At 38.4% G+C, this 288,358-nt stretch overlaps 2 protein-coding genes and 1 long non-coding RNA gene across 8 annotated transcripts; all 3 read right to left on the bottom strand.

The window, feature by feature from the left end:
* Nucleotides 1-2,690: 2,690 nt before the first annotated feature.
* Nucleotides 2,691-7,929, bottom strand: TCF21 (transcription factor 21). The gene is made up of 3 exons (XM_048937051.1): nucleotides 7,782-7,929; nucleotides 6,975-7,427; nucleotides 2,691-5,937 (listed from the first exon to the last, which is right to left on the bottom strand). The coding sequence occupies exons 1-3, from the start codon at nucleotides 7,854-7,856 to the stop codon at nucleotides 5,848-5,850; spliced, it is 618 nt and encodes a 205-aa protein (XP_048793008.1). The 5' UTR covers nucleotides 7,857-7,929; the 3' UTR covers nucleotides 2,691-5,847.
* Nucleotides 7,930-55,045: 47,116 nt separating this feature from the next.
* LOC125689372 (uncharacterized) lies at nucleotides 55,046-58,221 on the bottom strand. Its single transcript, XR_007375227.1, has 3 exons — nucleotides 58,163-58,221; nucleotides 56,323-56,391; nucleotides 55,046-56,159 (listed from the first exon to the last, which is right to left on the bottom strand). It is a non-coding gene; the product is annotated as an uncharacterized LOC125689372 (long non-coding RNA).
* Nucleotides 58,222-122,079: 63,858 nt separating this feature from the next.
* Nucleotides 122,080-273,616, bottom strand: EYA4 (EYA transcriptional coactivator and phosphatase 4). 6 transcript variants are annotated; one of them, XM_048936092.1, is made up of 21 exons: nucleotides 273,153-273,616; nucleotides 253,116-253,217; nucleotides 211,828-211,878; nucleotides 195,705-195,754; nucleotides 175,882-176,006; nucleotides 174,709-174,777; nucleotides 168,146-168,238; nucleotides 161,622-161,688; nucleotides 159,568-159,710; nucleotides 159,282-159,425; nucleotides 158,242-158,321; nucleotides 157,717-157,900; nucleotides 149,553-149,689; nucleotides 148,411-148,494; nucleotides 139,822-139,911; nucleotides 133,129-133,187; nucleotides 132,863-133,023; nucleotides 130,825-130,939; nucleotides 128,924-129,045; nucleotides 126,197-126,297; nucleotides 122,080-124,545 (listed from the first exon to the last, which is right to left on the bottom strand). In XM_048936092.1, the coding sequence occupies exons 2-21, from the start codon at nucleotides 253,146-253,148 to the stop codon at nucleotides 124,465-124,467; spliced, it is 1,989 nt and encodes a 662-aa protein (XP_048792049.1). In that variant the 5' UTR covers nucleotides 253,149-253,217; nucleotides 273,153-273,616; the 3' UTR covers nucleotides 122,080-124,464. The 6 variants fall into 6 exon arrangements, with proteins under 6 accessions (XP_048792049.1, XP_048792051.1, XP_048792052.1 ...); XM_048936094.1 differs by having other exon boundaries at nucleotides 157,735-157,900; XM_048936095.1 differs by having other exon boundaries at nucleotides 159,282-159,404.
* Between the last annotated feature and the right edge of the window lie 14,742 nt (nucleotides 273,617-288,358).

Raw genomic sequence — 288,358 nt, 5'->3', positions numbered from 1 at the left:
GCTGATCCAGATACTGTCTATACATGATAATAAAACCTGACAGCTCTTCCAATTCCTATATTTATGTCGATTTCAAAGAGCAAAGATATCTGGTGATTTCAGAGTGTCTAAAACTGTTTGTAAGTTTGTGTGCCAAAAATGTTGCTTCTAAACCTATACCAAGCTTACATGCAACCTTCATCCAGCCTCTAATCTGCTTTCTTTTTTTCCCTCCCCCATCGTTAGAATGATAGTGACCTCCTACAGAAAACCTTGGAGCAAACACTCCAAGGTAACTGCTGTCTTCTGCTTAATTTCCACTCAGTTGTCTCGGAGGTGCCAGTGGCAAAAAGGCCTATGTAAGAAGAAAACAGCATGTTATCAGTGAGGAAAAGCTATTCCCTTTCTGGTTGCCGTCAAAAAGCATCACAAGAAACAGGATGCTGAAGCAAGAAGCCATGCTGTCACTTGGACTGCGTGAACACATGATGATCTTTGCTTCATCCCTGCTGGGGGAGAGATGTGCTGCCAGGAAGCCGCCCAGTGGGACAGCTTTCTGTGAGTGCAGCCCTGGGAACTCACTGCTGTGCCCGCTCCTCCTCCCGATGCAGGCTCTGCAGATGTTCCTTCCAGGGAAGGCAGCTGTGGTTCTCAGATTCTCTGCTTCCATCTTCCCGGTGGTCTGGCCCCACCTGGCTGTGGTGAAGCTGCTCATAGTTTCTGCCTTTCCCGTCCCTTCTAAGGACCAAGCGGCAGCAGCCAGAGGAAGAGGGGCTGTCTGTGCTTTTTTCTCCCCTTTCTCCTGTCTCTTGACTGTGCACAGAGGTTATTACTTCTGCAGCGAATCTGTGCTCTTCCCTTTTTCGCCCTCATGTTTCTTATCCTTTTTTCTGTTTTTTTTCAAGTATGCATGTAAACAACTGAGAGAAAACTTGAGTGTGTAGATAATCCATATTTACAGTTGGATATGGTCTTAGAGTTTACATAGCAGCTGAGGATGTAAATAAGTGTTGTTTTTTTTCTCTTTGCTTTAAGAAAACGGCCTCTTAGACTGTACAGAAAGGAAAGGTTTGCATTGTTTTTTTTATTCTCCTGCTTTTTTTTAATGATCTTTGTTTTCCTTGCGGGAAGGTTTGGATCTTTCCACTCCCCGCGTGAGGACTGTTCAGCTTGGTTCACACATGCGCATGGGCTTGGAAATCCATTTCGTCTGTTTACAAGTTTCAGTTTAAGGGCAAAACCCTGAGGCAAGAAAATGCGTCATTTCAGGACTGTCGTGACCCTAGGGTATGTCCACACCACAGTTGGAAAATGCGCTTACTGCATGCCTAGGCCTCAAAGTCATTTTTATACAGCTAGCTCAGACACACCAGTGTCCAAAGTGACCTGAAGAAAAATCAGGTCCTTGCAGAGCTTGGCTGGTTGTGGAGTCTGCCGACAGCAAACCTCGCCAGGGTAACAAATGGGTATTTCCCGTCCTTTCTGGAGCATACATTTTAGATTAGAACTGTGACATCTTCTCAGTGTTACAGGAAGTCACCAAGCCATAGCACAGCAGCTGTTTTGTAGCACAGGGAACAAAAAAAGTAGGTGTTGCTGGTTGTGCCACTTCCCATCCGACCATCCCACCCATAGTGCACCCTGAGCCTCAGAGCACAGAGCATCCCGTGGCCAAATCGTGAGTGCTCAGTTGCTCATACCCCGTGGGTTTGATCAGGTAGCACAGCCTTGACAGGGCTGCAGTGTTCACCTGCAGTGAACAGGGATGATTTGGATCACTGGTTGTCGGGAGAGATTCTGTATGTGGACTTTTCTGTGAGTGTATATACGTGGAAATTACAGAGTGCTCTGCTGTTTGCTGATTTCAATTTCTCTGAAATCTCTTCTGAAAATCTGCCCCTATTGGGAGGCTGTGAGTGATGAACTACACTCAGATCCCCAGACAGAAATCAGAAATACCCTGTGTTTTTATCAACTCGTACTCTCTTCTTACACACCAGATGCATTTGAGTTTAGATCCATTAGCCTGCTTATTACTCGCTATTAATTAATGTCTTCTGCCTGTGTTTTACTACAAATACCAATGAAAAACAATGACAATGGGGTTTCAGAAAAGGTTATCTTTTGAAAAAAGAAAAAAAAAAAAGTCATTTACAGGGAAGCATATATTTCCAGACAGATACAGACATAAAATTACCAATACAACATTACACCCAGGATTAAAACCAGCTTTCCTATGGAATAAACCACACTGATTTTCTGTATCTTTGATTTCCAAGGTGCACTGAGATTTTTGACCTGCTTTCTCAGCAACACTTAAAGGAATTAGCTCAATGGTGTATGCTCTTTGTGCACCTTGGGGCACAGCTTTAACCATGACCTGACAACTGTATCAGTGCCCAGGACAGCAAGGCATTGCGCTGGGGCTGCAGAGGGGTTTCCTGCCATGCTGGAGTCTCCTGCTGGCAGATTTCCATCACAAAGAGAATCAGATAAGCCTAACATTTATTTTCTGCAAGAGACAGAAAAATACTTGTTCTTAAAGACCTTGCGGAGTGTGAAAACTCATGCCAGGCAGTGCAGTATGAGCACCCAGCCCAGCAGCTCGAGCACTGCAGGCAGCTGTGCGAATAAAGGCTTTTTCTACTTCCTCGCTGAACTGAAAAATGGGTATGAAGAAGTTCCGTGGAACTGGTTTTCTTTCGGGGATTAAAAAAAAAAAAGGAAATAAATAAATAAAAGAATAATAATATTAAAAATTAAATGGGACTGAACTGTTTTTAGATGGCTCTTATCTTAAAAACATGGGTGCGCAAGGAGTGTTGTCCGATTGTCCGAAGACTTGCAGTGGGTGATGGCAGCGGCGCCTGGCTCTTCACCTACAGCTGCCGCTCTGCTGCGGATGCTCTGGTATCTGACAGGGGTTCATGTCAAAAGCTTTCTTTTACTTGCAGAATTTAAAGACTTTTTTTTCTCTTCTCTATTAGCTGACTGTTTTTACAAAAAATTATAGCAATTTGGTTATCTTCGAGACCTCTGTCAAATTCAGTTGAAATCAGGCAATGAGTTCAAACATTATTAGGAGGGAATGTATACAGACACTCTCGCAGCTGCGTGTACATCCATGTAGATAGAGAAAGATAAATCGAGTCGGCTTTGTTTCCACGTGGAAAAAGGGTATAAATAATTATATTTCAGTAAATATTAAAATACATCACTTTGTACAGAAAAGAAAGCAAACAAAATAATTTCTTTAAAGTCATTGACATTAATATTTATATCCATTCCTTCTCTTTCCTTAACACATTTGTGAGTTCCCTTCAAAACCATCAAGTGCTTCAATCAAACTAAATTTACTTTTTTTTTTTTTCATTTGCAAATAATTTTTCTGTAAAATTGCACTTAATGCAGGGAGGATGCTCAACTCACCTAATGACTGGGGGCTGTTAATGCCATGCACTGGGCTGTGCCCTCACTCACATTCTAAGGCAGGCAGTGATCAGGGGCTGCCATCCACATCCACATCTCTGAAAATCTTTTCTTTGTCTTCAAAGTGAACATAAAGCCATAAAAAGTTTTACTGTCTGAGTAAAGCCGCTATTTACCTTTCTGCATATTGCCGGTTGCATTTGTCTGTTGTTTGCTGCTTTTTCCCTTTTTCTTTGTTGCTGAACTGTTGTTCAGTGGCAAGGATTGAGGAAGACAGAGTGTACTTGAGGAATATTTTAGTCCCTAGAGTGCTACGTAAAGTGAGCAGTGACAAGAGAAATAACTGTGTCTACAGCTTCCTCTTTCCGCTCTACTTACATTGCAGCTTTTGGTACATGGTTACAGCTGTGTTCCTCACATTTCATGGAGCAATATTGCATGGAGCACTTCACTCTTTCTTCATGCTGCATTTTAGGTGGCCAATGAGCAGTGAGTGTGGCTAAGGGTGGCAAGGATGCTGCCTGTGATTAGTAAGCATTGCAGCATGGCAGAAAAGCGTGTATCAGAAAATTTAGAATGTAACTCTTAATGTTATGCATATCCCAGATCCCTCTCAGTTTCTGCTTTCTTGAATTTAAACAGCACCTTGCTATCAGCCAGAGCATGCATTAGTTAGTAGGAATTCAAGTCAAGATTTTGAGTGTTTTAATTCAATTATTAATTTTGATTCAGCGGTTAACTTTAGTGGTTCAAAGAGTGCTTGTGCGTTTGCTGCATTAGTCATTTGCTCTGCATTTAAGGTCAGAGGGCTCTGTTCTTTTTCCCGTTAAGAGAACAGAGGTTCCCTTGACTTTGCCAATGTCTGCGGCAGGGACCAACCTCTTCAGCTGTGCTTAGCAAAGCAGAGCTGATTTTCCCAGAAGCAGGAGCTGTGGCTGCTCAAGGTGATCCCTTTGCTTTAAAGTACATCAAATCTGTGCACGTCTGCCTGTAACTACGTATCTGCTGGCGCAGCCCTGCTCTTGATGGTGAAATTGTGCACTGCTAGTCTGGGCAACAAGGTCTGCTTTTAATTGTGCAGGCTGGAGATAAAGCTGTGAATAAGTGAAATTAAACAGCCCGCCCTTCAAAACCATTAGGACTATCCTGCAGTCCTCAGCCCTTTCTGTAACAAGGTCCGCAATGCATGCACAGTTCCCAGCTCCCAGCCCTAATTCAACATGGCCCACATGTGAACCCAGCCGATGGATGTGAATTGCCAGGAGGACTCTGCCTTGCTCAGTTGACCTAGGGGAGATGCAGGCCCTGTGGACAGGGAGCCCCAGATGTCCACTTGCCGCCCACCAGCACCCAGGTATCCAACAGAACCAGGGGACGATATCGAAAGAGCAAGTGAAGCGGAAATTTAAAGCCCCTCTGCTAATAATAACAGTATAAATAACTGAAGACATCTTGTAAACAGTGCGGTCATAACCCCGAAACATTAAACAGCTCGGTGGGATCTGGCGCATCAGCTGCCGACTGCCGTTGCCGGTGCAGGGAGAGCACCCTGCACTCCTGTTTATCTCAGCCCAATCTCCTGCAGGCGCCCTAAGCAACAGAAGGGAGATGTTTGCACTAAAATCCCTGGCACCCCAATCTGGACAAAAATCCTCAGCCCCACACTGATCTGTCAATAAGCCCGCTCGACACTCCCACGGCAGCCCCGCAGGAAGGCCCACGCCGGTTCCTCAGGAAGGTTAAAACCCGCGGCTTTGCGGTTATTCGACAAAAAAAGAGAGGCAAGGCAGCTTCTTTCTCTCGCTGCTCTCCTTCTCCCTGCCGAGCTCACAGCTGCCCCTCCTTGTGGGGTTCAGTGTGAAGATGCTTTACCAACTGTTCCCCCCACTCGTTCTCCCCGGCGTAGGGCTGGACCCCCCGCCCCACTGCAGGAAGCCAGGTGCGGTGCTCCCACTGCCTTGTGAGTTGGAAACGAAAAGTACACCGCTCCATGTTCAATGGAAAGGAAGATTTATTCACAGAAATAGAGCAAAAACCTGCTTGAAGAAAATATATCTATATATCTTTAGGGCAAATGAGTTCATAGAGATGACTGTCAAAGTCAGTCTTTTTTCTAGGCATCTACATATTCCACAGGTCTCAGACAAAAGATACACGTGTTGTAGGTTTTGTTTGATCTCTGCCTTTCCTCTAGTAGCTCTTGAACCAGCAAGGCTGTTGTTGCAGGACACTCGACTGCACACGCACTCAATAAAGTTAAATAGAGTCGGGCTCTCCCGGGGTGGAGTCTCTGCGTTCAGTCTCCGCGGTGCCGTGCCGACAGAGCGCTCTCCCGTCTCCCTGCCCGGGCCCGGGGCAGCAGCGGGGCAAAGCGGGGCCCTGCCCGCGCCCGTGCCCCCTCTCCGGCCGCACGGGGCCGGTGTTGGCGGGGCCGGGGGTTCAGGATGCCGTCGGGCCGCACAAGCGGTTTGTGTTCACCACTTCTTTCAGGTCACTCTCGGGTTTGCCGGCTACCATAAAAGGCCAGGTCTGTAGCCAGGAAAAGACACGGGTGGTAAGGGGGTTACATACATGAAAAGGCACATCGCGATGCTCATTGAGCCTCAGCGGCAACCCCGGCATCCGCCGCCTTGACCGGGGCACGGCTTCAGCTAGGATCCTGTTTTCTTTCCTCGCCTCCCAGCCGCAGCCGGCTCTCCCCGGGAATCGCACTCACCTTGGGAGCAAGGCACACTGCTTGATTCACTTTGAGCCGAGCTGCTCTGGGCACTCTATGTGCTGTTATCAGGTCGTGAGCAGCATGGGGGCTGCTCGGAGTGCTGGGGTTTCCTACGAGAGCCGGGTCCCATGAGAGAGTCCCATGGGGTGACCCCAGCAGCTGAAGACCACCCCTGGTTTGCATCCCTTGCATATATATACAGCTAGAAACTAGATGTTTCTGCTGGGGAGACCCGGGGGGCTACTGGGGAGTGCTTTCTGGGGCAGACACGCAGCCCTCTGAGGGGTCTGAACATTAATTTATTTCTTCTGTGTGAGTTCACATGGGGGGGTGAGACATGTCCTGGACCCAGCAACTCTGAGCGACTGGGCACAAAGCCTCCAAAGCTCTATCTTTAAAAGACTGCGGCTTGAGTTTTGTTATGGCAGGAAACTTTATGATAAAGCAGACAGACTGCGTAAATCCTGGGTCTTTTCTCTGCCTGAGCCCTTCCTAAAACATACCATTCTCTATCCAAATTCTTATACCTTCCCATCTGAAGGTAGAAAGCTTGTCTCTCTCAGGCATTTCAGGCACAATGCTCCTGCCTTTCTGCTGCCACTTCTGGATGGGACAGCAGGGACTAGTGGAGGGGACTGGGACATTCAGCTCCTGAGATACAGGAAAGGAAGGCAGCTGGGAGCCTGTCCCCGTGCTCCACTACTCCTCGTACCCTGTGGCTAGGCACCAGACCCTCTGTGAGAAGGATGTGAACGTTTCTCCATGGACATGCCCCGTCCCAACTCCTCACCCCCCTCTCCCCATCCACACACACAGGAGTGTCTGGCCCTGGCGGGCTGTGACTTACCAGGTTGACTGGGTGGATGTAGCCATTTTCATACTTGTCGTTGGCCAGGATTTGCCTCAGGTGTGCAATGTAGCTGGAGGCCAGCCTCAAGGTGTCCAGTTTGGAAAGCTTGGTGTCTGGGGGCACCCAGGGCAGGGTGGTCTTAAGCCTGGAGAAGGCTTTGCTAAGGACCCTCATCCTTGCCCTCTCCCTGGCGTTGGCAGCGTTTCTCTGGACCTGCTTTCCTTCCTGGCTCACACCATTTAAAGGGCTCTTCTTGGGGGGAGCCTTCTTCCTCTTTCCCGAGGCCCCTCTCCCTTTCTGAGGGGAGCCATTCTCGCCATTGGATCCCTCCTCGTTGCTCTCGTTGGACGCCCCGAACTCTTTGTTAGTATCCATTTTCAGGCCATCGCACTCCAGCATTTCCACCTCTTGCAGATCTTCCACATCACTGAGGGACCCAGTGGACATGGTCTGGAAGATGCCAAAGGGCTGGCGGGAAAGGGGGCGGAGGGGAGGAAGGGGAGCTCCCCAGACCTACGTGGTGGCAGTGGAGGAGAGAAGGGGCGCAGCACTTTCCTCCCCTTCTCTCCCCCCTCCAGCACTAAGATGTGATACAGGTCCAGAGAGGACCCCCACCCTCCCGCCCCCCAACCCTGCTCTGCCTGTGTTTGAGGGAAGGAGTGAGTGAGTGTGTGTGAGCGGGAGAGAGAGAAAGCTGTGGAATTTAGTGAGGACACTAGTAATTTATCTGGGGGATAGGAGAGGCGGATCCAGCCCAGGGGAGGGGCCCTGCCTGCTGAGCACACCACATCCCCAATCACAGACCTTTGCACAGGACAGGGAGTTAGGTATCCCAGCAAGCGCTTGCAGAGAGCTCAGGACTGGGATTGAAATCTTCATAACTGGAGCAAAGCAACTTTCTCTCTCCCTCTTTCTCTCCTCCCTGTCTTTCTATCCTCCCCCTTCCTCCTCCTCTTTTCCTTCCCCACTTCCCTTTCCAGCCAGGGCTGCTCTCCTCCTCCCTGCCTCCTCCATGACCCATGCGGCTGGTGTCACAATTCTTGACGAAAGCCAAAATGGGTCATGAGCAGAGATCCACCAGCAAAAGCCTTCCAGGGAGCTTTGTGATGCGTGCCGTCTAAATGCTGTCCTGTAACCTAATCTGAGGGAGATTTGTGGATGATTATACTGGAGAGTGCATCCTGTCCAGCTACTAGTGTGTTCCAGGAAAGGAGCACTTGGACCTCACTATTGCAGCCTGAGCTCTGGAAGCAGAAGGAGCTGATTTTTTCCAGGCTTCCCACTGGACCTCCAGGGTATCCCAGTCCTCTTGCTTCACCCAAACTCCCCCAGTGTGCTGGGTGCTGGGGACCCTGCATCCCACAGAAACAGGCCGGGCACCACGCCACTGCTGGGGCCAGTGGGGCTGTGGGTGCTGGAGGAGAGGAGGAGGGAGCTCCTGGAGGGTAGCGATCACATCAAGCACCCAAAGCTTTGTGGAAGAGCAGGAGCTGGAGTTACAGTCTGTGTCATGTCGGCAAAATTCTGCCTGTTGCTTGGTGCATACTCAAGCATCAGGAAGTTTTGTCTGAGTAAACAGGCAAGACAAGGCCCCTGGCTGTGGGGCTGCACAAGCAAGAACGTCAGGACTTGCTCTGCAGCTGCTGGAGTTGAAGAGGAGTTTTACCAAAAGTGTGAATGAGCATATTTCTGTGTAGCTTGAATGAAGAGCTGCTCAGTGCATTCGTGATCAGTACATACATAGTCTGAAGAAAACGCTTTCTAAAGCATTTAGGCAAGGACTAGCTCTTCTTTCTCACCATGATCAACTTGGTAAAATTTTCAGCTGGACTCATCTGTGGAGCCTGAAGAGCCATCCCCAGTAACACCTTCCTTCTTCACACACCTCACAGCCCCCTCAACCTTCTCAGCAGCCAGGATATTTAATGCAGGAGCTGTAGCACTGAGCTCCTGCACATGGCTTTCTCTGGACACACATCCATCATGACTGATCTCATGGCAGGGGAAAATCCAACTATTCAGCTGTCCGTCTGAGGATCGGCATAGCTCCAGGCAAAAATGCACAACCCAAGATGTTGCTGTGGCACACAGCAGCTCCAGAGTTAATCCATGGTAACCAAAGCTGGAGGAAGGTCTTGTACTCACCCATGGGAGCACCATATCAGGATTTCTGCATGCACTAAACAAAAAAATAACTAACCAAACAAAAATGGTGGAGGGCCAAATTAGCACCTGCTAAGTCCTATAAACTCTCATCAGATTAAAATTTCAGTAGGATGCGGGGTGCTCTTTTTGACAACTAGCAAGCAAGGCTTTCCTCTCCCTCTATCCATCTTGATTTGTTAGCTTGGTAATCTAGAAGGAAAAGAGCCAATCTAAACTTTAAACCATCTCTTCACCGTTTGGCTGGAAGATAGCACCTTCCCCCTCACAATGGGATAAGTACATTAAGATATCATATCTCCAACCCCCAGGCCCTTGGGAATTCACTAACCTCTAACGTCATGTTATGCTAACCGTGCCCTGTTTGTGTTTTCTCTGTGTATAAACCAAACAGATTGTCAGCATATCAGACCTGATTAATGAATTAGATTTTTTTTTTCTCCTTTCAGATACAAATTATTACTAATCACCAGTGTGGAGATTTATGAGCCTCCTTATTTTCTAGGCTTGATTGTTGTTTGTGCAGGTGGAGATTTAAATGGCTGCATCCACTGCAGAGATTTATAGTCCAAGTGACTGATGTAATAAATAAGCTAGAGGACTCCTATTGAAGCAAGGATGACAGAAAACCAAGTTGAAGTTTCTTGTGTCTCTAAGCATGAATGACCAGAACAGGAATGACTAGAGAGCACAAAACCTCATCCAAGTTTCAGCATCAGAAACTCCCAGAAGAACAAAAGAAAATAAAAAAGCATATATTCATGTAATACCTGTCACTTGTTCTTAACTTTATTTTAGTAATTTTTGATTTTGTTGTAAAAACCAGGAGGAATTGTGTCTTCTTAAAAGTGCCTTTAGTGTTCTGCTGCATGTGCATTCAGTGTACAACATATGCATACCTGTCTTTTACAGGCCTTCATAGGTGCTGCACATCTGTAGCTTTTACTGACTTAGGTACATTTTGAATCATTACAGCTGGTAAAATTGATCTGATACAGACAATCCATTGTTGCAAAGACAGAATGCTTTTTTTCATTTGTTTGGTGGAGATTGTAATCTGTGTGTGGTACACACTTAATGCTTGTTCATACAGTGTATTGTACTTGATTCCTTTCCATATGCAGGCTATTATAGTTTTTCAACAACGTGAACATTCTCCCTTTTTCTCCCTCAAAGCCAGCTATGTGCAGATCTCAAAAACAGAACAATATCCTCTCATCTCCTGTTAACTCTTCTTTCCTTACTTATCACATAAGCTGAACCTGTCCTTTTTCAACCTTCTCGTTCCTTGTTTCCCTCCTGGCCAAGCCAGGACTTGTAGCCCTAATCTGGCTCATGTTTCAATCCCTTTCCCCTCACTTTATGTTTTGTCCAGTCCTTTGAATTTTGGCCCCAGTTTGGGATAGTGACCAATTGAATCTTGAGCAAAGGATAAAGATGGAATATCTACTGCCACCCTAGGGATGGTGTGGACTCTTCTCTAGCTCTGTGACAGAGAACACTTACCTGCCACTGGGTTAAGAGCTGGCTGGGAAAGATTGGTGGAGTTCAGGTCTTTTTGGCCCTTTCAACTTCTTCAGTAATTTTTTTAAGAAAGAAGTTGAAATAGTGGGAAACATGAGTACAAATATGTGAATTTGCCTTTTAAATGTCTATCATCTCTGTGTTTCTCAGAAAAGCATGTATCTCTTACTTCTAATTAATATCCACAAAGCCATAAGGCCATTTAGGACTGGACTTGTTGAGAGCAGAGAAGTGGGATGCTTGGTCTGAGGAGTGTCATGTGGGGGACATATTACATGCAGGCTTTTGCTGGTTGGTTAGGGTACAGATTTCCCCTGGAAATAAAGCTCTACTTTTTATGCCTCTAACCTTCCCTCTCTTGAGCTGGAATAACACAGTAATTTGAGAACAGCTTTGGAACTTGAGGCCAAGATTTCTCGAAGTGTCTAGTGATTTTGCATGGCATTGCTTTTTTTTTTTTTTAATTATTCTTTTTTTCTAGTGTTCTCTGCCATTTGTCTAGGCACCATATCTTCATTACACAATGAACATTTGCTCAGGGAAAAGCTTAGATCATCCAAAGCTGAGGAAAACAGAATCAGTAGCTGGTGTTGGAGATCTTGACCCTGGCAAAATACAGGTATTTTCTTATATTTGGAGAACAACCAAGGAGGTCATTCAGAGGTAGCCAGCTGATCATGAATCATTAATTATGCTGGGTCAGGGTGACCCCAAGCACAAATACAGTCTGGACAAAGAATGGATTGAGAGCAGTCCTGAGGAGAAAGATTCAGGGGTGTTTGTTGATGAGAAACTCAAAATGACCTAGCAATATGTGCTTGCTGCCCAGAAAGCCAACGAAAATGCATCAAAAGAAGCATGACCATGGTCTGCTGGCTATGTATGCTTTTATGAGACACCAACCTGAAGTACTACATTTGGCTCTGCGGCCCCCAGTAGGAGACCTACAAGAAAGCTGGGGACGAATTCTTTTATCAGAGTGTAGAGACAAGACAAGGGATAATAGCTTTAAACTAAAAAAGAGCGTAAATTTAGATATTAGGAATAAATCCTTTATAATGAGAATGATGTGGCACTGGCACTGCTGCCCAGAGAAGCTGTGGGTGCCCCATCCTTGAAGGCATTCAATGCCAGATCAGATGGGGCCCTGGACAGCCTGATCTGGTGGGTGGCAGCCCTGCCCACAGTAAGGAGTTGGAAATGAATGGTGTTAAGGTCTGTTCCAACCCAAGCCACTGTAGGATTCTATGAATTACGTTCAGTGAGGTTTGAGAATAGTCAGGAAACAAGATGCAACTAGATTATTGTTTTCATGTTGCCATTTTTATAAAACTCTTGTTGGACTAAAGTTTCTCTGTTTCTCTCTTGCTCTCATTTGGAAACTAAATAAAGAGGCAGAGAGAATTCAAAAGGACATCTTTACATACCTTAAGTAAAACAATATTATTCATCATGATGTGAGTATATGAGATTAAAGAAAAAAGAATACTGAAGCTGCAACTGAAAGTCACAAATAATCAGATTTTAAACCACTTTAAGTATCTTAAAACACAAGCCTGTAATATTTTTTCTAAAGGATTCTGTCTTCCCCATTGTGGCAAATAGATGACACTCGGAAATGAATCAAAGTTGTTTGTGAAAATGGGTTGACTTCATCAACAGTGGCAGGGCAATTAAACCCTCCCACATCTCCTTCCTAGTGCTATGTATCTGTTTCTGGTCTCAGTTTTGGTTTGATAGGTAAAAGATCTCATGTTACATAACATAAAGTAATAAACCAAGGGAAGAAGTAATGTCACTATTAAGGCATCAAAAAGGCTATTCTTTGGGAGCACTGTCCCAAGAGGAATGTATTTGTATCTGATATCAGCATGACTGCCCCTTCCCTAAGAAGCCCCACTTTCTTGCTTCAAAGTTCAGGGAAGTCAGTGCTCTGCTATAAACAGTTTTCTAGAATAGTTTACTACAGGAGGATGGGAACAAACAATAGCAAAATCAAAACACCCAAACCAAATTATTTCTTATATTCTCATTTAGGAATGTCTAAAAATTTTAGTCATACCTACAGTGGGAAATCTGTCTGACTGATTACATATTAGAAGATTCAAAAAGAAGTAAACTTCAGCTTCAAGTTACATAGGAACTGTATTGCCATTTCACGTGATTTCTTAAATCTTGAAATGTCACAAAACCAAAAAGATCAAAGCTCTGGGAAGTGTTTTGTTTTGCTTTGTTTGTGGGCTTTTTTTTTTTTTTCCCATGAATATTGAAAAAAATATGCTATGAAACTCAAAGTACATAATCACAAGTTTTACATTATAATCCTTTTGGCACACTGATGACAAAAGGTCTGACACATTTTACAAGCACTCTTGCCTATAGCACCTGTACTTGTAACAATTGCATTGTTTCTACCACCCTGACTTATCCTTTGAATAACTCCATTAATATCAGCAGGGCCTCTCAGAGCAAAACAGCCTGTATGAATAAGAATGGCAACAGCAGCCTTCATAGAAAAGTGTCATAATTAAATATCCTACTGCATCAGAGAGATGCTGATAGCAAGGCCATTTTCCTAGCTGTGAAGGGTACATCAAAATCCCTATGGGACTTACCCGCCGTTTCTATGCCAGGTCTCTGGTGAGGGTTTTTAGTATTACAGATGTGTTAAGCAGTGTTCTGCCAAGTTTCTTTCAGCTCAAAGCTGAGTACTACAGAAATCAGAAGCATGTCAGATGTAGAAGTTATTGAAATAGAGAAAGAGAGCCAGTTCCCAACATGAGCACAGAGCCCAAACTTTTGATTACCTTTTCACAGACATGCAAGAGAATTTCCCTTTTTCTGCATACTTGTAGGAAGAAACTTAACCGGCTGAGTCATATTTGTTTTTTTAATACACATTTATTCATACACAAAAGGAAGCTCACGCTGAGAAAAGGTATCTTCTTTCATCCCTATCCTCTGCTTCCAGGATGCATCTCTGAAATATTGCTAGACAGTTGACACTGTAAACTGCAGCCTCTTTTATGAAGTGGTCAAAAGAGAAATATGCAAAAAAGCCAGTATATCTTATGTGAAATTATTGCTGTAGGATTAAAGTGCAGACATAACTGCTTTATTTTGAATATTTCTTTCCATGATGTTTCTTTATTGGCTAATCCTTTGCATTTTTGTGGTTTTAAAACATGATGAAATTTGTTGATAAGAAATGAGTTCCCTTTTGCCCTCCAATTATTAGCACATTGAAGAAAGTTTTGGAAAATAAGATTTTTCCTTCAGAGGAAAATTTGGAGAAGAGGAAAGCTTTGTAGGGGAGTGAGAGGAATGTCAACTATTCTGATGAACTTTTATTACTTATATGCTTTGTGGCACAATACACATGCATGTGGACAGAGATTTTCCAAAGTTCCTATTCACTTAAAGTGCTCACAGCTTCTGGAAGTCAGATCTTCACAGCATCCATTGCTAAACGCAGTAAATCAGCCTATGTCTTCCATTTCTATCCAAATTAAACATTGCATACTGGGACCATGACTCTTTGTGGGCTGCTTTATACTGTTGCAGATAGCCACAGTTTGTGCTGTTGGACTCCCTGCACTCAATCTGTCATGAGAGGTTTGTTTTTTTACCACCTCTGATAGGGGGCCACACTAATCTTTGAATATGCATGTCTGACTGCAGCAACATCAAAAGGAATGGCCGTAGATAGCTGGAAAAATATTTGGGCCAGAAATACTGAAATAACAGCAAACTGGTAACATTCAGTTGCCCGCATGTGTAAATACCCTTAGGGATTCACTCAACACAGTAGTTAGCTGAAGACAGCATGTGTTGTGGATGAGTCTTAAATGGGTACATTAGCTGGCGAGGCAAACAAGAAAGCAGATTATAAGTCTTAGTGAAGTGATATGTAAAGACCACAGTCAATGTGCATTTCTTTTGACTCTGACAGGCCTTACTCATGCCTCACACACTGTGATTCTCAAAGCTCCTGGAACATCCCCAAAGTGGGGTCATGGCATTTTGCCACAATGTGGTCCTTTGGTTTTATGGTGCATATCATAGACAAAGAGCTATAATACATATAGAAAATGGTGTTGTTTTAGAAAGTGACATTGCAAAAGCACATAATAAAAGTCTATTTAATTAATTTAGAGGAAATAAATAGCTTTAAAAATGAACCACAGGAAGAGCATAAAAAGAAGACCACGATCATGGTTTGTAGTGGAGTTTCATTGTAAAGGTCCAAAGAACAGAAATGACCTAAGTGAGGAGAGAAAAGGGGCTTAAACGGAGATGGAGAGTGCAGTCTGACTCTCTTGTTCCCTCCCTGCTCCCCTCTTTTTCCTTTATGTGCAGATCTGAGGTGATGATCAGACTACCTTGTGTTTGATTCCTAACTGGTGATTGTGTCTAACCTAGAGGAAAGCTGAATAGAGAGATGGACATCTAATCTGATCCCGGACCAGCAGGACTTGCTTTATGTGATTCAGTGGTGGGAAATATAAAATAACATGTAGTGGCTGTTCTGAGTCCATCCATGGATGATGGGTCACTAAGGTGATCCAAGTGGTGGAATACATTCCCTACAAGGCTGAGAGCTGAGGCTGTTCAGTCAGGTGAAGAGAAGGCTCTGGGGATGGATATAAAGAAGTTTTTTACGATAAGAGTGGTGAGATCCTGGAACAGGTTGCCCATAGAAGTGGTGGAAGCTGCATCCTTGGATACATCCAAGGTCAGGCTAGAGAGGGCTCTGAGCAACCTAATCTAGCTATAAGTGTCCTAGTTCATTGCAGGGGAGTTGGACTGGATGACTTTTAAGGGTCCCTTCCAGCTCAAATGATTCTATGATACAATAAGAAAGTCCAAGTTTTTCATAACTGCTTGCAAGATAAAGCCGCTTTTCCAAGGGATGAGTGATTAAAGCAGCCCTCTTTCAGAAAGCCTGGTAGGGAACCCACATACATATCTGCTTATGTTTTAAGATCAGATGAGATGATGGCTGAGGGTAGTGTGAGAAGAGAGATGCTATACAAAGCTCATGATTTAAAATAGTAATGAAGGATTCCATGACTAGTTGAAGGATATTTTATTTTAATATAATTTTGGTTTGCTCTGCTTTGTACAATATACATCAATTAGCCAAACTTTACATGCTGCACCATAATACAGAAGATATTTATTTATCATGCTGGCTATTTGTCTTGCATAGCAAGTATACTGAACACAATGTATCATTTAACATATACAAAAATTTAGTGGCAGAAATATCCCAACTTGTTCTCTGTAAGGACTGAACAAAGTTGTACCTGTGACATATTGACCAAAACTTCCACAAAGAGGAGAGGATGACATAAATACCTGACAGAACAGCCACAAGTTTTCTTTCTGTGCTCTGGATAAACTCCTCAGAAAGCTTTGCCCATCTGCAAAAATCTCCCTGGGGAGCTTCTCAGCTGATCTGTTCATGCTCAGGACATCAGAGGGGAGCTCAGTATGAACTATCATAGTTTGCCAAGGCACAGTGGGTATCTGGGGCCTGCTTGGGCTGTATGAGAGCTGCCCTTCCAGATGAAGCATCCATAAAGAGTCTGGTGCAGCATCTATAGCAAGACACCACGTCACATTTCTCTTCCTCCTCTCTGTGTGTCCTGGCTCACAGCATTTTTCCATCTCTTCTTGCCTGTCTGTAGCTAGAGCTCTTTTTGGGATGCAAGCCCTGGGGAATTCCTGTTTACAATTGTCAGTGGAATTAGTTATGTAACTAGGAGCTCAGCTATGGGCGTAACACAGATGTGCTGCTATAGTTTATGGTGCAGATTAAGGAAATGAAGTACAAACTGGGCTAATTTAAAATCTCTGCTTTGATTAATGTGCTATTCAGAGCCCTGGAGATTGTAGATTGAATACCCGCTATGTTACAGGCTTCCTTGTTGATGACAAAAGGGGGATCCTTTGTGCTCCAGTTTCTCAGTAGTAAAAAGGGATGAGAACATTTCCTTACCCTACGGAAACATTATGAGGGACTTGGACACTCTCGTAGTGCATACTGAGGGTAGCTAAGATAAATAACCTGATAGTTGCAAGAAAATGATTGATGTTAGAATGCTACAAATATGTTGAAAGCCTAAAATATCTTTGTGATGTCTCCCCATTTCTTGAAATGCCAATTAACATTTTTCACTCAGATACCTGATGTTTACATTGGCGCATTTTTATGCTCACGTGTCTTACAAAATGGATACTTGCCTGACTTTGATTTTAGATGAAAGCACTCATCCCTCAGCCTCGTAATAGTTCTGAAAGATAGAAAAGTTACTTTTGCAGGAACTAAACCAATGGATTTTGATTCTGTCAGTGATGAGTGAGAAGCTGAAAGTTTAATAAACAGTTCAAGAGTACCATCATTGGTGACACTATAGCACAAGTAGCAAATCACCACTGACTAAATTACTCCAAAGTCCCTGAGCTCTCTGTGAAGGCAAATAAAGAGTTATTTCAGTTTCCTGTAGTCCTTTCTCAATAAAAACACAGGATTCCCTTAGGAGTCAAAATCCATTACAAGGTTTCTTTATGCCTTTTTGTAACTCTGATTGTGTCTTCCATGACGGGTCTTTCTTCTTCAAATGAGCAGCTGACAGACTCTCAGAGTGAGAAAGGTCTCCAAAGAACTCAGTTTTTGGGCCCATTTTACTTCTGCATCCTCTCTTTGGGTTCTCCTGTCCTAGCTGTCAGATTTCTGAAGGCTCCCTCAGAGAGAAGCTCTTCACCAATGGCAGAGTATACATGGTTATCCTCAGCTGATCAGAGAAGCCTAGCTGTTTCTTTTACCCAAGGTGCTTCTTTTTACTACTGACATTAACGTCCCAACTGCATTTGTTTTCTGCCTTTGCATGCTACCCTTACCCCTTTCAGTCTGCTTGTCTCTCAGCAGATTTGTAATTTTTGCAGTTCATTCCATGTGAATGTGTTCTTCAGTGATTTAAATTGTGTATTTAACTTAGGTTGTCAAAGGAACTTCTCATTGATTTTCTCCTTTTTCCTCAAGCAAATGGTAAAATGGTAAAATGTTTGTATATCCACAAGTGGCATTTTGAGCTGAGCTTGAGTTCCTCAGTACAAAAATGGAATGCAAATTTTTATGAATAGGTAAATATACTTAAGATTACAATTGTAAAGACAGGGCTAAAATATGAGTTCTTTTGATATTAAACTTCAATGTAAATGGTATGTCATTATATTTGTATTGAGTATGACAATTGTAACAGCAATCAAGTGGTTTCTCTATTGATTTGTCTCTTCTGATTTTGATCTTTATAATAGAAAACTTGTAAAATACATATCTGTCCACTTGAAACTCTGTGCTTTCCTTTTAAGAAATGGGTGAGAAAAGCCAAGCCGTTCCAGGATATACAGCCCTATACAAGGTGTTAGAGGGGGAGGGTGTTTCAGTGATGAATGACCAGTCGTTCAATTGTTTTCTTTCTTGCAGAAATCAGAGACAGAGTACAGTTTATCTTACCCTGACTTTTAGCAAGACAGATTGCTGGGCAAAACCCCCAGGTTGAAGTCATCCAACCACCAAGTAGTGAAGAGAGACCATTGCTATTATTCTGCCAGGACTCATCCCCACCCCCAGCATCTTTCAGAAGTCTAAGGTGTTTCTTTCTGAGATTGCAACATGAACTTTAGCTCCTTTCACACCAATGTTATGCAGAGCAGAACCTGGAATGATTCATTCAGGGCCTGAATTTTCCACTGCTAGACAGGCTGAGAACAGCCCATCCCCATGGATCCTTTGCAAACAAAGAATCTGCTGTAGCAGTCCCCCCTGTGTTTTCTTCCCACTCATTCTTTCAGCTGCCACTGAACTTGATTTCCTCTAGTTTGAACATCTCATGCCCAAACAACTATACTGGCATGAGCCTAACCTCTCTTTTGCTGTATGGTTGTAAAGTGGGGGGAGAACTGTGTATGCCGAGAGGATAAAATCCCTAAGTAACAACAAGGTGGGCTGTCATTATTGCAGGTTTTTCCTTCTGTTGTTTTTTTCTCCTCATCTCCAGCTAGTCATTTGGGACTTCTGGATGTGTCTTCCTGAATTTATTCCAACGAAATCTGAGAAACAGCATGCTTCTAATTACATTGAAGGTGCATCTTTCTCTGTGATGACTATAAATGGATCAAAATCTGAAGTCAGCTTCAACAAAACTGTGCCAAAGTGTACATTATTGAAATGTTTGATAAAATTCAGGGGAGCATGAAAGGCAGGACAGATACAAAGAGTTAAAAGGGAAAGATAGATGCACTTGCAGTATCTATTACTTACAAGTGACCATAATGTGTTTATACAGCTCTCAGCCTGGCTAGCGGATAATTAGAGGGAAGAACTGACACTAGACACTACCACACCTTATACATTGCAAAGTAGGGAAAGTCACATGAGTGGTATAGTAAGAAAACAGCAGCAAATCTCTCCTACTCCTTTTGCCATACTCAATTTCTTCCCTTTTGTAGTTAGAGAGATGCTTGACTACTCTGCAGTGCTAGAAGGGAGTTAGTATATACTCATAATGTTAGCATCCAAATGATTCTACAACACTGCAGTCAAGTATTTTATGAATTCTAACAGCAGTGGGACAAAAACTTTTGCCAAACTCCAGTTCAAGAGGACGTACCCTCAGTTGCATAAATTCATCCTGTGTGTACTTCATTACCTCTCACTTTTACAGCTACTGGCTATGTTTTTCAGATCAAGCATAGATTTCAGTCCTTACTGAAACCATGGATGACCAGCTTCTGGGTGGTTAGAGAGCCTTGGCAACTACGCAATTTCTGTGCATGTTTTTGATCAGAGGGAGTGATTACCTGTTCTCTGGCCATGTGAAGGGTCAAAGAAGACCATCCTCCCTCTGGACTTCCCAGACCACTCGACCAATTTGTCAAGAATCCCATAGGATAAATAGCTGTCTCCAGAGACCTTTATAGTGACAAATCCAAATAAATCAGAGTCACTTTTACTGAGCACTTCAGCAGACAGCTCGGATTTAATGAATCAGCCTTCAGACCCCCAAGGAAGATTTTCTTTCCCAAGCCTGAGGGGAAGAAATATGTGTCAAAATTTTCTTTCCGGGTAAAACTCCAACCTGTGATGCTTTGTGAAGGCAGTTACCACTGACATTATTTTAAAGAGCACAGGGAATGCAGGAAAGAGCTCTGAGGATCAGCGGTATGATGTGAGCCCAGTGCAGATGAAAGGAAGCTGCTATGGATCAGATAGTTTTCCTCATATGTGAATGGGGATGCATTCCTTTATTAGTGCCCTGCACTTTTGACTGAAACTCTTTGCCAACACACACACTCTCAGAAGAGTGAGAGAGAAAACAACCCTAAAACCAACCACCACCAGGAGTCATCCCACAGATAAAACCTTTCAGGGCAGTCATTGTGGTCATTCAAACAGTTTTAAAGCTTAGCATCTTGATCCCCTCTAAAAACTTCCATCTCCATTTCCTTCCCCCCTTTGGGATCCATCCAGATGCCTACTCAAATACCTGCTGGCGCCAGAGGAAACTCTCCTGTAACAGATACCCTGCAATGTAAAACCAATATTTTGTTTCCAGGGTCATCTCTTTCACACCCCCACAGATCCTCTTGCTTCCTCAACCTGCCTCTTGGTCAAGCCGAAACACGAGAAATTGTGAATCTGAAGGGTGAGATTCTTGAGCAGTTTAATAGGCTTGGTGATTGCTAACCCACACATTTCCTCAGCTTCCTCCTCCCTTTGTGGTAGCCTCCAATAATTTATGTCAGGTTAACAGGCTTCTGGGCAGACACCTCTACTCATAGTTCGGCAGAGGGAAAGAGTGATGGTCATTTAACTAGATCCAGAGTGCTCATGGTGATCAGACTGGTGGTACCTCTCCAGATAGACTCATATATAATATAAAATTGTGAATTGCCCTTCAATAGTAAAATCAGTGGATCCGGATCCATCCTAGGTAAAACAATTATTTAAAAATCAGTGCTCAGTATCACTCACGTGCAAAGAAAAAAGCAGAAACATTTCATTTGCGATGGTTTATCATTGCTTATTTAGGGAGCCATTTTCATGATAAGAAGTGATTCGGTGCTTGAAATTTGGCCAGGAACTTCTTCATTTAATTCTTTACCCCATTCTACTATTGATTTTTATTTGGACTTTCTGGCTGTTCGTATGCTTGCCAGGAGAGTTCACAAATTGTCTTATATTACTGTATTGCAATGCAATTAACTTCACAAATGGTCATATCAGATACATGAAAACAAATTATTTAGAGAAGAGTGAAAATAATCACTTTTTGTAAGTGACATACTTAGGCGCTTAAATTCTCAAGTATACTTCAATGAATATTATGGGCAAAACATTCAGGCTGGTAATATAAAAGCTATGGTTATTTACCTGTGTAAAATAGATAATCCTGCCCTTTGTTTAAATTTAATGTAGCTAAATGCAAGAATAATATAACAAGGAGTAGGCCTATAACTAGATAGCAACTAAATTTTATTTAGGAAACCTTGTCTTTTAAAATTTTCCTCATGAAGGAAACAAAGGAAGTTATTGACATTTTTTTTCCTGTTAAGTTTCTAAATAAAAAACAATACGCTGAAGAAAAGAGGTAAAAGAAAAAAGGTATTCTTTTGTCAATGATTGAAAAAAAAACTATGAAAATTTTTTAATGAAATGGCTGCAAGTAAAACTTTGTTATGGAGCAGGCAATTTATTACACTAGAAATTTGTCAGCTAAAATCCTGCAGGTTTTGGCTGACAGAATATGCCAGAATATGTGTTTTCTTAGAAAGACTTTAAAAAGTCTCTTCCATGACAAAATATATTGCGTAAAGTGCAGGAGAACAAGAGTAAAAATGTGTTTTTTTAATGATTAGGGACTGATCTTGTTCCAATTGAGTCAATGGCAAAACTCCATGGAATTAAGTTGGATATATGGGTATAGATAAGCTGTTGTTTACTGTGCTCTTGTTTTTTTTTTTTTTTCTGAGAGGAAAATGTAAATGAAATATATTCTTTGCACAAATTAGATTATCCCAAGTCATGCACTGATTCCTACTTAAAACAGGCCACAGTGATCTCGCCACATTCTGCAGAAGTTGCAAGCCCTTCATAAACATCTAACCTTGAGGACATTTTTGCCACTGTGTTAATTGGCTGCTACACAAAAGAAGGAATTAACGCAGTCATAGATCAAGAGTTCATGAGATTTTGCTTGAATATATTTGAATATAGGAGTTAACATAATGTTTGTATGTTCCTCCAGCCTTCTTTCAGCTGCAGTTACTTGTTTTTTTTTTTTGTTTTTTTTTTTGTTTTTTTTTCTTTTAAAGCAGCAGCACATACCTTTGAGCAGAGTCTTGCCTGGTTTTACCACAGGGATGAATGGGGGCAAGGATAAGGCTTTCCTCCATGTGTTCTGGCTACATGTGAATTGGGAAATAAGCAGAGGGAACATGAGCTGCCTAGTATATATTGTTGCTCACCCCTCAACAGGTAGATGGGCACTAGGCAAAGAAGAAAACAAATAGTGCCTTAGGTTAGATTACACCAGAATCAGTCAAGTAACAAATGTGATAGAGATGGACAAAGATTATGCCAGTGGGGGAAATTATTCCTTCCAAGGAATTAAGCAGAAGAAGGGAAAACTTGTCACTGAAAGTCCTTGGTATTCCCAGCTCTCAACCATGGCCAATATCAGAGCTGAGACTCAGTCCCTTGTAAGATGAAAAGATGAAGAATTTGACAAAAGAGTTCTTGTTATATATATATATATATATATATATATATATATATATATATATATATTTTGAATGACAAACAAACAATGTGATAAACTCCAGACTGACAAAGTGTCCTTCAGTGGCACAAAACATTAGTCAGCTCAAATAATACCTTACCAGCAGCATGGAGTTGAATGAAAAAAATAATTACTTCTGAAACAGGAGGTAGGGAACAGTGCTGTAACTGCTTCACAGCAATGTTATTAGGAAGTGTGAAGGAGTAGAAGGGAGTTGTTTACGATAACATGACCAAATGATTCCTAAGATGTTGGCCATACAATTCATCAGCCCACCAGGTAAAATGTGCAAGGCTAAGGGAATCAAATATTATTATCTCCTTTCCTCTCTGGCCCATCCTGGTGGGTGATAGAGCATAGCAGTGTTGGTTTTGACATTATTAGGTTATTCTGAAAATAAATCACTTTTGAAAAGGTGAATAATTGGACAGAGCTTAGTGCTGACAAGCAAGAGATTGGAGGCAGGGGGAACAGCAATGAGGGGAAGAGGGAAGGGGGGTTGTAGTGCTGGAGATGCATATCCATTCCAGGAGGCAACCAGCATGTGAGGAGCTATGAATCTCATCCTGGTTTGCACTCTGGCAAATAAGTGCAGTTTTTTGATCTGATAAATATCAAAATGCATTTATGGTTTCTGAAAACGTTTTTGATCCAGCAAAGAAATTAGACATACCTTGTAATGTAATCTAAACCGTGGAAGGTATACCCCTGCCCAATAAAATTAAAAGGTAGTAAATTTTGTCCCTATAAAAGGAAATCCCCACTTTTCCCAGCATTTAGCCAATATGTGGAGTTCACTGCTGCAAATGGTCATCGAGATAATATATTGTGGCTGGACTCCTAAAAGAGCTAGATAATTTTATGACCATCAACATCTGTAACTATGCAAACAAAGAGCATGATACTGATTATCCAACCTCCCCTTTGGGACACAGGAAAGACTTTCTGCACTGGATAATTGACTAGTTATCTGATGGGTGTTTTTGATCCTTTTTCTGACACGTGAGAGACATGGAACCATTAGACCCAGAGTGCTGGACTATTTGCTTGCGTCTACTCCCACTGAAGATGGTGGCAATATTTTAAGCATTTGATGTGAGCTGGAACTTCATGAAGAGACGTCTGATGTTTTGATGCCAATACCATGTTGTAATTTGTCATGTTTGCGAAAAATATGAGGTCAATCTACCATTCCTAGAAAATTGTCTTAGTGTGAATGCTGTGGTGCTGTGGTTCTGGCGATGGATTGACAGGGAAGGGATACAGGTTAAAGACTGTGACATTTGCAGCGAGATCAGTTTTAAATTGTGCACAGCTACATTACACATAAGCTTCTCCACTAAAAATTAACGTAATTGTATAAAAATATGCTTTCTTTAATCCAGTGTCTTTCTGTCCTGTTTCATCTTAGTTTGTCTACATTATGACTGTAATTATTTTTATGCTTGCATTGTGAATTTCTCTGGGGCTTGCTCATGGCAAACTATTTCAATCAGTGAATTTATTTTTGATCTATATAAAACTTTGAAAGGTAGGTTCAGCCTGCTACAGTGTGGTATCATTCTACCAAATTTCTTCATTGCTCAAGTCGGACATAGTGTTTGGGGATCAAAAGACTGAAAATGATCCTGAAATGGTGGTTATGAGCAGTGTAAAATTCCTAATCTTTCTTCTTTTTCACTCTTGCTTTTTAACAGGCACTTAAAGAACATTCAGAAATATGTTCTCCCAAAGTTCCCCCTGAAACAACCCCATAAATTTCACACTAGGCCTTGCAAAAAGCTGCGTGGAGGTGCAAGGCGGAATTGCACATGCCATGGTGTGAGCATTTCTCATGCTAGCCCCTGGAGAAGTGCAGGGCATATCCCTGCTTTTGGAGAGACCAGGCTTGGGGGTTGAAAGGGTGGCCAAAATCTGCTTTCTACAAGTTCCCCACTGTGTGTGCTTATGATCTGGAGATGGAGACACGAGGGACAGAATAACAGAGGTTTTCAGGGAGCTGAATGAAACACTCACATTTTCTCCTAGCTTTTCTAAAATTTGTGAGCAAGCCTTTCTCATTTAAAAGATGAATAGTAGGGAATTTATGACAGGAAAACACCAACAAATTATACAGGTCATGAGTCATCAACTTTTAAAGATCTGCAGAAGTCCAAATTGATTCTTTTCTGAGGCAACACTTGTAAAGGAGTGCATTTTGCAACCCTGGATGTGGTTCCACATGACTAGTCTTGTGGTGGACCCATTTGAAGAGATTACCACTGCTCTCCTTGCTTTCCCAGCTCCTTCCCCCACTGCTCCCTGTGGTGCCAAAGTTCACTGTCCGCTTGATGATTCAACTGTTTGGGTGGCTTTGCTCTGAACCAGATTTGTCATAGTGACTGCTTTCAAAACAATGAAGAAAGATTTCTTATTTCATGTTATTTATTTATTTATTTTAAAATCAAATAATTCCCCAGATTTGGTTTTGAAGTTCAGCCATCCAAGCCATTGAATTGTCATGACTGAGGGGAGGTAACCCTTGTCAAACAAGAAAGGAATCCCTTAACACTTCTCTTCTTTAAAAGAACTCAGGCTCTGGAAAAAAACTCTCCTGCTAGATAAAGAGCAACACAGAAAAGCCACCATCCACGAAAAAAGGGAGGGATATTTCAGTCCACACTGCTATTCTAATAGACCTATTCAAATTCATTATCACTGCATGATACAATCAGCCATATATAGTTATCAGAATTTGGGGCTGTTTTCTTTTTCTGCCACTGACAAATAGGCCAAAGTAAACCAGATCACTGATAAGACAGACCCCTGGGAAGACTTTCTGCCACACTTGATGCATGGATGGGGCTTTCTGTTCATCACTCAGATGATTTTGTCTTGCAGCATCTGTTTATTTTCCTTCTTCTTTCATTGCCCACGTTTGAAAGCAGCCTGAAATAGAATAGAATTTATGTTACAATCTGCAAGCCTTGAACTTTTTATTTAGGAGACCCAAAGTCTACAAGGCTGCAAGGGGCCTTTTGTATCATTTTGTCTGACCTCTGCTACAATCCAGGCCATTAGCTTTCTCTGACTTAATTCTTGTTTGGTCTATCTACTGGAAAAACATCCAGTCTTGACTTTAAGAATTGTGAGTGGTGAAGAGAACTCATCACAACTCTCTATGAACTGTTCTTATGGTCAGTTACCCCAGCTGTTAGAAAATTTCCATCATACTTTAGTTCATATTTGTTCAGCTTCAATTCCCAGCCATTGGCTCTTGTCTTTGTTGTGGCTTTGTAACCTTAGATATCCATCAAGAGTCACATCAGAGAATGGGGCTGTAATTAGGCACACACATATCATTTAGAGATATTTTCAGTCAGGTTGCCTCCTGAGCAGAGATGGGTGGTTGTTTCTGTTTGTTTGTTTTGAGAAATCAATGATAATATGCTATCATTCCAAATAGAACTGTTTACATTTGCTTTTATTTGCATTGTAGGTGAATGATTTTCCAATACCTGTTGAAACATAATTTCCACTTTTAAGGATTACTTAATAAATTTTTCAAGAAGAAATGTTCTGTTTCTGAGAACAGCAGTCTGCTTGGTGTAAAGGTCTAAACATCATCCAAGTGAAGACAGAAGTGAAAAGTGTATTTTGAACCCTTTGGGGCTCAAAACATAATCCTATCACTCTAATCACTAGCACTATTTTCTTTTTTAGTGCTACCTGACAACTTAAATAACCCACAAATTTAAATGTAGCTGATTTGCAATTAAACTCTCTGTTCCAACTTATGATGCTAGATTACTCATTGATAAAGGCCATATTGCCATCCATGTGGCAGAAGTGAGAGGGTGGCACATTTTTAAAGTTACAATATGATGATTTACTTTTTATGTGTTTTTTTTTTCTTTCTCACATTGATGCAGTAGGAATTAATACTACATGTGAATGAACAATAATTATTATTATGCTCTGCAGTTAGAAGTTCCAGTGCTTTTTGTTTATTTAGTAATCTTCTGGAGTAGCTCACAGATGTTGGCTCCTGTTGTCCAAATATTTCATTTATATTCAACTTTGTAACTGTCCTGAAATGTAACTGGTCATCTGGCCGAAACTAGAAGGCAGCCAATTAAATTCACAGGAAAACATTAATCTGAGCTGAAGAATTCACAGCACATGTGTGCAATCATTTCTCCTTTGCATATCCTTTCTGTTCTGCCCCTGCTCCTGATCCTCCATCTCCCAGCCCCACCTCTTGTTTCACTGGTCAAAGGAGAAGGCGCCAACTCTAACAGCACTGTCCAAGGGAGAGGAAAATTAACACCAGCTCTGCTCTTCTGCATTCAGGACCTGATCCAAGAAGGCCACTAGAATGAATTTAGTTTTTCTCCTGCTTCTACCAGGCCTGGGATCTGGCCCAAGTGTTGTATTGCTAACACATATCTGCACAGTGTATGAGGATAGAGGAGACAGGAGACAGGGTATGGGTGGCAATAAATGAACGTGGAGATGTGGGCTGGGAAGGAGGAAGGAAATGGAAAGGGAGGTCTTTCAGGAACTGGGGAGGAGGAGCAGGGAAGGTAGGAAGCTGGCTGCAGGAGCAGATGTCTAGAGACTATGAGGGCATGCTTTCTTTTGGGCTGGAAGCTGAGGCTAGGTTTCTTATTCCTCTGTTGTCAGTAAACATCTGTGAAAACCCACAGGAAACGTGTGTTTCTTGTCTCCCTCTCTATGCTGGTTCATTCTACAAAAACTCTCTCAACTCTGCTGCAAACTTCAGCCAGGGAGAGATGTGCTGTGGCTGCAAGGGAGTCATGCTCTTCAGCGAGCCAAGTCGGTGTCACCCTGGCATTTCAGGAGTAAAAGGGAGGGGATGTTTTTCCATGGAAGGGATTGCATCAAAACCCAAACAAGCTTATGTTGAAAAGGGCATCCAGGTGACAAAGTTGGGCGTTTTCCAGCTGGGGTATACTGGAAAGGATGTTGCTTGCACTCTTATGTCAAAAGATAGTTGTATAGCAGAAGGTGGTAAATGAGTTGTAAATAAGGTGGAGGAATATTAGGTATAATTTCATGGCTGAAGTGCATATTTAACATACAGGATTCCACTCATTGCCTGTGCCACAATGCTCCAAAGTAATGCCGGGTCTTAGGTTTCCAAAATGAAGAATCCAGAAAGTAAATAGATATTAATATTAATGTATTCCCCATTTCCTGAGGTACCGCAAAGGCCAGATTTGTGCAAGTGCACAGTTCCTAGAAGGAGCCCTGTCCAGATTTGAGCTTAGGAGGTATTATAAAAATGCTCCACACATTGAATAATCAGATTCTGTGTGCTTCAAGGCCTGCAGCTTTCTAGGCATTCATTGTCGTATGAATGCTATATACTATCCTATCCATAAAAGTCTGTGGGAAAAAGAAAGGGATTCTGCCATAATGATACCATGATTACATTTGGCACATGTTAACACCCTTATTGATGGACAGAAGGAAATTAGACTGAATGCATTATCATCTCAACACCAGAGGGAGCCCATTTGGGTTGTCATCCATATAATGGCAAGGGCAGTGGACTTTATTCTGAATGTATCCTATTGATATTTCTCTTTTTCTCTCTGTCATGCATTTGTGTATGTGTCTGTGCACATTCACACCGAGCTTATTTATGTCACTCACCACAGACTGATACCATACCACACACATACATGTGTGTATGTGTGTATGTAACCAAAGTTGTGTGATGTAGTGTGCTTCATACTTTTTGTTTTGATTTTGTTATTTAATTCATAATTCCATTGAGATCCTAGATACAAATGCTAAGTAGTTTTTTGGCTTGATGTCATACAAAGTTTTAACACAATGCTTTTTCTTATGGCTTCCTGCCAATGTGTGTGCCTTGCACGTCATTTGTGGATGCTCTCAGGAAAGAATGTGCAGAATTGCATTTATTTTTTGGCATTACGGGTTGTATGAAAGCTGCTTTAATGCTTATTCTAGGCCAGCAATTCAAAAAAATGTAATACTACTTGAGTTTTATAAACAACAGTTTAAACAGGGCTGTTTTATGTTATTGTTACTTACATTTTATAATGAAGAGGCAACATATTGGCCATCAGAAGTCAAACTCCAATTTGCTTCCTCACTAATGTGTAAGTTACACATATGCTGAAAGCTTTTCCTGCTGTTGAGCCCAACTGTTTCTGACAGAAAGTGCACAACAAGGTAAAGTGCAGTAATGAACGGCATGCAACTCTCATTTGGATAGAAGTTTTGCTGTTGCTTTCAAAGAAAGCAGGATGAAATACAAATCTGAAGAGCTATCATAAGGCAAAGTCTACCTAGACCGTAAGTAAGTGTTTGGAAGCATGGATTTAGTTTTCACTCTGTAGATGTGAAATGCTTGTCAATAACAGCTTTCTGAGTGGTATTCTTTGCAGTATCTTGTGGAAAATATAGGTTTAGCAACCACTCTTTCTACTTGTAAAATCAAGTAGTTCAAAAGGAAGATGGCTGGAGGCATGTATGCCTTGGCTGCATGGATTATAAAACAAAGTTGATCAATATCCAAGACTTGACAACTAAAGTTTAGGAATTTAGATGTGGATCTTGGTCTGGATGTCCCTTTCCTCCTTGCAGAAACTTTTTTCAAATACCATGGTATTTCTTGTTCCTATCACAACTTGTGGCATCAGGAATATGATCATTGTTGAGAAACTTCACAGTAGAATTTTGGGATGAATTTGTTTACTGAAACATACAAAATTCAGCCTGTCAGAATGATGTCTGACATGGAAGTGCATATCAAGCAAAGGGGTAGAACTGAATTCCTCCATGAGGAAAATATGTCAACTCTTGACTGCTCCATCACTGACTAAGCTGAAAGCTTGAAATTTCCGAGTCAGGCCAGAGAAGAAAATCTTTCTTTTGCAACATGATAATGCCAGGCCCCATACCAGCTTGAAATGATAGAGACCTTTGCTAATCTTGGCTGAACACTCACCATATATGCCAGATTTGGCACATCTGACTTCCATGTGTTCATGCCAGTGTAGCAGATATGAAACAGTGGGTCACCTCTGCTGGGGCAGAAGTTTTGTAAGCATGCCATGCAGGCTCTTTTTCATTGCTGGTGAAAATGCATAGCTCGCAGCAGGATTATAGTGCAACAACACATCATCAGTAGGGTAAAAATAACCTGTCTCACCATGGACGGAGCGTGTTGAAAAGTAGTGTTTTGTACCTGAGAGTTTGCTCCATCAAACAGTATTATTGTGGTCTTTGTATCTGTTGTAGGAGGCATAACTTTCAGGGCGTATAATGATGGTGTTACCAATCTCCATTAACCTTTGTTAATCAAACACAAAGCAGCATCTCTCTTGTTCTAATTCAAGTTTTCCTGCTCCTTACCAGGTGCTCACAAGATGGACATTATAGAATGGCAGGCTAAGAAGGGCTGAAAGCCTCCTAATTCTGGATATGGAAGCAGGGATAAAATACAAATTGAGAGATTGTTATGTACTGTAACAGCAGTTGAACATATAAACACCTTTCCAGGCTTCTTGCATGATAGCTCAGTTCACAGCAAATCAGAGCAGGCCAGCAAGAGAGGATGCACCAGCCATTAACAAAAGGGAGTTAACGAGTGATGAAGTCAGGAATGTGCTGATGTCTCTAAGCAGAATGAGGGGGATAAAGTGTGGGAAGCCACAGCTTGGTAGAGATGAAGCCACTGTTGAGTTAATTAATTGGGGTGGGATGTCTGCACTCTAAGGGGAGGAAAAGAGCTTCATTTGGTGTGTGCCTGAGTTTCAGGCAGCAGTGACAAGGGATTGTGGAGCTTGGGGAAGGATGGAAGTGTTGGGCACAGCTCAAACTGGCAAAGAGTCAAAGAAACTTGTCAGATATTTGTGAGAATATGCTACAGCTGCTCGGGCTGGAAGTGCTTCACTGTGCAAGCAGCATGCTGGGGCTCAGCAAGACCCTGCTCTAGCTTCCCCATGTTTTCTGGCAAGGCTGTGGCTGCCAGGTCAATCTTTGCATGTGGGGCCTGGCTTTGATAATACAAGATGCTGTGAGCTTCCTGAGGTGTAGCATCCCCCCCAGACTGACATGTCAGATGTAGAGGCTTGGTGAAATTTCTTTAGAGGATGAGCTCCATGTGCCTGTTCAATGTGCCTGCAGAATTAAGGGATGCCTCTTGCCCTGACTGTTAGCTGTGCCCCAGCATCCAGATGAGCAGTTTTTATCTAAGGACAAAGCAATGCAGTTAATGTCGCCATAAGTGATAATCCCTGATATCAAGAACAAGTAGAGTTAACTGCTTTACTCAATCAAGAAGTTGTGACTGTTTGCAGAACAGTCTATTCAGAACTGTTGAAAGGCTTCTTTGAACATTCTTTCATTCTCATAGTCCTTCTTCCTTCTCCCTTTCCCTTATAAACCTTCAGATACTTTACACTGATATGCTATAAACTTTATCCCAGAGTTTAATTTTTCTAGCAACTTTGGAAGAAGAGAAAAGAATGATTTCAATACTGATTTCTCTGGAAATATGACTATCTATATGTATATTTCAAAATGAATCTGTCCACAGAACTTCTTGGATCAACAATCCTAATTGTATTTTGAATCATTCATCTCCGGAAAGTGTTTTTTAGTACTGGGAGGGAAAGGGTGATGTTGGGAGAAAAGACAAAAAGAGTCATCAAGATCTGTGGTTTTCTTTGTTTATTGGTTGCTGGTAAGCTTGAATAATACCTGAACAGCAAAGTCATTATTATTGACATAACTTTGACTTTTAACAATTCTATATTGCAAGATTTCCAGCTATTAATGTCTGATAATAAACATTTTTAGATGTTTTAAGATGGAAATATTATTCTGGAGTAGTTCTAATATGTTGTCCTGGCTTCAGGTAAGCTCCACTGAAGCACAAGTTTTATCTTATTTCTCTCAAAAATACCTGTTGTTTTTCAGAGGAAGAAGGAAGGAGAAGAAGAATGTTGGGCTGTTTTTGCTGTTTCACCCATTAATTTAGTTCAATATATTAAAGTATAGCAGCATCAAGGCTTTAGAAACTTAACTATCTGTCTGTGACATTAATTTTGTGCAAGGCTGGAGACAGCAAGTATTCAGCATGGATGGTTCTGCCCATCCTAAGGGTTCCCATCTCTCATTTGCTCCTGGGAAGAGTGTGATAGCTACTCATCCTGTGGAGAAAGAACAAAGTGAGATGAAGGCAAAGGAAAGGAACATTTTTCCTGTTTAAAAATACAAAGTAAGCATAAAATAAGTCAAAGGGAGGGCTAAATTCCATGCTATTCAGAGGTCAGACATTGTGGCTATTTATGAACATTTTACAAAATCCTAAATATATGTCAGGAACTTCACAGACTGTGGAGATGAACCCTGGCACAGGAGGCTCTGATGGGATGTATCAGGATATCTAATTTACACCTGCTTAGTTTTGGATGAGACTCAGATATTTCACTTCAAGCCTTTGTCTGGCCCTGAGAGCTACTTCATAGATTTTTAAACTTATCTAAATGAGACTAACGATACTTTCCCATTATTGAATGTACCTCTTCTCTTTCTAACTTGAACAAAGTGGAAGAGAGGAAAGCACAGAAGAGCAGCTGCCTGCCCTTTTTGTCCAGCCTGCGGAGGGTAACAGAATGTCTAGAGCTCCCCCATCCACCTTCAGAACAGAAAATAAAGGGGAATCTGGAGAAAAATATGCTATGGATAAGCTTCTTTTTTTGTTTATCTTTCACATCCAGTATCCTTGAACTGAGTGGTTGATGTTTTTATCTCCATTTTCCCCTCTGCTCCATCATGAAAAGAGTTATTCCAAAATCACTTGGCAACTGTGAGACAAGCTATTTCCTAACCCTCAAAATAACTCTTGTTTTGAATAGTTCCCGACTACTTAAATATGCATCCACATGTATGTGTGTGTATGTTTTGCATGGGAAAGAAAGCTTATAGTAGAAATAAATACTCATGAAATAAATACTCATGTTTAATAGCTACTAAAACTCTGCTACAATCATTATTATTATTTAATTTGGACCAGTTTTGTGTCTAGAGTCCTAGGAATTAATCAGCATGTATGTGTGATGTAAACTGTGTAAGCACTAAGGAAATGGGCAGTCGTAACCCCAAATTTCTTCCATCTAGGCAGAAAGAGTTAGTTTCTTAGACTCCAAGTTCAAACAGCGAAGGGAATATTTTTCCTTTCTTAATTCTGGAAAGGACTTTTAAACACTTTTGGTTGGCAGCCACATAAAAAGAAATACTAAAGCTGACCTATACAATAAAAAATAAAATTATGGGGATGCTGTTTGCCCAGTTTGGTTCGGCAACTTCTTTTTACATAGTAATGAAGGGGCAGTGTATATTTTTGTGCATTTCTGGAGATATTCACTGATAACCTTCATTTGATCTTGGATGATTTGAGCACGGTCTTGATGTGAGGTTTTCTCCTATCATTGGTCAATAGTGAGCTTGGTTATTTCACTTGCGCTATGGTTGTACTTTCTCCCTGCCACTAGGTATTCATCTCTGAAAAATCACCAGAGTCATTAAAGAAGAAACAATAGCAGTAAAGTAGGCCCTGGAAAGTAAAACATATCTGTACTTAGTGAGAATCAGGAATTACCAAAGGAGACTGGCTTTTTTCAGCCCATGTATATGGTTTCTTGTCTTTTCCAGTGAACAAGAATTATGAGTAATGCTACCTTGCTTCCATAAAGTCTCTCCTCTTCAGAGTAATAAGTGAAAGGAAGATAATCATTGCTAGGGAATAGTGACGTGATAAAAACATACTGAAATTTCACATTTCTAAGATAGTTAGCATCTACTTCTTAACCTACCTCTTCTTACTTGAACATTCTCTCTCTTTCTAAGTGGAGCTGTGTAAAGCTGTTGTTGCTCTTCTCCTTCACTGGGGCTTGTTAATTTTTGAGTCCTAACATCTTCTTCCCCTCTGTGAATCCTGGGGAATTTGAAGAACTCCATATTGCTCAAAGACAGAAAGACTTTGGTATGTGTCAAGGTCCTTTCAAAAGCACATTTGAAAATCATCTCTATTACTGATTTCAGCAGAGATCCAGCCTAGAGATTCTTGATCTGCTTCTATTCGACTGATAAATAAAAAGTACTTGTTTTATGCATATATTTTCTACTTATTTAGTAAGGCTGATTCAAATTAAAAAGCAATGTAAGGTAGAGTAACAAAATAAAATAAAAGGCCAGGAAAAGCAACAAGTTATAAGCAAGTATTTTACTCTGATGCATTACTGTAATGGAAAAGTTGAACCATTTGACCTCTGAAGGTCTGTTCCAACCTGAACTATCCCATGATTCTGAAACTATTTGTCTTTCTCATCCTGCCAAATTGTCTCCAAAATATAAGGCTGATTTAATGTCTTTTTTTTTTTTTTTTTTTTTGGACACTTCTCATGAGCCTGCACCTCTGCTTGCTCTTTTCTTTGCCATGCTTTCCTGCACTGCAAGTATGGCAGCAAACCCATTTCCCTCTCTGCGCATAGTTTTGGAAAGAGTTGGATACTTAAGGAAGATAATAGATTTGATGAAGAAATTCAGAAACAAAAAACTGACAAATGAAATAAACAAGTTTATCTTATTTCCTGCATAGGAGCGTAAAAATGAAAGTTTCAAAGGAAACAACTTTCAAGAAACAGAACATGTAATAACATGTGATTTAAATTAGTTTATGAAGTAAGATTTAAATATTGGCTTTTATGTTGTCTGGATGATATCTACACAGTTTTTTAAATGTTCTGGACTGTTTTGTTCAACAACAGAGATGATTTAACCTCATCAAAAACTTTATTATGTTAGTTAAACAAACGGAAATGTAACAAAATAGATGAAATGAATAAAAACAAACCTTGAAAAACTTAAGTCCACCAAGACCCAGCAAAGAAACCACAGTCAGCTTAGGTCTTTAAAACTAACATTAAAATAAGTTAGGAATTAAGCAAGGCAGCTATCAAATCAAGAACAAGCTCAATTATCAGTCTCCTTTACTTGAACTCAGTTCTGGATGTGATAACTTTGCCTTTTGGAACTGCATCAAGGAGTGGTATTACACAACAGACACCAAGAAATCATTCTTGATGAGCAGCATTTGGTAACTTTTCTTTCTAAGATGCAGTAATTTCAGAACCCCGTAGTCTGTAAACACAAATAATAAAACAGTCCTTAACTTGTCAAGTACATTTACAGAGAGAAGACGGAGGAACTCAAAAGCATCATTTTAAGGCAGAAGAAGGTTACAGCAAATTGTGAGTGAAAGGCAGGCTGTGCTGTCTCTAGTGGATGCTTTGGGTTTTTAGGAACAGAAGGATGGTTTGGCTATGGACATCAATCTGCTAGTTACAGTAATGGACCTGCCCTTATTGTCACCCAGCTGCTCATCACAATTCCTCTACTTGAAGGTATGCTTCTTTTTGAGTCTCTGGTGACCCATCTTATGTGAGCACTTCCCATGAAATGCGCCAAGTTAGCAGTGGTGCAGATTTGAAACTACTGATTGTATTTTGGCTGTTCTAACTAGCTCTGGGTTAGAAGAGTTCACTAGACAGCCTGCCAGCTCCTATGGCACTGAGCATTGTTAGCACTGAAATACCATCTCTGAAGGGAAAGGCTGAAGCTGTTCTGAAGCTGGAGGATAGGTGTCTGCAGTATTATCTCTTTTGATGAGGACTTTGACTGACCCACAGATCTGCAGCAATTCCACAACAAAAGTTTAATGGTTTAAAAAGACTGGGAGGTTTCCCAACTAGAGATAAATCAATAGCTAAAAAAATCCAGAAGACAAAACAGAAAGAAAGGAAAAATATTCAGTTCATGAACTCCATCTTTCACAGTAGTTGAGATTCTTTTAAAGTATACTTGGAGCTCTGTTCAAAAAGGAGACAGTGCTGTAAAGTGCCTTTTGCTAACTGGCATACTACTGTTGAAAACAGATTGGGCAGATATTTGCAGAGACCCTTTACCAATACCTTAAACTTCTTTTCCCAAGGAGGTTCATGGAATAATTGAATGACAGCAATGTTCCTTGGATAAGGGGCTTCTTGGCCTTGCCCTGGTGTCTTACCAATGGCTCTGTCTGTTTGGACAGATGTTCCTTCAGACCCGTGGAAAATCAGTTCCTATGGGACAGTGTGAGAGCTCTACAATTTTTCATTCAAATGAAGTTTCTTTGGTTATTGCCTATTTTGGGCAAATTCCTGCTGAATCAAAACTCTGGAAGATTTTCTCCCTTTATATCAGGGTTTATATATGTGTTCTTCCCCTCCAAATTACAAAAATGTAGACTCTGAACACCCCCATTCCTGGAGCAGCCAAGGTTTAATCTGAGTGACAAGGTCCAGGGATGATAGTACGTTGCCAGGTTACGTAAGGTCCAATTCACATATCCAATTAAAAAGAGGGCTTTTGTCAACAACTGACCACTTAAAGTTCATTTATCAGGAGAGATAAGAGTTAGTAAACCAGAGGGCTGACAATCATCTTTCCATTTGGAACACAGCAGTGCATCAGGCAGCTGATCTTCTGGATCCTCTCTCAGTACAGAAAGGCTACTTTAAAATTTCTAAGACAAAATGCAGTTGAGAAATAAATTTATCTCACCCTTGTGTATTATTGCTCTCGCTATTCGTAATGTTCATTTCCTCTCCTGGAATCCTGATGTGCAGCAGCAGGTTACACAGTCCTGGCTTCTGTGAACCCATTGGCTTCACTTAGGATACACATCTTCATTTTCAGCAGTGTTGTCATGTTCCTTCCTAATCCAGGCCACTGTGTCTGCTTATTAACTAATAGGAGGTATTTCCTCAGGACAGTTCTTGTCTTCATTAGTATGTTTGCTGGTTTATCTCAGACCTGCCAAAATAAAGAATGCATAATAAATTTCAAAATAAAAGCCCTGCACATTTTAAAACTTCCTCCTTATAATGAAGAAGTAATAGCTAGGTTTTTGACCTCTTGTATACTCTTTTGGAGGCACAGTTTGAACACGCCAAGAATGGGAATCAAAGCAGCCATTAATTAATTAAGATTTAGTAACTTCAGCCCTTAAATGGGCTCAAAATATAGCTTGCACTTTTGCCTCTCTTCTGCCTACCTTCACCTCCAGGTGCCATGCTTCTATTGTATGCCCAGCAAATGAATGTGTCTGGCCAAAATGCAGCCCTTCATAGCAGTAATATTAGTAAAGGTTGCAAAGATTCATCTGGATAACAATAGATAGTCTTTTATCTTTTGAATGCTAAAGCTGATACAGTCACACTGTGGAATAAAAAAGCACTGTTGAAATAAACTAAAAACATTCAATAGGAGAACTGTGATAGAAACTGGTATATAAGGAGTTGAAATGCAAAAAAAGAAAAAAAAAAGTTAAGAATTCAGTCCTATAGTCCTTTTCTTAAAGGCACTTATCTCATAGCCAACGGAAATGTTACCTGATTAAGAACTACATGCTCATGCATGACATCAGCGGAGCTCTTGATATTTATAGTCCTGTAAATTATGGATATGCAGCCATTTCTTTTTGCTGGAGCAAATTCAAACCTGGCGTAAGCTCTGCTAAACTTGCAGCTGGGTAGGCTTGGCCCTTTTCCTCTTGCGCAGATCCTACTCCAGAAAAGCACTTAACTCTTAAGAACAAGAATAATCTGATTAATTTTGCTGGAACCCTCACATTCGAATTTGGGCATGTATTAGACTTACAGGACCCCAGGCAGAGATGTGATCTCTCAGTTTACCTTCGGTGATAAATAAAATTCTTTCTAATTACATGTTTCTTTCTAATTACATGAAACATTCAGCTTTGGATGCAACCATTTTGTTTCTGTCTCACTCTGATACTAGCACACAAGAGCAGCTAGATGTCTCACTAGAACAAACTCTGAGAAACTTTTCCCTTCCCAACCAACATCAGTTAGAGGATCTTTGTTACCAGCTATATTTCTTTCCCAATTCACAGCTTCAAGCTTCAAAGCACTTCACGAATATGTCACAAAGAGCTCTTGTTGCATAGGGTCAAAAAAATAAGTGGTGCTGTCCCACTTCCATGTAGGTTGTTCTGAAAAAAACCCCACAACAAACACACAAGAACAACCCCATAGGGAAAAAAAAAAAAATACACACACCCTATTATCACTCACATTAGCCAGACTGAAATCATTTGGATTATTTGACTGCTTCAGTCCATTTATACAACATGTAACACAAGGAAGTGAAAATCCCTCTGAAAGGAGAACAGTTCCTGTTTTATGTGAGGTTCTATGCACTCACAATTGTTCTCAGAAATCTTCTTGGAAAGACAACTGGAGTTTTATATCTTTTTTATTGACTGTAATCAGTATTGTATCAGGCTTTAAACAATAGGTACAGTTACGTTACTTCTTTACAAGTTAGGCAGCTTGCTCTTATTGACTCTTAGGAAATAAATACATTGGCATTAAACAACCTAATGCTGAGAAATGGTTTCATCCCGGAGTGTTACGCTTTAGGAACAGCTTATCAGAGTCTTGTAACATATTGGAAACATTCTCCAGAATACCTATAAAATTCATTAGAGACTAATGACCTGCACTGAAGGCTGATAAGACAGAAGCTCAGGGAAGAGCTGAGAAAAACACGATCCATCAGAGTCATGGAATTCAGGGGTTTGGAGTAAAAAGCACTAAGCGTATAGATAGGGAGCATTTCTATTTGGAGAAAAAAATAGTGACATTCAAATATAAATTTTCTCACAGCGAACAGAAAAAGTCTTAGAATTTTTAATGCTGCATATATCCAAGGTGAGAGCTTCAGCATCAAATAATATAAACCATAGGTTTTATTTATATTGCTGAGTCAAAGAGTCTTAGGAATAAAAATTGTATTCACTGACTTACGTCTGATTTGCTTAGGACTTACTTGCTCTGGAATAGACTGACCACATCTACCTAGCATAGTGATGGCTGCCTGAATGACGCTTTAAACCATGAATATGGAGGCAAGTATAGTGTAATTTGAAGCCTTTGGAAGTGGACTCTGGTGTGAACAGTGAACAAGCTGTACAAGGGAATACAGCTCTTCAGAGAGCTTGATAAGACTAAATTAGGGATGAAGGAAGCAGTTAAGAAGTATACTTAGGGGCCAGTGCCTGAATCCCACTCCCAATGGTGGCTTAGTTCATAGCTTACTCGTTCTGTCTGAGCCCACAAATAGCTGTGTGCCTGCAATAAACTGCAAACATATGTAGATCTGTAACTGAGTAAGAGGGAAATTGGTTGCTTCTTTTATTATTATTATTATTATTATTATTGTTTCTAGTGTAATGATGCTAATGTAAAAAGGGAACAAGTGCATTCACTGGCTAATGTAGACATGAGCAGAATTGCACTTGCTGCTATGTTCACAGAATTTCTGTGCTGGATATGGACCTAAATATTAGGCAGAGGGTCAAAATGCATACTACTTAACCTATAAATCTTCCATAAAACAAGAGAACTGGGATAGTTCATAGGCCTCAGGCTGATTCTCTTAAAAAAATATATATATATATATTTATGATGTCAACAGAAGAAGAGAGATCTATTAGCATTGATAATAGACCTGTATGTCTGGAAGCAGAAAGAAATGCCAGGAACAAAAGCTTATACCTATTAAATATGTGAAAATATAGTAACAGTGAAGAGATCATTAAAAGGACAAAGTAGCAATGCTTACATGAAGTTGTATAATAGGTGTAAAAAGTAGCTTATGAATAGTATATAAAAGGATAAACTGTAAAATGAAGAGTAATTATTTTGCTCCACTTCTAAATTGGCAAGAAAATCCAGATAGGAATCACTAGCCATTTTTTTGAGCTGCTATGTTTTCTAGGGAAATCAGGAGTGATAATGGGATGGCATTGCCTTATATGATTTGTTTCTGTGGACTCTGAGCCTCAAAAATACATTTGGCTTACAAATTAGAATAGAATGCAAATAGAAAACAAACTTGCTGAGGGTGCGCTCCACTACTGCGTCCTGATCACTGGTGGAAATACTGAACAGGACTTGCCCAAGAACTGAGCCCCAGGGAACACCTCTGGTGACCATTCACCATCCAGGTGTAGTTCTATTAGTTACACTGCTGCCATTGAGCCAGCTCATCACCCAGCACAGTGTGAGCTTGTTTACGTCACAGTTGGACAATTTGTCTAGAAGAATACTATGAGAGACAATATCAAAGGCCTTCTAAAATCCAGAAAGATTATTTTCACCTCCTTCCCTTCTTCTAAGCAGACAACTTTATTATAGAAGGGGATCAAGAGGCAGAACTTTTCCTTGATGAACCCATAACCATTTTGCTAAATTACAATTGCCTTTGTAAGGATTTGTAAGAACTCTTTTTATGAATGCTCAGGAAAACTGTTCTTACTGCAAGAATCATAAAATTATAAAATAGAATCATAGAATCATAGAATCATATGTCCTATAACATTTTTATCAACTAATTTTATACATGCCTGAGTATAATGGAAGTTCAAAAGATTTACTTGTGCCACCTGTTTTTTTCCTTTTTTCTGTTCTCTGTCACAAATGCATTAAATACTGAAAGGGCATACTTATACTGCCAGTTTTCATGATTATTTAATTTTCATGCAACCTCCATTGGAAATTGAGAACCCATTTCCAAGGACACGAAACAGTGTTTGCTCCAATGTGCTGCAGAGGTAAGTAGTTTAAGCACAAAAGCATTGACTTTGGACTTTGAATTGATTTTGATCACAGATACCTACAGTACATAGTAAATACAGCCAGTAAAGGCAGAACTGTATTTAAGGATACTTGTGATGAAGGGAAAATTTAAGGGAAAAGTAAGATGAGGATGGGAATTCTTGACAGCTAACATTTGAAAAGGTGATCAGTTTTTATGCAGAAAGAAGTTCTCTACTGTGTCACATGCTATTTCATCTATTTCACCAGCTTGACAGAAGCTGTTTGGCTAAATTCATACCTAGAATATGCATTCCAGCTACCCTGTCAGGAAAGATATTGGCTCATTGATTTTATATTCTGTAGGCTGCTCAAAGGAGAAGGTTTAGGCTTGGAAGATACAAGTTCTATTGCCAAACTAAACAAAACATATAAGTTTCAATTTCTAACTGTCTGATTCTTATTTTGGCATATGCTACGCACTATACACTGGCCAAACAACATGATTAACTTTCTTAAACTGAAATAAGTTCCTTGTGTGAATTCCCATCTGCTAAAGCAAATGGTAAAAATCTTTTGATTAGAAGAGAGCCAAAATCCATTCTTGACCTTTCAAGATGACTATTGCTATAAATAGATTAAATGTGACCTTTTTCATGTTTTAATTGTCAGGATATTGAGTCTGTAGTTTTGGAATCTGCTTTGTGTCCGGATGCCTGCAAAACTCTGAATCCTGCTAGAACTTGACAGTCCCAAGCATGCAGATAGCAAAGGGCCAGGACTCAGGCCCATGGGTTCAATTTATGTAGCAGCTTCTCCCACACACAGCTGCACTAACATCAGCAATAAAGGTTGCAAATGAGGTTTCTAGATATTTTCAGTAAGTTAATTAATTCTATTCTTTTATTGTTTTCAATTTTCTGCAGTTGCTATTTTACGCATTTTTTTTCCCTGAAAATCAATGTTCTGTTAATTCTGTTTATATTTGAAATCATTCATAAAACTTCCAGAATCATAAACTTGTCCCATGCAACTGCTCTCCTTAAATGACTGCATAGCAATGCAGTCTGTGTCCAAGTTGATTGTGAAATGATGAAACACACTTTGCAAGAAGATACTTTTTCCCCAGTACCTCTGGTATTCATTCAGGCTGTCAGAGAGATGCTAACTTGTTTGAAAAGCCACTTCACTCTCACTTACTGGAGCAGGCTTCTCAGGACTAGTAAAGATAGTGTCTTGACATGGTTTTGTTTGGGATATTTGAGGTCCAAAACTTTGGTCATTGCTGAAGACTACGGAGTACTCTTCAAAGCATGCTGACACCAAGTGCTGTAGATCCTCCAGGTGGCTATAGAAGAGCCACTGCATTAGGAGCAGTAAAACTCCATGTAATCATGCAAGGTGAGGTCTTAGATTTACCCAGGATGCCATGATCTAATTAGGTTTAAATTATGGAGCTGTACAGCTTGCAATTCTGGAACTGGTACAGTGAGTTGTGGAACATCTCTCTATTCACTGCATAGAGACAAGAGCTTCTTAACGGTTTTTCTTTTACTAAATATAATTATAAACAGTAAACAGATACTGAAATACTTTCATAGGTGAGAAATTCAATAGCGTCAAGAATAGAGCCGGATGAGTCACTGAGTACTGATACTAATGTACATCACTCCCTGTATATCCCTGCAGCATGGCTGCTTGGGGCAACCTATCAGAAAAGTATGCTTAAGACTAAAAAATAGATAAATGTGAATTGCAGTTTTTGGTGTATATTGCAAGAGTTGCAAGGTAATAGTTTAATACAGTAAAGCTGCTACTCATTTGTGTTCTCTAAACAGGCATTTCCTAACCTCTGTCTTTTGAAGGGCAACACCTTACCTGAGCCTAACTTTGAGACCTTAGTGGTGAGCACAGCTAAATAGCTCACAAGTCAGAATAAAAATATCATCCTTCTTGAAAAATTGGCCACTATTTAAAGATTTTCCAGTAATCCATTCTTTGGGGGGCAATTGTAATCACGGGAGTACAAGCAGAGATTTGACTAAAATCCCAGCCACATGCAAAGGTTTCTGGCAGCTCTTCTCAATAGGTTGTGAACTATCTGTCAGAAATACTCACCTGCATTTGCATTTGGATACAGTACAGGCCAGTATACCAATACAAGTCATTTCAAATTAAGACTTACTCTTTTCTGTCTCTATAGCATAAGTTCCAGTGCAAAATGTACAGAACACCCACGTAACCATGGCTTTTAGATCTCAAAGTAAATGTTTTCACATAATCATGGATTGCATCCAAGCAAATGTCTGTAAGATGACATTTCTGGAAGCTTTTGCATCTTTACATTATATTTAGTTTACACAATATACTGTACAACTGGAAAAAATGGCCATATGAGCCAGACCAACATTTGACCTCTCGTAGAGTGCCTTTGAGAACAGGCTATTTCTCTACCCTCCTCTATGCTAACACCTTTTACATCAGACAATTTCCAAATCAGGAATTTCTTTGAAGTTTCTGGTCTTTCTTCCATAGTTTACTTTTCAAAACATCACAAGGCCAGTGGAATTTTTGTATTCATGTGCTGGGGGCCCCCATGCAACTGAGCCTGGATCAAAGTGTCTCTCTCTTCTTGACGTCCACCTTATTTTTTTTCCTCTCTTTCTGATGCAGTCCTGTTGCAGTCTCAGTCACTGGGAGTCCCCGGAGTTTCTGGATGGAGTTGAAGCCTGGACCTCCTGGCCCTAACATCATGCAGCCTCGGTCCACAAGGGCAGGTCATTGTGTTTCTCACCATGGTTCACCACAGCCAACGCAATGGAGCACCATCAGTGCAAACAGAGAGAGGCTACTCATCTCTGTAAAGACCCCCAGCTGTACATGAAATTGATCCAAAAATATTTAGGGGAAAGGAAACAACACTTTTCTACTGGAAATTTATCAAAGGGCAAAATCCAGCACCTTGTATCATCTGGCTTACTAATGCTACATGCTCTTTCCAGGTCTTCTGTCAAAATAGATGGTGAACCATTCTGTTTCTGGGAGCTGCTGTGAGAAGGGCATGACAAGAGAAAATAATTTCTTTTTGAGTGTTCCTGAGTATCCTGTGAAACTCGATCCAAAACCCACTTCAGCCATAGGCAGTAATGACAGAGGGCCTTTAATAGTCTTTGGGTCAGACTTGAGACAAATTTTTTTCTGTCACTAGTTGTTAAGAAATTGCTATGATGACACCTGGGAACAAGGAGAGCGAATATCTCATCTCCTGAAAAGTGGTTTTGTTTGCTTGTTTGTTTTTAGATACTGTGAGATTCAAAGATGTAAGAAGAGCCAGTTTTCTCTCTGCTCAGATATCTGGAAGTAGAACTTACCTTTGGTTTTTAACTTTCATATTTTGTTTTTCATTTTTTCCCTGCATTTCTCATATTATATTTTAGCCAGCACAGTCAGAGAGATGGAGCAGAGATCCTTGTCATTTTCAGCTTAGTTATAGTACTATCTAGCTTGCACAATACGTCTTTTTGAATGGGAACTGTGACTTGTTTTGCTCAAAGGAAGAAAAGCAAGAAGTAGAAAAAGATGGGACAGCAAGTGGCAAGTACGAGAATGTAAGTGAGCTAGGGTAAAAAAATACCTAACACAACAAGGAAAGAAATAAGTTTTCTAAGAAATTAATTTGGAATCAGATGTTGAATTCTGAATGTATAATATTCTCTTTTTTACTCAATTTCTCCCTCAGATCTTCACATAGGCAACATCTCTTTGTTGATGCCTGCAGACTGACGCTTTATGAAATGAACTCTACCTTCCAGTATTATGGTCCTTATTTTGTATCACACCTATTTGCTGCCAAACTCAATTTTTTTTTACAGGGTGGCTTGTGGGACAATGCCCCAGTGAAGCAAGGGATGTTGTCCAGATCCCTACCAAGAACATATCAACACATAGACCCTAAATCCAGCTGGTTTCCACTCACTGGTGGGATAAACAATACTAAAACACACCCTTCTTTCTCCAGCAGGACAAAAGAGATCACTTTTGATGCTCCTCTGAATGCTCTACCTGTGCATATAGAGAAGCTCCAGGAGTGGCCAAGGGAACAAAGCTTTGTATTGTGAATTGATTTCTTCGGTGTCTCATCACATATAAGGTCAAGTATCAACCTTGTCCTCAGGAATGGCATAAAGACAATTTATTTTCTCCATCTACACAACTGTTTTCCTGAAACATGATTATTTCTATTATTATTTTTAAGTCTGTGAGACTGCTCCTCCCTGGTTAATGTTGGTTAAAACTGAGCAAGAGGGCTGGGGGTGGTAGAGGCACCTGCACGTGCATATACAGAGAAAAGCAACATGTAGTGTGACACTGTGAGCCTCTTGCTCTCAAATGCTGACAAACAATGGACTTTGCTGCCCAAGACTAGAAGTCTAGCATCAGCCACAGCAAAAAAAAAAAATAAATAAAAAATTGCTCTAGTGAGGAGGCCTTAGTAAAACAGTAATTATGCTCTGTTTCTTCCCCAGTAAATAAATAAACTAAAAATCTGTTTGAAATTTTTAAAAAGCAAATTCAGCAAGTCTTTCAGAGAGAATATCACAAAGCTACAATGTTAGCAACACTGGTCTCAGTCAAGACGGAGCTTTTAAGAAGTTGGAGTATTTATAAACTGCCACATAAACTGATAAGTCTGTATGATTTTATGCACCATAATTGCTCTTTGCTACATCTCAGGGAACACAGAGGGGAACATGAAGCTTCCCATCAAGCTATTTGTCAGTATAAGAGAACATTTAACAGGAAAATAAAATAGTTAACAACCTTTAAAACAAGCTGAAAACTTTAAAGTAATGGATGTCTTTAAAAACTTCAGGAGTTAGTTCTTTATGGGAAACTCAGAATTGAAAAAAAAAATGTTTGGAGTAAAGTCAAAATGTTATGAGCAGTGCTCTGCAGTAATGACACATATCAGCAGTATTTGTAACCAGAAGAACAATGCGATAACTTTTAATCACAAGGGACCGGGTTTTGTGGGAAGTGCCTAATACACAGACATCCTTTATAGGTTTCCAGTTATGACCTATGTCTAAAAGACATTTTAATGATAACTAAAGAAAGTAGATAGATTGTCTTCCCAGAGTGTTGAAGGTCCTGCTTGTTGTCATCCGCAGCTTCTATAAAGACCAGAGATTTTCAAAGGTACTCTTCTGTCCTGCTATCAGCACGCAATACCACAAGGATGGGACTATCTAAGATAAAGCATGCCAGAGACATGTACTCCTCAGGATTTCCTGTGGGAGTCTGACCAAAAGAAGGCAATATTAATAAATATAAATTCTGGAACATTATTATCACCAGAACTGTGTCATGCAGTTTACCCTTGAATTCTTATAACCCCTCTAGTTTCTCAGGCAGTTCAAACATTTAACTGCGACTGGTAATAGTGTGAGACCTCCCCGCTGGGACAATTGTTTTCAATTACATTAAAGGCTCAAAGGCTGTGATAGACATGCCAAAGCAAGGAGTTTAGCTTGCGGAATGTTTTAACTCTTTGAACTGATGTGGGATCTGGGAGTCCCTGGCTCCTGAAAATCCTTAAAGAATAGATGCAATCTGAAAGCAGATTACTGCCAAAAAAAAATGTAACAGCCCTCCCTTTGAGGATGCTGTTGTCTTTTTTATTTTCACTTTCTTGGAAGTGGTAGTCAGAGAGAGCACAACAAATATGTTTTTTTCTGAAGAAGATGAACTAGGCCACAACTTCAATCAAATATTTAAAGAGAATTCACCTTTGTTTTGTTTTGTTTTGTTTTGAATCTTTGGAGCTATCTTTACTTTCTGTTCTTCTTATTAGGGACATCTCTTGGCAGAGCAATGGAAATACCAGTACTTGGTATTTGAAATATTGCTCTTAGAAGGAAAAAGAAATGAAGAGTAAAATAAAGCTCTTTTAAAAATGCTGATCTTGCAGGCTTTTTGTGTCAAAGGCTGGCACACTGTGCAATGTGGTGTTTATCGTTCTGATTACAGGAATCTACAGGACACCTTGTCTCTCCAAGGTTTGTTTTTCAAAAGTTGCTCTAAATCCTTCATATTGCACAACAATTGGACACACTCTGCTGCTGCATGCTGACAGGTTCATCCAATTGATTGTTGTTTTGGAAACTCAAGAACTCAAAAAAGCATTTGGTTCCATACCAGTCCGTTCTTATATAAGTTTTTATTAAGGTATGGGCAATGGAAGTACTGCAATCTTGCATGCTTTGGGATGGTTGCCACTGGTTACTGCTATGTCGTCTTCCTTTCTAATTCACAGCAAATAATAATAGCAAATAAAAAGTAGTTTGCATCAAGTCATGCTAGTTCAGTGGAGTGGTAGCTTCTTGACTGGAAATATAGCTTAAAAGACAGCTGTGAGTGGGTGGATCAGTCTAATATTGTATCTCAGCTCTGTTGAAAATAACTTTCTTCATCATTTCCTAGGAAAGGACTGATTAAATCTCGGCACAAGTACATTTGCAACATTCTTTGTCTTGCTCATCCCAAATGGAAAGCTAGAGCCTGCCTTTCAGGCAATACGATAGTTTTGTTGTTCAAATTGGACTGTGCTGTTCTTTTTGATGGAATGAGCAGTGGAAAGCAACTAAAAGCTTAGCTGTAAATAAGTATAATATACATAAATGCTTTCAGAAAGGAGCTTTCATGATTTTTGCTTTCACAAAGATCGTATGAACTTTATAAAACATAAACAATACCTCATAATGAAACACTGTTATTTCAAAGTTGACATCACATCTGACTCAAAGGATGACTTTTTGATTGGGATTAAATTCAGTTTATTGGAAGGTTTTAGTATAACTCCTTAGCTATCTAGGACACAAGATAAACATAACAAACATAACATTTATCTTACAACTAAAATGCTGATAAGTAAAACTTAAATAGTTGAGAAATATCTTTCTCTGTTTCTTTAATTCTTTATATTATATATTTGAGAGCATTCTGTGTATAGAAAAGTCACTGTTATACATGTTAAGATGATCGGATCGTCCTCTTATTGTTTACATGAGTTTTTATACAGTGGAAAAAGAAAAAAAAGAGACAAATGTAAAAAATACAGACCCACATGCTCCAGAACCAGCAACTCATGACCTATACCAGATAAACATATTTCTGCATTGACTAGATTTCAGAATAATTCTAGAACATTTCCACTTACTTTGTTTAGAACAGTGATGGAAATAATACCTGGTTTAAATTACTGCGATGGTTAAATATATGCCAGTTACCAAACAGCAACTGTTAATTACAGATCTGTCCAGCCAGTAGCTCTGGCTATCTTATTAATTTTCTGGTTTCCAATCAGGATTTACTTGGCAAGGAAGGGAAGTGTTGGGCAAAAATGACCTTTCATAACCCTGAAGTGTAGCAGATAAATGAATCTTTGCACAATGTGGAACTCAAATGAACACCCCCAGGACCAAGACTGTATTTCTGGATTTGTTCAGTGCTTGTTAATTTATGTTACAGGATTCTAACACTATCAAAATGCAAAAACAAAAGTAAACAAATAATAGTAAAACCCAAAACTACTTTCAAGTATGCAACGATGGTAGTAAAGATTTCCAAATTCTGTATCATCCTGCAGTTTCTGTTCATAGTCTAGGACTGGTTTTAATACTTGCATCCCAGGGAAATTCACATCTCACCTTATCTAATTAGTCAATTGTTATAAAATATAGGTATCAAATGTACTTGCTAAAGCATCTGCTCCTGAATTACTATTAAAATTCTTACACAGCAAGAATAGTATTAAAGAGGTCAATGCCTTAAACCAGTATGTGAAATAATTCCTTCCCTATCCTTTGGCTAAGACAGGCCAAAATGCAACTAAAACTTCTAAAATCTGGGGTTTCTTCAATCAATGGTTTACATGTCTCCTCCCAGGAAAGAGCCTGGTTGGACCTAGATTTCCTAGTGAACTCTTGGAAGAAAAGCTCTCAATTTCATTGTCCAATAGCTATTTATAATTAGTTTCTATGTGTTAAATCTGAAATACAGAATAGAAAGAAAGGCAGAAATTTGCAAGCAAATCAATAGCACATTGGGAATAACAAACTGAATTCATGATAACCTAAAGTAGATAAATCTGCAATTAAGTTCCTCTCTTTCATATGGAATCAACCTGTCTGCAAACAGTGGCTAGCTCAGCACCCAGCTCTCATCCCTGTGTTCAAACCTAATATGATTTACTCAATTTTTTCTTCCTATGCATGCTGAAGTACAAAGGAAAATATCCCATATCTACACAGCATTTAGAAAAGAAGAAAATGACAGCCTGTGACAATCATGGATTTCTGCCCTCTTTGCCATGTATGCTAAAGTGTGGAACCAGACAAAGATGGGTTAAACAGCAGTGGCAGAGATGCAGCTGGTCCATGTTATGCTAAAGGACCAGCTGATGGGCAAAAAGGAGGATTAGAAAATGGAAATAGATGAAACTGGATTGAGAGCTGCCAGAGCAAGTCTGGAGTTTTGTTTAGGGGTTCTTATTTAGGATTTTGTAGGGACTTCGACTGTTGAGGGAAGTTGTTTGTTGGTTCCTGTCAATGCTAGTTTGTTTTATGGTTTTAAATTCCAATAGTTATAAGGGTTAGTACTGCAAAGACAAATTGGCAAGTGTATATTTAGTTATATAACTATGAAGCTGAATCTAAGTAGGATTTCCTAGGTCACAGGAGTAATGATAACAGAGCGGTCTGATGTAGAAAGATTATAGATGTGTGGGACTGATATCCACCAGAACTATGGTGGAAAAATTAAAAATATAGCAAGGGAATCACAGAATTACAGAATCACAGGATGGCCCAGGTTGGAAGGGACCTCAAGGATCATGAATCTCCAACCCCCCTGCCACATGCAGGGCCACCAACCTCCCCATTTAATACTGGACCAGGCTGCCCAGGGCCCCATCCAACCTGGCCTTGAACACCTCTAGGGACGGGGCATCCACAACCTCTCTGGGCAGCCTGTTCCAGCACCTCACCACTCTCTCTGTAAAGAGCTTAAAAGAGAGTCTTAAGGTCTTAAAAGAACTTAAAGAAGGTCTTCAGAGCTGTGCTTAGAGAAGGTTCTAGCTCTCACTCTCTCTTCTGTGTCCTTTCTTATGTCGCTGAAAATTTGACAGGGTCTTAACATCATTCAAGTAACTATTTACCTCTTTAAGTGCCTAACTGTCTCTGAGCTTTTAGGTTGAAAACTTAGTGAGCAATTAAATTGAATAACTATTGGGTTAGTAGTTCTGTAGGTAGAAACCTGTTGGGAACAATTAGTTTTATATATTTTTTCGGGGGGGGTGGGGGGGTGGGGAGAGGGGTTAGGAGGAAATAGTTAAGGTAGAGACATGATGAGAAAGTTTACTTTGCATCACCCCTCGTGTTCTGGTTCATCTATGATCATTCTTCCAAGTATGAACTGTTTGGTTTGCTGAAACCCAGAGTTTTTGAGGAAGGTCTGTACTGTAATTTAATGGCGATACTCTTGACCTGGTTGTACACATGTGAGCCCAGGCCCTTCAAGCTGCTCTCAAAGGGACAAGTAGCAGCTTCTGTGCATGCGTTTCTTCTCGAGTGGGTTTGGAGTTCATGTCAAGCTCTGTGTTGTTACAACCAAAGTCTCTGTGCTGGACTGATGGTTACAGACACTGTACCACTTTGCATGAACAGCATGTTTCTTTTAACATAAATCTTGGTTTGTGGATCTGAATAGATTTGGTGTCCAGACTTGCTGTCCAGAGGTGGAACAGTGGTGGTGCCTGGTTATAGCATCCTTGTCCATCCTGCTGGCCCACTGTTTTATAATATTACTGTGTAGCTGTTGGCCCAGTTATGAGTTATTTCAAAGATGAGACCGGAGTTTCTAGTCCAAGACATGCATCTGTTTAGAATCCTTAAATAAAAAGCTTCAGACCAGATGGAGTTTTTCTCCATCCTGTCATACCACAAAGAGACAGAACGCTCTCTTCATTCTTGCCGAAATTAATCTTTGCTTCAGAGTAGGATTCATAATGCCTTATCTCCTAGAGTTTCTGACCATGCCTGTGCAGGTAGATAAACAGTGTGTGACCCCATTGTTTGGCTTTGTGGCCAACACCTCGCACTGAGTGCTGAACCCTCTTACCCTCCAAACAGGGTAGTTGGGAGTGCTCTCTGATGTGCTGAATTCCAAGTGACCTCCAAGAAGAGAGTGTAATTTAACTGTGCCAGGCCCCCCAGAATGGCCAGGAACGGTCCTAACAGCAGCCTAGGTGATTGGACTCAGATGCAGGAACAGCTGCTGGCACTAATTTGCTCATATAGATATGGCTACATAATTGAGAGCGCAGACTGTGGAGCTGGTACCAGCTTCTTAACCTGGCATAGATTGATTTATAACTCAAATGTGCAACTTCAGTGTAAATGAGGCTGACTGTTTTAGCCTTTTGCTTGCAGCAGAAGTGGCGTCTGCTGCTACACCAAGCTTTTTGGTTCTGGGTCTATGATTGCTAGCACTGGCAATGTCATTGGAATGGAGGGCACTGATACAGACCACACATCCATAGGCAGCTACCTGCTTGCGGCATGCTAATGTGGACAGTCACAGCTGACAAATGTCCTGGACTCACATGCCCTCTCCTAAACACAGTTTTGGAGAGGTGAAAGTAATGAGACTGTACTTTAAATCCATCTGGAGTTTATATCCAAATTCCCTCTTACTCTTGGTGTAATAACTTGGTATTTATTACAGTCCTAATAGACCTATTCTGTGTCTTCCTCATGAAAGAACATTACACTACATAACAGTGCTAGCAGGGGGATGTTGTCCTCCTCTACCTCTGTTACTCTTAGTCATTCTTCAGTTCACTCTTTGGGACTGCACTTACCATTTTCCCACAGGACAGCATTTAATTGCTCCTTGACTGACCTTCTGCCTTGTCCCAACAACTTTGCCCCTGAGGTCATTTCACCAATTCATTATTCTCAGAGAAGGAGGAAAAAAAGCCCCTCTTAATGTCTAAGCTTCTCTTCCTATTATTTCAGGGTTGATTAAAAGAGAATGATTTAGAGTTATTAACTGCCACCTTTTAAATATCAGGTAGCAAGGCACTCCCTAAAAATACAGGCTTGAGGACTCCCCTTTCCCCCATCTTTCTGTTCTGAGAAACTCTAGCTTTTACACCCAGGAATAGGAGAAACTCGATTTCTAACAGCAACTTACATATCATGCTGGGTCATTAAGCATTATTGTCTTCCACACTGCATCATTTGCTTTGTGAATGGTGGTACAGTCAACTCAGATCTGTGCTCTCTATAAGAAAATAGTAACATTTTGTGAGACATCACATTCCTGAATGTTCAGAACCATTAGTTTATCATGCAGATTATTGATGCTTAGAGCACTCTACTGTAAGGTGATTGTGGCCTGTGCTCTAAGAGCATTTATTAACCAGCCATGAGGGGAAAAAAGGATAGTCTTGGGTAAAGGAATCATTTAATCATTTGCACGAGTGCTCCTCCGCAAAGCCACAAGGTCACCTACTTTTCCTTCTCATGCACTCCTCTCCTGTCCCCTGGCTTTGTGCTTGGGAAGCAGCTACACTGTCATGGTGTTGCAGTAGCTCATTAATCCTTCATAAAACATTTGTAAAATAAGCATGTAATATCAAGCAGGACCAGAGCAAACCACCTAAAACATTAATATTTTATATGCAATCTCTTTTTTTGTGCAGCACTGCTGTTCACTTGTTTAGTGGTATGGTATCAGTTGTTTTTTGTTTGTTTGTTTGTTTTGTTTTAGTGAATTTTGTTTCCAACTTTAGTCATTTGTGCAGCTTTCCTTCTACAAATTCATCACTCATCAGAAGTTTCAAGGCAATATTTGTAAAAGGTCTTCAAAATAATGATGAATTGCTAAAACGAGCATTGAAAAATAAATAAATCTAGTAACTATTCATCAAAATTACAAATTACAAGTGTATTTCCTCCAGCTAATATGTAGAACACTTCACCCTGGCATAGATAAATCATGAATTAGCCAAAGAATTAGTTAAGGCTTCCAGTTTCTATTAGGTCAGCTTACTGAGGCTGGTTTTCTGAAGAAAGGATGTAGAGGTCATTTCTTTTTTAAATGATAACTGAAATTGAGGGTGAAAATACTAGTAAAAAAATGTATTTTTCATTGCCCTATGGTGAGAGAGGATCTGAAACTGTTCAGTAGTTTCTTTCTTCGGTGCAAACAGAAGATCCAGAAAAGGAAAAAGGAAAGATTTCTCTCAAGTGCAGGGCTACAATTCATAAGAAAAACAGCTTCCTGTGCACACGTGAGCAGGGTAGAGATTTACACTAAAACAAACAACAAAGTAAGGTCTCGCATGCAAAGTACTGACAAGGCTGCAGACACTGGTTTTAAAAATTTCATCCTGAGTATCCAGTGTCTCCCTAAAGGACGTGCAGTAGGAGGAAGTGTTGAGGTTAAGAACTCAGCAAGATTGGACAGATAGTCTAAAGGTTTGGGCAGAGAGTCTGAAATTAATTATCAGAGTGTATCCCACTGGGCACACCAAACATCCTACAAACACTGGTGCAGTTCGGAACTGCAGGAATGAGTGTGGTGAATCAAGAGACGTCTCCTCCTATGGGCGCATGCAGGATGAGGGATAAAAAAGGAAATAACTATAGCTATTCTGTAAATTGGTTAGAAACATACATTGCTTCTATTTTTAAGTATCTCCAAAGTAGTAAAAGTGATCAGACTCTCAAATATAATGCGTCTTCCTTGAGTAAGACCTATTTTCAGTCAACTCCAAGAATATCTCTTAAGCTGAATAACCAAAGCACCTCAAATTTCTATCCATTTCTTAATAATCAAACAGAAATGTGCACTTACACACATGTACACCAATACCCCTTAATGACTAACAGTGAGGAAAAACACAGTGAAATAGAGAACCCATAGTGAAAAAAAGCTTTAGGCCGATGAAGCAAAAATAAAAGTGAAACAATTTTGCATTTCAGAAAATGCTTTGATTAACATAAATGAACCTGTTCAAAAGGATTTGAGAAGTGACTCAGTGAAAAATGAATTAACTGCCATAAGATCTTACAGCGAGGTTACCCAGCACTGGAAGCAGATGTTGTCTTGAGCAACAGAGATTGGGTGCAAATCCAGCAATGAGCACATGCAATGTACTTGATTCTCAACACCTGACTCAGATCCTTTCAGTTTTGTGTGTTTCTGCCTTCCTCCTGCCATTGCTTGTGATGTTTTTAATTTACATTACCATTTTACAAGTTTAAAAAGGCAATTATACCTCAGTGCTGTGGTGGTATAGGAAATATCAATTAAAGAAAAATATTGCAAAAAAAATGAAATGACTCTCCTGTACTCTGTGTTGCACACAGGCTTCAGATCACCTGAGCTTTATTCCTGCAGATGCTTTTCACAAGAATCATAGAGTACAAGGGTACATATAAGTGTAGCCCTGCTGAATGCAGTGGAATAGCTGCTGAACAAAATGGAAGATGGTAAGTATATTAATTTGTAGGACTTAGGTCTAATGTCAGAGAGCCCTTCTGCAGTCACAAACCTGAAAAACTAATGGAAAATATCTTCATATCACATTTGTTCAGGTTTGTGAATTGCAAGCCACTTAGATTGTTTCTTTTGCAACAGCCTGCCAATTTGTTGTCATTCTTGTAAAGACTTTTCATCTGAAAGTTCAGTTTTGCAAGTACAAGATGTGGGAGCTAAGATGATATATTGAGGCATATAAGTAATCAGGAAAAAATGCAGTTCAGCCCATGTATTCTTGGGAAATATGTATAAATATTTACAAATTATAGAGTTAAATCCAACTCATTTTGTAAATGAAGGGATATTCTGCCTTTTTTTTTTTTTATGGGAAACATCAAAATCCAGGAAGCATGAGAGAAAAAGACATGAAATCTTTTCCAAGAGACATTCATAAACTCTCATAAAATCAAACATCATGCAGACTTCAACCTTTTTCCTATTTTCATTGTGTGCACGCCTACACATCTGTGCGATTGTGGAAGAACTTTCATACAAGGACTTTTTTTCTTTTCATTTACCAGTTACTTTTGTAAACAACTTAAAGAGATTGGTGAGGGACTGCTCTGTAGAAATGATAGCACATCTGCAGCACAGGCAGTAAAAGTCAACAATTAATTAATTGTTAAGGGCTCCGTTCATGCAAACGTTTGGCTCTGCAGTTCCTGCATGATTCATGGTTTGTGATCCCTGGTTCCCAGAGAATTCAGTCTGGTCCTTCATTTCAACCCTTCCCCTGTTCCCCACTTCACCCTTCCCTGCCCACATCCAGTTGCAGAAAGGCTGAGCCACATTCCTAATAGCATAACAGTGCTTTATGGCAAACAGCCCACCCGTGCATCATGTAGCCCCTCTGAGCACATAGAGGGAACATGGGCAATGCTTTGCAGAAGCCTATCAGATAGCCTTTCTTGGCTGGTGCCAGTAATTGACTGATAGGGGAACCCTTGAAAAACAAACAAGATACACACGGAAGCATACGCAATCATCTCACGTGTATCTGGATTTTCACAGATTAGATTTTAAGCCTGTGGTGTAAAACAGTGGCTGCTAGTTGTAGAAAGCAGATTTTATATCAACCTGTATGAAGTTTCTTCTGGCAGCCTGGAAGGCATGGCACATCCAGGTGGATTTGAGGCTCCACATAAGAAACAGCACAGTGCTTTGCTACAGTTGCCACTTAGAGCAAGATAGTCTTCCGTTCTACTGTCTTCCATTGCATATAGGATCAGTATATTTACACATTTACACTACTAAATTTGTAGTGCACATAGATGAAAATTTGTAACTCTTAGGTAACTTCTTGGGATGTTTCTTAAGATGCTTCTTAAGTAGAGGGTGCCAAGAAATTGCAGCAACACTCTGGAGTTAAAACACTTTTTACTCACTAATATTTTTATTCTTAATAACTCTCAAAGCTTCCTTTGAGTACAATTGCTAGACACTTATAATGTTCTGCTAAGTAACTAAGTACCTACCAGTGAATATATAAAGTAGTCACTGAAGAAACAAAATGTAAAACCATAAACAAGCCTTGAACAAACAAGAAATAATCAATGCATGATGATAAAGGGAACCAAAACATCTCTGGCATCTCAGCCAGAAAATTTCTACAGATGTGTTCTGATGTATGATAAGAAGAAATAACATTTTGTAATCACAGACCCTCAGTAAAGTCTCTGCCTTCCATTCTTGTTAAGTCACTTGGAGGGACAGATAGTTTTTCCTCCCCCTAGTGAATTGGTTTGGGTGCTTTGGTTTTTTTTTCTCTTCTCCCCATTCCCCTTTTTTCTTTCTTTCCCTCTTTTTTTTTTTTTTTCCTTTCATTTTTTCTTCCCCCAGTTTCTATTATTGTGGGTGGAATCATTATCTGATTCAGTTTTGAGAATGAAGTGATGGAGGAAAAACTGTGCTATTTCATGCTTCTTTCAGGTACTTAGATTTAGGCTTCTTCCAAAAGTAGCTGTATAATGTAATTGCAACCCAAGTTAGATACTGCTGATTGGGTAGACTTGTTGGTTTATCTATTTCTTCTTGAATTTCTGTCTGAAACAAAGAGTCCAGTGAAAATATTGATTAAAAATATTTCAGAGATGAAAAATTTCTTCTCACCGTTTCTTCAGATATTCTTTCAGGCTTAGTTTGCAATTTATATCTGGTTGGCAAATTTCTACATCTTTTACATCTATGGATGACAGCAAGCTGCCAATAAGTCAAGCAGTCTGCTGTAGGTTTCCAGGAGTAAATAGCTTCAGAAGGCATTATTTTAATTCAACTAGTCACTTCTCAACTAAGTGGAAGGTTGCTAGATGAAGATTCACTGCAGTGATCTTTTAAGGGAAAAAAAAAAAACATCAGAAAAAATGAAAGCTGTCTTGTTTCATTGGTGAGACATAAACAGAACTGGCTATGGGTGCTCTACCTCTTCCGCCATATCAACATTTTGCTTATGGCAAGACACACAGGAAGTCACTTTAAAATAAAAAAAAATACCTGTCTACTTGCTGCAAAGATCATTTGTCAAGAGAAGAATGCTGTGGAGGGAAACTCTGACCTCTAAACCTGCAACAACAACAAAAGCCAGTGTTTTAAAAAGTTATTTTGAAGCCTAAATAAACCTTGACAGACTCCCCTTAAGCTTCTTTTCCAGTGATTAATTTTCATCTAGGGAAATATTGACTCTGGGAGAAAATGAAAATATTTCCATCTTTCTCTCTAACACTGCATTATAAGATCATCTGACCTGCTAGATAGAGTGGAAAATCACTATCAGTCTTGATGTTATTAGATGGATCAGGTTTCACATCTCTTTCCCTCTGTTTTTCTTTGCTTCCCCTGTATCAGCACATGATCCTTCCCCACTCCCTTCCCTTCAGCCTGGCTGGAGGAGGCAGAGCCCTCCACGCTCACAGCGCTTCAGTGACTGCCCTTTATGTGGGATTATTGTGAGCATGCAATGGCATGGGAGCTCATGGAAGGCCATGAGGAAAAAAATCTGCAGCGCTCAAGACATTAAATGGACATGGTTATCATTACTTTTGTGCTGCCTTTATGTCCTCTCCCTGAGGTCCATTTCAAAATTGTGGCCATTTGTCTTGTCAACCACACACTCTTGACATTTCCTTACAGATCTTCTCTTGTGGGTTTTCTGAGAAGCTACAAACGCTGTAGGAATCTTTCAGTGGTTTTCTGATCACATAATACCTGCGAAAGATTTAATGGGAGGCTAAATAAATAGCCTAACATAACCATTTATTGTACTGCTCAGTCTTCTTCATGAGGGAACCCATCTGAATTTCCCAGAATGAGTACAGCCATCACTGAAAGCATGTGTACATGTGTATTTATTTGTGCGCATATCTTATTTCTTGTTTGGCCTCACAGACAGCAAGAAAAAAAATCCCATCTTCTCTAGTAAATGAATGTTCAATCCATGCAGTTTCCAAAAGAATTAGCCAACTGAAATAAGAAGAGGAATTAAAAAAAAAAAAAAATCTAGCTCAGCTCTGTGTCAAAAAAGATACAGAGATAACATCAATCAGCCCCACAGGATCCACTGCAAATTGTCCTTGGAAGGACACAGAACATAAGTTGCTCGTAGTTCATTGCTGTAGTAACACTGGCTGTAAACTACCGTACATCACTGCCCTGGGGTTTACCTCACTATGTTCCTTCCCATGGAAAGGGCAGAATTGTTTGGTTTTGCCTGAATTAGAAGAAAAGCTGAGAAAAGTTAAGGTTTCTTGTATAAGCAAAAGGTGCTAGTGGTCACTAGGTACGTCCCAAATGCATAATACAGTCATTCTTTCACAGCACATACAATTAACATCCAATTGAGTTCATATGAAGATACATACATAGGAAAATAAGTACTCTTAATACTCTTCTATTACAGAATCTTCTCACTGATTGAAGGGCTGACTTCCTTTCATGCCTGTAAGCTGAAACAAGACTTCCCAACGCTCACTTTCTTACCAGATTAAGTTCTTTAAGGTAGGACACCATTTACCAAATCTTTCCTTTGAGGAATTTTTTAATTGACTCCGCTGTAAAAATCTGTTCCTAAGCTTTCTCTTTTAACGTATACATGTTACAATTGAATGATTCTGGCTCTTTCAAAATATTTTACATAGTTTTCTATAGATTACTTTATAATGACATATTTATTGTATTTTTGTTTGTCACGGCATGTAATTTCTAGATAAAGTAATGTTATAATCACAATATAATTGTGTATAATCAATAGATATCAAGATGTTATAATCACAATATAATCAAGAGAATTAGGCAAAGTAGACAACGATCACAAAAGAGAATAAGTGGAAGAGCTTACCCTTCGGCTGAGCTCACCACAAAACACCAAAAGAGGTGATCTCCAGAAGAGATCCTTCCCCTCTGGTAGCCAGCTCTTAAATAGGTCTAGGAGGGGTGCAGCCAGGCTCCACCCCCTTCTAGCAGCACAGGTGAATTGCCTTCACCTGTGCTCCTCTGGCTGACTCATGGCTCGCCTCAGGTGATCAATCAGAGGTTCAGGCCGTGACTCAGCAGTTCCCATACATGTAACAATCTTGGCTCATTCAAGAATAAACGAAAAATGGATTGGATTTCCTGTGCTGTTCCTATAGTAGGTAAAAATGATAGCCACACACTGAGAGGTGAAAGTAAAAAATCTACTTTATTGAGAAGTCCTTGACTCAGATCTGTTAATCAAAATGCTGATGTGCCAATTTATAGACCCTGCCCTGAAGATGCCAAGTCTGTTAACTAGAAGAAAGATGAAATGAAAAGTTCACACTTTCTTGGTGTACAGAAATATATATTTTATCAATATTCTGCTGGCAGCTCCTGATGATTTAGCTTGTACAATGTGTGAGGATGCATTCATGAAGAGTTAATGAACTTGACAAGACTGAGGAAATATTTGTTTAGAATTGCAAACACACCATAACCCAAGGGGTTTTAGGCCTATTAGGCCAGTTCAGTCCTATTAGCAAGACTAAGTCAAGAGCATATATGTTGAATAGCCCCACGCCTTGTCATCCTTCTCAGAATCCCTGCTTCCACTATGCTCACTCCCCTCACTTCAGGGGTCCCCAAAGATTATTCCAGAAAGGCATTCCTTTGTCTTTGGACTTATTATTCACATGTGTCTAATTATGTTATTTCCCTTTGAAGGCAGGGGTAGTTCACCCTCTTCCTCACCGTGCCCCCTCCCCCGAGAAAACACTGACAGAACTGTCCTGACCTCTCCTATGAATAGCAAAAGGCACAATCCCTACAATCCCTTCTGCCTCCTGACATCACTCTACCAGTTTTCAGTGTTTTAAATTCTGAATGAATACGATCTAACAACTTTCAGAAACCAGATACTTTTAGAGCTTTTCAGCCATCATCTCAATTCACTTCAAAGCTTTATCACTTGCATTTACAACAACAGCTTCTTTTTCCCAGTGAGTTTTTCCCTTTTCTCTGGAAGAAAATGGAGACTCCTCAGAAGAATACTGCTCTCCAACTGATTCCCTCATCATACCTCATTTTTGCCCTTACATTGATTAGCTGAGGGAGAACTGTTTCATGTAAAACCAACTACCACAAAGTCAACTTTTTTTTTTGGCAAAGATTTCCACGTAACACATGACATGACTGACCATAGCTTGGGGGGTTTTCAAGATGAGATGAGAAAAAGAGAAAGGCAGTCTTGCCAAACTCTACCAGGAATCTGAAAGGAAAAGGAGTTTCCTTTGTAATAAGGGAATCATATCATGCCTTCTACAGATGATCACTCTGTTTAATTAATAGGGGATTGAGGTCTACTCAAACCAAAATGAACAGCACATATGAGGAAATACTCAGAGATGGGATGCTGAACAGGCAGAAATCAGCACACGTCCACTGGAGGTAATAAAATGATTTATGTCAGGCCTGGATGCAGAATTAGAACAGAGGATTCAGAACTGAGATTTACTACTGAAAATTGACACTTTTGTGGAGAATAGGGAGAAAGCCTGCCAAATAATTCATGGAAGAAGATTGGGATAGCTTAGTTCCTGGGCAGATCCAAACTACACACGTTGTGAAGTTTCAGTTGCACTAAATTCTGTAGCTTTACTTCTCCCATTCCCAAATATAAAAATGCAGCAATGATGCTTACTGTTAATAAAGAACTTACATGTTGATAGCATTTGACAACTGATTTATCCTCACATTATCTTGCCATCTCAAAATCTGGGGCTTTGTTAAGTGAATTGCCTTAGAGGACCACACAGCAATAAGATTGGTTAGCAATGAGATGTTTCTTCTTCTAGAACTAATGCCCCAAACCATTCCTTTTTCGAAGGTATCACATGCATAGGCAAGCCCAGCTTTGTTTGTTTGCACAGCTGTAGAAGATTCAGTAAGCACCTGGTATGGAAAAGTAAGAGTAACATAGTGTTTCTTGCATGCTTATTGCCATCTCATGTTTATTGAAATATTCTGTTTTTTGTGTAAAAATAAATAGGCACCTTTTGTTCGGAGAATTAAACAGCATTTTTTCATTGCACTGTTGGAAAAAGAGCACTTATAACTGGAGTAAACAGATAGGACCTAGAAAACAGAATCTCTTCTATATATCAGTGCTGATGACACATTTCTGAGAAACAGCGGTCTTCAAGCTAAGTACAGATGGGGAGCTATTGCTCTGTCTTCTGAAAGTTAAAACCTGCTGCTTGTGTTCCCTCTTCATTCCATATCTCCTTGTAATCTGTTCAGCTCCTGTCTTTATTTCTTTATGGCCAGCTGGCCTTCCTTCTCTGCCTCCGTTTCATGCATATAGAGCAGTCACACTGAAAAATGTGTTTTCCCTTAAGGAGTAAGTGAAGTACCTTAGAATTAAACTCCAATATTTACAGTCTACAGAGAAATTTCTGCTCAAGAGTAGAGCATAGTCTTTCCTCCTTTCTCCATAGGCATCTTGCTTTCAGAGAATTTTTTGCATCTTCAGATCTGCATCTGCAGAAGCTGCTGGAACTCAGATGATGTCATTTTGTTTTCCAGATAGTTTGCCACAAATTCTTCACATACAGTCTATGCACTGTGTTTTCTGAAAAACTGCTTTGGAATTTGTAGTGTTATTATATGGATACATGGACCGTGTTGTGCATTCAAGGGCTCCATACAGAAATAAGAGCTTTTTTGCTTTTTTTTTTTTTTTTTTTTGTGCAGTTAAACATAAAAAAGGCTTTTGTAGATGCAAAATACTACTTACTCCTTCACTTATTCAACAAGAGGAGCAGAATGAAACTGTGACAAAAAAAGTTAATTTTTCATTCCTGCTAAGGTGTGTAAGCATTATGGCATAAAAGGAAGTGAAGAAGAACTTAGAGAAGAAAAACTCAGGCTGTTAAAAAGACCCCTAGTGTCCGTGCTGCCGCTAAGTTGCCCAAAATGACTACTTAACAACAACAACAACAAAGGTCTATAAATATCTAAGGTGTGGGGGGCAGAATGGCGAGGCCAGACTGTTTTCAGTGGTGAGTGGAGACAGGACAAGGGGAAACGGCCGGAAACTGCAGCATAGGAAGTTCCGCACAAATGTGCGAAGGAACTTCTTTACAGTGAGGTGATGGAGCACTGGAACAGGCTGCCCAGGGAGGTGGTGGAGTCTCCTTCTCTGGAGATGTTCAAGACCTGCCTGGATGCCGACCTGTGCGACCTGCTGTAGGGAACCTGCTTTGGCAGGGGGGTTGGACTCGATGATCTCTGGAGGTCCCTTCCAACCCCTACAATTCTGTGATTCTGTGATTCTTTGAAAGAAGGAAAAGAAGAAAAGCAAGCCTCCCATTTCCTCATAATTTTAAATAAAACACAATAGTGGTGGGAAGCTTGGTGTTCAATGAAACAGTGACAGAATGACAGCACTGCTGACTTGTGCTATCAAGGACACAGCTGTAGAGGGGGCTGGGGATATTCCTTGGTGCTACAAGTCTGTGCAGGCAGGGCAACAGAAGGTCTGAACAAGAAAATGAGAGGACAAAGTACAGCATTGCAGTGTTTGCTGACCACCCTCTGTGCATGGAATGAAGGGTGAGCAATCTGTATACCAAAGGAACAGACAGAGGAAAGCTGAGCAGTCTTCTGAAGAGTAAGAGGATGGGATTCTTCTCCTTCTCTTAGTAGAAGAGGAAGTGCAGGGGAAAGCAGAGGGAGCATCCATGGAAGATGAACATTAAAAACCTAGGGGGTGTCACACAAGAGGCATAAAGTTAAGAATGGGTCAGAGCTTAAAAAAGGGAAATGGGGATTCTTGAAGCTGACAGGCTTTAAGGAGGAGACAATTATGCTGGCTGAGCCGCCTTGACCCTAGAGGTGAGCCCACAGTTGTCAGCATGTTCTCTCCCAATGCAGCTCCTTCAGCTAGGCCTCTGTTTACTACTTTCTAAAACCATAAGGAACCTGAACTATGCGATTTCTACTTGCTAATTTAACCACACTGGGTTCACAGAAAGCATTTTGTACGAGGGACGTGACCTGGCTTGTTAGCACCATATGTTGTAAGATACAGAAAAGGATCTTTCATACTTCAGAAGTCTTGTTTCTCAATTGCCGTCTCTTACTTTTTAACTTCTTTGCCGTTTTGAATGGATTTCAAAACAAATCAACAGACACATAGAGTCTTTGGTTATTTTTGGCCGGAGTTGGATAAATGAATAGTCCAGAAAGTTTCTGACATTGTGCCAAATGTCTATGTGCCTAAAGTTTAAGAGTCACGTTTTCCAGGAAACCTTGAAGTTTGCCGAGATTTATGCTTTTGATATTGTCATCCATTACTGTATTCAAAGGAGTTGTCTGCACAGGGGTTGATAGAGGGCAGTCAAACCTTTTGCACTGAACAAATTATATCATTAGGTGTCTGCCTGTGGGTCAACTTGTTCTCAAGCCCCAAAAACTAAACACAGCTGAGATCTAAATCCCCTGACAAATGAAGGCTGCGAGCAAGGATCATGAATAACATATGGCAAAAGGAATTTCCAAACACTGTGCTGCCATACAATATACACCTGATAAATGGTTGTCTACAATGATGCTGTTGAAAAAGGCACTTGATGCAAGCCTCATGCATGGCAGAGAGACATTAACAGAACTTAACAAGATGTTTGGAAGCTGACAAGGCATTTATCCAAATGTGTTGTCTGGTCCTCCCTTCCTTCATGTAAGGACAGCATCTTTATTTTCTTGTACATGGGAACAAAGAGCCATAAGAATTTGACTTACCATGTCAGAAGCTTGTGGGGCAAGCTTAATAATAAAAGACATAATAAAAGATAATAATAAATAAAATAAATAAAATAATAATTAATAATAAAAGATAATAAAAAGACATAGTAAAGGAAAAGATGAAGGAAAGAACAGCAAAATATTGTTTGGGATTAATTTTTAGGTGTATTTGTACGCACAAAAAAAAAGTCATAATTTCATTTTGTCCAGTAAAATAAAAAAATGAGCTCTTTCCCTGGATATATAAAACACAACTAATTCTGGGATGAACTCAAAATTAAGCAGCATGCAAAACAACTGGTTGTGGCAAAATGAAATTATAAAGTAGTTCATCCAGACCTGTCCAGGTAGCATCATAGCCCCAAAAATGAGAAGCGTTACGCAAAATTTGTCCAGGATTCTACAGCACATCTCAGAAAACAGAAGCCTGTTGACCAGAGATAGGTTTATATCCTAGTTGCAATGGATACATGGATATTATGTTATTTTTGTTTACTTATTTACTTATTTGCTTTGTTAAATATTTCAGGATTTATTAGTAACCCGAGGTCTTCCATGGAGTTCTCTCACTGAACAGTGAGAGCTCCTCTGCGGCATAATTTGCTGAGCTATCTCCAGCCTAAACATATATGCACGTGCACAAATATATGTAATGTATTTGTTACTGCTGGCTGGCCTACTGAGGTGCTACTTGCTTTAATGAGCTCCAGGCAAAATCAATCAATAAATAAAAATCATGGGAATGGGTTGTTTTCAGAAGACAAAACAAACAACTTATTTTTTAAACTAATTAAAGTAATTGTTTTTTGCTAGGAAAAGAAATTAGAGGATAGCTAGGTTGATATGTTTTCCAGATCCTTTGTTCTCAGCCCTTTCTTTGAAAGCAAACTTTGATTCCAAATGTGAACTAAATATAATAATTATAAAGTCATTAAATAGTGCTGGGGAGTTAAAATAGCCTGGCACTATTTAGTCATTAAAAAAATCGTTAAAAATGATTTTTTTCAGAATCAATTCCTCAGTTTTTTTTTAATAGTAATTAAAGTAGAAAACAGGAAAATTTATCAGACTGACTCCAACTTATCATTCTTTTTCAAATGTATCTACAGCTTCCAAGAATGGGCATTGATATATTTGGAAAAATAGTAGTTATTTTTAATAGAATGGGAAATGTTTTTAATGGAATAGAGAAACAGGTGGAGTTAGTTTTAATCCTCATCCACTTAACAACCCTGCAAACAGTTGCATAAGCACAAATGATGAAGTGGCACAACGCAGGACTTTTATTTTCCTTAAGGCAAAGGCACCAGCAAGAATGCAGGGAAAGGAAATACAAGTCCAAGTGTCTCCTGTGCCAATGAGAACTGGCCGCTTAAGTAAGGCTAATGGGTTAAAACTGTAGTCGTATAGCAGGAATCACCACCACTGTGAGACCAAAATTACAAGCGAGTCTGGCTGTTAGGTGTCAAGTTCAACTCTCACAGATTGCCCAGTGTGGTCTGAGCCAACTTTTCAGATGTTCGTCCATGCACAGAATGATGCACGTGTCACTCAGGGTCTGTGCTTGCTCAGACAACACTTCCATTAAGGCTTTAGAAGAGAGATTTTCCTGCCTAGAGGTCATGTGGAGTCTGCAGTGAGAGTGGTGTGTAGTGTGGGGCATGGCTAAGCACAGGACCATTCACAAAAGGCACTGTGTTAAGAAGGTAACTGCTTAAGATACAATAATTGCATGAACCTAAGTCTGATAATTATTCTTACTGTTGCTATTTACTTTTACAATAGGAATTACTTCCCCAGATGTTCCATAAAATGCGTGGATGTGTAAGTCAGATTTGCTTGGTGAAATTCTAGACTTAGCAATATGGGAAGTGAGATTAGATGACTGTAACACTTCCTTCATGATAGAAAAATTCACGACACTATTACATGTTTTGCTAAATTGGAGATTAAGTGATAAGCTAAATTAATAGATTTCTGTATTTCTCTGGGTGGTCCACTCATAACATGAGAATGCTGCTTCTGTGCTCTGATCTGTGTGTACATGCATTATATATGTGTTCACAACCCAAGTGCTGATAGATAAACGTAACTGTATTCTCATGCTGATTTCTTAAAAGCTCCACAGAACATTTTGGAGATCCACTTTGCATTCTCATTATGTGTGCAAAGTTAACTCTAAATCACAGTAGCCACTCTAGACAAAAAAGCCACTTGCCTTTGAGAGAGGCTGTTTGCATGAGCAGACCTTCGCAAAATTGGGCTCTAAATGTTGCTTGGAGTTGGAAAGAAGTTTAAGTGCTGAACACATCTTCTGTACATGTTTCTTTTTAGCCTGTTCCTGGCTCTATACCATCATGCTTTCTTCACAGGAAACATCTATGCTAAACATCACTGTCAATTCCAAGACAAGAGACACATTCAAAAGCACATGGAAGCTTTTTTTGTTACCATAAGTTGCCCGCAGAGGGTCCATTCATTCTGTTTGCTTGTTCCACTGTGTAATAGCTCAACTCAAGTATCAACAAGATAAGCTTTTAAAAGCAGAATATTCCCAGCTGTTGTGGTCAGGCAGCAGCAGCAGGTTCCTATCTGAGGACAGCAGAACAATCCAGTGCACCCGCAGCGATGGCAGTGTCGAGGGGAAGCATGTGTTCTCTGTACACAGTAGCAAAGGGTCCAATAGACAGCAATTAGCACCAGCAGAATGAAGATGAACGGTCATATACATAACCTTAATAAAAATGTCACAGAAGAGAAATCTCACACCATATGGATCCATGCTGAACTCTTTTTTTCTTTTTTTCTTTTTTTTTTTCTTTTTTTTAAGGAGCAAGACAGCTCCATTTCTTTATAGCCTTTTGCGTTAATTTCTCTCATGAGTTTTTTTGCAGCATTATCCCTCTCTAAGCAATATTCTACTCCTGTTTTGTTTGATAACTATAGAAAATTACATTTTCATTTCTGTATTTGTACACTCAGTCTCAGAATTCCATCAAAACTATCTCCTATCAGCCTTGGCAGTGTAAGTAGATTAACTGAAGAAAATTGCATCCTATTTCCATTAACATTAGGAAATAACTTCATCAGAATATGCAACATTTTATCCCTGTCAAGTTCATATAGTACGAAAGTGGGTACTGCTGTGTCTTAGGTCTGCTACTCAAATAGTGGAAATGGTGAAGAACAAATATTTCTTTATTTTATATGTCACTGTTACTAATGATGGTTTTAAAATTATTATGGCAGCAAGAGTTTAAAGTAAAAAGCTGCTTTAATTTAATCTTTGTCATACCATTTCCATTTTTTCATCTCTTGATAAAATTTAAAAAAAAAAAAAAAAAGAAAATTATATGGGGACACAAGGAACAGGGAGGAAATTCATCCACAAAAGCGTCGTAGTACAGTTTTGTACATATTCATTAAAAGTCGTTTCTTCATTTTTTACTAATCAAAAGAGAACATTATTGTCATTTTGTAAGCTCCATTTGAGGTCTAAGAAAAACCCAATTTTGTCCTTTCTGCCTTTTTTCTACCCACAGTAATAAGACTCCTGCCCTTAGAACACAGCTTTAAATTTTGTTGATTATTTTAACAGAAGATAGAGCTGGAGAAGACCTCATGAGGTATTCTACAATGGCCCCCTTGCCAGTACATAGGATTTACAGCTGCAAATGTCTATCTGAGGCCTTCAGAGAAAGGACATCCCTCCAGTTTCATCCCCCTTCCACAGGCAAATAAGCTGATTGCTCTCCTATTCCTAAAACTAGAAACTTTTTCAAATACTAAGGGATATCAATCTCTCATTTTGAAAGTAAAGCTCATTTCTTTTTGTCACATGCATATGGAGATTATTCCCTTCTTCTTTGTGATATCCCACTGCATACTTGCATCCTATTGTCAGTTCTCCCTCTATCTTCTCTAGATTAGACAAATAATTTATTCACATCTCTGCATCTTCTACATCCAAAGTGATATTTTTTAGACTTCTCATTATTCTACTTGCTCACCTTTGGACTCTTCACTGTACTGTAGCCAGCCTGAACTGTGACAATCAGAACTGGATATAGTACTGTGGCTGAGGTTGCATTAGTTCCAAGTAGAATGGAAGAATTATTTCACACGACACGCATATCACATTTTTGCAGATACATGACTTTTTTTTTTATTAATAGAAATGAACCAACTTGCTGTATCTTAGCTCCATTGGTACTCAAAGGCTTTATATGCCAATAAAATGGTGGAACATGATGTTAAAACACACAGAGGGGTGCAAAAAACTCAATCATTTTGCACAGAATTCAGCCCTTCCAATGTTTAAGATACTGGATCTACTTTTACCCTTGGAAGCCTTCGTAGTAAAGTCAGCAATCATGCTCACATGCACAAAATTTGGTCACAAATTTGTTGGCTATTTAGAGAAAACACAATGACAAAATTCAGGTTGGCTTTTGGAATGCTCCTGCCTCTTGTGCTGCCCCTTTCCTGTTGATATGGTCTAGTATTTCTGAAGGCAGGGACAGCAGCGAACACGGAGGCCTTCATTCAATCCTTGGACCATTTCTTCCAGAAAAGCAAACTTGACAAATCTTTATTTAGAGAATGAAAACAGTATTATCTCAAGGAGCAGAGCAATGCACAGAAATATCCACAGGAGCACAAGTGTGGACAAATTCTAGTATGACATCTCATTTTCCCCCTAGTCCCCCTCGTTTAGATTTAGTGATGACAGCAATCCACTTACAGTATGCACTAAAACGTGACTATCTTCTTTTAAGCATGCTCACTTGTAATCATACTGCCATATACCTCTCTAAACAGAAGGGAAATGGATGCATGCTTACAAAAATTGCCTTTGACAATTTTAAATGGAGTGAATAATGAATCAGTTCTGGCTCAAAAGCCATAGAAATCCCTCTCCCTTCCCCAGCCCCTTACTGCATACTCCCTCTGTGATCTGGACATTAACTCTTAGGGACTATTGACTCAACATGATTCAGGGATGGCTGGTTTGCATCAATATTTCTAAAATCCCTCTTATTATCTTGCATGCGTCAAAGTTTGATAAGAAGGAAGAAGGATGAAGCTATTTATAATTCAGAATGACTGTTACCAAAAGATATTTAAAACCAAATCACAGTAAGTCAGAGCTTACTTTTAAATCAGCTTAAACAAAAGACACCGTTTGAAAACAATTAGGAAATCTGACAAAATTAACTTTGACCTTACAATCTTATAAATGCCAACACAGCTTTTCTTCTGATGTCAATGTGCGTATGTGTCTGTGTGTGTATTTTTGGCACTGCAGTAACTTCACAGAGAAGAGGCATACTGTGATTTAACTCTCAGCCAAGAATTATGCTTTGCTGCTCAGGAGCTCCCCTCAGAGGGATGTGCTATTTCATTGCTCCATTATGTTGGATATCCATCTGTATGGACAAGTCAGATTAGTGTTTGATTATTCTCATTACTTCTGGTAAGCAGATATCCTCTCCCATCCCAGCTTTTTTGTTATTCTCACTCCTCAGCTCACAGAGGAGAGTCTTTTTAGTTTTCTTCTTAGTTACTGTTAGCCTTCCTCAAAAAAGAAAAAAAAAAAAAAACAACAAACCAAAGCAAACCAAAAAAAGCTACAATCCACACAGCAAAACCATCTAAACCATCAGCTAATCATCCACAGTCTTACCTGGTGAGAGAGATTTGCACTTCCTTTTTCTAGGAGATAGTATTTTTTGTGTCCTGAGCAGACCTGATCATTCCAGTTTGTGTCACAGCTGAGCCATCTCTGAGCATCAGGGTGGGACCAGAGACCTCCTGAGGTTCCTTCCTTCCAGAGTGATTCTATGATTTCCCCATATGACTGAGAAGTCTCTTTTGGGCATCATGATCTGTGGATCTTGAAGCCATCTTCCCCACCAGACTGATTGGCAATGCTCTGAGCAGACACCTCTCTGATGGGATGTTCCCCTTCTCAGTTTCAGTCATTTGACTCACATAGGATTCAGTACTCACCACTCATGTCTTAACTACTGATAGAGGCTTGAAACATACTGTTCTTGCAAGCTCCCAGCCAGACTCAATCAATCCTGTTTTTTCTTGTTGTTTGTTTGTTTTTTTCCATAGGATATTAGAAATATTTATATGCACAATGGAGCATCAGATACCCTCTGAGAATTAAACAACATTAATTTCTCTCAGTAACTTTTACTAAGGTAGCACATATTTAAACTCATTTTTTATTCTGATCTAGAGGAACATTCCACCCAAACTTCTTAGGTTCTTACATATACTGCTCTTGGGGCAGTAGGCATTTGCCAGCTGAGGTCTATCATCTTTCCCCAGCCATCTTTTATCAGATTACGGCAGTTTTCTGAACCTGGTTTGTCCATTGCTGGCCCATGAAAGTTAAATAGCCTACCTCCAGTATCCTGAGAATCTAACTTCTTAATACAGCATGCAATTCATGTAATCCATAGAACAAATGCCAGCTTTGATTTGTAATTGCTTTAAAACAGCATCATTTATAAATGTTAATTTAATCCTCCTGGCAATTGTTTTTCTGATTGCTTTAGATAAAAAATGGTCTTCCTTGCAGATTTTAGAAAAATCCAAGATGTAGGCTCTTCTGAAGTTTACTAATGTATTTAAAGATTCTGCCAATGTAAAATGAGTTATACCTCTGTCTCAAACTACATTTATTCATGTAGCAAGGATCACTTACAAATGTTTTTGTTGAAAAGCATTATCTTTGTTGGCTCTATTTATCTTCAAAAGGCAGCTCCAGGATAGGAGCTTTCATTTAAAAATAAATAAAAAATCATCATTTATGGCTCTTAGAAATATTTTGAGAACGTGAATCAAAGTATGATGGCTTGTCTTTCGTAGCCTTGAGACAGTGTAAAACTATAGCCATGCTTTGTGAAACACTTCATTCAGCTCAGCATTTGCTTTGATATGCTTTGCTTGTTATTTATTTACACGCTATTGGCCAGACTCTCTCCTGTGCCAGAGCTCCACTCTGTTTGGGGATGGATCATAAGGAAGTTATTATCGCTCTCTGTCCTCCACGTGATTTCTCCTGGTTGCCAGGCAGCTCTGTATTAGACCTCTTGTGCAAGGTTCTTAATAGTGCATTAAATTCAGTGTGACTTCAGGATATGCCTAGACTTTGGCACATGTTTCTCTTCCGGGCATTTGCAGTCCCTAAGGGCAGTCTGATTTTGGAAAGATACTGACAGTTAACTTTCTTGAGTCTGCATTAGTGCATGAAACAGTAGAACTTGAGACATTTATGATGAAGATACTTATCCAAATAGAGCTTCAGAACTATATGAATGTATCTGCGATGGAAAATAATTCACAACTCTGTTCAATTCCTGGTGCAACAGAACAGAGGCTTTCAGGAACTTCTGGAATATAAATGCCACATGTAAAGAAATGGAACTGGAAGATCCTTTCCAAGACAGACGGTTAAATGGCAGCACAGAGACCATGGCTGGAAAACCTTTTGTCCTCCCTTTATGCTCAGTAGCCTTGAGGGCAACATTGCCCAGGCTTTTCCCCCTAACACAGATGCACTGTGTTTGAAAATCCTGGAGATTGGCCCCTCCATCTGGACTCATCCCACCCACTTCAGAGAGGTGCTTGGTGAGGCTGGTCAGCATGGATCCCCTTCTGCAGCCAGGGGAGAAACATATCTCCTGAGAGTGATTCTGGCCATTTAAGTTTACCATTTACATTTAAAGAAGCTGTGAACATCTTGGATCCTAATACGTGGGCTGCTGTAAAGTGTTGTTAAGTGATTTTTAACAACTTATATCCAAATCTGAATAAACTGAAGACTGTTAAGGAAAGGTAAGGATGTATTTCCACTAATGATTCCTTCGCAAATTGGCTGAGATGTTTTTGTCTTGATTGTTTATTATTCCAAAAATACTGAGTTCTTTTTGCCACGTTCCTCTTTCATGATAGGACCTAATGGAGATTAAGGCCAGGAGTTGAAAACTGGGAGTTTCCCAGTCATTACTCATCTTCATAGCACAATGTGAAATGTTTGAGTCCTATTTTTTTCCATTCTGTTTTTCTTCTTGTCACACGACAGTTCCTTTAACTAGAATCGCTCAATCCAACTGTAAACTGTAGGTAAATCTGTGGGTATCTCCTCAAAGTCTCAGACATCAAAGTTAGGGTGGATGTCTACTAGAGCCTAGTTGTGAAGATGTTGAAAATACCTAGTGATAATAGGTTTCTTAGAAAAAATTTAGCTAAAAATTAAAGTTTAATTTTAAAATATGTAACTAAATTCAATGCCTTAGTTTATCACATAGTCTGATTTTTCAAAACAATACATTTGATTAGATTTGAATCAAAACAGAAAATAGTAGACACTTGATCAGCTGAAAAACATTAAAAAAAAAAACAAATTAGTGAAACAATATATTTCCCCCACAAAGCCTGGCTCAGAAATGGCTGAAGTATTTTCTTCTGTTAAACAAATAATAATTAGTTTGAAGCTTGGAAAATAACAGTACGCCCAGTTAAAGTCTGACAAAGCTATGAGGAGCCGGAGCCAGAGATCCCATGAATTTTTAGAAGAGGTTTCACCTCTAGTAACAGCAGTGCTGCCCTTAGGCCCAGCAAGCAGACAGGCTGTTCCTACAGGCATGGCAGCTTCTGGGAGTGTCTTGGTGTAGGTGCCTAACTGCTGACATGCAGGGATGAGCATCACAGCGTCAGTGTGTGCCAGCTCACAGTCCTGGGGAGTCCAGGCGCTCTGCAGAGTGGAGTGCTGTTTGCTTCTCCCCTTCCTCAGGCTTCTTCCTCTAGGCTTTAGGAGATGCTATTAATAGCATAAATTCAGAAAGGAACTGCAAGCTCCTGTTCTGACTGAGAAGGATACTGGGGTATGTGAGGATCTGAGCATCCTCACTGCTTTAGAAAAGAAGCCCAAAGGTTCCTGAACAACAGGTGTAGTAGGAAAAGTGTTTCTCAGCCTGGGATGTAACTGAGTGCCAAGTCAGAGGCAGTATCCCTGAACTGTCTTACATCTTTGCACTGCCTCAGTAATGCAGAACTTGCTTTCAGATGTTTCCACCTTATTGTCACCCCCTCATATGGATGCCTATTTCTACAGCCAATGGAGAGAAGTGGGCATCTCCAGCAGGTGATTCAGCCCAACTCAGACAAGGAAACAAGCCAATTCATAAGCCCAGCACAGGCAGACTTCCCACAGAGACCCGCAAGAACTACATTTCTTTTTGCAGTAACACTTGTCTTACAATCTTCAGTGAAGAAAACCAAATGCAAAAGTGATTCTCAGGTGTAATGTTCCTAAAGGAGGAAGGAGCTCTGCTATAAAAGTGTGCCAGTCCTCACCAGCACTACACCATTGATGGTACCAGTCCTGTCTGGCTGAGAAATGCTGCAGGAATCATTAATATTTCTGAAAAACTGTTCAGAAGGTGGGGGAGAAACACATTTGTTGCCTGGGGTGGCTCTTAGATTGTAAATCATATGGCAGTCCCACATAAATACCTTTGAGAGTTTTTAATGAACCGTGTCCCATAGGTGAAAGCCAACAGCAATATTAGAAATGGTGTTTGTTTTATGGCCTAGAAACTGCATTTTAAATGCTAGTGTAGGTTTATATGACAGTTGTATTAAATATAAAATAGGCCCATTACAAAGAAAGCCCTTTACATCTGCTTTTATCTGTGTCTAAATGGCATGCCCAGCTCTGCAATTTCTCAAATGAGACATTTTTAGAACTTTATTTATGTTACAGCCATAACAAACTAGCAACTAGAAAACTATAATGGGCACAAACGGCTAATAAAAATGAGATTGTTGAAAAATACTTCTTAATAGCGATTTACAAAGGATCCTGATAAAACAGAACTGAGGCTCTGTTTCCCTGGATGTTTGCCACCACTGTAATCACAGTCATTTGGCAGCAGGTACTCCCCCTCTTCCATCTTCTGTGACCATTTCCCTTTCAATATGCTGAAAGCCACGTACCCTGAGGTTACTCCCTGCTCTGCCATTAGTCATTTGGTGCCTACTGATGCATAGACACAGAGCAGCAATTCCTTTTTTCTCCCCTCTTACCATGCTTTGACCTGACAGGAAGCATCCCAAAGGGTTTGTCGCAAGCTCAGAGGAGAATAGGGCAGCAAGGCAGTATCTGTTCCACATGTGCAGAGGGTGCCCCTTTTGCTTCTGAAACCTGCATCACCTCTCTGATGAACTGATCTGTTTACTCAGACTAAGACGAGTAGGTCAAGCTCTCTGCTTGTAGACTGAAAAGTGTTTTGCCTTGAGCTCTCCAAGCAAAAGATTGGAGGCTGAACTGATTTCTTTCAGAGGACAACTTCTGTAAGTTTTGAGAATGTCCATGTGGCTGTTCACATGATGCCAGGGAAAAACTTTCTGCCACCCAAGGAAAAGATGCCTTCTTCCAGATGCGCACTCATCTTCCTACTGGCTAGCCAACAGAGAAAAGGGCAAAGCAACATGTTCAAGTCAATGTCAGAGAACTTGGTATGATCTAATTGCAGACAGTGATGAATATTATTGAGTATAAATGAATGCCTTAACCAGTACAGCATTATATCAATCTAAGAAGGAAAAGTTTCTGTTAGAGTTTTTAAATCCCATGGAAAACAACCAAGTGGTAGGAAAGAGAATGAAACAGTTTTTCTTGAAGAATCATCAAGGGCTGAAAACACTGGGGGAAAAAAAAATAAATAATGATATGTCTTAACATCACTTAAAATCTGCCCTGAAAGTTAGTGGTTCATGTCACTACTTAGAATCATATAGTGAGAGATAGTCCAAACTCCATGCAAAGTAAGATTTACATCAGTGTGGGAAGCCACTCAACCACCTCCCTGGGGAGGCTGCCAGAAGCAGTAGAAACAGCACCTACATGCCAGGAATCTCAGCCCAGATCCCTCCAGAACTCACAGCTCCCTGCAGACATCCACTGTAACTCATCCATCATGCTTACTGCTAGTTCAATTTGAGATGAAGGCTATGCATCATGTCCTTAGAAATTCTGTCTTTACCCAAAATAGATTCAACAGTATAGCCTGAAATATCTGAAACTAGCACTAAGTGCAAAATATCTCACACAGTGGTAGGAAAAGAGCTTTGACAGTACAGGTATACATACAGTTACATATACTGACTGGGGAACAAGCGCAGCATGATAACTCTTTTATAGGCCATGAGTCTGTAACATTACCTTAATTGATGGTAACCTTGCAGCTGTCACTGCAAAAATTTAGCCTTCAGATAGACCTCTGTTGGCTTTTTTTACTGAAAATTAAATATTTGGCCAAAGATTAAACAAAAGGAAAAGAAAGCATAAAAATATATTAAACTCCGAACAAAATCATGGTAACAACAGGAACTTCAGAAACAGCATCAGTTCATCTAATAGCCACCCCTGGCAACAAATGTGTTTCTCCCCCACCTTTCAAACTATTCTTCAGAAATACTAATGATTCCTGCAGCAATTCTCAACCAGACAGGACTGGTACCGTCAGTGTAGTGCTGGTAGGGACTGGCACACCTTTTATAGCTGAGCTAATCAAAGCGCATGGATTAGCCTGGCCTGTGAACAGATGAGCTTCCACTCTAGAGGCAGGTAAACATTTCTTCTTTTCTTTTTTTTTTCTTTTCATTCTGAGAGAACCAAGGAAAATAAAGCAAGTATTTTCCTTGAAAAAGTTTAGATAACATGAACATTAGTATGGCATCGCAGTTTGTTAACTGATACAGCAGCATAGGAGCCTAGTTTATTTAGAACTGGTCCTCAGGGAGTTAGTGAAACAGAAAGAGTAAGCAAAATTTGGTTTGCTTTATTCTCAGGAGTAGTCAGTAAGAATGCCTGTGTGGGCAAGACAAGTATGATCTGACCGAAAGAAAATACATTTGGCAAATTCATGTAAACCGGAAAGTCAGTAGCAGCTATTGAGAAATCATAGTCATATTTTAAAGTTGTCCTACTGGGGATTGCCTTTAAACCACATCTCCCCTCCCCTTTCTCTATTCCCCTTCTCCCAGAATTTTGTCCCAAGTACTTAATTGTGAGTGCAATATTTTTACTGGGAAGACATCAAAGGCACTGATTTAGAAATTCAATTTTATATAACACAAGACCCCTGAACTTTAACAAAAGTTCATTTCATCAACTATCACTAATCATCTGTGAGTCTGGTTCTTTACCAACTAAAACACAGTAATATGAATAATGGATTTTTCCTGCATTTGAAGTGTAAGAATAATTGCAAATATGAATGCAAGCAACATTAATGCTTTGCATGAGGCTGTTTTCTGATTTGGCAATGAAATGCAGAAGCAAACTAATACTTTCACTTTAAAAACTGCTTAACCTGTAAAGCCAAAAAAGTGTAAAACACTCAGTGAAGGGTCTTTTGCACATCTGTTCTAGCTATTATTTCTTTTAATTTTCTTCTTCTACTACTCTTCATCTCCAATGTCTCACTCAGATATTGGCATTAGAAGTTGCAGAGCTCCTGCTATCAAATGTGAAAGGCCCTCTACTCCTACCTCTGTGGGATCAAGGATGTTAACACTTAAGAGAATGAACCTTCGGTGTGATTGCATTTTGGCCTTTACCTGAAGCAGAGTGATGAGCAGATGAGAGGTTCTCCCTGTGTTGTGATCTGCTGTATTTCTACTGCCTCCATTGATGCAAAACAGCCACTTAGTGGCAGGGAAGGGAGATGCTGTTTCCTGGACATGGAAATATCCATCTCCAGGAGGGCTTTCTTTCTTCTTCCCAGAAGAGGCAATATAGAGTTATTATCATGGTTTGCAAATGCCACAAATACATACAAATCATGATCTTTCACTGACTGATGACTCAATTGCATTTTGGACACAAACAACCAGGGCCAATCTCTCAATGTAGATAGAACGAGGACCAGTAAAAGTAATTTAAACATAATGGGGCCATATTTATTTTAATGAAAAGAGAGTTACATAAGATTTCTCCTGTAAAAGTAATGTTGTAATGTAAAATACAACTTTGATCAGATGCTGGAGCTATGTTTTATACCTGTGTGACCTTTCTCTTACATGACAGAAATAAGGGAGATCAGTAGAGGAAGAAGGTAAATGAATCACTAGTGCAGAAAGAAGCACAATTGTCAGTTGCAGCAAACTGGTTTTGAGATGAAAACAAAGCAACAGCTACTCCCAGACATCTAAAGGTGTAAGCTACAGTAAAAACAAAGGTACATTCATATATATATCTTGGAAGTATCACCTGTGCAGTAGAAATTAATGGCAAAATGAGGTATTACTTGCTGTGTGTGTTGATGGAAACATTTATCTGCAAGAGCCAATGTCTTCCTGGTCTCTAATTGCATTGATTCTCTCACGTACATAAAGTTGCAGATGATCTCTCTAATTATATGAATTAATGATTCACCATTATTTCACAACTTCGGTGAGACTCAGTGAGAGTACAACTCCTGAGAATGAAAAAATGCAGGAAGAAAATTTCATGCTGCATACATCCCTCAAAAAGGAATTGTGTTGGTAGTTTTTCTTATCAGCTCTGAAGTGCACATTTGGTTATCTTGTACAATTTCGGAGACCTATGCTATAAAATCCCAGTTTAAAGACAGAGCCACAGCTGAAAGATTTTGAATTTACATTCCTAGGTTTTTTAGTAATGCTTTTCTGTGCTGAAGATATGCATGCAGCATGTATTTCAGTATTTTTAGTGTTTTACAGTTTGCAAACTCCTGTAAGTTTTTCCATGGAAACATGGATACCTGCAAAGACCTAAAACTTGCTATTTGGAATGGGTGTGTTTCTCTGAGCTACCTTTTGCAAATCCTGCAGTACTCTTCTTCCCTGATCTTCAAGGGTTTTCTGACCCTGTTGAAATTCAGACCTCACTCTTGTAATAAAGAAACTTCAAAAGATTTAGGTTGCATTTATTTAGGCAGAACAGCTTTGAATATATTCCAGACTTTTTTTTTGTGTGTATGAAGTATTTCTGCAGGAAGAATAAAGTCAACTCTTTTTTAATTAGTAAATGAACAGCAGAGAAAATGTTCTCTCTCTTTTCTTTATTACAAAGTGCCACAAAAATTAATTCTCTGTCATTTGCAGATCGTGTAAGGTTACAGCGCCTGAGTTACTCTATCTTGCACAGATGGCTTCCAGTCATTTTATTTTTAGAAACTAGAACTAAAAGAATACACCAATTTAGACAAAGTTTCCTCCCCTATTTAAACGTCATGAAAAGTTCTGGACGTGTAGATCTTAGGTTAAGCAGTGAAAGGATTAAGGATTAATCCAGGACATTCTCAGCTCACTTTTTAAAAATTAGAATGGGCAAGATATGACTCAATTTTATTCTAAACACTTAAAATGTTACCAGTTTTAACCAATGAGAGTGATATGAAATGTTGTGAGGAACTGGATCATTCTAAATTCTAAATTCTTCAGGAACAATGTTTATATTGAAAATGTATAGTTGTATATTGTGTTTATACAGTTTACTGACTTCTCTACTAGGAGATCATGGCTTATGTAAGGTCAGGAAGACGTTATTAGAGAAAGAAATAATGTGGCCTAGGAAGATCAAATCACTTGACCTGATAGAACATTTATGCAGCTGAGACTAGATTTCAGCTCTCCTAGGTGATACTGTATGCATGCATTAGTCATTCTGAGGCACCATAATGAGATGAAACTGCAAGTGCTGAGCTGTGGGGATGAGTGGTTAATTCCTAAAATCAACTTGGATGAAAGAGCTGACTTCTCACAGAAATATGAATACTTTTTTCTTGCAGGTGTATGGTACCAGTCTTCATTTTATAGTTACTCAGAGGAACAGATTTACTATATTTTGAATTCCATCTGTTTTCTGCTGGCTATAAAGCTGATGTCTGTCGTGCAGAATTGTTTGGCTCAGTGTAATCTGAGTACCAGAACTTCTTGGTTCATGGTTCCACATGCTTCTCATCTTTCAAACCTCTAACAAAGTGATCCAGCTGGATGTCCCACCACCATCCCTGCAGGACAACAACTATGTCACAGGATCACACACAGAGCCTGGATGACTGTGGAGGCATAGCTGGCATCTCCTTCTCACCACTTTCCCACTAACAATTTAGAAAAAACAAACAGACAAACAACAACAACAACAACAAAAAGAAAAAGAAAAAGAAAAAAAAGAAAACCATCTTGGTAACTAGCTGGGGAGGATAAGACAGATCCTAACTGTCACCCCTCCTCCCAAAACATGCAAACCAAAACACCCATTGATCTGGGAGGAACTCATAATTAAGTCAGAAGCAAGCACAACAAATCATGGAAAACATCTGCAAGTGACCTCAGCTAAAACACATGACTGGAAAGTGTTCTGTGTCCAAGACATCTCTGAGTTCAACTTTCACCAGAATCCAAGGACCACCACCTCTGCTTCAGTAACTTGAAGCATCAGGAGTTCATGGCTCATGCACATCTCAACATGTGCAGTAAAGTCCTGCTATCTTCTGGTTCCCTGAGGAATTTCCTCTCAGTAGTGAGCTGATGCTTTCCTTAAGAGTATTTTTAAGGATGCAAAAAGACATGTTGAAGGTAAGATGGCTGTGTACAGAGGAAGATTATATTCCAATCACTTCAAAGAGAATGTGGGAGAAGGCATGTTTCTAATTTCTATACAAAAACAAAGGAAGTAATTTCTTTCAAGGTTTTTTATTTGTTTTTCAAATTACACAGTCCTCAACTTTTAAAATAATAATCATTCTTGACAGCCATTTAATAATTGTTAGTGATCTATAGCTTTATTATAAAGTACTCATCTAATGATGTATTTCCTTTACCCTGAGGGCCAAGTACAAAGCAGGGAAATTATCTTGGTGATACTTTTAATAACTTCCTGTGGGATTGCAAACTCTGGCTGAAACTGTCTCTGCAAAAGAGTTAATCATGTAATTTCACAGATTAGACAACAGAGGGTTACTAATGAGAAACTTCAGTTCAGTGATAAACTCTTTTTTTTTTCCAAGAATATTTTGAGAGGCCTGTAACCTTTGGCTGACACCCAACGAGGCTATTAGTTTAACCATGGGATGCACTACCAAATGTACAAGAGTCAGCAGAACTTTTCCTTCTGAAAATTGCTCAAAACCCTCTGTGAAGAAGCCTTTGAAAACCCAGAAGGGATAGATGGAAGGGAAAAAATCAGGCAAAAAGGGGCTGACTTATCAGCTTCCGATAATTGGCATGGCTTCAGCTTCCCGTTTCTTTTCAACAACGTACGCTCACTATAGCAACCCCGGATCCCATTTAAATGTCATGCTGCCCTCTGTTCTATAAACATGTATCATCCATCACTAAATATTTAGATCTGAATTGTTGGAGCTGAGTTCTGTGCCAGGGGTAAGGGGATTAATTCCTTTCAAGGCCCTCACATGATGGATTTTTCACTGAAGTAAACATCCGAGAAGAGCTCACACTACAGCCATAAAATATATAAATAAAGTTTAAAGTTTAATTAAGTCAACATTATTTAAAGTGGTTGTCATATTTTATGGTGAACTCTTCATGTTTATTTTGTATGACTCCTCATAAATAGTCTCTCCCCTTCAGACAAAAGACACAACTGAGTTAAAGTGAAGGGTCCCATGCGTGCGTGGTAGGGGAAGTAGGATCTCGCAGGCTCAGGAGATCCACAGCAAGCCGTATCGGGCCTTCTGCTATCTCGTGTCTCCCTAATGAGCTGAGATTTTGTGCAGACACAGGAAAAGCATGGCGGAGTTTACAGCGGATGTGACACGGGGAAGCCCTCTGACTGGCTATTGGGGCTCAGGCAGGGGAGGGCCTCATCCTGCCTGGTTCGCAGTTCTTCCCTGGCACAGGGGATGTGATTGGTGTGGAGGGGTAGGCTGAGAGGGGCAGTTTGTCAGAGGAGATTACATCAAGCATCTGTGGAGAGCTGATCCTTCTTCTGTTCCTCTTTCATCCTTATTTTTATCCCCCACAAAAAATAGTCAACCCAACGTGCTTCCAAGAGGAAAATGATATGATGTCATTATGCTTCCTAATCATTTGAAACAGAAAGAATCATTTTAAGAGAAAAAGTAAGGGAAGAAATACGTTGAAGGATTGTTGATCAGTTCTCTACTGTAGGGAGGCCTCATCATGCTGTGACAAAGACTTATGGATGATTAGCTGAGCACACAGAGGAGAAATGGGGAAACAAACGTTACACTTGAATTCAACTTGGCCTTCAATTCAGCTCTTGGTCTTATACAGCACATGTCCCTTGAGGATATGAGCATCTCACAACAGTTCTGCATTTGCCTTAAAGACAAGTCATTTAATTGAGAGGCTGCAGTTCATTGCGGACGTGCACAGCATGGGCAGGAGCTGCCCACAGCAGCAGAGGGAGCACAGAAGTTGAATTCAAGTTTTCCAGAGGTTTGACTTGGAAGTGTAATGTTTTCACTCTTTCTCAGGATTTTCTGTCTGTGACAAAGGACTAGAAATGCTGTTGGGACTGTAGATTTCAGAAGACTGGATTGGTAGCAAAAGTGTTCACTGCAATTGGAGCGGTGATCTCTTAGAAAACTGAGAACAAGTCATTTGGTATTTTTGTTTCTTATCAATGAAACTGGATTAATGGCACTTTTCCTTGTTTATTCCACTCAAACTAAAAAATGTCAGTCTCAGAAACAGTTGTCTGTAGCTGTCATCATAGTGCAAGCACTGAAGCAGAAGAGTGTATTCTCCAATTTTATTTCACTTATTTCTTTCCAAAAAACATTTTTCTACAGATTTATGAGAAGTGCCAGAAAAATGTAGAGGAACTTTATTCCTGTGCTTATTCAAGATTATAAAATATGAAATTATGTATTTAAATGTGCATATATGTCTGTACATATATGCACAAATTTCATGGATTATCAGGAACCCATGTTTGATCTATGAGCATGGAGGTGTTCATTTAAATTCAGAAACAGACAGTTAGCTTTATCCAGACAGAGCACATGCAGCAATGCAGAGCAGACTGAACTGACAGGAATTTCTAGCAAATGAAGCCACAAGCAACCATATGATTCCTCTGCTTTCATTCTGTATCAGTGCTGATTATGTTGCTTCAAAATCTTTAACATTAAGTAATGTGATCATGCTGAACACAGTATGAAATGTAATGAGGTCTTAATCTACATGGCAGGTTAAAAGCTAAGAGAGTTTCTAAGGCTATATGTGGTATAAATGGAGTGTAAACTAATATAATTTGATAAGATAGGAAGAAGCCCAGCTGAACGGAAAGTATTTTCATACAGGCTCTAGTCTTTTGGTAGAAGTGAAACTGTTGAAACTGAAAAGAAATAATAAGGAAAGAAATACAGAGGGAGGGAAGGAGGGAGATAGGAAGGAAGGAGAGAAAGGAGGGAGGTAGGGAAGGAAGGAAGGAAGGAAGGAAGGAAGGAAGGAAGGAAGGAAGGAAGGAAGGAAGGAAGGAAGGAAGGAAGGAAGGAAGGAAGGAAGGAAGGAAGGAAGGAAGGAAGGAAGGAAGGAAGGAAGGAAGGAAGGAAGGAAGGAAGGAAGGAAGGAAGGAAGGAAGGAAGGAAGGAAGGAAGGAAGGAAGGAGAAAGGGAAGGAGGGAAGGAGGAAGGGAAGGAGGAAGGGAAGGAGGGAAAGGAAGGAAATTTCAAAGTATAGAAAAGCAGCTCTATCATTCCAGAGCAAGTAAGCTGTTCTGAAAGAAAAAGTAGAGGGGGAAAGATGTTTTATTTCAACTTCATTCATGAGCAGTAAGGATTTGTAAAAAAAAAATACCTAAGGAATGAGTCTTAAAGATGTTAATGTTGGGCAAAAGTCACTAGTGCTACACTTAATGCATGGAGTGAAATTCAGTCAGTGTTAATGACCTAATGGTAAGCTTGATCATCTAGTAAGCCCTGTCCTCTGTTTGCTGGTCAAGCTGCTCATGGGATCTGAGACTTCCTTTCTCAGCTGACAAAACCGGAAAGTGGATGACAGGTTTGATTGCCCCTCTATTTCTTATTCCAAAGAAGTATTGCAACAAATAATGATATTCATGCAGCGTCTGCTGCATTTCTCTTGAAGAAGCTTCCACTGTGGGGGGGCTGAGAGGTGAGGGGAGCAAGAAATCCCCACTATGGAGCTAGCACAACAGCAAAGTCTCACAGAAAGGGTGAAGTGGGACTGACATGTCAGCACTATGTTAGCTTTTCTCCATGAAATGGGGATGGACTTATATCTCAACCTCATGATCAAACTTCTGACAAGTTGTGCTTTACTCTATCATGCTATATTCCAGAAGCCAGACAGATAAGACATCCATAATATTTACTATTAATATTTAATTCCCCTCTTTCCTCCTCATCCCTCTGCTTGTTATCAACTGCTTTGGCAAACACTGCATCAGGGGTATGGTTTCTCTGGGAGTGTTGGTCTTGCATGTGCATATGTAAGAAGTTTGTCTCTTTGCATTCCCAAGTATCCTGAAAAATGAGGGCTTAATTAAATATTAGTTTCATTTCTGACATACTGCAAGTGGGAAGTAAATCTATCAAAAGTTATTGATATAGTCAAAAATATGGATCTTCAAAGTCAAATCAGAGCTCAAGTACTTTCAGAGAGGTAGGTAGAATTTACAGGAAAACAAATGTTCTATCTCATGACCATTTCTGACCAGTAAAAAGTTTTCCCAGTACCGTAAGACATAATCCTTTTGTATCAAGTGTTGTTTGAGCCAGTGCTCTATTCATTCAGAAACTACAGTGTCTACTAAGAGGACAGTCCCCCTGGAAGGGAGTAGAGGTTCAAGTTCTTTTCCTGATGGGAACATGAAGCTACTAGATTGGGAATGATGATTAGGCAGCCTTTTTGCACAAGTAATATAGAATTTATAGAACTGCAATAAATAGTTCCAGTGAGGGACGCTGATGATGAATCATCCTGTTCAAGGGATTTATTGTGTATTAGGAGAGAAAGGAGTAGTTCTGGAGAAACAGGAATATGAATGCTAGCTCTCAGTTTGGCTAGCTTGTAAGCATTTGTTGGCTATACTTTTGACATTTGCTTTCTCTTTTTCTTTGACGGAAATTTATAATTAATAATTGCCAAACACACTGAATATGTTTGTGCAGAAATATTTACTTCTGACAAATCAACAGTGTTTTGACAAAGAAAAAAAAAAAAAAGAAAAAGAAAGAAAAGAAAAGAAAAGAAAAGAAAAGAAAAGAAAAGAAAAGAAAAGAAAAGAAAAGAAAAGAAAAGAAAAGAAAAGAAAAGAAAAGAAAAGAAAAGAAAAGAAAAGAAAAGAAAAGAAAAGAAAAGAAAAGAAAAGAAAAGAAAAGAAAAAAAGAAAAAATCATTTTCACTGGAAAATTCTTTAGGAACCGTAGCAGTCAACACTCCCAGAACTGCACTTAAGCAGCCAAATCATTCCCACAAGTATGAATGCAGAGTTCCAGCTACTTTAATGGAATTTGCATGTGTATATCAAGGGGCAGAATTTGGCTCTTGTTCTAAAAAAAACATTTTGTAGTTTTAAAAGAGAAATTCATTTAGCAGTGATGTAAGCCTTTGCAACTTTGCTGTTTCGTCTATGCAAGATTCCAGTTTTATAAAATGGTATGAACTAATGATATGTATTTATATTTGGGTTTTATAGAAGCATGCAACTGTCTAACAAACCAGCCTTGAACATCTCAGTTAATTGATGCTTACCAAAGCAGTTACCTCTCAATTGTAATTTATTTGTTCCAATAAAAATTATAATCACTTTCTGTTTTCTTATTTACTTGTTTGTTTGTTTGTTTGTTTTTCTGATTTCACTGCTTCAATACCAAGGGAATTCCAACAATTTCAGCAGTTACTCCAGCATACAACTGATATAAAGAAGTATCTTAGTATCTTCTCTGTAGGAGAAATCATAGCCCATTAAATTCGGCAGGAATTTTGCTGTTGACCTCAAGAGAGAAACATTTTCACTGTAGCTATGTTAAATAATATTTTTTCTTTTTGCAGATATAACATAAAATTAATGCCTCATTTATACTGACCAGATATGTGTTGTATAGTTGCTGCTTTATTTCTGCAAATACAGAAAAAACAGAGGACTTTCTATTCTTGATTTTGGTTTGCGCTCCAAATACTCTTGGGAGAAATCATTCAGAAAGGTATAAACAAGGTAGCTTGAGCAAGAGCCTTATCCATGGCATGCTGAAGTCAAAATTTGGTGTAGCTGACCTAGAGATTTCTTCAAGAGGAGTGTGAAAATAAACAGTGACGTGAAGTGTTTGGGTTTCAGTTGTTTTTTGGCAAACGACCTGGCCCTGATTCACCTCTCACTTAATTGTATAAGTGTTGTAAGCGATAAAGTCAGATCTCATCATCTGGAAGTAATAGAAGCAGACAAAAAATACTGTGGAAATTGTAAAGAGGTCTTGACCATGAGAACACAAGCTTGCTGTTTATTGGTGAAGTGTTTCTGGTAGGGACTGGACTTCTCCAATGTATTGGCAGGTAATTCTGTGGTATATTTCGAATCCATCTCTTTTTGATTATGTGTGATCAAACTCATACAAGGGCAATAGGAGCAAGGAAGAGCTCATGGAGTAATTAAAATCCCAGTGAACAAGCCCACCAAAGGGCTCACTGGAGCTCCTGTCTTACAAGAAACCAAAAGAACTTGGCATTGTTTGGCAGTGTGACAAATTCTGACAGAGGGCACAGATACTTTCAACCAGTACACTAAGGAAAAAGAATTGAAGAAACACCAGGAAGATACATTTAAACAAATGGAATATTGGCCCAGGGAGAAATAAGTATGAACAGTCCAGGAATTAATTTAGGCTTCAATGCAGAAGATAGATCAAGTGTCCATGAAGGTAACACGTAATAATGGAAAGGCTCAAGGTGGAACCTGATGTGGATTTGGGGGAATGGGGACTGACTTTGTAGCACCAGACCATTCTTCTAGTGTCAAATTCCTCCTCTTTAAATCAGGATAGTTCTGAGGAAGAGTTTCACAAAGCTAGCAGTAAAGAAGAGTGTATCACTTCCTCCCCTGTGACTAATCCTGCTCCCTTTACTGACTTTGCTCTGATATCTGGGAAGTGTCAGAAAACCTATCTGCCACCAGAACAGTGAGCAGTTCCTAAAGAAATAGGTATGTCCCACCCACATACATGCTGCACTCCTCTCTGTATCTGTGATACCTCATATAAAAAGTGCTGACAGCTCCAGTAGGGATTTTACAAGAGATTGCCATTCATATTCCACAAGGACCAAAAGATCCACGTGGGAATATTTAATATAAACAGTAATAGTTTCCCACATCTTTGTTTAGAGAATAGCTTGAGGATTTCTAAACTTTAGAATCATATTCATTCCAGAAGAATGGTTTCACTTATAGCCATATAAATCTTTCCCCTACATAAATGACAATTTTTTTTGTACGTATGTGAATTCTTAAAGATGATATTCAGGTAATAAGACTGCAGCAAGTAGTACAGGTAAATCTCACCTCAGCCAGTTTTACTTAACAGTGAAAGACCTGAACTGCATGAACTGCAAGGCATGTTGGCTATCTGCTTTTACAGCATGATACTTGCCAGACTTCCAAGAAACACAGTTTTGTTTTTTTTTTAATGAAACAAATGAGGAAAATATTTCCATGAGATTTCGAGATTGGACTTGCAAAGAAATCTGGAGCTGAAAAACCAAAGCTCTGCTTCCATCAGGGTTGGGCTTCTAATCAGAGTGTTCAGGTCATGTTGCTTTGTACCTCTGAAAGTCCAGTCTGATTTCACATGCCTAAGAAGGAGCTGTTAGATACAGAGATTTTTGGAGTGACTCCTCTGAAACAACCAAAGGACCATTTCTCTTAGCTTGCCTTTGGGATATTTTAAATGCCTTTTTGGCTTTCTTACTATTTTTAAACATTCCCAACTTCTGCAATAAAACCTACTGCTATATCATACTTATCACTACTGGCCACAGTCTGATACAACGCATGCAACTATTTGGGGAACTATCAAATGCAGGGGAGGGGAGAAGAAGCTTTTTTTTTAAAAACTTTTTTTTTTAAGAGATGGTAATAGTGTTGCTGACTTCCAGCACTGGTGAGTCAGACTTACAGAAAGCTCTGGAACTGGAATGTATATTTTATTTCAATTAATTTCAATTCATTTCAGTCTGCTCACTCTTGGGATTTGTAAGGCTTGGATGTTTCAGTTTATTTCCCATAGCCAGGTGATCTCAAATGCACCACAAATGAACAGTTACTGGATATTGCCTTATAGTAGAATACTGCATATTAACTATTCATGAGCCTTTTTCCCATTCTGATGCCTATCAGTATTCTGAATTCCTTTATTCATATCTATGCATTGTGGATAAGTTTAAGTAATGCTGATATTCTCTCTGTGCACACTGAATTTCAGTGTCCTGTTGCGTTTACTGTTGCTGGAAATGGAAAGGAATGGATGAAAAGCAGTGGTCAAAAACTACTGCAAATTCAGTATCTGTTCTTTTTGCAGTTAATCCTGGACACAGCAAATTTTACTAAAATTTCCTGCCTATTTATTCTGAATAGTATATGAACTCAGGGAAAATTTAAAACAAAATTGAGACTTTATAACCTTAGTGGCTATATGTGACCTGGAAGATTTTAACACAAATTGTTTCTCACATTCATTTATTATTGTTAAAGGAAATTCATCATGACATAGATTTTGACACAACTAATCCTTCCAAAGGGAGAAGTGTGCATGGTATGATCCAGCTTAAGAGATAATCAGAAGCAAGAGGGGAAACAAACACTTTTGTTATTACCTCATGAGACCATTACAAAAACAGAGAGAACTTGTTCAGAAGACTGAGGGAGAAGACAGTTTTATAACCTTGTTCGCTGTTTTCTTTCCTCTCTGGAAGTTAACAGAGAGAAGAACATTTTTAGGTCTGTGTTTGCAGAATTGGTTTACTGTTATTAGGCTCAGGCTGTTGATGTAAGGAAGAAGGAAACAGAAGTTTTAGATGTAATATAATCTCTTCCACTTGCCAGATGAACCAACCAAGTTAAAACCACTTTCTTCCTTTCTACACAAATGATATGTTGTGCTCCCTTCTGATAGGCTTACGAAGGGAAAGCAGCTCAAGATGGCCAATGACTTCCCTCACCACTGCAGTCATTAAAGAGAGTCTAGAATTCAGTAAGTTGCTTTTTCATAACATTGAACGGTAGGTCACTCTTTACAAAGAAGATACTCGTTTTTGTAAAAATAATGTTTTGTATGAAGAGGATTGTAAGTTCTTTCTTAAATTTCCATGAAATTGATTCATTAATCTGAATTACCCATTTCCTGGAATTCATGAAAGGCAAAATAACATAGAATGGTTGGAGATGGAAGTGACCTTCAAAAATTATCTAGTGCAAACCACTTTCATGGACAGTGACATCTTTCACTAGACCAGGTTGCCCAAAGGCCCATATAATCTGACTTTGAGCACTACTAGTGATGGAGCATCCATAACTTCTCTGGGCAACCTGTTCCTAACACCTTTATGGTATTTTGTGAGAAATAAAATATTTTGTGAGAAATAAAATAAAAGGCCAATAAGCAGTCTAAGTCTATCCAGTTAGATGTTTAAACTCAACACATAATGTCAGAGTTGGTGAAAAAGAGTTAATTTCCAATTCACTGGTATTTATTGCTTCAATAGTCAAGTGCGTTAGATGTGCCAAAGGCAAAGAGCCAAAATATAAGATGTTCACCAAAGAGACTACTTGGTAAAATTTGATCAGCATCAGAAATAGCTGGTGTCAGACTTATTTTGAAATCATAGTGAATCACAGTAAATACATTATTCTGCTGTACTTCCATCATCATCAGAGATTTTGTTACAATTGCAGCTTGCAGTGGATAAAGAATCTGTATAGTTAAAACTTCTTTCCTGTGTTTGATGAACGTATTCATAAGTGAGCCTTAGCTGTCTTGTTTGGTTTTATCTTTCCCTTCAGCAGCCTCTCTCCCTATTCTGTTCTCTGAACTTTTAACAACTTTTACTCCAAGCACACTAGTATTTATGGTGTGCCCTGAAGGACAGTGCCCCTTAAAAACATATTCATAAAAGTGCAATGCACAAGTACAAGTTCAAAAGAAAAACAGTCTGGAAATGAGCTTTAAGATGAATGCTTTAGAGTCATTATCTGAGGTAAACTGGCAGTCTCTAATGAGACATTTGTAATTTAATTGTGTCATGAAGAGACTATAAATTTCCCCTGGAGCCCATATCCGAGTTGTTTTTATAATGAAGATAAAGTAACACACATACCAAAAATCTTTTGAATATGCTATAACTTCTTCCAAAAAGATAAAGAGGGCCTATATCCTATTTATGTCACTACACTCAGTTGCATAACAGAGCCTACAACAAGTAGGATAGAGGGCAAGAGTCAGTCTATAATCATTTAATACTGTACAATTCTTTACATTTCTCTTTAAATCACATGATAAGCTTTTGTGACCAGTTCATATCAATACCAGAAAAGAAGAAAGATAATAGGATCACAAATGGTCATTCTACATAATCTTTTTATGGGCTTATGTTGTGTTTGATGCTTCCTCTGGGGAAGAAAATGTTCTAATACTGCATGACTAAGCCACTCCTGCATCCGATTTCTCAGGATTTGGAGAGAGTTGTAAGGATTTTTATACCAAAATGCTCACTCCAAGTTTCTAAATAAATTAGGACAAATATGTCTTCAAGATACAGAAAATAGATTGTGCAATATGCCCACTTGATCATGCCCAGTTAAGCCCTGTGGGTCTCTCAGTGGGAATGGTGTATTTACTTCTTTTACAGATTTAGGCAGGTTTTCTTTCTGTGATTCTGTTTGCCAAATTGTGCTGGATATAATCGCCAAAGTTCTAGCTGTTTGGGACAACTACTTCTGAAATGCTGAAAATGATTTAAAATGGAAGCAGCTCTTAAAATAATCCCTAAACTTCAACAGATAACCAAGCATTTATTTCTTAGGCCGAAGTGGAACACAGAACCTGAGAGTGAGAGATAGAGGAAGATGAAGAGTGTTTTATGTTCTTATTCAGGAGTAAATGTTGCAAAAATGCCAAGTTCTATTAGAACCTACTTTTGAGTGTTTTCCTCTGATTTGTTCCTGTCACTCAAACAGGATACTTGAGAACAGAAATCTAAATACAAGACAGGGAAGTAACCATTCTTCTATTTTAATTCTATATTCAATATAAATTGTTTTTAGAAAAGGTATCTCACACTAAAGTAGCATTTCAAAAATGCCATTCTGAAATTTCTCATGAAGTCTGTAAATTCAGCCCAAGAATCTGAAGCTGCAACCAGTGTTAATACTGTTCACAGTGCAAGGTTTCAGATTAGAGACATGACACTTTTCCCGGAACCTTCTTTCTTCTTTTTCCCCCCAGCATATGCTTCTTTCATATGTTTTCTGACTTCTAAAGGTGAATATTTTCATCTTTTAATAGCAATTTGGTTAACCAAAGAATCAGAAAAGTAATCTCCAACAGAAAGCCTTTTCTTTTCTTTTAATGAAAAAAAAAAAAAAGTTTAGCACGATCCCATCCAAACTCCATCAACAGTATGATAATAAAACATGGGTTGCTTTAAAAATAATTGTTCCTATGTACTTCCATGGAAACTGTAACAGATACAAAGGGCACAGCAACACTATTTGATAAAGCAAATCCTCAGCTACAAAAGACTATTTTCCAAGACAGCCACCACCTTTAGCAGATTCATGCAGATAAGCTAATTGAGACACTCTTCATTTTACGGTGTGACAGCTGTGCATGGTTCTCTGGAATGTGGCTTGTTTTTGATGTCACTGTTGCTGCTGCTGAAATGCACCACCAACTTCGTCACTGTGCTCACGTCCACTATTCGGTCCCCCTCAATGTTCAGCAGGTGTCAATGAATGTCAGTGGGTGCCATTTTTTGTGCATGGAGGAACTCAATTCCTCACCTTTGCCTCATACGCAATTCTATGTCAGATGCCATTTTGTCAGATGTCCCTCTGCCATCTGTTACACAGCAACAAAATTGAACAAAATATTGATGGGAAAGTTCAGCCTCTACTGCCATCTCACCAATATTCAACTCTAATGTGATGGATCAACATAATAAAAAAGAAGGCATTAATTTTAGAGTTACCCTCATATTTATCATGTAGTTATTTCATTTTCTGTTCCAGAAAGTACATACAGATTGTGATAAAACACTACTGAAGCTTGAAATAATAAGTAATTAAATATTTATACATAGAGATATGCAAAAACACATAAAGAAAAATGGCATCCATTTGTCCAAGTCTGATTCTTCACTACCTAATGCCTTGTGGAGTCATTTGCAAGCGTGTATAGGGAATATAAAACTAAGGAATGCAAGTAATGCATTCCATATTAACTTCGAGTAGCAACAGAACAACAAGCATTCTAGGCAGTGCAGTGTATTGTCTCCACAACGCAGTAGCTAGAGATTATATTTTATCACTTTTATTTTACAGGAAGTCCGACTAGACTCTGCAATTGCTTCTTCAAGCCTTAAAAATCAGAGACATGGAGCGAATGACTGTATTGGGTTTGAATCAATGGAGAATTATGTCCTACTGCATCTGAAGAGGATAAGAATTTCCAGGAATCATGGTAAAATATCTGTACTAGAAAAGGAGTGAGTTGTTTCAAATAAAAAATTTGTGTGAATTGTTGCTAATTCCAAAGAAAGAGGATAGAGATTAAAGATGAGGCACAGGCTGTAAACTATTCAGGATGACTTTCATTGCTCAAAGGGTATAATTAAAAGTATGGAACAAACTGCCAAAGTCTACAATGGAAATGAATAGTGTAACACCAGGTCAAAAGGGATCTGGACTTATTTCTGGAAGAAGAGACAATGCACAGCTGTTAGCGTGTATTTTAAAGGATGAAGATGATCAGTCACTACATGAATTGATTGGTATTTCCTGGGCATGTTCTGTTAGAATTTTAAAATCTCCTGGACCTTCAGTCATTGTTTCTGGCAGCTGCATCCATACAGGAGCAAATGTATTCCATTGACTTTAGGTTTATATTGTAGAATAAAATTACTGTTTTCTACAGCAAAAAATTCCTTGGTGGAAAGGAATTTTCATATTATTGCCATGACATCAGTTCATTCAGAAAAGATAAGTAGCTAACTCCACATCTGGAGTCTTGTATTCTGTTAAATCATCAGGATCTGGAAGCATAATCAATTGTATACACGTCTGTGTAATTAACATCCAAACAACTGCATACACCTTTTGAGTTACACTGGCTCTACAGTCTAAATAAAGTAATTCACTATATAAAAATTCAAAATAAGGAACAAAGTGACAGGGTTGGTGATAATCTGATGTAAGGACATTGGAAACATCCATGAATCCCACTTTAGTAACTTACCCAGACATTCCAGAGGCCAAGGCCAAAACATGCAATCCAAATTAGATGGAGGCAGGCAAAGACAAAACTGAGGGGCTTTAGAGAACCTGATGCTCACAAACTTCTTGAATGACAGTCATCCCCTTCACACAGTATCACTCAGATATTACACTGCCTTGAGAGAAGAGATTTTTGCCTCTTCAACAGTTGTGATATCACTATGAAGAGTGCATTTCTACACTGCTGGCACAGAAAAAGACACTAAAGGAGGAGTTGCTGGAGTGAGAAGAAGTTACAAGCACCTGGATTTACTGGCCAAGGCTTGGGGAAATTCTTGGAGACCACTCTATTGAGCTGAAGGGCCGAAGACTAATGAGCACTGCCTGCTCTGTTGCATTCCCAGAGCTTACATTTATTTGAGGCTGGAAATGTTTGCTGCATCCTTTTAGCAACCCCTTCATTAGATGTAAACAGTAGGCATGGAGAACTCTGTGAAGCTGGATTTCACCCACTCTCTGTAATATAGAACAGTGACCCCCTTTTATGGTACCGAACAGAGGAGGCAAGTATGATGGACTTTTATGGATCCTGTACAGGCTACCTAAGACATTGGCCACAGTCCAGCATGAAATCTGCTTAGATCAGAGCAGAGGCATAAAGGATGCCCAAAGTTTGCCCTAACCAGTACTATGGTTCCCATGCAAAGAGGCAACAACTATTTCTGACTTAGCTCCAAATTTGCAGGGCCCTGGGAACAGAAAAGTAACATTCGGGGGCAAATCCTGTGGTTAATCCTGGCGTTGTACAGTGTCTACAGTCTCTTTTTACTCAGAGGAGGTTCTAAAACTTAGGCCATATCTGTATCTTACCTATATATGGAAAAGCACCATGGATAACCAGTTTAGTTTGTAGGCTTTTTTCAGCATAGTCTGAGTCACCCTCGTTAGATGGAGGAGCAACAGAAATAGAAATTCTCACTGAAATAGACCTAGAGAAGTTGTCATAGCCCAGTCTTCACTCCCTCCCAAGTTTTTCTAGGCATTGTGTAAATACAGCAGGAGATTGCCCATACTTCAAAGGAGTTTTAATCTAAATATTACCAGAAATTTAATAGCAGTTCAAACGTTTCAAGGTTTTCCAGCTTTGCATACCACATGCATTACTACTGGTACAGCTCTGTTTAAAGCAACTTGAATTGTGCAGGTGAACAGGCCTGCAGGTCTGGGTAGCATTTACAGTCATTGAGTGCTCTTGGGATTGGTTTTTAAGGGACTTCCTGATGCGTGTGGTTTGCTGTTGTGCTATTTATATCATCTTCCCATCAGTTCTTTGAATGTAGTGTTCCAATTGAGTTTAGGAAGAAGTCCCCTCTGAAGGGCAAGTAACACAGGTTACAAGCTTAGTTGCTAATTATCAGTTGGGGGCTGATTTGTCACTTTTACTGTTGAGCTCACCTACACCAGCTATTAGTTACCATGCTTGGATTGAAATCAGTCCGTCTTCCTTCCCTGTGCCCTACTTCAGGAATGAAGACCTGTAATCATTACACCAAGTAGGATATAATTCTTAATTTTCATTAGTCATTTCTCATTTCTACAGTAATTAATGAATTAGCTACTGTATTTCAGAACTGATCCCTCATGATACAGGTGGGATCTAGATTTCCCTGGAAATCTTCTTGCTAGTGTGTATAGGGCTGGGATCAGTTTCTCTTTAAGAGATTCAGATACATATGTATATATTTTCTTATAGTATTTTTGTACTATACTTCCTGTTTATATTATGGCACATCCTAATAGAAAAAATTGTCTTGGTAAAAATCTTTCAATAAGCTTTGGAGCTCTCTTCACGATACTGTTCCTTCTTTGGAGGAAGATATTCAAAGTTGTGCAAGCCTCTCTTCTGCACTGAATTTGCCAAAAAAAAAAAAAAAAAAAAAAAAAAAAACCAAGAGCGGAAAACCTGTAAAAGAGACACTGAAGTACTGCACACAGATTGAATGTTTCACTGGTCTTGCTTCCAGTTCTGCTCCAAGCACTTTGGCACATCCTAAATCTTAGACACCTGGCCCACTGCCTTTCCTGAAGAGAGATGTTTCTGTGTGTCAGGCATCCAGTTTTAAAAATATGTTTGTGTTAGCACCAGATGTTTTTAGTGGTTTGTTGATCATACATAGGAAAAGATACTACCAAGTCTTCTAATACTTTTGAAAACCCTGCAATGAGAGATTTCTTCAGATTTGGATAATGCTCCTAAAGGGCCAAAGGGGACATCAGTATCATTTTTTGAAGCTGATATTACCCGATAATAGAACTTCTCTTACAAAGACTGCTACATGGATTAATCACAACTTGGATTTGCTTTTGGTACTCTAATATTACTCTAGATTTTTTAGTTTGTCTTTCCTGTAAGGCAGAGTTTTATACATGTTTTTTTATTTTATACATTTTTTTATCTTATACATATATGCATATTCTTTTACAAATCTTCCTTGGCTATTTTTTTCCCCACAGTGTTATATGCACATTGTAGTGTAGTGCACAGATAAATGGACTAGCTCTGGAAAAGCTGTTCAGTCCAACTGGATAAGACGCTGAGACTACAAGATCCACAAGAATTCTGTCATCTACATTTGTTTCTGAAAGTCTAGTGATACTTATCTTTAAATTTACTGAAGTATCTTTACTTGTCCATTTCAACCATAATAACAGTTCCTATATTCTTACATGGGATTTCCTGCTGAAAAGCCATGTGCAGAAGAATCTGACTATCCCAGAAGAAGTCTGATCCACACACACATTGCATATATGCATTAAATCTTGTCCTTTCAAAGTATACTGGATTTTCAGCTTAAAGGTACATGATATGTACAACTTGAGTGCCATCAAATGATACTGCCATAAGCTGCTGGAGTCACGCTTAGGACTGGTGCAGCTGATTGGCCACTAAGAGGCCCCAGGCTGTAGCATGTAAAGCAATTAGGTATGATGGAACACAGATATGCTTCCATTGGCTTGCTAGAAGCCTAGGATCCTCAAGAACAAAAATTCCCTCATACTTACGCATTTTTCCCAGACAACATTTCTGAGTGGGAAAATAGTTTTCAGGGGAACTCCAGGCACAAAAAGATTCACCCACTACGAGGCCTAGAGACCCTTTATTGGGCTGAAGATTTCAGGGAACTGTGGTGCTGTGCCATGACTCATCATCTCCCCTTTGCCTGCTTCCAGTGGATAAAGTCCGTTGAAGCTCACAGTAGCTTTCTATTTGATCATTTGTGGTGGGAATTAGGCTGATCAACCTCAGCACAGGAGTTTGTCCATTAGTCAGGAGCACAGGAAGACTGCAGAGGAAGAGAGGAGATAATGCACATTGCTCTTTTTCTATGCTTCTTCCACATTATTGCTGACAGATTTGACCTGTGACAAATCCTTGAAATATGGCTGTGCAGACAGAGATGGGACAGATCCAAGGATAAAAAGCCTGTGCTTGGAAAATGCTGTGCTGTGACAGATTGCATGAGCTCATATGTATCTCTCTGCCATTGCATGTTTGCCTTTGCTTATTTAGAGGAAAGCAGCCACAGATCTGTGGAGGATGATGGCTGTACAGGATGCAATATCTTGTCCTTCAAACCTATGGAGCAGGGAAATACACATCAGTACAAAGACTGAGGCCCTCCTAACAATATGGATCATTTGTGTCTGATAGCTTGTGCCAGAAGTACATTTTTCTTTTGCGAAAGATGAAATCCTGACATTCCTGGCTAGCCCAGTATAAATATGGCCACCCAAGTACCGTGGCATTATTTGAGTTCATCTGCTGAATAGCTGTTATGTGGTTTCTTTGGCTCAGTGATTCCTTCAACTAACAGAAAACTGTGGTTCCTCTCTCAGCGGCGGCTGCTGCCTGGGGGCTGGCCTTACAATCAACCCAAACACACCATGACCCCGCAAAGGCCCCGTCAGCCTGCGTCTCCCTGGCACTTGAGGCTGAGCATTCACGTGGGCCTGGCCTAAAAGCAGGCTGTGCTCCGTGGCTGTGCAGCTGTAACCAGGTCCAACCTGGAAATCAGTTTCCCTGGCCTCCCCCTTAAAACACAAACAATTTCTCACCACTGTAGCCAGAGGAAGAGACAGCATATTTGTATTATGCTTGCACTTGGCTGGATGTTGCTTGTGCTAGGTTTCTGAACACTGTGCTGGGCACACTAGTAGTGCAGGACAAAGTTCACTTTGTGTGATGCAAAGAGAGTTGTGGGCGAAGATGACCTCGAGATCAATACTGAGGCTCCACCTTGGGAATTTTTTAATGTTCTCAGTTGGTTATAATCTGGTCCCTTCCAGTGGAAATAATTTGCTCTCCTCAGGTCATCTCATAAGCTCCAAGGAGAAGCCCTCACTTTCCTGGGATGATGGAGAGAAGGAATTGCAGTTCCACCACAGCAAATAAGTGTCATCACTTTCCTTTCAGATCCAAGGAAGAATTTTAGGGATTTTTTCAAGAAGCAAAAGAAGAACCCTCTTCTCTAGCAAGCAACAACAAAGTAAAATATTGGCACCTTTCTTTGAACTGAAAAGAAAAACATCATTAGAAATGCTGTGGGGCTGCACACCGGGAGCTCATGATCACTAGCTGTGGCTGAGATGACAGGTCAGGAGCTTTTAGCACTTCTTGGGAACTTTTTAGTCTCCTCAGCCATAATACAGTCAGAGTCAGATATCAGTTCACACTGTTTTTTATGGTTAGTGGATTGCACTACTGCACTGACAAAAACTATGGTTTATATACCTTAAAGCCCTGTAGACACAGGAGATTCAAAGAACAGATGGACCAAAAAAACAAAAATACTGCTATCCCTAGCAGAGATCTCAGCACTGCAGTACTCCATTCATTTGCAAATAGAGCTTATGATCCTGAGTCCACTGGGCAGGAATGAATTCTGCTCCTCAACCAGCACATATGCAGGGCAGAGGATGGACAGTGCTGCAGTCTCCATGGGCAGAGCGAGACACTTGCCTTTGCTTTCCATCTCCCACTGCTGGAGCAGGGCCAGTGTTTCCAACCTCCTGCTACCTTGCTCAGCCCGAGCCCACAGTACTTTCTGTTTGTTTAACACTGTCTGGCAGCCTTGAGATAACGGGGATGTTGCTGGCTGGAGCAAGGCCAGCTCAGGGCTGGCCTCACAGCTTCCCAGCACCAAATGATCTGCAGACCCAGGCTGTTTCAGACACCCCAAGTGGGCCATAAAGTCCAACATAAGCAGGTCAGAGCTCAACTGTGGGTTACTGCAGGAGCTCCAAGATACTTGCATCCAGGCATCCAGGCACACTGCTCATTCCGTAGTCATCAGCAAAGTCTCAAGAAGGGCTGGCCATGGAAATCCCTGTGTAGGAAATACCTTTCAGCTCAAAAGAAATGAGAACAAGTGCACCAAAAATGTCACATGTATACACATATGTATGCATGTGTATATGTATGCATGTGTGTATGTATATTTATGAACTTTCCATTTCAAAGACATTCTGGAGATGGGAAGACTTACAGGCCTTTCAGTGGAGCAGAACCTTCAGGAAGGGGAAAATAGGAAAGTACAGCAGCTGCAAGTCCTCATACAACATCTCACTTAAAATGTCATGTGTGCTACTTGGTTTAAATTGTCACCCCTCCAGCAACCACAAACAATGCAGAAACAGCAGATGTGTTTTCTATTTAGAATTAAACAGTTTATCTCAACCACTGTCATTGTTACAGAGGGAAAATAAATAAATATCCATGTTAATGTAAACTTCAAAAGGTACTTTCTGGCATGAATGGCTGTTCTGAATCCAGACTTCACTGAGAAAACCAGGATTTGTCCACAGATTTTTTTCTTTCTTTTTTTTTTTTTTTTTTTTTTTTTCCAATAGGGATGCTGGCAGCTTAGCATGTAGTAAAACTTAGACTGGTCAAAAAGATTTTTTGGCCAGATATAGCATCCAATAACTCATGTCATTTAGACTTAATGGTCCAGAAAATTAAAGTAAACATCATAAATGTCTTTTGTTATTAAACTTTCCATTCAAACTTTTTGTTTAACTCTTACTTAATGGAGAGTAAAGATGACATTTCAAGTCACATATTTACCTATGTTATAATCTTAAAGTCATCTCATTGAGATTTAAAAATGTGCCACAATTTCAGCCTAGACAAGAACTCAGAAAAAAAAAGCTGGTGTGTGCATGTGCTCCGCAGAAGTTAAGGCAATGATAAATCAGTCTTAACAGATTAAGGTCAATTTATTGTTCTACTCTTAGTTTTACAGCTCTATAGCTCTGTTCTTTGTAGGGACAAACAGCATCTCAAACAAGAGTGACCATACGGATATTACTGGATCTTCTTTTTCATTTTTAAGAGGTGATATTACTTGTAAAGAGTGCAACTGAGTGACGTCGTTGGAGCATGCCTCAAAAAAATGTAGTGTTCCATACAAAAAAAAAAAGAAAACAAGAATTCATTTCATTTGGATATTTTTGTCCTCTGCTTACATTTAAAAAAGGAAAAACAAAGCCAAACTCTGTCTAGTTGTGAAGATATTTTGACTAAATTAAGTTTGATTTGTTTCAACAGTCTAAAGAAGGTTCCAAAACTGAATATCACTGTGTACTTCTTTGTGTGTGACATGGCCTTCACCAATACCTTTCTTGTGTTTGATTTGCGGCCAGTATTTTAAAACTTCACTAGCCAGCTTGTTTCCAGATTTTATACTATTACAAAGAGTTTTTTGTCTTCAAGAAAGCTAATATACAAATGTTTCTATTACTCCTCCTGTCTGAAATGTGCAGAAGGGTGATCAGCAATAAGTTGTAAAGCCTTAACTGCTAGTAGTAACTTTATGGTCTTGTAACACATTCTGTATGATGCTTGTTCCTCCATAACTGTCACAGTCCTGCAGCTCCACGGGGCTTCTCGCTGGTTGGCACCATTGAATGGCCAAGTGTAAAAACGTCTCATGCAACACACTGCCCTCTGGATTCAATGTAGGAAAGGAACATTTTCACATTGGTTAAGGCCAGGCTAAGGATCATTATTATGTTTGGCTCAGGGGACTTCATTTGTGTACCTGAGATTCAATATAAGATTTCAATTATCCTTTTCATATCCATTTCAGGACAAGGCCAGAACTCGGTGTATTGGGTGAAGGAAGAAGCCCTTCCTCTGGACTAGCTGATGTTCAACTAGCCCCGGCTGAGCATTGTGAAAGAGTTCATTCCTCACCTCTCTAAGCAATTGCATCTAAGTGTGAGATTATAAACTACAGTTTTGATCACTTTAATGTAGTGGTCAATATAGTTTGTTTGTTTGTTTGTTTTTAAGGTACAAGCATTTTGTCTTGTTGCCTGCCTTTAGAAGAGATAAGAAATGAGTAAGTAAAAGCACAGCTGTTTTTCAGGGAATCATAGTTCTGATTTCATCACTGACACAGGTTTGCTGCAGTAAATCTGCAAAGATGACTGAAAACTCCTAAGAATTACTGCACCAGGGCTTGACTGGGATTTGGACATCCATGTTAAGTGATTTTCTGCCAGTCTAGCCACTGTGGTCATCACAATTTCTTCTGACAGTCTTGACACCTCTTCTGGTTCATATGACTTGAATATAGATCAGAAGGACTTTCCAATATCTGGTATTATGCCTAAACAGCTTTTCTGGAGCAGCAGTTTAGGATCAACATTCCTGGATAATCCCATGAGTGGACAATTTTGCTGTTTAATATTAATATCTACATGTGGAATCAAACAGAAATAGTTACTGTGTTTAGTTTCCTACCTGCATTTGTGCCAAACTAATTTTAAAGTGTAAATGATCCCTAAGAGATTACATATGCACCCAGAGGAGGAAATACATTCCTCTATTACAAGGCTGAATTTGTACAATTTACAGAACATGTCATATAAATGGAATGGACAGAAATCTGTTACTAAATGGGAATTAAAACAACATTATTAAGTGCATCAACAAATGACTAAGACATTTAGACCTTAATACTGGTTTGAGTGTTCATACCTGTGAGCATCCATGAGCTCTCCCAGCAACTGGATTGTATATTTGCATATATAGACTCTTCCTCTGAGAGTTATAATTCGGAATTATTTTTTTCTGATATATATTATTGTTATTCTGCCTCTCAAACTTAAGTTACTGAATAAATTATGAGTGAAAGAAGACTGTGGAAATTACAGCTAGAGAAGCAACTTATTTATTTTTTAAATGCTTCTGCACAATTTAAATTTGATTTGTGGTAACCGAGACATTTGAGCAGATGAATTTGAAGGATGCATAACTTTCTCAGGCTTGCCTATATTTTTGGATAGACTTACTGGAAAAGTTTTAGTTCATCACTCTTCCAGGATCTTGAAATCTGACCAAGAAACCTTCCAAAGTAATAAGAAGTTCATGCTAAAACAATGTTATCAGATAGGAAAAGTTAATGCTACTGTTATCTACAGGTCACAGAATCACAGAATGGTCCGGGTTGGAAGAGACCTCAAGAATCATGAATCTCCAACCCCCCTGCCACATGCAGGGCCACCAGCCTCCCCATTTAATGCAAGACCAGGCTGCCCAGGGCCCCATTCAATCTGGCCTTGAACACCTCCAGGGATGGGGCATCCACAACCTCTCTGAACAGCCTGTTCCAGCACCTCACCACTCTCATAGTAAAGAATTTCCCCCTGACATCCAACTAAATCTTCCCTCCCTCAACTTAAAAACATTTCCCCTTGTCCTGCTGTTATCTACCCTTTCAAAGAGATTACTCCCCTCCTGTTTATAGGCTCCCTTTAGGTACTGAAACGCTGCAGTGAGGTCACCCTGCAGCCTTCTTTTCTCCAGGCTGAACAAGCCCAGCTCCCTCAGCCTGTCTTCATAGGGGAGGTGCTCCAGTCCCCTGATCATCTTTAGGGCTCTCCTTTGGACCCTCTCCTCCCTGTCCCTGCTGGCCACCCCTCTTCTGATGGAGTCCAGGATACCATTTGCTTTCCAAGCTGCAAGAGCTAAGATGCTAAGTTTTTCATCCATGAGGACCCCCAGGTCCTTCTCTGCAGGGCTGCTCTCAAGGACCACTTCTTCCAGTCTGTTGGATACCTGGGATTCCTCTGGCCCAAGTGCAAAACTTTGCACTTTGCTGTATTGAACCTCATCAGGTTCACCTGGGCCCACCTTTCAAGTCTGTTGAGATCCCTCTGAATGGCATCCCTTCCTTCCACCGTGTCAACCACACTCAGCTTGGTGTCGTCAGCAAACTTGCTGAGGGTGCACTCAATTCCATCGTCGATATCATTGATAAAGATGTTAAAGAGCACTAATCCAAAGACAGACCCCTGGGGGACAATTCTCATTACTGGCCACCACGTAGACACCACCCTCTTGTCTGCAGCCTTTCAACCAATTTCTTATCCATTGATTGGTCCATCCATCAAATCCACATCCCTCCAAGCTGGAGATAAGGATGTGGTGGGGGACCATGTCAAAGGCCTTGCTCAAGTCCAGGTAAATGACATTGGTTGCCTTCCCTTTGTCCACCAATGCTGTCACTCCATCATAGAAGGCCACCAGATTGGTCAAGCATGGCCTTCCCCTGGTGAAGCCATGCTGGCTGTCTCGGATCACACACTCATTCCTCACGTGACCAAGCATGTCATCCAGGAGGATCTGTTCCATAATCTTCCCAGGTACAGAGTTGAGACTCACTGGCCTATGGTTCTCTGGGTCCTCCTTGTTCCCTTTCTTGTAAATGGGAGGTCAGCTAATATGTAAGTTCTCACAGAAGTTCTCAAGCATAATAGATTTGCTTCTTTACTTTGGAAATCATGCTATTTACAGAAACAAAATCAGATCTGACTCAATTATTTCTATTTCATAAAGAAAAAAACCTGTTTAGAGCTACAGAACAAGTAACAGCATATCAACTGTTTTGTTTATTTTCCTCTGTGAACTATGTCAAAAAAAACCCCCAACAAATTATTTGCTGAGGCAATTTTATTTTCTTAGTTTGCTTGCTACATTGAATTTTGCAATTATTTATATCACATATAGAGTTTCTCTTAAGTGTTTGAGTTGTGTTGATAGCATGCATTTTTACAGAATAAAAGCACTTCTTTTTGCACACAGAAATTTCACTGTCTTCATTCAGTGAATGACTGTCAGACTTGTTTACAAATTTATTCACCAGAAAAAGTAATCACCATAAAGCCAGACAAACAATGAATTCAGTTTTATCTGAACCTCTACATAGGCAAACTAATTCACAGTAAGTCTATTAGCAATAGCTCTATTAGCAATACTAATTCTGTCTCAATGCAGTTCATGTGCTTGTATGGAGTTAATCATGTTTAGTTGAAATTGTGCTAAATATTTAAGGATTAAATATTAATAATTGTTAATAATTAAAATATTAATATTTATCATATCTATAAGGGCTGCTCTGAAAGTAATGCTTCCTATTTTACCATCTTGGCCCATGATATCAGAAGCAGATGGTGGTGGTGTAGTGGTAGACGCTGAACCTTCCCAACAATATTCCGTTACATGTTGTTGCAGTGCTACAGATAGCAGCAGAGGGGCAGTCTGACAGAATGGTGTCTGACATGTCCATGTGGAAAAAAAAAAAAAGCATGCTTAATGAATGTTTATGGAGACGAAACAGTGTGAGCACAGCAAGGCTGTGTATGGGTGGTGTGCTTCTGCAGTGGCGAGAGGAACAACGGGTCATGTCTGCTGGTGCAGGTTTTTTCAAGAGCAGCATGCAGGCTTCTGTTCATTGCCTTTCAAAATGCATAGCTAATAGTGATGTCTATGCTGAAAAATAGAGTTTTGTAGCTGCAAATTTGCTCTATTAAATCGTGCTATTGCACTCTTTGTATCATCTATTGTAGTTTCCTGGGAGAGAAACAGGCATTATTTTTTGAATGACCTGCTTATAATACAGACTTTAGGGGTAAGACTACACTATTGAATTTTATCTTTCTTTTTTTTCCTTTTAAAAAAAATTAAAAATAACAAACAGCTGTACTTTAAAACAGAATCAATTTTAAAATGCCTTCTCCTAATCTTTCCAGCAACTCAAAGTAATACCAAGAATTGCTTCACTGCTGCAATGTTATTTCTCAGGGTGAAGGCTTTGCTCTCTGGCTGAGAGTATAGGCCCCTCACCTTTATGCCAATGACAAAATACTTGCTTAACATTCTGGTTACTTCTGAATCCTGCACCCTGACTCACTCTACAGCCTTATCCCCAGCTTCAGCCTGTGATATCTACTTTTTAGGGACTCTTAGTACCCCTTCCCTGACAGGTCTGATGGCAGCCACCATACTCCAATGCTAACTCCTTGTGCCCACAGGCATTTTGAAATTCTCCTTACATTGTTATGAGTGCCCGATTGCTCCAGAGAAAATTAAGCACTATGTACCTCCAAGCAGCTGGAATGGTGTAGGATAGCAGGTTTTCAGAGTCAGCACAAGCAACTTAAGATACTTGGATACTGAATATCTGCTCCCTTCTCCTAAGAGAACAGAGAACATAATTTAGTTCTGATTTTCTTTACAGAAAATTTAAAACAGATCACATTCCAGAACTTTTTTTCAGTTGGAAGAATAATGATTGAAAAAAAAGGGAAAAAAGGGTCACAATCATCTTTGTCCAGCCATTTGCACTTACCACAGTAAAATTTTGGGGTTTAATGGGGGAAAATGTTCTTTTTGAGGACAGAAAAGATGAAGGAAGCTAGGGAAGATGAGAGATAAAGAGGAAAGAAGGAAGAAAGAGGTCTTCAGAAAGACTTAGAAGCCTAGAATTTATAATATGTTAATTGTGAAAAACATGATTGGTGCATATGATGATGTTATCTTGCACTCTGAGAATGATACACAGTTATTAAATTATCAAATTATATGGTGTGGTCATCATGTGGTTAAAGTAAGATCCGTTTGGGAAAGGAATACCACTTAGCTGGTTGTCTTGTGTAACTTTGCCCATTTAGGGTTATTAAGAAGTGCAAGATAACTGTTGTGTTTTCCTGAAAAAAACTCTATTTCGTATTCCTAAATTGGAAATAAAAGAATCATCATCAAGACTAAACTATCCAATCTCTCAGAATGGAAGTAAGATTTGCTCAGATTTCACTCAAAATATGGAAGGAATAGGAAGGAAAAGAAGGAAGTTTTAGTCATGAATGGTGTAAAAGAAGTTGCCTCACATCTCAGACAAGAAAGGCAAGAGTTGCCCTCACTGCCCTGGCTTTCTAGTAGCTGCTGAGGGTGAATGGAATATTATTTTATGCTTGCTGTGGTTTTGGGCATTGATTTGTCATTCCCAAACCTATAAGGGCACCTTCTGGCTGATGCACTTGGCATATGCTGACAGATCAGCCATATTTAAGTGGTAACAATGCCAGCATATATAATCAGATCTTTTCTCAGGTTACTATAAAGTCTGACTGTGAATTCCTTCCTCAGCACCTGGCACGTCACCATCACCGCACACATTACTACATTTGTAACAGCCACATCAGCTGTGAGAGATCATGTATGGTATTCAGATGGTGTTTGATGTTGCTGGACTAAGCAGGGAAGTTGGTCTAAAGATGAATTTAGAAGTACATGCAATTAATGAGCACTATGGAATTAAGTTTAGACTGTGCTGACTGGATGATGAAATGAATATCTGTAATTCTTTTTATTACCCATGTGATTAAAAAGTTTATTGCTACCATTATCAATTCTTCCATTCTGAATGCAGCCATTGGTATATTTTTGGTTAATTTTTGGAGTATTTTGACAGCAGGTCATGAGGTACCAGGCATCTCCAAACCAAGATCTGCATGAAGTATTGATCCTCAGGGCTTCTCTGGGTCTGAAAGATACCATCTGTTCCTGCTTTTAACAAAAATAAGCTCTCATTGGAGCTAGTAAAATCTTCGAAGAATGAAAGAAGCATTAATTCCCATCTTAATTACCTCTTCAGCTTTATATTGGAATACTCCAGCTGGGGTTGAAAGGCCTGTTCAACGTCCTGTCTTCAGAGCTTACTGGAATCTTTTCAGTTTTTAAAAAGCTTAGAGGAGATACTCTTCTGTGGCACATTAGACCTCTAATAGACGTAGAATCAGTAAGGTAAACTTCTGACATCAACTGAACTCCCACACCTCCATTAACATCCCTGAATTATTATTGATTCCTTTATAAGTTATTATTTTCACTATTCCTGTGTATTCATAATGTTGAATGCTAAGTAGCAACATCAATTAAAAGCTGATTAAATCGGGACATTTCATTCTCTGTACACAGTAAGAATGTTACATGGTTGCTTCGTGCATATGAGATACAAATCATCTTTCCATCTGGGTGAAGTAGTCAGGGACTCCACAGTACAGAGCTCCTCAGATTGGCTTGGAAAAAGAAAAGGAAGGGGAAAGAGGCCAGAGGAAGTGGTCCGGTGTTGTTTAGTCACAGCAGCAGCAGCATCCCACAGGAAGTATCTCTAGCCAAAAGGGAGAGGGGTGGTCCCCTTCCAGAGCTCTGACCCTTGCAGTGTTGCAGACCTGTCTGCAGGGTGTTACAGCCAAGAGCTGTGTGTCTCAAGAAAGCCTGAGACAATGGAGCAAAGCAGTGAATCACTCACAGTAATTGCATCTGCTTTGGGCCAGAATCCTGCAGACTTGGTGCTGTCTTTGAGTGAATTGACATGGTGCAGGTGGGTGGCAAGCAAACAGCTTCCAAAACCCCACTAGCAGCCAGCTCGACAAACTCCACTGCTCCTTCAGTGCACCATAATTTCTTCATTGCTGCCTCCCTCCTGATTCAATCAAATACCATATGCAAAAACCGAGCAAAGAATTTCTGCTGATCAGTTCCTAATAAAGCCAACATTAGACACAACATTTGGTCAGATACAGATGGCCACTTCCAACACAATTTGACCATGGGCTTTGCCCCACACTTGGAGGGAGGAGGATTCTTCAGTAACGTAGCGGAGCCAAAACTAAGCCTGTGTTTGGTTTTTAAAAGGAAAGTAAAATTATGCAGATGTAGAATTTTGGGAGGCCAGATGGATTGTATCTGGAAGTGTTTATCATTTTTAATATTTTGAAACCAGATGTTGATGCACAGACATTGCTGGTTGCATTCATAGGAAGCTGTGTTAGAAGGACACTCTCTAACCTTTGTTAAGAAATTACAATGTTTTGATCCAGTTAAGATCAACTATTAGTATGGAACCGGCCAACCACTGCTGTAAACCGTTAAAAAAATAGGAAACAGATGCTCAATAGAAAAAAAGCTATCAGCCACAGCATTCCTGGTCTTTTTATAAAATGTAAACTTAAATACTTTATGTGTCCTTTAATGAACTGCTATGAAACAACTTTAGTAGTCAAAACATTTCACAAGATTACACAAATGCAATTTGTCATTTATTAATATTTCCACAAAAGTGGTGACCCTGGGAAAAAGGGCACAAAGGTGGCACATGCCAGGTGATAAATGTAAAGTGTTTCTGTGACAGGAGCTCAATGCGAATCTGATACTTAAAAGACGGATGGAATTTTGATTGTAAGAAAGCAGCAGCTTTTATCCCTCAAATAGACTGCAGTTGTGGGGGAAGAAGCAGTCCTATCTACATTATGAAGCAACATCTATAAATGTTAACGATATGACAATTGATAATATGTGCAGTAAAGACAACTACATCAGTGCTCAGAAACTGTGAATGGAATAGAGATTTTGCTGGTGAAGCCCATTCCTTTATTAGATTCAAGATTTTCAGTTTTGGTTGTTTTTTTTTTCCCCACTCTCTTGCAAAGCTGACTGAGCCAGTCCTGCCTTATTTTCCTAACTGAGAACTGTGACAAGTGCCTTCGCCATATTCATGCACTGCCTTCTGCCCTCCTCAGAGCTGTGACTTCTGTGGCAGAGGGAGAACAGAACTGGACAAAAATCCCAGACTCTGAATTTTCTCCACATCTTCAATTATTTCTGTAAAATGGGAATAGTAATTCTTCCCATCTCCTGCTACTTTTTTCACTTTAGTAATGACTAACAATTAGTCATTGTCAAGTCATTTTAAAATTTTGTGGAGCCAGCACATCATCCTTTCCTTCAAAGTGCATTTTTCTTCAAGCAAATTGAACAGCTGGATCCTCCCCTCATGGGGATGGCACAAGCAAGTTAAAAATGGAAAGACAACTTGAAGGTATTTTTTAAAGTGCTCTAGAATCCAAGGCAGAATGATCTTTCTGTATTGGAGGGCTCTTTTGCAAAGCAACCTTGGAAAAGCCCTATCACCTTTCCCGACCACTTCATGCTCAGCCCCACTTTTATGGAATGGGGATCAGTTGGAGGCAAGCAATGGGATGGACAAAGCAATCTAGTCTGTGTTATCCTTCTGGGTTTCCTTCATCATCTAAATGGCCTGGGAGGAATGGTAAACTCAACAGTCGTGGAAATGACTGAATATATCATAGAGTTACCAAAGACAGAATGTAGATGGAAGAGCTCAGAATATCAGCAGAATAAGCTTACTTGCTCTCTTTTTTTTTGCCACATAGGCTGGACTCAGAGCTACTATAGTCCTTGGCTGTTTGTACCTTAGGAAACTAGTCACAAGGAAACTTAGGCCCTCCATCCCACAGTGTAATTACTGGAGGAATGGACCATCAGCACACCCTACACTTAACCGAGAGGCTCTTGGTGTTGCTGTTCTGTTGTGACTTGCCCCTGTTGATTCACACTTCAAAAATGCAGAGCAGCAGTAGTTTGTTAAAACGTTGGACTGAATTGCTGCACAACCAAAATAACACTCCCCAAGATCTCCCCACAATTCAGCATAGCCTCCGTTGTTTATTGTAAGAATGCAGCACAACCACAATCCATTTCTTTTTTTCTTTTGCCTTTTCCCCAGTTTAGTTGTGATTCCCACATGGGACAAAGGGAGGGGATACCTTCTTTGCGTGTATTTTAGCAACCAAATAGTTTAGTCTTTTGTTCACAAACAAGCTGCTTCTTCTCTTCTCCCCTTCCTTGTTTTTGGAGGCTATCCCACATTTCAGCTCATGCTAACCAGAGCTATATTACATCTGGCACTGTCCCTGTGATTGCTCAGGCAGCTGGAACAAGTTTAGATTGCATTGTTTCCTATGACTTTCCCTTGCATATCAGTTGCCATTACTCCACCTCTGCTGGAGTGCTTTTCCATCTATGTTCTCTCCTTCTGTTCTCTGCAAACTGCCAGAAGTTTTCACCATTTCTTCATTTCCACTGTGAAGCACAAATATCCAAAAACACATGCTAAGGGAAATATACTATGGCTTTCGGACCAAAGCAGCACAGATTACAATCAGTGCTACTGCACTGCTGCATTTGGGCCTGTTACTGTTAACGATGGCCATTTTCTTTCCTGAGAGAGGACAATGTGAGATGCTCCTTAGTCATTCCGTTGTTTTTTTTTTTTAGTTTACTAATCTGAGCACTTCCAAGCAGTGGCCTAAACACCAGGTCCACTGTCCATGTAAAGCAGCAATGATGTGCAGCTCAATTCTCCACCCTAGGTGCACAACAGTCTATGTGGGCCTTGTGGCAGATGCTGCCATGGTTTGAGTTGTTGTTGCCCTTACAGCTCTTGTGTAAAAGCCTCTCTGTCACACTAATTAACAGTTCTGTTTTGTGACCAGAGCTAACATGTAGGATGGCATTTTTTCCTCGCTGCCCTACAAGTGTTGGGCTGGAGGTTCTACATTCTGATTTCAATTTCTCATGGTTACAGGAGAAAGAAGGAATTGCATTTGATGCAGTGTGGGAAATGCAGATGTATGCTTTTTAAAAATAAAGTACAGATACACCCCAACAGTCAATCTTTGGTCCAAATTTGGATTACTATTGTTTATTTGTTAAGTGCCAACAATATGCTTAGTGCTGTAGAATACTCAAAATGAAGACAGTCACAGCTCTCAAGAATTTGGATCTGAAATTCTCCAAGAGTCAGAAGAAAAGTCAGATCAGGTGTTCCAGTTCAGACTCATCCCCATTATGAAGTGATGATGAAAAAATCCAGATGTTTAATAAATAATCACTGCAGTTTCTTGTAAAATGTAACATTTATTGTAAATGACTAATTCTTTTAATGAATATTTTGGAAATGACATCTATGTGTAGAAATTATAAACTGCAATAAATTGTACACGGGTTGCCTGATGTTTCTAGGGGCCAAAGAAAATGGAAGCTCTTGGCCAAGATGATGAAAAAACTTCAGACAAGCCAGGGAGTAAGTACCAGCATGATGTAATCTTAGGTATACATTGAAACTTTCAGGCCACATTATCTGTACAAGTGCTGGAAAGACATGAACTGAGACTCCAGAGCCTGTTGAAGCAAATATGTGTTAAGGCAGTGAGAATGGCAAAACTCATGTGTCATTGCACACTGGGAACTGAGGATCACACTTCCTAGCTATTGTCTGAAGAGGTAAAGGCATCTTGTTATAGCATAGTGGAAGGTCAGGAAGGAATGGGTTAATTTTTGTCAGATATGATTTGGCTCTAGAGTTCAGCCATTTGGCCAAGCCACATCAATCCTACTGCATTGCTTCTGTACAAGGTGAAATGCACAGTTGTAGAAAAGTGGCACATAAAATACATGTGCATACATCTTTGTATGTGTAGCCTTTACCTTCCCCTAACCATGCATCTCTGCTCCTGAGGGAATCAGAGGGAATCTCAAATACCCTGCATTTAACATATAAAACATTCATAGGTACATGTTGTAGACAGATAATCTGCTTTTATCAGGTTAATTCCTAGGTATTCTAGCCTCAAGTGATCTATTCCTCATTACAACTCCTATTATAAGTAAGTCCAACTCATATATTTGCCATGATCCAAAGCCCACAGAAAGCTCCCATTTAATTCTATGTCTTTTTGATGAAACTATCAGAATCTAGAGAAATTCTTAAATTTTAAATAAGAATTATTATTGAAAACCAAAATCCATCACTCTTTTGTACATGTCATAGGAGAAAGCAAGCACCTGTTCTGGGTAATTTTATTCCAAGTTTCTGTGAACATTTAGTTCACTTTATTTTTTCTCCCATCTCAGCTTTTTTCCCCATCTCCCCCAAATGGTCACCCCTGACATTGCATTAACATAACTAATCTCTGGGTGGAAAAAATTACATTCCACTGCGGATGTCTCCAGTCTGCAGCAGGGTGAGTGACACACCTGTGTACCAGACCTACTGCCTTGTTTAGCGTGGATAACAAATGAGTGGATGTGATTTGTTCACAGAATGTGTACAATTACAGGCAAATACTGTAAACCGCTCGAAAGCCTTTCCACCGGGAGAGATCCTCCTGTCTTTACTCAGAGAAAATTCCCACCACTTTCCTGTCTAAACACAACCTTATTTGCAGCTCACGTTTATCGTGGGCAGTCGGAAGGGAGAGAGGAAAGGAGAGGTGTTGCTGTGACTGCTCAGAGAATTCGGTCTCAGGTGGAGCTTTAGAGCGGGCTGACCCCTGCTGCTGCGGCTGGGAATTACTGGCCTGAGGGCCGGCACCGGGCTGCACGGCGCAGCGCTGAGCGCATGGGAGCGCGCAGACTTTCTTATCTGCTTCTCGAAAAGTGGGAATATTTACAAGCTGTCGTTTGCTGCTTGAGAGTGGTAACCTTTGCAGCTAAACGGAAAGGTGCATGAATTTCTGCTGGTTTCCAGCACATATTAGGGTAGCTATGGAGGAGAAAATGATGCTATTGTCTCCTTTAAATGCCATCCTCCATCAGGGAAGTAGTCCAAGTGTGTGGTCAGAATCAGGAGGTGGTGGGGTCCCACACTCCGAGGCCAACAGCCAGAGCAAACTCCTCAGTGGCTGCAAAAGCTACAGCCACAAGATGTTGCTTTGTTTTTTTCCCCCCAGGTTTTTCTGCCATGAAATGCACTCATCACAGGAATCCTCAGCTCCTGGCTTCTTACACTCACCAGACACCTGGATCAGAACCTGCACACATCCAAACCCGTGCTGAAATCAGTCCTGAGGTCTGCATATGTGACACCGGTCTCCCGATGTATCGACGGCTGCTGGATTCAAAGTATAGTCAGACCACGAGCAATACTGCTTGGGCAGACAAAATTCAACAGCTTGTGAATAGTGCCCACAAACATATATAAGTTTAAGATGTGAATTTCCATCCAAACATTTCTGGAGTTCAGGTGTTTAGAATCACAGTTTCAGCAATTGCAGCACTACTTCCTGAGATCTGCCTGTATGAGAAAAGGGGAAATCTGGACAGAGCGTACTGTAAGTATTCATGGGTTTCAACACTCAGGACAAGAACAATCCGGTAAATGTTCATCTCTGTCATGGCTTTGGCTGGAATAGAGTTAATTTTCTTTGTAGAAACTTGCATGATGCTGTGTTATGGATTCTTTATTAAAATAGTGGTGCTAGCACACCAATGGCTTCGTTGTTGCAGAGAGGTGCTTACACAGAGCCAAGGACGTCTCTGCTCCTTGTACTGCCATGCCAGCAAAGAGCTGGGACTGCAAAAGAAGCTGGGAGGAGATAAAAGCCAGGATATCTGACCCCAACCCAATGAAAGGATTTTCTCATATGACATCATGCTTAGCAATAAAAGCTAGGTTAAAGAAGGAGGGAGGAGGGATGTTCAGAAAGAATGGTGATATTTGTCTTCCCAAGAAACTGCTTTCCTGGATATGGCTGAACATCAGTCTGCTGATGGGAAGCAGTGAATTAATTCCTTCTTGTGCTTTGCTTGCATGTGCAGCTTTGCTTTACCTGGTAACCTGTCTTTTTCTCAACCCATGATTTCTCACACTTTCACTTTCCTTGTTTTCTCCCCCTTGGAATCATAGAACTGCTCAGGTTGGAAAAGACCTTAAAGATCATCGAGTCCAACCACAACCTAACCATACTACTCTAACTAACAACCCTCTTCTAAATCATGTCCCTGAGCACCACATCCAAGCGATTTTTAAACACTTCCAGGGACTGTGACTCAACCACCTCCCTGGGGAGCCTATTCCAGTGACTAACAACCCTTCAGTAAGGAAATTTTTCCCTTCACATGTGGGGAGAGTCATTGAGCATCTGGGTGATGCTGAGCAGCCTGCCAGGTTAAACCACAACAATGTGACACCTGCTTGTCTCTGCTTTCAGAGGCTGGCAGGAGAAATAATAGCCCTGGCTCCAACCCAGCTCAGTATTGTGCTTCTCCCAGCCCAGTTTCACCTACAGAGCTTTTTGTGCGCTTGGCCCAATCTGGCACTGAGAAGGAGCCATGCTTTACACCCCCTTCTTTCTCAGCTTCTCACATCTCTGAGTTGCTCTCACATCACGTCTCTTTCCTTGCAACTCAAAAGCCCTGTGGACTACCAGGATGGCAGCAGGAGAATCCTCAGCCCAGGAAGCAGTGGAGAATGAGGAGGAAGAGAAGATGGAGGAAGCTTTGTCTTGTTCTTGCACACTTTCATCATGCAGTCACTAGCTTCAGCCTTGTCACTCCTCCAAGTCTGAAGGCCACTTTGGGCAGTGTCTCAGTTTTTAGTAAAAGAACTAGAAATAAAAAACAGTCTTAACCTAAAATGTTGGGGGTTTTGTTACTTTGTTTAACAAATGAAATATTTTAATAAGTGGCTTGCTTTCTACCGGAAAATTTCTTCCAACAGCAGAGAATTTATCTCTGGATTTATCTTTCTTTTCAGTCCCTTTTCCCTTCCCAGACTTTTCAAGACATTTCCATAGTAGTTCAAATCACCTTTGAAAAAGAATATTGGCATTTTCTGACCAACATTACTAATATGTTTCTATCTGAGACTGTACTAGTCCTCCCAGAAAGCGAATAGTACATTAGTCACCATTTCCAGACATTTATGGTAACTTTTTACTTATTTATTTTTGTCTTGGACGTGGAATTGAAATGTGAAGTGTTTTACAAAATCCAACTGAGAATTGCTGAAAAGTTTGTTAGGCGCTAAGAACAAAAAATTATTTTGTTTCAGAACAATAATATTTCTACTATTGCCTGTAAGTTTCAGTTAGTTCCCAGATTAAAGTAGATTTGCTACTGCAACACTGCAGCCCGCATCACTTCGCACCAAGATACTGTGTACAAGGAAAGACTTCAAGAAGTTAGAACAAAGAACATAGTGAGACTATAGCTAGTCTCCACTCTTTGGAGGAGAGGCATTCTGTAGTATCCCATTTTTGGGGGAAAAAAATGAATATATCAAGCCTCACATCTCAGGGCAACAGATGCTCTCCATCAATTGAGCTGAAGTATGTTGAAAGATGTAATAGCACTGGCAGACTCTTTTGGAAACCAACAACTATTGTGAATAATGCTATGACTAAGCGTACTATTTAAATGGCTGAGGTCCAAGGAATTTAAGGGTATCAGATACATAAGAGATTGGCCCACCAACTCTGTTCCACTTGTTTCTCCTAGAATGAGCCAATAGAAAACACTTGTGCTGCCTGAACAGACATACAAAAGAAGACAGGGCCTTCTCCTGCTAAAGATTTCTGGCAACATGTTTTTCTGTTAAGCCTCTCTACAAAGAAGAGTATGGGAATGCTGTTTCTTTTTTCAGTGAGGGAGAGGCCAGGAACATTTTGCAGATATCCAAATTAACCTCTCTCAATATGCTATGACCTCAGTAAAAAGGAAATTCACTCAATGAAAATGCAGTATTTTTTCCTGGCTTCTTTGAAAATCTAGTCATGGCTCCAGAGGTCTTATGGAATGTCTCTTGGGAATGTCTCTATGGCCAAGCTGTTGTCTTGTTAAGCATGGAGTGATAAAGTTACAGAGATCCCAATCTACTCATTTATCTCTGTTTGTTCTAACACGTTGAGAACTGGAAAAGCCCCACACTGCAGAGCAAACTCTTTGGAAAACAATCCTGTCATCTCTGAAGACTCTTTCTTTTACTTCTATAGGCAACAATAAATCTGGTCCATTTTGCTGATAAATTATGCTTTTTGTCTGAGACATAAATTTGGCTTTCAGAAGTGTTGCCTGGCCAAGAGGCATACTGTAACAACAAATGTACTTCTTGGATTGTGTACCATCACCAAAGCCATCATCTTCCAGCCAAGGCCGAATGTTACAGTGCACATGTATCCTCTCATCTCTGAAACAAATCACAAGATTGCTTACACAACTCTGAAAAAACTAAACTACAGATAGTATGCTATGGAACTGACACTTCTGTAATGTTACACGTGTGATCTCAGTTTATTGAATGATCATCAGCTTCAGAGATAACAATTCCAGAAATTTTTCTTGAGTAAATCTCTCAGACCCTCACTACACCTGAGTAAATGGGCCATGAAGCATAATCTTCTCTTCAAAAGATCTCCATGACATTATTGCCACCTCCTAGGGATTCAACTCATCCCAAGGTGGGCTAACTCTGTGTCACAATGTATTTTTACTTCCTTAACCTCCAAACTTGCTCAGACATTGCAAAAAGTCTATTCCCTAGGCATTCCTCAAAAATAGACTGTAAGAGCCAGAGTCGTGCAGCTGAATTTCTAAATCTTTCGATCCAGTGTTCTCTATTGACAGAAAGCACCTAGCACAAACATGAACAAAAATGAATTATTATAATTGTTTGTAAAAGGAAAAGAATGTACATGAAATAGCCCAAGTGCTTAAATAAAATTAAGTAGAAAGAAGATAATTTTTTGCAAAAATGTAAAAAATAAACTAGAGGATATGTCAGAGACTGGAAACGAAATAAATTAAAAGTATATAAGAACAAAGATGCTTCATCAGCAAATGATGGAAAAGAGATCTATCTAAACATTGTTTCAGCTATCCTTGACATCTTTGCTGAATGTAAAGCTGGGCACTACAGAGTATAAAAAGTAATTAACCTCTTGAAAGGTGCAAATAGGAAGAAGATACCAGAAAAAAATGCAGTGGTATTATCAAATACTAATAACTTTTTTCTTACATGCCATGCCCACTTGACAGAAGTTGAAAAGAATATTATTCCATTTTCCCTGTATTCCACATTTCTTCTATGCCTATTATATTGTACAAGCAATAGCAAATAAAACTGAGATAATAAATTCATAATAGAAAGAGACACATTTTCAGTTATAGCTGACCTGTAAATTTGACTGCCAAGTGAAGTTTTGAAGGAAAGCGTATGACTGGCTTCAGAAAAGACTGGATTTTTAGATGGCAAAAATATCATCAATCCCACAAGTGCAGGTAGTTAGTCATACAGTTTGACAGCCTTCTCTCTTAAACCAGTAGCCACTGAAATACCGGAAGAAAACTTTTTGAGATGGGGCACAGCTTACGGTGGACATTCCCACAGCTACGAGCTTGGGGCTGCTTATGGTTCTCCAGCTACCCGCTCATGTCTGCAGAAAACAAGGCAGCCTTCTTTTTCTTTACTTTATTGTCCTAAAGTAGCAAAAAAATACATGACGGAACGTGACTTTTCCAAACTAGGCACTAATGTTACATAGCAGTGATGTGCTGTGAAGGCAGAGGTGTATGATCAGCCACAGATCCTATCCCCCAGATTTCTATCCTGAAATCCACAATTATAAAAGTTCTGAAAGTGTTGTGTCCTCACATAAAAGTGTCATGGAAACCGACCATCAATTTACTATTGTGAGAGTCAAGAAAGAAAATTTAAACACAAAAATGGCTTCCAGTTATAAGGACAGGAGTATTATGGAATGATTTATCGTGACAATTTTTTTCATGTTATACATTTCCCTATTGAAATCAGTGGTTACCAGAGAAAGAGGTTCACCGTCTTTTAGTTCAGAAATGTGTGAAACATTATCCAATTCTTTACACACATCATCCACTGAAAAGCATTTAAAAGATCTGTTGTCACAGCATTCAAAGACTGCTTTCTATAGCCAGATGTTTTATTCTGTGGTGTTACTGTATGAAATCACTGCTTTTTTGTCACTGCAGAGATCCTTATTGCAGTCTTCACTGCGGAGATGAGCTTCCTTTATTAATCTTGGCTGTCAGTTTGAGTGTCAAGTGTCTGTAGGTTTGCATACTTGAATGTTTGCATCTACAGGTGCAAAAAAAACTTGCTAAGCTCCAGATTACCATTGGTGTTATAAGGACAGTTGATATTAACCTTCCGCAAAGACAGCCTAGTGGAAGGAAGTAAGGAACTACATGTTCTTCAGATGTTTTCTGCTCTAACGTAAAACCATGGAGTACAAAGCTACCCAGCAGGAGGATGGACAAGAGTTGGCTGCCAATTAAGCTGCATTTTCTACAACCACCTGTGAAGGTAGATGTATTTCTGGATGGAAAATCATGAACATCCTCTTCAGTGACTCCTCTTACAAACAGCACATTATAGACCTACTTCATTTTTACATGGAGCAGGATAGAAAAGTTCAATGAGGATATAAGAAGCCCCGTGGAGACTTGAACAGCAAAGAACAGGCATTTGGTTTAGCAGCAGATATGGGTGGTCCAGGATGTGTGACTCCTGCCATGCTGTGCCCTCGTAAATCACTTATTACCTTAGCTACCTTTGTGTTAGAGCAAAGTAACAGCACCTTTCCACTGAGCAGGGAAACAAAAAGCTGTGGCTGTCCTGAAAAGCCCTTTCCCTGGGCTTTGCTCAGCACCACATCTTTCAGGGTATGAATCCCATGAAAGAATTCAACTTTTTGGGAGATTGGAAGATTTCCATTTAAGGGTTTTAATGCAAAGGGAAAGAAAAGAAAACTTCTGGTAATTAAATAACAATCATTGAGACTCTACCTTCCTACTCTGACTGGTCTTTTCTTCAGGATGTTTTGAATTATGCTGGGACCCAGGAGAAGGCCCATGCCATTAACACATCTGTGCAGTCCTCTGTGAATATGGTATGAGTGATGGGTAGTGGTGAGGGAACAAGTAACATGTAGGAGGTAAATGAAATATTTGTCTTGCTAAGCCACATTCAGATTGAAGGATGTTCAGCCCAGCTGCAATGAGGTAGGAGCTGGCTTGGAAAACCACGTGTAAATGATAGCCTGGGATGTGCACCACCACCCAGAGTATTTAGACACAAACTCTAGAGAAGTCAGTGTCCAAACCTGCAGTGAATTACACAGAACTACTTCCCGTGTGGTTTCCACTGTTCTCAGGTGGGGCTTGCAAAAGCTTTTTATCCACTATAATGGAAATGACTGAATCCCCCTGACTTTTCACCTGGGGTTGTGAATCTAATGACTAAATTTAGAGGCTAGGTTAGGTGATTGCAAAACCCATCCAGGTGCATGCCCTCTGCCCTCTGCATGTGCTGTGGATGCTTCTGTGCGCACATGGACACATGCACACACTCCAGCCTCACTTTTCCAGGCTGATACCAAGTGAATCCTACCTTAGACCCTGCTTCAGGGCATTGAATTGGAGGCATGTTTTGAATTTTTTCTTATGAAAGAAATGGCTCACAGAGGACTTCATCACAGTAGATTTGAAAACTGTATGCAGAATTAATCTGTGTCATCCCGCCTCTGTTGAGATACTGCTGTGTCATGAAAAAAAACATTATAAAACAGGAGGTTCCTGTGTAGGATAGGACAATCTTCTGCCCTTCAAAGGAAGGATCCCAAGGTTTCTTGAGCTCCATGCTGCCACGTGCCTGGAGGATGTCTGTTTCCTTACACACATCCCACTGCTGTGGTTATTTATGGTGAATTCAAGTTTATTATTGCACAGCATTCCAACATGCAGACTCCATAGCATCTCGTGGGGAGATTGCTGCGTGATGAATAGACTGAGAAACACCAGGCAACCGGTATTACTATAACACTACATAAATATGGTTGGTTTTTTCATATAACATTAAAACACCTGATTTCCTTTAACACTGTAAACATGTCACCTTATTAGGCCTAGGAGAGCTGATGAATTTAAAGGCATTTTCAGCAAACAAGTGGCAGCCTTTCCATGTTTTACACAGAGGTAAAGGAAAGCAATCTTTATTGTGAAAACATACGGAAGCGTAAAAGGGACAGGAGAAAACTGCCATGTGCCCCAAAGTTTTCTGCAGACAGGGTAAGAGCCACCCAGGTGACACTGGTGGAAAATAGAAAGTGAGGGAAATACAGGATATAATCTCCTTGAAAGAGTTGGCACAGGCTTTTTGTTTTGTAGCTAATAAATTCAGCTTTCAGGAGGAAATCCAAATAAGCTGCATTTGCCAGTTATTAAGAATGAAAATTAATGCATTAATTATGCACAGTATTACCATCTGCTAAACAAGGTGATGTGGCCAGGATTTTATTTCTTCCTGGACATGAAGTTTAAAATTAAGACTTTTCAATCATAAAATTGTTGCCTTGAAAAAGGACAGGTAAATGTCTAAGCAAGTGCCTCATTACTGTCAGAACACTGATCTGCTGTTTCATTTACGGTAGTGTTTTTCTGGTTGTTAGACTAAAGGTCGAGTCAGCCTTTCCATTACAAATGCACTACTTTTAGGGTACTGCTGTTTGACCAGAGAAGAAAACTCTTAGCATTTAGGCAAAGTGAAAAAATTAAAACACTAGCAACTGCTTGATTTTTAGGGCTACCCCTTGGGCTGAGAAGTTTTTGACTTCTTAAGGACTTAAATTGTTACTTTCTTCCCTTCTCCCCCTCTCCTCCCCACCCCCCATATATCAGTTCTCCCTGCTAGAGCACCACTAGAACCAACTGTGTTTAAGGAGGATGTAAAAACAGGTCAGTAGAGCAAATGGGAATTGCACTCCTTACTCCTCAGGTGCTCAGATGCTTATGTGGTCATTGCCACGAGGGTGGAAGCAAGTGAGGCTATGGCAGGCAAGTTGAAGGACTGAGTGTGCAGGGTAGGTTCCCATCTCAAGGAAGGATCTGAGCAAGGTTGTCTGCCCCCACTCTCAACCAGCCTCAGGGGCCAGGTAGTTACACTGGCTCTACGTTGCCCACCAGCCAGATGAATGTTGAGCACAAACTTATTGCTCATCAAGACTACTGAGGGCTTGTGATTTCAGCTCCCAGTGAGTAATAGGAGAAGACAGACCTTGCTAATTACTTTACCTCCCTCAGCTGCCATGTGTCAGTGGCTTGCGGTGACTGCTGAGAACAAGATTGCATTTCATAAATCAGCATGCATAAGCTGTTGGAGCTGATCAGCCTCCCTCTGCACTTGGCTTTATTCTTTTCCCACTTTTTCAACCTTCCCTCCCCCCACCACTTAAAAAAAGAAATAAAAAATTATGTTTTGCTTTAAGCATGAGTGACTGCGAAGCACAGACTGTCATAAAGGGCTTCTGGTAAATACTCCTTTGCATAGGCTGAAGAAGTGTATGCCATGCTCCAGTCATAGCTTGTGCCATAAAACCAAAGCACACTAAAAGATTTGCGTGTGAGAAAGATGCATTTGAAGCTGATGCACTCCTGTGAAGATAGCAAATAGGCTGTTCAGAGGACACACAAACAAGATGAAAACATACTAGATGGAAAGGCATCAGAGAATTGATATCCCAGATAGGAGTCATACTCAACAGATTCCTACAATGGCTCAGACTTTTTTTCTGGCTGATATGGTGGGCTCCTGATTTACTTTTTCTCTAAACAGAGCTATAAATGTTTCATTCATTGGCACATATGCGTACACATAATTTGGTTTCACTGAGTCACAAATTTCTAATATTTTCCAAACAGTTCTTGTTGGTAGGGCTGTGTTTTTGTTTTTGTTTTTTTCTTTTTTTTTTTTTTCCAGTTTATTTATTTATTTATTAGTTGAAAAAGTATGTGCTTCCTGGAGAAGAGCACAGAAGATGATATAGTAGCCCAGGAAACACGAATCACTTTCCATTTGCTGCTTTTCTGCTGCTCTTCATTTTCCTAGCAACTGAGAACACAGCAGAAAAATCAAGTCTAATTAATTAATCAAGTCTAGTAATCTGTTCTCAACCTGATTTATTGATATGATCTGGTTTGTTTAAATCTACATCCTTCATTTTCCTGTGCTCTCATGCTTCATCTTTATTGGAGAGCATATTTGAATTTCTAACAATCAACATTCAGATAGATATTTGAGGACTAGTTCATCTGGCAAGGCTGAGAAATGGTATTTTGTGTGACAAATGTTTTTGTGGTGTTTTTTTTTCGCTTGTCCAACACAAATAAATAAATGTGAAATTTTCTTGTGCTTTTTTTTCTTCTCAACCAAAAAAAAAAAAAAAAATCTGCTTTTTTTGGTTGAAGTGCTGGGGTACCAAGGCCCAAGGCTCTGCCACTTGCAGTGTTGTTTCCAAGACTGTAATGGCACATCATGTGTGCTTGATCAGCTTGTAGCCCTGCTTTTTGAAATGATTTTTTTTTTTAAAGCAGAAAGCAAAGGGACTGCTACTTTCAAAACAAGAACTGCCCCCACCATGAAGCACCACTCCCAAAGACAGCATGCAGATTTTCTCAAGGCTCAGCTTCACTGGAGCACTCCAGTCTGTCTCCTTAACAACTTTTCTGTTTTGGAGAATAAGAAAAATATTAGCATAACATTAGTTAGTGAATTGTAAGAGAACTTAAATTCATGCATTATATGTCTAGATCAACAGTGTCCTCAGGCCATTGTAACAAAAAAGTTTTCTCTCCAACTGCAATCGGGAGCAAGACGTCTGCTGTCCATTGTAAGGAATCCTGAGTGCAGGACAAGGGAGGTTTCCTGCAGGGCTGCACCTTGTAAACAGCAGAGATGAGCTAGTTACTACCATACTGCAAGGGCACAGAGTTGCTTGATGTGGATCACTGGGACAGCACAGACATACTTAAGAGGAATCCAAGGTCATGCTCAGTTCCCATAAGAGATATTCTTTACTGAGGGTTTCAACCACAAACCAAACATCTTACAAAATGTTATAGTGCAGAAAATGACATTTCCAAGTGTATTTATTGAGAAATAGTAAAGATGTACATAATTTTACAAGCTTTTAATTTTAATTTACATTTTCTTAAATTATGTAGGCCCCAATAAACTATAATCTGCTAATACAGAACAGACAACCTTGGCTTCAATTTTATCTCAAAAATGCTGCTATTGCTGGGATTTGGCTCATGTCACTTCAGCTCCTCTTCAAAGATACTAAATACCATATTCATTTCAAGCACATGCTTGGTATCACTCCTGTAAAGTAGAGATGACTTTTGAACCAAAATCCCGGATCTGGACACAAACTCACAGCTAAAATTCAGGTTTCCTACTGTGGGCCAAGTCCACATTCACCACAAACTCTGCAGTTCAGTTGGCTGCAGGATTTCATCTGCTCTGAGATGAAGTGTGCCTGTATACAGGATTTTGATTTGGCTTCATCTCTCTTGTCAGTGCTTACACTGGAACATACTCTGCATCTACTGTGGATGCAAACACTTCTGCTCACGCTGGCTTTTAATGAAATCATTAATTGGGAGCTAGCTGCCACCTATGCCTTTGTGTGCTATCTCCATAGGCATCTAAAAACAATTATCATTTTTAGCTTTTGCTTCCTTTTTCACTGATAGGCTGAACTGCATGGAGTTATATCTATTTAAGTTACTAATTTGTGACTGCAATCACACTATGTTTGTATTCTGCAAGCTGAGTATTCAAATGCCTAATGAACTTTCAAGTTCTGAACTGACTGAAAACGCTTCGAGTATCAGCAAAATGCATTGTATTCTACACGTCATTTGCACAGAATACTTGCAAACATGAACTGTGCTCAATCTTGATTATTCAGGTGAGGCTGAAGGGAAGGCAGTTTCTGATTAATACGTTGTTGAATTAAAATGCACTCAATGTCAAAATGACCAGCCGTCAGCTTAATCCCATCTGGAACAGTCTGTCTTGACTACATCTCTGCCTTGGTCATTTTCTCCTCTCTGTTGTTCATGCAGGAAAATTTATCCATGTCCTTTGTTTCTACGAAACAGGCATGCGCAACACAATCCTGTTCAAGGATATATAACAATTTCTTTTGCTTATCAAGACAGTATTTGTGCTCTGCAATTTTACTTTAGAGTTTTAGGATTGTGAAAGTTTTTTGAGATAAATCTTTGTGGGTTTTTTTTTTTTTTGGTGCATTTTTTGTGGATTATTTTTATAATTAACTTTCACTGACTTGGGACACAGAATTCAAGTTAAAATCAGAACTTTACTGTGTTCTGCAAAACTTCCCTCATTTTGCCTTCACCTCCTCTCTGAACGTCCAGTATAATAATTGAGTCAGTTTTGCCAGAGAGGTAAGAACAACTCCCCTGCAAACTTTTTTAAGAACTGATGGTTGTTGCTGGGCTATTGTTTGTTCTAACATCTGATTTGGTAAAGAACACTGAAAAACTAAAGAAAAAAAGAGAAATAAAATAGCTTCATGCATTTAGATAATGCTATCATTTGTTAAAAAAAAAAAAAAAAAGAGAGAAAGAAGGAAAAAAAAAGAATTGAAAAAAGCTATTTCATCATACCAATTTTTTTTTTTTTTTTTTAAATAAAAACTTTTATACTGACATTCTCATGCAATGTTATGGTGCTGGAACTTGAGAAGGGCTTTGTTCAACCTTTTTTCCTGTTCCAGTAGAAACATTTTTTTCCCACTTGAAGACTATGAAAAACTGGCACCACAGGTCTTATGAAAATGTACTTCTAAGCAAATGTGACTAGGCAAGTTCTGTAAATATAAATAAGGTATGTATCATTTTTATTTGTTGAATACACATATCTATCACCCACGTAACTGGTGTATAGTGATTTCATGTGTGGTTATTCTCATGGCTTCACACTTTCCAATGATAACAAAAAATTATTTTTCTTTTATGATGACTTGTATATCCAATTCCAAAGCAGCAAACAAATTCCATTTTCATGAAGTTACAAAAGAGTTTTGTCTTGATTTTTTAGTAGCTCCAAGCTTTCACCTACCAAATAACTTTCATGTAATACATCAACAAAGATGAAATCTGCTTACTACCTGGTAACTAGGCATACACTGGCTTCAAAACAGGGGTGGAAGAAATTCAGCTCAGTGCTGATAGCTGTACTTCTGTAAGCATCATTGGAGTTTACATTTAACATCTCTTGTTCACACTTCTTCACAGAGTCAGAGCACAGGCAACCTCAGGCATCTCCACATAGAGTAATAAAAATCAAAAAAGCAGTTTCCATCTTCTGCAATGAAAGATGAACCACTGCAGTTGCTGTAGAGTGTCCATGTGGAGTGCTGGGGCTCTTCTGTTGAAAACGGACCTTGCTCATTTTCCAGAGCTGAAAGATAGCTTGTTCAGTACTTGCAAGGTAATTATCACCATGTGGACCAAAATTATTAATATATATGACTAAAGTTAACATATTTCTCAGTATTTCTTCATCAAAATCTCCTCCTTATCCTCTCTTCAGATGCCTGGCATGCTGTTGAAATATCTGAATGCAAAGACCCTTAAGGGTTGCTCCTATATATTAATCTTTCGTAATCAAAATTAGGTGAAGAAAGACATGTTGACCCAAAACAGAAGACATCTGTATGTGGAACTAAATGGAAAAGCTACTAAAATATGCCAAAATATTGACCAAAATGGACTGTACTCCTGAGTGGGCCAGTGCCATCTTGCCAGCAATTCCAGCTGCCTAAATATGCTGAATATAGCATTATTTGTGCATTTGACCAGTAAGACATTCCTTAGAATTCTTTTGTTTCTAAAGAACCTGTGTTTTATCCTCCATCTGTGCTTAATTTAATATTTTCACCTTCCAGTAATGCCATTAGTGCACTCCAGATACTTCATCAGTTGGCTGCGAGTTTGTTCCTTGAAATACAGCAAATACACTCATTGCATGGCTTTCAGTGGACTAAGTAATTCATGAAAATGGCTCCTAGTTATCTCATCAGAGAATCAAGAAATGATGTTGAAGGTGTTAAACTCTTCTTTTTTAGCTTTCATGGTAGCGGTCCCCACTATCAACCTCCCAACATACTCTCAACTTTCCTCAGTCAGTGGAATTATTGAGGATCCAAATAAAAACACAAACTTTCCTTTATTATTCTTTCTTCTTACTGCAACAAAAACTTAAATGCTTTGGTGCAGTCACTCTCTTTGATTTCTCTGAATTTCAAATTTGGTCATGTCAAAAATTATCACAAAGGCTTTTTTTTTGTTTGTTTATCTACATAGTTTTTAACCAAAGTTACATTATAACACACAAACACAGTCTTCTCCTTAAGGCACAACACATCATTATGCACATTCTGTTTGCCAAACTTATAAAAGAGACAATATTATATAACCCTCTCCCTCCCCAACCCCCAAAAAGAAAGAAAAATTGCATCCACTTCCAAAATCAGCTGCTAATAAAGTCACAGTAAGTTATTTTCATCAATAATTTACACAAATTACAGGTCTAGACAGGATTGTCATTATACAGTCTGAGTGCATTCCAATTCAGATTTTCTGGGTTAGGTAGGCTAAAGTCTGGTTCAAACCTCAGTGCTGAGAATATATCCCATTTTGAGGAATGTTGTTGAACAACACCTTGTCGGTTGGAAAACGCATGTTGGTGCTTTGCCAGTTCGAGTCCTTTGTTCACTCCTGTCAGGGCTCATTCGGTGTGTACCAGCAACCTCCACAGTTTTAATCCATTTAAAACGTTGCATATATAAGACCATAGAGCTTCCTTACGTAGCGCTAATGTTTTAACTCCATTCAGCAATCTGAATTCTTCAATTTGGAATTTTTAATTCCAAATATTTCTTCCCTTCTTAAGACAATTCATATGTGTAAAGCCAGAGGCATTGAATCACACATAAAAATTCAGTGTACTTGAAATATATATATATAAAAAAGGATCGCCAACTTTAGAACACAGTTACAAATACTCTAGTTCCAGTGCTTGATGGAGAGCCAAGAGGTCCGAATGACTGGATATCCTCCAGAAAGGCATGTTGTGCTGTGTTTGTCAGAGGGGGGAAAAAGGTCAGGAACAATGAACGCTATGACAGAGGGCGGTATCTGATGCATGAGACTAGTCAGGTTACCACCATGGCGTTTACACCACTGTGTTTCTGGAATGATTTTTGCTAGTAAGGTACTGACAAAAATCAGGCCAAAATAGATCTGAGCTCAACAGTTCACCTGAAGGTAAAAAAAATTAGGCAGCCTTTCTTAATAGTGTCTTTATAAAGAGCCCATTATTTAGTGAGGGCTATTTGCTTTCTTGTTATCATGGAAACCCATACAAAGGAGCATTAACAGGAAATCTGCTTCTGTTCCACTTGTTATACTTTGCAAGAGACTGAAAGCTCATTTGAAAAGTTATAAGACTTTCATAAAATGTGGCTTCACACACACTTTGAAACAGAGTTGAATTACAGTTTTGTCCTTCTGGGAGGAAAAGAAAAATAAATATCTTTTGAGGAGAAAATAACACATTTCTGTACTTAAAAGAAGATAATGTGTTGCAGAAAGCATCAGCGTCTCTGAGAGTTGCAGGTAAATGCACTTTTCTCCTTCAGCAATTGATCAGAGTAGAATTGAAGTCATACTTTCATGTTCTGTTCAGATCTATTTGTAATATGCTCTATTCAACCATTTCTCTGAATTCTGTTATCTATTCATGCAGTGTAGCCAATATTTAGAAAAAAAAGCATGCCAAACTGGAAAGTACACAATCCAGCCACCATTGTTTAGCACAATCTATGAAAGACCCATCACCAGTACCTATATCAAGGAACCATTTGGAATAAGCATTTCAGTTATTTTCATTATGTTTCCGTTCCTCCTACACTGTACAAGCTTAATACTTTGAGGACAATTAATTCCATTACTTCTAGCACAAAGACATTTTTACAATTTATGCAGGTGTGCAGAGGCAAAAAATAAATAAATCTGTTTCTGCACATTTGAGGGTCTATACTGTGAAGCATGGTTCAAATTTCTACTAATTTGATCTCCTTCTGAACATAGAAAATTTATCAGGTGAAGTTTAGATTTGAATTCATCAGATGAGGAAACAATACTTCTAAATAATTTTTTTTTAGAAAATGATTTATTGCGCAGTCTTTATGTTGTTTTCTTTTTCTGCTTGCAGATGCTTATTTCCTGAATCAAACTGCATGTTCATCCTGTGTGCTCAACCAACTACAGATCTGTCTTTATTTAAGTAAAAAATCTGCACAATCTTTTTAATGGTTTTTTACATTCTCCATAACACCTCTTTTCAAACCTACCTGGTTTCACTGTTTAAGGAGAATGACCACTCAACCTTCATGTCAAACCCATGATATATCTGTAATTTGTTTGATCTTAGTCAGACATTTTTGCCCCGATGTTTTTTGTGGTTTTTTTTGTCAATTTTTAAATGATTTTGCTTTTTTTTTTTTTTTTTTTTCTTCTTTCTTTCCAAACTGAAATAAAGCAAATGCTAGAATCCAAATGGTTCATTTTACTTTAAGTGCTGACGTCATCATGCTCTTATGGCCTTGTGTCTGTAGACTGAAATGATTTGTCATTCTGCCATTGTACAAAACTGACAGAAATGCAAACAGAAAGGCTTGCATTAGTAGCTATGTATCACACCAACATTTCAGGAGACAGGTTACCTTTTTTGCTGCCTGTTCTTCTTCTACACCATCCCCAATTACAACATATACTACTTTTCTGCCAAACCTTTGCATTATTCGTTCAAAGCAACTTTCTTTTCCTGGAAGATAAATGAGATAAAAGTTCAGAGTGAAGTTACCTGATTAGCTGCATGCTCCTCATCTCGGCCATCTCCAATCACAACATAAGTTATGTTAGTGCCAAATCTGGACACTATACGCTCAAAACAGCTCTCTTTGCCTGAAAAACAATGCACTACTTGTTCAAGCTATCAAGCAAGTTACCATGATGCTCTACAAAGGTTTACTGCAGAGCTAAGACATCGCTACTACTACTTATTTTTTATAGTTCCCAGCCTTAAGATTTAGAGCTAAAACTGCTCAGAAACAATTAACACTGTTAGTGACACTAAGCTGATTTGGGTGAAATTAAATCCCTTTCTTAAGAGTCACAGGAAAGCTGCTAAAATAAAGGAATTAGCAGTGCTGCAAAAACAAATAGGTTAGTGAAAGGAAAATTGAAATTAAATGTTTCCCTATTCCTGTAGTAATAATTTTTCAAGGACTGCAGCAATTTCAGGGCTAGTATATCTACAAATTAAGCCATGTAGCAATGGAAAATGTGTTTGGAAAACAATGGATACCAAAAATAAAACTAGACAACAGGTTCCTGGGAGAACTTCCATGAAGTATTTGGCTCTTCTGGAGGAATGTGGAAACAAGCAGGCTAAGCCAATAACAATAAATAGGATTTAAAAGTGCCAAGCAAAGTCACCTATCCATCTTCCCACTGTACTGCAGCTTCAATTTAACAGCAAATGCTTGCGTTATTGATCCATGAACTGTCCAGATAAAATGATTTCGCTGTTTCCACAGGCATCTCCATATTTAATTAATTTTTCCCTTAGGAAGCATCTCTCTGATATGCAACCTATGCATGCTCCATTGCAATTTAACCACAATTTATTGTCATACCTCCCATTAATGTAGAAAAAAGATTATTTTCTTTTTGTAATAGCTTTTTACCTGACGTCTTCCCTCCTCCCCTCCCCCCCCAGGATTTTCAGTCTCCTCTCTTAAGCTCCTGATTTCTGTATCTCTGATTCTTAGTGCTCTTCTCTTGCTTTTCTTCAGATGGTCCAATAGAAAAAGGCTTGCAATTATGAAAAGCATTCTGTGTATTAATTGTCCAATCAGGATCTGATTTCAGTGTGTGCAAGCAACAGCTACAGTTTTAGTCCTGTGCCCAACAGAAAGCAGAGGTCACTGAAATGAAAAGTAGGTCCTGTACCGAAGAGAGTTTGCTGTGTTCCTAAGAGGGATGAGACAGAAGCCACTGTTCCTACAAGGAAATCATGGTGTAGGACTCCTTCCACAGAGCCTCCAGAGATGCAGCTTCACTCCTCAACCCCTTAGGTGCTGTCAGCATGATTTTCTTTGTTCTGAGTGTAATCTCATTAACTGAAGCCAACATACAGGCTGTATGACAGATGACATTAATTCCAGAAACTTCTCCAAAGCTTACTGTATTTGGGATACATTGTTCCCTGAATTTTTCAAAGGATTTGAGGCATTTCTGTCTCAAGGGATGAGCTATAGCTAATTAACAGATAACCGAGATAATAAATTTTCCTAACATTGTTATAATATAAATTTTGTCACTTTCTCACTTTTTTTTCACTTGCAAAAAACAGTTAGGAAATATAGTATTTTTTTAATAAAGTGGCGCTGTCCTTGTTATTCAAGATATTGTAGTCAACATTCTTAAATTACTAAATGTCAAATCATGAAATCTGCCAAAATTACTGCTAGTAGTAGACTGTGTCATATGTCCAATTTCCTGCCAATATTTGAAGGAGGAGGGACGACTACTTATGAGGGTGGATAGCGATAGGACAAGGGGGAATGGTTTAAAATAAGACAGGAGATTTAGGTTAGGTATTAGGAGGAAGTTTTTCACACAGAGGGCGGTGACGCACTGGAACAGGTTGCCCAAGGAGGTTGTGGATGCCCCATCCCTGGAGGCATTCAAGGCCAGGCTGGATGTGGCTCTGGGTAGCCTGGTCTGGTGGTTGGTGACCCAGCCCACAGCAAGGGGGTTGAAACTTAATGATCATTGTGATCTTTTTCAACCCAGGCCATTCTATGATTCTATGATTCTATGATCTCACAGGGCTGGTAACTTATATTACATTTGGATGTGATTCCAAAATATATGACTCTCCAAACTATACATAAGCCCCTTCAAATACCCAGTTAGCAGCAGAATAGGGAAGTGCCCTTGTGGCATCCATCAGCACAGCTTCTGTGGGTACCAGTCATCATTATGCTCAGTAATATGCTGTAATTCCAAAAAAGCTTTGGAAGCTGTGGTGTACCTTACATAGAGCTGAAGATCAGAACAGAGATTATTGTAACAAAATTTCTATTTGGATTAGAATTAATGAAACACTTTTCTTCATTATTCTCTGCACATTTTATGTTCTCTGTATTTTAAGTAGGAGTTTCTGAGGCTTTTAATCAGTACTGGAACCTTTATCATATTAGGCATACATGAAAAGAAGCTAAATTAGGAATACTATTATTTACATATACAACTGAACATGTGCAACGTCTGATTTTTAACTAAGAACATGTTAGGAACATGGTTTTGAATCCATCCATTACTGGCAAGCAATTATTAATAATGCAGAGTAGTTAGAATGAATGAAGGAATAATTTTCTTACCTATTTTAGTTGCACTGTAAATATTTTCAATGGGAAAAGCTCCTCCTAAACTGTATAGCAAGACTTTTGCAAGTGCTGGGATAAGCTGGGTTGTTGTTACCAACACATTTACACAGTTACTCCTAAAATGAGAGAAACATGGTTTAAAACATTTACCCAAATGCTGATGAGGTGAACCAGCTGTGGAGAGCATATTCAAGGTTTCTCAACATTCACTTTCACTCACACAGCAGTGCTACTCAGCACCATCACTTCCAGAAAAATGTACGTACACTTTTTGGCAAAATCCTTTGAAATGTATATAGGCATGATTTATAGGAAGTATTCCAGGCTGATTTATGAAAACCAAGTCCTTGAAGATGAGTCCACTGAAACATACATATAAGATCACTACCTCTGAAGACAGACATCCCAGTGCCTTCAAAGCATCATTTTCCTGCTCGGGATTACTTGGCAGTAGCTACCAGCCAAATTAAAGTGTTGGGAGAAAGCAAAAACATCATTTGTTACTCCTGTCTTGAGGGGAAATAAGTGGCCAATATACATTTCTGCACACTGACATCACTTTCTTCATGTTTCAAGAGTAATTTTTTTCTTTTTTTTTTTCTTTTTTTTTTTTGAGACAAGGGAGAGACAATCATAATCACATTAATAGATAGCATTGAATGGAAAGGTTGAAAGCTTGAATGGAGAAGCTGAGCTTAGCTGTTACACAACAGAAAACTGAAAGCCAGGACATTTCAGGCACTGACAGGCTGGAACATGTGTTTGGTCATGGAACTGAGAGCAACTAGTTGTGATTTTTGGTCCTTCTGTGAGCCCCAAGGCAGACCGCAGGCTATTATTTCTGTCTTAATGTATCTCAGTTTCTTGTCATTAACATGTAAGTGAAGTTTAGCTGCCTCACGGGCATATCTTCTAAAAATTTACAGCTGTACAGTTATTTGATGACAAGATAAATGACTGTTATTTAGCAGTCCTGAGCCAGTGACAACAGTTTATCACATTCATCCTGCGATGCCCAACTGATCGACGTTATACAATGTCTTTTTGAAGACTAACAATTTGGAAAGAAATGCAGAGCTAAACACAATGACTAACACAGTTTTTTTAGTTTTTTTTTCTCATGACTTATGATACTGTGAAAAAATTTAAACAATAACAAATTGAGAGGCATATTGCAAAAGCAACTACTTTTAAAATTATTTTTCACATCTTTCCAAGTTTGTTCTTTCTTGCTCAACAGTTTTTTTACCCACAGATATGTTTAGAAGGCAAGATGGCTTCCTTGTAGTTTAAGGACATGTTTTGAGGATTTCCAATAAAATACATATTAAATAGATTACTAAGCAGCAGCAGTTTTCACAGCTCCATTATTTCACATGAACAGTTATGGGATCCCAGGCTTTTATCTGAGTCATAGTATCAAACACAGATATTCATCCTTCTGAAAACTTAGATATATGTTTAATCATACTGATCTGTTTGGAGGACAGAATAAACATGATTTTCTCTTTGGGGATTTATAGAGTACTTAGGTACCACTGTGAATAGGCACAAACACTGAAGTCCAGAATAGGCAGACTTGGAGTTCTAACATGCTGCCCACAGGATAAATAGCTTAAAGCCTGGCTCACAATTACAAAATACACTTTCAATGTTCACAGGACCATACATTACATTCTGAAAGACCTTTCCTACTACTCAGTGTGGAAATGGCAGAAAATGAAATTATTTTCCACGGAATTTTTCCTATTTCCTATTCAAAAGTTGTATTACACCTGTACTGTTCTTTAAAAGTACTAGTATACTTTAACTTGAAATGCCACAAAATAGCCCTAAATATCCATAATGAAAACTTCCTTTTATTAAAAAAAAAAAAAAAAAGACTCAATACATACCTTGTGCTGATAATTGATAAGGATTTAAGTGCATTTGTTAGCCAGGAGTCTGTCAGAGCTTCAATCTCTGCTCTTAATTGCAACCATGCATCTCTTTTTGCAGGACCTAGGAGTCCTTTTATGAAAAAAGCAAGAAAGGAAATATAATTAAATTCTGTGTTAACTGGAATGTACAGATTTTCAGTTACTGTTTCAATTTTAAATTTCACCAGAACTTGAAAAAATGTCTTTTTTTTTTTTTTTCTCCCAAATTTATATTCACACACTTGACTTTGTTTCCAAGCGTATCTCTCAAAACTACCTATCTTTTCAAACAAAGTTCTTACATACATCTTACCCTGATTATAGAGGCAGTGACAAGGAGACCCATGCCATGGGGATCATAGGCAGACACACTGAGAAACTAATTACTTTATTACAAACTTGTCTTTATGGTATTTGCATGTCTTTGTAACTGCCTTGCTTGTCACTCTGTATATAGGTACACCTCAGGTTTTGCATATGGAAATATGACATTTGTTTGCTGATGACTTGCTCTTCATGTCCTTTTGTAGTTAGCAGTTCCATTTAGTCAGTAGTTAGTTTCATTTACAGCATTTGCAGCTCTGAAATGGTTGTGCATCTTCTGACCTTATACCTCACATAGTCCTTTAAAACACTTAAGAATCTTTAAAGTACGAATGGTCAGATTTCAACAAAACCCACCCAACTTCATGAGTATTGAAACCTGGCTTTTTTAAAACCAAGCAAGCCTCCTGCTGCATTTTACCAGCTACTCTGAAAGAGATTTATATGAAAAAAATATTTTATAAGAAAACCCTGTAAACCTTTGGATAATAATGTTTCAAGTATTCTTAATATGTAAGAACACCTTTCATGATACCAACAAAGGGCAAGGCAGAACAGTTGAAAGCCAGTCATCTACTAATATCCTTTGCTCCTCTGGCTTGATCTTGTGGCACATAAAGACTCCAAAATACTAACAATTAAAAAAAAATATGTCAGATATGCCCATTTAGGAAGTGATTAACCTAGTGACTAATCCACAGTCCATGCTAGTAGTACTGTTAATTATTTGTGAGAGACTGGAAGAAATGCTAAAAGACCGCTGACGTGGTTTTACTAAAGGTAAATTGAAAATTCCTCTAAAATTCATTTTATCTGAATTGAAAGAGTCCATGCTCTAGAATGGGAAATTGTTCACTGGGACTCTGTCCTGGTTGGGTTTGCCTTCTCTCCTTCTCAATTGTGGCTTTAGAAATGTTTGAAGATTTTGGAAGTATTTCCTGATCTCACAGTCTTTTCTTGGGAGGTTCCTCAGAATAGGGTTACCTGCCTCTACAAGTTACACAGGACTCTCCAAAACAGATTCTTGGAGTTCTGCTGTTACGATTTCCTAAAATCCTGCTGCCACTGACATTAGAGAGTCCATGAATGAAAGCAGGAACAGGAAAGCTTTTGCCCCAGATGAGGCTGGGATTTCTTGCTAACACAATTAGCTGTGTATGCAACAAAGATAACAAAAAGAGCTAGTCATATGGCAGTGCTAAAGGTTTCCTGCTTCCCCTAGTGAAAACAGAATAGCAGGTGTAGAGCAAAGAATTAAGCAATGTGTTGTTGCCAAACAGATCTTGAAAATGTAGAATGGAAAAGAGTGCCACCCAGAGCTACTCTGTGCTGTGGAAATTTTAAAATTTCCTCTTTTCTAGAATAACAGCTTATTTGAAGTAAAATAAGCGTCTTAATCAATCAGTAAGTCAAGAGGAGGTAGGTGTAATTGTGCTGGACTTGAAGGAGACAAGTGGGCTGTCTACAAGTTAAACAAAAGCCTGCCCTGCTTCCCTGGCTCTGGTTCTCCTGCACAGTGGCATAACATTGGATCTGTCCTTACAGTCAGGAGCTTTTATTTGCCCAAGGTCCAGTCAGATTACTTTCATTTCAGTCTGTGGTTTGAAAGGCACTTCAACTTGGCAGGAGTTTACTGCCACACAGATGAACCTTATCAGCATTCTAAATCGTTTTTCACAATTAAACTCACCTCCTATGTTGTTCTTGTAAGTATTATACAACTCTTTTACTCTTCTGTAACGGAAAGCCAGCTTCCTCATCCAGTCAACCCCTCCTCTTACACCTGTTGGCAGACAAAGGTTTGCACTACTTGCAGCTGCATGGAAGCCATCAGTTGCAAAACTGTAGGTACTGCAAACACCCAAAATACAGCAAAAATAAATACAATGTATTCCTGTAAATGCTCAATTTATTTAATCTTTGTAGAGAAAAATTGAAGCAAATGCTCTATCTTACCTTAGGTCTTGTCCATTATCATCAGAAGAAACATCATCTATGTGAACTTGATCACATTCCTGTTGAAAAAAACATCAAAAGATAAATTATTTTAAAGAAGCCTATGCTCACCATATATATGCTCAGTACAGATATTGAAGAAATGATCATTGCAGGCCATTAGCTCTACCAGAAGATGGCAGCATATGTACACTTACAGCTTCATACCATCATCAGTTTCTTAAAAAAAAAAAACCCACAAATTTCAACTACATTGAACCAATCAGTTAAAATAGGTATTTTAAAAAGTGCCTTGTAATTTTTTTCTTCAAATAACAATTATTTTAATTGGAAAAAAAAAAAGAGCAATTATAAGTCTCCATCTCTCTAGCATATTAATATTCCAAAATCACTGAAACTATATTTCCCTGTTCCCTAAAAACTAGAAATTTTGAGCAAGTCTTCAGGAATCTGAATGCTTATCATTTTCCTGTCTTGATTTATCTGAATGTCTTTGGCTAAGAAATCAAAGATAATCAAAGCAGACCTGGAGAAATGCGCTATTTCCTGGTTTTGGAGAGATGCAAATAACTCCAGGAAACCAAGGTACCTGTAAATCTGAACTCCCTTTCAGTCTGTTTTTATAATTCGGTGCCTCTTCTGCGCAACAGTTACAGAGAAAAACAGGTAAATGTAGGGGAAGCTCAAATAAATAAATAAGTAATTATGCAATGAGTCTTAACGTTTTCTGAAGTTGCTGTAATTAATAACCTTTCCCAAAAGACACACCAGAAATTCAGTGCCCACAGAATTTTCTCTGTATAAGAGATTTTTTTAAAAAATACTTTAAATAGCTACTCTGGCATGATCCTAATTTTATTCATGAAAAAGTTCAGGAATGTATTTAAAAATGACTCCCCAGTTAAGGTTTACAGATAATTTAGTCTCACCACTAAGACAAAATATGGCTGAACTTTCAAAGTGCAGTTTTATGCTTCGAGTAGAGCCATCAGATTTATCCACTTCAAATAATATTGCCAACATGCAACCTTAATTCAAACCTCCAGTAAAAAGCAGTACGTAATCCTGATTTTCAAATCTCATTTGAGTATTAGTGCTCAGCTACCAGATGAAGGATAACTCTGAGCAGAGAGGTGATTTCCAATTGTGTGTACCATGAGTTCCTAGAATTTACTCAGGGAGCATGATTTTGGCAAATTACCATTTCTGTCCAAAGTTTTGTTTGCTTTGCACTCAATGAAAACTTCAATAGAATTTTATCCACGTGAAGTTATTTTTTCAAAATATCAATTAGTATATAAAATAAACACATAGAAACCAGCAATCATGTTAGTGTCAAGACCAAAAGAATGAGTGGTCAAAGTCTGCTCATCTGACTTAGTCCATCAAGACAAGCATGAAAGACCTGCATTCAGGGAAGATAAACGGATGAATCATTCTTCTCCCCCCTGGAGAAATAAAATTTGTTGGCTCTGTTTGCAGAGAATATCTTAAGCTGTAGAATATTTTAAAGAAGGTGCTTTTGGATGTAAATAGCAGATGAAAATAGAAAGAAAATGAGAAGTGGCAGTTGAAATAAAAAAATTGTTTCTTTATCCCTATTTATTATTTACACTCAAGAAAAAATGCAACTGGATTCCATTCAGTGTAGGAAAGGAGTTCAAAAATCAGACAAAAAGTCCCATTGAGAAAAAAAAAAATCTTAATATTTTGCAATATCTGAGCAGTATCTGGCTTCCTAACCACCTTTCACTGGAACTGGTCAAAGCATAAGATAATTAGAAAAGTTTGAAAATCAGTCCTGTGGATTTGCACATGTACTGATTAATTGGAGGGCACACAGGCGTCTTCATGGATAACAAGGGCTGTCTGAGCTGTTTGGGTTTTGTTCAGTCATTCAGCTATATTGTTCCAGCCTTGAAAATTGCAGATAACTGTTCCGCAGACAATTTAATTATTAAGTTTAATATGAGTGGGTGGCAAAGGCTCAGCAGTTTGCTGGTATTTTTTATCTCACAATTAGATTATTGACTCCAGCAACAGAAGAATAGGAGAACATGCAGTTATCTGGTTGCTTGCCTCTTGTTCCTGCAGTAAGGTCACTAAGTTTCCAATCACATAAAAGGACTGAATTTAATAGCATTCCTCAGCTTCCCCCTTCTTCCTTTTCCTCTTCTCCTCTCAGATCTATTGCTCATGTCCTCAGCAGTCTGGCAATACTTGCTTCCTGACCAACAGCAAACTTATGTGCCTCTCACTCTTTGCATCGTTTTATTTTGTCTTCTTGTTTACTTCAAGTAATATGTTTACATTTTGCAAATTCCCTTCTCCAGTGTGAAAAAGAAAACACAAAAATAGGCAAGCAAGTAGGAGACAGTTTTATAGTCTTCCCAAGTGATTCAGAAAATTGGTGGTTCAACACTAGATCTCAATTGCTTGTAAAATAGACCAAACAGTTGCAGGGAGGAAGGAAAGGCTCCCTGTCAATTTAAATGTTAAGGTAAAATGGTTTTTGCAGCATCTACAGTATTTTCTATACTCAACCCACAGTGGCTTTCTGTCAGTGCAAGGTCAAAGCTAAGAAAGATTTATTTCCTAATACTAATTGTATAGGAAAGGAATCTAGATATAACAGGCTTTTGCTTGAAGCAATACCAATTTAAATTATATCTGAATGCAGCTCACAAAATCCTATTTAAAATATGGTAGGAATACCATACAAATAGAAATGTAATTCAGTTTATTTGAAATAAATATATTTTTCCTTCATTATTCTAGACAGTGAAAGGGGATTATAGAGCTTGAAGACTCATGGTTGAGAAGTGAAGAAAATGTTTTTTGTGTGAGCGTAGTACGTTCTACCAACATTTCTAAAAGTTGTCATACAACTAATACTGAGATAAAGACAGAAACTACCATTTATTCCTTACCTGCTTGAGAACTGAATGTTTTAGACTGGATACTGTTACTGAGCTTAGTCCCAGATCTAAACGTTGTTTAGGCACATGAACTTTCTAAAGCACGAGACTCCTATTTTCATGGCAAAATACCAACTGCCCTCCCAAGTGATATTTCTCAAGCTAAGTAAAATTTATACACTGAGAATGAAATATCTGGAGTACAGCCTAGCCTGAAATAAAACTACAGCTTGGCTGATTAGGACATGGGTTACTGGGTCAGCAGGGAATGTCTCAACAGATTGGAATTTCTGCATCAGCAGTCATTGTAATGAGACACATTTGCATAGAGGAAGGAAAACTTTATTTTTGTATGTGATAACTTTCAATAACTTGGTTGTTATTACTAGAGCTTGGTATGCAGTGCTAGTAACCAAGAAAGAAAGGGAAAAAAGGAGAGCTAAGACCATTCAGAGAAATGACTGCAGTCAATGCTAAAGGAATCTGTCTTCATTAGTACATTACAGTTATCACGTCCAGTGACATGTGGTTTATGGTGGGATGAGGATGTAAGAAAGAAGGTGTGAGACCTGATGGCTCGGCACTAGAAAAGGGAGATAGAAAAAGGGTAAATAATCTGTCTACTGAATAAATGGCCTATCTCACTTCCCCCAGTAAGAACTAAAGGTTTTATGCCTTGATAGCCATGACCATAAGCAGATCAGCACCAACCTCCCATTACCTAGGGGAGGACAGAGGGAGGAAGACAGAAAGAGGGAGGGAGGGAGAAAGACAGAACTGGGGAATGCTCAGAATTCATCACTCAGTCATCTTGCAGATACTCTGCAATATTTAGTGTTCAGAAAAGGCCATGTGTTCTGTAAACATATTTGAATAGACAGATCTGTTCATCTATATATTAAAGGATATCTCTGTGTACATCGGTACATGATACCATGCTTGCAAGTACAAAGTTATTTTCCTATCTTATTTGCTAAAGAAAATCTGTGCACATGGTTCATATCAGAACAAAAAGTTCTTGGAGTTTTGGTAATCTTATAATAGAGTTGGTTTTTGAAACAAAGCTGAATTCTGGGCTCAAGAAGAATTAATTGCTTATGGAAATTTGTTTTAATACAATCTAAAAATTCTAAAAAATTCTTAAAAAGAGTCTGCAATTAGTATTCTTTGATATATCTTACATTGAATACTCTTTGGATACTGTTCAAGCTCTGAAAGGAACTGGAGTAAGACTTTTTGCACAGGGTATTAAGTCCACCCTATGAAGAATATACACAATGTGATGATCGAGATTTGCAAGTCACCTGTGGCAGCAGAACCTGAGAACTACAAAGAAAATAAGTAGAGAACAGAATGAAGCTTCAATGGCTACAAGCGAGACTGAAGTATATAAAGAGGTGGAAGCTCCTTTTTGCTGATCTAATCCATGAACTCAGCACAAGTTTGAAGAAATCTGGGCACATGCTACTGAACGGCTTAAAGTTCATTGGGTGCCACATGAAATCTGAACGTACAGGGGTAAAGGTCTGATAAAAAGAAATTTAAGCAATGCTTTGAAAAATTGATTTGGAATCCAACCTCAGTACAGGGCACCAGAAAGAGAACGTTCACTGAATGCACTTGCATTGTCAAGTGATGACTCACTTAGACTGCAATAAAACACCGACTGGTGAAGGAATATCCAGGGTTTTACTTTCTTATGTGTCTGCTGCTGGAAAGAATAAGTACAGCACAGGTATAAGGTGAAGTAGATCTGTTTCTTGACTTGAAAATTGTTGAGAATAAATGAGATCTGCAAGGCAGGACAAAGAACCTCATCCTGGTACACTTTGCTTTTGCTACTCCTGCAGCTGACAAAAGAATAAAGGAAGTACACAGTAAGAAACAAAGACTTCAGTGAATGGAGAAATCTCAATTATCCTCATTTTTTGTGTTCACTCACCAGAGACCTTTCTCTGGCATTTTACACTAGATCTCAAAGTCTTCCTGTTGTCATCAGTGGCAAAATATCTGACCATGGAGGAAACTCTGAGATCCTCTCTGAGCAAAACAACAACTGATATAGATCAGAGGAAGGTCTGAAATGCCTGCAGTTCAATTTAAAAGTTGTTCTTCACCTGCCATCTGTTCCACAAAATAAATTAAAAACAACAACAACAACAGAAAAAAACACAGCTGTAAGACTGTCACATTCCACGTTAGCAGATACGGACTCCTGGGCAGAAATGAAATGACTGTGAAGCACTGTCGATGGGTCTGCTCCCCAGGCAGTTGCCCCTTTGGCAGTCTATCTGCATGCTTCCAACAGGCAAGTGATCCACAGTGGTCACTCCCCAGCTGGAGGTCTCCCCCTTTTCTGAGCAGATGCCAAATGGCACACCCCGGGTATCTTGTGACAAAACGTGTGGTTGCCTGGTTACCTCAGGAAGAAATCATGGGCAACCAGGAGGCTTCACATTGTCAGGATGTGACACACTACACTCTGAAAATTTGAAAGCCTGCCAGATCAAAAATTTTGGATGGAAACTTCTTTCTAGATTTTCCCCTTTAATCTGGAAGGAAAAGAAATAAGAAAAAGATTTAAAAAAAAAAAAAGCCACAAGCTTTTTTACAACATTTGATAGTTAAGAGGATTTGATATGCAGAAGCTATGTCTGAATTGACCACACTCATACATATGTGAGGCTTCCAGAAACTTGGTGGCAAGTGTCAATCAAGTGCACAGGACAGTCAGTGAAGAACCCAAACTAATACTTGTGTTATTAAGCATGGCTTACTGAAAGTCTTCTAGTCTCTGAAAGGAATATAGGAATATAAATGAAATCACTAGGAAAGTAACTAAAAGTGTAATGAAAATATATGTATATATGGTGATTTCAGTCTTTGGACTCAGAAAACTGATATAACCCTGTGTTCTCTTCAACCCTTACTTTTTGGTTTGCTGATTTGGGTTGATTTGCTGAACAGTCTCAGTCTTTTAAACTTAAAAATAAATAAATCAAGAAACTTTTTAACAGAGTTCAGAAAAGTGTCTCTGTTAGTTGATATGGAAACTGAGACAGATATAGATTTCATAAACCACTTCAGCATTTTTCAGAATGAGCCATTCCTGTCTATAATATTTGACTTGAAATTCACAGTATTCTTTGGGGAACAGAGAAGAGAAGAAGATGGCCTACCCATATGCTCCTCTATTCTAACGGCAAGATTTTGGAACTGATCATCAGAAGAAAACTGAGATTGTGTTCTCAGTTTGTTTGGCATTGGAGACAACACTGATGAATAAATCCACCATAGTCACACCTCTCTAATTCTGCAGACTTTGAAATAAATGAAGGATATTCTTTGAGTAAGAAAGTCAGACATGCAGTCAAACAGCTACTTGCGAACGTAAAGAGAAGAATGAAGTCGCTTGGTTGAGATGATGCCACCAACTCAAAGCAAATACAAAAAATTTCAAGAGAAAGAATGGGAGACACATACATCACTCTCCTGGAAATCATAGCAGACAACACCAAATCCATGGGCACTGAAAGTACTGCCTTAAGACAAAGATCTATCTTAGAAAGGAAGGCGTAGCTTCCAAATCACCCCTTTCACTCAATTTCATGGAAGGATTCTGTTGCCACAGGACTTCACAGACATCTCTCTGTGATTAGCATATGACGTACCCTGGAACGGCATATAGCACCACACATAATAAGCATTAATGCACAGTAAAACCACTGTGTTGACACCCCAGGTGTAACAGTGTTTATGTTCCTTTGATTCTTACCTCTAAATCATTAAAAAATAAATGCGTATCAGCAAGATTAAAAATCATTTCTTCCATTCGCAGTCCAAGGGTCACTGCCATTGGTGGATCCTTAAAAAACAGAAAGTCAGATTAGTTATTTACATACCTTTAAGTTATATCACAGTTACTTCAAAATTTGTTGTATACAAACTATTTTGAAAAATTTACACTGCAACAATTTTCTTTTTCTAAAATTATTTCAGCATTAAGCTATTTTAATATAACACTATAGGAAGAATTTGCTGAATGTGTGTGAGAATATTTGGAGAGCTAGGCATGTTGCAACAACAGCTTCCTAGAATGTCAAGGCATTTGTAAACTGGCTAAACTATGTCAAAGGGGAAATTTTGGTAGCCTTATGGAAAGCTGAAAAAATAAGGCTGTAAACAGGGAAGATATGTCTCACAAATTACATCTGTAAGGAGAATAATATTTATTATAATAAGAATATACTACATTTTTCATCCCTGAATCTTTTATAAAAATATGCAATTATCTTGACTGTCAATTTGTAGGAAGAAAAAAAAAAAACAGCCAGGGAGCAGTAACTAACTTTTTTGAGCCCACACACTATCAAGAGCAGAGGCTAGAACGAATTACTCCATGTGCTACCTGGCCCACTGCACAATTCCTCTGATTGCTTCGTTTGTCTTCCAATTTTTGGATACCCAGGAGTCCTCATCAAGGTCATGTTAAACTGGACTAGGAAAGGTAGCAATCTCTACCAAATTATTTTTTTTGTAAGTGATTATCCTTACACTTCAATAGGAAATTATGATTTACAAGGTCTTTTCAATTTCTGATATTTTTACTCCAGAAAAATATAGAAGGCAGTCTGCATCTGAACCCTCGCTCATTTTTCCAAACTAAATTTCACTTTACATAAATCATCACTGCTTTACCTATCCTTATGCCTATATGTATCAGTTCTTTCCCATACTTGCTGCTGCTCCAGTATTCATCCACAAACCTTTCCATTCTCAACATTTACTTTTCTTCTGTGCAGGTACTGATGAATTTCCTGGATCTCCATTATGATTTTATTGCAGGTATTCTGCAAAGTGCCTGCAAGTGTTCTTCTACATGTTCTTCAGCGTATCTACAATCTATGGCACAATTCCTTAGGTGGTCCAAAGTGGAGGGAAAGCATATGCAAATTTGATTGTTACAGATCATCCCTTCATTTGTTATGAGATACAGGATTCCTACCCCCAGATGGGAGTCATTCAAAATATTTTTATCTGGTTGCAGGTCAGTTTTCACAGTATCAAATCACACAATATTAGCAAGATACCACCATTTTCCTGGTCTGAAATAGCTGTTTCTCTGGGAGCCTTTAGCATGCAGCAAACGTAAGGTAATTAATTTGACTTTGCTTGGCTAGCTAGGAAAGAGGGTAATGCAAGTTACATTGTCTTACGCTTAAGGATAAGAACACATGCAGTATAGTTTTTGATGACTTGCTGACAGCTGGTAATTAGTTATTCCACTGCTTTAATTAACTCTTGCACTTTTCAGGTTCAGATAACTTTTGTATGCTTAAGATACAACAATGGTTTTGTAAAGTGAATATGGTTTCTCATTTCATTAAGAAACAAAACCTAAATTTCATACCTTAAATTGATTGCCAGTAGTGAGTTTTTAGAAATATTTTGTTACATGCTTCGAGTTCACAGGTTTAAAATTTTACCCATATGTTCTTATCTGACAAAAACAATAAAATCCCAATACTCAAAATTTCAAATGATCTAAGTATTCTAAGTATTTTCTAAGTATTATATATATCTAAGTATATTCTAAGTATTAGGATCAAAGTCTTCCCAATCAGGATCAGACGCCCATTACTCCAAGACAGAATAAAAGATGGCTTCTGCCCTGAAGCACATAAAAACTAATGGCAAAATCTGAAACATAGACATATTTTGACCCTTGCTCATGAAAAAGTCAGACTTGAAGAGGAGAACAGTGTGTAAGAAATTGTAATGATCCAAAGTTAGATCTAATTCTCAGGCAGTGAAAGGAAATATTTCTTTGCTGACTTTTGAACTGGTCTAGACTACCTTTCAGAAGTAAAACTAAATGCAGTGCCTAGTAACATAACTTAATCCCCTATGTCTACTGCAGTCATATTCCACAGATTTGAAAGCCATGTGAGTGAGGGCAGCAGCAAACGTAAAGGTCAGTTATCCAATGGGATGATTAAAGTATGCACATTAACAGATTTGCAAAAACTCATGTAAGATACTTAGAACACAAATCACAAAAATAGTCTGGACTCATGAGATTCCTCATCAAGTCATAATGCTTTTATCAAAATGTCATCACGTATAAACATATGTTTCCCTCTCCTTTCTCTTACATTTTTTTCTCTGCACAGAAAATTATGTTCTTGTCCTTAAATACAATATAATAAAGAAGTTTTGCAATGTTTTTTAACCTCAATCCTACGAGTAAGGCATGTGCATAACTTTATGCACAGGTGGTAATTCATTATTATTTATGTGAGTTAAGGTATTCACTGGAGTTCTTCCAAGACTGGAATCTTAGACTTTTGATTCTCAGTCTCTTTTTTCCCCTTCCTGGGTAGAAGTGGACTGAAATGCGGAAATATGCTATAACATATTCCATTATAATCCAATTTATTTTTATAGAAACTACCAAATATGTATCACAATTTCCTGCCTTGCCCAGTATAGTTGAGACATAAATGTAACATAGCATTCATGATTTTCTTATTAGTAGCATTTTTGTAACCAACTATGCCTAACTTTATTACTGTTAAAATGAGATTTCCTACATTTCTGTTTTGAAAAAAGCATGTGGAGGATATTGCTAGGTACTGTATGTAAAATAAAATAAAGCAAAGAGATTCCATTACAGCGTAGCATGAGATCAGTCTGGGATCTCCCAGCAACAACTGCTGAGAAGAGTAATTGGAATTGAAGTCTCAATTGATAAATTTGCCCAAACATTCACTGCAACCATTTAACAAGAATTATACATCAATTTCTATCTCTTGCCATGTAAGTCCACCCCTTCAAATATAAAAAATAGAAGAAGCAAATTCGTCAGGATCTTGTGATTTTTGAAGAACATCCCAATCTTTATTTTACTGTCTTTCAACTCAAAGTAGCACGAAGAAATAAGAGTTGAAAAGAGAGAAATGTGCAGCCGATAGAGATTTGAGCACAACAAATTGAGAAACTGAATAAAAGGCAGACTGAACTTTTGCCAAAATGTTGCTTCTGCACAAAGCATACACAAAAGCGGAAATAACAATAACAATAATAATAATAATAATAAAGCCTGGAAGTTTTCCCCAGATAATTTAGAGAATAAAGAAACACAATTTTTTGGCTGTCAGAGGCATGATTTCAGTCAGATATCACTAGCATGCAAAGGAAATGACCAGTTACAGCACCTCTGTCTACCAAAATGCAAATTACTTCAGTTATGTTAGTATGAAGGCTCTAAACTGGAGCCAGACTGTCTGTGGACTTCTCTACTAGACAGGTCCATCCACCGGAATGTCTTTTGGGAGAGTAGGTAAAAATATCCTGGGAGACCCAATATTTATGTGTTTTGTTCAAGAGAAAAGTAGCTTGAATAAAGACCCAAATGCTCAGTGGCCATTAGTAGAAGAAAACTGTTTAATATTATGTTGGAAGGTCTGCTTTTAGCACAGAATGTTCAGAATAATTTTGTTTCTTGTTGAAAAAAATGCAAAAACACTAAACTTTTACACAAATCCTTGGATAAGAAATTGGTAAATAGTCAGGTAGATTCATTTTAGCATAAATTTGTACGCAAGAAACCTTAAAAATAAGCAAGCAAGCAAACAGGCAAAACATGTGAATAATATTACAAGAATAGATTTTCAATGGATGGCTGTCCTGAACAGACAACAGAAGCGACCAATGGAAAAAGTGGAAATGCTTAAGTTAAATTCTGATATTTTTAGCTAAAAGACTCTTCCTTAACATTACATAATAATCTCAGATTTAAGTTCAGGTCTCAAAGTCCTATAGGGGACGCTCATCCCCAGGGGAGTTTCATGTAGGTGGTAACAGAGGAAGAGAATACATCTCTCAATAATCATATCTGGTCGCTGATGAAGGAAGACTCACGTACTCCACAAGGAGTTTCTGTTCCGTGCTCTCCAGAAGGCAGTAGGAAAATGGACTCAGAGGTCTCAGACAATGAGGGAGTGAATGGAGAGCACAACTGGAAGTCATGAGAGATACATGATTAATATAGAGAGACGAAAGCATGTTTATGAGTGTACTTGAGTGTGTCATAATGTGTACTAATGGTGACAACCTTCTTCTGTTTAATGCCTGGACAAGCAGAGAATGAGCAATAAAAAACCTCTTAGCTCATTCCAGAGAAGTCTACAAGGTTAATGTGGCCTCCCTGGCAACTTCATTTCATTAGCAATTCTATCAAAATGTCACAGTGCAATCAGCAAATGTGGTTTTGTTGTGATATTTGCACTTGGTAGTAATATTCTCACCCTCCCAAGGGCAATGGGCGCCTTTCACACTTTTTAAACCAGTTACACTTTAAGTCATGGCATTTATTTGGGCATCCTTGACCTCTGGTTTGACCTGGAGGAAATGAATGAAATATACATGCTCCGAGGAAGAAAAACTCCTGCTTAATCAGCCGTAAGTCAGCAAGACTAACTGGAATATAATAGAACAAAGAATACACGCTGTTCACAGGGAATAAGAATGTACCTCATAAACTTTAATAGATGACGACATCTAACACATGTCCTGTCACATCAACAAATCCTTGCTTAAGAGTTCAGCATTGTAGAAGAGTGTATCTGCCAACTGGTGCTCAGCTGCGAAAACCATCATCAGCCACACATATAACAGCTCAAATGCCAATGTTCATGATTTACTACTGCAGTAAGTAATTAAAAATAGAAATGTACCAGTTTTATAAAGTACAAAGCAGATGAGCAAATGAGATGAACACTGAGAGCTACTTTTTACCGCTGGAAAGTAGCAAAGTTGTCCTGAAAACTAACAGAGGTATAGTATTCAAGTATTCTCTTCTTGCATTACCTAGGACCTAGTCTGATAAACTAACCAAAAGTCAAGTGGGACTCCAGAGAGAGAAAACAGCAAGCCAGAGAATTGTTCTCTGAATAGGTTTTATATCTTAATATTTTAAAGTGATACATAGAACAGCCTCTGGCCAAATCTATCCCCCTTCAATGGAGTTCAATGTTATACTCTATTGGTGCATAGGTAAAAGACAGCAGCTTCCTGGTCTCTCCCTCTGGCTATAACAGCATGACAGCCCTCACCACATATTGCACTTCATGCACAGACAGAAATGCATGGAGCAGAGACTAAAATACTCATTTTTTAATATTTTCGCTTTGCCCACTCACTGCAAGAGTAAAGGTAAAGAGCTACTGAAAAATGAGAATGAAAGCTTACATGTCAAGAAATAGATGATAGAGAACTGAAGGCAAATATCTTTGCCTGTCTATGTATTTGCAATGGTTCTAAATACAGCATTTCAATGTCTGAAAGTAAAAGTGAGCACACTTGGTATAAACAGATACCTTCCCTTTAAAGCAATGTTTCCATTAAAGACTAACTAATCTCATTTTGAAATTTTAAATACAGAGAAAGGTGAAAATCAGTGTTATTTTTGTTTGTTTGGTTGGTTGGTTTTGTTGTTTCTCATTTGGGAGTAAATTGATCAAGTTACACAAAATACAAATAGAAAAAAATACATATGCACAGCTGTGTACCTGTATGACATTATACCTTTTTTTATTATTATTAAATAAAACAGAGAACAAATAATCAGCATTTTATGGTACCCTGTAGGAATAACTGCTCCTCCAGCACTTACTGAAAGACCAATGTGATCACAAGACTTCATTTGACAACCTCATAATTCACGGACAATTTATCTTCATGGCAATCTCATTCTCATAACACTCCAGACATCAGTGTGGACTAAGACCTTGTTTATGGATGAACCTCACATACAGAAAAGATAAGGGCCGTATCTGCCAGGGTCATGCACTAGGAGCTGACTGAGGTCCAGCTGTGCTGTCTTTCCCTTCTCCCACAACTAACTCATAGGCACTTAGGCTCAGACACATCTCAGCTTTAGGCAACACTGCTGTGACATGTGAAAGCTAACGCCTACTCAGGGTAAGCTCTCTCTGTATTCCCTTTCTTACTACCCTCATCTATTGTTGCAGTCAGCAACATATATATTGCAACGCATTTTCCTAATAAGCTCTTTATAAATATGTTGAAGGTAGTTACTGTAGGGGAAAAAAAGCAAACATAAAGTCTGCTATTTTTCTTTTACAGTCTTTGGAAATAAGTACATTTCCCAGCTTGTATGGATGTTGCTTATCATTACATGGTTATTTGTGACAGTTCTTTACTAATGCTGGTCTCAGCAGTAAAACTACATTAATTTAACTTGCCCTTGAGTTTTTCATGGGTTATACAAGCCATTTTTATTTGCTGTCAATACTTCTGGCAGTTAATATGCCATTACAGTTTCTAAGGACTATTTATGGAGTGTCAATTATAGAATTATAGAATCATAGAATCCTTAGAGTTGGAAGGGACATTGAAAGCTCATCTAGTCCAACTCTCCTGCAATGAACAGGGATATGCATAGCTAAATCAGGTTGCTCAGAGCCCCCTTCAGCCTGCCTTGAATGTCTCCAAAGATGGGGCATCCACCACCTCTCTGGGCAACCTGCTCAGTGCCTCACCACCCTCACTGCAAAATACTTCTATCTTACATCCCACCTAAATCTATTCTCATTAAGTTTGAAACTATTTCCTCTTGTAACAGAGGAGTTCTTAAAAAACAGTGATACTGGGATATTCCCAAATACACTCATAGCAAAGTGAGCAACCAAGAGGAATTACACTTCTGTAGCTACCCCTAAAACAGTTTACAAAGTTACCTGTAAGTGCCTGTGAATTAAAAAAAAAGATCTACTCTTATTCTTAAAACTATGTACTAGTTTAATCAGGCTTTGCTTACATAGCATGTGAGGCGTACAAGACAGAAACATCCTATGGGCACATTCACATGAGGAGGGGATGAAAGAAATGACATAATTGCTGCAAGTGCTGAGGCAGTCTATCAGCTACACTCACAAGTGATACAAATGTTCCTGTTCAGCTAGGTTTCTCTCTTGATTTACTAGTAAAAAATTAGAAATGGTACTGAAAAAGTTACAGTTGTTACAGTGTTTGAAAAACAGCAGAAGTTTTTGACAGTGTACTGAAATGCACACTGATTTGGCAGCACGAAGCTGCAATATAAGCAGGAATATTCTGCACAAGACATGAATAAATACTCTTATCTTAGGATTTCAGAAAATCAGATTTTTGCCCAGGCCTGTGAGCTTCCCCTTAAGCTTTTTTTTTTTTTTTTTTTTTTTTTTTTTTTTTTAATAACCACAAACAGCTGTCTTGAAACATGGAGAACCTGTCATGAAACATAGCCCATCAGTGGTTATAATATACAGGTTCTGGCTTTGGAAATTTCTAGCCAGTTGGCTGAGGAGGTTGGATGTGGAAAGCGTTTCTCTAATATACTCTCTCTCACAGAATTCTGTCAAGCAGATCATTTTGGCTCTTTAAACAAGCACTTCTGGCATAGCATGGACATAAATATGTCCTTAAGAAATACCTTTATATTAATTACATTTGAATGGCACAGAATCTAGAAAACTTTTGGTATCCCAGTCTATTTTCCTCCGTAGCATACATTTGCCCTAATGTTCTAATTTAATTCTGCCTCTCTGGGAAGCCCACGACTGCATGCTGGTTTTCCCCCCATGCCCCTCCTGCAGCCAGCAGGGCTCACTGCTCTCTCAGCAGGGTAAATCTGCTCCAGCAGGCTGTGGCAGCCAGCCTCTCTCTGTCTCCTTCTTCTCCCTCACTCTTCCTGCTGCTTTTCTGCTTGCTGCTCTGTGACCTGAGTGCCTTTTGGATCACCTTGCAGAAGAGAGGATGAATACTACTATCTAACTGGGAGAGGGATTCACTCCCTAGCATTACTCATCTTACAGCCAGCCATGGGCCTGAAGATGCAAAAAGCTGGAGCATCAAAGAATAACACCTACAGCTGGCATTTAAGCTGTCTTACTCTTTCTAATTTATCAGTTTTGCTGTATATTCACCCACTGCTCCCATTTCTTACTTCTTCCTCTACATATCCAAATACTGACAGTTGTTTTTAGTTGCCCATTGAATATATTATGTCTGTGAAACATCTATTCCTATGTGCTTCAGTAACCTCATCCTTGTTCCTCTATAAACTCTTCCCTCATTTGTAACATCTGCTTCAGCCTAGTTTTATATACTATGCTTATATTCTGTGTCTCATTTCTTCCCTTAACATTTTCACATCAACCTTCTGAAAATGGGGTTCACTGTATGCTTTTCTTCTCCCTTCACTCAAGCTATTTTTAAACGATGTATGTGTAAATCATGTATGTGTACACCCTAGACATCTTGTTACAGTGAATCAGTAAGTAATTCATGGATCACATACCTTGCCATACTTTTGTGCATAGGATCCTGTAAGCAGCGAATGAAAAACTATGATTGTTTCATCCAAATCCCATACAAATACACGCTGAAAACAGAAGTAGAGACAATATTAGTAAATAAATAACATCAAAATGCCCCTAACCTCCCACCCAGGGCAGCTAAAAGTCATCTTACTTTAATTGTACCTTAACTAAACAGGTTTCCTCTGAAAACTGGCAAGAACAGGATATGTGCATCTATTGGTAAGAAGGCAGAAGGACTGTAAAGCTTAAGCTGCTCAAACAGCAGCAGCAGTGTGCTCAGCAAACTTCTAGCAAAGGTCAGTCTTCTGCTGTGCCAAGGGTGTTCTGTGAAGACACAGCAGCAGGGCTGCCCAGGGCTACCTGCTGTGAGTGGCAGGAAGCACAGCACGCAGGTGGGCAGCACTTTCCTCTGATGCCAGTGCTTCACACATGGGCACCAAGATTCCTTCTCCCCCTGTCACATTAAGGCTGCATGCTGCTAATGCAAGAGCAATAATACTATAATTACCCATTGCTAAGAGGTCACCTGTGTTTTACATCATCACCCCATGTATTAGGCAGATGCATTTCTTCACTGACGCATCAAAATTGCACATACTTAAGTATACCATAACTTCACTGGTGTCAGCTGCCTCACTGAAATCCACTGACATTTGCTACAGCTTAGAGACCTGTGGATAAGTATTGAAACGCTATGGCCAGATGATCCTGTATATTTGTACTGTATTCTTAAATAAACATAGTAACACTGAGCAACATATTTGATATCTCCTATTTAAAAACAAACAAGCAAACAAACAAAAAACTAAAAGAAACAGCTTTTTGAATACACAGTTCTGTGTTTCTATTGCACAAAAAACTGAAAGATCCACAATCTTAGAGCTAAAATGTGAAAAGCTGAATCACATTTACTTTTCTAGCTTTGTCATAGACAACAGTAATGTCTCATTGCATGCGTATGTTAAAGCAGCCACTAATGGCTGTTATATTCAGTTACTGACATGGAGTGCATGATGTTTTCTAAAATGCCTTAAGCTATTTCCACAGCTGTACTTTTCAGAATTTACTTTTCATCAGAAGAAACCTCCACATTACCATTCATCAATTACTACAGGCATACCTCCAAGTCACTGTCCGGAGGGGGTGATGGATTATTCTTCCGCCCTCTACCCCGAGACTTTGACCCAGAACTCCTACATGTTCTCTCATCAAGATCTTTGATTGGCGTGGAGGGGCTCTGCACTGTGTCAAACTCCCCTGTAAAGTCAACCATTCGTGGCAAAATTAGTGCTAGATTTTTCAGTAATAAACTCTGTTTTTCCAAAGCTAGACATATCTGTATGCAAACTCAGTTTCAGGATGCACCTAAATTGGTTGCATGAAATGAGTGATGTGCAATTTTTCCTGTGTAAAAGGAATCTACAGATGCAGTGAACACTTTTGACATTGCAAAGGAAATATTATAAACATTAGCAGAGATGTTGCATAGATATGTGCAGACATATACATAAATACGCATAAGCACATGCAAAATATTCACAGACCCAAGGAAGATGTATTTCAGAAATCATACTAAAGAGTTACCAAAACATAAATTTGCTTTTAATTAAAGTAGTTCATTTCCCATGTTCAGAGTTCAGCTGGAGTTATTTCCAAGTCCTGTGTTGCTTTTACCAGAACACCCTCTAGTACTCATCCACCTACCAGGTTATTAGGACTGTTTTATCTCCTCCTCCCATGTCACCTTCTATTTAGTAGACTTTCTTTTTCCTACTTTGCCACTGCACATAAATTGGCAGAGAAAAGTCACACTATTAAATGCAATATTCCAGTTACTATCAGAAAAAGTATAAAGTCATATTTGCTGTAGTATGATCATCCTTCTGTAATTATCAGATACTGTCTGATATTCACTTCTCTGCAAAATAAATTTCCCAAGAATCATCTGTCAGACATCAGATCTGAACAGTACACATTTTTAGTAAAAAACGCTATTAAAATCGCCAAGGTCCACCAGGCAACAGAGGAAGTGGCCAGTTGATCAAGAAGAGTGATTTTTCTGCTCCATTAAGAATGTGCAAAACCATGTCTAGAAAAATGACAAGTTTTAGGATCCCAAGTATAACAGAGAGATTAACAAACTGTAGTTAGCCCAGGTGAGGGCCACCAAGACAGCTGAAGAACTGGAGCACACAGGAGGAAAGGCAGAGGGACTTTTCAGAGAGCTATATAGAGAAAGGACAAGAAGGAAAACATAGAAATTACATTAGCCAATATTCCTCTTAGGTACAAGAAAAAGTTATTCTCAGAGAGAGTAGTCAGACCCAGGGACAGACCCACAGAGCTTATGCGTTCTCCATCCTCAGAGATACTCAACTGGACACAGTCCCAAGCAGTGTGATCTAAGTTGGCTCAACCAAAAGGTATGCAGAAGTCCCTTCCAACTTAAATGATTAAATGTTTCTACAGTCTTCAGAGTCATTCACTTTATTTTCCCTCCCGAACAAAGAAGAAAACAAGTCCAGTCTAGAAGGATGTAAAAAGAAAAAAAGACTGCAATCTCAGCTGAGAATCTGTGTGCAATATAATTCAATAGTTAAATTCTTCACCTCTTCTATCATTTATTTATACCTCACAGTGAACCACATAGAAGATTATTAAAACAAATGTACTAGGAAGATATACTTATATATCTTGATTAGAATAAAGTACTCTTGTATTTCTTGGAAGAGTAAGATTTAAGACCATAATGTCACATTCCTGAGCAAGAACTCTAGCTCTTATGCAGAAGGAATTCAAGATTGAAGGACAGTGGAGAACAAGAAGAAAATTAGTTCCCAAGCCCAAGGTTATGTTATATACACAGGTTGCTCCAAAAGTAATGCCTCCTACTTATTTTCATGGAAAAACAACAGATATGAAGAGCACAATAACAATATTTGATGGAACAAATTGTCAGTTACAAAGAACTGTTTTTCAGCATAGTCACCACCATTAGCTTTGAACTTTCTCCAGTGTTGAATAAGAGTTTGCATGCTGCACTCATAAAAACCTCCACCAGTGAAGGTGACCTTCTGTTTCAAAGATGCTATACAATGTTGTCAGGAAAATGTAGCCCATGAAATCCATCTTTCATTGGCCCAAACAGGTGGAAATCAGGCACCAAATCCTGACTATGTGGTGGGTGTGGTAGGACAGTCCAGCCAAGATTGGCAACGTGTTCCACCGTCTTCAAACTGGCTTGAGGCCTGGCATTATTGTGTTGCAAGAGAAAAGTTGTTTTCTTCTCTGGCTTGACTCTGGGAGTTTGATCCTTCAGCTTAGTCAGTGTCACAGAATCACAGTCCTGCAGAGGTTGGAATGGATCAAGAGATCATTGAGACCAACTCCCCACATAAAGCTGACTCCCTGCAATAGGTTGCACAGGTTGGTATCCAGGTAGGTCTAGAATATCTCTAAAGAAGGGCCTCAACAACCTCTCTGGGCAACCTGTTCCAGTGCTCTGTCACCCTTATCATAAAGAAGTTCCTCCACATTTCTATATAGAACTTCCTATGTTCTAATTTTAGGCCATTGCTCCTTGTCCTATCACTAAACACCACTGAGAAGTGCCTGGCCTCATTCATTTGTCTCCCACCTTCCCTTAGATATTTACAGACTTTAATCAAATCCCCCATCAGACTTCTTTTTTTCCAGGCGGAACAGATCCAGGTTACTCAGCCTTTCCTCATAAGGGAGATGCTCCAGGCCCTTCATCCAAATGTAGCAATCGAAGTTAATCATTTGTATAAATTACAAAAAATCCAGACTGGTCATCCCTTTCTCAACCCAAAAGACAGTGCACATCACTACCCACTGAGGGCTGTGTCTTAAATTCATGTATCACTCTCTACTTCATGGACTGCTGTTCAGACTCTGGCTCATAGTGGTGACACCCAGAGTTGTCACTGGTAATGATGTGATCAGGAAACTGTCACCTTCAGCACTGTACTGGTTAAATAGGTCCTGATAAACTTGCATATAGTGTTTTTTCTGTTCCTGTGTGAGCATTCCTGGATCCCACACGGTGCAAACTTAGCAGTGTTTCAATTCTGCCACCATTGTTTCAAATACATTCAAGCTGATATTCAGCTCTGTACACAGTTCTCTGGTCATAATCCACTGATGTGCACAGATGAGCTGGTCAAGATGCTATTAATTTCATGGTGTCACATCTGGCGGTCCAGAAAATGGCTTATCTTTCATGTCACTCTTGCCACGGCTGAAACATACCGCCTGCTACCTCACTGTGCTCACATCCACTCTTTAGTATCCATAAATGTTCAGCAGTCATCAATGAATGTGGATTGATTACATTTTTTGAGGAATTCAATTGTACGCTTTTGCTTCATATGCACTTCCATGTTGGATGTCATTCTGTCATGCTGCCCCTCTGCTACCATTGGTCACATTGCAGCAAAATGTAAACGAATATTGGTGGGAAGATTTAATCTCTACTGTCGTACCACCAACATCCCCTAATTTGTGGGCCAACATAATAAAATAGAAGAGATTTCTTTTGGATTAGTCCTCATACCTAGAAGAAGAATATATCTGAAATCCATTGCCCTTTCCAAGGCACATTTTTCATTTAAATGAATGACTGATATATATAAAGTATAAAGACAAATTTGCTTTCATGACTCAGAATCCTAATCCCTGCACACCCAAGTGGAAGACAGTGGACTCTTCATGAAACAGGAGGAAATCAAATCATGATGACTTCAGTGTTGCAATATCAATCTGTGTCTCTGCTTGTACAGAATACAGCCAAACTTTCAGGCAACAGCTAAGAAGAGATCTTCAGAAAAGTAGTTTGAGAATTTATTCCAGATACAATCTTCAAGATACATCTGTCCTGATTTGGAAAAAGCATTATATATATTCTGTAGAATTTTCTCTTTCAGCTGAAATTCTTAACAAGAGAAATTAAGCAGCAATAATAGTGTCTATTGAAAAATGTTCTGTTGGTGTTTTTATTTTGTCCCTTTACAACTGAGACCAAGAGTTCTTGTTGACTAATCATTTCTATTCCCAGCATGGTGTTGATGTCAGTAAGGACACTGCAGGCACTGGAGAGATCAATAAGGTCACATTACTTTAGTTCTTTCCCCATAAATAGAACAGCAGAATTTAATTTCCTAAATGTAAAAATGTAGAAAAACGATGTTTCAGAATCACATTACTTAAGCATCAAAAGCCTATTCTTCAAAAGAAGTTCTGAGTATGCAAGATGTATGTACAATAATATAATTTCTCAGATTCCCTAACAGAGTGAAAAAAAAAAAATCACAAAGCAAATTCCAGCTATGAAAAGACAAAAACTATATAATTGGACATATATGTTAATATTCTTATCACAACTTTTTCAGATCTAGAAAATTTCAACATTTTACAAAGATTCATTTCTAAAATAATCCATAGTAATGTACTAGAACATCTGTTCTCAATGACCACATTTAATCTACCAAAAATAAAATATAAAAAGACTCTGTTCTAAATTTTCTCTGAAATAATCTAACCACTGAAGTAAATAACTTCAAGTTTCATTTAACATTAGCCTTTACCTGTTGCCCCAGGCTTCTGCTTGGGTGCACACTCATTGTGATTGCATAATTATCCATTAATCAGTACTGTAACTAATCACTGTACCTTCTAAGTTCTAGATATTTAGAGCCAACTTTATTTCATTAACTAATCTCTAAATCAGAATGAGCAGCTGTCTCTTACTTGAATGCAAGGTATGCATCTATTTTAGAATGCAGAAGTCTGTAGTGCATGTTTTTCTGAACAACTGTAGGCTTAATTGCTTGATTTGCTTTTTACCAACAGCAGACTAAAGGAGCAACTGCATTTTTTTTGTTCTCAGTTTACTTTAGAAATCAGGTCAATGCTGATAGAAGAAAAACTTACTCAAAATTCAGCCATGTAAAAAAAGTGAGAAATTCTAGTACCAAAGAGCACTGAAAACCTTCCCCTCATAAAGAGCTCCTACTGCAGCTCATATTAGACAGAAATTTTATTGCCATGTTTGAAATTTTTTAGCTTTTCCAATATTCAGCACATGCCTAATAAATCCACTCCTTAACTTTCTCTCACTGGAAGTAGGAGCAGCATCTGAGATTCCATAAAACAGGAGGAAAATGTCAAAACTGGAACATAGAATGACCACTTCATCACAGATGTTCATGCACATACTTATATCCTGGTTCAGGTCCAGCAAGAGGACTTACATGCCTTCTAGCAGCTCTAATTAAATGTTAGGGAGTTACAACACCACGGTTACAAATGGAGGTTGTCCTTCCTATCCAGACCATTTTTTCCCACTTGTAGTTGGAACAAGCATTCCCTCCTTCTTGTTAAAACACAGCTGTGCCACTTAAGCAAGAGAAAAGAGGTGTGGGCACAGGTCAAAACAAGTGTTCTGTGACAACTTCTGACATGTGTAATGGGAATGGAAAGCTACTACAACTGGCTTGTGTGCGTTTGCATCCTCCTCCAGGCGAAAATGTTACAGCCACTGGGACAGGGAGAACTGACACTTCTCCTTGTCAGTGAGACTTTCATTTGCATCGCTGTCTCTGGATCCCAGAAGCCTAGTGACAGTCCACAAGCACCTTGAACAAGCCAAACATTTGCCAAGAATCCTCTTTTTTAATAGAGGCAAAGCCCAGAGACATAATGCATTGCCACTTGTTGTAAGTAGCAGAGAGTGTAATACAGAGAGTATCAATTTTCATCTCATTTTCCTTACTTGGTCAACAAATAAAGAAATCTTGATCTGATGGAGCTTTGTTATTACAAGAAATCCTGTATATGTGGAGAGTATTTGAGGTTAATGTGAATTAACAGCAAGCAAAGATGGTAGAAGGGTGAAGTTTAATCTTATGTTTTACATGAAGTAACTCTTAGGATCAAGCAGTGAAAGTGTTAGACAGCAAGTAAACATGGAGTGTACTGAATCTCTGATTCAAGTCAGTGCATCCCACTGATGTAAATTTATTTTTACAGTGACACACAAGGGCATAGGCATGCCATGTATTCTCAAAGTGGGTGTTGCACTCTCAGCAAAGGGTCTCATGACCAGTTCAACACTTGACAGAAATAAGGAATGAGTGGGCAGGTTTGTAAATTCAGATGCACAACCTACTTAACAGGAAAAATGGTTTGTGGATTAAGCAGTCCACAAATAAGAAAAGTATTTATTGTTTCATAGATGTGCAGCCTTCAATATTTTTGAACCTACTTAAGCTATGTAAGATTCCTTTCTTTTTTCAGTGCTATTTGATACCAAGGGAGTCTGTAACACATAATACATTAACACAGAATTTCTAAGAAAATGGAAGGGAGAGACAAAGAAGGGAGAGGGAAAGGGAAAATTCTGTCTGATTTTCTCAAATAAAAATATAGAAGAATAAGACTGAAATAAAGATCAGATATGAATATACTTTTAAATGTAGATTATGAGTTGGCTCTATCGTGAGTGTTTTGCAACTGTTGGAATTTCACTTAAGATATCTGTTAGATTCTCTTCCTAAAATTCCACTCTGAGACAATTTGCATTTTCACCAAAAAACAATGGCATGTGCATTAGCCAGAGAATTTGTTGCTTCATTCCTGGAAGTGTTTAAGGCCACGCTGGATAGGTCTTTGTGTGATCTTATTTACTGGGAGGTGCCCATGGCAGGAAGGTTAGAACTAGACGGTTTTAAGGTCCTTACCAAAACAAACTGTTCTATGATTCTATGATCTCTCCATACCCATAGCATGTCATACCACCAAGATACATGTGCATGCATAGATAGACAACATTTTTAAATTAAAGTTAGCAGAGGAAAACAGCTGGAAGAAAAAAATAAATCAACTCATGCCATTAAACTTGCCAAAGATTTTAGTGAATTTAAGCAGATTATATGAAGTATGAAGCCTTGTCTATACTCTTCTACACAGTACTCCCTTCTTTATACAAATTTGTTATTATAACACAACAGCTTTATTGTCTAACTTTTCAGTTAGATTTTTCAGTTGTTATGATGAGAGTTAGTATTTACACAATTTATTGATTTTATGATCAAAGCACACTTTCCCTTTTCAGACGCTAGTTCAAAATCCAGTTCGTTACTTTATTGATAAATGATCACAGCCTGTGGGTAAGACGGACATTTTACCACATTGTACATGTGAAGGCAGTGTCCCCACTAGATTGCTCCAACAGTGTTATGCAAGGTAGCTGGCAATGATCTCTCTTATATATGCCATAACCAGCCTTAGTGAGCTATTTATGACATGAATATATCATAGAACTGGGCTAGATCTTTAAGAAATTCCTGGAATAATATAAGTTTTACATGAAATTGAGCATGAAAAGCAGATTCTTTTCACACATTAAGGGTATCACACACCTAAGCCATTTTCATGTGTCTCACCTAAGAGATTTTCATGTGTCTATATTGTACTATGCATTATTTCAAAAACGTAAATTTATTTACTGTAGTGAGAAAATAAATAGGTGAGAGTTTCGGGAACCTAGAAATTCCCAAGTCTAGCATGCAAAAAAATATTCCTTGTTAACATCTGCATTTGCTTGACAGGAATGGAGAATGGAGCAGGCAGAGGACTGCGAACTAAGTTATAAGGAGAAAAAATGAAGATATCCAGCAGTGGTGCCCTAAGAACACAACTATATAACTGTGTTGTAATGCATATGCACGAGGGGGCAGAGTTGGGCAGGCAAAATTAGCCTCCTCATTTCTCCTTGGAGCTTTCTCTTTGTAGCTTCAATTACTCCATTATTTATTTATTTGGTAAAGCAATGTGCTATTAACTGATTGCCCTATTCTTACTAACCTAAGTTTGTGTATTAGCAACTGTGGCTTGATAGAATGATTGAAGCATAATTAAATGACAAACAACATCTTGTTTAAATAATTTACAGTAACACTTCTGAATATGGAGGTGGACAGTGGAGTGTCCCACTGTCAGTAACAGTAGAACTGACTGAATTTTTAGTTAAAAATTTACTACTACAAGACTATTGCATTGCTTTTTTCAACCTCCTCCTTCAAAGAAAACAACCTCAAACTGCAAGGAGTTTTAGCTAACAAACAAATTACACAGGTCTCTTGAATAAGCATACAAAAAGGGCTTTTTTTTGTTCTTGAGTTTAAAACAGTATAAAATCAAGGCAAAAATACAGATCTTGGCTTCATACAACTACAGGGAAAAAATGTAAAAATTGTTTTCACCTGAATGCAGATCTGTACCTGGTTGACTAGTCAGGCCAGGGAGAGATTCCTGTAACTGGTAGGTTGATGATGATGATGAAGTGCCATCGGCCGTGTTGTTTGAGGTCATATATGCACCATATGTTGATGCTGAGTAATACTGTGCATACTGGTTTTGGCCAAAAGCTGTGTATGATGGATAATCCTAAAACAGCAAAAACAGTTAACTATGTAAATGAAGAAGTAATGTTTTCATTAAATATTTCTGCATGCAATGATGTGATTTATGCAAAGAGCTGATAGCTTTTAGTCTAGATTTTTTAACTTGAGAAAATTTACTAAACAATTAAAGGGAGATTGATAAAGTATTTAGATGTCAAAAGATGCAACTAAGCATCCACAAGGATTTTCAATGCTTTCCACAGAAAACAGTACTTAACTACAGCAAGTCCAATTCAGCATAACAAGTCTAAATTGAAATAACATTCCATCACTGGATTTACATAAATATTTTTTTAATGCACAAACAAGTGTTGATATTCGTACCTGTTGTGAACTACTGAAGTTCGTAGAATTTGAAACAGAATTGTTTGCATAAATAGTGGATGATGGTGTAAAACTAGAACCTAAAATTAAAAAATATGATTCATTGCAAGAACATGTTTCTGAATAAAAATATAATTCTAAATACAGGATTTCATGTTAAGACATTAATGAATTGGAGGAGCAAACAATTTTTAGTTTTCCATTTAAACAAGAAAACATCTAATGAGCATAGATGAAATGCTGCTTCCATGCATATAAGCATACCTTCTTTTTTCCCACAATAGAAGAAAGTTATTTGCAATAAGTTGTTGCAGTGACCACAAAATCATTTTTCAATTTATTACAGTGTCTCGCTTTCATTCAAATATTGTTATTATTATTATTCTCTTTTTCCTTAATTGCCTAAGTCCTAACACTTCAGTGTTCCCTTATGAAGAAAAAATCTATTTTTTAAGAATATTTAAATGATCTACGTGTTTTTAATCAATCTGTTATGAGGCTTGTCCATGTTTTCAACTTCAGATGATTAATACTATGTTTATAAGATTTAATATTGCATTAAAAGATAAAAAAGTATCCAGATAAAATGAAGTATCATTGAGCAAAAAGAAATAAATCATAATTGCATAATAAATGAAATACTAAGTATGAATTACAGAGGAATTGTAATAAATTATGTTTTTTAAAGGGAAAAGCATCAGAAGATGTCACGCTCAAAACATGTAAACAAAGGGAAGTGACATGTGTTCCCCAATAAATACAACAAATGCTTCCAGTCCTGCTCCATAGAAAAGTGAAAGTGTAGATGGGGACTGCATTGCATGACCAGATCTAGATCAGCAGATGATAAAAAATGAACATATATGCATGCGTTGGAAAAACCAATTTAAAAAAAGTAGCTATATTTTAGTGATAAAAATAGCTGCCAATGACAACCACATTTGCTAGAGTTCTGAAACATGAACTGAAAATGTAATGAGGAAACAGGGGCCACAAAGAGCAGCAAGGAGAGATGACACATAACAGCAAGGGCTACTCACCTGGCATCTGATAAGAATATGGTGTTTGGCCTGGCTGTGGGGTGGAAAACCCTGGACTGTAACTGAGGCACCCACTCTGCAGTGGTGACTGTGTCTGCGAGAGCCCACTTTCCGTCTTGATGCCTGGCAACATTACACCCAAATCTGTATAAGAAATTAATTTTCAACTGATTCTTTAAAATACTTTCTCACAGTGGGGAAAATAAAAATAAAAAAAATAGCAAAAATGTTCACATCAGCATTTATCTTACATCTATATAAGACAAAGTAATAAGAGGTCAAATACCGTAAGTAGGTAGGCTGTATGGCTGTCCTGTCTGTGAGTAGGCTGTATAGACTGCTGGTTGCTGCATTCCTGAATACTGGGTTTGTCCGGCATAGGCAGACATTGTTTGAGCTGCTGGTGTAGAAAGAATGTGTGGATAGGGCCTAAATATCAGGAAAAATAGCATTACTGTGGCAACAAATACTTTGTAGGTTAATTCAAGCAATAAAGAAAAAGGTATCCAAAAGCAGTTCATTATTCTGCCAACTCCTCTTCTTATGGGAGTTATTCCATCTCCCACTGAAATAAGCTAAAAAACTCCATCTCACATTCCCCAAGGCACTGTGAAAATTCTGTGCTGTCCCATCACCACAATTTAATTCTTAATATTCTGTGTCCATCTGTAGATGAGCTGTGCCACTGCTGTAACAGTTTTATATGGATTTAACCCCTTTGAGATAGGAACAGTACACTTAAATCAGAAAAATCCTCAAGCTTATTTATCCAGTGCAGGGAAACTTGGACTGGAAGAATAAATGAAATACAGAGGAGAACATTGAAGTTACTACCTTATGCCCTCTATAAATGGTTCTGCTTCATCAGATATCTAGCCTCTGGCTTCAGTGGGAGAAGCATAGAGAGAAGCATGAAAAATATTAACAGCAACGCTTTGTTAACCAGAAGGGCTTTAAATGTTTGGGAAATAGAATGGAAATAAAAATGGTCTTTAATTTATAAATACTGGGATTTTATAGGGAAATTGAATAAAATCAAGTTTTAAATTTTTGCCCTCCAGAGTTGCAAAAACATACAGAGAAACATTTGTCTTGGATTGTTTTGTAAGTCAAATAAGATTTTATGGACCAAGAGCTGAATAAACATACTCTGCAGAATTACACTTACTGAAATCTGGCTATTAAAAGCCATGACTAAATTTCAGATTCTAATTTTTTTTTTCTTTTTTTTTTCTAATTAGTTCAGTACATTTGGCAGTGGTTGCTATCAGAAAAGAATTACTCATTAATTTAGATGCCAATAAATTATTACAGTAAATTAAAAATTCTATTAAACCTTGTAATGTATTTGGCCAAATGTATGAAATATAGTTTGCTAAAACGTGTTTTAAGTGGAATAAGGAAGAATGCTTTTAGTTTAGACGCCTACTTTCTCAATCAATAAATGCTGGCTAACATGATACGAATGCAAATTTGGTGAAGAAATTTTAAAAAGCCTAATCAGATATAGTTTTAATGCTTTCTCTGTATCAAATTTCAAAGTCACATAGGTAGAGTATCAAAAGCACTGAAATAAATATATGGTATACTGAAATCAAGGATACTTGTGCACAACATCACATGTCAAACAAGTCAATAGGCTGCCCATTACAGTAGTTTCATAAAAAAATCTTCAGTGTTTTCCATTAAGTTAAAAAAAAGGAAGAAACTTCCTATTCCTAATAACCCTGCTGGCTTCTGAATAAATACATAAATAAACAAACACTTTTTTTTTTTTTTTTTTTTTTTTTGAGAGAGAGAGAAAGAAAGAGATTGAATCTAATCCAATTTAATTTACTTTGTTTGATATTTAAAATCTTACAATACTGGAGGAGGAAAGGGTGGTTCATAATTCTGGAATGTTTGGAACTATTTGGCAATGCTAGTACTGGAACAGTCTATGACATGTTTACCGTTAAGTATGCATGTTGCACATGCAATTGTGATTTCTAAATATAAACTCTCTTCCTCAAAATATGTCTGTATGTAATGCCAGCACTATTAAAATGCTGATGTGTGAGAATGTCAGTCTATTTTTTTTTTCCTTCCACTGTGTGTAGAAACTCAAAAGATATTTCTTGTGCGGCAATAAAGTATTGCACAAAGTAGATGTTACTCCGCAGCCATGAGAGAGAAAAAAACAATGGACATAGAATTGTAGTGGATTCATTATGGAGGTTTAAGTATTTTCCTTTCTCTCCCTTTCTTCTGCTGATCAATATATGTTCGCAGCAAACCACAGAACTGCCTATAACCAAGGTCAGTTCGCTATACAAGATTACAGTAGGTACAGACACTAACTTGGAAGGATATATCTGCGGAGAGTACTGGTGCGCTGATCTTGGGCTATAGCCACTACTTGTTATTACTGCAAAACAGAAAACAAGATTACAACAGTTAAAAACGGTATGAGAAGAATATAGCCAGTCTAAATACTACTGCAGTCACGTTAGCAGAAAATCTAATTGAAATGGACAGCTTTTACATGACATATACGTCACCACAACCGTAGTATCTTAATACACAAACCAAAACGTTTGGCAAATTTCCAGATCATTCATTCTTTACTGAACTCTTTAGTTGTTGTGAATGTTTTAAGCTTAACAGGCTTGTTTCTGAATTTATTGCACAGGCATATAATTCACACATGATCCGTGATCCACACACAATAGATTTTTCAAATTTGCATGTTGTATTAAAATTAGTAGTTAAAAGGAATCTAGTGATTTAACGTATCACATTGCATGGGATTGAAAGAACATGCCTATACTTTTAAAGTCTCATATTAACAAGTTTAATTTTAATACTGGAGAGTATTAATAGTGTTCCACATAGGTGTTTCAGTTAGCTTACATGATGAGAGATATCCAACTGATCACTAGGAAATGAATACTTCTCCTTATCAACAGGCTGATTAGAACACAGACACTACCAAAAATAGCTGTATTTCAAAAGTAAGCATAAACAGTTATGTTCAGTAGCCATCAAAATTATATATGTCTACACTACGAACAGCTGCATTCTTCCAAGAAAACTAACAGAACAACAGTCATATCCCATTAAAATTTCATTCAAAAGCAGTGCTCACACTGGATTAATTCCAAGTGTTTGGAAGTTTCTCTTTCCTTTAGCCATCTGTCTTGACTAAGACAGATGTATTCCAAATATATGTACTCTAAAGAGTTGAACCAATCCCTTCAGAGCAAATCCATACTGGGCAAACATACAGAGTGTCTTTATTAGGCCATCTGCTGCTCATTCACTTTTCAAAAGATTAAAGTAGTACACAACGAAGCACTGGAATTTCTTTAGTCTAATCAATCATAGTTGTACTTCAAAGTGTACCCTCTTCCTGAGTTGTTCATAATGGTAGTAGCAATGAACTTTCAGAAATATATAAGTGACAAATAGGTTTAGGTTCCTAACTATTTTATGAAACATGATATATGTCTACGTCCAGGTGTAATTAACATCTTTGAGATCTATTTCTTTGAACATATGCAGAACTTCATATTTCTGAGGCTACTTTAAACGCATTTAGAACCTGTAGGATTTTAAAAGGAAAATACAGTAGGAAAAACAACAGCAAACACATTAGCTTATTTTTTAAATGTGCAGTTGAGAATGGCTTGAAAATGAGGAAATGGATAATTTTTTGAACACACGCTACCAGATCTCCTAAAAGAGTTGCTGACTGAAAAGATATTAAGGGATAATCTGCAAGGGAAATCTGCTGAATTTAATATTATATTATTGGATGTTCTTCTCTGAGAATGCCTTCCAATGGTTTAAGCTTATTTTCTAAGTGTGCATAAAGATATCCTCAGAGTTAGATGAATGTATAGCTGTATATAAAAACAGAAATAGCTCATAAAACCCTAAAGGATGTTGTTACTTATTTAACTCCTGAAGAGTAATTAGTCTTAGCCTGTTCTATCACTGTGACCTTTCTGAAGACAAACAATAGCTAACAGAATGACCTTGGTGATTCCCAGGGCAAGGAATTTTCATGATCCATTACCAGCTTATCGGATCTTTTTTGACCATACTGCTCCACTTTTTGTCTATTGTTTGCTGAATGACACATCACTTGATTAATCAATTTGGTTAAAGCACATTTACCATTCTACTACAGTAGGCATAAACTACCAAAAAAGAGAGAAAGAGAGTAAAAGAGGGGGGGAAGGAGGGAAGCAGGGAGGCAGGGAGGCAGGCAGGTAGGCAGGTAGGCAGGCAGGCAGGCAGGCAGGAAGGAAGGAAGGAAGGAAGGAAGGAAGGAAAGAAAACAAAAGACAGTTTATTTAGATCACTTGAGTTATCAGAAACTAATGTTTTTCTGCAAAAAGCTGTCCTTCCTGTTTTTTAAATTCTTTCTGCATATATATATAAGAAAATAAAAAACAAATTGTGTGCCATTCCAATTAAATAGCTTTTTCACTCTTTCTCTGGCAGTCTTTTACATCAGTTTTTGCACTGCATTTTAGGATGTGGGATATTTGAGAAACACAGGGTACAAGAGCTGGCATACGAGAATATTATGACTATGTATCACAAGTGAATTATACCGTAAATCCCAGCTCAGATTGGTAATTCTGAGGTTTATCAGAATTCAACAGTTGTCTCTGTTTTCAGAATTATTCTCCTAACCCTACTTCTCTTTGGTAGGGAGGATTAGCAGTAGGGGAAGTGGTAGAGGCAGGATGTTACATACTTTATAACTTCTTAATAACTTTCTAAGCATAGCTTTCTGTAGCCACTTATAAGAATGGGCTAGTCACCATTATACTGTGTTATTTATGAGAAAATCAAAACTCTCTCTTCCCTGAAAAACTCAAGTATTTCTGAGATCTCATTATTTAACTTTACCTGCTCTTCTGGGCAGGTGTAATACCCTTGATTTCTCAAGTTAAAAGCCATCAAGCTGCACACTTCTGAAAAACAATAGTCATATTTTGCACATGCCCTGGAGAATCACAATTCAGAACTTGGCAGGTAAATTCTCCATTCAACGGGCCCGCTTTCTCCAGAGGTGGAAGTTCTGGCTGATCTGTACCACGCAGGGTCCCAGCATCTCCAGCCTCAATCCCACAGGGAGGAAAACGTGGAAGGTGGAGTTTCAGAAAAGGCAGTAAGGCCTGAGAACAGATGCGTAAGAGTCTCCTGGGCTCAAAGTTTGAGGATGGGGTAGGAAACGGGTTGAGGAATGAAGGTGCTGGCTAGGAAAAGAGACTGCTGGCCAGGGTTGGCTGAAATTGAGAGGCAAAAGTTGCAGTAGATATGAATGTGACAGAATAGAAAGAGGAAATGAGAGAGATAAGAAGAAAAGCAGATGTAACTGTGCCCTCTGAGCTGAGGCTTGATACATCACTGGGGAGACGTCCCCAACCTAACAAATGTTGACCACAGAAGAGAAAAGAAGGTGACAGCCAGCTCACTATTTACCCTGTTAGCTCAACTGGCAAAGATAGCAGTAGAGAGCTGAAATAACCAGAAATCATGCTGATAGCATGTGCTGGGTTCATCAAATCATCACAGACTAAAATTTTGTATTTTTCCATTAATCATCTGGAAAATTCTGTGTGAAGAATTAGGTTAAAAGGATTGCATTTAAACAGCAAATTTCAATTTCTGCACAAAAGGGGACCAGACAAAGGTATGTAGTGACGGCGTTTCCTAACCTTGCCTTTATAGCCTTTAGAATTTTTTTTTAATGTCCTTTTTGCATGTAATAAATTTTAAGTAACAAAGACGACAAGAACTTCAGATGTTTCTCTCCACTCCATTAAAATTATAAACAGTTCCCAAATTATTCCAGTATCCTAAGCAATTTAAATACAAAAATGCATGCATTCACAGTACAGCAGCTGTAGCAAATTCTTGGAGCATAAAATTGCTCATTTAAGACTGTTCTGCAATTCTCCACACCCTGTAAGTATCCAGCCCTACAAGAGCCTGCTACAGGATTGCAAAGATTCGTATTGAGTGTACTGATAATAATTACTAACTGCCAGTCTTTGAGGGAAAAGGTGGAGGAAGAGGGTATACAGTATGACTACCTTGTCACCCTGAGCTAAAAGGCACATCTTTTTCCCAGGGTGTCACTCTGCAGAAGGATGAGACCAAAGCCCTGATCGTGGACAGCCACATGGCAGCCAGCGCATGGACACTGTGGCAACTCTCTGTGGCACTCTCATTCTAAATTCCGTGTTTTATTTTTCAACTTAATACTAGACATGAAGTTTCTTCTTTAGTATATTCGGTTTTTGTTTTTTTAAATGTGACTTGAGGCTGGCACATTCAGCATAAATTTGCAGATTTATCATAAAACCACAAAGGCTTACTTGAAGGCACCTCTGATTGCAGGATGCCAAGGATGGAACAAACCTAAGTGTTAGACAGTAGTTTCAAAAAGCTGCAGTGCTCTTCTGTCAAAAATCAGGGTTCATCGCAGTTACCTGCAAGGCCTAATCTGTCTCTGCTATAGTATGACTCATGCAGTCTGTCATCACTTTCTATGTTTAAGCTGGTCATTAGGAACAGAGCTGGCTACTGTACACATAAAGAGCTTGTTCAGCCTTACGCTCAGCCCTAGAACACATCACAGGTTTTTACTGCCCTTGGAGCATGGGAATCACTTTTCATGGGGAGAATATGATGGAGAGAAATTCCACACGGCACTTTTAAATGAGCCTCATCACTATGTGATTTTATTTCATAAAATATTTAATAATGTTTCTAAGTCCTTCTCTACTTCACAAAGGTTGCTTTGTTCTTCTGACCTGTTTGTACAGGACAGAGTATAGGTGTTATCCCTCCTAGTGACCTATACGTCCAGGCTACATGTTTGAAAGCTGCAGGAAAGTACTAGCATTACACTTTGTCATGGGAGTAACACAAAGCTGTGAGTGATTTTTAGGAAAACACAACATTAATTGCTGGGCTTTGCTAAGCATTGTTTTCAGTTGCAGCTGATTTGTCTAAAAATTTGTCATCTTTGTATGCGTTAGTGTTTGTTGGTTTTGGCAACACATTAAACATCCCAAATCATCACTTAGATTAAAAAGTCAGAGGAATACTTTGTGTGAATTTATATTGTTTTTTACAGTTTCTGCCACAAAACTGAAAATTTTCCAAATTGCAAGTAATAATAAAGGACAAGTAATGGATTTACAATTTGTGAAAGGCTCAACAGGTTAAGAAAGCAGTTCTGCCTCACATATGATGATGCAGACTGCTAATCACTCTGACAGGCAGACTACTGATTTCCCACCATGAGTCATCATACTCATTTAATACTTGAGTTTGTGGTCTACAATGAGAATTGGGGTCATTTTTCATTTGAATATGTAGGCAGCTAATGGACAAAAAAGACTGTAAAGCTCAAATTCTTTCATTTTTGGTGGCACCTTTTCCAAATCTTTAAAGTGTAGAGATCTCTTGTGCAGTCAGTGGAAGCTAAGAGTGAATGGCATCCTGTGAAATCAAACTGTTGTTTAGGTAACTAAGCATGAACACGGGACTGCAATTTTGGCACCTCCTTTCTGAAAATGTTGCCTTAGCCATGTTTTTACACATGGGATCCAGCTCAGGTGTCTTAAATACGTGGCACAAGCTGATAAAATTTCAATAACAATGCCAAACTGGCATATAGACAGACATTTTATGACATGCACTTATAACATAATTTATAATATTTTAGAGCAGAGTAACAATAGCCATGGGAGGGGGGAGAAGGGAGAAGGGAGAAAAAGAAAAAGAAAAAAAAAAAGAAGAAAAAAAAAGGAAAAAAAGCAGCTGATTTTTAGCAAAAAGTTTTTTTTTTTTTACATAACTTATTAGATTTTAAGTTGATGGTGTTCCTTTCATAATGAGAACAATGTTTTCATTCCTACTAATCAGAAAAAGTATACGCTTGCTTTACATTTCACAATGGACCTTTACTTCAAGCACTTAAATTTCAATACTTTCCTGAATAATGAACTTCAGAGTATGTCTGGATTTACTGATGCCTAAAAGCAATTCTGGAATCATACACTCAGTTTCTCTGCTTTTAAAACATTTTGATTACGCAGAAACATTGTAATTTCCAGAATATTTTAAATGGGTTGTGACTACCTATGTCTACCAAAACCCACAGCATGGCAATTCTTGGCTTCAGTAAAATTTCAGTCAGGCTGCTACTGAGTTGATATTTTCAGATATGAAATTAATTTTCCCTTCTCTCTTATTAGAAGGATTCAGCCTCTTAGAGGGCAGATTTTCTTTAATTTTTTGTCATCTTTTAGTAATTTATAGGAATCTACTTAAAAGTTGTTGTTTGTTTCATTTTTTAAAGAAGCAGATTAAATTTACAATTATTTAAACTAAAATATTTACATGGAGACAAAGTAGCTTATGGCAATCAGTATTTAAAGTAACACACTGTTCATACAAATAAGAAGATCAGCACTGAAATACGACCCTTAAGATTCTAAATTCTACAAATTGATACAGCCTTTAGAAATACAATCCATTTTTTCTTCCTAAATCATATAAGTCCAGCGCTGAGAAAAAGCTACAGTACAATAATAACATTATTATTATAACATTTCAACATACAGGAATGGTCTTAGTCATCATTAAAACTTTTTTATGATTGTAGCTCATGAAAAGTGCATTTTTTAATAGAAATGAAAAAAAAGTTACAATTATTACTTGGTATTAAAATGTTACTACATTGTGGCTTCTAAAAGGTCACTTCCATGCAGTGCAGTGCTCATTAGCGAAGGTTATTAAATGCTATATTAATGTGTATCTAGCAATATGTGATCTTATTATGGCTTTACCTGACCCAGTAAAAGTGTCAAGCGATCCATCTCCAGTTGTTGTTGTTGTTTCATTGCTGTTCATGGGCTCTGTTTTGACTGCAAGAAGAGACACTACATAGAAGAATAAGTAGACATGAGATTTTACTTTTAGATTTTACTAGAGTCCTCATGCCAGTCTCACTAGTGGTAGTCCAGATATACTAAGCATGCGATGAAACAGCTTCAACCTTTGCACTACCACAGCATTGAGGCACTCTACCATCATTCCATTAGGAACGGCCATGCATCCATAGAGCTTTTCATCTATGCATTTGGCTATGCATTGGTTTTAGTAACTGAACTATCTTCTGGGGAGATTTCAGCCTAAATCTTATTGATTCCAACAATTCCCTAAGGGTATCAGAAAGGAGAGAAAAATTAGCTGTCAAAGCATGTAGCACAAAAATAGTTTTGCCTGATGAGTGAAACAATAATTTAATATATTTTCATGCTCATATGGAAGTATATTATTTGTTAGCATTCTGCCTTTGCCCTTCCCCTTTTTTGCAGCTCGGTCAATAGCAAGCCATTTTCCATAATAGAAGGGTGAAGTTTAAAATAAATAAATAAATAAATAAACACAAGATCAACAACAAAAAAGTAGAGCACAAACAACAACCCTGAGAAATCAGCTTCTAATTCAGAAGTTACCAAATATTTGGGTCCACAATGAACTCAAAAGATTTCTTACATATCATCATGTATCCCTACTATCCAAGCCATAACTGAATGCATCTCAGTGGCAATTCAGCTTCTAACATTCAACTGGCAAACCTAGAAAAACTCTGACATTGGCAAACCTGAACAAGTTACCACCATTGCCTTGTGAAGGTCAGTTACGCATGTTCAGTCAAGAAACAGAGGTATTTTCAGAGGCCAAATACAGCCTTAGCTGTCCTCAAGATTCAATATCCCTCTTAAAATATGTTGAGGACAGTGTTTGAGCTAAACAAAGGATGTGGTTTTCTCATGAGAATAGTGGCCAGAGTAGTACCTGCAGAACCACACTGCTATTTCTCCCTGTGTGATCACAGCAAAGAGCTCAGGGATTTCATAGCTGAAAATACAGCCACTGGGTTTCCAGAATAGGTGAGCCCTGAGTGGAGTGTCTCTGCTGATATACCTCAGTCCCAGACAATTGCTTAACAGGTCTTATTCCATTAGGTCATATGGGATGCTGCAGATATTACAATTGCACAAGTGACCTGTTCTGAATTCAAAGGGATGTCTGTTTAGGTCAAGCATGGAAGATTTGAAAAACTAAGATGTGCTTATCTCTGTGATATGGAGAGAGCCTTGCAATATTGCCAGTGTACTGATGTTAATGAAACCAAGCAGCCCCTTACACAAGTTACAGTTATGCTGTAGTTGTGTATTTCTTTTCACTGAAAAGATAAAAAACAAAAAAAAAAAAAAAAACAAAAAAAAAACAACCTTGAAAGTGTCTGTCTTTTAAATATAGACTTCTTTCCATCTTCTCTTTAATAAAAGTGACACACCCAGTCTATTCTCTCTGCTGGCAACAGTAGTAAATTAATTTGGCATGAAATCGTCAGGAAAAAAATTTAGCCATATTTTTTCAAGTTGCTGTGCAGTCTTTGTCATTATGCAGTCCTTTATTTTCTGATTTATAACAAAAAAGTGACAAGAATTACCAAATGAACAAAGTCCTTTGTCAGTGTAATCTACTGTTCCCATTTCTCTATTTAAGTGAGAAAGAGGTGCTTCAGGAAATCAATAAAATATACAGCAGAAGAAAATTTAAAGGTCATTTCCAGCAAATAACATATCCCTTCAGTATTTGTATATTACTGTATACAGATGTCTGCATTCTATATTAGCATCTTATCTTCCCCCTTGAAGACCTTTGGTCATATTTTACTTTATAAATTGCATGCATCTTTTTTTCTGCAGAGTGTGGACATTTACACATACAAAAAGAAAATCCTACTTCTTAGTACCCTTCATCCTTTCTATTCAATAAAACATTTCAGTATTGTCCATACTAAGCTATAAGCTTATGCTCAGTATTGCATCCAGAAGGACACCTCACTTTGTGCCTAACCTTTCTCTTTAACCAAAGCTTCAGTATCTAATTGAAATGTTTACTTTAGAGTTACGTATATTTCTGGTTAATGCCAATTGCAGTGCACTTCCATAAGCACAAATATTCACCATCCTCTTGTCTCCCAGTCAAGCAAAAAATGACCTAAAGCAAACCCTTTCACGTAATTAACTTGAGGAAAAACACTGTATTGGCACTGTTCTTTCCTGAAAAATACTTGTTGAAAGTATTTTTGTGTTTGATTTTAAACAGTTCTACAGTCAGATTTTATCAACTTAAGGATCATAAAGATCTTTCCACAGTGTAGCTAGACGTTTGAAGCATTACCTTTTTTTTTAAAGGTTGCATATCATTAAAACGAGAGGGGCAAAAAAGCACTGTGATAACTAAAAAAAGGAATTTTAACATCAGATTAAACAGCCAGTAATATTTAAAGCTGAAATCAAAACATAAGCTGACAACAAGTCAAAACACAGCACAGATTTCCTGACATGTGAGCTAAAGCATGGTAATACTACGAAGGCAGCCTCTCTAGAGATAGTGCAAAGATCAAGAGTTTGAGCCATCATTATGAATCAATAGTTCAATGAGAATAAATGCAATATGCTGTTGTATAAATGTGGATTAAGTTTATTAAGTTCTGAAAAAGTAAAAATATAATGAAAAGCAATCTCAATCTGGAAGCCCACTTGAGTGTTGCTGACAGCAAAGACTGCAGATGGTAACAGAGAAGGGTTACCCTGGTGGTCGGGGCAATGCAACAGGCAGATAGTGTACAAGGGCATACAGAAGAAACTGGAGTTGTACAATCTCAAGTACAGCTGAGAGGAAAACCAATTTCTGCCATCAGCTATGTAACAGAAAGATAGAGAGGAGATGAAGAACAAAGCTGTACTCTTCTCAAAGGTGCTCTGTGTGAATGGATAGGAAGCAACAGACACAAGGGAAAAATCCAGTTAGACCTGAGGAAAATTCTTCATCATGAGAGTAATCATGCCAAAGACAAGAGCCCAAAGAGGCTGTGTTGGCCCAGCTGACCTCCAGGAATTGCTATCAAACTTAATTACGCCAAGACTAATTCAGAATACAACCCCCTACAGGCAACAGTTTCTACAATGTAAGTTCTTTACCTGATGAAACAATAGGCCAACATGACTCTTACTCTTCCAACCTGTTCTCCTAAATAACCTCTCTGAAAATAAACACTGAGATTTTAGAGGTAGGAGATGCTACAAGATGCTTCTGCTATGCCCAAATGCGGATAAACATATGTAATAGGTAGGAGGCAATGAGAGATATTAGTTCAAACAAGCATGACTGAAATCTCGTTTTCTTCTGAGTACTTTTTTTTCTTCTGTTTTTAGGAAGCCAACAAGCTATGAAAGTTTCACAGAAGACAGCAGCCGAATGTAGTACATCGCCTGAGGTGGCTGGCAGCTGCCTGACAACCTGAGCTCAACTTGTAGCTGCACTGTACTAGGTTGGGAGGGCAGGAGACATAGACCAGGTTAGGCAGAATGCCTGAGATGAAGGATGGAGATGGCAGGCAGATGGAGGAAGCCAAGCAGCAGCGGCCAAAGAAACCCTGTAGCACACATATCTCAGTACATAAACAACTCTATGCAGCATAAGCACATAATATTCCTTAAAGATAGATACAGTAGAAAGTACAGACACAACACAGGTTGGTCTCACTGTGACATATTCAACTAGAAGCATAGACCTAAACATGCTACTGCCTTTGGAAAATCAGCTTTCATTTTGTGCAAAAGGTGATGTGTCCACAGTAACACACGGGCTTCCATAATGTATTTGCTCACTATTAGTAATTAGTAGTTAAATTATTTATCTGAACATGTTAAACATTTAATTGAGGTGACAGACTAAATTAGATTTATTTAAACTTAAATTCTTGAAACTCAACCAAGCATTTACATGAAATCATAAAATCATAGAATCATAGAATTACTCAGGTTGGAAGGGACCTCAAGGATCATCAAGTCCAACCGCAGTCTAACCATAGTACCCTCTACAACCCATCACTAAATCATATCTCCGAGCACCACATCCAAATGGCTCTTAAACACATCCAGGGACAGTGACTCAACCACCTCCCTGGGGAGCCTATTCCAATGTTCAACCACCCTTTCTGTAAAGAAGTGTTTACTAACGTCCAACCTAAACTTACCTTGGCGCAATTTGAGACCATTTCCCCTCATCCTGTCACCTGTCACCAATGAGAAGAGACCAACCCCGCTCTCACTGTAAGCACCTTTCAGGTACTGGAAGACCTCCCTTTAAGGTCTCCCTTTAGCCGCCTCTTCCCCAGACCAAACAGCCCCAGCTCCCTCAGCCTCTCCTCATAGGGCTGATTTTCCACACCCTTCACCAGCCTTGTTGCCCTTCTCTGGACCTGCTCCAGTACCTCAATGTCCTTTCTGTACTGATGTGCCCAAAACTGAACACAGTACTCAAGGTGAGGCCTCACCAATGCCGAGTACAGGGGCAGGATGACTTCCCTAGTCCTGCTCACCACACCATTCCTGATACAAGCCAGGATGCCATTGGCCTTCTTGGCCACCTGGGCACACTGCTGGCTCATATTCAGCCAACTGTCCATCAGTACACCAAGATCCCTTTCCATCAGGCAGCTTTCCAGCCATTCCTCCCCAAGCCTGTAGGTTGCCTGGGGTTGTTGTAACCAAAATGCAGGACCCGACACTTGGCCCTATTGAAACTCATGCCATTAACCTTGGCCCAGTCTGTTTTAACCAGATCCAGTCTGTCCAAGTCGTTCTGTAGTGCCCTTCTCCTTTCACACAGATCAACATTCCCTCCCAGCTTGGTGTCATCTGCAAACTTACTGAGGGTGCACTCAATCCCCTCATCAGGATCACCAATGAAGATGTTAAACAGAAGCGGCCCCAGTACTGAGCCTTGGGGGAGTCCGCTCGTGAGCGACTGCCAACTAGATCCAACTCCATTGACCACGACTCTTTGGGCCCGGCCATCCAGCCATTGCTTCACCCAGTGGAGCGTACACCCATTCAGACCACGGGCAGCCAGCTTCTCCATGAGAATGTTATGGGAGGCAGTATCAAAGGCCTTACTGAAGTCCAGGTAGACCACATCAGCAGCTTGACCCTCATCCACTAAACGGGTCACGTTGTCATAGAATGAAATCAGGTTTGTCAGACAGGATCTACCATTTGTAACCATTCGTAAACCCATGCTGACTGGGCCCGATCCCCTGGTTGACCTTTAATTAGTCCATGATGGTTCTCGAGATTATTCGTTCCATAACCTTCCTGGGCACCGAGGTGAGACTGATAGGCCTGTAGCTATCCTAGAATCACAGAATGGTTGGGTTGAAAGGGACCTCAAAGCCCATCCAGCTGCACCCCCTTGCCATGGGCAGGGCTCCCACCTACCAGCTCAGGCTGCCCAGGGCCCCATCCAACCTGGCCTCTCCAGGGATGGGGCAACCACAGCTTCTCTGAGCAGCCTGTGCCACTGCCTCACCACCCTCTGAGTGAAGAATTTCCTCCTAACATTTAAAGCAAATCTCACCTGTTTTGGTTTAAAATCATTTCACTTTGACCTGTCACTATCAGACTGTGTCCTATCAATATCAGCCCCCTCCTGTTTATAAGCCCCCTATAAGTACTGGAAGGCTGCAGTTTATTTTTTATAAAATCTGTCTTGGAAATGGTAAATTAATCCTAATTTTATTTTTGTTTTAAAAAGGATATTTTTGAGATATTCCTAAATGTAATCTGAGTCTGCACAGCTTAAACACTTGTGTAAAGGCTTGTAGAGAGTCACTTACACAGTGGTTAATCTCATATGCACTGCAACAATGCCACATATATAATTATTAATAGTCACTGTAACTCAGTAATACACAGGAGAGGAAAATCACAAATGAAAATAGCAGCTTGGAAAATCTGGACTAATATTTGTGAAGAAGAAAGTTGCATAAGCATTAATTAAAAGTGAAAGTAGTAGTGGTAGTAGTAGATGTAATAGCAATTTATAGTAATTTGAGCTCAGGTAGTCATGTAATGTTGTACCTAAAAATCAGAGAAAAACAGATGAGCATTCTGTGCAAAATCTGCTAGAATTACAGAAGTGCTGAATGCTAGCAATACTCAGCATGTTCAGCAGCATGGTGCTCTTCCAGGCTCTCAGAGCACATACGCAGTTAAGCTAATTTTAAGTTAGCTAAAATTCTCCTTGTTTTTCTATTGTCTTTCAAAGTACGGCAAGATCAGTACATATTGCAACTTCCTTCTGTTTTTTTTTGGCTGTGGGAAAGACCTTTGAGAAAGGGTGGAAAAAATGGGGTGGAGAACAAAAAAAGGATGGAAATGTTCAAACCACAAAACAAAAAAAAACAGAGCAAACCAAGAGATATTACACAGCAGCCACAGAGACACATCACCACACACATGCACTGTACCAGGGTCTCTCATACTTGTTGCAGAGGAGGGAGTACTGCAACTCAGCAACCAGTCTGCAGTATTTAAAACAGTCATGTTGTCTCCTGAGGACAGGAATGGTATAATGGTTCATTGTCTGAATGTCTGTTCAGTGTACATGAATATTCTTCAATGCTAATAAGTGTTGTTATACTTTGAGCCAAGTCTAACTGCACTGCGTTGTTTTCCTGAGCATTGCTTTAAGCAGTTTATTTATGCAAGTATAATATATAGGGGCATATAGATATTAGTGTTCTTTAGTGGTATGCTTGAAGTTTTCCCTTCTCTTTATACTGGAATTATGATTTTCTTAAAAATATAAATAGGTAGAACAGTCATGGTTCAGTCCTTTTCTGTAGGGTTCTATTCCCCTCACATGCACACGCACTTTTTAATGACATTCACAGTTTTTTTCTTTTTAAGCAAGTGAATTAAATGCTTTGCATTGTGGCCAGAAAGAACTAACTACAAAGTTTTTTTGGGGGTGCCAACATCTAACTTCCAAGAAAGAGGACTGAAACTACAGCTTGAAACATATGCATTGTGACACTCTCACAAACAATAATGAGGCCATCTCAGAATGTAACACCCCCTCATTTTTGCATCTCAGCTATGGCAGAACCTACTATCTGAAAACATCTGGACATCTGTGTAGTAGCTGCATGGTAGCACTGTTCATTTAGTAATAGATACAGTGATAATAGCCAGTAAATTTAGAGTTAAACCTAAACATTCCTTCTTGACAAACTTTCACTGCCTGCCAATAAATGAAATTAACATGTTCATCATTTAAGAAAATTATCTAAGCCAGCAGCAATGACAATTTTTATGTACTTCTTTTGCCAGAACTTTTCAATAAATCTACATGGATGTAGTTTTGGGTATAACTGTAAATTATAATTCAGCCATGAAGTAAGAAGCTGAAAAAGCAATTCATTCCAAGTTACCAACAGGCATAACAAAGCCTTTATGAATTTGTTAAACCATTTCAAAGCTTTCTTACTTTCACTTTTGTGCAGTTCTACCTCTTCATTCAATTAGTGCAAATTGGAAAAGTGTTGCTGGGATTAGTACAGGTACACCAGTATTTTCTATTTCTTCTGAGTTTTTATGCATGAAGTTAAGAACTAGCCAAAAATTGCTACGTACTGTAAATGTCTTACACTTACCTCCTGTTCCATTTGTTGTAACTGATGTACTACTGAGATTAGGCTTATCCAGTTTAGAACTACCCGGTGCATCACTGCTTCCAACAAGATTATGAGGACTTGCTAGATCTTGCATTTCCATAGACCTGTTAAACGAAGTGATAGATATAAATATTTTGTGGTTTTGTGGTACTGTCTTTTAACTAAATCTAAGGAAATAGCCAATAATTTGTCATGAACAGCAACAACCCCAGCATTTTCCACTGTTCTTCCAGGTATTATGAAGTAAATGTTACTAGTTCCCAAACTGTTCAAATTGCTTCTAAAAGACATGCATGCAGCAGTGCATGTATACACACACATACATACACATATATCTATACATACACGCTTGTATATATGGATGGATGTGAATGGATGGATTGATGGGTAGATAGCTGTATGCATGTATGCATTTCTTAGAAGAAAACAGATAAATTAAGTGTAATTTCAGTCACTGCAGAGCAAATCAGAAGCAGGACTTCTGCCTCCCATTATCTGTATTCCAACCATCTATAGTCACTGAATTCATACTAAATCCAGCAAAGGAACATACAGATAAATGAACAGAGCTTTTACATAAATCTGAAAGACTTTTCACTATGAAAAATGCATATATTCTAATTAGTTTACTTGATCTTTTTTCTTCTGAGTAATTTCCAGGAATCTTGCAAAATTTTTTAAAAAAGCAATTTTGCAGGAATAGACCACAATGGACTTCAGCATTTCAATTATACTGAGAGACTGTGGATGGCTTTCATTCAGTGACAACAGATCTGCCTTTCATAGACAAAGCAGAAAAGGAGTGGTTCTTGTTAGACTGGTAATAGAAATCTAATTTGCAGTGCGTGCTTGCCTTTTCCTTGCTTCAATTATAAATTAATTACGCAGATTTTTATTCCCCAAAGAAACCTTTTTTCTATGTATAAGCAAAGTTGCCAGCCCATCTGCAATAGGAGAACCATTTACCACATGTTATACTATAAAGGCCAACAGAAAGATTATCTTACAAAGTTGTAAAAGCCCACTTGCATTGTAAAAGATTGAGATGGCTAATAAGAGAGGGACAGTTGGGACAGTTCAGTAAGTTTAACAACTCTTGTATCTTCATATTCTGGCCAGAAAATGCAGTGGCAAGTGTTAAGGCAAGACCCAGCGTCCCAAGCATTTATTACAAGTTTCACTTTTAAACTGTCTTCCATGCTCCTCACACTCTCCTCTGGAGCAGAAAAAAACCCAAACCATACTATCTTTCCATCTAATATGGGTATGCTGTTTGAATCTGATTTTTGGTTTCTCCAAAATAAGAAAAAGAAAAAAAATCCAGAATGAAATGTCTCCCATTTTATGCTCCCAATTCAGTTGATCTCCTGGATTCTCTCTCATTACATTCATTTACCCCAAGGCACAGATTTAAAGCTTTCATGTCTTGAAAATCTTCCAGTTTCGGAAATACTACATTTCAACTGGGAAAACACACCAAGGCCTTATCCAAAGCCACATGAAGCCCATGCAAAGAATTTCATTTACTTCAATAAATGCTTGAATCCAGCCTGAGATTCATCAGTGTGCCAATGGCAAGGCAGTTTTCCCAATAGTAGACTAGATGAGACAGGGTAAGTTGATACTGCAGGTTGTGCATCAGCAGGTAAGAATTTTATTGCAGTATTCACATAAATGCAAAGGTATGCACTGAGATTTGAACTGCCTTGACCTAAATTTCATCATCTAATTGTACATACATTTCCACACATCTGTCAGCAGCACATTATAGTTATTTTCTACTGGAAATGTGATCAGTGTTAGATTAAATAAAATGGACTCAAGTGGTTTACTACTCTGTCAGTTTTTGTTTGTTAGTTTCTGCACAAGGATAACAGCTAAATGTTAAAAAAAAGTCTTATGAGTTTCCTTCTATGCATTTAAGGGAGTGGGAGAATGCTACACAACATAAACAATGTGTGTTCACTGCATCTAGTGTTTACTACTACCCACGTGTTCACTAACAGTTAAAGTGTCATGGTTTCTTCTTCCAATATGATCAGCCCAGAGATGTTCACATTTGCTTATTTTCTTGTTTAGCATGAAAACTACAATGATTTCTTTCTAGACAGCAATTTATCATGGTCACAGACATAAATGATTCAGCTATATTTCATAAGCAAAATCATTCATTTATCCAGCTACTGTATGTAAGGGCTACCCATTTAAGCACACTTCACACTCAAATCAGATTTAATCAGAAAAGCAAGTCCACTGATTTTCATTTGCTTGCCAAGAACATAAACTGATTATGTAAGAGGAATAGTTTTTGTTCCACACCAATATGAAATCTTTTGAGCAGAAAAGTCTTATACTATCTTATACTTGTTCTCTTCATTCAGCATCTAGAAAAAGGCATATGAAGCGCAAGCTCATTATTAATGCTATTTTTAAAGTAGCAAATTTACACATAAAAATTTTCCCTGGATGAGTAAAAGACATCTCACAGTTAAGAAAGTCTAAGAAAAGGATATCCAAAATGATGAAAAGCTTCACAAAACCACCTGTATACATTTATGCTTATCCTGGGTGCTCTAGCTTGTGTGAACAAGTAAAGGGATTACTTCAACATATTCCTATGTGATATATTTATTCAAGTACATGTTCCCTTCTGTGTAACAGATGTCATTCAAATCACCTTTCTGGATGCGTTTAGTTTACCTTCAGCCTAAAAATTTCTCAGAAAGACGTAACAGACCTACTTAAATCTTACAGCTTCAGTGAATAAAGGATTCAGGAAAAATGTTTAATAAAATGGATGAAATAATTCCAACATCTTGAATTCATTTTGTCAAACTAAATGTTTATCAGAGTGCTGCTTTCAATGACTTAATGAGAAGCAGGTTTGGGTTCAGTATGTTTTCTTGCAGTAAAAGTTAAAAAAGGTGATCTCAGAAGGACCAATTAATACTTCTAAATGTATGCATTTATTTATTAAAGACTTATTTTCTAGAAGGGACAGTGTGTTTAAATTTAGGCAAAGTAAAGTCTATTGTTAAGTCTGCTTTAAAAAATACATTGTAAAGCTTTTTTTTTTTCTTTTTTTTCCCCCCTTTTCTCTGTTAGGCATTTAACTAAAGCTTGAGTTTTGGCTACCCAATCTTTGTCTAAGACTACATCTCAAAGAAATTAAGTAAAATGTTAAATTGTATAGAAAGATAAGTTTTGGAAGGAAATGCATTGCTTTGCTACATATTTTAAATTCCTGATTGTTGGAAGGCTGCTAATATGACAGCAAGCTTCTGAGCAAAAAAATGAAATCTGGCAAGATGAATTTGTCTTTTACTCTGCTTTGGCTATGCTTTAAGTCTTTGAAAACTGGTATTTGCACAAGCTTAGTGGATCATTTCTGAGGCTTACTGGAAAAGTCACTAAAACATCCCATTTGCACAGAACAGCCTTCCAGATCTCAACACATTTCAACTCCAGCCTGAACATGGACATACCCAAACAGTCGAAGTGGGTTTGCATTAAGATGGTTGTACACGAATCCTAGCCTCTAGGTTAGAGCACATTTTGTTTCCAAATAAATTTTCCCATCTGTCCCTACAATGGCAGCTGAACAGAATCTGCAGTAGATCCTAAACCACTGAATGGTACAGCCAAACATCATAAGCTAACCTAGCATAGGAAGTTTTCAGCATGGCTAATTATGCTTGCCCAGTTTAACTATATTTCTGAATAGTTTCTATGTACTTTTATGACAAGTTCAAGCCTTGTTTCTAGGGTTCTGGTGGGTTTTTTTGTTTGTTTTTTGTTTGTTTTTTCCGACTCCTTTTACAACTCAAAACTCAATATTTTATTGATGAATTCTACAAGTAGATCACAGCTAGACAACTTCCTTCTTTAAAGAGATGCCATTTAAAAATGTAAAATACTTGCTATATAATTTATTTTTGTTCTATATTTCAAAGTGTTTTCTACTAACAGCTTTGAAAGTATGAAATAGTTTATCAGAGATCTATAGAAGAATATATATTTAGAAGTGGAAATAAAGTGCATTACACCCTGAATGAACATTCAGCAAATTCAAAAGGAAGAAGCAGTGAAACTGATGAGATAAACTTGCTCCATTGAGACAACTGCCTCTCTTGTCTTCACAGACTCATCAATGCCTGCTTTGTACCTTCTCCAGCTCAAGAGATGGCCAAAATATCACATCTTCTACTATTCTAGGCAGTCTCACAAAAGCATACAAGTTCTGTGAGGGTGCTCAAGAGTTAAAAACAAATAACACTGCAAGACACTAGAAAGAGTTCCTTTCCACTCTGCTCAAGGCCTTGTTTCTTAACCTATAAAATGATCTGATATAGTGCTGAGAAGCAGTAAAAGCTGACATGGTATGCTGATACAACTAGCAAATGTTCCTTGGACTTTTATTTTGTCTCTTCTATTTTAACAGTTGAGAAAGCAAATGCTAAACTTTTTGCAACTATTTGCATTTGTTCGGCAATTAGGGTATCAATTTCCATTTTTAAAAAGTAAGAGGAATAAGTAGAACTAACGCCACATTGATATTCCAAAAAATACTTCTCCTCTGTCAATCTTTCACCAATGTCAGACAAAGGGTAGTACAGGGAGGTAACTTAAGTGAAATGGAGAACAACGTTAGCATTTCTACATATTAATAAATAGCACGTCATTAATTAATAATAAAAATGCCATGGCCTCAGCTTCATAGAAGTTTAACTGCAAAGTAAGGACTGCACTATGTTCTTATAAATATGCATGATTCATTACAAACTTGAATATCATCATATAGCTTCCCAGTGCTTGAGTTCAAGCTCTCAAGGAAACTACTTAGGCATTGCAGTAACAGCACTGTGAAGACGATCCTTGTTATAAAAGTAGACTATAATTTGAAAAAAATATCAGAATTGCAGAATTTTGTATTACAGCTTTTTAGATCCCAACAATATTGCTTATCTTGCAGGGCATGGGACTGCTCCAGTGATCCTTTGGGGAATAAAGTGGCACTAGCTGTGATTGTATCTCAGTTTTCTTTTAGGCCTATTGTCTTTCTCCTGGCTATTTAAGCTCTAATTCAAGGAGAAAAAAAGCCTTATGCAGACAGTATTACTTTACAGGAGATGTCTGCCAGGCAGCCAGTGTCAGTACTCAGGCTGTACTTGGTGCAGAGGACTCAGACTGGAAGCAAACAGGTTCAGTGACAAAGGCAAGTATTGTAGTGTGTCGCAGGACATCATTTACAGCAAGAGAAAAAGAATGTTTCTTTGAGCAGCACTGCCACATCTTCCCCAGCTCCCCCTGCCCAATTCCGCAGTTACATTTCTGCTCTCACCCTCCATTTTTTTGGCTCTCAGCCCCTTGGGACTCTGTGCTTCCTGACAGCCAGGTGTCAGGTATTTTTTGTCTTCATTTCAAATGCCAAAGGTCATAGCTTTTGTTAGTCTAAAATATGGCTTTTGCTATAGTAATATGCAGATACTGTTCTATAAAAAGGACATATAGGTATGTTCTGAATGGGTCTAGTGAGAAAATAAAGCAAAACCCTATGAACAACTACTGCTTCCAAATTCAAGTTCACTTTTGGAGGAAAAGCAAAACTGTCATTTTCTTCTTCTGTCTGAGCAATAAACTGAAAATGAAAAGACTAGGATTTCGCTGGTGGTGCCTAAGCATACTAATAAATTTTAAAGACTCAGATTTTTGTTCTGCATAATTACTGAAAACTATTAATTGCTTGAGAGTCAGAAACAGCATAGTCTCCCTGGTGCCTGATCAACAGAGATGTCTTTTAATGGTTTTTAGCAAACCATATAAACTTTCTATTCTGGTGCAATTAAGTTGGCCACAAATCCACATCAAAGTATTTTCTCACTCCCTTCTGACTTTTGCTGAAGATCAGTGTCATTTCTGTGATGCAATGAACAAAAAAATTTTAAATTAATTTTGATTTCCACATTTGTGAATATATCACAGAATAATTTCTAGGAAATGCTTCTGGTTTCTTCCACCGAGCATGCTGTCCATTTGTCCAATGCCAAAATACTCAAATAAAAATCAAGTGAACTTTGGCAGCAAAAAAAATTCACTAATTTACTTACTTCAGAATAAATGCAAGAATTTTCTTCAATTAGAAAACACAAGTTCACACTAACACAAACAGGCAGACTGTCACTGTTTTGGCAGATAACAAGAAGCCTTTTCTCTGTGTGGTCTCACTCCATTCTACCCCACCAGCCTGCAGAGGCAGGGATTGGTTTGATTTGATGAAGGCAGATGACAGTTTCATATAGGAAAGTTTTATTTTCTGATGCAATAAATGAATGCCCATGGAAAAAAAAAAGAAAAAGAAGGTACACAGAGCGATAACTTTCTGTCCAGCTGGATCCCAGCTTTCAAGATTTCTTTTCTGGACTATATGAATGTGACTGCCACAGGTTTGATATCATGCATTTTTAGTTCGGGGTCTATATTTCAGGCACTGCAGAATGTATCTGGCAAGAAGCAACGTGGCATCTGAACGAAGATTTCCTGTTTTCTCATAGAAAAAGGCAACTAGTTGGAAAAAAAACACTCTAGGTGACAGGCAGAAATTATGCCAATTAATAGGCAGCGTGGACCAGAGGCTGTTCTCCAGCTTAAGCACATGAAGTGGAAAAGCTTTGAGAAGGGCAGGGAGCCACACTTTCTTGATCTCCAAACAGCCTGGCCAATCTTGACCAGCTAGCATATACCAAGCCTACACCTTACACAACTTTAACAATTTCATGGTACCAATGTTCCTATGCCACAGCTCTGGCTCATGCAGGACATGTTTAACATCCTGCCACTGGCTTGGCCATACAGCCCACATGCTGGGTTATGCAATTCTAGTCCCAGTGTGAACAGAAAATACAAAAAGGTATGCAGGAGGTTAAACTCATGTTTAACCTACTGCTTAAAAAAAGGTGACAAAAGTAGATTTTGAAGTTGTTATGTGAATATTTAAATAAATCAAAAGCGATAATGACACTGCAGTTCCATAGGGAGCTGTCAAGTATCCAGCTTACATGAAATACAGACTACCAGCTTAAAGATACTTAAGATCTATATACCGGTCTTTGGATCACAGGGCCACATTTTCAAAGAGTCGTTCACCCAGCAGCTCCCTTTCCCACTTCTGATCACTTCCAGATGTGATCAGTGCTTATGAAACCTTTGGTTCTAACAACATGATGATCTGTGCCATAAACAAATAACAAACACTTCTGAGGAGATGGCTAACAGATAACCAGCAAGACTGTGGCCACGCTTCCCTCATCACAACTTCGGTAGCACAACTGGTTGGGGTGACTTTGGCCTTTCCTACATCTCCATCCAGCCAGTGACTGGATCCTGAGGAACAAGCAACAACACTGATGATGGAAGGATCTCGCTGAGTCTTCAGTATTTCTAAGTATAATTTCAGCAACAAAGACCATTTCTTTATTTACAGAGGAATGTGAATGTATATAACTGACAATCAGATCTGCCAGCTACTAGCCAGTTGCCAGTCTGTCCTTTATAAGAAACAGCCTTCAAAGTCACACAGCTTGCTGCACACGATTTCTAAGCATCTCTGGGAAAACATCCCTCACTGAGTGACAGTATGGCTTTAACTGAAACAGTCAGAGGACTGCCTGGGTCCAGATATTAGTGCTTGGCCTGTATCTAAAAAAGTAATTGCAACACAAAAATAATGCCAGATTTACTCACGTACAAAAATACTTAAATAAATCTAAAACTGGGAAATTAGACATGAGAGGCTGGTCCTGTTGAAACTGCTGCAAATTTTGCAATTGGCTTCAGTGAAGCCTGAACAGCATGATATAAACATTAACTCACATTTTCATAACAAAAGAGCAGAGGGTGGGTTGTGTTTCTGACTCCCTGTTGAAATATCTGTTATGTTTCAAACTAGTGATTGAAACACTTAGTTCTTTGTCAGGGTATGCCCAAGGGAAAGAAATGCTTTCAGGTGTGCAGTACTGGAGTGATCATACCTAATTTCAATGTAATTTCTTTAGCCACCAGTATAGAGAGCCTGCAAGATCTCCATCCATCTCCAGAAAGGATAATCGTTGACTAAGAGGTGTCAAAAACATTGTCAAAATGTTCAATTCAAACTTTACATTTCAATGCAAACCTTCTGAATATTAGAAATAGTAACACATCTGACTTCTAAGATGTCCCTTCAAAAATTAAAACTGATCTAAACCTTGGCTCCCACTGTGAAATTTCTGTAGTTTACCTCAAGTGGAGCACAGTATGTTTGGCTCCAAAACGTTTTGTATCAAAAACAATTTTTTCTCTTCTCTAATCGCGATCACAACAACATTCTAGGTTTAGAATATAAAATAAATAAATGCAACTTTCTCACGGCCTGATGTTTTATCTGTCTCACTGTTTAATTATTGTGATTAAGTAATAAAGTGTAGATATGCATAACTGTTCCAGATTGCAAGGTACATTGGATGCATTGCACACAATCCTTTTCATTTTGTCCAGAAGATGATGTCCTGATAAATGCACTCATGCTGGCTGATCTTTACAAATAATATTTAATGATTGCATTTAATTTCACTTCACTGTTTGATTTCCCCAAGTCACCTTACAACTTGAGTCCTAGAGAGCATGCAGTTTTTAATTTGGGGTGAAATAGGAGATTATTCTGAGAATCAATAAATGTGTTTAATTGGGGATTCTAGGGCAGAATTCCTCCCATATTATCCCTTGGAGCTGTAAGAAGAGGCAGGTACAGCTATGAAATGGGAACCCTCAGCTCAGCTCAGACTGGACACTGATAAGCAAGCTGTAGTGGGGGATACCCGCCGGTCCATGCAAGCACGGGGCACAGGCAAGGACAGAGCAGTGGCTCCAGACACTCCATATTCTCCTTTCCCTCCCCACACACACCTTGCAGAACCAAAAACCCACATGTCTGATGAAAAAATGTAAAAGATTTGCCCCTCCTTTATACCTCTGTTTGCTAAACAAAAAATAGCTTGACATCAGCAGGACTTGTGACATACAAATTCTACCTTTAAAAATTAGCATCTACACACTTCTGTCAAAGTCCTGAAAGAAAAAAGAGGTAGGATGTAACAAACTTTATCATAGTGTTGTTTTTTAAGCTCATGTGCATCTACACTGCCGACTTCCTGGAACTAAGACTCTAACATTATCACACGTAGCATAGATTGTCCAGTGGTCGCGAACCTGATTAATGTTACAGAGCATGCAAGCAGAAGATGTTAATATTAACACAATTGCTGTTCATAATCCAATGCTTCTGCTTTTCAGTAAATTTTGAAATGTTACTGTTCTGAAATGTAGTGGTATAATGAAACCCTAATGGAGATGAGTATGCTTCTCATGCAACTATTTTGAGACAGTTGTCAAAAGCACTGCATTACTTGAGCATAGAGCCCTGCTTAATTTAACATATATAATTAGAAGGAAAATAAGATAAAAGCCTGAAATAACATGGGAATGAAAAGTCATCTCATGGCCAGCCACCTGCCAAATACTTCTACACTGCAAAGCAAAACAAAACAAAACAAAACAACAACCAAAACTCTAAAAACCATAAACATTCAGGGACCAGAGATTCTGCTGTAAATTGAAATATAACTAACATGAAATTTAGGAAAGAAGATGCCTCTTTCTGCCATCTTCTGTGCTGGAGCCACACAAAAAACAATTCTGCTAAAAAGTCAATCCACTGAATTACTTCATTTACCTGGAGAGTGTGTATGCTTTTTTCTATAGAACTGCCAACATGTAGGAACATACCTTCCTACAGACTTGCTGCTGCAGTCGTGGGCCTCTCTTAAATGGCAGAGAAGAATCCCCTGTGAATTAGATTGAGGCCATCATATTCATTTTCACATATAACCAATTCCAGATTTGAACTTAGTTTTTTTTTTTTCAAAAGTGGAAGGCTAGTGAAAGACAAGTATATTTCATGCTTCAAGGGGAGGCAAAGTTACCTCCGCTCTAAAAATGACCTAAAGCAATTCCCATAGAAATCTGACAAAAATACAGACTCAGATCACAGTAAATTATATCACTTGGCAGTCAAACTGGAGAACTAAGTCCAGAATTGCCAACAAAAGTCAAGACACACATTTGGATATATGGAAAGCTTTGAGATTTCTAACAGAAAGGAGCATACACAGGCACCATTTGAGACTCATAAAGAACCTTATCAGTTTGAATGGAGCATGTAAATTCTAAGGATCAGATGTAAGGTGGTTTTTGTGTGTGTGTGTGTGTGTGTGTGTGTGTGTGTTTAAATAAAAGCATTCAACAGGGGAAGATAGAACGGACAGACCATCTGCAGTGTAACCACATAAAAGACCCCTGGGCAAATCCAACCCATTAGCAGAAGTGCTTGACAAATCTGCCAAAGAGCCAGATGCTGCTTATAGAGGAGACTCTTCCCTCCTTGTCATCCCAATGCTCTGACTTCTGTTCCCAAAGGGGGACAGTGATGAATGGTGGTCAGCTTAAACTGTGCGCAAAGATAGCCTAAGTCCTGTACTTCAGTTATCTTACAATAAATAGACAAGACCAAGCCTGAAATAGTAAAAGAAAAAATAAAATAAAATTGAACACATGTATGAGCCATTTGTGCAACATGCAGATGCTAGAAAACAGAAAGCAAACTCACACATTTCCATGTGGACTTTTTATATAGATTTTCTTTTGTTCATTCTGCCGGTGCCCTACCATTTCTTTCTAAGGACTGATTAGGATCAGTAGGATGGCAGAGAGGTGATTTGGGTACATTAAATGCTAGCACAGCATGCTAACTGCACAGAGTTAGTTAAGTACTTACAGAATACACAAGGTGACTGATGGTATTTAAAATGTGTCTGAAGAGGTTGTGAAATATTAAGCCAAAAAATTACACTTAAAAACAATTGAGAAAAAGTGATTTGTTTACATAGCAACATGTACCAATCTCTGAGTATGAATTTGTATCTAGCTGGCCAACTTTTTAATACCTACATTTCTGTATGAATCTCTTCAACTGGATTTGAAGTGTAAAGCAGGTTGAACTGAATACTTTTATGATTCAGGCTCACTGATAGTAAAAGAGGTCAAAGAAGTTGGAACAATGCCTGAATTAGTTCTCCTGTGTATTGCTGTAATATGATATGAAAGAGCAAAAAATAGACAAGGGATGGAGGGAGGGAAAAAGGGAAGGAGGGAGGGATGGAACGAAGGAAGCTCATTCTCATAGTGATTACGTGCTGCACTTGAAGAACTAATGTTGTAATTTTGCAACTCAAAGATCAGTTCCATTTTACAATAGAGTTCTGTGAAACTACTAACTTAAGTAAAATCCCTTGAAGGTGTAATCTATCCTATTTTTCATGGAAAATAGTGTGAAGCATTTCCCCTATCCAAAGACATGCCTTAGGCTGAAAAGTATTTAGCTGTGATTAATACATTATTTAGCTCAGAAATGCATGCACTTCTTTTCAACTCTCTGTACTTCAAGCAGACTGTGTAGGAAAAGTATCATGACTTAGCAGATCAACAAATTCAGTAAAAACTGCTCATAATAGATAGAGGCAGGAGGACAACAGAGAGGGAAAGGGAAGAATAACAAATGCTTGCTTTGGTATTAAATGCTCATCATTTAAAGGCTGCTCACACAGAGTCACCTCTGGGTGCAAAGCACCGCACTCTACAGAGCAACAACAGACTTGCTTTGCACAGAAATTAATTTCAGCCTGCCAGCAACTACTGGTCAGACTGTGGCTGGCAATCCACAAAAGCCTGTCAGCAAGCTAGTGCATACTGTCTGAGCTACAACGCAACACAAAGTACAGACATCAAAGCAAGCTTAAATGCTACCAGTCTTTGCAGCTGGTTACAGCTCAGGTTGTACGTTGGGCCATCACCATTCACATCATGAGGTGAGTTGTGTTGTTTGCAGCTAGGGAGGATGCTAGCTCACCATCTGCACTGGTATCCAATCAGATCAAAACAGATAAGTAACAAACTACCAGGTGTATGCCACACCACCAACATCACTTTTGGTCCTACTCCTTCAAGTACCCGCAGCTCCATCTACAGAAAGTTGTAAAAAGCTGCTGTGGTTCCCTAAATTATGTTGTGCAACAGCACCTGCATATAAAATGGACATGAGATAGCAGTAAGAGAACTGCACCTCACACAGGTGTACCTGTGTTGCTAACACATTCTGCAGGGATGACTAAGATGTTTTAGTGAGTATTTCAATGCTCTGCTCATCTTACATTGAAAACAATGCAACAAAAATTTCAAAATTTTTATATGTAAGAAACATATAAAATTTTTGAAATTTTTTGTTGCATTGTTTTCAGTTCTTCACTCATCCCCTTTTTGTGTTCAGTTGTTGGGGGTTTTCTTGGTACTTAATTGCCATTAATACAAATTCATTGACACAGCTTCAGATCTTCATTTCAGCAAGCCTTTCCCAGCCCTCAGAAAGTGCACCTATATGCATTTATGTTGAAAGGACCTCACTGTCCCATTGTGCAGGATGGCAGAAAGCACCAACCAATATGTCAGCATGTGTGACGGGGTTTCACAACTGGAGCTATCTAAATAACTTGTACTTTTGAGCAGACTCAGAAATCACAAGGTGCTTTGGAGTTGAAATTATGTCAGAAATATTAATTATACAATTACATGGGGTGTTTCTAGTCCTCGTCAAAATTATCCACAAAACTACTTTTAATGCACATATTTGTGTATTTGCTTAGTAAAAACAAGGGGAAAAAAGAAAGCAGTTATTAAATAATTCAAATATAGGTGATTCAAGCCAGTATTCAATAGGATTTTTCCAATTTACAAAATATACCCTAGAGAGCAGGAAAGACAGCACCTTTCTAAGGGAACAGTAAATAGAAGAAACACTTCTAATTTAAATTAGTACATTCAGCATTTTGTGTTTTCTACCCCATCTTCTCAATAAGACAAGGTCCTACAAACTGATCAATAAACTTAGCCTTGTTAAAATAACATGGCTATTTCTTAGAGTACTTTATCTTATTTCCACATTTGTGTTCTTTTTTTTTTTTATTTTTAATAAAAGCTCAAACCTATTATGATTGGTTCTTCCATTCTAGTAGTACTAATCTGTATTAGAAAACTTACCTTTGTAGCATGTGATATTTCACAAAAAGTCTTGAGACAAACATAAAAATCTCCAATTTGGTTCTACTGATGCCTCTGTTAAAATCTCATCCTATTATTTATTTTTTTTTAAGATTCCAATAAATGTTCAAAACATATTTTTCTCTTATTGCTTTCACTTATTTCAAAATCTGACCAACAATTGATTTGTGTTAACACTGCTGTGACCTGGCTTGGCATCACAGAGAGAACATTATTTGTAGTATAATAGAAAATATGTTATGCCTGATTTTAAGAGAAAAAAAATAAACAGGAATTTGTAACAGACTCAAAAAATGTATAAAAAAATACATTAATTTTATTGTTAGAGCCACAGGGATCTGTTAATATAAACCATTCCAATACTTCTCTGTGATGTCATCAGTTACCATGTGTTTGCACTCTAAATAGATTATTGCAATTTCTGTAAACATATCATATATATTTTTAGAACTCTTTGGGGGCTTGATCCAGAGCCAACAAAAACCAATGGGCAGACAGTGACCAGCCTCAATACCCTCTGAGTAATCAGAAGACCAAATTTCAAAAGATAATGCATAAGAAGATCAGGGTATGGCAGGCAGAGAGACACCACAGAGACTGCTCCAAAAATAGGAAAGTCTTGTGCTGCCTGAAACTACGCTCCTGAAAATACAGCACACGTAGCAGGACAAGATACTTCTAGTTGCATCTGTTGTGTGATTGTCAGGGATGTTGTTTGTCATTCAATTACATATATCTGCACAGTCATCTCGATAACTGTATTACTTTGACTCAAACTGCTGAAGTGGCACACAGACTAAACACATGCACCAAACATTTAATAAGTAACAGATCTGTGTAAGACATTATTTCAACTGCAAGCTAAGCCTATGTGTTCCGGAATACAGACTTTGTGAGAAATCTTATTACACGGTGCAGTTATTTTAAAACTAGAAAATTGTGAAACAGTTTTTGCCACACACTGTCTTAACTGAGAAGTCTGGGCTTGATCCTGCCAAACATTTCTCTTAGGTAAGACGTTTGTAACTATACTGGACTCCCTCTCATGAATGCAATTCATTTGCTGTCCCTCCTGTTGACTGAATTTCTTTTTCCAATTCCTAACATTACTTATGGCAGTCTTTCAATTTCAACTTTGTTCTGTCTTTCCATAGAATATTTGCATTACAGTATCTGTTCATCTTTATAATTTGCCCCAAACCCACAAAATTCTAGCCGCTTGTCAAAAAGTACTTTTTTTTCTGCCTGAATTATAATATTTTTTTGTATGTATTCCCTTCTGGAACTGAATAGCTCCACAGAAAGAAAAGAAAGAAAAAAAAAAAAAAAAAAAAAAGCAGAATCTGAAAAATCAACATAAATGCACTCATCATCTTTGCTATTATCTTTGGTTATCTGATGTTCCTAGCTGGTCTTCTTGAGCTAAATCAGTAAATCAGCAGTACAGCAGGTAATTGCTGGTGGAGTCAGCATGGATACTCAGAAAAAGAATACACTGCCAATCAAAAGAAAAAGATCAGATAAATAGTATTTCAAAAGCATCTACCTTAATTCACCATGAGATGAATGTTACCTTAGGAGTCTAAATTAAACAGTCATCTCAATATCTCATTTCCTCAAAATGAAGCTCACATCACCATTATCTGCAGACTATTCATCGTGACGTACAGGAGCACTGTGCAACTCCTGGCTCTGAAACGTGACTGTTTAAATCATAAAATCGTTTGAGTTGGAAGAGATCCTTAAAGGCCATCTAGTCCAACTCCCCTGCAATGAACAGGGACACCTACAGCTCCATCATGTTGCTCAGAGCCCAGTCAAGCCTGATCTTGAATGTCTCCTGGGACACAGCTTCCAGAACCTCTCTGGGCAAACCGCTGCAGTGTCTCACCATCCTTACAAAAAACATCTTATGTCTAGTCTAAATCTCTCCTCCTTCAGTTTGAAACTATTTTCTCTTGTTCTATCTCAACAGATCGTTCCTTCTTATAGCCCACCCCCTTCTTTCTTACAGCCCCCTTTAGATACTGAAAGGCCACTCTCAAGTCTCTCCAGAGCCTTCTCTTCTCCAGGCTGAACAGCCCTAGCTCTTTCAGCCTTTCCTCGTAGCATTATCCTCTCTCTAGTATAAATAAGTTTATGAGAATGTGGCTCATAAATAACAAATCTGTACCTTCAAATGAAGACTTTTAAGACATGAATGAGAATAAAATGAGGGAGTGCATTTGGCTAAACAACACATCTGAAAACTTGGGAGACTGAGCTTGCCCATTTTTACTGCACAACCAATTTATTTTTTTCTGTTGCAACTACTGAAACACGAATGATAATTTCCATAGCTATTGCTGGCATTTCTTGTTTAGCAGCTCAATTGCAAAGCTTCTCTTCACCATGTAATAACAAACATTTGTTTTTCATCTGATGAACTGCACATGAATGGGAAAGTACTGCCTGTCTCGCTCTCCTACAAACTAGTATGCAAAGGGCTGAGCATGTTCAAACAATCCTGGGAGAAGCACGACAGCTTCATCATTAAACCTGTCAGATAAGTTGTTTCTCTTAGATTTGAATTGAGAACTTACAATATTAGATCTGGTAAATATGGATAACTGCTGGCTGGCTATTAATGTCAATACCTGCCTGAATTAAACAGCCATCAATCTTGAACTAAGGCTATGAAGGTCCTATTGAGCAAATTAGTGTAAGTGAAAATTCAAGTGTGTTTTAGAAAGCCTAAATTGTTGAGTTAAACAATTTTGTTAATCTAGTTGTCTAGAATAAGTTGCAGTAGATACGCACTGTTTTCCTTCTCACTTTTGTTAAATTTTGTGATACCCATAGAAGCCCATTTGGGTAATGCACTCAGTCGTAGCATGGCTCTTGTACAGCAAGTATCATAAGCATTGTATTCACACCCATGCCCCAAGACACAGCAGAACCAAACTTTTGTCTTATGAATGCAATATGAAGACTGTTGTAGACGTCGCTGTCATTCAATACCATCTATTTACTTGCTAATACATTAACATTAGCACGAAGCAGAAGACGACTGCTAAACTTTCCCTTTGCAAGGATTTCCTCCCCTCTCCCTAATTCATTTTATAACTCAGTAATCTATGTATTTGCCAGATCTTGATTTGTGATGCCAATTTGGTCTTACAGAAGCCTGGTGACAGGTGACCTCTGACAGACATGGTGAAAAGGAAGACTGTGGTCTATTACTTTGGTAGCAATGACCTGTTCATCAAGCAATCTGTTGTCACAAGAAAGATGACATCCTGGATAATGCAGCCAAAACCAACATACTGTAGCTGACTGTGAACTGGAGGCTGGGAACCAGTATAAATCATTTTATCAGATTTCATATCACATCTATTCTAGTGTTTAACTCATTTCCACAGCAGCGTCCTGGGGTATGAGGCTGTAAGCATAGACAAAAATCTCCATTACTAGAATTAAATGTGCTTCTCTGATTATGTGTGCAAAAAATGGAACTACAATAATTGTAAACAAGTTAAATTTAATGCATTGCACTGGATTTCAGTGATTCTTATACAATTTACAAATACAATATACAAATATGCCAAATTAAATGTATGAGCTGTTCGGCATACTTGGGATCAGTCCCATTTTAAAGCATACCCACTACATAAGAAAATTAATAGCAGTGTATGTTTATAGGCTCCGAACACAAGGAATGTTTTTCCTAATCTTGCTAGTGCATTTCACACATGAGCAGAATGATAGAGTTGTCACCCATGCACACTACTTTTGTCTCATCAGATCTGTAGTATGAGAGTAGGCAAGTCTCATTCATTGCAAATTTTCTGGCTCCAGAAGACTATAAACATTTTGCACGCTTGGCCAGTTATCCAGAAGTGCAGGATGGATTTGACTTTTATTTCAAAATTATGTGGAAAGAATGCCATAATACTGTAACAGTCACAATGGCATCATAATACGTTTAATATCTAAACAATCTGAGATAAAAGTAAGTTTTCACAACCAGCTCATAGGGGTTTTGCAAAACAACTCCCAGGAGTCTTTAACAGAATTTGTAAGACTATGTCATTTGCGAGTTGCAATTTGTGACAGAGATCCATGTATGTTTTTGTTTGCAACTACAACTTGCCAACCCAACAAGACTCAATTCTTAACCACAGTTCCCTGTGTGTGTAAGCAGTTTACCTGTTGAGATAACAACCGTATTGTATAAATAACTGCTGGTGACAGTTGATGTTTCCTGTGCATCTAACTGGATACTTCTGGAAAGCATTTTTTGATATGTTGCATAGGTTAATAAATTCCCTTCAGAAAAAAAAAATTTACTAGTCACATCTGCAGTTTGAATGTTTCTTTCTAAAAGATGAACTGAGGCCAAGCAAGACAAAGAATCTGCTGATACACACATGTCACTCCAAGAATTCTCCTGACAAAGTTCCCACACCCAATTTAATTACTTCCCTACTGTAAAAACACTTTCCATCTGCATTTATTGTAATAGTTTCAAATCCAAAACCAACACACTATAAAGCTAGCTAAATAAATGAATGATATTGGCCTTAGGTCCTGAGCCAGGAGCTATTCTGTAAGGCTGTGTCTCCACCATTCATTTTTATGCTGATGTTTCATTTTATGTGCAATGTTTTCACTTAAGACTTGTTTAGAGAAGAATTACCTTGCTCCAGGCTTTCAAGTGTCATGTGCTGTGTTGGTACCCCTAGTGCTGCTGCTGCCAGAGGCTGGCAGAGATTCCCTGCAAGACCCAAGTTGTATTTTGGATAAAGATGGGACAGAAATAGCCTGCTGCAGGCTGTACATACAGCATTCCACATATATAGGGCAGGAACATTAATTTCAACTTTATCTGCTGTATCCAGAAACTGAGGTTGTGGAACTTCAAATGAAAAGCTTTTTTTTCCTCAATGAAAAAAAAAGAAAAAACTCCACCAGATTTCTCCTCAGTATTGACTATTTGTAATTTGGGTTCCCCTCTTGTACCTGGGAGATAAAAGGTTTTTGTTCCTCATGCCTCGTATAAATAATTTAATTACAGTTCATAAGAAATTTCTTACTGTGCAGAGATAATGACAGTAGATCATATCTTATGTCCTCAAGTGTGTTGCAATATCATGGTGAGATGAAACAACAGCCATGGACTACTTTGTAATTTTTAAACACTTGAGTTATAACAGTCTGCTTTGGACAAGCAACACACTTGAAATTACACACGTGCACAAGTGGAGATTCTCTGTGCCATCAAAGTACCTCTACCCTTTAAGAAACATGTAGATGTGGTGCTGAGGGAAATGGTTAGTGGACATGATGGTGGTGGGCTGATGGTTTGATTAGATGATCTCAGTGGTCTTCTCCAACCTCCATGATTATATGATTGTATGAAAGAAGAAAGACCTCAACTTTTATAATAAAATTTAAACCAAAGCAGTAGGACAGCAGATAAATTTCTCACTTAGAAATTATTAAATGAGAAACAAAGTACAAAATATGCCCCCACTGAATCCCAAAGCAAAACTGCTACTGACTTCCTTGAAAATGTGTTTAGACATTGAATTTTGTATTCAGTTACATACTTTCAGCTCTTAGCAAACTAAATGAAAGTCAAGAATGTGTTCACAAAGGGCAGAAAAAGATTCTCAGATGGTGAACCACAGAGCTCAAGCCACAGAAAGGTTGTCTTCGTTATCCCAGGTGGCCCCAGCTCCAAGAGGACATGAAGACATAGCAAAGGACGGGATCTGAGGGCAAATCTCAAATTACTTAGCTTTTCTAAGTTTTAATCACAATTGTGTGACTTCAATGTTCTTTTATGGTTATCTCTTTAAATTAAAGCCTTTAAATTTTTGTGAAACTTCAAAAGTTCTTTGAAATAGAAGCAAAATGAAGGCAGACAAAAAACACAGAAAACCACTAAGTTTGAAGAAAATCATCCACTGTGGCTCTACAGTTTACTAATCAACAGGAAGATGTCCATCTAAAACAATTAGTATTTCACCTGCTAAGAAACATGCATAAACATATCCACACATGCAAAATACAGAATTCAAATGTCTTCCCTTTTCTTCATGTACATGAATATAGCAAAAACAGTGTTTGGTAAGTTTATTTTTAAAAGAATGCATGGTCTCTTCCCTACTTACAAACCCAACGGCATGGTTTTCAGAAGTGAAAAAAGATTCAACAAAAGTAAATTTTTTCCAAATAAAATCAGAACTGTCTACACACAAAAAAATAAACACTTAAAAGTCAATACTCAAGTTTTCCCAAGGAAAGGGATAAAAGAAAAAAGTGAAATTTGATTAAATAGATTTCCCTATGGTATTCCATAGGATTTTCACTAAAATTGAGTGCGTTAATTCAGCATTATGGCACCATCTAAATCGGTAAACCACGATGCTAGCCCATATCTCTAACTGAGGGATGAAAACCTTCCAGACTGAATAGCAGTTAAAATTAACCTAGTCATTTTTCCTATTCAAAGCAGGTCCTTCTCACTGAGTGCTTTCTGTCTGCATTTCAGCTCGTTATCACATCACATCACTATGCTGCAGGTAGTCGGCATTTGCCTTTTGTTACTGTACCTGGCGTTCGGAGGCTCTGACACATCTGATTCTGTACACGTTTTCTTTACCTGCAAAAGCAAAGGATTTTCATAGTTACTCTCACTTGAAACAGAACTTCCTTGCTCACTATTCAGACACTTACATTGCTTAAAGTGGATGCAGCTCTGCTCACCGTGATCTCTATAAAATACTTCCCGCTTTTTACAGCAGCAGTATGCTGTACTAAACAGTGTGTTTCATTATTATCCCATGAACAGCTGCCAACTGCACTTCCCTAGGTTCCATTAGTATGTAAAATGTTCAGCTAAAACAGCTTGGGAGTAGCCCAACTGGGAACAAAGAAACCAAAGAACCAGGTTCCCCACTTGGAAACCAGAAAGCCATACTGTTCTCAGCAGAGTAAAGAAATGTTTCCCCAATTGATACAGCTTCTGTTTCCTGCTCAATCTCACAATAATAAACACCAGATTCTGGGGCAAAGTGCAGTGCTAGCTAAATAACTCATACATTAATTTTCATTTTGTGAATCTGCTGGTTGTTAAAAGTACGAGGGCTGCTCCAAAAATAATGCCAACTCTTTTATGATGCCAGCCTAAGATGTTAGAAACAAATGTTGCTAGTATGACAGCAGAGGCTGAAGCTTCCCATCAATATTCCATTATGTTTTGTTGCCGTGTGACAGATGGCAGCAGTGAGACATCTGACAAAACAGTGTCTGACATGGAAGTGCACAGCAAGAAAAGCCTTGTCATCGAAATCCTCCATATGGAAAAACAGCACCCATGGATGTTCATCTACACTTACTGAACGTTTGTAGAGACCAAACAGTGGGTGTCAGCACAGTGAAGTGGTGGGTGGTGTGATTCAGCATTGGTGGCAGTGGGGCATCTTGTCTGATGCACATTTTTACAAGCACAGCATGCAGGCTCTTGTTCATCGCTGGCAGAAATGCAGAGCTAATGGTGGTGACTGTGTTGAAGTACAGTGTTCTGTAGCTAAGAATTTGCTCTAGAAAACAGTGTTATTGTGCTCTTTGTTCATGTTGTAGTTTCCATGGAAATAAATAGGAAATATTACTTTTGGAGCAACCGATGTATTTTTGTAATGCATCAATGAATATCACATACAGCATTTGTACATAATTTTGCAGTATGTAATTAATATAGTATAGATAGCTTGATTAATATAATTATACTTATTATTATAAACACTTATTACTGTAATTAATATAATATATAATTAATAGCAGTTTGACTTCCATACTAATTTTGCAATACATTGCCATTGGCCATTTAAGGGTGAAAAAAATACAACACTTTCCAATAAAAATAGAAAACTGCTCTCTGGCAAACTAGCTATCTCTTTGGGATCTTTGGGATTTCCTGCAAAAATTTTACTGTGCCTTCTGGTAATCTAAATTTTTTGTACTTTCAGCAGAGAAACAAATATTTTGCTCACTTGTGTGCTAATGTAGAATCCAGAGCTGTGTGGGAGGTTTCAAAATTACATTTTAAAGCCACCTAGAAATATTCATAATCATCCAAACTATTTTCATACGACTGACACAATGCAAAGAATATTTCCATTACAACCAGTACATGCTCATTGACAGTTTTTGAGATTAACTTGCATCAAAAAGGGCATCCTATAACTTCCTGCTACTTTAAAAGCATTTTAAAAAAAAAAAAAACTTATCACTGTGAGTTGCTTGCACTGAAGCCACCAGCAAAATAGTCATCAATTCAGACGGAAAAAGTATCAAAAGTATTAGCCTAGTGACAAGTGTTTTCTCTAAATACTGAATGCCATTAAAAAAAAAACAAAAAACAAACAAACAAAAAAAAACCAATTACAGAACTTTAATTCATGGTTTTACAGATGGTCATTTTTTTTCTTCATTTGAGTTCTAGATATTGAGCAAATAATATAGCTGCAAGTTTGATCATTCACAGAAATCAATTTTCAGTAGCAATAATGAAATTTTCCACATAAAAAGAATTTGAAACTATCTTTATTACCATACTAGTTGTCATCCAAAACAATGACAAAGAAGAAAATGCAAAGGATCTTCTAAATATTTTGTTTGCTTGAATTTTGCTACAAAACTTTCTCCACCCTTTCCAGCTGTCACTTTCATCATCACTAGTTTTGAGCCTGCTGGATTTTTTTCTTCACAGTTCATAACATGCTACTCTATGGACTCTGCAATTGCAGTTTATCACGGATGCATGTTGGTGCAGAGGCTCACCATGAGGGACAATGAAAGCCCACGTAAGCCTTCATGAACAGTCAGATACTAACATCAATGCTACAGTTTTCTGTTCACTGCATTATTATTATAGTAACATTAGATTTGAAATATAGTTTAAAACCTGAGATATAAACCCATGACTGACAACCAAATAAATGCCTCAAATTTGTGTTGAGGTGCCAATAAGAATAATATCCATCAGAATTAACATACTGACCGTCAAAATTACAAGCAATTGATCAAAACCTAAAATCAAAATCATTCAAAGAAATTGAAATGGAAGCAGCCCTTCTTTGAGAGGCACCTGTATACTTGCAAAATCAGATTGTATCAACAGGAAGTTACAGAGGGACTTGGCTAGAAAAGCAATCTTTCAATTTTGCATATAAAATTAATATATAAATGCTCTAATTAACATACGCAATAGGAAACACAGTAAAGATTTTCCCTTGTCTCGTTAACATATACTTACTTTCAAGATACTTGTGCTATCTCCTTGCTGATAAATCACTGGCACTTAAACTTTTCATAGGACAGACTCACAGATGACTTGTCCTACCCCTGCTAGCACTAGTACTGCATCTTGTTTTGATCAATGTTAAATAAAGCAATTGAGAAAGATTATGGTCTACTTGCATGATGAAAACAAGAAAATTAAAAATAAAGAAATTCTTATATCTTAAAAGTGAGTAACAGAAAAGCAATGGGTCAACTGTATCAAAAAGACTCACCTCCTGCGAGGTGAAACAAACTCCAGGGAAAAAAAAATACAAGTACTTCATATTCAATAATGCTGCAATGAAAACAAAGCACTTAATAAAATAAGAATATCTCAGGTTTTCAACTTGGTGTACAGATGATGCAGTTTGTGATCATTTTCTGAGGAAGTGTGCAGTATAAGTATGCCATATATACGTGTCTTTTCCTTTGAGACTGAATGCAGATTTCATTATGGATCCCTCTTTCAGAGAAAAGATTTAATAAATAAAAATGCTATTTCTTTAAGAAGGAACAGGCACGTGATTTTCTTTCAAGTGGCTGGGTGGACTGAACACCCAACTTCTCTTTAGGGCTATTCAAGTAGCAAAACACATTTTGTTATTCATAAAATTATGCCACCCTTGAAGGTGAACAGAAAATCACAGTGAAAACTTATGATCAAAGGCTAAATATCATTATCTTTGTCTTCAGCTGCACTATTTTCCCTCATAATCTGCTTTGGTGACTGTTTTCAAAATAATTAACCTTCACTAACACCACATTTATTTACATTCTCATGTGTTAAATGTAAGAACTTTTTTCTTTAATCCTACTCAGTTTTCCTTTTTTCTTTTTTTTTTTCTTTTCTCTGTTTATACAGGTTTTCTCACCATTTCAGTTATATGCATGTTGAGAACTATTACTATGGTGGTGAAGTATCAATTTCAGCTGTTTTTGAATTTTACCAAAAGGTGTTGAAATCTCCTACCCTAGTTGCCTACTTCAAAATGTTTGAAATATTTCATCTAAAAATGCTTAAATCCAATTTTTTTAAGAAAACAAGATGTTTTGTTCGTATTTTAAGTCACATAACTATGCTGCTCAGAGGCTTTAGCAGCTGAACCCCAAAAGTGAAAGTGCACAAATACAAGGTGTAGTGATGCCCAGCAGTCATCATCTCTGTGAAATGGTGTCCAAATCTGTTTAGCTTCATATGCTTCTAAAAGCCATGTTTTCACACCCTTACTGAAGCCCTGTTGTATTCCAGCTTCTGAATTTCTGAAGATCAAAACCACACTGAATACCTTTCCATGACAAAGACAGAGAAGCCAAGTAAGAATTAAAAATCACTTCTCCTGATTTCTGTAAGTACCTGTGGCATCAGGAAAGTGCCTGTCCTTCTTTAAGTGGTGAGTCCAATGTCTTCCTATGGCAATAACCAAGCAACATCATAGAATAGAATAAACACCCTGTGACCTCAAATAGGATAAAGAATAAAGGAAAAATCCAAACAGGGAGGAGAGACAGAAAACGGAGCAAAAAAAGAGGGAGATCTCCAGGGAGCAAAATCAGAGGAGAGCAGAAGCTAGCGTAGGGCTTTTACGGGTACTGGATGAGTACTGGAGCTTGCATGGATGGGACAGGGCAGCACAGTTTGCTCTCCTCTTGTCTAAGATCTGGGAGTAAAAATCAGAATGACAAGCTCGAGCATTCATCACAAATTTATGAAAGTCACTAGTAAAGGCTTTATTAGTGACCAGTCTGCACAGAATAACAGGCTGTTTCTGGCATGCCATCTGCTCTGCAGATCTACTTAATGATCCAAGCTGGGGAATTGTACTTTGAACTTACAAAATGGTGCACAAATGTTATGTTTATGCAGAAAAATTAAGATCTGATTTATCTCATATTGAAGAAGACATTAGTCAACATTTTATACAATTTCTGCCTTAATCTCTGTCTTCATTTTTCAAATTTAAAACACAAACACTGTTTTAAGTGTCTTACACTTCATGCTGTGAGGACAGCATGAAAAAGAGATGCATTTATTAAACATCGAAGACCTAGGAAATCTAGGATATCTATGCAATATCTGTATGACAAAGAATGATTTTATATTCACTGTGGAGTTTAGATGTTTCACATTCAACAAATACAGACTGAGGAAACATAAGAAAAATCTAATTACACACTCTGAGGAAACCGGAAAGTCATGTATGTCATGTAATAAGAGCTGCACCATAATGGATAAGAGACTGGATTTCCACAGACCATATTAGTCCTGATATTTCCTCACTTCTGATGTTTTCCTTTGCAACATTAACATCCTTTTAACATGATTTTATTGGTCCTTATTACACTAGATGTTAAAACACAAACTGGTCCATCTCTGTGAGGTGATCTCACATGCACACACTCATAGCATTAAACTCATAATGCAACACAGGTGAGAAATCCTTTCTAGCATTTACAGTGAGCGCAGTTGAAAAAAATCTTGCAATATCAGAAGTAAATTATTCTGCCACTGAATCTGCTGAGCTCCCTCACCGACTGCATCAAATATGGCCATAATCACCCTGTCCTCCCAAATTGGTGAGCATGTAGTGAATAGTGCCTGCAATGTTTTGGGTCAGAATGAAGTAGCTCTGCATGCAGGAGCCACTGAAGATGTAACATCCAGGAGGCAAGAGTGAAGTGGGAAAAGTAATCTTTGCAGACACAAAGACATCTCAAAGCATGTCTCCATGCCACATCTAGCCTGGAGAATGGACAAACCAAGTGCACTTGGTGTACTGTCAGGATGCTTCCCTACAGTAGGTTATCCCCATGTGAAAGCTCACAAGCCAGGGAGAGGTACAAGTCTGTGGAGAGCAGGGGAGGATGGACAATGTGGGGGAATATTTTGATGGCAATAAAAGAGAATTTAACTCAGGATATCTATATGACTGTAAAGAACAGTAGCTCACAGTTCAGATATTTTTTAGATGCTGACTTCAACAATCTTTATATATACCATTATAATCATCTTGATGACAAAAACCTTAGTACGGAGACTGTCCATATATGGTCTAGTACATTAAGGATTTTTCTTGCTACCATGACACTACACCCTTCATTACTACTACAACTACAGAAAAATTAATCTCTTGAACTGCATAAACAGGACAAAGGATGGCACAAATATACATACTAAGATTTAGTAACAAACTCTAGGCATTATGTATGTTTTCAAATTCATTTTAATAAAATCTACAAATGTTATTGAGAATTAAGCACTTTATGGTGGCTAAATTCAAATAATACAAAGGCTGTGTACATATGTGAAGTAAATCTCAGTGAAGATTCTGCAAAGAAAAATATAAATGCTAAAGTCCCCAGAGAAAGATCTGAGAAAAATTCTAAATAGTCCCAAATTCTCAACTAATTTCTTCACAGTAAATCTCTGTTCTGTTTCACTTCCACAGGTCTCATAAGGATTTCAGTTACCCAAGCCTAATAACAATAAAATTTTATTATCCAAATATATATAAGCAATTTATATGAAATTGTAAATAAATAATGCAGTACTTTAGTTACTTACTCTCAGGTTTTAACTTTGTTTCTGACTTAGCTAAAAACAGAAAAACTGATGCTAGTGTTGAGTGACAGAACTTCAAGCAATAGAAAATAGACTTTTCTTACAACTTTTCACAGTGCAGATCTGTACATCGTTACATTTTACTTGGTATCACATTGTGAAGCAGATTTATTGTGTCTCAACAGATCTAAAAATGTAACAGTTCTAATCTCAAACTTTTTATAAGCTTCAATTTAAATTCAAAAATAAATTAAATTCACTAGAGTGAATTAACTATTATAGGATTTTAACTATTCAGTAAACTCCTCCATTTTCTTAGTAATGAAATTATTATGCTGACAAGTAAAATCAGTTGTATTTCAAATACATCCAGTTTGCAACATGATGAACTTTGTTTGCCTGTTTATGAAAAATGACAGTAAAATAGAAATCATTCAGAGGATACAAGTATGGAAGGAGACTATTTAAGTTGCTCTTTGTACTTTATGTAATATATGAAATGAGATTTCTTATTTAAAGACAACAGATATCTTTCTCTGCCTTTAGGCAAGGGAGAAATAAGAGCACACTAGGTACTGTGTGGGAGTATTCATGTATGACACTGAGCAGCAGGGCAAGGCAGGAATGGGAACATGGGAAACCATTTCTGTAGCATCATTGCTTCCTTCTACTTTCCATACATATTCCTTTCCAAAGATAGATGTATTAATGACAAAATGTATCACAGCTATCCTCCTGTATTCCTCTCTCCTCAGAGCAATGCACTGGTAACCAGCTAGTGAACATTCAAGCCACAAGGAAAATTCCACAGAGGATATATCTGACATAATTTACCTGCAGTTTGGATAACTACATCTAGGCTAGTCATCTCAAGCTTTCTTTACACCTAACAAGAAGAAACAGATTTCACCTGACCTAGTGCAGTCTTCCACATCAAATAGAGATGATTTATGAGTAATAGTTGCTAGTCTCCACTGAAATCTCTAGAGGATCTAAATGATTAGCGAGACATTTGCATTATGTAGACTACATAAGAGAGTAAATATCATGTTTTATGTACACAGTTTATTCTACATGTACCTCTGCAATCTTCCTCCACTCCTCCAAAAAGAGTGATCAAATTCAGATAAGATCTTTGGAGAAGGGACAGAAAATCCTGATGTTTTAATTCCTGCTCTTTTTGAACATGCAGTAGAGAAAATGTTGAACAGTGCTGACAAGCAGTATGCACTGTCCCCACATATATTGTTTGACTCACCACGTTTTTTGTGAAATCCTTTTCTACCTGCTGCACGGACTACAATATTGAAAAGAAGTGGCTCCTGCTGTATTTTCACACTTCAGAGCCTCAGCTTCACTGAACCAGTCACTGACTACTCATTTGAAGAAGAAACTATGGTTAGCAAAACATATACTAATCTGTTAAATGCTTCCACTATTTGAGATGACACTATTGCTGCCACAGTATTTCAGATCTGCTGTACAGACACCTGTAGACAATAGTGTGGATGAAACTTCAACAGAAACAAGCCTACAGACAGGCCAAGAGGACGCAAAGTGCTATATTTCCCATAGATTTCATTGCATCAGGCCAGGATGATAAGTATCGACACACTGGCGTCCTTTGCTGGTGTCTACCGTACGTAGGAAGTGAAGTAACAAAGGGTTTAATAAATCCAGGCAAGTAACTTATTTATATTACTCATGACCATAATGATTGTTTCTTTCACAAACAACACACAGTCTTAGGGCTGACATAAGCCTTTGTATTATTTAAATCAGAAGGATTTACCTAATATAAAACTGCTTTTGTATTTGCAAAGTTTTACAGAAAGAGGTCGCATGAAGATGTATTCATGGCATAAACTGATAAAATCTGAGGCAATCTCAATTTTCGCATTCATAGGCTATCTTTGGGGTCAAAAATTTCCTTCCCTGGCACATTCTTACTCGTGGAAGGATTTCCTACATGTTTGTTTTTGCAACCTGATTAATGGGTTCACTTAGTTCAGAGTTCTAAACTTCTTTCAAGGTTTTTTTTTTGTTTTTTTTTTTTAATACCTGAAAACATTTTTAAAACACATTTTAAATTGCCTTTGGCACAAGAGTACTTTCAAAAATATCAAAGGGTCTGATGGTCAAGTCATAATTTAAGTCATTGGACCCTGTAAAATACAATCTTCTACATTCTGAAATGCATATGCACTGCGGGGAAAAAAAAAAATCACTTTTTTTTTCCTTTTTGTTTGTTTGCATTAGATGAAAGAAGGAAATATGCCTTCCCTTAACAGTTGGGGCGCGCAGGGCAAATGCCATACCACAATCACACTTTTTGTTTCAGCATCAGTTACCTAATAGCTCAGAGCTCACAGACACTTTCCCCTGCCCTGCTGGAAGGATGGGCTATCAGACTGGCTCCTTTCCCAGAAAGAAAGAAGGAAAAGGAGGAAACCCCAGTCAGCAGTTGCAAAGGCAAGGAAGCTCCACCAGCCTGGAAAGGGGAGCAGCTCACTTATTGTCCGAGTCTGATGCAGGAGAAAATAATACTTAAGCACAAACACTGGAAGACACCCATCTCCCCCTTTTTCTCCTTTTCTCACTCCCTCTCCTTCTTTCTCATTGTTTTTGGTTTGTTTTAAATAATAATGAAAACAAACAAACAAACAAACACATGAAGATAAGTCTATGGCCTTTTGTTTTCTTGCCAAAGCAGCAGAATGTGTCAGTGCAGGTGAATCTGCAAATGCATATTTGATGCTTTCCCAGTATCCACAAACTAGAAATTAGCTAGAAGATACTGAAAAATGCTTCCTGTTTTTACTCCGTTTATGATCCTATGATCTCCTCCAGACTTGTTATCATTTTGAATTAGTTTTAAGTGTCTAAAATTTCAGCATTTCCAGTTATCATTGATCTCTTTCAGCAGAAAAAAAAACACCACAGTGAGATACAGGAAAAGAGACACACTATGCAATGCTGTCTAGATTTAATCTGATTTCCCAGTGCCACAGACATGTCATAAGCAAAATTGGTGTATCAAAAATGCTTTGGAGTTATCATTTAATATTCAAAGGAATAACAAGTCATCTCCTGTTATATGCATAAAATTCAGCACCCCCTCAGAAAACCCAAAGTTATTTTCATTCCTCCTGCTTTTCTAAACTAACCAGGGCCAACAAATGCAAAGAGGAAAAAAAAAGTAAACTTTGAAGCTGAAATTTAAAGCAATGAAAGGAAGTTCAAAAGTTAACGTTCCTATGGCTGTGTTAACTTGGCCATGCTGCAAATACATCATGCAAATACTTCAAGCTATTTTGTTAGAGGTATATCGTACTGTGCCATAAAGCATAATGAAATATACTGTTTTCATACGGAAACCATCTTGTACCAGCAACAGTACACCATACAATGCTAATGCTGATTTCTCTACCACAAAAAAAGTTTCTCTACCACAGCAGCTTCACTTTCTGAGGATGCTGATGCTTCACTGGGATCCAGCAATCACTCAGGCCAGTCAAGAGTTTACACGCTGACTTCTCCCAAGTTTTTTTCCTCTCCAGAAAATAACCTCTCTTAAACACTTGCCACAGCTTTTCCATATCTCATTTAGAAAAAATTTAAACAAATGGCCTTGTTCATTGCCTCCTCCTTTCTATTCTTCACTATTTTGGCTTTTACCTAGGAGGACACCAATATCCAAGTGCCTTTCATAAGTGCAATAAACATGATCACAGCCATCAAATTTCACAGATGATGAAACACATATGTAAAATAACCTTCTCTTAGTAGAGAAGTTCTTCTGACCCTCTGCTCTTTTGTTTCTCTTCTGTATTTTTAAAATACATACTGTTATGTACTAAGGTTAAAGGTAATTGGCTCCCAGAAATACGCTTTGGTTTCAATCTTAAGTAACAATCTTAAGTTTCTCAGTTTCATAGAGGTCATTCCTTGATTCCCACTCAGGCTTGGGTATGATCCATCCACAGAATCACCAGCTGTAAAAAAATCAAGAAATAGGAGGCCAGACTCCCGGCTTCTCCAGCTTCAGTTGAATTACAACACGTTTCACAGAAAAAAAAGGACAATTGCTAAAATTCTGAATATTGCTAATTCTTTTAGAAAGCAAGACAGTAAGTAACTGTTTTCCTTCACAACCCAGAATAGCAGAAAAATTTTCATTTATATACACGTACTAAGATATGGAAATGCAAAAGGCATTGACTAACTATGCCTTCTGCAGGAAACAATCCAGCCCTGCCTAGATTCATAGGAGCTTGCAGTAGTTTATCTCATTTCAACAGCAGTGAGGGTAACAGTGATGCTAACTGAGGCTGTGTCGCATTAACTTCTAGTAGCAAAAGGAATTCCCTGAGCTAATGAGTCATCAAGCTTGAGGTAAAGCTACAAAGATTTAACCAGCAGTCTAAATCGGAACATGGTGGTTAGGCTCACATTTCAGAATAAAGAAGGTAAGCATGTGAATACTCCTTTGTAGGCTGAGGGGGGGGATTAAGGAGGGGGTGCTCAATTAATGCCAAACAGCAACAGGTGGATGGAGCAAGTAGACAGGTTGGAGGAAGGACAATCATGGTAATGTGAGCAGGTAACATGAACACAATCTTAGCTCAGCATCTGCCTACCCATTATCAGCTGGCAGAGTCCTGTAGGCATTCTGGAAGATGGGAATTAGATGGAGATCAAGATAAAACAGTATTAAAATAAAATTTAAAAGCCAAAAAACTGCCCTGATATCCCATGGCAATCTTTCTCCTGGTGGTAGACCAAAGATGTTCAGCAATAATTATCTGGCTTTTCAACTGGTAATATCTATTAATTATAATATAAATAGATAATTTATTCTATGAAACTAGTCCAAGATTAAGTCATCTGCTAATTGTACAATCACAGTATTTTTTGAACAATATACTGAAGTTATTCCAATTAAAAAGACATACTTAAAATACATATAAATGACAACATTTAAAATCACAAAAAAATTGTAGGTTCAAAACTGAAAAAAAGTGGAAGTACAGAATGAAGGTAATAAATGTTTAGGCATTACTTTCCACTTTGAAAATTACTAAGTCTTCTGTACAGTAAATAACCATCCTTCAGTACCATACATTTCAGTTCTCTCTCATTACTAGCGTTACTTCACTGAAGATTGTAGCAATAATTTCTAGCAGCTGTTCTAACATTAATAAACTACATTAGATAACCAAAAAGCTTGGCAACCTACTTCCATTAGAGTATGGATGCAAAAAAATTCTCTCCAGCTCAAACTACTTGATGATCAAAATAAGATTAAAGTTCTTTATGGCCCACATATTGGGTTACTCGTAGCTAAATAATTTGTTAGAAGATAAAGGGACATGCAGCATTGCAGTATAAAATCTCACAAACAAGTAGACATGATGTGAAGACATTCAGGTGAATGTGTATTGGCATGCAACAGAACGTAGTTAGCTTCTGGCTAGTTTAGTTTCCAGTGCCTCTAGAACACTTTAATAAAAGCGAAGAAAGTGCTGCTGAGAAACAAGCATGGAGAAAAAAAGAATAACAGTTCACATGAGGCAAACTACAGATAAAATAGCTTCCAGTAAGTATACAGGAAAATACACACTGTACAACTAGTAACTGTATGTTAGTAAGTAGCACAGAAACAAAATATAAGCTAGCGAGACTGTACACATGCAAACATATACATATATGACATTAATTAATGAACGGGTAAACTACAGGTACACTTGCAACACAATGCTCATTAAAAAGCCTATAATTATCGCAGTGATAAAATGGTAGACAGGGAAAATAATCATAGAAGGACGATTAATTTCATTTACATAAAGGAACGCAACATTTGGTTGTATACTAGAAATAATAACAGCCACAATTAGAAAGCACATTAAAAATACTAACTACTCTTTTTTCCTTTCGTTTTATGCTATAGTTCTTAACAATAACCAGAGTAGTAGTGTTTACAGTATAAGAATTATAAATAAATCTTAAGCTAATATCTAATAGTATATTTTTCATTATTAGTCAATGGGAACAACACCAGAGATAATATAGCTATTAAAATGCCACAAAAAGAACCACAAGATGCCTTGATAGATCACATTTCAGCTCATATATAAGTCACTTTCACCTCCTTTTTCAGGTTTGAAAGTTTAGCTGATTTATACTACTATATAAAGCTATACCCAAAACATTTTAGATTTTTCATTAAGACTCCTATTCTAAAATGCATATTTTACTTTTCAGAATGTTCTACGAGCAAAATAGTAAAACCAACTTTCCAGAAGCAATTAATTATTTTCTTTTAATATTTTTTTAATTCATACCACTTTGTTTATATTTGCAGTCCTCCAGTAAATCCTTTGACCAACAGGCAGTTACTTGAAATAAGGTGATCCTCCAATTTATTTTGGATGGCTATATACACATCGCAACTAAAAAGCTCTTTTGTTTAGCAGAATGGAACAAGCGAGATTCCCTAAACTCTGAAAGCATTCAAAGCAAAAGCAGGAGACAGCTTAATAGTGAAGGATTAATTTCATACAGCAAGGTCAACTGTCAGAAAGTATATTGCGGGTCATCTGCCACACTCTCTCCCACAGCCTTTCCAGGCATATTCGATGGAAAGAGTATGCACATTGGCCCCTCTTTCAAACAATCGAGCAAGTGTCCTTTGTCTCCTGCCCAAACGTGCCAAGCCTTCTGCATCTTTTGGCCCCCCCTCCGTTCTCTTCTGCCTCCCAACCTGCAGTACTGGAATGTTTTGGCCACAAGGTTAAGAAAGATTCCCCCATTCATCACAACCTGCCAAGCACAACAGGGTCACAGTCCCAGTCACAGTCCTGCCGCTCTGCTAATCCGGCCTCAACGCAGGCATGAAACTTCAAAGATCTTTTGCCACAGGCAAAAATTAGTCCTTATTTGCTTTAAAATCCGAGTATCAATCAAGTTAAACTGTGCTCCAGTGGAGCGAACATTCTGAGCACTCAGAGGAGTGCCTATGCTTGGAGCTCAGTTCTGGCTCTAATTGAATGCAGAGCTCACCTGGACCAGCAGCACAAATACTTCAAGTGCCCCAAAAATCTAACTGTGAGATAATTCCTTCTGTCCAGAAAGTAAGCCCTGGTAGAAAGAACGTGCAAGCATACAAGAGTTGTGCACGTGTGTAAATAACTGTATATAATACACACAGAATCCTTGTTCATGTGCAAATGCTTCAAATTCTTTTCCCTACCAATCTTTTCATTTTCAGTTATGCCATATGATCAACCAGAGTTATATAATTGTAAAGGTGTACAATTGTAAAGTTCTGTTAATGACTTTTAAATATTCCCGAAATTAGTTCTGAAGAACAATTACAGATTAATTACAAGAACACCCAGTAAACATTTGTTTCATATTTAGCAAACAAATATTCAGTAACTCTAGCTAAAATAAAATGCAAATTCTGATATTCTAAAATACTGCCTGCCACTCCAATGCAAAAAAAAAAAAAAAAAGCCAACACAATGTTTGCAATCAACTCAGGTTATTCAATACATATTTCAATTGAACCTTTTTTGGAGATAAAATGGAATTTATTTTAAAAAATGCTTTTTAAAAGTCTTCACGTTTTCTTCAGATATTTACATGCAATTGAATATTGTTAAACTGTGCATTAAGTCAGGGCAATTATTAAATATTGCATTAAATTAAATATTGAAATATGGTATATTTCCTGTTAGACTAAGACAATGTGCATTTTTGGAAATGTGTATTTTTGGATTTTTGCAATGTTAAATGTAATTGAAAATACAGCTCATAAATTAAAATACTAAAAGAAGTAACAAGTAAGTAGAACATTATATTTACAAACAGTTCGCATACCTATTATACATGAGTGTAATATAGCCATGCTCTCTTTAACTTAAAAACATGGAAATGATATGTTAAATTTTGAATACCTTTAACATTTACCAAATAAATTATAAAATTCAAAAATTAAAACTAAGTGTTGTTGTTTTTCACATTCTCTCCATGTATATGCAACTTTAATAAAATTTTAGTATAGCTACTTGCAATAGAAGTGGCAGAAAATGAAGATTATAATGACAGGCAATAATGCAGATCAGAGACAGATAGTATGCGTTGTGTTTTTCATGTGTTTCCTCTACTTTACAGTATACTCAGATATTTTATTAAATCCTCATCTGTTTAAATCTGCAAATTAACCTGGACTTCTAGTTTCTGCAGCAGACAAATGAGCTTCCCTGTATGCAGACTCAGATGTATGAAGGCTTGCAGGAACATACAAAAACACAGCTATTTCCCCAAAGTCAAATTTGAGCTCTTTTTCTTGAGATTATCACGCATTCGTACCAGATTGATGCCACTTGATTCACTCCAGCATTGAACAAGTTACACTAAGCAGTTCAATGAATCCAAAACTGTTTTGGAAAAACATGCATTGGTGAGAAATGTGTTTTTAATTCAGGAACTTAAGGTGCTACTCACTTTATGTAACTACTTTAGGATTTACCTTTCCCTTAGAAGATGAAGAAATAAGAAAGGCAAGAAAGGTGGTGAGACAGTTAAAAGCTGCTTAGCTGGAGCTCATTTCAGAAAACAGTGAGCAGTCCAAGAAAAGAAACACGTAATTAGATACTGCTGCTCGCTTCTCTCCAGACCCCAGAAACAAAACCGAAGAACTTATTGGCTGTAATAATTTATCATACCTTTCTTCAGAACATGTCCCCTAAACATTACAGCTCCCTATAGCAGTAATGTTTTTTGGTTTGTTTTTTTTTTGGTTGGTTGGTTTGGTTTTTTGCTTTGTTTTTACAGACGGACCAGGCTGGACTGCCCTTTCTTTCCTCTCTAGTGCGCTGCTGGCTCTCCCAGCACCATGAAGTGCCACTGAGTGCAGCCCCTTCCAGGTCTCCCCAAATGGAGCGGGCCCAGGCAGCCAGGCAGGAGGTGCCAGCTCATGTCACAGCCCCCGAGCGCAGCTGGGCAGCAGCAGAGGAAAGTATGTGAACGCAACAGCAATGCGTGCTCCAACACTCCCTGGGCAAGGAAGTTTTTAATCAGAGTTTATTTTCTAGGAAAATGAGTATGTAATTACAAAACCCATTAAAAGTCTGAAACATTCACAGTGCAGTAAGACTCAAATATGAAGTCACATGCATGACATACAACAATATGGGAAAGCTTTGTACAGCCAGCTTTGAGAAGCAGGAAGGATGCTTTTGTGTAATTACACTACAGCATTATTGGTTCCAAACAAGTGTCTCAGCAATTTAGAAACTGATTTAATTGACTCAAATGGAATAGAAAATTAAACCATTTTATTTCCCCCTACAGTTTTTGTAGTTTAAGGATAATTAAATTTCAACTCCGCTTATACCTAGACACCTGTCTCAACATACCAGCCTTTAAGTGTCCCTTAGAATAGTGTAATCAAATAGCACAACCAATAAACTGCTTAAAGATTTGACAAAATGCAACACTCACAGCACACTACAGAATAACGCCTTTTCTTTCTTACAGCACTTAACAGGTCAACTCCCACGCTAGTAACAAGCTGCTCCCAAAAGAACAAAGTACTTGAGGGATTCAGACAAATGCCCAGCCTAAACTTCTGTTCTCCAGAGCAAATAAATTAACACTTATGATGTTCCCAAAACAAGTTTGAAACTGCTGCTACAGGAATGAAAACAAAATCTACTTTTCAGAATACAGTCTGACCACACAACTTATACCCACTTGCATTTCCCATCACATCACTAAGTTACCACTGCATCAGTATCACAAACTGAAATCCATCATAACCTTACCTCATTTATCTCTGAAGAATAGAGTCGAGTTCCCCGAATGTGTGAAGTAACCTTCCAGGACAAAAGAAAAAAAGACTGTCTGTGATGTTTGGCACTAATTAACTTCCACTGCTCAACATCTGAGGTATCCAGACATTTTTTCTACGCTTTATCCATCAGCGGGCTACAACTTTTTAAACTGGAAATACTGAAGACACTTTGTTCTTCCCTGAACTGTCAGACTGAGCCTAGCGCAGTCAGGTTACTTAAGTTAACTAAGAGGAGATCTGGATAGTAAACACGCTTGGCTCTGTCCAATGGCTTTCCACACCCTTCTGTTTATAGTAAGATGACTTGCATTCAGAGGTCACCCCATCAACAGCTCCTGTCTTTCAGTGGGTATCTAATGTGCTGCATTTATCCCAAGGCTCTTTTAATGAAACCACCTTCCCGTCCCTGCTTGCCTGCTGTTGCTGTGACACATCTGCTCCTTATTGTACCAGGTCCTATTAAGTGTTAAAATACCCTACCTGGGCATATATTCTGCAAGTAACACAGATATTTATGGGTGTTAGCCTTGTCTGTGAATACACACAAAATAAAGTCTTTCTAAAGATCAAAGAAAGAATTTTGCCAGAAACATTCATCTTGCAAATAAAAAAAAAAAATCAGGAGGAAGGAAGATGGATGCCATTGTTTGATCTGGACTTGAAAATTTTACAAATACTCCCTCAAAGGATAATGCTTATGCCTGTTCCAGATAATATTTATTTGAATATGTTAACACGCTGGAAACAAGAGATGAGGAGTGTCCTCGAGCTCTGCTGCAAAATGACACAGAGCCAAAGAAAACAAGGGTCAAGTGCCAGGACCCCAGTGCAAACACCAAGTCAATTCTATGCCAAAAGAATACAGGGAATTGATTGCTCTTACAAAAGTACAGACCGCTGGCTCTCAGTTTTGTGCACACAATATGCTACTGGCTAGTAGTGTTCAGCGATCCAGCTGGTAACTGTTATCTCTTCATACAATGCTTTAAACCAAAAAGGCAAAGCTCAACCTCGCATTTATTGCACTAGAAATTACTCATCACAACAGCTGTATCTAAATAAACTGTATCTTAAAATGGGAACAAGAGCACAGTGTTTATCATTTTCCTTCATCAGTCCAATGTCAATAAAAATAAAAATTGAGAACCATTTCCAAATTTCTACCGATGCTTTTTTCTTCACTTGTTAGACATTGGGCAACACTTGTTAAATTCAGCTGTGCTTCACATGGAGATGTGAAACTGAAGATGGCACTCTCTCCCCATGCAAACTGGACCTGATTGCTGCTCAGAAATTCTCTTTGAGTGAAAGTTACACCTGCAGCACATTTTCGGCACCAGTTTTTGTCACCACTACAACATCCAAATGACAGATAGCTTGGCTCTGTTAAAGCTAATAAAACATGATTGATGAACTGGGCTAGAAAGCCACGTCAGTTCAGATTAGGATATTTGTGCCATCATTTGACAGGTCCCACGCTTTATTATTAGAATCAACTGCATGGACTGTAAGGGCCACTTCCATTCAGATTCTCCAGTGCCTTTTTTTGAACCTAAGCCTATTTAGGAAACTTAAGTGCAAAAGCTTTTACTTGGAAATTTTGCTTATTTTCTCTAAAATACTTGTGCTTAGAAATACAATGTACACCCTTAAACAGGTGCCTGTCAGCTGCTATTATCTCATGCACTAAAAGTCCAAATAATCCTCATTTCACTGCATTATGTGGCAAAATAAAGGCTCACCTCTCTGACAATGAAAACCTACTGGAGCATATATAAAGTACTGCGGAGGGCATAATCAGCTTTCAGATGTTGTTTTTGTCATTAGCATTGGGCATAACCTCATTTTTAATTGATGAAACAACTAATACATCAGACGTGAAAGTTTGCTAATGCTAGATGGTGAGCTTATTTCACCATCAAAGAGGGAAACAAAGGGAAAAGCTAGCATGGAAAAGGCTGCCAAGGAAAAACCAAAATCATAGAATCATAGAATTGCTAAGGTTGGAAAAGACCTTAAAGATCAAGCCCAACCGCAACCTAACCATACTCCCCTAACTCTAACAACAGATACAAACAAGGACCCCTACTGATGAAAATCCTGGGCACTGCTCTATGAAGTGCAGAGAGCTGTCTCAGGAGTAGATGAGGAACACAATTTGTTTCTTTTTTTCTACCAGGCATCAGGCAGAGGAAGAGTGGCCTTGCTTTGGGCTCCCCCAGGCAGTTCAGGGGCATGCCCTTACCTCTTCGTACAGCTCTGTACATAGGAGCCTTCAAAGCCATTGTCTCCTCACTGTCTCACTTTCATCCTCATGATCTTCTCCAACTGCTGTCAAAGATCAACACTAGTCTGCTTACAGACTGCAAGGACCAAAAAAATGACCATCATACTGTCAAATAATGATCAGATAATATAATTACATCTATAGAAGAACTTCTTTCTCAGACAGACAAGGAAACAACTAAACAACTGATCAATCTGCAAATTGAAATCAGCAAAGCAGAGCTGCTTTCTACAGACACTGAAATGGGAAGTTTCTTTGTGCCCTTCCTTTATATCACTGCTCTAAAGACATACATACAACTGAAAAGAAAAGCAAGCAAGAATATAGCAGATATTAGTGAATAAAAACTGTATTCATTTGAGAAAATATGAAAGTGTGAAATGTGAAATATTTGGAATTTCTGAACTAGTTCTGCAAATGAAAGCATTTGGCTTAGCGTCATGGTAACGAACACTGTTTCAGATATAATTTGGAATTCTCTTTGGAATGATTTTTCTTATTCTGCAGTTTACTTTATACAGTGCTGTTCAGTGTTTGCAATAGGCAGAATACCAGCACAAAAGAAAAGCTCACAAGTACTACTTTACCTTTTAATTAATGTCACAAACTGTTCAGGACAACAAAGGTTACAGTTGCTGTTACTTCCATAGCTTTGCACATAGTAAAAATGGCAGGTGAGGTAAGAGCATTTTCTCTACTTTTTCTCCTTTTCCTCCAGGTGAAGAAACTGGAGAAAAGGAAAATGTTTTATTTATGAAAGCAGTAATCTCTTATTTAGTTATCAATGGGAACGTAACCTTCCCTTGAACACAGTTTTGTAGTTGCTTTGCTTTTTTTAACCATTTGGATTTCATCAGACAGTATGTGAAGTACTTCAAGACAGATTAGATGAAGAAACAGCAGCAGCATGTTTTGTTGCAGTAGAACAAGCCTGTCTAATGCATTCCCAGAGCACTCACAACCATTTCACATTTTGAATCAATGTGGTTTACAAGTAATACACAGATACGACTAATGACAAATAAGTACAAGAAGGAGAGGGTACTTCTTGAAAAAGAGTTGCATATAAGATTTGGATCGGTCAGTTTCCTAGTTAGAGATCAAATTCAATGCCAAATAAATATTTTATTGGATTGCAATCTTGCATTTGAACTGGGTTCGAAGGAGCTTTGATCCCTAGAATTGTGCAAGGCAGTGACTTCTCCCCACCTCAGGGCCTCTTCACATTTCCCCGGCTGTGGGACTGGGTCTCACAGGTCATGACAGGCCCTAAAGGTATGAACCTTTCACCAGGCTGCTGTAATGGTGCCTCAGCTCAGCCCAGCCCAGCCCAATTGTGTCAAAAAACTAGCTCAACTGCTTTTAGCTCCTTTGTTAGCTCCTCTTTTAAGCTACAAACTGTTAGAAAAAATAAATTCTCAGATCAGAACTGCTGCGCACGTTCAAGAAATTTAAATTAAATTTTAATTTATAAACTCCTATCAGAAGTCTTCATCATCTCATATTTTTCTATTTGTTTTTTTATTTTCTCCAGGATGTACCTGAGGAAATTCCACAAAACCCCATAACTCATTAGGGTAAAGAAACTGTTCTATGAATTACACTTCACAGTTGTCTCCTACACATTTGAGGGCTTGTTTGTAAAAGAAAGGGAGATAAATCAAAACATCATTATTTAACTAATTCTCTCAATAGGTGACATTGCATTCATTAGACTCTGCTCAAAACTGAAACTCTGTTATGTTCTGTCTGGGCACTTACAATCTTGCAGTGCACGGAGAAAAGTTCAGTTTTCATCCCAACCATCTTCCCTCTTTTTGTTCCCCTCATTCTGGCAGAACATAGCTTCTCAGGTACAGAGAAGAAAAACAACAGAAGGGCAGATTCCAGCTGGATGTCATGGTGTGTGATTTCTTTGTGATTAACACTGTTACCAAAACATAACTACTCTGGTGAAATTAATAAATAAATAAATAAATAAATAAATGGGAAACAACTGGAAGCCATCTAAACTGCTGAACTCAGAGCGAATAAAGATATTTCAATACCTCAGATTTTCAAGCAGCAGTAATGGAAAAAAAAATTTATGTATGAATTCTATATTGTAAACAAACTGCAAACATTTTAAATCACACTTAAAAAAAAAAAATGGCCTTAATTTGCCTGATATTTTTTCCACAATTATATTTTCCAGTTTATTTCTGCATGTAACTCAGTAAAATGCAAGCATTCACCTTGCCTTTGTCTTGAAAAATTAAATCTTTGGTATTAAATCTTAAACATTAATACCATCAACATAAGAAAATTGTCAAAACTGGAAACCATATTTTTTGCTTCAGCATTTTCATCTCAGTTTCTTCCATTAGGTTCAATGAAATTTTCTCCAAAATGCAGTTACGTTTCATTCCCAGTGGATATTTTAAAAGAATATGATACTTTAATCTAAAACAAAAGAAGTAAAATCCTGAGTATATCGAAATGTACATCGAATTCAAGGGACAAAATATGTGATAAGAGTTTTGATATACTTTCTAAAGCAAAGCTGTCACATAACACCTTATGTGAGGCATCAGAGGTAAAAATAATTTTAAACAATGCTTTTTTGACCACGTTTTCTAGGTCTCCAGCCAGGATCAGTGCTCAATGATGGGTACAAATAGAACCCCAACATTAAAATTTTTAAATCTATTTTCTCCTTATGGGTCTACAAAATCAGCTGTTGAATAATCTTCAACATTTAAATAAACTGTTTATTTGGTCATAAAATAAATAAGCGCAGGATAGAACTACAGTTACATGAAAGCTGGGAAGCTAGATTTTTGAAGCAGATCTTGAAAGCAAGGAAGGAAATGAGAAGCTGAAATGTTGAGTACTTTTGACTTTAACTTCCAAACAGCAGACGACACTTCCTATCATTTTCATCCTTATGGGTACAAAAACACTTATAAAGTGTGTTAGCATTTTACAACTCTTTGTAAGGCTTCAGTCTAGGTAATATCCAGTTTGAGCAAACAAAACCTTATCCATTTCTCTCTTTCATTTGCTCAGGCAGCTTGCATTTCTCGTACCAAGCACTTTTCTCCAGCTTTTGTCCTGTTTCAGCAAGACAACCAAGTCTCTTCTCTCTCCCCCCTTTGCATATGCAGAAACATGCACTATATCATCACACATGTTCAGAAATGAGGGAGTGAGGTATATTTTTTTAAATAAAGCATGGGCTGTATCCTTTCTTTAACTTACTGGTTTGAAAGCTGACTGGCACCTCCATTATTGTCATAGGCCTCCCACCACCAGAAAACTAGAGCAAAGTCAAACTTGAGAACTACAGCAGAGATTCCTAAGCTGCTATATAGAAACCATTTAGAGGCAGCGCTCTCATGCTGGGGCAGGCAAAAGGAGGAGCAGCAGTAACAGAGCCTGACCTTTCTGGGCAAAGAGCTAGGTCTCCTGCTGTTTATTTGTGCCTGGAGCAAGGCCTAGCGTAGTAGGGGAAGTGCTTTTTTCATGAGAGAAAAGATGGTGTTTTGCTTCTGACGTGGGAGACACAGCGATTAAGGAATGGCTGATACACCCTGGAACAGCAAGCAATCACTTTCACCTATTACGTTAGTAGATTAGGAAAAATCAGCTTTTTAGCTGAGGTCATCCCCATTATTAAGATTCATACGGGGCTATGGCACAAAATTCAGTTGTCTTTTTTTCAAATAAACTTTCAATGCCACTTGATAAATTTATATGTGCATTAAAAATGAACTAGTACAAATAAGGAATTACAACAGAAAAAAAAGAAAAAAAAAAAGAAAAAAAAAAGAAAAAAAAAGAAAAAAAAAAGAAAGCTTGTGCACTAATTCCACTAAACAAAGCTAAAGAAAAGGTACATTCAGGACCAAATAAAGTTTGTCTTTCATATGTTTGGAGAAGACAGCTACATTGGGTAGAAATGATTTTAGAAGCATAGAATCATAGAATCACCAGAATCATAGAATCACCAATTCTATTCCAATTCATACCAATTCACACAATTTAATTGTGTGACAGCTTTGAAAAGGAGCCTTAAGTAAAACTTTATGTCTTAATTTAGTAAAACTGCATGAATTTTATAAGATATTATAGTTACAGACATTTTAGACAGACACTGAGCCTAGCTGGGTCATTTAACCTGGCCTTTTGGAGATACTCTCACACAAATGTCCCTTAAAAGTTTGGGTAAAAGCAAAGTTAATGATTACTAATTTTGATACAAATATTTTATATCTTCCTCTCTACAGTTACATTTATGCTTGAGTCACCAATGTGTTAAAGAACCTGTACTCTGAAAATACAATTGAGCCATGCTAACTGCACGTTCATTATGGCAGGATAGCATTCCACATTTTAAGCGTGCAATTTCTGCTAAAAGCATTCTTTAGAAACACAGCTCTAACAATATTTTAACATAATAAATTAATGTGTTACACGTTTTCTCTCTTTAGGGTGAGACCTTTGTGCTTTTCCCATAATGCCTCCAAAAGGTTTCTATCAACTATGGTGCTGATAAATTCATTCCTCTGGATGTCTATGTTGCTCTTTGCATCAAAGGAGAAGTTGCATGGAAGTTTCCATTTTTTTCCTTTGTTTGTGTTGGCAGCTTTACCAGTGGGAATTTCAAAGAATTTCACAGCCTGGCAAAGGGAGGAAGTGACATCTCTATATCCCCAAATTATCCAGCTTTCAGCAGCTTGCCCCTTTTTCTGCTGTGCTACTCTACACGCTTTTATTCCTTTTTCCTTCAGTGACAGCCTACTGCTTAACCAAAACAGACTTCCCTCTTTGTAATTTTTTTAAATACACCCTTTGCTATAAGCTATTTTACTCAAGTCTAAGAAAGTCCTCTGCCACTCAGAAAAGATGTAGGGGCATATTTTGTTCTCTAGAAGAGCTCGTCAGTTTGGCGTGGGATGCACTACAATAACCAAGAGTCTTTTGGATTCCACAGACAGCTTTATCAAAGATTCTTATGTTAAACCATTCACCAGCTAAATGACAAAATTTTTAAGTTTATAGAATGGCTTAAAATTCTTTACTGCTTCATAAGCAAGAATCCTGTAATATTTTTCAAACATACAGATTAAAAATTAAAAACACAGTTCTGTTTATATCCACTTACAACACTCTACTGCAGTGTAAATCTATAACTATTCACGATATTCTACCAAAATTTGGCCTGTCTTTATATTATTTCACAAGTTATTTTTACGTATAAAGTTTTAAGTCACCAAATCCAGTTTTCTTCACATCAGACCTGCAATTCCACTACAGTTAATGATATTTCACTGTTGTCAGAGCAAAATTTGGACCAGGATACAGATTTCAACACTACTCTACTCAGAAATATAGTGTTTCAGAGGTTTTACTGCAACTTCAAAGGTGGATCAACTTACAAGCAACTAGTGCTGGAGAGCATACATCCTCCATCATCATAACCAATTTTTCAGCATCAGCACAAGCATTAGGAAGAATTACTTGGTTTAAAATCACAACCTCCTTTTCTTGAGTACAGAAATGCAGTAAGTTGCTTCTGCACACTACTTGCATTTGTGTATGTAAGCAAAGAATAAAATATCACAATTCATAGCATTTCATTTCAACTCAGAAGCTTTAGGTGAAATCATCTTTCTGTCACCATTGTGAGATATTAGTTATAAAGTGCTTAAAAGTGGTTAACAAAAAAGTAAGAAACAGCAATAACTTTAATTTTATACTGTTTTGATTTGAAGCTATCAACTTACTACTTCCCTAAAACACACCTTTAATAACGTATATTGCTGACTAAACAGGGAACTTAGCATACTGCTTCTCCAGCAGGGCTTTTAATTATTTCCAGTAATCAAATAATACATTGACAAAATTGAGAATAAAATGAAAAAGTTTGACTGACTTCTTCTGCAGAGAAATGAAATACACATAAAATGAAAGAATTTGAGGCAATCCTAGTTACTTGTGCAGGTGAACAAAACTTCTGTCCAAACTGGAAACCAAGCACTAAGCCTTAATGGAATACAGGCAAAAATAATGGTATTTCCTTGCAGTATGCCAAAGCAATTCATCTTAGCTTTGAAGGTGGCGTAGTGATTCTGGTCATTGGCAAAGTACAGATAAAGCCTTTTCATCTCTCTCAGACAGACACAGCTTAGTTTGGCCATTTTTAGAACACAATAAAGTGTTTTGAAGATCTGTATTTAAGCAAAGTATTTCTTCTACACTGCGGATTTCTATGCCAGCGAGACAAAAAACTGTACAAAGGCCCATGTACATGCTTAAACTTCTTCACATGTTAATTATTTTGTTAGCTTTAATAAGATTATCCACTGTACAATTGGGCATGTATGTAAATTACTGCTCAACTTGCACTGGAACATGGCTGTTTCATTTCTGCATGATATTTCAGGTCTATTCTGTTTTCTATATTTGTAATCCTTCACTGTTCTAAAAATGAAAAATGTCATATTGTAATGCAATTAGAAATGAGGTTTACTCAATACCTATATTTCTAGAGAGCTACAAATACCTTGAGATATTATTAAAATATATAATAGTGCACAAAAATATTGATGTACAGGTTTGAAACAACTCATACACACATTCAGTCAAAATGAATCCACTTTGAATATCAATTTTAGCTAAAATTCAAGGGACTAATACTAAAATACTAAGAAATCTTTGAAATATTTTGTGCTGTACAGCAGAGAGGGGAAATATGCAGGCTAGTAACTAAAACAGCAAACAAAAGTAAAACACTCTTACTACACTACAAGAAAACTTCTGTCACATACTCAGAGTGCATGACATAATTGGCTGCCAAACCCATGTGTGCAGAGTTTTCCAATTTGGTCCAAAAGAGACAGAGAGCAATCAGATAGTACCCTGTTACTAGACATAACAGTAGTTTTGCTTTCTGTCCATGCTGTGAGCATCCAAGCATGACATTAAAAGCACTGAGGAATAAAAGAAAGCTTCAAGCATGTAGTTAAAAAAAATAAAAAATAAAAAATTAAATGAATGCCTACTCAGAAGGGCGGGATAGAAAGAAAAGGAGTTAAAAGTAATGTCCTTCTCACATTATCTTCTTGAGAGCAGTGCAAAGACAAATTGGCAGCAGAAGAGGGAATCATTTTTCCCAGTGAGTGCTGCACTCCAGAACTGGCTGATAGCTCAGTTTGGAAGATATCAACCATGTTATCTCTGCTTTCAGACTCTGTTATGAATTAGATTACTAAATGAGATCTTTGGGTTATACAGTATACAATGACGTATTTCTGGAAGTGGGCATTACTGATTCTTATAAACATAAATACAGGAGTACTCTCCATTGTTCATTGAAGTTATGGAATAACCTGCCAGTACAAGGAGTTCAGTCCCACCTCTGTAGATTTTTTTTTTTGTGTGAAATATACATCTTCATCTAGCCAAAGAAAAAATACCTAAACGTTGTGGATGGTCTCTTTTTTTTTTTTTTTTTGTGAAATAATCTGAGTCATACAAAATGCGTGCTTTAGCCTCTGTTCTCTCTAGTGGCAGTGAATTCCAAATATTTATTATGTGCTGCTAGAAAAATATTCATTTTATTAGTTTGAAATACATTTCAGTTTCTCTCAGTACTCCCTAAATTGTAGCACTTGACTTACAGTCTCTTTCCTACTCATTACTGCATAGGCATTTTTGGACTCATCTGTCAACTCAATTTTCCTCAGTCCATAAAGAAGGGTTGGGTTTCTAAATGTCTTTATTAATTTCTATTTCCCATATCTAATTTCTTCAATTCTTCCAAACCCACAGCAGGTTGAACAAACAGAATTGAATACACAGGGAAGATTTCCCTCCCTCTGAGAGGCAGCACCAGAAGACTGGCAGAGTCTCAACACTGGGCACAGGATAATCTTAATATAGATTTTGTGTGAAGTCCCATTTTAGGGAACTACAACACAACTTGACTCCTCTCTTACTTTTTCACAGAAACAAACAGTCCATTTCAGGAAGTCACTCAGCACAAATACTCTTCCACAGGGAAACTTGGTGACCGAATCCCAGTTTGTTTCTACAGAGGCCAGATTTCTTCACCAGCTGACTTCTAGCTTGGGTGCCTCAACAGGGAGTTAGGTGGCATGAACCTGGTTATGGTTCCTTAAAAATCCATGTAAATTTTGATGCTTGAAGCAGTGCAGTGAACTCTCCTTTTATTGTACCTAAACAGATGAACAGATCTGTAGACTAATCAAAGATTTAAGCAGCCCTACCCTGGAGCCTTGAAGTTGACACATTTTTCAGTTAAACAAAATCTAAACTTCTGGTTTCTATAATAAGATTTACCATATAGATAAAAATGGAGTTATGACCACAGATTACCAGGTTAAGTTTTGCAAGCTCAGAGGGAAATGTTGTTTCAGAGTTGCTTACTGTTAGAAGAATATAATTAGAATCTGAAGATGCATCAAATTTAAGAATAAAATAGGAAAATCATAGAGGAATTCCAGCACCATAAGAAGCTTCTAAAAGCTGTTATCTCAACAAAGTGCAGAAAATCATTTATAAGCAAGAGATGATGGTCTGTTTCAAAGAACATTTAAACCTTAGGATTTGAAAAATGTTAACTATGCCTTTCATCTGACATTGTGTGACAAGAGTATGTAGCTGTCAACTGCACAAAACAAACTGAATGCCTTGTTTTTCTGAATCTTTATCATGTACCTCATCAACTTACCAGCACTGATAAAGATTGCAGGACAGATTTTCCTGGGTGTTGAAGATTTACATGATTTGGAAATTACCAAGTTATGAAGAGCTGATCCATGAGGTGCCTCATGATTCATTGCATCTCCACCTTTAAGGAATTGGTCTGAAAGTGCACCAGAGTAATACTGAAAATTCCACTGAAGAAGAAAGGAGGCCAACATCACTCATGCACACTGTCCAAAGATGTGATTAATATGGCTTTCTGCAAGATTGTCTAGCTACTGACAGGCCACTTCCTTTAAAGACTAACATAAACTGTTAAATGTACTGAAATACCTCAAACTGATTGTGTTCATCATATGGAAAACTTACAGAGGAATATCTTAAGTGATATATTTTTTTACTAATTATTTGGATTCTTTCAAAACTTACATAGTTTAAATATTTTTAAAATGATACCAATTATTTCGTCATTCTATATTGACAACAAACCACAGAATCATCATAGAATCATCACAGAATGGCCTGGGTTGAAAAGGACCTCGAAGATCATGCAGTTTCAACTGCCTTGAGCCACATCCAGCCTGGCCTTGAATGCCTTCAGGGATGGGGCATCCACAACATCTCTGAGGTTCCAGTGCATTAATACCCTCTGAGTGAAAAACTTCCTCCTAATATCTAACCTAAATCTCCCATCTTAGTGTAAAATAATTCCCATTTTCCTATCATTATAAACCCATGTAAACAGTCATTCCCCTACCTTTCTAAAACTGAGTGAATAGGATTGCTTTAAATAGTGTTATTTAGTGTAGTAGGCGACTGCAACAATTTAGTCATTATTGAATGTATAAATGAGAAGTTATATTTAAGTCTCAGGTAAATAGAAAGAAAAACTTTTAAGTATAACTCAAGATGAAAAAGCTGAACTATAGAACAATAACATACCCTATAAGCCATTGTTTTACAATATACAATGGAGAAAATAGTCAGTTTTTTTTTCCTCTTGAATATTTTGAATTTATTTGCAAAGAAATGAGTTTTCCTAGGTCCTGTTTCAGTTTTCTCATAAAGAGAAATAAAGTTTTTATAATTCTAACATAAAAAAATTCAATTAAGTAATGAAAAAACGGTAAATTTTCACTTCTCCGAACCATAAATAACGAAGTAAGAAAAGCAGGGTTCTACCAGTGATAAGAATTCTTGAAGTTTTTTTTTTTTTTTAATATGCAAGTAGAATCAAAGGTGTCCAAGCAGGAAGAAACTTAATTCTCAATTAAAACTCATTTTGTCAGAGACCAGCATTTAGTTCCATTTGTTACATGTCAATTCCTTCTGTATACCTTTCCACACCTTAACATGCCAAGCCAGTTCTGAAAATCTGTCCCATTGTAATTACTTGTCATGTTCACTTTGTAATTGTGATTCATAATTCTCTTGTATAATAAAAATAAAGACTTGCATTGAAGTATTTTTTCTTGTGCTTTCAAACTACTTAAAGTAGTTTTATTTCAGTGACAAATTCAATGCTGTTTTTCTGCATTTGGGTGGAATTTTGATTTGGAGTCTTACTGTGAAGTGATCCAAATAATGAGTTCAAATTTAAATTTCTACAAAAGAATGAATAAGAAATATTTCTTTTTAACCAAATGTAGTTGAGATTCAGGAGCTGCCTTTGCCCCAGAACAACTTGAAATGTCACTTATTTCTTGAAATCCTTGTTTCTCAGAAGTCATTCAAGACAAGTACACACGTAATGATTATACTGTCAGTAACAATGAGGGTTTCTAAAGAAAACATTTTCAAACACAAATAAAAACCAAGATAAAGACTTTATATTTAATGTCTGGTTTGAATCAGCATTATAACTAGTGAATAAAATCACTTAGACTTAACCAGGCTACTCTAAGAAGAAGAAAGACTTGAATTAATTCTAAGAAATCTTGAACAAGAGCAAGACTGTTATTCTGCAGGCCTGATGTTTCATTACCGTCATCAAGAGTAGATCTACCACAGATTTCATAGACCAGAATCAGCATTCCCCGAATAGTCAAGGACAAATTTCTCTTTTTAGTTTGATTTTTGGATTCGTGAGTCTTGGGCCATCCGAGTAGGTCCTATGACTGAAGTGAGTGAATTTAGAATTGTAATCAGGGAAATTTGTATCCACATTCATTCGCAGCTTTTAAATTACATCATCATATGCATTATTGTTGAATATGAATTATGGAAAAAATTTTACCTTGTAATGGTGTTGCTGATAAACTGAATGGTCAGGAGAGAAGTTAAACAGGAAATAAAACTAAAAGGAGCATACGTTAATAAATTAGTTACCCGCTCCTATAGTAACTTATACCTCTTCTGGCTCTTTGGTATGTAAATTAAATGACCAAAACCAATTTACATTCACATCAGAAAGTGAGTGGAAATCTAGATTGGCTGAACTTACAAATTCCAATTTCTTGGCAAGTTAGTTATCTCGTCTTAGATCTCCTTATCCATTTATACATAAGGAAATGTGGATAAACCAATTATAGGACAGACACAGACCCAATCAGATCAAAAACAGATCAGTATGCACGAGTGATAAGCTTAATGAAAACATGGTTTCGAATGGGACATTTTAAACTCAGTAGGAAACAACTAGGACTTTGGAGCACAGAAAACAGCATAAAGAGGCAAGTCCAGATGCACAAGGCTTATGCGCACCTACAAATTGTGGGAAACAAACATTTTAAAGCAGTTAAGGACAGGCTAAGTTAATGGCCTGGGTGTTGCTTTGACTTTGAGCCAATGCTATTAGTGATCTGCATAGTATTATGGCTGTCCTATTCAGAATGTTCTAGAAAGCTGTGCTCTCATAAGTAGATCATGTCCAACTGGACATGGCTTACTTTTGCAACTAAGCAATGACGTTAAACATTTGTCCAGATCTCAATATGCATCTGCTGAAGGAATGGGGTGGCGTGTTAAGCATATAAGGACTAGCCAGTATTACCCTTCAATCTGTTATCTGCTGAAAGCATCTAGGAGAAGCTGGACTGATCATGAAAAGCTGTAAAATAAATTCAAAGATCAGTGAAACCTTGCAAAAACTCTCATTCAAAGCTAAAAATGAGTTGGATCAGCAGACAACTTTGCAAATACACACACCCCCTCAAAAACAGATTTACTAACATCTGCCATAGCCCCATGCCAGAAGCATGTTTTCTCTTTTCTGACTGGGTAGTAATATTTTTACTTGCAGCTGTTGAACAAAATATTCTACATAGGCTATTGAATCCTTTGAACACATATGTGTGTGTGTGTGTGTATGTGTGAAATAGTGTCTCTTTTTGAGTATTTCCAGCCTGAGTTATAATACTCAGCTCATTCCAAAGCCCACAGCAGTTACTTTGAAGACTCTTCTATGCATCAGTGCATTTTGGTTCAGCTCCTGATGAACACCACCAACTTTGAGTTTGACTGCAATGCAGAGATGTAGCATGTATGAACCCAGCTAACACAGGTCAATAAATCTGGCTGCTAATAGAGGAACATTTTGCTCTGCACAGATTGCCCAGCATTTTAATAGAATGCAGTGATAACTTGGCAGACTGGCCAGCACCATGGAAGTTACTACCATGTACCTAAGTGGTAAGGCATGGGGCATTCTGTTTGGAGGTACATGCAAATCCCAAATGAATACTCTCTGCCCTAGAAGCATAGGTCACACAACATCCCCAGAATTGAAGCAGGGACACACAAGTGATGTTGGACAAAATCTGTTCATTCCAGTCAGGCTAATCAGGTCAACAGGTGTTACCTTGATATAGCTGAAGTCAGAAGCAAAGCAGAGGGGAGATGCTGGAGTGAAGGTGGAGCACGGAGCCAGATCCTGCGAAACTTTTCAGGGGGACTCAGTTACAGAAGGACTGGAAACCACTAAGGTGAATTTCATTGCTTAGTAGCAGGGAAGAAATGTAAATAAGTAAGCAGGACATGCTTTGCTAGCATATTCTGTGATGTGCTTGGGAGATCACAGTATGGCACTATACTCAAGGATCTCCCCAGACATGATCGAATCTAATTTTTTCTACTGCCAAAAAAAGTCTTCATTTTCTAACCAAATTGCAGGCAACAGAAAGCTTCCAAGCTTGTACACATATTAGGATACTCATTTCTGTGAAAGGCAAAAAGGAAAGCACCAATATCTTCTGTTCTGGTATTAATGTTAATTATGAGTTACTGCAACAAATGGTGCTGGGCCATTTGCAAGTCTTTAAGAACATATGAGATCTATGCTTGATAACCAAAAGTACAGTGAGATCAACACTCCACTTTTAGCAAATACTAAAGGTAATCGGAGAGGAATAATAAGGAAGTAACACAGTGATATTTACCCCAAGTACTCTCTTGGGGTAATTCTCCAGCTGAGTTGTTGAACTCTTTTGTGACTCTGGGCAGCCTGGTCTAGTGGTTGGTGACCCTGCTTTTGGCATGGTCCTTTATGGTCCTTTTCAACCCAGGCCATTCTATAATTCTATGAACTAATTAATGAGTGCTAACCAAGAAAATTTGCCAGCTAATAGTGGAATCTCTAAACTTTAAATTTAAGGGTTTTTTGTTTTTTTGTTTTTTTTTTTTTTAAATGTAGCTTCCCCCTCCCCAAGATGCTGTTCAATTCCTTTTTGACTCTTTCATTCCTTGTTTCCAATTCTAATGAGCTCTCTTCTCATAAACCTCTTGAATGCCCTTAGAAGAATGCTCCTGACTTTTGGAAATTCATGAAGAGGGTGATTAGACACGTCTCTATCTCCTCAGATAATTCTAAAACAAGTATTGAATTTCTTTACTACATTGCTTAATATTGCATAAAAGGGGAATTGGTAGGGTAAGTGCTTTATTGGATCATTAGTTCATTTTGAATCACATATACCAAAATAAATATTATATACTGTATACACTGAGAAACTGGTAAAATCATGATACAACAAATTTCAATCTTCTGATTTAGTAAAAATGGAAATAAATAAGGAAATAAATAAGTAAAGAATCTGGCATGCTTTAAGCTTTGGTGATTTTTCTTCATCATCTTTGTATTTCACTTTTAAAGTAAGCCAAATATGTTTCTTCCTGAAATTGAACTTTTACCAAAAACAAAAACAAACAAACAAACAAACAAAAAACCAGTGATTCATATGGCATACAGTAATTATCTGTAACATCCATAACATGCTGTTATCCTGTACCATAGGGTCCACAGAACAAACAATCCAGGCACCACTGTATTACACAAACAGTAACAAGCACTAAGAATCTAGGAATATACCTAGGAATAGTTATGAGGCACATACAATTCCCTTTACAAGTAATTTTCAACTGTTTTAAAACAATAGTAAGTCATTTTAATCTATGATTTCTAGATCTCTCTACTGTTTCAACAGTTTGTTACAAGCAGTATACCATTATAAGGTCCATATACTGTAACTGTATGTTTATATGTGCTTAGGAGAGAAGAAGAAACAGAATCACTTCCTATAAAATAACTAGAAGCATGGAGATCTTGAATAAAAAAATCTTTTTACTTTCTAGGAAACCCACAGTTAGCATTTACCTGTGCAGGTTTGCTGGAAGAAAACCTTACAGAAAAGTGACATATGAATTCTATAGCACCTCCAGTCAGCACTACCAATAAAACTGTGAAATGCTTGTAAGAGTGGTGCTGTACACCACTGAAGACTATGATAGCTGACAGAACCACAGCATTCTTGATGAGAGACCCAAATTTGACACAGCAGAGCTTAAATTTGGGCACTGTCAAAACAGATGACAAATTCCTTTCGATTTCACCTGAGATAAAATCTTACTTTGAAGGTCTTTTGGTTTTTCATACCTTTTATTTCTCCCAGTGGTTTCCCTTCAGCACCTAATTGCTATTATGCTGCTTCACTATTACATCTAGACCAAGCTGGAAAGAGATGTTCTTCTGAAAAGAACCTTGAATCCAACCCATAATGGCTGCAGAAGAATGGATTCCTTCAACTTATAGAAAGTTCTCACACCTGATGAAGCCAAGTGTGGGCTGTGCAGTCAGGTGAGCAGCCTAATGGTAGCCTACAAAAATCACACTTTTTGAAAAGTTTCTGAATGTGGAAGTTTGTTTCTGATACTTTTCAGCATCTACGGCTCTTGTTCTAACTTTCATCTTGTTCTTTCCAAACTAAAATGATTTTTCAGCAATGAAGGGAAAGAAAATATTCATGGAATGCTGGAACTAAAACAAATGACTGCTCCTGCAAAACAAATACAGCTGGCAAGTAGAATGCATGGCCCAGGAGGCCAAAGAAATAATCACTCTGTGAGTAATGAGTAATCAGCCTCAGCCTTGTGAAGCTACTTTGCATTTGGCAAGTGAGAGCACAGAGGTATTCTGCTTGCCTGATGGAGATAAAGGCAGAAGGATTCAGTCCATGTGTAAGATGATCATGAAAAGGCTCACAGTATTTGTGGCTGGTGCTCAAAAGGGTCATTTCTCCTGCACCAGCCATACTTCCCAGATAAATGTATATTATGGCCAAGACACAGAAGCCCTTATAAAAAGCACTCATAATACAAACACTAATGCAGAAAATGGACATTGCAGCAGAACAAGGAAGATCCTGTGTGAACACATGCATGCATAAAAACATTGATGTGATACTATAGATGAGCTGAAGAGTTGCACATATCAGGCATTGTCTTAAATTAAAACCTACAGTACTTATCTCTAAAATTTACATTAAAAATTAACTCTACTATTATCATGCATGCAAAGAAAAGCTAACTTCTGGAATAATGAAAATGACTGGTTATGTAATTAATTAAATTAAATATTAAAATATCAACAGTTACTCCAAGTATAAGTATTCTGAGTTTGAAACAGACACCAAACTCATCACCACACAATAGCAATTGTGGTAGTGTTAAAAAAAGAAAAGGAAAGAAAGAAAAAAAGCCTCTAACTACCACAGCTTCATGAAAAGCACTGCTACTTTAAAGTAGGTCCTTTCTCAGAAAAGGAGCAGACACAGCTTCCATTTATTATTTATGGTACCTTGTGCCTATGTCAGCTCCTGATTAATAATTAAAATTAATCTCATTAAGGCAGATTTCATTACAGCATAATTTAATTAAATGATAAATTGGTTCCCAGATGTCACCACTTGTGCCATCTTTTAGAAGTCACTGATGATGACACAGATTTACAAGGGTTTAGTCCGAACTTGAGAAACTGTATTTCTTAACTGATTTCTACCATTTTTTCACAAGCAAGGCACACAGACTGAAATATAAGGTGAGACAGGTACCTGTTACGCATAGGCACATGGCAGGAGAAAGGATGAGGTCAGCTTCAGGTTTGGTTAAAAAGATCACTGAATGCTGTACTTGTGATTCCTCTACACATCAGTATTCTAAGAAGCTGCTCAGTATCACAATGCAGCTGAGATAGCCACAAAAAAAATATTTCAGATAGGTTTATAGAAAATTCCTTTGGATTTCCAAAGTCAGTGTCTAAAGATTTAAAAGAACCAGTGACAGATGAATGAAGAGAAAAAATGTCCCTAGTGTCAGGAGAAGATTATTCTGACTGTACTGTATTTCCCCTTCCCCTTTCCATAATGCTATGCAATTTTTCTCTCGCTTGTTAACTACAAAAAATCCACCACAAATAAACAAAACAAAAACTGGATTACCAGTGAAAGCTTCTAAGAATGAAAGTGAGAAATTAAGTAAACAGTGGATTATCAACCTTAAGCACTGTTCAAACAAGGCCAGAAAGAGTGACCTAATTTGGGTGTTTCTTAAGACAGAGATCAAACAAAACGAAGAGCAGAGAAGAAGCCAAGTAGTGATATAAAGTACTTTGACACAAAGGCTCAAAACAATGATAAAGCATTTTCTCTAGTATTTCTCCAGTACACTATATCTTATTGACAGGTTGTATTCGACAAAACCACACCAAATTTTTTTAAAAAGTCAGCGTAAGGAAAATGAAAAAAAGTATTTAGCTGAATTGTAAGGGTACACCATGTCAATGTGTGCATTTGTAGGCTAATTATGTTATTTTTATGCAGCTACATTTGTCCACCTCCAAACTGCAACATATTACTGCTTTCACTAAACACAGTTTAAATGTAACAAAAAACACAACATATGTTGAAATTCATGATAACAAACAACATCTGAATACATCAAGTTGAAGGAAGAATACATAGCAAAAATCTCTATTCTGTTCACACTAAAGATTGCTCACAAAGATGCAAATTCTCCTTCAGCATGGAAAAGTTCTGTACAGATTGTAGAATCACAGAATATCCCCGAGTTCGAAGGGACCTTAAACTTAAGCTTAAACCCTAATTCACTTCCTGGGCTACAGATATTCTACATGGAATTTTAAGAAGGTACTACCAAAGAAGTTTGTAATGTTCTGCCCAGTGAGAAATGCTGAACATATGAAACAGGCTTGGTTGTTAATCTGACGTTTATCAGCTAGATCAGTGAGCCGGCTCTCTTTCTTTGTCTTGGATTCTCAACTAGGAGCCACCAAGCCAGTTAGCAATACTTCTTTGTTTTATGACTGGAAGCGAGTTCTGCTCACAGTAAAAGGATGGCCTGCAACAGATATATCCATATGTAAGTCCTCAGTCTGCCTGACATACAGCAAGAAATTTAACAGAAAATGTTCAATTCCCACATCTCAGGGGAATGCAAAAAAACCTAAACCAAAGACAGACACACGTACAGACATTTACCTCCTTCATCACCCACCAAATGCATTAGGTCTATATGTAAGGTTATAGTAAAGTTTACTCTCAGAAACTTAGGGCTCAGGACAATATGAAAAAATAAGAAAGGTATCAAGTGAGACTAGTATACGTAAACATCAACAGTCTCCCAACAAAAACAAACAAAAAAAGCCCCATATTTGAAATGTGAAATACAAAAAACCCTGTCCATTTTTATCAGTTCTAAAATTCCAGTGTAAGTTGCAACAACTTCTCTACCTAAAATGATATTTTTATTATTCTGAAGCAACGGTTTAATTTGTATTATTTAAGTCCTTTAGTGGTTCATATTCTGCAGTGAGTTCACAGCTATCATTTAGATATGGGCCACGTACACTATAAGGAAACTACTCTATTTCCTTGCATATAAGCTATGGAATCATGAAATTATCAGTGCTGATTATACACAGGAAGAAACTGAATTTCCTTCCAAACATCTGACCCCTTCTTTCCACCAGAGCAGAGAGAAGGTGGGAAGGGAGCAACAATAGCTGCTTTGCTCTGCTTCCACATCTGTGTGGATTATCTGAAGATTTACAGTCAGAGAGCAAACTATTTTATATCCTTTAAAAAGAGATGTGGGCTATTTGGGTAAAATGCATGATGGCATGCTGTAATTCAAAGTCTGAATATCCTGTAGAAGCTATGTTCTTTCATTGCTTTTCTAACTTGAGTTGTGATTTCCAATAAAACAACAGGCCTCAAATAGCAGCCTGAAAACTAACATGTTACCTTACTGCTGTTAGGAAAAATTCCAGAAAACACACCTCTCCAATTAAAGTCTATCCTCAGAATAGCTATGATATTTATAAGCAATCATCTTTTGGTATTTCTCTGCTGAAAAACTACCTACAATTATTGACAAAAGTTCAGGTATTACTTTATTTTCTGGAACTCTACAGATGTATTCCTCTTAAAAATTTGCAGAGTGTTGAGTAGAGAACGTCTTAACTGTTCTGGTTTCAGTATTTTATTGATGACTTTATAAGTAATTTTACAAGAAAGAACATAACATTACTTGCTGGGGTTTCCCTCACTTTCTGACTAGTGGTTAAAGCTGATGCTTTTCAGTTAACATGCAGGGCTCAGCATCATGCTTCCAGCCTATTACCTAGCAATAACATCATTTGTGTACTCCCACTTTGTACTATGGCATGGTTGCAGGCATGCCCAGTTCTTTCATAAGAAAACGTTTCCCTACAAAATATAATTTCAAGAGGGAGAAAAAAGGATAAAAATAAAATAAAAATGATATTGTTGCCTAACACCAAACATAGACAGAAAATACACTATGGAGTGATTGACAATAAAGATAATAGGAAAATATAAAATGTACAGATAAGTGACTTGCTACAACTTGTTATTGCTTTCAACATAATTTACTCTGCTGTTCTTTCTTTGCCTTCTCAGAGAAGTTCTCACAAAGTTCGTATGAACCCTGGAAACTACAGAATTGGCTTAGCTCAGGTATAGCAGGGAAAAAATAGCAGTGCACATATAGTCAGATGGTTTCTTAACACCAAGCTCTACACTAAGCTGAGAAGACACACCAAGGCACTATCATGGGATTTTATAAATCATAAACTTGTGAAGCTATCTTAAACACAATGGAATGTGTGGAATGGAATTTAACTGCCCTACGGATAGGGGAAAATGCATTAATCCTATTTATTTGAATCTGCTTTTAGCAGTGCTGTTTTTTGCCTACCATCTCTAGTGTTATAAAATGGCCTGGGTTGAAAAGGACCTCAATGATCATCTAGTTTCAACCCCTCTGCTGCAGACAGGGTCTCCAACCACTAGACCAGGCTGCCCAGAGCCACATCCAGCCTGGCCTTGAATGCCTCCAGGGATGGGGCATCCACAACCTCCTTTGGCAACCTGTTCCAGTGCATCACCACCCTCTGTGTGAAAAACTTCCTCTTAATATCTAAACTAAGCCACAATTACTAAGTTAGTCAATGCTAATATTATTCTAGATCAAAATAGATGCACATCATTGATGTAATCGTGTATCAGAAATTATGCTCTAAAGTTGACACAGGCTGAATTTACTTTTTCCCCATACATACCTTCTTCACTCTTGATTCTATCCATACTTGTATTTTTCTGTTGGAAAACCCTCATGTCTACAAAGAAACCACTACAGCTGATATTACATAGAATACACACAAAGACACAAGAACTAGAGAGTCCACAGTAACCCTGCAATTACAGCTCTCTCCTGCATAGAAAACAATTTGTGTTAATGACAGAAATAAAGAAAAAAATGCCACATGTAAGTGGTTAGATGCTATTCCTGAAATATCACGCCTGAGTGGTTCCTTGGACCAATCAGAAGTCTTCAGCACTGACTGATGCTTGCTACTTCCCATTACTTTATCAGAATACCTTTGTTCATTACTCGTTCCCTGCCCTTGTCCACACTGGGGCATGCAAGCAATGCTCACCAGTGCCATCAGCCAACACCGTTACAGAAATAAGATATAGTATGGTTTTCCACTCATGAACTAGAAAGGACAAAGGTGGAAGGAGAGGAACAAAAAGCATTTGCATCTGTAATTTTGCACTGTGCTCTCAAACCTTTGTCTATTTACTTGGTGGTCCTACCTACTGCAGGGTGGTTGGAGCTTGAGAATCACAGAATGCCTTGAGTTGGAAGGGACCTCAAAGATCATCTAGTTCCAGTCTCCCATTATGATTAGCTATAACTGGTCTCCTGAAACTGTGTTCCAAACTGTATACAGTTATGGAAACCCCACACAAAACAGACTACCTAGTGATCTAGCTTTGAATGACTTTGAAGTTTATCAACAAATCAAATAAGTGAAATCATATTCTCATAGATTTGTACCAATACAATTTAATGCAATTTATCAGCAGGCAAAGAAGTTCCTAGATATCTACTAGGTTTTCTTGTTTCTTTGTTTTTAACTTACAGGCAGAACATAGCTCAGAACTCATTGGATATAATTAAAACAATAACACAACCATATGGATGTAAATATTTTCGCTTAAAATAACCTTTCTTCTTCCATCTATTGAACAATAAAAACACATTTTCATCAGCAGGCTTTTAATTATTTAGCAAAGTTGCACAAAAGATCTAAAGGCTTCCTTAATTATGAACAATGATAATCCAAAGACTTCAAAGATAAAGATGAATATTTGTTTCAAAATCTCTTATTAAAATCCATGACGCATAAAAGAAAATACATTTATAAAAATACATATTATCCGAAGGTGAAGTTATAGAACATACGGAAAATTTTATTTGATAAGTTTTGTGTTACTTTGGGAAGCTTTTTTTTTCCTAAAAAATGTACTTTCCAGTCAGATTCTTTGGAGAAGAAAAAAAAAAAGTCATTTTTATAGGAAGTAAATGATAAAGTTTTTTCCCTTTTTTTTTTTTTAAACTGAGAGGAAAACTTAGACAATTCTTCTCCATTACCACTGTCTAATTCTAAAGCTACTTTAATTCTTAATGTCTTAATCACTCATGCTTATTAAATTATTTAAAATGTGCTCTGAACAACAAAGAAAAGAAGGATCTTCCTTTGCAGCTAATGAAGCAAAGGAAAGTTAGTTCTGGTTTCACAGAACTGTCAGGGTTGAATGGGCAGCTGAGGAAAGATACCTTTAAAGTTTTGTTTCAGAACAAGGCCTTTTGCCTTATTTTCTTACTTACAGAAGAGGGAAGTAAAAATGGGTGAATTAGTAGCAGCAGACTTCCTAATCCTGTTAGAAATTTCTCCCCAACAGGAAATCATTATCATTCCTGATTCGGTTCAATCATGGTGTTTCATAATCACCTTCATAGTTAATAATATTGTGAAAAGGTAGGAATCCAATGCCATTTGGTACCAGGCAAATAACCTAACAAATGGTGGCAATCCACAGCAGATAAATATAAATATTCAGAGAATGTGTCGGTGAGCAGACAGCACAATGGTTCTTTGGGTAAAGGCAAGGCAAGCGGATCAGTGATTACGTCAACCTTTGAACAACCTTTTAAATGTAGTATCCAAATCCATACATTAATAGCTGCTGACTAAGAGGAGGGAAAATATTCTCCATCATATAATCCACCTTACCTGCCAAAAAATGTTGTTTAATGATACTGAGCACAGAGGTGGTAACATTCAATCAAGAGTTAGTTTTTTGGTCACTCTCCTTTTAAACTTCTCTTCTGCTCCTAGACTAATTTTCTCTCCTAAGAAAATATCTTTTGCAAGGTTTTTTTGTTTTAAGTACCACAAAAGACCACAGAGTATTTTCTTTTTTAAAGTAGTTATAGGACTTTAACTGAAGCTTAATGACTTTAATGTAAAAGATAACTCATCCAAATATCCCTTTTGATATGTGTGTTTTGTCAGATTTGATTACACTGCCAAGTATAAAGGATATTCTATGCTTCATAAATGTAATGACAGTTTCTTAATTCCTGTGCACATTTTCTATTAAATTCTCAAGAGGTATCACAAAGGAAACAACAAAACCTACCAGAATCCTCATAAGTGATAAATACTGTGCAAATTACAGAGTTTGTTATTTGAATAACCTCCCAAAACTATACATCAAACAAACATTGGAAGGCATTAGAATTTTATGCATATACAACTATTTATGTCTGGCAAATAGAATAAAATTTGTGAAGTTGTGATTTGTGACTTTTTTTTTTTAACCTTAGTAGAAAGGCAACAACACTAAATCAGCAATACATTATTACTATACATTATAGAAATTATCAAGGGTGAAATCAAATTTACTGCAGCTGTTACACTTCCAAAAAAAAAAAAAAAAAAAAAAAAGCAGGAATCTGGGTCTTTGCCAAAGGACACATTTCAGGCAGTTGATCACATGGTCTTAGAAACAACTAAATTAATTTTGTTGTAAAAATAAAAACGAAACCTCTCTAAATATCAAGACCAAAGAGTAATTTCCAGACTGAGAAGGCTGTCTTTAATTCTTTAACAGTTACAACAACATCTAGCTTTGTAATATCAAATGCGGATATGCTTTCTACCAATTACAACTTGCATTAATTCAAAACAAAGGTATTTAATTTATGAATATCATAAATATAAAGCCTGATTCAGCTTACAGGTAAATACACCTTACCAAAAACTAAAATCACCTCGAGCAGAAGACTTCCAGAAAGCAGAAACAGCAGAAAAAAATAGTTTGTCTTCTAATATCCACCTCCAGAATGTCCCAAGTGGGACATTACAGCCCACATGCCAGTTACTCTTATGGGCCTCAATTCAGAAAAGCATACCTATTCAGGAAAGCAGTTAATTAAGCACATGCTTATGTACTTTTCTGAATCAGATCCATGGTACCATAGGAAATGGGTATAACAGACACGAAGTGCATGAGTAACTGAGAATTTAGCTCCATAACATAAGCTTTCATTTATGTGCTTTTGTATTTTTAAGATATGATGATGGATGCACGGCTTAAAGATAAACATGATCAAACAAAGACCCATATATCCCAAGACCCATTAAGTATCTCCTAAGGCTCACTGCAAAAAAATGCTGTACAAGTACAGAGTACTTTTTTTTTTGTTTGCATTATTTTATTTTGCAGTAAATTGGTAGCTTTGGGCATATTGACATAATGGGGATAAATTGCTGGTGGCCAAAGAGTTGCTTTTTACAGTGGTTTGAAGCTACCAACACGTGCCTAGCCAGTTGAAAAAAAAACAGGGAGCAAGGAAAGAAAAAGCTCTGTACATGTAAATCTCTCACAGAAAATGAAACTTAAAAAATGTCCTTAATTTTCTTTCACTAGAAAGTTTTTGCTCTGCAGTGCTGCTATCTGTGTTTTTGCTTCCATTCAATGCAACTCTCTGTATGAGAAATCCTTAGCTGAAAAAAAAAAAAAAAAAAAAAAGTGGCCACCAGCAAGTAAGATTACTCAGCTGCTGCTTTTAGCAAAGCAGGAAGCTAACTGAGGGCACATGTGGGCCAGACATATTAAGAGCCACTGGCAAGGTCTGAAAAAAAATGCAGTTTTGACAAGCTGTCATTTCTGCATGTGATTAGCAACCATCAGGAAAACCCTGCGGTTTGCAGTGGAGAAAACCAAGTCTAAGAATGGTAATTATGCATATGTATGGAAATACCAGACCACTTATTTAGTTTCAAATAACTATTTTCCTAAAAAAAGGTTACTTTTTTTTCATCTAGTTCATGCTGATTTTCTATCACTTAAAAATAATATTAAGCTGAATGAAAGCGCATTATAGCAAAACCATCCAGACCATTACGTTGGAACCACAGAGTTTAAAAATATCCTGCTGAACATAAGAACTTGGATCAAAGACTTAAAGACTAGATTTGGAATCTCCTTCAGTGCAAAGAAACCATAGTTTTAATATACAAATACAAAGCCACAGTTTAATTCTTCGGCAGTTATTCTTGATGTTACAGTACTAGTAAGTACATACACTAAATTTTGGATATAACAGACCAGAATCTCCCTCAACACTATATTCTGAAATCAGCTAATTGGATAAAATACAGAGATATTAATTTTCAATTACAGAGTTAGTAGAGCACTTGTTAGACAGACCTGAAAGTCAACATAGTTAAGCTAACGAGATGCTGTTTTCTATTTGCACTTATTAAACCACAGCTCACTCAGTCTTGAAGAGTTGTCTTGAAATACAAGATATTCTTAAAATAAGAACGTGCTGGTCAACCCAACTTCGTGTAATGGAGAAGTGTATATGGCATGGATGTGCAATCACAGTAGCAGATGCATCTCAGGAAGTGACAGAAGTTCCCTATCAAGAGGCAGCTACTTGACAAAGAAGTAGGACAGAAGTAGCAGAGGGCTCCAGATTACCATACCAACTAATGTATTTATCATATGCTGAATCATGGGTTGTTCTCTTCCTCTAGTCTTCAAAAGCAGTATCTCTCATGGCTATATTAGTTACAAATACTTGACAGAATACGCTGGGTGGGATTTCCATTTTCATCCACAACTCTTTTTAACTAATTCCAGCAATTTCTCTTCAAAGTCAGTATGCCTGGAATACATAGATATGTGCTGGGCACATGCACACATCACTACAATCAAAATGAAGATCAAAAACTTGCCAATTTTTCTCTCGTTCTTAGCCCAATTTTGTTCAAATGATAAACGTTTCCAGTACGAGCTACAAAACACTGGAACACAAAGTGCACCCATCAATTAATCCCACTGCATGATACAGTTTAGAATATGTAAAACTTGTTTGTATTACCATGTATTTTTTTCTTTGACTACTATTTTTTTTATTCATTGAATTTTCTACTGAATCAGCAGATGTTCAGCTTACCAAAAATCAATATTTAAAATATAAATACATTTAAATAGTGGGGGTTTTTTTTCTATAAATGAGTTTGAAGCAATTCCTTTAAAAAGAGTCTTAAAATCATTTCTGTTGAAATCTGATATATTAAGATATTTACACTAGTATCAAGTTTGAAGATGCTTTTTCCTCACGTGATCTGGGCAAGTTTTCAATGTTCAAACCAGCTCTTCCCAGCATACAAGTAAAAAATAATAAAAAAAAATATTACATTACTTGTAAACAGAGCAGGCCACTCCAAGAAAGGGCAGGATCCACTGTAAAACTGTGGAGGTTCTAATGTTAATATATGATTTCTTTTTTTTAAGGAGAGTTTGCAAATTACTAAATTCCCTGGGAAGCAATAACTCTTAAGGCAAAAAGAGTTGGTCTTAGGCACTTAGTCTGCTATTCAGTATATATAATAATATTGTTCTAAGATGACTACAACTATTCAAGAGTCTAGTGTCATACAAATAAAGGCGAACTGTAACTGGCAACAGAAACTCATGGTATCTTTTAGAATATTTTATTCTAAAACCACACAATAGTTTCAAATTGAATACATAAGAAATAGCAATTTTTTTATTTTATTTTTATTTTTTTTTTTAATTTTAATGATTTAAGATGTACTATGCCCTGCTAGGCATTGTAAAATTTTTCATAAGATACAGTCAATTCTATGCGTAACAGTCACTGTGGTCACAAGTAGACGACCTCTGCTGACATAATAACAGAGTTAGACTTCCCACATAATACACATTTTCTGCTTACCAAAAACATTTGTTTTGGACATGGAATATGTGAAAATGAGTAATCTACTGAATAATTATAAAAAGAGAGGAGTGTACATTCAGAGAAAATCTTAGTTTTTAGAGCACCTAAATGCTGTCAAAATTCAATGACTTGATTCTTTACTAGGGCAGAAAATGGATGTCGTGATCTACTGGAATTATACTATAAATCTCTTCATAGTGGCACAGATGTTGGATGTTTTTCAAAATGTACTGACTGGAGACAGGATCCAGGATGTGCAGGCGTACAATGAGACTACTAATGAACCTTAGACTGCTATTCATCAAAAGCAAGATTCTGGAAAAAAAAAAATTCTGTCATCTCCCAAAGGGTTTACTTAAATATATTTAAACCAAAACATGAATGAAAGAAGTCTACAACAAAACTAAATACCATTTAAACACTACATTGCCACTAGCCTAAATGCATTGTTAAAGCAATTAATTTTTTCTTCCACGTACGTGATTGTATTGTACTCTCCTCAAGGAGATAGAAATAGAAAAAACTGTTGGCTAGAATATATGCCATAGTGCCAATGTACCATGGCAATTTACATTTCTCTGCACTGAAAAGGCACGTCTTCTTCAGGACCCTTGTGTGAGTAATAGGCAGAATAAGTACAGCAGTATCTCTTGTGTTCCAGTACATGCTGTCACTAAAATAATGCATAACAGCTGTGATCAGGCAATTATGAAAGTACAAGATTAAGAAAGATGATGGGTGGTTGAAAACCCGCACAACACCAACCTAAATACGTATCTTTTCACTACAAAATATTACACACTGTGCAATACTTCTATTGTACTTCATTATACCTTTAGTGTTCCCTATTTATTAATATAGAATAATCTTGTCAGCTCCAGAAATGAAAGAATGATTTATTCTGTCATTATCTTCCCATTTGGAAGGCAGCTACGGTTTCTTTTTATGTCTAAGATGAATCTTTTCTCCATTTACTCACTTTAATCTGACATCATTAAGTTTACAACTTACAGTGCATTATAACCTCACAGTGTGTACTACATGATGTCAAATGGGAAGTCCTGGGAATGAAGCCAAGTTCCAGTGGAGCTTATGGACATCAACCTCACAAACATAGCTGAGTTTAACCTTAGGTAATTGAGTCATTGTGTTATGTTAATTTAAAAGGAGACATTTTATTTCAGGAAAGTAGAAAAGTCACACATGTGAACTTACTGGGTGACATTTACAGACAAGATGGCTTAGTCCTTTTTCCTACCTGCACTGAGTTTATGGAATACCAATAAGTGGTAAAAAAAAAAAAAAGACAGAAAATTTGATCTTTATGAAACAGTAACCTCTTTATGCAGCCAAGTGCATAAGCCTTGTGATAAGCAGTCATAACAAAAAAAATTCCTGCACAGAGCTTCATCACCATCATGAAAACCTTACTCTTGCAGACAGATTTACACACAAATCTGTGGCATCTGCTAAATGTAAATTTTCCAAAACTAAATTTCAAGAGAAACTACTTACAGTCTCCTGAGAAAAACATTCTTAAAAATTACGAGGAAGGATAGATCAACACTATAAATAAAGCAGCTGGAGATATTCGCTGCACAATCTAGCATGTCTGTGCCCCAATCAGCTTCTAGATTTTTATAATGATCTGATTGTCTGAGAGACAGTTTTTTGTTTATGTTTTCTCTATAAATAGAGAAACCACGCTGTGTACTTGCATCAGCACAGAAGTGAAATAGGCAAGAAAATAGATCTTTAAAGGAATGCATAGCACTGATTATTTTTCCACAGGTTGGGGGATGGCTTTTAGGCAGAAAAGGATCCTATGCAAAATAATTCACACTTGCATTGAAAAAGAAGGACAAAGGCTGCCAGAAAGCAGCAGTAGAACAGCAGGAACTATTTCCACTGTTTGTTTTTTGCCAGCAAAGAGTAGTAAAGGATGGATTAATATTGAGAACAGAGCTGGGTAGCTCAGAACATCAGAAATATGGCAAAGGGCAAGCTCACTGTAGCCAAGCTCTAAATTGTGACTCCCAATACTTAGAAGCCAGCATACGGCAGTGCGTAGGGCTTGCTGTCAACCACGGAAAAGTTACTCCACACTCTTACGTTCCTGGTAGGTAAACCACTGCTCTTCTATTCCACAATATCATCACTCTGCTTCTCCAAGAACTTTACATTAGCCTCCTTTAGTCAATGTCCAGTTTTCAATATGCAATCAGTCACAGCACTTTGATGTTTTGCTATAACAGCAATGCTAAAGAGTACAAAACACGAAAAATAAACATTTACTTAGCAAGAGCAACAGCAAAAGAGCCGAGTCTGAATTTTTGACTGTGGTATTCGCCACAACAGGCTGTCAACGCTGCATTTCACATTTCTACATTGCTCTGTATACTTGATCAGAGCACCCTCAGAGTTGTCATTTCCAGATTTGGTTACATATTTTCCCCCCCATGAATGTGCTTTTCTGTCTTTTATTCACTTCCAACACTACAATTTAGTAAGAAAATCATCTGCAATCTATACCATCCTATTTATACTTTCCACTGAAAAGTTTCTTAATGAAAATGCAAGTTTTTTTAGAAGAATTGAGCTAACTATTATAGATAGTATGAGTATTACAGGTAAAAATAACATGCAACGATGTAATTCAGCCATAGTCTATGCCTGAATTTAATTCATGAAGAAATAAAATTACATCTTAACAGAACAGTACATAGTATGTTTATAATACAAAAGTAAGGGCAGAGACACTTTCCATACTTCACATAATGTGAACAAAAAACTCCACAAATTGGCAGATAGAACCACCAATCATAGTGTCATTTGAACATTATTTCTGGTCTATATACTCAAATCTTCCTCTTCAGGGGAATTAATGTGTACCCTTGCAACTACAGCCTTGCTTACAAAGAAGATTAAAAACAAACAAACAAAACACTGATTCAAAGCTGTTGTACTATTTCAGTAAAATAAAGAACCTTGTCGAGGTTTTTCATTTTAGCTCAAAGTTACAGTACAGCCATCCCTAGAAAGAATTTTAAAATTGCAGTGCTTAAACAGTAAAATGCCCAGCTAAGGCTTTCTAAGCCAAGGTACAAGACAATAAGCACTGCATAGACATGGAGAGGAAGGCCAAATCCATGCACAGCCAAAACTCACAAACTGAGCCTCTTCATTTGAACGGTGGCCTTAAATACTACCCACAGAGACAAGTAAACATTACTATCTTTTCTTCCTCTCACTCCCCGGGGAATGGCCTAACTGGAAAATGAAAAAAAAAAAAAAGTCAGTGGGAAGAACACTATTGCTAAAGACAATTAAGTTTAATACTCATGAAATTGAAATTGCTATTTCCATACAATCATAAAGGAGATGTTTCCAATGGGGTTCATCAGCTGTGTAGTTCCTTCCCCCCCCCCCGTGCCCTTCACCTTTTTCTGAATTTTATGGTGTACTCATTATGGATAATGACTTTAAGAACACACTCTTGATTGAACTGGATTGTGAAGGTCAATATTTTCTCCTAACTTTCTCTGAAACAATGCTAACAACAAGTGCAAAACACTTAACTGAAAATTTCAGAGGTTTCAGAATAGTGCATTGTCCCCAGTCAGATATTGCATCCCATATTCACGCATGAAGGATCCCCTGAGACTGCTGGAAACTGGAGGAAGACAATTAGTAGGTCAGCTCTGGCTCTTAAGACATGCCAGGTGGCTTTTTTGTAAATGCTGATTTTAAAAGAGCCCTGTTCCAGCCCTTTTACACCTAGCTGGCATCCTTTCTTTTTTATGCACGTTAGGTAAATCCAGACAGCAAAGAATATAGCACTGTCCTCAGCAGAATTAAGTTATTAGTTAACTCCAAACTGTTACAGGTAAATGGAGTAAGTTTTCCAGTATGGTCTGCAGGTTCACTGTCAGTTGATGCCCACATCACTAACATAGCCATATTGCAAAAGCCATTGTAAGTGGATCTACCTTTAGATATAAAATTTTATGAAGGCTTTCTGATGTGCAGTAAGTTCTTAAAAATTAGAAACTCCTTCATCCATAAAGGAAAGAATAATTTTATGTTCTCTAATGATCACAGTCTGCTTTTTATCATTATGTATTTCAGCACATTAACAACAAAGTATGCAATTTCTCATGTACCACAGAAGATGTAAGTAGCAATTAGTACAAACTAAACATGCCTCTCTTTCTCCTGACTTTAAGTGCTCATGTAAGCTTTAGCTCAGGAGATCTAACTAACATCTTACTGATAGGCTTTCTACAGCTATTAAATTTTACAGCTCCATGACTAAAAACCATTATTTCTATCGGGCTTGATATTAAGTCATTCAACTTTTGTAGATAAAGAAATATCAACAGGTTAACTGCAGCTTCTTGGCTAGAAAATGTGTAAGACAGTGAAAATGTTAGAGAAAAATTAATTCCAAGTCTTCTTTCACCCATCCATAGGTACTAAGAAAAAAAAAAAGAAAACATGTCTATAGGTCTTCCAAACCTATCATCTGCAGACAAGTAAGATGCTTTTCAGATCTGATTACATTTCTCAGGATGTCTTGATAGACAATTACGCACAGTCTTAACTCACATACCGCAGCACCATGACTTTCCACAGAATTCTACAGTTGATGTCAGACCGCATCAGAAAAACAGCGAAAGTGTCCAATTATTCTTTTATGATATTTGCTATCATAGACATATTCTGAAGTACAATTTAAATTACATAGAAGACTTTTTCAGTAATTAATTCTACCTTACTGAAATTAATATTAGGTATTATTTCAGCCTGGAACATTTTGGCAAATGTCAACTCTTCAGGTAAATCTTATTTTCAGTCTGTATTTTTTACACGAGTCACGAGTAAATGCCATTAAACTCTAGTACTTACAAGAAAAAATTGAAGAGTTTAGAGATGATCAACCAATGACTCAAAGTATTAGATAGCAGACCGAAGAGTATAATGTCCTTCAAAGCACTAACACACAAGAACCACTACAACTGTACAGAGATGTACAGGAAAGAAGTACCCAAATATATCACTTAAGATTAATTAGCATAATTTGGCAATGTGAATGTGGTAATGGCAGGAGCCTGAGCTTAACCTAAGACTAAGACTCAACTTGGCAAAACTACTTTCATTCACTGTAACCATAACATCTCAACTCTTAACTTCTCCTTTAACTTGCTAGAGAATTAGCAAGAGGACAAGACTGTCTGTGATTAATTGGATGTGCTCGTATTTTATAACACATTTATGAAATCAGATTCTTCATCTGGTGAAGTTTCATTATTTAAAAAGTTAACATTCCTCCTTGTCATGCTTCTATTTTTAATAAGAGTTGACTTGCAAGTCAACCACTCAGATGCTGAGGTAGAACGTAGAGAAAACTTTCTACAAAAAGAAGAAGGAAACCACAATTGCTGTATGATACTGAATAAATATTAGCCATAGCCACAAAAAAAATTCAAAAGTATTTGCTAATAAAATATTTCTGAAATTACTCCTTTTATTTTATACTATATTTTCAACTTTTTCCCAGAATGTACTTAAGCACATGCCTCTCTTAAGGCACATGAGAAATCTCATCTATTTCAATGAGTTTAACCATATTCTTAAGTCCCATACATTCTTCAGTGCCCTGCTGCTTTTTTTTTTCCCCCAACAAAAAAGACTAAATAAAATGCACGTTCAGGGTAATCCGTTCTATCTGTCTAGAAATGTAGGCAGAGTCCTTTAACAGACATGCAATTCAGTAGGATTTAAGCCTCACAAAATAAATGCCACACAAAAACTAAGAGGCCAATTCACTGTCATATAGTCAATTTCTGTGGGAGAAACAAAACTCTGACCTGTTTTTGTTTAAGTAAATAGTGTTTCTAAACATGGTTACAATTACATGGACAGTGTCAAAAATCAGTGCACAAGCACTGCACTAAGGAAATTACATTTTTCATTTGAGATACCGTATAGGACTGGTGTGGACATTGCTGGAAGTTTCATGACTAATTCTGACATTAAAATACAATATTCAAATCAATTGAAAGTACAGTGTTTGTAAATTTGGCATTTTAAATATTTGAACAAGTATCATCACTTACATCCAATATCTGGCTGCAAAGCTGGAGATGTGTCTGTCAGATGCAGATGAGTTAAGGAGAAGCACATTTACATGAATTGGTAGTAGCTGATATATAAATATAGAGTGGTTCCAAATCCTACATACACGTGCATATGTACAAACATATTCCAGAGTGAGAGAGCTCTTGCTGAAGCACTAAAGAAAGCCAGATTTCACCCACTTTTCAGGCCCTGAAAGGAAGTTCAGTACTAGTTTTTTTCTAGTGGTATAATCTATTATGATATTGCAGAAGTTGTCTCTGTTGTCCTTACATCAGAAGAACTCTGATATCACCATTAATACAGAATTCAATACTCTAGGCACCCTAGAGTTCTGGGTGTATCCACCTTGAGAAAAGTTTGTGTAGCTGACAGAAGTAGCCATTTTCTCAAGTAGTTTCACCCCTAAAATTCCAACCTAGGGCCTCACCAGAGCTACGAATATCAGCCATAGCAAACTATATAGCAACTACGTGTCTCTGTCAGCATTCAAAGGATGGTATGTGATAACAGAATATATTTTATTCCTTCCCCTTGTTATTAAAAACAGCCTCTCCATTCACACCTCTGATACTGACATAGTAATATCTTCCAGAAGACAGGTAGAGAGCTGAACTAGAGGAACCATGACAGTTCCAATGACATGAACACTTCTGTTTCTCTGTCAGTCCTACTTCTCATCCCATCTTGCAAGGTTACAAGAAACAAATGTCATTTGATTGCATACCTCGGATATTTTTTTTAAGACATTGACTATTTAGCTTTAAAAAAAAAAAAAGTGCCTTCAAATAATATTTTCAATTCAGAAAAATGTATGTTTTTATTATGTGTGCCAGTGGTGAACATCTGTGTCTTTGATGTCAAACTGTATTTCTCTAGTTACGTGAAACTCATACGGAACATGAGTCAGCTCAGTTTATTCATAGAATCATAGAATGGCCTGGGTTGAAAAGGACCACAATGATCATCTAGTTTCAACTCCCTGCTATGTGTAGGATTGCCAACCAGCAGACCAGGCTGCCCAGAGCCACATCCAGCCTGGCCTTGAATGCCTCCAGGGATGGGGCATTCACAACCTCCTTGGGCAACCTGTTCCATTGCGTCACCACACTCTGTGTGAAAAACTTCCTCCTTCTTTCTACCTAAAAGGTCTTCTAGCAAAACTTAAGTAGAAGAAATGGGAAACAAGAAGAATTAGCATTGTGCGTTGCTTGTTCTAACTACATTATGGTTCTTGGTAGTAGACCACAGTTTTCATCATTCATTTTAAGATATATTCACTAGTAGGAGAATATCCTTAAAAAAAAATCAAGTTCGGTACCTATTGTTTATTTTAAGTGTCAAAATGATTTTTGTTTGATTTCTCTGCAAACAGTAAACAGGAAAAATAAAATAAATACACAATCTCAAATTTTGGGGGGAAAATATACCTTCAGAGTTTATCACTGGTAGATCGTGGTATTGAAATCACAGCATGCTGAAATAGTGGAAGGTAAAATAATTGAATTTTAAAAACCAACAGAAAAAAAAAAAAAACAACCCAGTATTTGAGTATCACAGAGATCATTATGCCATATGTAAAGGCCTGACAGCAGAGAATACAGTAGTGTTCTTACACCAAATGTGTTGGAATATGAAAGATTTGGCTCCCTCAATTTTCTATACTCTCCTCTTGCAACACAGTTAAGAAATCTTGCTATTACACTATAACATTAATCTTCTTAATTCAAAATGGGTGATAATTTTGGCAAGACATCTCTCTGTTCTAGCTTTCATATTGCTGGAAAGGGGACAAAATATCTAACCAACTCAAAAACGTTTCAAAACATACTGTAATGCTATAATGGTATGGAAAGTACAGCAATAACAGTGGAATGGCAAAGTCTTTGGCTACAACAAATGAGAACATGCCAAATACAACCGATGCAGAAATTAAGGAAAAGAGCTGCTTACCTTTGAAGGCCACAGGTATGCAGGAATCTCCAGCAAGAGATGCCCTCTCATCCACTGCCAACCCTTAAATGAGGTCTGGGATAGGGTGGACACCAGCTCCACCCCTTCTGGTCACTCAGGTGCACTGCATACACCTGAGCTCCCCCAGGTTGGCCCTGCCTTCCCACCAGGTGCTCAACCATTGGTTCAGACCGTGACTTAGCATTTCTGCTACATGTAGCTTGGAAAGTCATTTTGACTTGCTTTAGCTGACTTCTAGTAACAGCATTTTTTGACAATGATTGTTTTCAATTGAAATTGAAATAATCACTTAAGGCAATTATTTTTGCTTGCTAAATCCACTTTCATCAAAAGGCACTCACAGACTGATATTTAATACAGTTCATGGCTATATTGAAATACAATGAAATATTTTCAGCAATTTGTTACTGGAAGCTCGACGAGACAATTTCCAGAGGTTCCTTTCAACCAATATTTCTACAATTATGTAATTTGATAAGATGAATTGCTTGTAATATACCAAGTCCTACAAACATTGATATTATAGAGGTAAGACATACAGCATGCTCTGAGGTAATACAGAGCTGCCTCATAAAACATGCCTGACACTTAAAAGAATGCAGAAAAGTTCACAATATCTTTCATATAACTAAAATTAGCTTCAGCTAAACCCAGGGCTCCAACCTGCATTGCACAAGAAGGGTGCCCACTCCAGTGAACTGGAACAGCTGAAGGCTGTGGGGATTCAGCAAACAAAGAACCAACTACACCTGAAAACTGATCTGCAAGGGCATTGCATCTGACGCCTTCAGAAATTAAGGCAAACAACTAAAAAAAAAAAAAAAAAAAAAAAAGAACAAAACCACAGAATTGACACTGTCTGAAAAGGTTCCAGCTGCATATAAAAGCAAGTGACAGCTATGATGGTCTTTATAATCTGATGAAAACCAAATAACTTACCCAGTGCACAGTGCTGATGATCACCCAAATTTCATGAGAAAGGAGAAAAAATTCATTGAGTTTTAGCTTCACATCTACTAGTGTCCAATTCTACACAACTGCAATCTATTGTTTAATTCTAAGTTAAAATGAAGTAATATAAATATGCACGCTGTTATATAAAAGGACCAGGGGATGAAATTACATCAGTTTCTAATAAGGCCCTTTGAAACCCTAAACTAGCCAGTTAGCAGCCAAATTATTTTTCTTCTACTAATACAGACTGAACAGCTAATAATGACTATAAGAAAAATAAAATAAATAGCTTAAAACTTCTGTAGTTCCAAAATCTTGTTTGCTACACCAAGACACAACAAGGGATTATCTAAGTGCTAAACTTCATTTACTATTTTATCAATCATCTCTCTAGTTAAAAAAAAAAAAAAAAAAAAAAACCTTTTTCTTTCCTGGGTCCTGGTAAATAAGATCTGTACATTTCCTCCTCTTCTATTTCAAAACTAAACAGGAGAGTTTTTAAATGCACCTCTAGTTAGCATTTAGTAAAACTCAGTATATTAATTTGGAAGACAACGTAAAGTCTGATATGCTTCATTATATCTTCTGTGTTTTTAATATGTTGCATATAAAATCTATAGTAATTACAGTTACTAAAATACTTTCCATAGACACTTCTGTCTCCATAAAACCAATTTATGTGGCTTTAAGTATTCTTTTATTTGCTAAGTTGCATCCTGCATGTGATGACCAACATTGCGTCATAATAAAAATGATTATTTTCTTCAAACTGGAAAATACATCTTACTATTTTCTTCATTATCATTCAAAATACTCAAACTGAACCTTTCTATCAATCAACTGCACATTTCCCTCCTATGCACGGTTGTACAATCTTGTTGTGCATCTGAATTTGGAAATAAAAAGAGAATTGTGAGCAACTTATGTTAAGATATCTTCAAAGGTGCAGCACCAATGAAGGATGAGCCCCACCCCAGCTCATTCTCTGTTGGTTGGTTGCAGGGGCCCAGCTAGAACTGACCTGCACCTGATGGATCACCCCCCTCTTCAATGTGAGGTTGTGGTATGCACCAAGTTCCTGGTGTTCAAAATATGGCTATTGGTCTATGAGGCTGTGAGTAAAGACAGGAAAAATGAAGTGCAATAATCCCTACTCTGCTCTAATCCTGACTGTTTTTATCACTGAATAATATTCATTCTAAAACCAGATTCACTCCCTCTGCTACATGAGACTGGGAGGCAAAGGAAAGCAAGCACAAGGAATTCATCAGAAGTGAAGCCCTACACATTGAAGGAGGCTGACTTCTATCAGTCAGTGCATAAAGAAAGAAATGCAGCAGGGGAAGGAAGTTTCCTACAAATAAAAATAGGGAAAATAAATAAATTAGTGATATAACAAAATAAACTATGTATACATTACATCTAATCAAGCATGTGGCTCAGAAAACACAGCAGCTGCTCATTTCCATCAGATGCAACTCCAGTCGAGGCTTAGAGAAGAGGGGTGCACTTAGACTGCTGAAAGAAACAGTATGTGGTCATGCCATTTCTACCCGAGACAAAAGTCAAGGAATTTGTTTCCCATATGCTAACAAAGATGCTGTGGAGTTGCTCCTAACTACAGTCATGAGTTTCACTGATACAGTTTTAGTATAGGAACTGTAAAACCAATTGTTTTGTATTTGCTTATTGTAAAAGAACGGAAGACAGAGCAAACAACAACAGCAATCTCAGAATTATGGAAAGGACTATAAGAATAAAAGGTGCATTACAGCATATCATACTTTCGAGGAGCCATCTACTTGCACAAATTAGCATAATTTCTTTTCTTTAAATTAGAACTTGAACATTTACATTATTATTTAGCTATTCCAAGTAAACACATCTGCACTCCTTTCCCAGTGACAAAAAGCTCTTAACAGACTGCTGAGGGAAATTAATTCAACAAAGGAATCTCTCTATTCAGAAAACTTGCCTGTCCATCAAACATTATCCAACAGCAAGCACCTTCTAAACTATCTCAGTTGCAGAGACAGGCAGTCTTTCAAGTAACCACAGACTAGAATATTCAGGGCAAGACGCCAGCACAAGTTTGAACACAGGTCTTGCATTCATGCTTATTCACACAATCTAATGTGCTTGCAGCAGGGGCTGGATCCTTAGGCGCCTACAATTTCCATGATCTAAATCTTATGTACTCAGCTCCCAGAAAGAAATTCTGAAGCTGAAATTAAATATCTATGTGCCCTGAACACATCAAGAACCAGAAATAATTCACGATGTCCAAGAACTGCCTAGATCTAACCAATACAAAACATACCAAGCACTACAAAACACCAGGTTAATACAAGATGAAAGGGTATAAGATATACATCTGATATCTTCCTGGAGATTAAACTAATAAAGACTCAGACAGAGAACATCTCCTTCTACCTGGGATCTCCAGCTCAAGTCCTTGCCTGTGGTTTTTAAAAGAACTAAGCCAGGAACAATATTTTATTTTTCAAAATTTGAGTGTAAGAAGAGTTCTACTCTAATATTACAGCGAAGAGACCTATCAAGTAGGGCTCAGTATCTGCTCTATGCAGACAGGCTTCACATGGCAATTGCTTTTCTCAAGATAGCAACATCTGGGGTAGGCCACAGTATGGTTGCACACCGAGCAGGAAAAGGGTGATGAAGGGGGACTCCTCCCACCTACTGTGCTGAAGTTCTGCTGCTCTTCAGCAAAGATGGAAAAGAATAATCTACTGCCTTGAATGAGGACTTTCTGTGACACCAACAGTACTCTATGATATCTATAATGCAACATAGAGTATACATCACCTCCATTTTTAATCTGCAGAACTGTTCTCACATTAGTTTAAAGCTATATAGTAACTATAGAAAACTAGAGATCAGATTATGATAAGATAATAAAATGGATATTAAACTATGCATTTATCAGACATCCACCGATGCAAAAACATTTCAACTATGATGAAAGCACATTTCTGCACTAAGCTAAACTGGCTCATCTACTTGCTATTAATAACTCTACTATGTACATTGCCGAGAGTAATTGTTTTGCAGACCATGAGAGAACTTCTGCTTAATCTTTTATGACCTTTATAAAACTTTATTAAATTATGAAGCCATGTAGCTTTTACATGCCCTAAAGTTTTGGTTGGGAACTGTTTAAATACATAAATACATGCAGCTGTCCTGAGTAGTGCCACCACAGTGACTTGAGACACTGCTAAGACTTTCCAGTTCTGTCCCATTTAAAATCTGCAATAAAAGTCCAGTCCAAGATAAAGTCTCAGATAGGAGCTACCCAGTCAGGAGCAAAGTACTCCTTATTAAAGAAAATTACTAACATTTTAAAAACACACGTGCTCTTCTCAGTTCCTTGCACTTCTGTTACATATAAAAGTCTCTGCTATAAAAAGATATTAAAACTAGTTTATTACATGGATAACCTATTTCAGCATGTAAAAACAGAAATATGAAATCCCTTTATTGAACATTAGTAGCCCAAACTGAGACTTGTGGGGAACATGGCGTTCACAAATCTGCCAGCATTGTGGCTACTAGAAATTAAGATGTTAAAAACAAAGCCAGTATTTGGGATGACCTAGCCAAGTTTAAATTCAATCAGAACACACTGCCTCCTCAGAACTGCAGCCTGGTGGCTAAGGAAGTCTGGAAACCACATCCTTAAAAGAGAGGAAAAATTAGAAAAGAAATAGAAGAAACATCTACCCATATATTTACCAGCTATTTCATCAACAACAAAGGATACCCCCCTCTGACCCAGGACAGGGAGATACTGTCAGTACTGACAATCCTCTTGAAACACGAGAGAGTTGGGTATATCATCTGTAACAGCATATCACCTGACAGTTCTTGTTCATGTTTCTGATAACAATTGCTTTAACAAAACTAGCAGGCCACAGTGGTTATATATATTGTGATACAGCTGTTTAAAAAATATCACTGTGCAAGACTAACGTTTTATTCTTCAAGTGTACCTCAATTATATCCATCACCTCTTCAGAAAATCTAGTTCTTCAAAATTCTATATTACTATGTTCTTTTATCTTTCAGTGGTAAAAAATAAGATTAAAACCACATATTTCATGTATGAGCTCAAAAATATTTGAATATAGAGGCTTAGAAGCTTTTCCTAGATCCCACTGTAATTTTCCAATCTGAAGTAAAACCCTTTCGTACACAATTTGAACAGAGTTTGTTTGTTTTCCATTAACTTTAGCAGCTTTTATACTTACTGACTGTTCACTTAGATCCTGAGAGTCTTCCATGGAGGTTGTTCACCTTTCCTTTTCACTACAAGCAGAAATTATCTTCCGTTCAATTTATAGCTCAGTGATCTAAATTAAAAAGGAGATAAAATGTTAACATATTAGTCTGTAGCCCTCGCTTCTAAATAAATCTGCAATAAACAAATAAACAATTGAGACTATGATACCACTAAAATCTGCATCAAAGTTCCCAATGACTTCCTTGAAGTCTAATTTTTATATAAATTTCAACACCTCCAGTACTCTTTTGGAAAGCTATCTAAAACAGAAACAATGCGTAAGTAATAATTTTTCCACTCCGTCAAGAAAAAACAGCTATAAAAACAAACCAATAACAAAGCTGTTTAATACTGCCAGCTGTTTAAGTAGACCAAAAAAAAAAAAAAAGATGAAGATAACCCTTGGGAAGACATATTAGGCAGACAATTATGGAACACAGAGCAAAACTGATTAATACACTTTTAATGACTATCTCTTAGTCTTTAAGTGTCTGGAAGAAAAAGGTTATTACACAATTATCAGCATGAAGTCCCTATTCACAGGTCCATTAAATTCCTTTAGGATTAAATAAAATACACTAAGTGGTTTGCAACAAGCAACTCCCTGCAATGTGCTAAATGATAGACGATATCCTAATTATCCACGATGTCTATGTCTTCTCTCAAACAGTGAATCATTGTTATCAAATATTGAAATATTAATTATGAAAACAGAGTTCTGTGCAATAATGATTACAGTAACCTTAATTATAAAGACACAAAAACACAGAATTGTACGTGTTAGAAGAGACCTCTGGAGATCATCAAATCCAACCCCATCCTAAAGCAGATTCCCCGCAGTAGCTCACACAGGTAGACATTCAGGTGTGTTTTGAATATCTCCAGAGGAGACTCCACAGCTTCCTGGACAGGTCAGCCAGTTTCAATATTTTGTCACCCTCACAGGAAAGAAGCTTTTCCTCATGTTTGTGTGGAATTTCCTATGTTCCAGTTTGTGCCCATTGCCCCTTGTTCCGCCACTGGCCACCACTGAAAAGACCCTGGCCCCATCCACTTGACTCCCGCCTTTTTGAAGCATTGATAAGATCCTCCCTCAGTCTTCTCCAGTCTAAACAGTCCCAAGTCTCTCACACTTTCTTCATAAGAGAGATCATCCAGAGAATCCTAATCATATTTGGCGCCCTCCACTGGACTCTCTCCAGTGGTTCCCTGACTTTCTTGAACTGGGGAACCCAGAACTGGACACAGTACTCCAGATGTGGCCTCATCGGGGCAGAATAGAGGCAGAGGATCACCTCCCTCGACCTCCCAGGCCACACTGTTTTTAATGTGCCCCAGAATACTATTGGCCGTCTTGGCAACAAGGATGCACTGCTGACTTGTGGTCAAACTGCTATCCACCAGGATGCTCAGGTCCTTCTTCACAGAGCTCTTTTCCAGCTGTTCAGCTTCAACCTGTACTGATGAATGCCGTCTTTCCACCCCAGTTGAAAGACTTTGCACATGCCCTTGTTGAACCTCACCAGGTTCCTTTCCGCCCAACTCTGCAGCCCATTCTAGTGTTACTGAATGGCAGCACAGCCTCCTGGTGTGTCAGCCACAGCTCCAGTTTTGTATCATCAGCAAATATGCTGAGACTGCATTATATCCCTTCATCCAGGTCACTTATGAAGATGTTGAACAAGACTAGACCCAGTGCCAATCCCCAGGGAACACCAAAAGTTACATACAGGCCTCTCACTAGGCTCTGCACCACTTAACACAATCTTCTTAGCTCTGTCAGTCAGGCCATTCTCAATCAATCTCGTGTTTGCTTGTCTACCCCACAATTTCTAATCTTACCTACAAGCATGCTATGGGAGACAGTGTCAAAAACCTTGCCGAATTCAAGGCACACAACATCCACTGCTCTATCCTCATCTACCCAGCCAGTCATGACATCATACTAGGCTACCAGGTTGGTCAAGCATGACTTTTCCTTTGGTGCATCCATGCTGGCTGCTCTCAGTAACCTCCTTTTCTTCTTGCCTGGAGATAGCATCCAGAATAAGCTGTTCCATCGCCTTCCCAGGATGAAGGTGAGGCTGACTGTCCTGTAGTTGCCAGGACTCTCCTTCTTGCCCTTTTTTTGAAAACTGGAGTGTCATTGGCTTTCCTCCAGTATTCAGGCACCTCTCCTGTTCTCCATGACCTTTCATAGATGACAGAAAATGGCTTGGCAATCATTTCTGCCAGCTTCCTCAGAACTCGTGGCTGTATCCCATCAAGGCCCATGGATCTGAGTGCATCAGGTTTGCCTAGATGATTTCTGGCCAGATCCTCCTTGACCAAAAGGAAATCTTCCCTTCCCCAGACCAACTCTCTTCACTCCAGGTTTTGAGATTTCTGAGGGGCATTCTTAGTAGTAAAGATTGAAGCAAAGAAGGCTTTCAGTAACTTTGCTTTCTCAGTGTCTGTTTGCCACTACCAGGGCTCCCACTTTATTCAGCAGCAGGTCCACATTTTCCCTAGTGTTTCTTTTGCTACTGACACACTTAAAGAAGTCTTTATTGTTGTTCTTGACTTCCCTTACCAGATTAAATTCTACATGGGCCTTAGCCTTCCTTGTTGCATCCCTGCATGCCCTGACAATGTTCCTATGTTCCTCTCAATTGGCTAGACCCCTATTTCACTTTCCATAAACTTTCTTCTTCCATTTAAAGTTTTTCCATGAGCTCCTTTGTCATCTGTGCAGGCCATCTGTCACCTTTGCCTAATTTCTTACTGTTAGGGATGCATTGATCTTGAGCTCAGAAGAAATGGTTCTTGAATGACAACCTAATCTCTTGGGCCCCTTTATCTTCCAATGCTCTAACACATGGGATACCTTCAGGTAGGTTTTAAAGAGGTCAAAGTCACACAAATATATTTCAGTCTCCATTCTCAGAAAAAAAAAAATCCACTTTAGAATAACAAGTAATTTGCACGATTTAAAATAAAGCAAGTGGCACAGATATTGTATATATCAGTAATTATAAAATTATAAATCAAGCCTACTATGACATTCAAAAGAGAACAAAATATGTTATTGTATGCAAATGCATAAATTAAGTAGTCCAAACAATCAAGCATTACTTGGATTTGCTTATCAGCAAGGTACCCCAAAATACTATTACCTAGGAGTATTCCCTATAAACATAAACATTATGGAATCATTTTGGTTTAAAATTTTGACCACTAGGTACTTGAACCTTATGCCATCTTCAACCTGGATAAATGCAATTATTACTTATCTGAGCTGTTTATAGCTGTTTGCATGAATTGGAGCTGCAGACCAGACTCTTATCCCCATACACCTCCCTGTATTCACCTAGGAACAACTCCTCTTGCCTTACTTTATTTTTCCAGTCTCCCCTTGATCCTGCTGCTGGATTGGACTTTCTTCTTTTCTTTCCCTCAAAGTTTCAGAAAGAGCTTAACTGGCATTTAATTAATTTTGCTGTTTACTTGCATAAGGAAAAGAACAACTGTAAGCAATCCTGTGGTACATGCTCAACCTTAAGAGAAAGCTGTAAAAATTTTGTCTTTCAAGGTGGAGGAAATCTCCTCTCAATTTCAAAGGCATTCAAGACATGGATGTCTTTGCCCAGGATACCTTCAGCACAACAGCAACCATCTTCCATAGTTTCTGATCAACACAGAGCCAACAGCCATGCATGTGTAAAAAATTTTTGTGATCTTTGTCTAGATGAGACAAAAGTGGAATTAAAAGCTTTCTTTAAAACACTCAATATAGGCAAATTTAAGACAAGAGACTACTGAGAACAATGGATATTTTGAAAGAAAGCAGTTCTACATGGGATTTCCTGCAGCAGGCCATTACTCATCTGCCCCTGCCAAAGAGGGCAATTCCAAACACAAAGGTGAATTTTCACAAATGATCCTGAAATATTTGACATAGAACTTAAACATAAAATCTGTTTTAATTTAATTAGAAGTTTGAAATGTGTGCATTAGTAAGATTGCCTAAGAAAAAACGGTGAAGCACTCAACATAAAAATAAAACATTCAGAACAAAATCAGCATTTTTGAAGTCTACAGACTGCAGTCAATACTGGGCTCACATTCAAGCTGTAAATGCTCCAAATCTGACTGTTGGTCACAGAAAGCGATAAGTATCTCACCTTCTGTATGAAAGTCAACTACAGAACCATATTACAACAAACAGAACACCGATGTCTTTCTGTACTAACCAAAGTACACTGAAATCAACGTCACCTTTTTCTTTAAAATATCAGGATTATCACCAACTGTTTAGATGAATCCTAATCATTTAGGTCCAACAGGAGTTCTCCTATTAAGAATCACCTATGTCTCACTCATGATGTATACACTGTGCCCCAGTATTCACATCGATGTATCCTGTGAAATACAACATTAAATATGTCACTTGTATTAGTTGTCTTCATAAAAGATGGACCTTGAAGAATTTTTAAAATAACTTGACTGAATTGCAAGACAAGCTTATTTTAATCTTTTTTTGCATAAATATACTATGCACTAAATGCTATGTACTAAATATAACTTTTCACAAGCATTAACTTTATAGTAGATTTTAGGGCTCTGTTGTTCATTTTCACACTGCCTCAAAATTTAAATACTGTACTGCTGGAAATTAAGATATTTCTTTTTAAGTAAAATTTGGATGTATGGTTTTATCAGCATCCTACCTAATGGACCAGGATATCAACAGCTAAATCCTACTAAATTTTGAGCCCAGCTAAAGCTGCTGATTATAACCAACTTCTAACACAATTATTTTTATAATGGCAGTTATCCCAATTGCACTTAGACCAAATCCTTTAGGGTTTAGTTTAATAAATTTGTAAAAGAGGAGAAAAACCATTAGAGAAGTCAGTGATTTAAATAGGACCAACATTGCTCCCTAATAAAGATATAAAATTAAAGGATAATAGTAACCTCGTGCTGTTTTATGAGGCAATAATCCAGTTACCAATCCGACCTTGTAGTTTATCCCATCAAGAGAACCAGATTAAAAACAGAGGAAGGGAGGGCACTCTTATCCCTTTTATACTGCAAGTGTTTCTAACTGTTTTTAACTATTTTTAAAACTTTTGTTAAAAGTCTTAAATTCACAGACAAGCCAGAATGAAGAAAAATGTCTGTTTCTGCTCTTGATCCAGTCCTTGCAGATGTGGCTTTAAAACTGATGAAGTGTTTTATGCTCTCAGATAAAAATTTTACCTTTCTAAGAAATGTCTTAATTAGGGGGATTCCTGACTTTCCTCATCAACAAATGCATTTAAATATAATTTTTTATTTATTTTTATCTGGGGGAATAAAACACTTCATCAAATTTAAACTGCAACTTCCAGGACTTGATCATGAGGAGAAACATGTGTTTCTTCCCAGAGATACACTCACAAGTTAAAAATAAAAAAAATAAAATCAAGAACTCCTCAAGGATCTCCTGCATACAGATTTATAAATAACTGAAAATGCAAGACAGCAAGTACACAATCTCTTCCCTAGCAAGGATTTCTTCATGCTTTTATTCAACAAGAAAGTGAAATTATAACAAATAAGCAATTAACTGAGGCAATTTCATTTCATACAAGATGTGGAAAAAAAGCAAGTTTTGCAACTTTCCCAAGCTCAGAACAGGATGCAAATCTTGGGAGCAAACTGGCAATAATGATAATAATAACGATAATAATAATAATAATAATACATTCTTAAATGACATGGCATTTCCCAAGAGTATCTCTGAGCTTGCTTTGGATCCTCCACTCAGCTAAAAGGAGAAATGGCTGTCCAACAAGAGTCCTTCGTCTAGAAAAGGAGCTTCACCATCAGAATGTTTCTTCCCTTTCACCTTAATCCACAAACCTAGAGAAGTTTTTGCCTCACTTGAAATTGCTCTTGCTAGATGAAATAAGCAAAGAAAAGGGTCCTTAATTTCTACCACAACAATATTTTTTCAAATAATAATTCCACATTGGGAATATAGACAGATTATTTTCATTTTTCTTCAACTGTAGAACACCTTCTATTCTGATTGCATCGCAGAGATGTTCTGGTTGTATAATATAGGACATGCACCATCCTAGTCAAGTTTACTAGATTATTCTTACATTATAAATTGTGTCAGTAATAGATGATTAGCAGAAAGGACACCACTGTAGTTAACATAATTACCTCATAGCCACAAGGAAGAACCATTTCTGTGACAGCCACACACTGATGAAGAACACAAAATGTTAACTGACAAGTGGTCACAGACAGAATATTTTCTCATTTTCTCGTTCTCAACTTCATAAATTCGTGATAGCCAAAGTACTCAGTGCTTATTACCACAACTGAAGACATGCAGCACATGCACAGTAAGGTGCCACTGCTTGAGTAAACAAACACAGCCTCACAGGGTTGAGCTCCTCCAGCATTGGCAATACTCTGGGCTCCACGTCTTTCCTACAGAGCGCCTGAGGAGGTACATTTCTAAATATAAGGCACTACAAAAGGTTATGCAAGGAAGTCAACAAAGAAATGAATCCCTCCAAAATTAGTGCAAGAGATTGTAGTAGTACATGTGTACTGTGATCTAAATTAGATAACTTCACGATTGTTTATTCCTATGAATAAGCTTATTTATTGCAGGGGAAAGGAAAGAGTACAAACAATAACAAGCACTGCCTAACACTCAAGCAATTCTTACATAGCAAGTATTCTTACTCCTAGCTGTCTGCATACATATCACCTGTAGTCTGCTATGAAAAAGATAAAATAGAACCCAAATAGGCTAAAAAGAAAGGAAATTAATAACGTAATCAGGTTTTGAATTAGCATGAAGCTATAGTCAAAAAACATTTTGAACAGTAAAAACATACTGCTTTCTCAGTCTCTATTAGTATCACATTTTGGAAAAGAGGAAAGACCCATGCTGCAAAATAGCAGTAACAATGAAATAACAATGATATGCTTTATAAGTTAGCTTTCTTCAAAACTTGTTGCAAGCAGACAAGCAAATAAGAAAAAACATTCTAATTTAACATATTTAAAATAAATGAAGTTATAACATTTAGACTTTCTAGACACATTGTCTGTTCTTGTTTCAGTAGAAAAAAATATCATCTTTCTTATGTTGTAAGAGAAAATGAAATTTCATCTCTTAACATAATTTCTGAAAAGATTTTAGTTGATATATTTCCCATGGTTGACTGTGGGTTTGTCTGGTTTGTTTTATAAGTTTTCTAGGCTCCTGTTTTTTCTCTTATGCAAATGCTGTATCATCTTGAAAGGAATGTCAACCCTAATTAAAACTACCCTTCAATGGAAAAAAAAAAGTAAAATTATCATTTATATCTAACTTCAAGGGAGAGCAAATGACTAACATTTTAAATATAATTGTAATAAGCAACTGAAAAGGTAAGCAAAGCAATTCTGGCAGTAGGATCTAGACATCTACTGCTTTCCTGAGTAGGTGAATAGAAATATATAGAGTATTCAGAGTGTATGTGTGTGTATATATATATATATATATACACACACACGCACTTTATATACATACACATACACATTTTAGCTCTCATATTTTAATTCCTGCTTTCCTTTTAATCAAAGGGGTACCTGCAGGAGATAGAAGCAGCCTGAAGATCTTGCAAGCTTATCTAGGGTTAGCTGAGGTAAGTGGTCTCCACATCCTGAAACTGAGGTGGGTGAAATGAGCCTCCTGGAAAGCTTGCATAGTGTTACAGATACAAGCCTTTCCTCACAATCTGGGTAATTAAGAGATATAAGAAAACTCCAACTTTCTACACCTTTTCTTCTAACACTTTTTTCCTAAGGCTTTCATCTCAATAGCATAAGATAAGTGATTTCAGACATTTTTTTCTTTGCTGAGGATGAGTATTTTAACCTCGGAGAAGTTTCAGAATTTTCCACAACCTCCTGTAGCATGCTCAAGTCATACATCTCCACCTACGAGTGATCTCCAATGCCCTGAGCTCCTTCCCCTCTCACAGAGGCTCGCTGGCTCTGCATACCATACCCAAGCCACAGCTTATTTTAGCTTTGGGTATGGCCAATGGCCCCTGGTGAAGGCAAAGATATTTGTCTGGGCTTCTGGCCTGCAGCAATTTGTTTTTGCAGGTAGATTGTTTATATAGGGAAGATGTGTCATTATTCTTCATTTTGAGTTATCAAAATTACTCCAGGAATTCACACAACATCATTTGGCTCGGGGTAGGGCTGCACGGAGGGGACTTGGGAGGGCTCTACACGACCTACCAAGGAGACACAATGAGCCTGACCACTTTCCCTGTGATAAGGAGAACTCACCTCAGACTCAAATGCAGGGGTGCCAGCAAATCAGCTAGGTGGAGAGAGCCAAGCAGGAACAGCTCAGGACCTGCTCACTGCCCTCATTCTTCCGTGATCCCTGGCATGCATATGCAGAAGACCATGCATGTATCCAGATTTGGTATACTATATGTATTCTAATGTTAAAGCTACATCCAAAGTAGATAATTTTTAGGGTTCAATGTCAGATATTATTAGCATAAAAACAAAGCTAAGAAGTAAAAATAAAATCCTTGGTTTCATAAATGAAGAGGCCGATATCCCCAAGGCTTAGGTTCACAGGAAATCCAGGAACCCAGTAAAATAAAAGGTGTTTTGCCCTGGTAACAAAACTCAGACGTTTTCACATCTTGATGCAAAATTATTATCTACACTAAGTTTTCACAAATGTTAAGAGCTGGTTAGGATGCTTTGACACCAATTAGGTGTTTACGACTCTATCCTCAATTATTTTCTGTTTACCCCCTTCCTCTCTTTAAAAATTACACAGCCCTAACTGGAACATAATATGCTATTTCCATCTCACTTTCTGAGCATGTGGATTCATGCCAGGTATCAAATGCAGTAATTGAAACAGACATGATTCATGCCATCAAGCTGTATACACTGAAAACCTCTCAAAATTTGAGTCAAATGATCGCTTTTCATGCCAGTCAGCATGTGTTTATTACACACAGTCCTGTGAATTCTGCATAGCTTTGGTGAACACTTGTATTCAGTTCACAATGTCCATTCAGTGCCGTTTGCTTCCTCAGACTGAGTTTCCTGAAGAACAGCATTGCTTGTGCTGTTATTGTGGACATTTTATTCAAGAAAAATTAAGCTGATTTCCCTACTCTGATATTTCTAACTAGCAAGCAAATCACAGCTCCACAAAACCATTTCAAACAGTTAAAATCAGGCCTCAAGTTGAAAAACATAGCAATACAAATAAAGAAGTCTTTCCATCAGTTAAACTAGTAAATAGGTAAGACACTGCACAGGTCTGTGATGATAGATTGGTCCTCTGTCCCATCATTATCATTCAACAAACAAGCAGAAGAAAAAAAAAAAAAAGACTTCCTGGCAAATGGTAAAGAACTGTGAGCGCTAGGTCTCATTTACTTCTGATAAAACAATTCTTTAGTGCAGTATTTCATTCTCTTGCAAAGATCAGAGAGTTGCGGTCAACAGCTCAATGTCCAAGTGGAGAACAGTGATAAGTGGCATTCCTCAGGGATTGGTGCTGGGACCAGTATTATTTAACATCTTCGTAGGCAGCATGGACAATGGGACATAGTGCACCCTCAGCAAGTTCGCAGACAACACCAAGCTGAGCAGTGCAGTTGACAGGCTAGAGGGAAGCAACGCTATCCAGAGTTATCTGGACAGGTTTTAGAGGTAGGCCCATGCCAACTCCAGCCAGAAATAAATAAAACAAATGTGAAGACTGGCTTTGGATTCAGTTTGTAAACAAATGGATTTGCAAAAAAGTTGCATGTAGTGTTTTCTAACTTATCAGTAATCAAAACCACACTAACTAAACCAAAAAGAAAAACAATCCTGAGGGGGGGGAAAAAAAAAAAAAAAAAAAAAAAAAGCCATTCTTAAAAATGTAACAAAAAAGTGTATTTTCTTCCTTATCACTGAAATTTCCATTTCAGCATTTTGAACAGCCAGGAATTTTTTTAAGGGAAGAATTCTACCTTTTAACATAAGACATACTTTGGTTAATTTCTGAGACATTTTGCCTCTTGTTTTTTAATAAAGTTGCTGAAAACAAACCAAATAAAACATTTTATTTCTTTATAAACAAGCCACTGAAAACAGAAAGAAGAAAAAGCTATGTTTGACCTCTCAGAATATTTAAAGAGAAGCAATTAACCTGAAAATACTAGCTGTGAAGGATTTCCTCTCCCTAAATTTACCTCAGACATTAAAAAAAAATCTCTTTACAACACAAGAACAGCACAAGGTAACAAAACTATTTCTAAAACAGAAAACAAATTTATCATTTCAGAATTTAGGACAATCTAAATAGAAGTACATCCTCCAAAATTTACCCACTGTATAATCAATGGATATTAAGATGTTACAATCACAAATAAACAAGAGAGTTAGGCGAAGAAGACTATGATAACAAAAGAGAATAAACGGAAGGCTTTCCCTTATGCTGGCCTCACCCACAAAACACCAGAAGGAAGGATCTCCAGATGAGATCCTTCCCCACTAGTAGCCAGCTCTTAAATAGGTCTAGGAGGGGTGCAGCCAGGCCCCACCCCCTTCTAGCAGCACAGGTGAATTGCCTTCACCTGTGCTCCTCTGGCTGACTCATGGCTCGCCTCAGGTGATCAATCAGAGGTTCAGGCCGTGACTCAGTAGTTCCCATACAACCCACTGAATCCCATTACATGTGAAAATGACAGCATACTACAACTATCTTTACATTCACCTTGTTTTTGAAGTGGCTCCGATTCCATATGAAGCAGTTACATGCTTCAATAAGTACATGATGCTAGTTATTGAAGACTGAACAATAGCTAAGCTTCCCCAAAACACCTGGCTGAAGAAAGGAGTGAGCATCTTGCCCATCCACCTGACTACTCCCAAACGTATCTCAGGTGGTTTTCTGTCCCAGGTGAGGATAATTATTGCTCATCCAAACTCAACAGCAATCCTAAGCCCATCAAGTTAAAGTGAAGCATTCAGATGAATGAAGGAAAGATAAACTCTTATACTCCACTTGTACCACATTAAAAAAAATGCTAAGACCAATATTAAAGGCTGTGTAGTCTATGTTTTTGATGCTACCAACTCTTCTAAGAACTATTCACTCTCACTTTGATTTAAGGGCTGTCACCAGCCCTCATATGGAATATAAGTGTCATCAAGTAATTTGAATAGCTCGATATCCCACAGGGAATTTTCTTTCTCTGAGAACCCACACTAGATATACAAAACAAAGTAATTGTGATAAATAGGTATTCTCATATTTTAATCATACCAACCACTTTGCAATGGTTTCTTTGCCTTTTCCCTACTTGGATATTTATTAGCTGTGATCAAACCATGGTCATTCTCTAGAAGACACACTTTTCAATAGTTTAATTACTCCTGCGGTGTTATGTCTGGAACTTCCTCAGCCATTCTAGCTCCCTTTCTAAAGTCAGAAGAGTATGCATCTCTCCGGCAGTACCTGCATTCCTACTATCCATGCAGGTGACACCATTCCTCTTACTCTGTGTAGTCCTTTGTTTAAACAATTGCTATTCCTTTTTTGTCTAGGTCACTAACCTGATCATCTGTTGAGGCCGTGGTTGTTTTTTTAAATAGACCACTGGCTTGTACTGAAGCACAAACTGTCTACTTGTTCTCAGTTTACCGAAGGAGCCAGATGACTGTGTATCAACAATCTGTTCTCTTTGTTGCTTACTTTTTCCCCAGCCTTTGTAGTAACAGTACTGTAGCTATTACAGTCTAGTGACAACGTTTTTAAGAAGTTCTCTCTTTACCTAGGTCAGCAAACGATGCAATAAAAGTAGCAGTCTACTCCTCGTAGATCTCACTGGTCTTTATATCACTGCTAAAACAGTAAGTAGTTTTGATTTGATGACTAACCCCTGGAAGACTCTGAGTAATACTGCACTCTTTAAATATTCATTAGCAAGTAAGTATTTTTGAATCTACGATTTAATTTGCTGTTAAAGCCATTTCATTTATGTCAAGTCAGTTTTGTATCCTTCAGGTTATTAAGCAAAAAGCCATGTCAAATCCAAAATCTCACAGAACTGTATTGTTGCATCACTAGTCTTACCTCTAGAAATCAAACTTGTACTCACATCAAAAATAATATTGGTATTTTGGCATGATCAAGTTTTCATAAGCCCATGATGTGGTACACCATGCACATTTCTGTGTTATATGTGAGTAACATACAAAAGGCATTTGGAATGTGAGAGCATGTAAGTTAATACTCTGTGACAGTGGAGACTAACAAAAAATCATTGCCATAAATTAACACTTGTCTAGAGCAACAGCTAAGTAATGATTACTTTTCAGAAATTATCCAACATCTTTCCACAGGAATAGCAATAAAAGAATGCAGCCAGTCATGAGCACTGTAGGCTATGGAGATGACATTCTCCTGCTAGTGCAGTTATACTCTGTCTCTTCCTCATGAGCACAACTTTTTGACAGTGGTGTCCAGATCTGGAAAGTTTATGAACTATGTTTTCACATCCAATCTCCAGCCTTCCTCTGAGAACATCACAGCTGTCCTCTCCAAAGGTACCATAACTTTCCTCATTGCATGTATATCTGCAAATTATTTGTAACAACTTTAGCTTTAGTTAAAAAACACACTCACAACAACTTTTAAGTATTAAGAGATCATTTCTGTAGGTGAAGTTTTCATTCAAAAAAATTCCACCTATTCCACAGATTTGACCCTGCACTTCAGTTAATAGAGGTGGCAGATTAGGGAACCAAGGCTGTGGTTCCACAAGTATTTCTGCAGCACCAGTGCCAGTTTCAGCAGCACGGCTGCTGCCACTCATTCCGACCTTTGCATCATGCCAGCACAGCTGTTTGTGAACCACAGCGAAGAGCAGATCCAGCTCAAACAAGTGGCCAGCAGAGGAGAGGTAAGGACGGCTTAAGAAGCATTGCCACCAAGTGAGAAATGACAACTTCACACTCTTTCATGTTCTGCCATAGAAAATGGAGAGACAAAGAAAATTCAGGCACGGTGCATGAACCAGTCAGTTGTTTCTTGTCCCCACCAAGACCCCTAAAGAACTGACACTGTGAGAACAGGGCAAAGATACTCCTCTTCCTGCAGACCCTACAATCTGTCTACTGGAGGCTAATTCCTAATTTGACAGCATCACTTGAGCTACAGTTCAAACCATGGACTTCCTGAATGTAGATCTAAGACTCAAAGAAACAGGGTAGTTTCTTAACAGCTATACAGGATTAAACTTCTGCCTCATATCTGTTAAGCCAAAAATCTGCTGACTACTCAGCTAGATCTTGGAGATAATAGGCTATAGTTTAATCAGAGAATTGGAAAACAATTCAAGTCATATCTAAATGGCTACCAGAAATGTCTAGGAAATACACAGTTGGCTGTTAAGCTGAAAGATGCTATTCCTCTCATTGCAAAACTTCTGCATGGTGAGATCAGCATTCAGATGGTTCTTTGAACACAAAAATTGCTTCACAGCATGGAAATCAACTGAACCAAATTAACGTGAGGTTTACAGCAGCTCCTTCTATCACACTAGGTTAGGGGAAGGAAGGGAGGAAGGGAGGGAGAGAGAAAGAGAGAGAGAGAGAGAGAGAGAGAGAGAGAGAGAGAGAGAGAGAGAGAGAAGGACATAAAGCACATAAAAAATAGGAGGCTCAATGGAAAAGCATTTTGATTTTTCCAATTTGGAAACCTACCACAGTTCCAAATCTTGCCTCAGGGTAACCTGAAAATTTTATTTTGGAGACTCTTTCCCAGAATATCATTACTCTGTTTGTAAAACCTTTGTACTATTCGGCCCTGTTACTTTCCAGCTCCCTAACTCTCTGCATTAAGAAGACCAGAACAGGAACATTAGGCTGTGTCTGAGCTGCATTGCTAGAACTTGGCAGGGGAAACATGCATAATCTGTCTGAGCCATGCCTGTTTTTGTGAAACCATGTCTGCACTGGGACGCTCGGGAGACTTGGAAGAAAGACCTCACATACAGCGTGATGTCAGTATGCATAGGCTGAAGCATATCAAGTCTTATTTAGCCATTCTCACATGGGAGTATGGTGACATTCATTTTCTGTAGTTTTCTGGGAATATACTGCAGTAAATAAAAAAGGACCGTCCAGGTGGGATTCAATATGTTAAACTGACTTCACACCTCTCGTTGAATAGACTTAGCATTCATGAAATGTCCCTAAGTAAACACAACCTGGCTGTTCACTTCCACAAGCAACAAAGTTGCCTAAAAGGAATTAAAAGCATGCAGTCGACTGACAACATTTCCAACAGAATCACTTTCAGGAATACAATTAATGTAAAAGCTATCATTGAGGTCATTTATAAAATGCTATAAAAATTTTATAATAAAAATATATATTCTAGCACAGGAGCATGAAAATGTCTTAAAAAGGAAGAAAACATGAATGCATGATTTTGACATTGTTATTTAACCCTGCTCTGTTTTGTACTGAAGGATTACCCCTCCACACTTTTGATGTCGTGCACACAAAGGATACTACAATACCTGAAAAAATAACAGGCTGCTCTAAGAATAGCTGACTAGATACTCATCTGGCATAACGTGAGACTGCTCCAATAATTTCAACATTCCTACTCCAATTTGCAACAGCAAAAGATCTGGCACAAAACATCAAGCTAAGTTTCCAATTACCTCATGCACCAGCATTGATTTCAATAGCTATATACATACAGTCATAGAGGAGAATTATTTGAAAAGTTGCAAACTCAGCTCTGTATTTCTTTTACTTTTGTGGGCTAAATCAGAGTTGCTGTGGTATGTTAATGTGTTAAGGTTTTTGTGGTTTCATTATATGTGTCAAGAGCAGAATACTTACTTGCTATATGTATCAGATTAAAAAAAAAAAAAAAAAAAAAAAAAAAAAAAAAGCAGTAATTCTTTACACTGCTGAAAACGTCAACTTATACTACGCTATGTCACAATAGTAGTAAATTTTAATGTTGCCCAAAAACCTAGTACGTATTAACTTAAATAAGTAAGTAAAAATTTATCACCTATAGGAGACTTAATCTCCTGTAAATGAAAGTCTTGCAGGTTGCCTCAGGAGGTCTTTTTGCAGTTTGCTGCTCCAGATCAGTCAAACTGTACAGTTCAGGCACAATGGGAGGCAACCCCAGAGCAGAGACAGTACTCACAGCCCAGACTGACTCTGGTCTTCAGAGCACTTCAATTACATACAGTTAAACAATGCTACACATGTTACTCATTGTCCTGTACTTCTGTGGATAGCTGCTAAGGGAAAATCGCCCGTGATTTGTTTTACTCTAGGAGAGGGACACAGACACTTGCAAGAATCTAGGTCCACAAAACCTCAAAAAATCCAGCTTTTCAAATTCGTGGTAATGAATTGAAAACATAGTGTCTGGTATCTGAGCCCAGCAGCTTAAGACAAAGTGTATATAATCTTAGTGACATATGGGTCACAGAAAGTTCTGACGGTAATCACTTCTCGTGACAATCTTCCCTTATCATGAAGAAATTCTAAACAAATTGAGAATAAAATGCTTAAACGCTAGTATTCCTCAAAGAGTCATTAGCATTTGACATTTTGTTTGAAAATCTGATGCCCAGCATACAGGCAGCCCTGTGAGTGAGACTGCCCAGTGATGCATTCTGATAGAGGACAATCAATCAAAGTAATTTTGCTGTTCAGCATTAAAACAAAAGGTGGGCCACCTATCTGCCACATTTCTCAGGCTCTGAGACAAGAAGAAACCGCTTTAAAATATTTTTTTCACCAGGGTCCTGTAATGCAGGCATTCCAAAAGGAATCTTTCTGGCAGTACTGAGCCTACAATGTGGACTACAACTGTAAGTTTTATTGCCTTTTCAAATAGATTTTATTCTTGACTTGACAGATAAGCACCCTCTGTATCTGAGCTGTTGCACTGCAAAGTGCATCCAAGTTCCTTTAAGCGCTTCAGACTTCACGATGGATTTGGTAACAGTGCAACACGGAATGGTCCATGCAGGTGGACTCAGTCAAAAAATTATTTGATTAAAAAAAAATCTGATTTCTGTACAGTAACATCTCAAACGTCATCTAATATGTACAAGTAAAATAGAAAGCTTTTGATGTATATTGTAAGGTGTGGAGCTTTGGCAGTTAAAATATCTACTGACTTTAAAAGAAAGAGAATTTATTTTTAATAACCATTTTTATTTACTTTTAAAAAGAGGAGCAGTTTATGCCTTCAGCAGAACTATGCCCTGAAATCTCAGGGGTGATTAAAGGGCCATGCCAAAGCTGAAAGGTTTCAAATATCAAACTATACCATTATGTCAGGGCCAGCAAGATCAATTAGCGCTTTTCAATGACAGAAAAGGTTAAGTTGGACGCAGATTTACAGAATATTTAAAGCTAAAAATGGAAAACATCACATATTAATTTAATGTCACATGTTAAAAGTTTATTTGTAAGCCTCATAACTGAGGTAGAACTATCGAAACTTTTCTTCCACTTGCACAACACAAAAACTGCTTTTGTCATGAAAAATGGCAAGGAGATTTATAATGTGTATCTATGTATGTTAGATGGTAATGTTCACATTGGGTTCTCAAATACAAAGCAGTACTTCAGACAGTCAAAGCTTCAGCTACCAGACCTGATTTAGTGCTGAACTCTTATAAAGCTTTATAAAAAAGATGTGATAAACTGACAGATGTTTGTTTGCCTGATGCCTCTCCGCTTGCATCCTTCTTGCCAATCCTGACAACACTAAAAATGAATGGCAGTGAATAAGTAAACCAATTCCTATATTCAAATGAAAGACAAATAAAAAACTACTAATAAGGAGGGGGGGGGGGGGGGGGAGCAAAACAAATGAGAAAAAAAATTAGTAATCTGTAAATTAATTCATCTCAAATCTGGGGAAAGAAGTAAGTGTACAGCTTCTGCAACTGAAAGCAACACTCGCACCAGGAAACACTGGAACTTACATTTCAGTTCCTGGCATCATACAGATACTCACAGGAAGCACGGGTATGCTTGAAGTTAATCCAATACCTGTTAATATAAGCATCTCTGCAGTAAACATCACTTGAACAAAGTACCGTGCTATGATATCAAATAAAGTTGGTATAAATTTACCGTAAGAGTGTAGTAATGGGGAAAAAAAAAAAAAAAAAAAAAAAAAAAAAAAAAAAAAAAAAGCACACTTTTGAGAACAGTGATTTGGATTATAGTTACATGGTTCCAAATAAAAGTGAAGCCAGATTACTTTTGTTCAATGATAGATTTCAAAATTTCTTCTTTTTTTTTTTTTAAAGCCCACTTTATTTATTTCATCAAGGAGTGATCTGAAATATTTACTACCAGACAGTACCTAATTTTAGGTTTTAAGTGCTTTAACAGCTCTATGAAATATGATCAGCAGCTGCAATATAGAAGTATGCTGAATAAACTCTCCTTGTAAAAATGGAGACCTGTTCTACCTCGAGTTCATAAAACGCTTACTTTCAAGAAAGAAAAAGATAACACATAAAAAGTTAATAGTTACATCCCACAGAGTTTGACGGAAACTCCAGGAATTTCTTTCTTCTTTCCGAATTAGCCTTCATATTTCATAGAGGAAGAAGTAGCTTGCATTTTAACACTTGTACTGAACATCATGCACCACCAGCAGCTCACCAAGGAGCCAGGTACTTTTCCCATACCAAATTCCAATGCTTAACATTGGTTGATTCTAGGACTAAGAAGTAGAACACAACATATGAAAGTCACAAAGTTTAAACAGTAGCTCTCAAAGCTTGCATCAGAGGCTAAAAATATGCAACAGGATACTATCTATAGCCGTATTTCTAGTTGTCCCTTTTGAAACATTTTAACTGGGAATTGCAACTAACTGCGAACCCACCAGTTTCTTACCTATGAAATTCCTTGTTTAGAATTCATCTAATGCATTGGCATTATCCATGAGGCAGAATAGATTTCTATTGCACAGGGTTGCAAAGCCATTAACGCACACAAATCCTGAAAGGAGTAACCTTCCACTACGTTTTTTAGGAACGCGACCACATACATGTAACTACTTATAACTGCATATGCGTTACCTGAACAAGAGCACATGAAAGGTTGGTCAACACATTCCTCTCTTAGTTTTATTAAGTTAGTCTGAAGACCATTTTGTAACATAAATAGCAGAATTTTCAAAAGAAAACAGAGCGATCCGGTTCAGTTGGAGCCCAAATAATGCCAGACGTCAAAACAGAAAGGGAGAAGAGAGAGAAATGTCAGCTTGTGTCTCCACTTATTCACAGTACGATACATTTTGTAAGTATGCAAACATTTCTTATTCGGCAGCGTTCTGAGAAACACCAGCAGAAAAGAGTCAAAGCAGAGGCGATTTTAGGAAAACCCTTTTTGAGCGTTAAGTAAATAAAACAATGATATACCCACGGCTTTAACGCAAAGCGCTCTCTTCAAATAACAAATAAATACTGAGGTCAGACCCAACGTGATATTTACACCTCGTACAAGAGAAGATGCTTACTTTGTACGCGCCCCTACACAGCTGATCAGTTTATCCTGGACGCACTTTCTGGTCTTCGCAATTCCTTTCTGCTGTTCCACACACGTAAACAAACCCTCAGCGCACCGAAAATCCGGGCTCCTTACTGTTCTAGCACGACTTCACGCCGCAGTTCGGATCAGCCGAGGCGCTCCCGGGTCGGTACTGCGCCTCTCGTGTGGGTGCAGCCGCCGGGCATGTCACACCGCCCTGACACCGCCGTACCTCCAGGCGCTGCGCTCAGCCCGGCCCCGGGATAACGGGAGGGCAGCAGCCACGCACCTCCCTGGCTCTCAACAGCCGTTTCGCGAACGCAGATGAAACTTTAGATGCCAAAGGCTGATTGGCAGCGGCGTTGCCGAGGGACCTTCTAGCTTTTCGGGGTAAATCGCCACGGGCACAACCCGGGCTGCTCCCCGCCGCGGGTCCTCCGCCCGCGGTGACAACCGGGTGGAGAACTGATGGTCGGCAGCCCTGCTGGGTTTGAGCGCGGAGAATCCTGTTACCTTGGCGCGGATCAAGTGCACGCACGCACTCGGACTTTTCCCCACGTGGAACTGCTTTCAGACCAAAACATGGGGCCCCGTGACGGAACCCCGTGACGGAACCCCAAGCCGGGCCGAAGAACACAGGGGGACGGGGAGCCCGAAAACTCCGTTTTGTCTGCCTGGAAGCCGCAAGAAAAACAAACTGGGAGATGGGGGAGGGAGGGATCCCTCGGGGGAGGAAACGGCAAGGAGCGAAACCAAGAGACAGCCGCTGCCCGGCTCCCCTCCGACACCAGGGCCACGGGCCGGAGAGCTGCGGCTTGCCCCGCCGGGCTGCGCTCGCCTCGGGACTCGACTTCCCCGGCGGCGGCTGACGGTTCTGCCGAGGGCTGCGTCCCGCCCTGCAGAGCCCCTCGGCCCGGGGCCGGCAGCACTCCCGAGCGCCGCCGGGTGCCCCCTCGCCCCCGCTTTCCGCCGCGGCGGGGGCGGGCAGGAGGCGCACGCCGGGAACAATGCGGGGCAGCCGGCGCCCGGCCCCATCTTGGCCCGGCCGAAGCAGTCGGTCGAAGAGGGGCGAGAGCAGAGCGGGACGGGCTGTCAGCTGGGCAGAGGCACACAGCGCTGCAAAAAGCCCCGGGAGCGATTTTTTTTTTTTTTTTTAACTAAACTCGCGTGGTGCCGTGGTGAACACTCGATTCTGCCCCGTGCGGAAGGCTCTGCCGGTCCTTCCCATCAAGCTTGGTTCATAGCAATATATTTTTTTGTCATCGGACTAACAAGAAAACAACGCTAAATAGCCCTACACACCCGCACGGCCACACGCACAGGCGGCGGGGAACCGTTTTCCTCTACCTCTGCGAGAGGCGCGGGAGGGAAGAGAGACACTCACCTCGCCGCCGGGATACGCCGCTACCTTGATTTTATGGCCGCTCCTTATTTATTTATTCTCGTCCCTTCTCCGAGCCGAGTTTCCCTTTTTGCACCGTTCCTCTGGCAAAATCGGGACATCCCCTCTACAAGTTCCCCCCCCCCCCACACCCCCTTTCTCCCCACACACAAATAAAGCGCTACTCAGAGCAGCCAGGGAGGGGAGACTCGAGGCGGGGGGGCAGACGGAGGAGGAGGAGGAGAAGGAGAAGGAGGCTGGTACGGGGGAAGCCAAACACCCTTCGCACTTCAGCGAGCGCACTAGTCGCCTCTCGCACAGAAAGTTTCCCTGGCGAGGAACGGGGCTAAGGAAAGGTAACCCCCTCCCTCCCGAAAAGGTCGCTGGCCGGAGCGGGGAAGTGCGGGGCGAGCAGTGCGGAAGGCAGCGCGGCCCCAGGGCTGCTCTGCACGCCTGCGCTGCCCCAGCACTGCCCTACAGCCGCTCCAGCGCCCTGCTCGCCCCGCTGCCCCCGGCCAGACCCGCACCTTTACTGTGCCGGGCAGCTGCCGGAGCGGCGGTGAGAGCATAGGAGGAAAGGGTCAGAAGGCACGGGAAGGTTCAGCCCCCAGCACTGACCCTTTTGGCACTACAGGTCCCACACAGTCCCATTTGTTTGTTCTAGAATGAACCCCCACTGTAAAGCAGTTCTGACTTCAGGGGAAGGCCGGTTGTTTATGGGACCGATCAAGCTCTGTACAGAGGAGGACCTGATTTTGTACCCTTTTACCAGTTGCATTTGTTTCCTTCCTCCCAAGCTCATCAGCGAGGATGGAGAGAAAGTCCTGTCTAAAACTAAGCGCTTTTGTGCTTGTCTCTCTTTGCTACCTCCTGTGGGTAAGGGGAGGAAGAACCCTAATTGCCAAGTCACTTTTCACACTCTTACCATTAACCACGTATCACCTCTTCTGGATTTCACTGGGTAGATAGGCTGGCTCTTCTTCAATCAGTTGCATCACCCTCTGTCTGTCACGTAATTCAGTTCTTCCAAGGGCTTAAGTCAAAAATTCAGAAGCAGAGTGAAAAGTTAGGCCCTACAGCTGGAGAGAACACCAGCTGTGTTCAGAGAAGTGTCTTGATCTTTGGAAGTGCTGAATGTCACAAACTTTTGAGGTCAGTAAATCACGTGAAAAGAGGGAAAAATCACAGATTCCTGAAGATTCTTTCGTTCCTATCTTCCATTTGCTCAATTTTGTATCCTGCATAACTGAAGCTGTCTGCCTTTGAATTTCATAATTTACATTCAGTGAATTGTACTAACAGGGCCATCTTTCTACTAAATAATTTCAGACTTAAGATGACTAAATCCTCATGAAAACAAGTCTATAAAAACCCTGTATTTGCTGTCTTGGGAGAGTCGCCACTTAGAAAGAGAACAGACGTGGAAAACTCTTTGACCTACACAAATACAGCTAGAAAAACATTTAAACTCAAAAAGCCCCCAAAAGCCAACCTTCAAATTGACATAGTGTAGGACAAGCCAGAAAAATGAAGTGAGGTTTGAAATTGAAAGCTTAGAGAGCAACTGGCAAGTCAGATTTGCAGAAAGTAATTGCAATCGACAGAGCCACCGGCTGTGGCTCCTGCCAGCACCCATCTTGCTAATAGACTCCTTCTGCAGGAGCACGTGCTAACAGCCTGCTCCTTTCAAGAGGACTTTTTTATGCAGCACAGTCCTGAGATGAGGCTCTTGAACATGGCCATGAAGGTTTTCTGAAGTCTGGATTCCTTCCACTTTACTTCAATGAAGCAAATTCCAGTTCCAGAGAACAGACACCCAGTAACCTGGCTTGTTTTAATAGACATATCACTTTAAAGCAAACTTTTAACCATGTGTTGCATCCACTCTTAAAATATAAGGACAGCTGACTTAAAAAGATTATGTATGATTTTCATTCAGTGTAACAGGTTTCAGACTGGGGAGGGATGGGAGAATGGTCCATGGTACAAACCTAGGGCACATCTCCCAGGCAGGAGCCTGGCCTTGCTGTCTTTGAACCACTTTGTTGTTTTGCTGTTGATTTCAGAGAGAGGGGCAGGATCATGCTCAAAACTAACGGTCCTTTGGCAGGTGCACTGAAGAAAGTCCTGCACAGGACTCATAACAGAACTCTAATTTTACAATTTTATAGTAAAATACTGCCAGGTAGTAATTAGATGATGATTTTGGTTATGTTGGCATTGTTGGGCTGAAGTAACTTTCAGTGCTTAGTGGAAGTGATCTCAGTGGGCTGTAAGTCCAAAATCTAGTGCAATCCACTGGCTCTTATAACTGACTCTGTGTGACCATATAGAGCCCTGCACGGAGAAGGTCATGCTAGAAATAGTCCTAACGGTGCCCAAGGAAGGGCTGTAGGATCCACTTTTACACAAGAATAGAAGAATAATACCTTATCCATTTAAAGCAACATGTAGAGAATGTAAGTAGGCAGGATGTAATTATCTAGATTGGTATTTGGCCAGGCACTCCTACACTTGCAAGAAGTGCCATAGGGTTTAATGACCACAAGTGTTTGGTATCCTTGGTTATACCTCTTACATAAAGGCAGCACTGTGATCATATATACTTTGTGCTGGTTCAGTACTGAGTCAGCAGAAGAATGTTGCACAAATACCCATTTGCATAGTATCTTGGAATTCCCTTAGAGGTCTTCCATGCAAATTCTAAAGGGCCTACCGTCCTTACCTGGTGAAATCTAATAAGTCCGTAAGCAGTATGGTTCCAGATTACTATGTCTGTGTATATTACTGAAAACAGAAGGCATTTTAGAATCTTTATAAACAATTTGAAGTGAATCCAATGTACTTTTCTAGGTTGCATCTCAGTAATAAAAGGGGAATTTTGTTTGATTGGTTGTCTTTATTATTTGAGCATAGGATTATACTTAGATATTCTAAGAAAACTGACCGACTGTTACTATTTTGATAGAGGATCATTACTATGATTTACTGAAGTGCCTACCATATGTCCCATCTTGCTGATCTACCTGTTCTGAATTTTGTTTTACAAAAGCAGGGCTTTGAATGAAATGCGGCTGCTTATTTTCAGGATCAAGTATGAGATCCACAAGTGCGTTAATTAGACTAAGTTTGTTGATCTGTATACTTAAGGTTATTATTTGGTGTTTCATGGCTTTGAATCATAAAAAGAAAGAATGAATAAAGGTTATTTTGCCATGGTTATCAGATTTCAAGTTTATAAAGAAAGTGACCCACCCTTTTCAGTAATTCAACATCCAGGGTTCAGCTGTGGGTTCAAAAGCAGGTTACAACTGGCTACTCATTGTGAGCCAAAGTGCCAACTGTGCCTTTAAGTATGTTATATAACCTATTTTTCGGTTTCAGTTTTCAAGTACGCCATCGTTTAAGTGTTATTTAGATTTCCGTATTTTTTTTTAATCCAAACAAACCTGACCTCAATCATAAGGTTCCATGGCTCCAAATAGCAGAGCTTTTCTAATATTTTATTTTGAGTGCCTACGTTCAATACTTCATCACATAGATATGTGCTGTGGATAGTGCCAAACACAGTGCCAGGGGTGGCCTCAGTTATCTCCAGTGCTTACCAGGAGAGGGCTCTGCTCTGCATCCCGTGCACAGACACAGGTCCCACTGAAGTTTCTGCATGCTCTGTCTTTAACGTTTACTTGAAATTAAGCTGGATAGGTGCAAAATTTTTCATTTGGCTGTGTGTGTAGAATAAAGTGTGCATAACAATTTCAGTTTCCATCCTGCAATTATACCAGGATCTTTCTTTTCTTTCTGGGAGGGTCTCATTCTCTCCCTGCAGCAAGACACCATTCCTTCACGTTTCATGGAAGTTTCACAGATGAAATGTACGCAGTTTACCCAGAAAAAAAAAAAAAAAAAAAAAAAAAAAAAAGGAGGCTGAGCTATCTCTTTTCATGATGGATCACACCTTCCATTTCCCTGTGGTACACCAAAACTACAGCTGCACTAATCAGAGCTAGTACACAATTTTGCTAGCTTGGTTCTTGGCATTGCTTTACACTCACCAGTTAGTGTTCCCCTGAAAAACACTCTGGTGTTGGAGCAGCCAAGGATCTGGTGCTGTGTCTAGAGAAGCCATTTAATTTAGTTTATAATGAGAGTTTTCACCTTAGAGCAACAATGCCGTGGCAGATAGCCTCAGAAAAGGGGGGCAACTATTTCCCAGACCATTTCCAAGCACAGATGCGTTCTGAGAGTCACTCTCAGATCCATTCAGGACTGCACTGTCAGGCTGCTGCCGCAGAGGCTGAGCTTCTGAGCCCAAGGGAACCTGGCCCCTATAGAGTGTCAGCACGCAGAAGGCCATAAGCATGCTCTGAATCCATCCCTGATTCTTCTGGCAGCCAAGCCTTGTTTCATTTTGTTGCAGATAAAACAAAGAGCTATCCTTGCATGTTTATGAAAATGTGAACATTTAAATCTGCTTCATTAAATACTAGTTCTGTGCTCAGTGTAATTCCCTTATATTTGCTTTTTAATCATTTTCATATTTAATGTAGTTTCCTTCCTCTCTGTTTACTTGTAGGAATTTTCATCCATCTTTTAGGAATTCTTTTTGCTTGTTTATATACATTTACAACAGAGTAATTTTGATACGGCCACTGCTCTATTTCTGTAAATCTATTGAAGGCATCCTCATATTCTGGAAACAGGCTTCCTAGACCCCTTTTCCCTTCAGGACTGATCAATCAGTGAGACATGAAATCCAGCTTCTTGAATCAGAATCACGGAATCATCAAAGTTGGAAAAGAATTCCAAGATCATCTAGTCCAACCATTCTCCTACCACCACTATTTCCCACTAAAGCATATCCCTTAGTACAACATCTAAATGCTTATTGAATACTTCGAGTGATGGCGAATCAACCACGTCCATGGGCAGCTGATTCCAGCACCTGACCACTCATTTGGAGAAGACGTTTTTCCCAGTACCCAACCTGAACTTCCCAAGGTACAATTTGAGGACATTCCCTTTAGTCTTACCACTAGTTCTGTGGAAGAAAAGGCCAATCTTCTTTCAGATCTTTGTAGAGAGCAGTAAGGTCTTCTCTGAACTTCCTCTTCTCCAGACTAAACAATCCCAGTTCCCTCAGCCTCTGCTCATAAGATTTGTGCTCAGGACCCCTCACCAGCTTTGTTGTCCCTCTTGGGACACACTCTAAGACCTCGATGTCTTTCTTGTAGTGAGAGACCAAAAACTGAACACAGTACTCAAGGTGTGGCCTCACCAGAGCTGAGAAAAGGGGGATGATCACCTCCCTGCTCAAGCTGACCATATTACTTCTGGTACAAGCCAGGATACAATTGTCTACCTGGGCATGCTGCTTGCTCACATTCAGGTGAGCATCAATCAGCATTTCCAGGTCCATTTTTTTGTTCTATTTTACCACAGTGGCCAGGTTGAGTTCAAACATGGCTTTTGCCCCTCTAATTTTCTCCCCACATATCCTAACAACATCTTTGTACTCTCCCTGAGTTGCCAGTCCCTTCTCCCACAGAAAGTAGACTCTCTTTTTCAGCTAGAATCTCATAAAAAGTTTGTCCAAGTCAGTATTCTTCCCTGCTGGTTCATTTTATGGGACAGGGGAACTGCCTGCTCCAGCACCTCTAAGACTTCCTTCTTGAGGAGCAAACTGCCTTCCTGGACCCCTTTTCCCTTCAGGACTGAATCCCAAGAGACCCTCTCTTCAGTGTCCTGAATAGTTCAAAGTTCACCCTCCAGAAGTTAAAGACAGTAGTTTTGCTGCCTGCCTTCCGGACTTCAGCAAGAATAGAGAACTCTACTATTTCTTGCTCTGTCCAAGACAACTCCTGACCTCCACATCTCTCACCAGTCCTCTGTTTGTTACATCAGGTCTAGTGAATCACCTCCCCTGGTAGACTCTTTTATACAGTGCATCAGGAAGTTGTCTTTCACACACTCTAGAAATCTTCTGAACTGCTAATTCTGTACTGTATTATATTTCCGGTATATATCAGGGAAGTTGAAATATCCCATGAGAACAAGGGCTGCCAATCACTCAGCTTCTGACAGCTGCACACAGAATGCCTCATCCATCTTCTCATCTTGGTTAGGGGGTCCATAACAGGATGTCCATCATGTTGGCCCTTCCCCTGATCCTAACCCATAAAGACACAACCTTATCATTGCCAGCCCCAAGCTCAACAACAGTGCAACACTCTTACATAGAGAGCCACTCCACTGCCCCTCCCTCCCTGCCTATCACTTCCTATGGCTTATAGCCATACACTGCAGCATTATCACCATCCACTGCAGCATCTGAAAATAGCTTTGCTCACGTGTACAGGTAGTATAAACCAAAGACATGATAGAATCTCTCAGTCACTACTTACAAATTATCTGTAAAAGTGAGCACTGGTATTTATTAGTCAGTTATCAAGCACGCTGGGGTTTACAGTGAAATCAATGGCAAAACATTCATCGGTTTCATTGTCAGCAGGATTGAGCTCGTTTTGCAATAAACTCAAACACAAATTCATGGCAAGAATTTTTTACTGCGCTGTAACATCATATTGTTGCTGTATTGCATTATAATGTAATAACATATCGTTCAGTAAAGCGTAATTGGCCATGAGCTTTTTCACATCTTATGTAGAAGTAAAAACATCATTGCCAAATGACGCTACAAATGACATTATACATTACTGTTACACTAAAAATAACTTTGTTTCTTCCAGAAACATGATTGAATTCAATTCTCCTAGTAGTATAAGATTAAATGAAGCGAAGGCAATTTCACTCATTTATTTGCAGGTGGTGTGCAACAGAGGAAGGAAACATAGAAAAAGTATAAAATTAAAAGCAGAGATTCAAAAAAAAAAAAAAAAAAAAAAAAAGTCAAATTGTGTTTTCAGAAAAACCTGTTTTATTTCAAAGCACAAGTTCCTTTCCACTATTAAAGTGTTCTATTCAAAGTCCTCAGATTTTTCTGAACTTATATGTTAGAGCTCCAAAAATATAATATTGATTTAAGCTGCTAGTTTATTTTCAGTACTCAAAGTATGGTAATAGGCAGAAAGCAGTGCACAGCACTTAGAGACCATTACAAATCTTTTTCAAAAACTACTATGAAGTTATCTAGTGTTTGGATGTTCCTGGTCAAACTTTTCAGGTGTTAGTTTCTCTGAGGATTTCATCCTGAATCTCGTTGATATCAAGTATAAATAAGCTGTCCAGATTACCTTAAAGACATTTAAACAGTAGTTGTAAAGGTCTGGGTTTTATATGTCTCTGAACTAATCCTGAGGGCAGTGATTTAACAGCATTAAATCACCCCTTATGCAGTGAAATATTAAGGCACCCAGCAAAAGGTAAGTTTGTTTCTTTCTGTCTGTGAAGTGATAAACATGTTGTGTAGTTACCATGTTTACATTTGGTTATTGATAAACATTTACTTAGGAAGCATATGTTTTAGTCTTTTTGCACTCTGCAAACACACAGGCAGACGCAGTCCATGCCCCAGAGATCTTGCAAGTTAGCCCCATGTAAACAAGTTACTGATACAATTCCCTGTAGCACATTCACCTACTGAAGTCAAAGTTTCCACAGGAAGGAAGGACTTTTGCTTTATCATTAACCAGAACATACCTTGATGCATCTCTGGAGCTTCAGAGTGGGCATTATCACCATGTACAGAACTATATGCATGATGGAACTTGGACATACTGTAGAAAAGCAACTAATAGCTTGAGGCACTCTCTCAAACCACAAGCTGAGAATTACAAGCAAGGTAAGAAGATACTAGTGTGAAACTATTTAAAGTTGTGTGGCCTTGTTTCAACTAACTGAACACTGTTCATAAGTCACAGGCTATGAGATCTCCTGAGCAGCAGCCATCCAGTTTTCCCAAGTAGAGCTTGAACTTGTTCTCAGTTCTACTTTCTGTGGAGAAGAACCCAAGTCAGACATATCCCTGTGTGTGAAAGCATTGAGTATTGACACAACAGTACATGTGCATCTTTTTCTTCAGGTTCATTAGGTTACAGCTGGGCAACAGCGGTTTCAGGACAGGTAGAGGACATTTTGAACAACGGTCTCCAAAGCAGGTCTGAACATGGGTTATCATAATAGCCAGAGGGGAATCAAGGAAAATAATGACTTCTCATTCATTTCCCATTACGTATTTCTTTTCCTACAAAAAAATATATATATACTTTTTCACAAAACCAAATGGCATAGGTTACATCACAGCTCCTACGTTGTTTCTGAGACTCACAAGTGGTTATTACAGCTCTGATTTCAGAACATCTTTGCTATGATATTGAAGAAGGGAGGAAATAGGAAAGTGGCCTGCAGGATGTGGACCAGAGGGGAAAGAGCAATTCCTACTCTTTGTCTTATGTTATAACCTCTTGTTGAAAAATATGTAATACTCTCTTCCCCTTCACCTTTTGTATTAGTTGACTACACTTGGTATTGGCTGTGAATGTATCTTATTAGCATTGGAAGAGCTTGTACTGCTGTGAAAATGAAACTGATGGTTGAATTTCATGTCAGAAATAAAAAATAAAAAATTAAAAAAAAAAAAAAAAAACATATTCTAAAAGGTGACAGCTTGTGTTTCATTTTCCCTGCCCCATATCCTGTTCTGGGAAAACTTTTCTTCACTTCTAACTTAATAAAAGCATATCCATATACTGAACTTTTTTTTTTTTAATATATATATTATTTTTACTATTCACACTCTCGAAGCTCAGAGAGGGACCAATTTACGTGGCCTAAAATCCGGGGAGAGTTTTGTTCTGGAAACAATTATTTTTGTTGAGAACTATTGATGAGGTGATTACCTAAGAATTCAGTGGTAGGAAATGGAAGAGGAGGCAATTTCTGAGTTTTGAAAGATCATCAATAACAAGTGAAAACAAGTCAGGTTACTCCGTGGATTGTTTATACAAGGGTGGTTGTTGATAAATGAGCTTCAGATTGGGTAGTAGAGATGCACAGTACCTATGTAATTGTGCAATGCATAATAACAGCTTTACTGCTCTCAGCTTGTGAATAATGCATAAGGTACAGACAATTTACTCAGTGTTTGAAAAAAAAAAAAATAGTTCAACATTTTTCATTTTCTAATGTTTGACAATTTTCCTTAGTTTTCAATTTTGCAAATTGGCAAAAAAAAATAACCTCACCATACTACGGATCTAGTTTTATATTACTTACTGGGGAAAAAAAAAAAAGAATTAATAAAGGAATGGTTCTGTATCTTAGGCAACACATACCATGGTTAAGATGCCCAAGTACAGGGTGTCATGGCTTCATATTACCATAGAGCAGAAAAAGGAGATGCTTTGTTACTTATATTAATATGTGGCTAATTAAAGTTAGGGGTGACTTGCCCACTAAAGTGGGCAGTGCTGAAGCCCTTTCTTTGCTCTACCAGGTTCTGTGTACCTTGCAGGTGATGTGACAGAAGTATTTTCCCCACATTCATACTTTCATTTCTGAAGATGAATGGTAATAACATAGATATCATACAGCAAGTTACAAAGAAAGAATGTTCTTGTGCCAGATTGTCTGCATGTAGTAGAGAGTTTAAAGAATGACAAAACCAAGGGATCAGCAGACTGAAAGTGGTTACTATTCTCACTATTGAGAAACCTATCCTCTTCAGTATCACAGTTGAAAATGAATAGTAACAAACAGGATTTCTAGCAGGGCCAGGCATTGGTAAGGTAACATTGTCATAAAATCAAAAAGGTTTCAGTCTGTCATAAGGTTTGTTTCAAGGATTATTCTCAAGTACAGAAATCTGGAAAAGCAAAGAAATACTGACATAGCATACAAGAAAGTGGCAGTAAGAAAAGACAAGTGCCACTGGTTCCCTCTGGAGAAAGCTGGCTTCATCAGAAGAACTGCAAGAGAACTTTTCAAAACGCATGCAGATGGGTTTCCTTTTTTCCTAATGTCATCAGTATTCTAATGGAAGTTTGAGTAAGAAAAAAAAAAATAATGTATCTAGTTTTAACTTTGGAAAGTGCACAGCAATGCAAATCCTTACGATTTTAGTTGTGGAAGAGCAGGCCTCTCAAGAAGCTTAAATATGATCTGCATTTGGAAAGATTTCTTGATCTGAATTCTGAGGTTCCACAATAGCTGCAGCCTGCATTATCAGCTCTAAAAAACGTCAATGGAAGAATGAATTGCAGTCTTGTAACAGCTGAGTTTGGTGACATTTATAATGTTGAGACAACAAGGTGTTGACATTGGTCCATATTTTTCCCACTTGTGATCATGCCCTGTTTAAAGTGAGCCCATACGTATATTTATATGACAAATACCACATCTGTAGTTTGTACAAGTGTCTGAAATATTTACTGTCCATATTATAATTCTCTAATTAAAAAAAATACATATCTACAACTAAATTAAGATTTTCGAGGCAGATTAGTAGGTAATTTATTAATAATTTCAATTTAATATAATTTTATTTAATATTAAGGCACCATTCTCCATGCCTTAATTTAGCCTCAAGAACCGCCAGTTCATCTTCTGTTGCTTTTATCTAGGTTTTATAGTTATAATTCTGCAATATTCAATTCATGTTATAAAATAACTCCATTCATACAGTCATAATAGTAAAGGTGCATTTTGCTAATACTTAAAAATTTTCTGATATTTCCCTGGCATTTACTCATACATCAGTCAGTTAAAGTTTACTTCTTACATAGAATCATAGCATTGCTCAGATTAAAGATCATCAAGTCCAACCACAACCTAACCATACTACCCTAACTAACAACCTCCACTAAATCATGTCCTTGAGCATCATAACCAAATGGTTTTTAAACACATCCAGGGATGGTGACTCAATCACCTCCATGGGGAGCCTATTCCAGTGCTTAACCACCCTTTCTGTAAAGAAGTGTTTCCTGATATCCAACCTAAACTTACCTTGATGTAACTTAAGGCCATTTCCCCTCATCCTGTCACTTGTCACCAGTGAGAAAAGACCAACCCCACTCTCGCTGTAAGCACCTTTCAGATATTGGAAGAGAGCAATCAGGTCTCCCCTCAGCCTCCTTTTCCCCAGACTGAACAGCCCCAGTTCCTTCAGCTTCTCCTCATAGGGCTGATTTTCCAAGCCCTTCACAAGCCTTGTTGCCCTTCTTTGGACCTGCTCCAGCACCTCAATGTCCTTTCTGTACTGATGTGCCCAAAACTGAACACAGTACTCAAGGTGAGGCCTCACCAATGCCGAGTACAGGGGCAGGATGACTTCCCTAGTCCTGCTCACCACACCATTCCTGATACAAGCCAGGATGCCATTGGCCTTCTTGGCCACCTGGGCACACTGCTGGCTCACATTCAGCCAAATGTCCATCAGTGCACCAAGATCCCTTTCCATCAGGCAGCTTTCCAGCCATTCCTCCCCAAGCCTGTAGGTTGCCTGGGGTTGTTGTGACCAAAATGCAGGACCCAACACTTGGCGCTATTGAAACTCAAACAATTAACCTTGGCCTATCGATCCAGTCTATCCAGGTCCCTCTGTAGTGCCCTTCTCCTTTCACACAGATTCCCTCCCAGCTTGGTGTCATCTGCAAACTTACTGAGGATGCACTCAATCCCCTCATTAGGATCATTAATAAAGACGTTAAATAGAAGAGGCCCCAGTACAAAGCCCTGGGGGACAAACCTCCAATTGCATTAACTTCCATTGACCACAACTTTTTGGGCCCAGCCATCCAGCCAGTGTTTCACCCAGCGGAGCGTACACCCATCCAAACCAACATAAAATCATAAATCATAAAAGACAAATATCTCCAACACTATTTTACAAAACAAAACAAAAACCTGTGCAAATAATGCAGGAATTGTGTTTTTCAAGAAACCACACAAAGTCTGAGCTCAGTGGACTCTTTCGAAGGTACAGAGATTTGGTCATCCAGGCACCTCTTGTCATAAGACTGTAAATACATTTTATCTACAGAAGAAGCAGGTGTTGAATGTTGTCAGTGAGACTTCTTCCAGCTCCACAGGAGTCATAGGCAATTATCTGCCCTAGCACTTTCACAAATTATCAGTGCTATCTATATGGAAAACACATGGAAAAGGTGAAACAAAAAAAAAAAAAAAAAAAAAAAAAGGAAGAAGAGAATCATAAATATGTAAAATAAATGAAACTTTGTAACATCTTCAGGTACAGTGGTTGTTTCACTCTGTATGGTGATTATAGTTGCAGTAAAACTACTGTAAGAGTAAACTAAGTTTGCAGCATTAGAAGACTAATTTAAATTTTAAAAAAAGAAAGAAAAAAATTACAGGAACAGCACTACTGTTTCCATGATTTGTGGTGATTAGCATCTAGCAATATTATACTGAAAATCAGAAGTTGATTTCTACCTTTGGGTCCCATCTTACCTGCTGCTGTAGCTGGGCTTGGGGAATATTGCTGTCACTCTGCAATAGTTTTTCTGACTAATTAAAGAGCAGCACTGACAAGCTCTGAAAAGAATCCTCTTGTCTCCCATCAGAATGATGTAACACATTGCACGAGTCTTGGGGAAAGATGTTTAAAGAAGGAAAAAGCAGAGGTTTCATTTAAGTCTCCACAGGCAAAATGAGATGTTCCAGTTGAGGAAGACAAATTGGTGCTAAACACGATACACAAGTGCTGTCTTTCTCTACTAAAGCTTCATATTTACCACAAAAACTTACACAACTCAAGTTAACAATACTTTGGGAAAGAAATAAAGACTTACAAACTTGGCTAGATTTGGGGAATAAAATGCGTATCAATCAAGGGTGGACTGCTATATTCAGTGTTCTTTGTTCATCTAGTGGATAGGAAAACCTTGCCATAGATCTGCATATTTAAGTGTATAGGAAAACAAACAGAGGCTAATTGAAGTACTTCCCTAGGTGAAATACCTCATCCATTCCAGTAGCTGGAAGAAAACGTGCTCCTGTCTGACAACATTTTTTGCAATATGTTGTGTCCCTTGCTAACAATAAGTAGGATTTTTTTATTCTCAAATCAAGAATAAATATATTAAATAAGTCACAGGGGTAAAAAAAAAAAAAAAAATCAAATAAAATAGTAATCTGAACAGATAAACCAGCCAGCACTTTATGGCTTGAGCCACATGTAGTGTGCTTAATTTCTAGAAGAGGTAGATAGCTCCTATGCGTGACAGATCTCCATTTCTGCTGAAAGCATATAACTGAAGTAATCACCCTCTTAGATAAAGGAAGGTCAGACTCTTTGATCATCCCACGATTACACTGGAGATGAATAAGGAAAATTTTGCTGCTGTTTGCAAACTTATATGCCACTTTGTTTTCCTAGTTCAAGTGACAGATGATAAAAGGCCTCTTCATTATTCTTCTCACACACCTCCTTTGAGGTAGAGAAGACACTAATGGCACAGCTCTCAAAATTAGAAGTCATCCATAGGAGATGCCTCATGAAACTTCAGGCACTTGCCTCCATTCATCTTGTATACTGCTTGAAGGATGGAGAAAAGAACATAAAAGTATTGAAGAATGAGAGCAGAGGATGGAAGGAGAAAGCGGAAATAAAAACATGACTATTCTGTGTTAATTTTTAAGCTAGGTTTTGTTTGCTAGTTTTTCAAAGCACCATAAGCTTGCCCATGGAGCTTAAATTGTCAAAGTAGCTCGTGTGATCAGTAGCACACAAGAGACTTAAGGAGCTAGTGACAGTTGTACTATGGTTCTTCAGTCCAAATGAGGAGGTACCTATTTACCTTGAGAAACTGGAAGACTGTCTTCAGTATAATTTAAACTCATGGTTCTGGAGCTGCAACAAAATAACCCTCCCACAACAATAAAAAGCTTATCTAAATAACTCCTTCTACTGAAAATGGGGTCTCAAGTCACACTGCTCTTGCATCCTCATCATTGCCAGCACCAAGTTGCTTTGTTTTTTTATGAAACTGATTTTGATTCTGACTAAAAATGAGTGTTAAAACAAAATTTAGAAGACCATCACAATCTACAACTTGGTCCTTCAAGTGCTAAGCTGTGCCAGCCCAAATTTGCTGCTGTGGTTTAACTCAGAAGGCATCTCGGCATCACACATATGTTCTCTCATTTCTCCCCAAGTGGGGTGAAGGAGAGAACTGGAGGAAAAAAAACTCATGGGTCATTATAAAAACTATTTACTAGAACAGAAAAGGAAAATGGGAACAAAAATACAATACTAACTATATATGCATATGTACACACAAAAAATTACCACCTGTTGACAATACAGCTGCTTACCAGCTGACACCACACAAGAAGTGCAATGCCTCACCAACAACCAACTGCTGCTCAGCCAGTCCCCAAGCAGTAGCCAACCTCTAGCCAACTCCCCACAGCTTTATAGCTTTCTGCATCACATCCCATGGTGTGAAATAACCTCTTGCCTAATTCAGGTCAGCTGTCCTGGCTCTGCCATGCCCTGTGGCATCATGGTGGTGACTCTTCCTTGCTCAACAGCCCAACCCAGCCCTGGTTGCACTCTCTACACCCAGTAACAACCAAAACATCTGTGTACTATTAACACTATCTCAGCTGAAACCAGGACATTTTCAAAGCTGGATATATCACACATGTCTTATTTTATCACTTATTTCATCCTCTTTCTTTCTACATCTTTTCTTTTTTCTGCAAGGAGAATAGAAGTCCCCCAAATCTGGAGAAGCGTTTTTGTCTCTATCTTATGAATTCCAAATACAGAAGACTCAGAACCCTCAATTTAAGCATCCACTACTCTGAAGATTACTTTGATCTGTTATCAGAAATGAGTAGGACAAAACATAAACTACAAGCAGGGAATGTACAGCCCTCAGAAATCTTAATACTTTGTTGTAAAAATGGGCCAAAGAAGCAAATCTTGTCCATTTTGAAAACCTCTGGAATCAAGATGGTGTAGTAGCCAAGTATTCAGTAGACTGCAAAATTACACATGCAATAACAAGGATATCGAGAATTCTAATCTGTTTTTGTCCTGGCAGCAGGAATAAGTCACTGGAAACATAGTCATTAGGTTTGAATCAGAGTTTTCTTCCAGGAGAAACTGAGGCACCTATGCATGCCTAGGCATAGATATTGATCTGCTCTAAGGTTTCAGTACAGCCAGAAATAAGTTGAACAAGTGAGTTCAAAAGCAACCCTAATTCCTCCAGTTT

This window comes from Lagopus muta, chromosome 2, assembly GCF_023343835.1.
Source record: "Lagopus muta isolate bLagMut1 chromosome 2, bLagMut1 primary, whole genome shotgun sequence".
Taxonomy (NCBI): Eukaryota; Metazoa; Chordata; class Aves; order Galliformes; family Phasianidae; genus Lagopus; species Lagopus muta.
This window is presented reverse-complemented; position numbering and strand designations above follow the sequence as displayed.

What these genes read in the sequence shown, in the direction of transcription:
- EYA4 (XM_048936092.1), bottom strand. Translation starts at nt 253,148, where the DNA reads ATGGAAGACTCTCAGGATCTAAGTGAACAGTCA. An exon ending in TACTCCCTCCTCTGCAACAA is followed by an intron (nt 168,239 to 174,708) that starts GTATGAGAGACC and finishes TCTTCTATGTAG; the next exon opens with TGTCTCTTCTTGCAGTCAAA. An exon ending in TTACAGTGCAACTAAAATAG is followed by an intron (nt 126,298 to 128,923) that starts GTAAGAAAATTA and finishes TTTATCTTCCAG; the next exon opens with GAAAAGAAAGTTGCTTTGAA.
- TCF21 (XM_048937051.1), bottom strand. Translation starts at nt 7,856, where the DNA reads ATGAAGATTTCAATCCCAGTCCTGAGCTCTCTGCAAGCGCTTGCTGGG. An exon ending in ACTCCCTGTCCTGTGCAAAG is followed by an intron (nt 7,428 to 7,781) that starts GTCTGTGATTGG and finishes GGCATCTTCCAG; the next exon opens with ACCATGTCCACTGGGTCCCT. An exon ending in ACATCCACCCAGTCAACCTG is followed by an intron (nt 5,938 to 6,974) that starts GTAAGTCACAGC and finishes TCCTGGCTACAG; the next exon opens with ACCTGGCCTTTTATGGTAGC.